General features: G+C 40.4%; 20 protein-coding genes and 1 long non-coding RNA gene across 34 annotated transcripts in view; 10 read left to right on the forward strand and 11 right to left on the reverse strand.

Moving 5' to 3' along the window:
• The window catches only part of LOC106917779 (cytochrome P450 2J4-like), a 6,104-nt gene extending 132 nt beyond the window's left edge, over positions 1–5,972 (forward strand). Inside the window, exons 1-9 of the mRNA XM_088004869.1 lie at positions 1–118; positions 1,323–1,485; positions 1,645–1,794; positions 2,411–2,571; positions 3,278–3,454; positions 3,537–3,675; positions 3,770–3,957; positions 4,299–4,440; positions 4,985–5,972. The exon at positions 1–118 is cut by the window's left edge and continues 132 nt beyond it. Coding sequence (XP_087860995.1) covers positions 1–118; positions 1,323–1,485; positions 1,645–1,794; positions 2,411–2,571; positions 3,278–3,454; positions 3,537–3,675; positions 3,770–3,957; positions 4,299–4,440; positions 4,985–5,160 — 1,414 coding nt within the window. The 3' untranslated portion in view covers positions 5,161–5,972. The remainder of the gene's footprint in view (positions 119–1,322; positions 1,486–1,644; positions 1,795–2,410; positions 2,572–3,277; positions 3,455–3,536; positions 3,676–3,769; positions 3,958–4,298; positions 4,441–4,984) is intronic.
• A 131-nt stretch (positions 5,973–6,103) lies between these two features.
• Positions 6,104–13,225, forward strand: LOC106913118 (cytochrome P450 2J4-like). Its single transcript, XM_088004871.1, has 9 exons — positions 6,104–6,353; positions 7,087–7,249; positions 7,891–8,040; positions 9,048–9,208; positions 10,442–10,618; positions 10,701–10,839; positions 10,979–11,166; positions 11,886–12,027; positions 12,935–13,225. The coding sequence occupies exons 1-9, from the start codon at positions 6,153–6,155 to the stop codon at positions 13,108–13,110; spliced, it is 1,497 nt and encodes a 498-aa protein (XP_087860997.1). The 5' UTR covers positions 6,104–6,152; the 3' UTR covers positions 13,111–13,225.
• A 5,448-nt stretch (positions 13,226–18,673) lies between these two features.
• Positions 18,674–34,553, forward strand: il23r (interleukin 23 receptor). Of its 2 annotated transcripts, none has more exons than XM_014986997.2 (18): positions 18,674–19,028; positions 19,204–19,347; positions 19,439–19,529; positions 19,623–19,752; positions 21,187–21,368; positions 23,031–23,154; positions 23,235–23,395; positions 24,467–24,600; positions 24,696–24,885; positions 24,976–25,058; positions 25,661–25,856; positions 25,943–26,125; positions 27,109–27,207; positions 27,304–27,459; positions 31,782–31,922; positions 32,078–32,165; positions 33,296–33,386; positions 33,682–34,553. In XM_014986997.2, exons 3-18 carry the CDS (start codon positions 19,469–19,471, stop codon positions 34,282–34,284), a joined length of 2,622 nt encoding a protein of 873 aa, XP_014842483.2. In that variant the 5' UTR covers positions 18,674–19,028; positions 19,204–19,347; positions 19,439–19,468; the 3' UTR covers positions 34,285–34,553. The 2 variants fall into 2 exon arrangements, with proteins under 2 accessions (XP_014842483.2, XP_014842484.2); XM_014986998.2 differs by having other exon boundaries at positions 19,255–19,347.
• A 2,548-nt stretch (positions 34,554–37,101) lies between these two features.
• Positions 37,102–48,460, forward strand: il12rb2 (interleukin 12 receptor, beta 2a). The gene is made up of 16 exons (XM_014986996.2): positions 37,102–37,277; positions 37,526–37,655; positions 38,991–39,257; positions 39,668–39,791; positions 39,885–40,054; positions 40,292–40,437; positions 41,443–41,587; positions 42,943–43,013; positions 44,448–44,652; positions 44,738–44,914; positions 45,935–46,036; positions 46,161–46,307; positions 46,719–46,850; positions 47,078–47,174; positions 47,365–47,452; positions 47,546–48,460. The coding sequence occupies exons 2-16, from the start codon at positions 37,592–37,594 to the stop codon at positions 48,005–48,007; spliced, it is 2,397 nt and encodes a 798-aa protein (XP_014842482.2). The 5' UTR covers positions 37,102–37,277; positions 37,526–37,591; the 3' UTR covers positions 48,008–48,460.
• A 2,457-nt stretch (positions 48,461–50,917) lies between these two features.
• Positions 50,918–58,391, reverse strand: serbp1a (SERPINE1 mRNA binding protein 1a). 5 transcript variants are annotated; one of them, XM_014986994.2, is made up of 9 exons: positions 58,029–58,391; positions 56,563–56,746; positions 55,410–55,550; positions 55,205–55,273; positions 55,018–55,092; positions 54,735–54,906; positions 52,714–52,761; positions 52,392–52,595; positions 50,918–52,304 (listed from the first exon to the last, which is right to left on the reverse strand). In XM_014986994.2, the coding sequence occupies exons 1-9, from the start codon at positions 58,285–58,287 to the stop codon at positions 52,248–52,250; spliced, it is 1,209 nt and encodes a 402-aa protein (XP_014842480.1). In that variant the 5' UTR covers positions 58,288–58,391; the 3' UTR covers positions 50,918–52,247. The 5 variants fall into 5 exon arrangements, with proteins under 5 accessions (XP_014842480.1, XP_014842479.1, XP_014842477.1 ...); XM_014986993.2 differs by having other exon boundaries at positions 52,714–52,758; positions 55,205–55,276; XM_014986991.2 differs by having other exon boundaries at positions 55,205–55,276.
• Positions 58,392–60,238: 1,847 nt separating this feature from the next.
• hsd17b7 (hydroxysteroid (17-beta) dehydrogenase 7) lies at positions 60,239–66,930 on the reverse strand. Its single transcript, XM_014986989.2, has 10 exons — positions 66,814–66,930; positions 65,911–66,148; positions 64,171–64,377; positions 63,926–64,018; positions 63,581–63,695; positions 62,710–62,904; positions 62,509–62,622; positions 62,340–62,396; positions 62,157–62,255; positions 60,239–62,055 (listed from the first exon to the last, which is right to left on the reverse strand). Exons 2-10 carry the CDS (start codon positions 65,943–65,945, stop codon positions 61,939–61,941), a joined length of 1,032 nt encoding a protein of 343 aa, XP_014842475.2. The 5' UTR covers positions 65,946–66,148; positions 66,814–66,930; the 3' UTR covers positions 60,239–61,938.
• On the reverse strand, positions 66,373–98,151 carry ddr2a (discoidin domain receptor tyrosine kinase 2a). 2 transcript variants are annotated; one of them, XM_014986986.2, is made up of 17 exons: positions 97,701–98,151; positions 85,361–85,479; positions 78,688–78,790; positions 77,859–78,090; positions 76,272–76,419; positions 75,467–75,569; positions 74,022–74,205; positions 73,691–73,931; positions 73,559–73,603; positions 72,074–72,210; positions 71,750–71,966; positions 70,293–70,525; positions 70,059–70,186; positions 69,732–69,929; positions 69,420–69,654; positions 68,627–68,776; positions 66,373–68,540 (listed from the first exon to the last, which is right to left on the reverse strand). In XM_014986986.2, the coding sequence occupies exons 2-17, from the start codon at positions 85,443–85,445 to the stop codon at positions 68,409–68,411; spliced, it is 2,571 nt and encodes an 856-aa protein (XP_014842472.2). In that variant the 5' UTR covers positions 85,446–85,479; positions 97,701–98,151; the 3' UTR covers positions 66,373–68,408. The 2 variants fall into 2 exon arrangements, with proteins under 2 accessions (XP_014842472.2, XP_014842471.2); XM_014986985.2 differs by having other exon boundaries at positions 72,074–72,234.
• Positions 98,152–99,593: 1,442 nt separating this feature from the next.
• uap1 (UDP-N-acetylglucosamine pyrophosphorylase 1) lies at positions 99,594–113,332 on the reverse strand. 2 transcript variants are annotated; one of them, XM_014986987.2, is made up of 11 exons: positions 113,221–113,332; positions 112,147–112,453; positions 110,030–110,234; positions 109,373–109,548; positions 109,092–109,264; positions 105,391–105,584; positions 105,163–105,303; positions 102,397–102,585; positions 102,134–102,175; positions 100,290–100,356; positions 99,594–100,188 (listed from the first exon to the last, which is right to left on the reverse strand). In XM_014986987.2, exons 2-11 carry the CDS (start codon positions 112,427–112,429, stop codon positions 100,096–100,098), a joined length of 1,563 nt encoding a protein of 520 aa, XP_014842473.2. In that variant the 5' UTR covers positions 112,430–112,453; positions 113,221–113,332; the 3' UTR covers positions 99,594–100,095. The 2 variants fall into 2 exon arrangements, with proteins under 2 accessions (XP_014842473.2, XP_087861003.1); XM_088004877.1 differs by lacking the exon at positions 102,134–102,175.
• A 1,421-nt stretch (positions 113,333–114,753) lies between these two features.
• Positions 114,754–153,075, forward strand: LOC106917772 (dynein axonemal heavy chain 8). The gene is made up of 91 exons (XM_014986984.2): positions 114,754–115,393; positions 115,491–115,625; positions 116,727–116,811; positions 116,992–117,143; positions 117,505–117,691; positions 117,783–117,946; positions 118,857–119,030; positions 119,216–119,329; positions 120,237–120,344; positions 120,442–120,543; positions 120,639–120,785; positions 122,047–122,244; positions 123,266–123,342; positions 123,423–123,522; positions 123,606–123,725; positions 123,801–123,936; positions 124,017–124,204; positions 124,300–124,380; positions 124,834–124,950; positions 125,192–125,311; positions 125,454–125,588; positions 125,680–125,786; positions 125,879–125,957; positions 126,059–126,182; positions 126,855–127,015; positions 127,249–127,375; positions 128,021–128,256; positions 128,570–128,674; positions 128,773–128,886; positions 128,985–129,047; positions 129,443–129,543; positions 129,678–129,815; positions 129,910–130,150; positions 130,250–130,449; positions 131,770–131,923; positions 132,015–132,178; positions 132,296–132,398; positions 132,849–132,953; positions 133,291–133,452; positions 133,949–134,173; positions 134,265–134,437; positions 134,534–134,712; positions 134,787–134,974; positions 135,068–135,154; positions 135,242–135,349; positions 135,436–135,570; positions 135,682–135,843; positions 135,932–136,178; positions 137,444–137,685; positions 137,797–137,937; positions 138,018–138,249; positions 138,641–138,783; positions 138,895–139,029; positions 139,127–139,249; positions 139,363–139,576; positions 139,669–139,778; positions 139,860–140,023; positions 140,107–140,296; positions 140,386–140,508; positions 140,595–140,725; positions 141,299–141,452; positions 141,603–141,767; positions 141,920–142,146; positions 142,262–142,380; positions 142,588–142,691; positions 143,356–143,532; positions 143,743–143,910; positions 144,049–144,264; positions 144,807–144,944; positions 145,256–145,383; positions 145,510–145,678; positions 145,765–145,920; positions 146,011–146,166; positions 146,705–146,887; positions 147,034–147,139; positions 147,220–147,472; positions 147,560–147,750; positions 147,833–147,954; positions 148,023–148,138; positions 148,229–148,431; positions 148,775–148,848; positions 149,272–149,424; positions 149,516–149,671; positions 150,654–150,770; positions 150,849–150,950; positions 151,042–151,202; positions 151,310–151,466; positions 151,550–151,702; positions 151,842–152,031; positions 152,424–152,545; positions 152,688–153,075. The coding sequence occupies exons 1-91, from the start codon at positions 115,352–115,354 to the stop codon at positions 152,973–152,975; spliced, it is 13,542 nt and encodes a 4,513-aa protein (XP_014842470.2). The 5' UTR covers positions 114,754–115,351; the 3' UTR covers positions 152,976–153,075.
• A 1,163-nt stretch (positions 153,076–154,238) lies between these two features.
• On the forward strand, positions 154,239–161,139 carry ubxn6 (UBX domain protein 6). The gene is made up of 11 exons (XM_014986981.2): positions 154,239–154,506; positions 154,823–154,980; positions 156,018–156,082; positions 156,179–156,301; positions 156,436–156,533; positions 156,668–156,743; positions 156,847–156,931; positions 157,261–157,480; positions 157,677–157,807; positions 157,983–158,131; positions 158,937–161,139. The coding sequence occupies exons 1-11, from the start codon at positions 154,424–154,426 to the stop codon at positions 159,063–159,065; spliced, it is 1,317 nt and encodes a 438-aa protein (XP_014842467.2). The 5' UTR covers positions 154,239–154,423; the 3' UTR covers positions 159,066–161,139.
• A 909-nt stretch (positions 161,140–162,048) lies between these two features.
• Positions 162,049–173,105, reverse strand: chaf1a (chromatin assembly factor 1, subunit A (p150)). Its single transcript, XM_014986980.2, has 16 exons — positions 172,758–173,105; positions 171,680–171,724; positions 170,031–170,662; positions 169,629–169,697; positions 168,600–168,844; positions 168,440–168,521; positions 168,297–168,365; positions 167,972–168,189; positions 166,011–166,179; positions 165,854–165,934; positions 165,310–165,411; positions 164,837–165,086; positions 164,059–164,224; positions 163,649–163,970; positions 163,471–163,552; positions 162,049–162,733 (listed from the first exon to the last, which is right to left on the reverse strand). Exons 1-16 carry the CDS (start codon positions 172,819–172,821, stop codon positions 162,648–162,650), a joined length of 2,682 nt encoding a protein of 893 aa, XP_014842466.2. The 5' UTR covers positions 172,822–173,105; the 3' UTR covers positions 162,049–162,647.
• A 1,343-nt stretch (positions 173,106–174,448) lies between these two features.
• scamp4 (secretory carrier membrane protein 4) lies at positions 174,449–183,970 on the forward strand. Its single transcript, XM_014986979.2, has 7 exons — positions 174,449–174,575; positions 175,112–175,138; positions 175,457–175,585; positions 175,703–175,859; positions 179,039–179,140; positions 181,782–181,899; positions 182,542–183,970. Exons 2-7 carry the CDS (start codon positions 175,132–175,134, stop codon positions 182,728–182,730), a joined length of 702 nt encoding a protein of 233 aa, XP_014842465.1. The 5' UTR covers positions 174,449–174,575; positions 175,112–175,131; the 3' UTR covers positions 182,731–183,970.
• A 1,152-nt stretch (positions 183,971–185,122) lies between these two features.
• On the reverse strand, positions 185,123–207,070 carry LOC106917766 (semaphorin-4E). The gene is made up of 14 exons (XM_014986974.2): positions 206,874–207,070; positions 195,933–196,351; positions 195,526–195,668; positions 194,028–194,090; positions 193,519–193,617; positions 190,397–190,496; positions 190,052–190,162; positions 189,796–189,947; positions 189,527–189,699; positions 189,137–189,293; positions 188,798–189,020; positions 188,055–188,170; positions 187,380–187,599; positions 185,123–187,296 (listed from the first exon to the last, which is right to left on the reverse strand). Exons 2-14 carry the CDS (start codon positions 196,039–196,041, stop codon positions 186,548–186,550), a joined length of 2,415 nt encoding a protein of 804 aa, XP_014842460.2. The 5' UTR covers positions 196,042–196,351; positions 206,874–207,070; the 3' UTR covers positions 185,123–186,547.
• Positions 207,071–207,198: 128 nt separating this feature from the next.
• LOC106917767 (uncharacterized) lies at positions 207,199–211,986 on the reverse strand. Of its 2 annotated transcripts, XM_014986976.2 has the most exons (5): positions 211,787–211,986; positions 211,171–211,602; positions 210,806–210,859; positions 210,012–210,152; positions 207,199–207,708 (listed from the first exon to the last, which is right to left on the reverse strand). In XM_014986976.2, the coding sequence occupies exons 1-5, from the start codon at positions 211,827–211,829 to the stop codon at positions 207,557–207,559; spliced, it is 822 nt and encodes a 273-aa protein (XP_014842462.2). In that variant the 5' UTR covers positions 211,830–211,986; the 3' UTR covers positions 207,199–207,556. The 2 variants fall into 2 exon arrangements, with proteins under 2 accessions (XP_014842462.2, XP_014842464.2); XM_014986978.2 differs by lacking the exon at positions 210,806–210,859 and having other exon boundaries at positions 211,787–211,844.
• A 4,008-nt stretch (positions 211,987–215,994) lies between these two features.
• On the forward strand, positions 215,995–226,582 carry fsd1 (fibronectin type III and SPRY domain containing 1). Of its 5 annotated transcripts, none has more exons than XM_014986969.2 (13): positions 215,995–216,243; positions 216,850–216,945; positions 217,034–217,165; positions 218,326–218,427; positions 218,676–218,698; positions 219,023–219,144; positions 221,494–221,703; positions 221,789–221,887; positions 222,587–222,740; positions 222,821–222,903; positions 223,518–223,769; positions 224,318–224,406; positions 224,489–226,582. In XM_014986969.2, exons 1-13 carry the CDS (start codon positions 216,229–216,231, stop codon positions 224,597–224,599), a joined length of 1,488 nt encoding a protein of 495 aa, XP_014842455.1. In that variant the 5' UTR covers positions 215,995–216,228; the 3' UTR covers positions 224,600–226,582. The 5 variants fall into 5 exon arrangements, 3 of the variants coding, with proteins under 3 accessions (XP_014842455.1, XP_087861004.1, XP_014842456.1); XM_014986970.2 differs by having other exon boundaries at positions 215,996–216,243; positions 222,587–222,734; XR_015762651.1 differs by lacking the exon at positions 218,676–218,698.
• LOC106917765 (signal-transducing adaptor protein 1-like) lies at positions 226,508–233,588 on the reverse strand. The gene is made up of 13 exons (XM_014986973.2): positions 233,346–233,588; positions 231,931–232,002; positions 231,727–231,846; positions 231,568–231,624; positions 231,335–231,474; positions 231,113–231,244; positions 230,874–230,943; positions 229,922–230,024; positions 229,739–229,813; positions 228,494–228,556; positions 228,312–228,362; positions 228,075–228,215; positions 226,508–227,329 (listed from the first exon to the last, which is right to left on the reverse strand). Exons 1-13 carry the CDS (start codon positions 233,430–233,432, stop codon positions 227,265–227,267), a joined length of 1,176 nt encoding a protein of 391 aa, XP_014842459.2. The 5' UTR covers positions 233,433–233,588; the 3' UTR covers positions 226,508–227,264.
• A 2,786-nt stretch (positions 233,589–236,374) lies between these two features.
• Positions 236,375–241,324, forward strand: LOC106917762 (ras-related protein Rab-11B). Its single transcript, XM_014986967.2, has 5 exons — positions 236,375–236,535; positions 238,684–238,879; positions 238,968–239,161; positions 239,257–239,337; positions 240,641–241,324. The coding sequence occupies exons 1-5, from the start codon at positions 236,496–236,498 to the stop codon at positions 240,784–240,786; spliced, it is 657 nt and encodes a 218-aa protein (XP_014842453.1). The 5' UTR covers positions 236,375–236,495; the 3' UTR covers positions 240,787–241,324.
• A 1,847-nt stretch (positions 241,325–243,171) lies between these two features.
• On the reverse strand, positions 243,172–251,314 carry marchf2 (membrane-associated ring finger (C3HC4) 2). Its single transcript, XM_014986965.2, has 5 exons — positions 251,175–251,314; positions 247,628–247,951; positions 247,331–247,526; positions 246,580–246,789; positions 243,172–246,473 (listed from the first exon to the last, which is right to left on the reverse strand). The coding sequence occupies exons 2-5, from the start codon at positions 247,807–247,809 to the stop codon at positions 246,318–246,320; spliced, it is 744 nt and encodes a 247-aa protein (XP_014842451.1). The 5' UTR covers positions 247,810–247,951; positions 251,175–251,314; the 3' UTR covers positions 243,172–246,317.
• On the forward strand, positions 250,531–251,871 carry LOC148159916 (uncharacterized). The gene is made up of 2 exons (XR_015762658.1): positions 250,531–250,636; positions 251,263–251,871. It is a non-coding gene; the product is annotated as an uncharacterized LOC148159916 (long non-coding RNA).
• A 342-nt stretch (positions 251,872–252,213) lies between these two features.
• LOC106917763 (ras-related protein Rab-11B-like) lies at positions 252,214–256,742 on the reverse strand. Its single transcript, XM_014986968.2, has 5 exons — positions 256,585–256,742; positions 254,591–254,786; positions 254,137–254,330; positions 253,593–253,673; positions 252,214–253,500 (listed from the first exon to the last, which is right to left on the reverse strand). The coding sequence occupies exons 1-5, from the start codon at positions 256,622–256,624 to the stop codon at positions 253,355–253,357; spliced, it is 657 nt and encodes a 218-aa protein (XP_014842454.1). The 5' UTR covers positions 256,625–256,742; the 3' UTR covers positions 252,214–253,354.
• A 1,494-nt stretch (positions 256,743–258,236) lies between these two features.
• The window catches only part of pip5k1ca (phosphatidylinositol-4-phosphate 5-kinase, type I, gamma a), a 47,689-nt gene continuing 24,592 nt past the window's right edge, over positions 258,237–281,333 (reverse strand). Inside the window, exons 7-18 of one of the 2 annotated variants that reach the window (XR_015762654.1) lie at positions 279,590–279,889; positions 278,839–279,047; positions 277,957–278,040; positions 277,713–277,761; positions 276,052–276,136; positions 275,052–275,213; positions 274,312–274,453; positions 273,048–273,080; positions 272,719–272,838; positions 268,759–269,005; positions 262,182–262,317; positions 258,237–260,223 (exon numbers count right to left, since the gene is read on the reverse strand). Coding sequence is in view for 1 of the 2 variants with exons in the window: in XM_014986963.2 (XP_014842449.2) it covers positions 262,315–262,317; positions 268,759–269,005; positions 272,719–272,838; positions 273,048–273,080; positions 274,312–274,453; positions 275,052–275,213; positions 276,052–276,136; positions 277,713–277,761; positions 277,957–278,040; positions 278,839–279,047; positions 279,590–279,889 (1,434 nt within the window). In the remaining variant the exon portion in view is untranslated. Of the gene's footprint in view, positions 262,318–268,758; positions 269,006–272,718; positions 272,839–273,047; positions 273,081–274,311; positions 274,454–275,051; positions 275,214–276,051; positions 276,137–277,712; positions 277,762–277,956; positions 278,041–278,838; positions 279,048–279,589; positions 279,890–281,333 lie in introns of both variants that reach the window. The other variant, XM_014986963.2, reaches the window with a different exon arrangement.

Below are 281,333 nucleotides of genomic sequence, written 5' to 3' on the forward strand. Positions count from 1 at the left end.
GACAGACGTTTTGAAGAACAGAGTGCCTAGTAACTTTCCACCAGGTCCGTGGTCTTTTCCTTTTATCGGAGACCTTCCTCGCATCAAGGCGTCCAAAATTCACCTGCAGTTTAAAGAGGTAGGAGAAAACAGACAGTAATAAAATACAGATCCTGTCTTTAATCCTGTCTTTTTATATCCTGTTGCTTCCCAAATATAAAGCAGTGACTCAAACAATAAATGAAGGAATCATAACAAAATTATATTTCTTTTAAAAAATAAAAGATACCTTAGATTAAGTTCAGATAAAATACTTTATTGGGACATATGTTGACTGAAGAGTATAAAGGTGGCTGAAATGGACTCTAACCTTTTTGTTTTCTCTAGAGCAAAGTGCTCAGTCTTAACTCACAATCTTTTGCCTATGAACTTTTTAACTATTTCACAGTCATTCATTATATTTCCCTTGAGCCTTCCCCATCTCTTCTTAAAAATATACTTTGAAAATATTCACTTTTAAAAAATAAAAACAGTAATGAAAATTTATACACTAACATTCTCATCAGTGATATGATAATATTCGTGCAGTAATGGAATAATAAGAAACTGTCACAATAAATCTAATAAATCTCCCTGATGTCATTGATATAAAAAATACGTATTTATTTTAATGAGTATGCAAAAAGATGCTGACAATGTGTCACAACTTGTGATGTAAATCAACATATTCATAACTGTGCTGCAACCCTACTGTGTAGCTCATATGGATGAATATTTGTCTCATTTAAAAGAGGGAATGTTGTGGACTAGATAACTACTGGACTCCAAATATGGTTTTAGTATTATATTGCCACAATACAGGCTACTGCTGATTGTTAGATGTTATTATTTAAGTTTTTTTTTAAATCACGTGTATATAAAGTAGTCAATGAGTAAAGTACACAAATTTATGTAGAATCGACAGTCATCCAAATGGGCCAAAATGATTCTGCGGTATGTTGTGCCAGATTTAGTTACCACGATCAACAGTTACAAAAGTCCAAAACTATGTGAAAGTTTAAATGACAAGCATCCAATTAAAATAATCTAAAAATTGTGTAATGCTTGTGATCCTGCAAGTATAAACACACTAGGTAATGGATGGATGAAGGTTCTAAAAATATTTCTAACTATTATTATTATTATTTCAAATGTTTGAAAATGTAAACTCACAAACGCCCCATTTTATAGTTGAGCACATTGAAGATACATAGAGACAAAGATGATGGGAGGCATAATACCTCTTTAAGTTGTCCTTTCTTCAAATGTTTATTTCTTGAATGAAATATCTCCTCTGTGTTCAGTTTGCAGGGAAATATGGGAATGTTTTCAGTCTTCGTTTGTTTGGTGGAAGGATTGTCATCATCAATGGCTACAATCTGGTGAGAGAGACTCTTATCCAGCAAGGAGAAAACTTCATCGACCGTCCCAACATCCCGTTGTTTGAAGCCGTATTTGAGAATAAAGGTGACATTCTTAATGTTTTCTGTCACAATCTGCAATTTCAAATAAAGCTTAAAATATCCATCTCATTTTACACAAAGAATATTAGTCTGTCAGGTTTGGTAATTTGATCAGTTTTCTATAAGTGTACAAATAAAGTTTTTTTTTGTTGGTTTCACAAAGGCCTTGTAGTTTCCAGCGGTAATCCATGGAAGCAGCAGAGGAGATTTGCTCTTCACACACTCAGAAACTTTGGTCTGGGGAAGAAAACCCTGGAGCGATCCATCCAGCAGGAGTGTCGGTATCTCACTGAGGCTTTTGCTGATCTACAAGGTACAAAATAACAAAAGGAAAATCTTATTTTGTGTTCAAGAAAACCCTGTCTGGAATATTCAGTATGTTTGGTTTATTACACCGACCTTACTGGTATGACAGCCATCAAAAAGTACAGTTACCAACTATAGATATGGTCTGTATGTTAAAAACCATCACAGTGTAGGCAAAACGACTGACACACAGACAAACAGTCAACAAGAAGTATTTGAAAATGAAAGTAACAGGAAAAGGAATTCCTATTTGTGTATTTTCTGCAGCTTTTTAAACCTGCATCTTCCTGGTAAAAGAGAAACTTGAGGTAGCTGTGTTCAGTTAAAATTGCTTTAGCTTTTTTGAGGGATCTATTTTTGCAAAAAGTGGCGATGTTGTTGGAAATCCAGTCCCAGTGTCTGCAGGTCGAGTGGAAAGGACCAGAATCCACATTGCTCGATGTCCAGTGTGAAGTTTCCACCGTCATTGGTGGTTTTAGGGTTTCATTTCATCTACTGGTGTTGGTCCACTGGGTTGCTGAAGTCTACAGTCAATGTAGCCGTCTACCAGGAAGTGCTAGAGCACCTGCCTACACTTCATCAGCTGGTTAAATGATCATGGTGTTTTCTTGTTTTTGTTTTAGGTCAGCCATTTAATGCCCATAAACTGATCAACAATGCCGTGTCCAACATCATCTGCTGCTTGGTCTTTGGGAATCGATTTGAGTACAACGACAAGCAGTTCAAGATCATCCTTCAACACTTTGATGAGATTGTCTACTTACAAGGAACTGTGTGGGCACAGGTGAGGACAGCAGAAAATGTCCAAACCACAAAAAAAAAAAAAAAAAGATTATTGTTTTCGACCTAACACTTGGCACATGGAAAAGTACATCTGACCATTTCATTTGTCTATATCTGTTCAACCCATTATTAGCACAAATAGTTAACTATATGATGAAGAAAACTTTGACAATTTCAAACTGACCATGAGAACAAGGAAGAAAGGGCATTGACTGGGTTTTAAAGAAAGTATCCAGATGGCTGGATGAAATGCTCTGTTGATGTCGGCATTCAGAGAAGAATGAGTAGACTGGTTTGAGATTAGAGATTTACAGCAGTCATTGGGTGAAATCCCCATCACGTTATCATCACATGACAATACAGGACAGTCAGCTAAAGACAATAACAGAGACCAGTTAAACTATCAGTCATGTCTTTGGAGTATGTGAGAGAGCAGGTACAGGGAGAACCCATGTATCCAAAGGGTGAACCTGCAAACCTCATTCAGAAAGACCCCAGCCAGGATTGGAACCAAAGACTTGCTGCAAGGCAACAGTGCTCAGTGAACTGTATTATTGTGCCAATGTGCAGCCCCTGATCAGTTCATGGACTGTAATGAAAAAAAACCTCTGACTTCTCATTCAATACTTGGATATGCAATTGAAGATTGGAGAGTCAGAACCACTTTGATGGAACAATGGATATTTCTCTCTGTCTCACCTCTGTAGCTTTACAACGCGTTGCCCAGGCTGATGAAATGGCTGCCTGGACTTCATCAGAGGATTTTCACCATAATGCGAGAGCTACAAAATTTTACTAAAATAAAGATCAAGGAGCACAGAGAGAACCTGGACCCTTCGTCACCCAGAGACTACATTGACTCCTTCCTCATAGAGATGGGAGAGGTGAGAGCTCCCTGCTGTGTTGAAGCTCTTCTCATCCCACATGACTCAAGCCAACAACGTCTGCCTCATGTGTCTCAATCAGAAAGAAGACAAGGATTCTGGTTTTGATATCGACAATCTGTGTTTTTGCACTCTGGACCTGTTTGGTGCTGGAACCGAAACCACCACCACCACTTTACACTGGGGGCTGCTGTACATGATCTTGAACCCACAAATACAAGGTTGGTTTGAGTGATGCGTCTTTAAGTCTGTCACACATTTTCCCATTGCTTCACTCTCATAGACTCAGATTGTTCTGTTTTTCTCTGCATGCAGAGCGAGTCCAGGCTGAGATAGACGCTGTGATTGGTCCGTCCAGGCAGCCGTCTACAGCTGACAGAGACAACATGCCTTACACCAACGCTGTCATCCATGAGATACAGAGGATGGGGAACATCGTCCCGCTCAATGTGGCCCGCACAGCTAATCAGGACACCACAGTGGATAAATACACCATCCCAAAGGTCTGACTTGCACATGCGTTACTTTATTTAGATGCTTCCCCTATTTTTACATGTCAAACTTTAGTTAGACGTCTTAGACTGCACTGTTTGAGGAGAGCTTTGTCAACTAACTTTGAGAATGTTCAGTGTGGGAACCAAGAGGCTAAAATGAAAATTCAATCTAAAAAATTTTATTTGTAATAATGTGACTTTCCAGCAATCAAAAATGTAGCATTCAATCTCAAAGGCTAAGATGAATAAAACGTTTGCTTTCTCAGATTTGTGATAATGTGGCTTTCTATCAATCATCAGTAAAATAAAGTATGTGGTCCTATCTGACTAACGCTACACTGATTTTTCAGGGCACCATGATTCTTGCTATGCTGGACTCAGTTTTACACGATGAGTCCATGTGGGAAACTCCGTACACCTTCAATCCTCAGCACTTTCTGGAAAAAGACGGCAAATTCAGGAAGAGAGAAGCATTTCTCCCCTTCTCTGCAGGTTGGATGTTTAAGTTTGGTTGTTGAACTAGCTATTAAAATAAAACATTTATGTCTGAAACTACTTAAAAGACCTCAACCAGGTGTTGACAAACTTGCCTTGTAATCACAAACTACATTCATGAACTAATGCTTGATTTGATCTCAGCCAGAGTCAGTCCAAAGTTGCAGCAGAACAACTTTTAAATCAAAACATGAAACTCATGTATTAAGTATGTTTGGAATATGGTAACACATTTTAAGCATTAGTTTCATGAAAATAGTCTACAGCTCATTTAAGCTGATATGTAAATTGAATTGAAATGTAGTGTCCAGGTGAGATACAACATCACTTAAAATATTAGATTGTATTATAAACGTTATAAGCATCAGATACAATAAAAACATTAACACAAAATAGTACATTGTTGCAGCCATTTATCTATATAGTGTTCAGTGCATTGTGATTGCAATGTGTAATGTTAACATCTTGTAATGTGTATTGTCAATTAAAGGTGTGTGTAACATCATATCTGATTAAAAACGTTATAATTCTGCGTTCTCAGGTAAACGTGTGTGTCTCGGGGAGCAGCTGGCCAGGATGGAACTGTTCCTCTTCTTCACTTCCCTCCTCCAGAGGTTTATGTTTTCATCTCCTGCAGGAGAGAAGCCCAGTCTGGAGTTCAAACTGGGACTCACTCGCTCTCCGAAACCTTACCGTCTCTGTGCCGTCCCACGTTAACCTGCTGCCTGATGACAAATAAAGCTATACAATTTATCATGATTAAAGTCAATAGTGAATTGATTTTAGTGGACCAGACTGATGGAATAATCATCTTCCTTTCATTTAAACTGCATTTGCACAAATATTAATGCGCTCATGTATGACAACACATTTTTTAGATTTTTCTTTATTATTAGTTTTTTTGTCTGAATATCCATCTCTTTTAAAGGTTAGCCTGCAGTATTTACAATACTTTGAACAAAGCTTCAATTTAGTCGGTGGTGTTTTCTTGTTTATTTTCCTTGCTTGAATCTTAACGTACAACATTATAAACACTTTGGTTTATTTCAACATTTCATGTTTATGAATAAAATTCTGTCCAGAGTTTAACTGACTGATGTTTCATCATCTATCGATGGCAACTGTGGAATTACTTTCAGGATAATCAACAAGTCTCACAAATGTTTGGCTGCCATCTTTAATGTTTATGAATTCAAAATGCAGATTTACAAGGACTTCAACTAGGCAGTTGCGACCCCTTGTGGATTTGTCGGAGTACTACAAGCAGGCGGAGGGAAGGTTGTAAGATTTCTAATTGATTTTACATATTTAGTTAATTTTTTTATTCAAAGTTGTCTTTCAGTACACACTAGCATGAATTCAATATGCAACACATTCAATAAAGGAGCCATTGAATATTAAAAGATTCAAGAATCAGTTCATCACCATGGCAAAAATTATGAATTTTATTTGTTCATGTCAGTTTCATTGACAGGCCATCACTTTTGTAATCAAACCTAAATAAATGAAATAAAAACGTCAAGTAAAAAGCTGTGTAATATTTGTATTGAATGAGACATACACATAGATAAAAGCTGAGTAGTTTTATTTTGAAACTCAACTGTGTTTATTAGTAAAACTTTAACTCAGTGCAGTTCGTCTTATCTGCTTCCTGCTGTATTTGCTAAAACATCTGGTTCATTTGGTCCACCTTGGAGTTCACAGACGACATGGAGGCGATCCTGAGTGTCCTCGGCTTGGACTGGATAGACCTCAGAGGTCTTCTGATATTTGTCTGTGTTTTTCTGCTGCTGACGGACGTTTTGAAGAACAGAGTGCCTAGTAACTTTCCACCAGGTCCGTGGTCTTTTCCTTTTATCGGAGACCTTCCTCGCATCAAGGCGTCCAAAATTCACCTGCAGTTTAAAGAGGTAGGAGAAAACAGACAGCAGTAAAATACATATACTGTCTTTAAACAATGTTGTTTCCCAAATATAAAGCAGTGACTCAAACAATAAATGAAGGAATCATAACAAAATTATATTTCTTTTAAAAAATAAAAGATACCTTACATTAAGTTCAGATAAAATACTTTATTGAGGACATTGTTGACTGAAGAGTATAAAGGTGGCTGAAATGGACTCTAACCTTTTTTATTTTTCTCCAGTAGAGCAAAGTGCTCCGTTCTAACTCACCAGCCTACATACTTTTTAACATTCATTCATTATATTTGCCTTTAGCCTTTACCACCTCTCCTTATAGACATACAATGAAAAAGTTCACTTTTTTTAGAAAGCAAATTAATGAAAAATTTTACACCTTAATACAAATAAAATTTGGTGATACAACAATTCATTACTACTGTTGCAGTGGTGGTAGCAGTAATAGCGTAGCATGAAACTGTTCAAAAGCCTAATAAATCTCTGATGTTAGTGATTTCCAAAGTACTTTATTTATGATGATAAATAAAGTACTATGGAGATACTGACCTTCTTAGAAATGTTATATGCTGATTTACATGAAAGTTGTGATAGGCTTTAGTATTTATGCTCCATGTACACACTCCAATCAGCCGTGCAGCATATCTGAGAAAAAGTTCAGAGAATAAAGCAGAGCAGAGTCTGAAGTGTTTTGAATGAAAGCAAATATCTGCTTTGTGTTCAGTTTGCAGGGAAATACGGGAATGTTTTCAGTCTTCGTTTGTTTGGTGGAAGGGTTGTCATCATCAATGGCTACAAGCTGGTGAGAGAGACTCTTATCCAGCAAGGAGAAAACTTCATCGATCGTCCCAAAGTCCCGTTGTTTGAGGCCTTAGTTGGGCATAAAGGTGACATTCTTTATACACTGCTCAAAAAAATAAAGGGAACACTCAAATAACACATCCTAGATCTGAATGAATGAAATATTCTCATTGTATACTTTGTTCTGTACAAAGTTGAATGTGCTGACAACAAAATCACACAAAAATCATCAATGGAAATCAAATTTATTAACCAATGGAGGCCTGGATTTGGAGCCACACACAAAATTAAAGTGAAATGTTCCCTTTATTTTTTTTGAGCAGTATATTTTGTGTCAAAAGGTGCAATTTCCAATCAATCTCAAACCACCTATCTCATTTCACACAAAGAATGTTTGGCTGTTTTCGTAATTGCGTTAATTTACCAAAGCCCTGAAAGGCAAATGGAACTTAATAATAAAGAATTAAAACTTTTTTTCACCCTGTTTATAGTTGTTTGCTGTAGAAAGGAAATAAATATAAGTTGTATAGTCAGAAGAACACAATTGATCAAATTTTACCCCACTTTTACATGATTTTTAAAGTTCAGGGAAAACAACATTTGGTCAGACGTAGAAAATGGCTCTTTGAAAATATATTTTACACTTACCTTTTAGGGCTTCTGTATTACAGTATTAATTTCTTTCAAGAGTCAGCGTAAAACTTTTTATTTTATTGGTTTCAAAAAGGCCTTGTAGGTTCCAGCGGTAATCCATGGAAGCAGCAGAGGAGATTTGCTCTTCACACTCTCAGAAACTTTGGTCTGGGGAAGAAAACCCTGGAGCGATCCATCCAGCAGGAGTGTTGGTATCTCACCGAGGCTTTTGCTGATCTACGAGGTACAAAATAACAAAAGGAAAATCTTATTTTGTATTCAGGAAATGGTTTTGTTAGAAATATTCTCTATATTAGGTTTATTATGGCCACCTTAACAGTATCCCTTTCTATCTCCAGAATGGCTTTTAATTGCAGGTTAACAAAATATTGAATAATTTTCTCAGTGGTTTTGTTTGATATGAACATGACAGCATTGCAGAGGACCTTCCATGTTCGATGCGTTGACTGTTCAGAGATGCTAATTCGCATCTCTGGATGTAACTAACTACGGCTACGAGAATATTTAAGTCACTAAAATTGTCCTTTGATATTAACAATATGTTTATGCCAAGTTTACCACTACTCTATCGATATTCTCTCTTTTTATAGACAACTCTGTAAATGTTTGTGTTAAAATCTGAACAGATAATCAGTTTCTAAAATACTCAGACGCTCGTCACCATTTTCCATTCAAAGTCACTTAAATATTTCTTTCTTTATCATTTTTATACCTCTCTATACCTTTAATATGTTTTCACCATCCTAAGTGAATAGCCTAAGTCTTTTTTTTTTTTTTTTTTTTTTTGCCAAAAGTGATTTTGGAAAGAAAAAAAACATCATCATCACCTCTTTTTCCAAAAGAAGTTTAAGGCAAAAACTAAAAATCCTTTTGGTCAAAAAATTACTTAGGACATTATTTTAGAAAGGTGGCGATATGTAAAATTATTTTTTCTTTTTTTAAATTATAGTTTTTTTCAGTTTCAAGTACTGAAAGAAGTTTGCTTCAAGAGGTTCAACATGGTTTATTATACATTTTTTGATATATTCTTTCTTGGCTGTAAATTAGAGAAAGTTGGGACCTTTAGCAACTGAGATGCCAAAGAAATCATGTTGCTCAGGAATTTCCAACAACTTCCATAGAACTGCTCTCTGCTTTATTTGTTTTTTTTTTTTTACTAAACTCTGGATTCCACCATTTATAGTAAACAGTACTGCTGTTGTCTAATATGTTTGCTTGTTTTTGCTTCAGGTCAGCCATTTAATGCCCAAAAACTGATCAACAACGCCGTGGGCAACATCATCTGCTGCTTGGTCTTTGGGAATCGATTTGAGTACAATGACAAGCAGTTCAAGATCATCCTTCAACACTTCAATGAGACAATTTACCTGGAAGGAACAGTGTGGGCCCAGGTGAGGACATGTTTCCAAGAGAAGAAGAAGAAGGTTGGAGCTGCATGAGGTAGAGATAAGCTGTGCTTAACCAATGGCCAACTTATTTCTGTTTCCAAATAGATAAAGGAAGTACAGAGATTGATGGGTATTTTTCCTTTTTAATCTACATAAAAGAACCACAGACAGCGTATATGAATTTTATGACAAAGCTTTTGCAAAAGGAGAAGTCTCTGGTAGCAGCTCCTCCAAGCCATTCACAGAGCGTTCTGCTCTCCTTCCGGTTGAGACCCTGTTTTATTGTCAAAGCAAAACAGCCAAGGGGGCAGTCAGGAAAAACAACAGAGGTCGTAAAACTTCTAACCTAAACAACTAGCAACCCAGTTCCAGGTGTGATAGCTGATCTATGGTCTGAGCCAGGTTCAAATCTCGGTCAAACTGTTAATAAGACAAAATACGGCTGCTCAAAGGCAGTTAGGAGGTATTCTGGTTGATAAGAATTTAAGGTCTGGGAAACAGAGTTAACTGTTTCACATGAAGATGAAACAGACAGTCCTGACCTCCAGGTCAGTTCATACACACATAAGGGAGAGAACACTTTAAACAGAAAATCACAACGATCTATAGACTGAATGTGAACTAAAGTAATTACAAAATGATAATACCGAAAATTCTCTAACAGAGATGGATGTGAAATCTTTGTTCAAGTAATATTTGTGGTATAAGATTCAGTCCCTTGGAGAGAAAATCATTTGTAGATCTGCTGAAATAGATTTCAGACTTCTCAATGTCTAATGAAGTCAGAGATGATGCATTCACACATAAACACCGACGATTTTAATTGGTACACCAGTCCAACTGTTTTTTTTATAACACAAATAATGAGCCAGCCAGGAAGTTTTATGAAGACGACCATGACGATTTCAAACAGAGCATCAGAAAGAAGAAAAAAGGCCATTAAAGTGACTTTAAATGTTGCATGATTGTTGGTGTCAGACCAGGTTACAAAAACTGGTCTGAAAATAGAGAAACTATCCAGATGTCTGGACCAAAAAAGAATGCTCAATGGATGCCAGCGTTCAGAGAACGATGGGTAGACTGGCTGGAGAAAAAACAATACCAGTCAATTAACCCTTCATGAAAGGCACTGACTGGTTTTGTCTGGTGGTGGTGGAAACTCTGACTTCTCATTCAGTACTTGGATATGCCAGAACCACATTGATGGAACAATGGATATTTATGTCTTTTCTGTAGCTTTACAACGCGTTGCCCTGGCTGATGAAATGGCTGCCTGGACCTCATCAGAGGATTTTCACCATAACACACGAACTAGTAGATTTTATTAAAGTAAAGATCAAGGAGCACAGAGAGAACCTGGACCCTTCGTCACCCAGAGACTACATCGACTCCTTCCTCATAGAGATGGGAGAGGTGAGAGCTCCCTGCTGTGTTGAAGCTCTTCTCATCTCACATGACTCAAGCCAACAACGTCTGCCTCATGTGTCTCAATCAGAAAGAAGACAAGGATTCTGGTTTTGATATCGACAATCTGTGTTTTTGCACTCTGGACCTGTTTGGTGCTGGAACCGAAACCACCACCACCACTTTACACTGGGGGCTGCTGTACATGATCTTGAACCCACAAATACAAGGTTGGATTGAGTGATGTGTCTTTATCTGTCACACATTTTCCCATTGCTTCACTCAACTAACATTATAGAGTATGCATTTCCTCTCATGTTCATATGACCTGACCTAATTTCAGATTGTTCTGTTTTTCTCTGCATGCAGAGCGAGTCCAGGCTGAGATAGACGCTGTGATTGGTCAGTCCAGGCAGCCGTCTATGGCTGACAGAGACAACATGCCTTACACCAACGCTGTCATCCACGAGATACAGAGGATGGGGAACATCATCCCGTTAAATGTGCCCCGCACAGCTAACCAGGACACCACAGTGGATAAATACACCATCCCAAAGGTCTGACCTGCACATGCGTTACTTTATTTAGATGCTTCCCCTATTTTTACATGTCAAACTTTAATTAGAGGTCTTAGTTTTTGTCTGCTTCTAAAATGTCTTAGAATGACATTATGAGAAGAGAGGGGAGGTTTTCAGACTGCAATGCTTCAACAGAGCTTTGTCTCAATGAGATAGTTCAGTGTGGAAACTAAGGTCCTCTAGATTAACAATTTAATGTGCACAGCAGATTTTGGGAATTAGTCAGTGACACAGTTTGTTCAAAAAAAAAAAAACTGTGATGAGAAAGTCACTGACTCTTGCTATTCTTACTCAGATCTCCTCAACACAATCAACTCCAAATGCAAACTACTGTTATGTAACTTAGGAACTGCTGTGAAATTCAATTAGATAAAAGTTTACTTACTCTCCCTGATGCTTGCAACTGAGATGGGATGTCTAAAAATGCAATTTTGCCACCTCAGTTAGTGGTGTCTGTGTAATTGCTTTTATGATCGATTTCTCTAGAAATATTTGCTTTGACTACCAATGTTGCCCTCATCAGTGGGTACGAATGACAACTCTGAAGCAACGGAGCAGCAATCAAAAATGTAGCATTCAATCCCAAAGGCTAAGATGAATAAAACGTTTGCTTTTTCATATTTGTGATAATGTGGTTTCAATCATCAGTAAAACAAAGTATTTGGTCCTATCTGACTAACGCCACACTGATTTTTCAGGGCACCATGATTCTTGCTATACTGGACTCAGTTTTACACGATGAGTCCATGTGGGAAACTCCGTACACCTTCAATCCTCAGCACTTTCTGGAAAAGGACGGCAAATTCAGGAAGAGAGAAGCATTTCTCCCCTTCTCTGCAGGTTGGATGTTTAAGTTTGTTGAACTAATTTTATGGACAGCTCTTAAAATAAGACCTTTATGTCTGAGAGTACTTAAAAGACCTCAACCAAAAACTTAGTGATAAACCTTTCAATTAAAAGTAGACCCATGAATTAAACATGGAACTCATGCATTACGTATGTTTAGAATAGCAACATTGAATAATTAATTATATAAAAATTGTTTATTCTTCATGAAAACCCACAGTTTAGTTTCCCATACTGTTATACAGACCCAAAATTAAAAAAAAAAACAATTAATGGTCTTGAGTAATACTCTTATTTTCTGAATAATTTTGGGTTTTCGTTCGCTGTAAGCCATCACTAGTTTACTTGTTGAAACAAATAAAATTAATTAAATTATTGGTGATATTATTTATTGAGCTCCACATCTATTTATACAATATTGTTAACTTGTCCTTTGGGACCTTGAATCTCTATATGAGGTCAATGGTGAAATTTAAGTATCACAAACTTTTCTTCTCCTATAGGGAGACTCTTATCTCAGAAGCTAAACCTTGCTTCACAAAATCAGCTGTAAACTTCATGTCTTCTCCTCTAGTTTTCTGTTTCCCATGATTAGAAAACCTAACAGCCAACATAATGAATTGATGTGAACTGTTATGTATTTATTAAATGCATGTGACTGAACTTGAATTCACCTCTAGAGTTTTGATCCATTTATCTTGTGAGGAAGCTTGTTATGAATTGGCTCTATTTAAATTGATATGTAAACTGATTTGCTATCTGGTGTCTCAGTGAAATATTACATCACACTTTCAATAATCGCTGACCCTTGAATTAGTTTGCTATTTAGATACATTTTAAGGCAATCACGGTCTCTGTGCCATCAGATCTGATTAAAAACGTTATAATTCTGCGTTCTCAGGTAAATGTGTGTGTCTCGGGGAGCAGCTGGCCAGGATGGAGCTGTTCCTCTTCTTCACCTCCCTCCTCCAGAGGTTCACATTTTCATCTCCTCCAGGAGAGAAGCCCAGTCTGGAGTACAAACTGGGAGTAACCCATTGCCCCAAACCTTACCGCCTCTGCGCAGTGCCACGTTAACCTGCTGCCTGATGACAAAAATTTACTCCGCTGATATTTCTCCTTTATAAACGTAATTATTATATTAAGAAGATGAACCACTATCATGCAATAAATATGAAATAATCATGCGAAATTGGCTGAGTTTGATATTTGGCTGATTGCTGCACTTCTAACATCATCATCATCATCATAATCATCATCATCATCAGCAGCAGCAGCAGCAGAAGCATCATCATCATCATCATCATCATCATCACATTTCAGCAACAAGGCAGTTCAAAGTGCTTTAAGTTTTAAGTGCTTTACAAAAACAAAAAAATACAAAGTCATCATCCATTGAAAACATGCTCTTGTTTTAACAACCGCTGGTTCTGCATTACTCACTGCCTCCACAAGATGGCAGAATAATTTGGACAAAGATAAACTCGTCGAGATCACTCACCACAATCAACGAGCAAGATTATAACAAATCTTGTTTAAATTTTCAGTCATATTAAACCAGAAATATTCTGATGTTTCAAAGTATTCTGATCAGACTGGATGTTTTATCGGGTCTCATAACAAATTCACACCAAAAGTTTCACCAGAACTTTTATAGACTGCCTTAATGCATGTATAAAATTAAGTTTCAGCAGCTAAGTCTGAACTCCAAAAGACCTTTACTCACAGAAACTTCCACAGTTCAGTCAACAAACAGCATATTGGAACGATTTAGGTTGTAATTCCTTTTAAAAACAAGAGACATTGTCAGATGAATCTTTGTGGAAAAATGACAACGTTTGGAAATATTCACAAAGTTGTTATTTTAAATTGCAGACGGATGGATCAATCAAAGCATCTATGATAAAACATGAGTCCCAGTGGTTTGTAAATGACTGACTGAAAATGCAGCTCACTTAGGTTTTCATTCCTAGACTGATCGGTGGGGGACTGGTGACATTAAAAGGTCACACAACTACATCCTTACAGAAGGAGGCAGAAAGGCATTACTCATACACCCACAGCTTGGATGCCAGTAGTGCACTAAAAAAATGACTCATTGGATGAACTCAGTTCAATTTTGGGCAAGTTTCCCATTCAATGCATTAGTTTCTATAAGTTAAGTTTGTTCAATGAAGCATTAAACATTATTTATTGAATCTGAAGTATTTAAGTTTGACCAACTCAATTCTACATTTAGCATATTCTTTAATTTTATTTAAGTTTCCGTGTAACTTAAATCCACTGACTTAATGCTATTTCCATTCCAAAATCAAATATTTGTGAGATTCTTTTCAGACTGGATGACAACACTCTTTGGCTTTTCTTGCACTTCAGCTGCTGCTCAAAACTATGGGAGACAATTTTACTACCGCAGTTTTTGAGCAGTTGCACGATATGAATGAGAATCCAGATGTACTGCCGCACAAAAGTTGGGCTTATTCACAAAAGCATAAAGAGAAAGCTTTAGTTTCGTTTTGTCTCTTTTTTTTCCCTCCAGCAGACTGAAACTGTTGATATTTTGTACAGACAGGTGCTACCTGTCTGGTCTACCACCAGATTTATATCACTCTGCACGTGCAGAACGTAAACCACTCATCTGCTGTGCAATTTCAAGCATTACCCCGACTTTCAAAAGCATTTTATGATATTAAAACTGGAAAATAAATGTTGACATTTGCCATTTTTGCATTGCAAACTGAACCAGTTTATATATAATTCACATTAAAAATGAAATCACAATGCTTGGTTTCATTTTCAAACACAACCTGCCTCATTTTAGATGATATTATAATAATAAAAAAAACCATTTGTTGAGTTATTCTTGGACATTTTTTTCACATTTTTTGTCAGTATTTTTAAGAGTTGCAGGCAAACGAAATGCAATCTGTTAAGAACTTCAAGCAAGGTATTTTACTCCACAAAGAAGATTCTTGACTTGACGCGCTCTCAGGACAACACAGGAAAAAGTATGTTGACCTGACCCTGATTAGATCTGCAGAAAAGGATGTGGCAAACTCTTTCTTGCACCAGAATTACCACACAGCGTGAGAACAGTACACGAGTTAATTGCTGTCGTTACCTCGAAATGTCTGTTTCAAATGGTGGAACATAACTAAAAACAAATGTTCACTTAGCAGTCTTCAATCTTCAATAGACCTGAAGAAACCAGCTGTTTAAAGTGTGTAACTGCTCTGTCCCAATTTAAACGCTGCTGAATGAAAATAGTTTCTGATAAGGTTGCAAGTCTTTAAAGGTGACTTAGAATGAAAAACAGATTGCATCACTCCACAAATCTCAAACTGATTTTATTCACGTCAGAGCAAAACTAAGAAATTGTTCCTGGTTTGCAACATAAATAGAAGCATCTCAACACAGATCGGGTGGGGTCAGACCGTTTGGTTGTGTCTTGCTAAAATATGCACCTAAAAATACACCATGTCAATGGGATTAATTAAAATCACATGTACACAATTCATTGTACTCTGCACAGATTCAAGACAACCTGGTCCAGATGGAGCACAACATGACCGAGCCTCCTCCATGTTTCACTGTAGGGTCAGCGTTCTTTCTTTGCTGCATTTTTGGTTCTGAACTGTTTTGTAAGCGGTGCAATAAAGCACCAAATAAACTCCAGTTTTGTCTCGTCTGCCTAAAGGACGTTCTCATAGAAACTTTGGGGCAAATTCCAGTCTCGCTTTTTCATCCTTCAATTTCAACTGTGGTGTCCTCCGTGGCTCAAACAAGGATGGCTGGTGAGATGTAGCACTGATGCACCTTGACCTTTGAGCTCACTTTTAACTTCTTTAGAGGTTGTTCTGGGCTCTTTGCTTGTCATTCATATTGTTCTTATGAATTTGTCATCTGCTTTCTTCCTGCAGCTGTGGCAGGGAGGTTGGCTAACGTCCGGTGGACCTTAAACTTCTGAATATTGTTAAAACTGTATTTATAGGGGCATCAAGATGGTTTCACAGCCTTTACCTTTAACGTACTTGTCTCTTATTTTCTTTCTGAACTCTTGGCTCAAACCTTCTCCTTCCCTTCCTGTGGTCCATGTTGTGTGTGGCACACACCATATCAACAAACAGCACAGCAACTACTTATCACCTTTTAAATAGGAAGACTGACTGACTACAACCTTGAAGACACATGTACTGCTAATTTAAAATGTCCCTATTGTCAATTTATTTATTTTTTTATCTTCTCTAGAGGGGCCATCATTTTCACACAAACCTGTTTCATTATTTTGTGTCTTTGAGTTATTCTGTTGAGCCACAATTCAAAAGTGATGCTCAAGTTATTTCAGTGGGTACCAACAGTTTTGTCGACATGAATCATCCCCTTAATAACTTCATTATTTAATTCAGATGTGTCGAAGCAGAGACACATAGAAAAATGACAAGAACTGGACTGAGACAGCTGCGTTAAACCATTTGTCATGTGTTTTATGAGCCAGTAAAATATGGTTGTTTTATACTCTGCAGTGCATCACCTGTGAATATATATATATATATATATATATATATATATATATATATATATATATATATATATATATACATACACACATTTTATGTATTAAAAATCTGTTTTATTGTCATATCAAAAACAAATCTATGTGAAAATTAGTTACCTTTGTCATGGAGCCTAAACTGCTTATTACATCCACCCTTCTGCACCTTGTTCATCCTTGCAGGGTTTCAGATGGGCTGGTGCCAAACGTCAGCCAATCCATGAAAAACAGATATTTTGAAGACTTATTTATTCTCAGAATCACAATGTTAGGACTTGAACGGGTCATTTATAGACTCCCACTTTTATTTATTTTTTTAAACAAATAAGTGACAAAACAAGGTAAAATGACCACGAAATCAAGTTGTTTTCAAAAGAAATTCTGAGCAGAAGTGAGAATGAACATTTAGATTAGTAGGAAGGCAAACATCTTGACCATGGGACAGGAGAAGAGCGCTTCCAGTTGGTTCAGATCCTCTTTACTTTCCCTGAACCAACTTGACTTTCTGTTTCAAGTCCAGTCAGATGTGGCTTTTCTCTCTCTCTTAACTGGAAATGCCACCAACCGTTGGGCTCACAGCTGCTTTCTGCCTCTGCAGGGAAGTGACTCTGAAGCCTGAAGGCTGTTGGATATTTGATTGTTTTTAACTCCCTGCAGTTCAGAAAACATTAACATAACTAAAAGCATCACAAATGAATTTTAAACGGCTGGATCAGACACATGTGCAGCCGGCTCACTTGGGTCCAAACTTCTGGGTTTGTGTGTGTCTGCCGGTCGGTCTGACATTGTGCCTCGCTGACTTTTTACAGTCTTTACACTGACTCAGCAATGACAGCAAACAGAAGTCGGATTAATGTTTTGCCATATATTTGAAAAGTAAAATCTTTGAAAGAAAAAAACTAGATTTCTTTTTTGTAAAACTGTATTAAAGGAGATTGTTCAAGAAAAAGAAAGCAAGCACAAAGAAAGGTTCATAGCAGGGATGAGCACCGTGTTGCATTTAATCACCCAACATTAAATAATTCTTCTTCTGGCAGAAGAAAAGATTGTACATTTAAACTCCACTAACTTAACACAGAGAGAGCTCAGAGGGATTAAAAAGGAAAAACCTATAAAAGTAACAAATGTTTGCACAAAAATACAGAGAAAACACAATAAGAAACAAGAGAAGTCAGTCGAGTATGGCAAGCTCTTACCAGCAATAATAAACTAATCAAAAGTCCAGGGAAATAATCAGAAAACAAACTCGACAATTAAAGCAAAACCCAAACACTCGTGAGAACAACAGCATTTGAACGATTTTAATGTGACCAAATTTGAAAGTGTACAAGTGTCCTGACTAATTTACAATTCACTGTATGCGTTTAAAGAAAAGGGGACATTGAGAAGGGTTTGTGGTGTTGTTGTCCACATTGTCGTTTCAGTCTGCGGTTTGACATGTGAGGAAATTTTGAAATTAGACTGCAGAGCAGAGTCAATACAGTCAGGCTGAGTGGGAAGCTTGAGACACAGAATGCATCAAGCAACAATTTATATATATCAAGAGTAGCGCATTCACATAATATTCACCCGGGTTTAACATTCTGCTCTTTCAGCCCAATCCACTAATAGCAGCCCACAATTTTGAGGTCTGTTTTATCTTTACGAGCAGGCGTTCTGCTCAAATTCTGGGTTTTCCCTGCAAAGCCGTTGAGGTTACAGACGGAAAAAACTCGTAAAATTCACAAAAACAAGCTTAACTGAAAAAAAAAGAGGCTCAGACAGACACACCAGTTCAGCGACAGGCTACAAACACCATCAAAGAGCAGAGCTGGAAAAGAAATGTGACATGTCAAGTGAAGCAAAGCGGTTAACATGTAAGTATGACTTATCTCCCTTTCAGAAAAGGCGAATAAAAAAAATTGTAATAGTTTTCTAATAGTTTTTAATTAAATATAAATACTAACTTGGCTCATGCTGATTAACCTTTTTTTTTTTCTTCTCAGGGCATCAGCACTTTTAGCATTCACTGTAGGAAACTCTGAAAACACTCGGTGTTAGCAGAAAGCAGAGAAACCGGGTTGCATGGGAGCAGTGGTCAGCACTTAATTACGAGCAGCAATCTGGATTTATCACTCAATAATCCGCTAACAGCAGCATGTTCACGAGAGCAGCTACTCTGGCGACGGATGACGCTTTACGTCAACTCAGCCTTTGTGGTGACGAAAAACAGGCAATTGAAGTAGGGCGCACAAGTACTGAGACAAATGTTCAAAGTTTCTGCTCTGGCAGAATACCACCAAACTAGGTCAATGGCCTCTTTAAGACGTGACTCTGTTGTTGCAAAGATCAGTCGAAGGAAGCGCGTGGAACAAAGCAGGTCGCGTTAAGACAAGCAGGCGGTTGTTGAAATCATTACTGGATGGTGTCTTGATAAGAAAAATGCTTAGAGGACTTAATTCTGGTGAGTTTTATCTTCTTTGGTGAAATAATTAACACAATTGGAAATAATTGCGCTTTCAGGATGACTTTGAAATTCAAGTTATTACGTCTTCATACAGAATTTATTTGTGGTGATTTAGAATTACAATCCCGTATTACAGCAGAATATTTTTTTTTCCTTTGTTTTAATGTGGCAGGGGGGATGTGTCACAGCTGCTGTGACGCACTTATAAAAATGTTATCAACAGGAAAACCTGCAGTGAGATAAGAGAGACAATAAACCGCCCTTCCTCCTCATGTTGGAAAGATTGGTGCCTTATTTCCGGACACGGATGGATGAGGTACATTCATTTTCTTCACGTTCTTCATTCTTCAAGATCTAACCCAGGATTTTTAATAACAGAATATATTTTTTTCCTCAACACTGGATAGGGTCCTCCGGTTTCAGAGAGATGAGCTGAGATGAATCTCTTGTTAGCCAGTTGGAGATGCATTATCCTGCTGTTTGGTTTTTCCATCAGTGGTGAGTTGTTTGCCCGTGTTACTCATAAAGTCTTCATTTTTAAAAACAAACATGTTTCTGAATTTTCAAATGCTTCTTTTTGTCCTTGCGCAGGCTGCCCTCTGCTCCCTGCAGGCTGTGTGGACGTCATTTCAGGCGGCTATGTGACAGCAGAGCCGGCCACTGTCCTGCTTATGGGTTCAAACCTGACCGTGTACTGCCACACCTTCCAATGTGAAAAAGGGTGAGCATATATGCTTTGAAGCTTTGATGAACACAGAACATATGTGTTTTTGCAGTGGTGAATCTGGCAACAATGCCACCCTGGGATAGCCCCTACCTCTGCATCACCCATCCTGTGCCTGACAAAAAGGACTTAATGGATGACCTGGCTGCATATTCAGCTTTTCAGGATTCTCGCGATCAGGGATGGTCTTAATGACAAGGAGAAACATTGCAAATGATTCTCAAAATGTGATTATAGTATCTCCGTTCACTGTAGAGCAGTATGTTTTTTGTTTAACCATGTCTAGATATTTTGAATTTTGAACTACAGATAATCAAATGCGATCAGATTTGATTATCCGTAGCTTCGGCATCCCTTTGGCAAGGCCCAGAGTCAGACACCAAGTTCAGCTTCGTTAGAGAGGCTTTAAATCAGACACCTACTTCAAGCATCGTCGCCTGGGCTACACATCAGACATTCGCTGTCATCAACCAGGCTTCCTTTGCAATGTTTTCACTGGACTTGAAAACAATCAATAGAAAGTGTGTGTGAAATGTAATTTATTATGCCGCAGTGGGAAAATTCAGGATTAGCAGCAGAACTAAAGTGTATGGGTTCACACAAAGATTAAAAAAAAAAAAAGTATTCAAAATATAAAAATAACAAAAAAATAATAACATACTATTAAGGACATGATCGTAACTTACTGTGCAGTTTTCAAGTACTCTGATCCAAGGAAAGTGCAGTTGAGTAGGAACATTTTTAATAACGTGTGTGTGTGGGTGTGTGTGTGTGTGTGCGTGGGTGTGTGTGTGTGTGTGTGTGTGTGTGCGTGCGCACGTTTGTTTGTAATACCTTGTGGGGACAATTTTCCTGACATATACTACGTTGTGGGGACCAATTGCTCCTTGTGGGGACCGGAGCCTGCTCCCCACGAGGGGAAACCCTGTTTTTGGGTCAGGAGTCAGAGTTAGGGCTAAGGTATGAATTGAGTTTTGGTTAGGGTTAGGGTTAGGGTTAGGTATGTGATGGATAGGGTTAGGAAAAGGGTAAAGGTCAGGTTTAGGCTGTAGAAATGAATGGAAGTCAATGGAAAGTCCCCACAAAGATAGCAACACAAACGTGTGTGTGTGTGTGTGTGTGTGTGTGTGTGTGTGTGTGTGTGTGTGTGTGTGTGTGTGTGTGTGTGTGCGTGGGGGTGTGTGTGTGTGTGTGTGTGTGTGTGTGTGTGGTATGTGCGTGTGTGCGTGTGTGTGTGTGTGTGTGTGTTTGTGCATTAAAAGACAACAGCATTTACAATATAAGAAACTAACAGAGATGTAAACATTCATTGAGTTTGTCTAACAGAGACTGTGAGGAAGGATCTCCTACAGTGACGCAGCATTCTGCATCGTTTTTCTGAAATGATACCTTCAGATATATATGAAACCGCCTTCTATTGTTGACTTTCAGGTCGAAGATGTACCTGGACCTGAATAAACAGACAGTGAATCTGTCAAAAAGAGTCAACTGCACCACAACTGCTTTCTATCTGCCCCGCGTGTGGAAGCCGCTGTCTGAGGTGGTCTGCAAGATGAAGAGCAGCCAGCTGTCTGCTCTGGAAATCATCTGTGGCCTGGATCTACATCTCGGACGTACGTACGCGTTACCTCAACATGGGACAGGGCGGGTCGGGAAGGAGCCGTAGGAGAGGGGAGAAACTATTCTAATGTTCTCTCCCAGTGCAGTTAATGTACAAAAATATATCAGACTGATAATTTTATAATATTTAAAAATATGGTATTTTGTAGAGACAATAAAAAGCTTTTACTAAATGTTACAGGAATCTTTTAAATGTACTTTCAGCTAAATTTTGCACATTAAACAATACTAAACCAAGATACGGTTTTGTTGTTGCGCACTAAAGCGTATTGAGCCACCATATTGAGAAGCAATGAGTAATAAAGTGTGCGCTGTTCCATTTCAGAACCTGCATAATTGTCCTATATCACACTATACTTTGAAGTCATTGTGGCTGCTCAAGAATGATCATTTTATCGGCTTGTTTATATACGCTCATGTTCAATAAATTAGAATAATATTGGAAAGCTCATATATTTCACTAGATGCTTTTCATTTTCAATTCAGAAAACACATTACCTGGAATCATTGCACACACACTCATGTTTTCAAGACTTTATTTTTGTAAATCCTGATGATTTTTGCCTCAGAACTAATGAAAACACAATCAGCATATTAAATCTGACCATGAAGAAAGACATTCCCAATCCAGAAATGTGGATTTAATGAGAAGTATTGTTTTCAAAAAGGCATTTTGAATTTGAATTTGACAAACAACTCCCTTAGGAACACATTTTAATTTATTGAATGCAATTGTATTATCCAGTCTGAAATACCTGGGATATGCAGTTAAAATAACTCTTGCTTGCTAGAATCAAATTTTAGTAACAGTTAATTGTTAATTTATTGCATTACTCGATCATTTTCTGGGCAATAGTTTTAAATCAGTACCAACGGCTTTACATTTTTCTCATAAAATTACAAGACTTTTTTTTTCTTTCAGGGCTTTTTTTTACTCATTTTGTTCTAAAATATTGAACCTGAAAGATCTATCATCTTTCTCTCGGTTATGTTGTGAGTTCAGCTATTACCGCTGTGAGAAATCACCTTTTTATTTCATATTTCATGAGTCAGAGAAAATGATGAAGCAAAAAAAAAAAATGTCTTAAGTTGAGTTGAAAATGAGTGAAAAGGCAATTAAAGAAAAAAAACCTTCAGTAATTTTGCATTGCACTGATAACTTTCACTTGTAAAATATAAGACCACTTTAATCTAGTGCAGAGTTGCTACAGACGACGTCGTTTTGTCGGACTCCCTCAAACGGTTTCTCCTCCGTTTGAGGGAGTTGTTGCTCTCCACTGCTGCCTCGTGCTTGTTGAGGAAGAGGGATTGCTGCTAAGTCAGTGACTCAAATGCAGACAGCTTGGCTTCCCTTAGATAACTTTCCACCTTTTGGCACAATATGTTCAACTAAATTTGACCCCTGTGCGATGACCTGGACAGAGCTGAACATTTTCTACATCATCTGCTGCTCGATTAAAAGAGAGCTAGATCCTTAAAACACCGTTGGGTGAGAGCTGCCTTGGGTGGCTGTGGTGAAGCCACCACATCATGTTTGGATTGGAGGAATTTTTTTCTGAGTTCAGAGTTAAACTAATCTCACAAATTAGTCCTAAACTTTAATTCTTGCTTCCAGATGATAAGAAACATTCTCTTGCTTTTTCGTATCACTACAGTTCCTCCCGACAAACCTGCAAATATCAACTGTGAAACAACGAGGAGCTCCGACTTGGTAAACTGCTCGCTGGACAGAGGACGGGAAACATACGTCGACACATTCTACAACGTCTCCGTCCACAGGTATCGCGTTTTGCTTCCCATTTGTTTCTAAGTCAGCATGTGCTTGCGGCCTAATTTTCCTTTCCTTTTTTTATTATCAGGGAGAATAAAAGTGTTTTAGATCTGATTTTGGACGGGGAGGAAATCAGCATACCACGAGGAATCTTAGAGGAAAACACTAAATACACGCTGACTGTCTCCGCCTACAACCGCTTTGGAGCGTCCCGGTCGGATCCGTTCGTCTTTTCTCTGGCAGACATAGGTACAACATTCACTCAATGAGAGTCCATTAACCTAGTTGTTCATTTGAATTAATTAGACAGAATCATCACAGTCTAAAGGATGAGTCATATGTCGAGTGGTTAGTTCAATCAATTGTTTTCTCCTCAGTCTGACTAATTTGACTTTCAGTAAAGTTTCTCTTTATGTAATATATGTCACAGGGGGGCAATTTCCTTTTTCTTTCTGCCACCTGCCCACTGCCGGCCTTGTTTGAACTTTTGCAAGTTCACCGACAGTAGCTGTTTAATAGATTACAGAGCTGATTCACACATCAGTGTGTTTTATCGAGATAGTAGGTGTATGACACACCGACACAAAGTAGTGCAACATTGTGGAAAGAAAATCATGTGTTGGTTTTAAGTCTTTTGACAAATAAATGTCTGAAAACTGTAGTGTGCATTGGTATTTTTTAATCAGAAATCATAGAGAGAGTTTGAAGGTCAATCCCCAGGTTGGTTTTGGTCTGATCAAGGATCAATGACCTGCTGGAGGGTGGGCCTGCTCCCGGTTTCAAGTCTTCTGCAGGTTTCTCATAGCGTTACTTGTCTTTTTAGTACTTCATGTAAGCAAAAAAATATACATTTTGGCCCTTCTTCCTCATATTTGCTGTTTCCCCTGTGCGGCTTGTGGGAAAGCTGCAAATGAGGTCTTTGGTTCTAACAACGCTGCTTATTCATTCACTAATGTTGTCTGACAAACCTCTCAACATTCTGGATTTAAACTGAGATTAAATCGCCCTCAGGTCCACTTTATGCTAAACAGGTGGATCTGAAAACATTGTTTGTGCAGGATTATATTTGGAGTATCTGGATAAAGGGGCAGAATAGAAATGTAACATCCCACTTTTCATATTTTTATTTATGAAAACCATGAATTCCCTTTTCTAACAATTCATAATTTTGCACTAATTTGCGTTGATCTCTCACATGTTGAAGTTTGTGGTTGTAAAAATTTAAGAGTTATCTGTATTTTCTTTCTTTCTTTCTTTTTTTTTTTTTAGCACATTTTCCTTCGCCTGGTCAGATTGCTTTATTGTTGTTTTATATTCCAGTGATACCAGAAACCCCTCGGGTAGTTAAGGTGGAGTTCATGAATGACTCCACGTCGGCCGTGCTGCACTGGAAAACGTCTGAGTCTTCGATGCGCCTCAGATCCCAAATCAGGCTGCGAGGAAACAACACTTGGGTAAAGCGGCGTCATGTCGATGTTGTAGTTTTTCTCGTTTTAAATCTCCTCATGCAATAACCTAAAAAAAACAACAACATCCCGCTCTCTTCCAGGAGCAGAGAGCGGGAGCAGAGCTGAGCGAGGGTCTGATACGAGTGGAGAACCTGAAGCCTGAGACTGAATACGAGTTCCAAATCAAAACGTGTTCCTCCACATCAGGACAGAGCACAAGCTTGAAAGCCAGCCGGCGAGTTCTCTGCAGCAAATGGAGCCCGTCTGTGAGGAGGATGAGTCCTGAAAAAGGCAAGTATGATATATTTCAAGTATAAATGAGGAAAAGTAGTTCTTGTGTGACGCCTAGCAGAGAAACTTCATGCCACGTCTGTCCAACAGGTCCGTCTCAGCAGCTGCATGTATGGAGAAGCTTAGGAGGCCAGGCCAAACACGGGCTGAGGAACGTTACTGTTTTCTGGAAGGTATTGATATTTTCTGCTAGTAATCTTCCAAACATCCATATAATTAGGCTACATGTTGTATTTTTTATTTTTAAGTTATTTTTGTGATTGTTAGACTCATATTCAAATTTTCCTCCTGTAATACTTGGGAAGGTGGAAGAATGCATTTCCCTTGCATTAACAATTTGACCTCCATGTTTGTTCATGCTCCACTTGGCGCGAACCAGAAATAAATAAGTTAATGAAAGATTAGTTAACCTTTTTCCTTCAGTCTTAGATGTGTGTAATCTTTTAGGCTTCTAACATTGTATTTAATTTTTTCAAAATTTGTCATATTTTGAAACTAACTGTTTTACTTTAAGACAAAAATTGCAACTTGGTGTGTGGGGAAAAAAAAAAATCTTTTTATGATTACTTTTCTGGTCAATCCCGGGTCTGTAATGAAGATTTCACCTCCATGTTTTAGCTGTGATACGTCAGTAACACAAACAATTACATAATTACTTGATTTCGTATGTCAAATCTTGCTACAGCTGGGTTTTTTTTTAGCATTTAAGCACAAAAAAAGACAGAGTTAAATCAATAAAAACCCTGGAATAAACAGGTAAATAAATTTTTCCCAGCCTCCGCCTGTGGAGGATTACAGCGGTGAATTGCTGCGGTACAGCATCGTCCTGGAGGATGGCCGCGAGGAGATCTGTCCCGCCGCTTCCAGCCAGTGTTCAGTTCAGGCACCAGTGGCGGTTCTTGGACTGAACGTCAGTGTGGTGACCTCCAGCGGGGCGTCTCCACCGGCTTTTGTAGATCTCAGACATGCAGGTGCAATAAAGTCACACAAAAGTGTCCAAAATGTTTCTAATATTTTACGTTTCTGTGGTAATCACTAAAATGTCTCGACCATTTAGGTGCTTCTGAATCTTTCTTTGTAAAGTTGGCTCCCAGTGCAGACGGCAGCGCTGCTCATGTCTCCTGGTCTACGACGGTTCAGAAAGACCTTCTGTACTTTGTAGTGGAATGGGAAAGCATGCCTGCAGCGGGGCTGCAGTGGAAAAAGGTGCTTAAAGACCTAAAAGGCACAACAATCACAGGTACAGTCATTCAGTCACACACATGAATTTATTTCTTGCTAAAATAAGACAAAATGTATCTTTTTATGAATCTTCTGGATATGCTTCTTCACCTCCAAATACCTTAAGTAGGGCAAAGTGAAAATAAGTTAATAAGGAAATATTTCTGTAAAATCCTGAAGTCTTTCACCATTTGCTCTTGTGGAGACATTTTTTTAAATATTTTCCTTCTTACCTTAACTGCTCTTGTATTTGTCTGAAATTAAATTTATATTTATATTAACCATTAAAAATAAACTCAAGAGGATAATGTGCAACTGAAATGAGGAGGCTGCCTTTTTAACTCAACATAAACTTCAACTCAAACAAAGACAATGCTTAACTTCTTCTCTGAAGTAAGACAGGAAAATATAAGCAAGGGTAAACACTTGAAGCAAATACTTTTAGATTAATGAACAGTATAATAAGGAGGGCTGCCCATGGGGCGGTTAGCAACACTGTTGCCCTGCAGCAAGAAGGTCCTGGGTTCAAATTTGTGGTGGTTTTCTTTTATGAAAGTTTAAATAACGTAGATTAGAATGAGAAAAGAAATTGTTGACCAGACTATATATATATATATATATATATATGTGTGTGTGTGTGTGTGTGTGTGTGTGTGTGTGTGTGTGTGTGTGTGTGTCTGTAATTTCTTAATCTTCACAACATTACCTCTCCCTATCATTAAAATTATGCTGTTGTTTTTCGTTGTGGTGTGCCACCGTAAGACATCTAACCAGCTTTTCGAGAACTTTCTAGCATAAATCAGCAGATCACAGTGTGGCTTTTAAAAGTGGTTAAACAGCGCCCTCGTGTGGCCGATGTTCGGTATAATTATTTTTCGGTCCTTTTGCCTCAATCACACCGTATAGAAAGCACAATATGTCACACCCACAAGACAGAAATAGTGACGTAAGCTACCCGCTTTCAGAATACAGAGCAGGTTTCATCCTCACACTCTGTTTCAGGTTTGATGGCGGGTGTGAGGTACAACGTGTCTTTGTACGCTGTGACCACCAGAGGCGTCAGTGCTCCAACATCCACACTGATCTACTCCAGAGAACAGAGTAAAGCAGACAGCTTTCTGCTTTTTTTTATTATTATTATTTTACAGTCTGCACCAACCATTCTCTCATTATTGTGTCCATGCTTGTTTGCTTCAGAGCCACTTTCAGCTCCAGTGCTCCATGTTCTGACCCGTGAGGCCAGACGGATCCTGGTCCGGTGGGACGAGCTGCCCCAGGACCAACAGAGAGGGTTCATCTCAAAGTACACCATCTACTTGCAGACCCTGGACTCCACCAGCACAGAGCTCAACGGTGAGCGCTTAGGAAGAATATAAACGTACAAACAAACCCATCATGAGAGCTGGTCAAAGATTGTGGGAAGATTAAATAGAGAGAAATACAGGGCGATTCTGGAAGAAAAGTTGAGTAAAATACTTGAGATTGGGGTTGAAGGTCACCTCAAACATACAGCCACAGCTTTGGGTCAAAGCATATCCATGTGTTAAAATGGCCTAACCAAAGTCCAGACCTAAATCCAGCTGAGGCTCTGCGAAGATTTGAACATTTTCAATCCAATCTGACTGCATCAGGGCTATTTTACAAAGAAGTGTAGGCAAAATCTGCAATTAGTAAATCTACAAGTATTGATTTACAAGACGCAAATACAAATCCAAGTTAGATTTCACTTGCGTCTTTGGAAAAGAAATATGAAAACAATGGCCTTTTTGTTTAACTTTACACTATTTTCTGTCACATTAATGTTGACTTAAACGCTCTGATGTTTATCGAGTGTAACAGGATCAAATGTGCAGAGATGCAAAGGGCTTGAACATTTTTGGAAGCTGCTGCAGCTCACGTTTTTATTTGCAGCGTCAGTAAATTCTCCACTAAGAAATGTCATGTTCATGTTTAAATATATCAACGATTTTGACCACCTGATTTGCTCTAAGTTGCCATGAATACCAATTCATTAAAGCCACTGAAGCTTCATGTACAAAATTTACTCGTTTTGATCAAATATAACGTTGCATCCCCTGTGTTTTAAAAGTATCGCATCATCCACACTGGACTTGATCTTTTTGAAACCATATAGCTCTAACAAACCTCTCCTTTGAGCTTGTTCAACATGGCGCTCTTGCATGTTGATCCGTGCTTCTTTAAGAATCTTATAACCACAAGTCTTTTCTTCCTTCCTTACTTACTTTTGCTACGTGTTTGTTTCATCCAGCCTTTCTGCTTACAGTATAAAGAACAAGCAGTAACCTAGTATACTGTAGATTCCTTGATTATTTACAGATTGTCTGAACAGGATAATGTTCTGATGAGTTATTTTGATTCAATGACTTCCTCTATGCTCTGTCATCAAGTCTCTGTATAGACCTGAGACTTCCTCTCACATGTCTACACGGCAGGTTTTTTCATCTGTTCGGTTTACTGTCGGCTGCGTGTTTGTAAGTCTTCTTAATCTCTTGCATCCTTTATTTTCAGTGTTGCCTCTTTGCATTCCAAAGCAGACATCTTGTTTTGTAGCATTAAAAATGCAGAAGCTTTCAACAGGGTTCCTGCAAAGCTGTCAAGTTGAAAACATTTCCAGACTCAATTTTCAGAGAGTCAGATCTTTTTTTTATTATTTCATCATACACCCTAATTTTCTTTTTTTTTTAAAACTCATCCAGACCTGAAATACTGAAATCAAATACTATACTTTTCTATCCTGGGTTTTCATGGCCAAGCAGCTGCATCCATATTCTACCTGACTAAACGCCAATCGTCATGTAAGGCGTACCAGTCGATTCTAGAGCAGAGTGGTAATGGCGATCCAATGGATGAGTGTGGATTTAGCTATTTCCAGGGTAACGTCACTTGCTTCACTGCATTGTCTCAGGTGTGAAGATTTGAGGTAAGCAGGGTGATTGTCAGCTTTTTCAGGAATTGGTCTTGGCCCCTGTAGTTCCAGTGAAAGGAGACCTTAATGCTTCAACATGCCTTGACATTCATTTGGCGTGAATTAAAGCGGAGACTGCAAGCTAGGACATCTCATCCAACATCAGTGTCTGACCCCACAAATGCGATTCTGGAACAAAAGGTCAAAAAATGACCAAAAACACATAAAAGTGGGAGAGAAAGCACATGAGGGCCGGCATATAAAACCCTGGTGATTACAAATAAGTCTTTAAATCAAATTCACATCTGTATGAATACTTGTGGCAATATAGTGTAAGTTAATGATTATTCTCAAGTGCTCTGCATGACCAGACTTCTAGTGGGAGCTACAAGATTATGCAATTAAAGTATGAAGAAAATAATGCATACATTATTAAGGTATCATACTCTAGCGTAGCATAGTAGAAGCAGTAGTTTATTCTACTAAAATTGGAAATTGAAAGGATAAACAAATGGCTAAAATGTTGTAATGAAGGCAGATCTTTAAATACATACTAAGGATTTTGAGCATGTATAAACCGCTGCTATACTTTATGCTGCAGTCTGGAGAAAGTCACTTAATGACTTTGAGGAAAATAAAATCCTTTTTCCAAAACAACAGCAGCAACTTGATCACATCTGACCTTGAAATTAAGTGGAGCCTCTCATTCACAATAAAGCTCGATGTTGATTTGAAAGTGTGGAAGGAAACACAACTTTGCAGTGAGTTTCCTGTTCTTGCTCATCACCGCTTCAGCCTGCCCTGGCCCTCCTGTCACACCAACTTTTTTGTGCGTGTCGTGTGTGTGTGTGTGTACTTCACCTTGGTCTCAAGCAAAGGCAAACTCTAACACCTGTGTGTGCACAGGTGTGGTAAATTATACATGCAGTAGTATGCGTGTGTTTTGTCTCGGCACAAACCACACTTACATAATGGAAAGCGTGCAAGTGGCAATCCATTGATATTCCCCTCCCTCGAAGTTTCAGTGCATCAGCAGGGTATTTTTCGCTCAGGCTTCCCGTAACGAAAAGAAATTCAGACGTTGAGCTCAAATTGTTATTTCTCTGTTATTGCTAATCACTAGTCCAAAGAGCAAAAAAAAAAAAAAAAACACACACACACACACACATAACAACCTAACATCAAAGCCAGCATCTGCTCACAAAAACAACAAAACGATCCAGTGTTTTTGACATTTGAATGAGATGTTCAGTAGTCAAGGAACTGGAGCCAAACATGAGTTGATGCCACTTTAGCAGCATCTTTAGAGGTTTCTCGAACTCGTTCTGACCGCTAAACAGGAAGCCGTGTGGCTTCATGCACATGTGTTAGAAGAGGCTGTTACCAGCTAGCCTGCCTTTACTGCTATTTGTAGAACCTGACTATGAGAGCTCCTCAGAGCTTGTACCTTTTCCTCTTTCTAAAGTGTCATGTGCTCACTGACTGATCTGTGTTGTCTTTTTCACTGTTAGTCTGGTTGAGGGTTTTTGCACAAAATGATTCTGCTATTTATCTGCTTCTGAATGTCATTTGCAGGTTTTTCTTTTGCCCGGTTTATTTTAACTTGTACATGTGCAAAGAAACTTTTAAATGGCGTCATTATGCACACATTGATTGGTTTCTGCATCCAGGCATGGGGCATGATGATTAGTTACAACAAATGCATTATCGTATCTATTCAGGTCAACTGTTACTTTTGCTTTTTTTTTTTTTTTTTTTTTTGTCTTCAAATGCAATAAAGCAAAGTTTCAAGAAGTTAGCATTTGTTTTTTTGGACTTCCAAGTTGCATCCAGCTCTTAAAGGTGTAAGAACAGAAACTGGTTTAGTCAGTATGCAGAACCGTGCGGCTTCCTCAGCCTACAGTCTGTGGGTCAGTATTGACTGCAAATGTTCATCTCTCCTACACTTCATGTGAGTTTCAGAATGAGTCTCTGACGTCAAACAGAATACACTCAGTAGCAGAGGGTAAATACTATACCGACTGCTGACTTTGCTGTGCAAAAAGTATTTATGTATTTTCAACTTTTGTAGATTTTGTCATGCAAAAAACACTTATTGCCATAGCTACAGCTGTGAGCCGTGGGGCTTTGTTCGTCTAGAAAACAGAACATTTGCCCGTTTTATTGAGTTTGCATAAGAGCATCTGTGAGACTAAATTTCTAATTTGACTTTGACTGGTCCATGAGTAACCTATGCCAGAGGTGTCCAGAGTTGTCCTGCATGTTTTTGTTCTCTGCCTGGTCCAACACATCTGAATCAAGCGATGGTTCATTAGGAGGCCTCTGTAGAACATCGAGAGAGAGTTGAAACATGCATGGCACCGGCCCTTGAAGACCGACTGTGGACACCCCTAACCTATGCTCTCTCATCTAACCCTAAGTTTGCAAACAATGTATCATTTTCCTTTCCTTTTGTGTCAAATTTGGACTGTTTCAAGATGGCATGCAGCACAATGCAAAAGCCTGTGAGTTGAATACTCCTCAAACGCTCCACGTCAATATTCTCAAGGCTGATGCACACGTTGCACCACTGGGCATATCAAGCAGCAACCAGGGCTGACTTTCAGATCGAAAAGCTCTGCTCTAGGCTGAGCTGTTTTTCGTGGCTAACTGCAGTGGTTTAAGTTGAGCAATCAAGCAAGAAACTCTTTAGATTCTGCAGGGTCGGGTGGGGGGCAAAAAAAGCTAACTGTTGTTTTCTTCTGCACAGTGACAGTGTCTGGATCTGGCCAAAGACAGATGTGGCTGGACTGTCCAGAAGGAACGTTGTCCCTTCAGCTGACCGCATCAAACTCAGCAGGAGAAGGGCCTCGAGGGAGACAGACCTTATCTCAGCCTCCAGCTCCAGCTGGTCAATACATTTTCTCCATCTTAAGTCACAAAACATCACTATATATGAAACTTTTACATGTGTATAGTCTTAATTTCACCTGATCAGTATGAAAAAATAAGGTTCTGAGTCCAGGTTTCATCCAAATAATGACTTTCTCTTCGTATCTCTTGCAGTGGGGCTGGTGATTGTGATCGTGTTCATCATTACGATCTCCATAGCAATTGTGGCCAACCTGATGTGCTGGAGCTGTGTGAGGAAACGGTAATTTTTACTAAAAGCGCTACCTCTTCCACAGAAAGCCTCGGTCGTTTTACTAGCAAAACTCGTGAGCCAGCATCGTTTTTTTTCTTCGGCTCGTCCTGCAGCTGGAACGTTCATAAGTTTTGTTTTACAAGTAAAAGGGATGGAGGTCCCTGTGGTTAATTTTTAGTGAAAAACCACACCACAACATGAGTAAAACCCACTTGGTTGTTGTGAACAGAAACCTAAACCTCATTTTGATGTTGCTATTTGGCTATCTGCATCGTTAGTCATGACATTAGCATCTATGTACGTTTCCTTGCACAAGCGTTGGTTCCACTTGCACTTTTAACCACACATCGTCACGTCACAACCACAAACCTCCGTCTGTTTTAATGGGATTTCATGAATTTAAACCGACACAAAATACCACATAATCGCAATGAAAAGCGCATTCTTGTGGATTCTTTTTTTTTTTTTGTAAATGGTTCCAATCTCGGTCAGATTGGAAAGACAGCATAATGCAAATATCGTTTTTAAATGCACAGATTCTCGATAGGCTTATGGTATGACCTTTAACTAGGCTATTCTAACATGTGAACAAGCCTCGAGCTGAACTGCAACACAGGACAGATGAGCATCCATACGCACATGATCAAGACCTAAAGGCAACTTAGAGTGGCTGTTTCAGCTAACATGCACGGTTTTGGACTGAAGTACCCACCGAGAATCCACGTACGCGCAGGGATAACATGAAAACGCCATGCAGAAAGAACCCAGAACCTTCTCACAGCAAGACAACATTGATCTCTGCAGCTCCTTCAGCGCCACCGGGAGCCTTTTTTATTTAAGGGTTTCTAATTTAAGGCTTTTTTTATTTAAGGGCCCAAAAGTGTTCAGATATTATTTGTACAAAATGCTGAAAGCATGCACGATTTGCTTCCTCTTCACAATTTTCCGCTGCGGTCCATGTCGACCTTTAAAATGAAATTCTAATGAAATACGATAGAATGTGACAAAATGTGAAAATGCTTGTGGTTTGAACACTTTTTGCAATAATCTGTGTTTGTCTTTGTCAATTCAGACCAATAAAACAAAGTTATACAACTTTGTGTCCAAAAAAATTTATCTTAATTCTTCTTTTGTTGTAGGATCAAACAGAAATGTATAGCTTGGGGACCCGAGTGGCTCGTGCACAACTTGCCCAAACCAGGACACAGCAACGCCATCAGACTGCTGGAGGTAATCAACTCTTAATGTAGTTTTACCTACATTAAAAAAAGAGTGAGTAAAAAAAGAGTGGCTGCTGTCCAAAACAACTACAACAGCTGCAAATCCGTGCCATTTAAGGATGGTTCTAATATTAAACCTGTGGAAACATCGCTACAGGAAGTGAAACCATTGCTAATGGCCTCTTTTGCTCTTCTAGATCTAAATGAACAAAACATGTGCATTTGTCCAACAAACATGTTTGCCTTGTAGTGATAACTCAATATTTTTTTCTGCTGGTTAATTCCTACTGTGTTCTTTTCTTTAGGACGACAGAAGTGAGCGTCTCTTCTCCTCCATCGACAGTGACCCGACACTTTCCCCGATCCTCGTGGTCTCCCAGGAGGAGAGGGACGAAGCGTACCCCACCATCCACGTCGAAGAGTCCCCGGACGGAGCCGAGCAGGCGAAGTCGCTCCACAGAACCGTTCTGGTTGAACACACTGGCTACAAGCCGCAGATTGCTGCGTTGGTCCCGCTTGACGAGGAGATCAGGGCTGCAAGGGAGGAGCAACGGGAAGATCCAGAAATTGCAGAGGAAGACAGGCTTTTGCTTGGATTTGAAGGATTTCTGGGAGGCTTCCTGTCCGACATGGATCGCTCTAGTTCGTCTCATCGGGTCACTCTCGGCTCCACCGGGGATCTTTTGTGGCCTAAGACTGTTGAAACGTCTGTCTGGAAAGGAGTCTGCTTGCAAGAGATGACCAGACCGGAGGAAGACACGGAGAACAATGTTTCCTCTCTGGATTTGCAGCAGGATCAGAGAGAGGCTCTCGAATCGGACGATACCTGCTCCTCTCCGTTTTCAGCTCGCACCTTCCTGAACGGTGGCTACTTCCCGCAGGTGGCTTCTCTTGACGTTGACACTTGACACGCCAAGGTGGCAGCGATGTTGGTGGGACAAGAACTGCACTTTTAAGGCTAATTTTGAGAAAGCATTACAAAAGCACACATTTTAATCATCGCACCAATAAACCCCCCGTGTCGTGGTTGCTGATTGTATTTAAGTGTCATTTTTACCGTGGAAGCGAGTGTGTGAGAGGTTTTAATGGCTGTACTCTCAGGTGAGAGTCTGCTGATCTTTGTGGATGGATGTTCTGTGCTACCTGTCTGAATAAATGAACAAAGATGTTGATTGAATTTGAAACTTTATTCCCCTAAATGCAAATACGGTTCAGTGGTGTAAAAATATGTTGACCTCCCTTTGTGATTTCCTGTTTTTGCATGCTTGCCACAGTTAAGTGTTTCAGAACATCAAACCAATTTCAATATTAGTCAAAGATAACACAAGATGTCCATTATTAAGGGTAGATGTAAATCAAGCCTACATGGCCGTGTGTGAAAAAGTGATTGCCTCCTAAACTTGGTTGCACCACGTTTAGCTAAAACAACTACAAGCGTTTCCGATAACTTGCAGTGAGTCTTTTACAGCTGTGGAGGAATTTTGAGCCACTCGTCTTTGCAGATTTGTTCTAATTTGGTCGTATTGGAGAGGTTTCCAGCATAAACTTTTCAAGGTCGTTCCGCGGCCTCTCAATACGACTTTGACTAGGCAACTCCACAGACTAAATTTAGTTTTTCTTCAGCCTTCAGAGGAGGAACTTTTCAGGTGTATTTTGAATCATTTTTCTGCTGCAGAACCCAAGTTCGTTTCATTTTGAGGTCAGGAACAGACGGCCGGATGTTCTCCTTCAGGATGTTTAGGTAGACGGCAGTATTCATCGTTCCATTTATCACAGCGAGTCTTCCAGCTCCACGTTTTACCGTTCGTACGATGTCCTTTATCTGAAATGCTGTGTTAGTTTTACGCCAGATGTAACGAGATGCACAACTTCCAAAGAGTTAAACTTTTGTCTCATCGGTCCACAGAATGTTTTCCCAGAAGTCTTGGAAATCATGAAGATGTGTTCAGGAAAAACTAAGATGAGCCTTGCAGGCAGTGGTTTTAGTCTTGGAACTCTACCAAGACAATCTCTTATGGTGGAGGAATGACCTTTGACCTTAACTAAAGCAAGTGAGGCCTGCAGTTCTTTGGATGTTGTTGTGGGGTCTTTTGTGACCTTTTGGATGAGTCATTGATGTGCTTTTGAGGTAATTTTGTTCAGCCAGTGACTCCTAGGAAGGTTTACCACTGTTGCATTTTTTTTAACCATTTCTGGATAACAGTTCTCACTGTTGTTCGCTGGAGAACCAAAGCTTTGGGAACAACTTTGTAACTTTCCCAAACTGGTAAATCTCAATCGATTTCTCTGAATCTCACCATGATGTCTAGTTTTGCAGGATCTTTTGGCGTCTTTCACTTTGTCAGGCAAGTCGTATTTAACTGAGGTGTTGATTGAGAACAGGTGTGGCAGCAATTAGGTCCATGTTTGACTAGAGAGACAGTGAACTCTGGTGTGATAAACCACAGCTAAGTAACGGTGCAGAAAATCACTTTTTCAGACAGTACTATGTAGGTTGGATTTATTTTTTTCAACCATAATAATGAGTATCTTCATTTAAAAACTACATTTTGTGTTTACTTTTCTTTGGTTAACATTTCAATGTATTTGATGTTGATGTCCTCTTAACTTGCATGTGAAAAACATGCAAGAAATTAACTTCACTTTGTGTTGTCTTCTAGCGTCAGCTAATAACATCAATATTATTAATTTAGCACCACAAAAAGTGATCTGCATCCTGCAGCAACCGTAACAGTTTGATATTTTGAAGTACGTATCATACGTTGCTCTACATTAGCGTTTGGACAGCACCCACTCTGTTTCACTGTCACTTTTATACTGGGGTGTGACCTCTGTGTGTGTGTGTGTGTGTGTGTGTGTGTGTGTCCCCTGGTGGCCCCTATGTTTAGTGATCAATGAAGTGGCACAGAGAGGGAAATTATTCCAAAACACACTCAGGCAGAAGTCAGTTGGGACTTCCCCCCGTCCCCGTGGCTCATGGTTAATACGGTGACAGGTCCCTGAACCTTCAGTCCTACTCAAACAAGCACCACTTGCAGCACTGTACACGTTTTTATCTCTTCCTGAGAGTCGTCTCAGTTCCTCCTCACATTTTCACCAGGGTAACCGACAAATGGAGTCCGCACACTTCACTCCATGTAGAAGTTTGATCCCTGATCTTGCTTTTCAATTGACCTCAGGTTCTGAAGTACGGTTGTGTAGCTGTGGTGCAGATATTGAGGGAAAGTCCCAGACTGCACCACATGGGCATGTGTTTGTGAAAGCCACAGACATGGGCTAGGTGGAAAATGTGAGAACGCAGGTTTGATACACTGAAAAAAATGTTAAGTAAATAGAAATGCTAAGAAAGAATGTGAACCACTTTAGCTGCCTGAGTAACTCGCAGAAATACACGCAGTGTATCAGATCATAAAACAAAATTTTTTAACAATTTAGTAATAATTATTTCAGTAAATACTACAAAAACGTGAATAAAACGATAGAGTAGAAGCAAAAACTGGAGTTTTCAAATGACTATTTAACTTATTAAAAGTTGAAAGTTAAACTATCCAAAAATGTGGAGAGAAAAAAATCCCTCTAAATCTCTAAATATCTAGTTAACTGTGGAGGAACACCAGCCCATTCCTATTTGCGGAATAGTTTTATGAAGTGTTGTCGATGTTCAGGCTGGGTGTGCTCAGAGTGTGTCGTCACTGATGAACTGACACACACACACACACACACACACACACACTGCATTTGGCTGAAGTTCGTCACTTCAGCAGAGGCAGCGCGCAGTCTCCCCGCGGTGAAGCCGCTCTGAGTGAAGAAGATGCGTGGAAACAGAAGCGATCACGGATAAAACCTCAACCCGCTCAGAGAGGCGCTGAACGTGGACGGGACGCTGGGATGCGAGTCGCTGGTGAGTTTTAGGGACGGATCCCACCCCTCCGTTTATCGCTCCCTTCTTTTAACATAACACTGTCGCTGTATTTATGATTCAACATAAATCATAAGTACACAATTAGAATGTAATCCTTTCAAATCTAAGTGGTTTCCATAACTTTAATTTCCCTCAAATGTTTAGAATCATTGGTGCCATAAATGACTTGGTGCGCCGTTTTTGTTTTTTTTTAATTATTGTTCTCTTTTCTGCTATGTGTTTTTAAGAGGAACTAACAGCATTGGCGGCGATGTGAGACTCATATATGCCGTTTCTGGTGACTTACGTCGACGATGTTCCTCTCATGGTCTGTTACAGTCGTCGCGGTTGCCTTGCTGGTCGTGCAGCAGTGCGCAGGTAAACCCCATATACTAATGGTTAACATAACATAACTGTCTGGGGCGTCTCATCTCAATAAATTAAAAAAAAATAAAATAAAATATATATATATATATATATATATATATATATATATATATATATATACACTTATCTAAAACGTTCTCTTAAAGTTATGGTTCAAGCTTTTACATTTGTAATTTGAGTTTTAATGTAGAAAGATTATGGCCTCCTCAGTCCTCATTGGGGAAGATTGCTGAGTTACCTTTTAGACAGCTATTGACACTTCCACAAGGAGGCCAAGCCACAAAAGGTCATTGTGAATGAAAGATGTCTGTTCCTATTGATGGAAAGTTTAGTGGAAGAAGAAAAAAAAAATGGTACAGAAAAAACAGGGAAAATCACTGTGAACGGACATTGCATCAATCCCATCTAGTTTGAGAGGTACTCTATGTTTGGAGTCAGAGTTGAGGCACATTTCACACACACAAACACCCTGGGACTTGGTGCCTTGCACAGGGGCACATCAATATGTGACTGAAGGAAGACAGACTTTCCAATTTCAAGACAACTGCTCTACTAACACCACCAAACACAGACGCATCGATGACGTGCAGGAAATTGTCACGTTTCTTGCGTTAGGTCACTCTAGAACAAGATGTGAAATATTGTTGCATGGGCTAAGTGGATTTTTCTTTTCTAAATAAAGTAAATTTTGCATTTCATTTAAAAATCAAGAACCCCAAAGTGTGGCGAGAGAGAGCGGAGAGAAAGAAGTTACCAACTTCAGGTTTTTTTTTTTTAATCTTTTTTTATCAAGTCCAGAATTAGCGCTGTCTATTGGGAAAATGTTGATCCCTTTCCTCTTCTGACGAGCTTCATGGAGATGCTGCTTTTATTTTCCAGCTGCACGTGACACTTTCCAGCACTGACAAAAGTACAAATACCTGCTTTCAAACAGCCTGGTATCACTGCGCAACGTAGACCAAAAACCCACCTGCCACTAGTCAAGAGGAAAGACGTGAAACTGTAGAGCCAGCAGCGCAGGCGAGCTGAAAGCTGCCATCAGAGCGGTTTGGGGTTCCTGAGCAGAGCCTCAGGCCACTCCGCATTAATGCAGTAATTCATGCAAAAGAAATCCCGAGCACAGTCAATCAAAATGGAATCAAAGCCACTTTTCCAATCAAATTGTTGTTAATATCAATCTCTTTCTGTTGACATTCTAATTCCTTGAGATGCGCCTGTGAGGTAGAAGGTGAATATTTCGCCAGGGTTTTCCTGACGTGTCCAAAACGTGGACGTGTGTCCATCCTCCAGAGTCCTCTGGGAAATAACGAGCCTTCCTGCTTCCAGGTGAGAAGACATCCTGCGTGCTGTGGTCCAGCGCCGGAGCCGTGGTGCAGCGAGGCTCCAGCTTCGTGGTGTACTGCACCTTCTTCCCAGGATGTAAGACCCACCGGTCCATGTACATCGACGGGCGCACCAAACCCCCATACGAACGGCTCAACGACACAACCATATCCCTGAGGGTGGAGAACATTACGGAGAAGAGGACATACAGCTGCACGTCTGACTGCAACCCGCCGCTGGACGACTGTGGACTGGACATCACGGCTGGATGTACGTGGGACGTTTTATTTGGCTGAGATGAGTTTGCTTATGAAGCAGCTTTATTGCAGATGACACAACTGAGTTTGTTTCCTGTTTATACTGAATCTTGTTGGGAAGAACCGCAGAAGATGTTCACATAAAGCTTTCCTGACCTAAACTGGGGTTAACTTTAGTAACCTGTAAAAAACAAAAAAAAAAAAAGCTTGTTCTGCTTTCTCTTTGTTGCTTGGTGACTCGCAGTTCAGTAGGGTGGCTGTTTGTTTTCACACATGCAACCAGACGGTTTGATCAACGGAACATTGAAAAAGAGAAAAATGATTCTATTAGTCATAAATTTGTGTGTGTTTTTTTTTAAAGACTGCATCCGGTTCTGCAGGATGCACATTCACAAGCAATGTTTTGTCTCCTTTCCTGTCCAGACCCTCCAGATAAGCCCAAAAACATCTCATGCATCTACAGGATCCTGAAAAATGACACCAGGAGAGTGAATTGCTCCTGGGACAGAGGAAGGGACACCTACCTTAACAACCGCTTCGTGGTGCGGTGAGCATGCGCACTCTTCCCACGTTATTCTGCTTGTAAAAGTTAGAGCCGTGCAGATGCTTTTGAACTGAAACTTTGCTGTGTGGGCTGCAGGGTTGGAACTGCGAGTGGAAACCAAACAGGACTGGTGTGGAGCGTGTCCGGCACGTCTGCCAATTTCACTTTGCCCAGATCTGTCCAGCTCATGTCGGTGCAGATTGAAGCCCACAACTCCCTGGGTTCTGAAAATTCCTCCATCGTCAGCTACAACCTCAGTGACATCGGTAAGACTTTGAACGCTTGTTGTTAAGGTTCGGCTCCACGCAGACGAATCACGCCGTGTACAGTCAAGAGAAATTCAAAGTCATTTTATTTCCAGAAATCGTTGACTTTTTGCAGCTGGTCACCAGCAATCGTTTCCAATCACTCATTCCTCAAACCCCTTTGCACCACAATCCTGTAAGTCTTGCTATTACTTTTTGATCGTAACACGTCCCATTACTTTGTTCTGATCCGAGCAGTGATGCCATCGACGCCCGTTGTTGATCAAGTCGAGTGCTCTTCCAGGAACTGCACCATCAAAGTGGAACAGCCTGTGAGGACTCCGCATCTGCAGATCCAGTACCGGGACGAGCGGCAGTGCAACTGGACAACTTATCCAGACTCTGTAAGAAGTTTTAACTCCCCCCCTAACCCTTGACTCTCTGAAAAGCCTTTCGGGGGGCTTTGAGTGAGGCGCAGAAATTGCAAAAGGCAATTTAAGGTCTTTGAATATGTTTGGCTGCTGAATGATCATCTTGCTCTGAGCTTCTGCTGATTCAGAGTTGGAGGCAGACATGAGTGTCTTGGTCGATGTGTGAAGAAGTGAATTCGAGATGACTCACCTGTCTCAGGAATAAGATGAAATTTTGACCTTTCAGGCTCCTTTGTGCGTTCTGTTCATCAACACAAGCCCATCAAAAGCACATTCAAGCCATTTCAGGCTTTTGTTTTTGCATCAAGTAAAAAAACAAAAACATTAAGAGATAAAAAGATGTGATAGTGATAGATCACCACAAAGTGGTGCATAATTATTCAGTGGGAGGAACATTTTTTTTACATTCAAAAATTGTTCATTTGTATTTTTCCACAACAGCTAAAGCTGCGAGTCTTTGGTGGCACGTTGCTATCAACTCAAGCTCAGTTAAACTGGATTGAGACCAGCCTTGCCAAAGATTGTCTATTTGACTTTGACTAGGCCATTCTAAAACATAAATGTACTTTCACATAACCAATTGCATTGCGGCTCTGGCTGTATCTCTGGAGTTATTGCCTTCCTGGAAGATGAACCTTCACCCCAACCTCAAGTATTTTCCACCCTCCAGTAGGATTTTATTTTCTCCAAGATTGCCGTGAACATCAACCCTGACCAGCTGTACCAGCATGATGCTGCCACTGCCATGTTTCAGTGTGCATTTTCAGGGTATAGGTATTTTTTGTGGAATGGGTTTCAAAGTTCTCCAAAAGAAAAATCACAGGATGTTGTTTTACAATCTAACCCCGCTTTAAGGATCTCCTGAACTTCCTTCCTGAAAAAAAAAAAAAAAAAAAAAAAAAAAGAAAAATGTTGAAATATCTTGCATCTGAACTCAAACAGCTGATCAGATACGTTGTGTGCATTGATCACCTGCAGGTTGGACTGACGACTTCATTCGAGGCCAAGCACATCCCCTCTTTGGAGCCGTGCAGTGTGTACAGTTTCAGAGTGCAGTCCAGATTCAGCACTGGCCTGTGGAGCCCGTGGAGCGCAGAAGTCTCCAGCGCGACTGAAGAAGAGGGTGAGTCTGAGGCCAATACTGACTTAAAGCTCCGCTCGTTCTGTCTGCAGGCTAATTAACCTCTCAGGGACTTTATCAATATAGGCCATCAGACAGTGCAGCAGTGCTTCCTAAAGTCTGGGTTTGTGAGGCAGCTATCAGATCACCACTCACTGATGCCATGAAGACGACGGCGACGACCAAAAGAGAAACCTTTTTTGCGTTTTATCTCGAGAACAAAACCGCCTGTGCAGATAAGGCGACCAGTGCGCCATATCCCTGCTGAGATTTTATTGAGTCGATTTGGGCAAATTTGGTTTTCACTCGCTCTTGCATCGGTTGAGAGTGAAGGAAGCCAGTGAAGAGGAAAGCTACGCCTTACAGGAAATGCAGGAGTGTATTTTGTAGTTCTGATGGTGTGAAGATATGGAGATCTCTCTATAAAAATGCATGACCTATGAATAAGCAGTAGTGACAGGTCATCAGTTTCCACTTACAGCAAGCGCTAAAGATGTTATCGAAAACATCAGCTGCACCGGTTTGTGCTGCCTTGCTTTTTTTATTGATGACGGGAAGGTCGTGTGCAGATTTTTACCTTGTGGGGCTCAGTTCATTTTGTTCTACATCGTTTTTTGTTTCGTTTTCCCCCTTGATTCTTCACTGCTAAGGCCAAAATTATTCATACCCCCAGGAGATTTATATATAGTTATTTTCACCAACTAAACTATTGTCTTATGGTTGGAAATAAGACAAAGCTCTCCCAAAACATCACTGAAAGTACAAAAGGCTCTGTTGTTAAAAAAAAAAAAAATTCTCATTTTATCTATAGTCTATGTTCAAAATTACTTGCCCCCTTTATTCGCTGTTACAGAAATCATGCATGTCTTCGTTGGTATCTTTGACTGTTCATTCTTTGTGATGAGCTTTGAGGTCGGAAGGCCTCCTCATTTACAATCTGTCTTTTCTATGTGAACGCAGACAGTGCGGCTGAACATAACGCAGGGCGGAGTTGGCAGCTGTGTCAAACACAGCTGCCAACTGCTGTCTGTGCAAAAATATCCCTTCCTGTTTTTGCTGCACAGTCATAAACACCTGCTAAAAATAATTCATAATAAATTACCAGACTCAAGAGCAGATGTGCGATCCATGTTTTATTGTCGTAAGCTGTAGATTTTGAAAGCATCAGACTGAAGGGTTTTTCAGTTTAATTAAAAAGACTTCTGAGCTTTTCGTCACCAACTAGTGAAACTTATCGAGGAATGTACGACAAAAGAACGTCTTGTAGGTTCATAAGTTTAAAGAGAAACATTTATTCAGTATCTATAAAAAAAAAACAAAGATGTTAAAAAGTAACTTTTTAATGTTTGGTTTTAAAGCTCCTGCCCAACATCTGGATGTGTGGCTCGCTGCAGGCCCCGACTTCAGATCCATGAGAGTCTACTGGAACGTAAGTGTTGAAAACTACCTGTTTTCTAAATATGTTTTTTGATTATTATTATTAGTAGTAGTAGTAGTATTTTTGAAATAGTGTACATAAGTTATTGAACTCCTTAAAAAGTATAGTTTGCACAGATATAACTGAATGTAAGTTTGAACTGAACACTGGACGACAGCAGCTCGACAGGAAAAACTAAAAATCTCAGCCTAAGAAAGGAAGTTTGGTTGACCCAGTTCTGGGTATGACACATCTTTATCAAGGACAACAATTTGCTTTAGGCAGCGAAACACACACACATGCATAAAATTGCTCTTTAATGTTTTTCACTGCAAAGCCTTAAAAAAACTCCCATATCTTCTGAAACGTTTTTGCATTTTTTTTTTGTCACAACAACCAACTTTAATGCTGATTATTGAGATGAACAGAGAGAAATAAGCCAATACCAGGAAGTATGTCACTGTTTTCTATAAATTAAATAAATATAAAATATTGTGGCATACATGTATTTATCGCCCACAGAGTGAACAATTTTAGAACCACCTCAAAAGGTGGATACACATCTCTGCACACATTTCGGCTTACGTGGACATTCATTGATTGGAGAACCTTGACTTTATTCTAATTGGGTCAGCGAAGAGCAATGGTAATATTTCATCATTTTTCTAATAATGGTAAACTTCCACATTCAGATGTACGATATCGACACAAATTGCTTCCAGATACCAAAAAATATGTATTGAAAGCCACTGAAAACATTGAAATTTAACCTTAAAAATTGCCACCAATCTTAAGAGATTCATACACTTTCTTATGAGTATTTGATTATTTTGGTTTTACTACTGCTACTTCATAAAACTTAAAACTCAGGGGGAAAAAAACATGTTCAGAAGCTGTGTACTTTCTGGATGAGGAGCCTGTTTCCACGTCAGACTTCACTGGAGCCTCATGAGTTTGAGGATTCTCACAACTCCATTGTTCTCGCACTGCTGCATGATCACGGTGTTGTTACCGTAGTAACATTTTCTTTCTGTTTCCCTGCTTTGTTCTGCACAGACTAAAGGTCAAACCTTGACCACATCTTGTGACATCCTCACACTCAAACACACACACAGAGAGAGTGATGAACACCCTTTTGCCAAATACAGTTAAAAAACACACACCTAGACTGTTTTAATGTCACAGACACACACACACACACACACACACACACACACACACACACGCACACACACACACTCAGGACACACTCAGGGGTAACTGAAACCTGACAGTAGACGCACCGCAGTTTCAGTTTACAAGAAAAAGAGGAGCTGAACAGAAATGATGTGTCTTACACACTCATCTTGCGGTTTGGCTGTAAATCCTTGGCGACAGTAATCACTCACCGAGGCAAAGAACGCATTCACCTGCAGAGTTAAAGTTAATGTTTTCCAAACGTTTCAGGAGTCCAGCATGTCCGTCTGCAGAGGGAGCATCGTTCAGTACACCATCAGAGTGAACAGCAGCAACCTGACGGTCGTCACGAACGTCAGCGCAGACGTGAAGAACCACTCTGTCCCGTTCTGCTCCGACTGCGCAGTGACGGTGCAGGCAGTGAACTCTAAAGGCTCGTCGCCTCCTGCAACCATGACAACGCGTCACACAACAGGTAAAACCTTGTCTGATCTTCACCTGGTGGTTCTGAAACTGGAGCTTCACTTTTATCACATACATACGTGTTTGTGTGTTTTTAGCCAAACCGATTCTTGACGTTCAAGTAACAGCGGAGAACCACACTGTCGCCATCTCCTGGAGAAAAGCTGAAACTGCACCCACCCACTACGTGGTGGAGTGGTACCCGGAGGGTCACGTGTTGGACGAGCTCAGATGGGCCAGACTGGACGGAAATGAAATCGTCGTCACCCTCACAGGTGAAAAGTTAGAGCCAAGTTGCAAAAGATCGTACCGGTTAGGTTCAGGCTGGATGTTTCCAGAATAGTTGAAATGCTTGACATAAGCCACAAAATTGTCAATGAACTTCGGGTCCAAAATGTTAATGTTAGCCTGCCTTCTCCTTTCCAAACCAGTTCTGATGTGTGTCTGGAGTAAATGTCCTGTTGGCACACCCAGCTGATGTTTTCACCATCTACCTGTTGATTTGAATCAGCGGTGTCTTCTTTTGAGCTTGAAAATGACTTTTTATTTTATCGTATCTGCTCGATAGTGAACTAAATGTATAATAATTTAATGAAACAAACAAAAGAGACTTTTGCACAAGAAGGAAATCGTTGCAGATCCAGAGCATACAAAGAGTGTTGCTGTTAAAAAGAAAGGCATGCTGTTTCCTAATTTTGGGAGGTTGGTCGTGGGCTACTTCTTTTGAGATTAAGATGAATGCTGAAGCCTGGTTAATTATTTAAATTATACATTTTCTTTCAACATTGCAGTCAAATGGTGCACAGAGTCATTCAAAAGGCCACAGACGGCCCCCGGGCCTCACTTTGGACAGCCCTGCTTTAAAGCAAGCGTGAAATGTTGAAGACAGTCCTTTTTCTTCAATATTTCATTCTCTCTGTGCAACGCAGTGGTGCTGCTGGCAACAAAACAGGCCCTCAGAATGATGCTACCACAGCCATTCTTGACATTTGATATTTTCTCAGGTTTGAAAGTCTCAGCTTGACTCAACCAGCAATTTTTTGTGACGTTAGCCTGATTGTTGTTACTGTGCAGCCTTTTCACTCCATGTTGAGCTTCATATTCATATGTTTTTCTTAATAACAGATGCTAAGTATGTGTATATATATATATATATATATATATATATATATATATATATATATATATATATATATATATATATATATGTATGTATATATATATATATATATATATATATATATATATATATTTTTTTTTTTTTTTTTTTTTTTTTTTTTTTTTTACATTTGCAGATATTAATCCATGGGAGTGCTATGAAGGAGCGGTGTATGTTTTCTACAACCAGAGCTCCGTCAGCAGGACCAGCTTTAGAGGGATCGCCACGTTGGAAGCAGGTAGAGCTTGACGGCGTAACTTTGACTAAGCTTAAGATCTTAGTCGAAATGGTCACACATATTTCATGTCGTGTTATTTTGACCTAATCGACATTGCTGTGCGGCTCTGCTGTGTCGCTTGCAGCTCCAGAAATTGGTCCGTCGGCCCAAGAAAAGGTGGAGAGAAACAAGGTGACGGTGTCTTGGACGCAGCTTCGCAGGGCGCAGCGCAGGGGATGCATCACAAAGTTCACCATCTACCTGGAGAACAGCCACGGAGTCCAGACGCGTTGTAAGAACAATTTAATTGTAAAGTCTCACTAAAGCAGTCGTGCTGCGTTGTGCCACTTTAATCGTTTTGCTTCACTTTAATGCTCACGACGAAAGCAGACGCAGCTATCCAGTAAACACTTGTGTCTTGTTTTGCCATGTGAAGAGGATGTGGTTGGGGTTAAAAACACTGCGGTGCCAAAGCTCGTCAGAACGCTGCTGCCAGCCGTGTTAATTTAATAACCGCTTCCTATTCATGATTATTAGAATCTTAAGTCATCTTAACTTTTTTTTTTAAGTCCATCAGGCAGGGAAGTGTTACTAAAATGAGATTCCAGCATTCAGCTGCAGAAAAACTGAAACAAAATGTTGGTTTTTGGCTGACAGACGCATGAATAGTTTCACAGTGAATGCCTCCTTTTGTCCCGACCAGACTCAGCAGAAGCATCGCAGACATCGTATCCCATCGAAGGTCTTCCTCCTGATTCCTACAGCTTGTGGATGAGCGCTTCCACTTCGAAAGGAGAAGGTCCTACCGGTCAGAAGATCAAGTTCTACATCGAGGGTAAGCAGATTTTCAACATTTACCGGCACCTCTTGCGAAGACGTGCAACACATTACGATAAATTCAGCTTTTATTCCATTAACATAGTCTTGCACTGAAAAGTTTGAGCATCTTTGTATCTGCCATTTGCATCGTCTGATCGTTAAACTGGCTGTGCTGACAGCTGTGACTCTTCTTGCTGATTTGATTGGCGTGTGGTGTAACATGTCATCCTGCTGCTGTTGCAGAAGACGACCATCTCTCCACTGTGCTGATGTGTGTGTTCGTCACCGTGACGGTGCTGTTTACTCTGTTTCTGTGGAAGAGCTCAGTAGTAAAGCACAGGTATGTTTGTGATATGTTTTCCAGCCACTTTGTCAGCTCTAGGTTCATCCAAAGAGTTTCAATGAAACCCCAGTCAGCACTCTGGAAAGGTCTCTCCAAAACCTTAAAATTAGCCGGATGTAGAGAATACTTTAAATCTAAATTGGGGGGGGAATGATTAACTGCTGGTTAACAGTTTTCCATATCTCAGGTTCAAAGAGATTTTCCAGTGCCTGATGCCTGATGTTGTGCCAGACCCTGCAAACAGCAAGTGGGCAAAAGAGTGCACCAAAGAGAAGGTAAAAATGTAGCAAAACTTTAACGGATCAACCGCTGGTCGAACCCGCCACAGTTCCGATTTGACCCTCTTCGTCCTCCTTCTCTCCGTTCAGGGCAAGATGAACCTGCATCTCCCGTCTCACAACTCCAGTTTCACTGACCCAGAAGAGGAGACCATCCTGGTGGACGTGGAGGAGCTGTGCAGGCGGATGGGGGACTCCTCCTCGCCCAAGAGCGACCGCTTGGCGTTCCCTCCCGAGAGCGGCGAGGGCCAAGAGACGGAGCTGTCGGCCCTGCTCTATCCTCCTCTGACCACCTACATCAAAAGCCTCTCGCACGACTCGGACAGCTCCGGCCACACGCAGACCTCCCTGGACACGAACACGACCATCGACTACATCTCGTCCCACGGGCAGGACAATCTGGACAACTACGACCAGGAGGACGAGGAGGAGTTTCCAGGGATGCAGTTTTTCCCCAGCCTCAGCATCCTCATGGAGCCCGTGGGGTTTGGAGGGAAGCTGACCTTGGACGCAGTGAAAATCGACTGCGGCGACTTCTTTCAGAACGTTTAGAGTGACCCGCCGAGCCTTTTCAAACTGAACTCTCAGCCGAGACGTGCATGAACTACCTCCTTTGCTTTTAGAAATCACGAAGAACTGCCTCCCTGCAAGCCAAGCTTCAGTTCAGCAGAAATCCTCTCAGGCATTACAATTGTTTTCCAATGGAACGTCTATGGACACACTAAGCAGAACTAAAAGAAAGAGACGAGGAATTTTACTAAGGTTTAATCTCTAAAAGGCAGATTTGACTTCTCTTCATAGGAGACGGTATCGTAACAGCATCATCGTCAACCATGAGTTTTGGGAACTATACCTATTCTTCCTGTTACATGAGCAGATGTCTTCTATTTAAAAAAGTCCAAGTTTTGTTTTTTTAAATACTGCTGTATATTAATTGCTACGCTCTTCACTCTACCTCAATGTGGATGCAAATTTGATCAAATTAAAACCGAATCCTTTGTTTGATTTGTCTGACTAAAATGATTGTGAGCGCAGTAAAACTTTTGGAAGTTTTCAAGATTTTCATGCAGGTTTCAGAGCTGAGTATAACGCACACACACACACACACACACACACACACACACACTGCAAAAACACAAAGTACTCTAAGTGTAACTTCTAGTAGAAATATCTTGGATACACTTGAAATAAAACAGAACTAAATCACAAGAAATACTGATAAAAAAAAGTTAATTATTTCACTAATAGGTAATACTTTTCCATTACTATTAGGAATTATTGACTTCAAAAAAGCTCCCATATTGTACTGAAAAGTTACATGCAAGTTAGTTTCGTCATTATTTCAATAGTATTCAAGATATTTGCACTAGAAAGCCAGACCAAAACTTTTTGGTATGATTTTTGTAATGTAAAAAAGCAGAGTTTCACATCAACATAAAAACGTGTATTCGGGCAACTTAGGTCAGTTTGACCAAAACCGTTTGAGTCATGATGACATCCTTCTTAATAGACAAAGACTCCAGTTTGTTTGCCCTTATACTCGCAAAAGTACAGTCATCAATGCTCTGTTAGAAGTTAATGTGCCACATCCACACTTCATTATGATCCCTTCAGGCCTAGTTTACTACTTATGACGGCAGCTTGACAATGCAACATGTCGCTGAGACACAAACTTCCCACGTTTCCCACTGGAAAAAAAAAAAAAAAAAAAGTGACACAACCCGAGGAAGCGGTTCTACCCAATGGACTTGACTTCATCACTTCTCCACAAGAAATACCTGTTCAGGCGCTTTTTACTACAACTGAGTCAGCCACAAGGAACAGCAGCAGAGCAGAAGAGCAACTTTATTACAACTCTGTCCAGGTCTAAACTTCCTCAACCTAAGCTCAGATTGTAGAAAAGGAAAGTACCAGTCTTCAAAATACTGCGCGTAATGCAGCCAAATCAAATCACATGTCGGCATTTTGGGGGTTTTAAGTGACAACGACCCAAACATGTAGGTTCAGTGACTCATGTAGCTCATTCTTGTGAGTGTAACTTACAGGCGTGATGTTTCCAACCCATGTTTAGAACTGAAACAGGCTTTTGAATGGACGGTGAAACATCTTAAAATAACAAGACATGAAGTGAAGCTGTCAAATCCCCCACGCCCTCCTAAATCATGATATTACTGAGAACAGAACTGGGATGTGACATAACTAGCACGTCGCTGGAAAAACTAGCTTGTAAAAGTGTAGCATTGTGACGCTTGTCCTCAATTAAATAATGTTTCTCACTGCCCCTGTAAAAGAGCTGACAGGGGCAGTTGCCCAGGGCTTCAGTTTTTTGGGGGCCCCAAAGACATTTTTTTTTTTGTAATGAATGCAAAAAAAAAAAAAAAAAAACTTATATGGGGTTGCATATTATAAGAATTCCATAAAACTTATAAACGTATAGGCCTACATCAAGTGAAATGTATTAAATTTGGGGATTTCTATTAACATAAGCAATAAAATATTTGAAAATTAAGAAGATAGTCATTTTTGGGGGGGAACAACATGGAGCTAGTGACCAGGCAGACTTATTAAACCTCCCGTGCACCAATTCATGTCTAGGATTATATATTAATGCATTGTAAATTTCATTAGTAGAAGAAAGCTTCTTCTACTAGGGGCCCCCCCAAAACTGGTTCCAGCCCAGGGACCCCAGGTAGGCGCCGCATTTAAAACTGATCTGAGCAAAAACAGCAAAAGTTTTGATAGCTTGAGTTGAAGACGCTGGACAAATACCATGTAGATATTTCACTTTCTTCTTCCAACATGCCAGAGGTGCTTGTAACATTTTTTATTTCTGGAGGTCATTCAAGGTTTTATTAGGATGTTAGCGGCTCTGTTTAGTGAGATTGAAACTCGATAGATTAAACAGTATTTTGTTCAAATTAAAGGGAAGAAACTCTGGAAAACATGAAGTTTGATTTTTAATTATACTTTAAATCTTCAAAGCCAAAATTTTTTTTACATATTTATCTTAATCTTGCCCATGTGTGCTGAGGTACTGTTTTATTTTATTATTGTGGCTTTTAATATTTCGAGCACAAAGTTTCACTTTTAGTCATATTTTGTATTTGTCAAAATTTCATTTTGGCAGCAAAGCTACCTATAGGATCAATAATCCCTTTTAACCATCAGTGTAGTTGATTGATTGAAATGCAACCAGCTACTAAATCAACAGCACAAGATAAAAAGTCTGAAGTCTAAATAGTTGATGGTACTAATGAAGTGGTTGCCAATGTGTAAAAGTATTTTTTTTTTACCTCAAAATTGCAGGAGACTGTATAAAAAACAAATGAGCGTTCTTCACTCCTAACTTAAAAATACTCAGGTAAATCTCATCAGGAAGCAGGTGTATTAAAATCGGTCTGAACATTTGCAAACATTTCTAGAGCAACAGTTCGTAACCCCCGACGACGACAGGACAAGAGCTTTTTGTTGACCACCTTTATTTACCGACAGAGGTCTAATAGCAGGGCTGGAATTCACACATTTGTAGAGCAATTCAGTTGTTCCACACTATGGACAACTGTATTTCATTCAGAGCAATTATGCAGTGGCGCCATCGTGGAAACTACAGAGCAAGTCAACAGCAGAGGAAAAACATTCAGCGTAGACCGAAAGAAACCCGAGGCCGAGCAGAGCTTATAACGCTGAGCGGAGTGTGTAAACGACAGAGGGTCCGAGCTTTTCCAGCGGTCTCCGGTCGCGTCTCAGCTGTTGGGGAGGAAACGGAAAGAAACGCCTCTCCTCGTCACTCAGGACTAAGAGGAAGGCAGCGACTGATTCGCACGTGGCTGATGATGACCTAAGATTAAATGAGCGTGGGAAGAAGAGACGTCTGAAGATTATCCTTCCGATACGAGCAAATCCAAAACGCATGGACACAGCCTTTTTTTTTTTTCTTCAATTGAACTGAACCGGGATTTAAATTTGGGACGCGTTTCCAATGTGTTCCACAAAAAAAAAAAAAAAAAAAAAAAGCTTTTAAGAACATTTCAGTAAAAAATAAAATGAAAAGTCCAGATTGCGTGCCTTTCCACATACATTTCCAATGTAGGCAGCATCTCTTTCAAATACCAGTTTTTTCTTTTCTCTTTTCCTTTTTATGTGCACCATGTGAAATACAGTCTCTGAAAGAATTTATGAAAATAGTTGATTTACAGGCTGAAGATCATACAAGAATAGACCTCCTCTATAAAATATAAAACAATATCTCAGTGCTAAAGGAATGGGGGGGGGGATAAACCCATGAATCTCAATGAGTGGAGCTGTAACTTCTGAAATCGGCCAGGTGAGGCGGAGCTCGTGCTGGAGCTCCGGCGCCGCCCGCTTTAAAGCAAACAAGCAACAGCACTCACCACGCCAAAAGATATCCTTATGCTTACATTTCAAAATGCATATTTTCAAGCAGCAATTACAAAACTTTATTAATGGACGATGCATAACCTCTGAAAAAAATACTGTATGAAAACATCCCTGCTACTTTGTTTCAAAGTACAAAACCTCTACCAATAAGTTGCTCCAGAGTAGCAAGAAGTCCTTTTGTTTTTATGCATTTTTTTTTTGTTAATTTCTTTTTGTTTTTTTTTCCATCTTTGTTTTGTTTTTATTGAATAAAACTCAGTCCTCACAGAGTGTCATAGCTATGACAGTCTTCGCCATCATTTGACTTTGCTGAAGGATCCAGGAACATGCAAGCCTCGTAGTGGAGGTGCTCAGGAGGCTCCTGAAGGCCTGAGGGGGTTTTTACAGCCGGAGCTTAAGCCAGGGCTGGGAAGGCCTCTGGGTCGTCCACGTTCGGCACAGACGTAGATGACTGCAAGCGAGAGCGAACGGAGGACACGGTTAGGATGGGAATTTGCTAAACGGCTAACAAGCAGCAGCATTGCTCTGGATTATTTACCCTGTCAGTCCTTCCTCCGCGTGCCGGCCTGGTGGGCTCGCCACGCTCACCACGCTCGCCGCGTTCCCCTCCGCGCCCGCGGCCTCCCCGGCCGCCGCGGGGTCCTCCGCGCCCGCGGCCAGGACGGCCAAGGTCTCCGAAGTTTATCTCCAGCTGGGACGTGATGTCGTTTGCTGGTTTCCGGAAGTGGTGCTCATCGTCGCCCTGAATTACAGAAAAAAACGAAGAGCGTTTTATTAATTAGAAGCGCGCTCTCGCAGTCCTAACCCCGTCTGCACACAGGTTTAGATTGAGCCGCTGCATGCAACGGGTAACATTTTACCTTGGAATCATCGATGTCAAGCTCAGGCAGGTCACCTTTCTTGTCCTGCTTTAAGAGAAGTTCAGAATATAATCATCACAACAGAAAAACATAAGCGTGTACTAAAATGTTAGAGACATTTGACAGCTAGTCTAATATGCACAGCGACAGCACATTAGGGAAGCATATTTATTGTATTATTTATCATGACAAACTTCTTAGTCTGATCAGAAATCTGATTTATTGTCATAAATTTCAATTGATGTTTAAAACTCCCCAATACTGTCTGTATTGTCAGGGCTGCTAGTTTTACCATTTTTTCCACAGTTTGTTAAATTAAAGTACTGATAAATATAAATAAATTAAAAATTATGATTAAATGTCATTACTGTGTGCAGTTTAGTGATACAAATCACACTTCTTTATGTGACTGGTGTCCTAGGGAAGAGGCATCACAAATTCAAGAACATTATTTGTGCTTGTGAGGATATGATTGCTGTCACAGTTACCTAAAAGAGAAGTGATATTTCTTATTGTCATTTTTACCGTTATCATATTACCACGAAATATCGTGATAAAACTACGTTCCTGCCACCCACCCCTACAATGAACTCTTCTTTCTGCTAAACACTTTGGCATTTCAAGATTTTCCTGAAGCCCAATTTCACCTCCTCTCATCTGTTTTGTAGCAATAAACCATCTAATGTCAGCTTGTTTACTTGTCTTAGTGTCATAACAGAATAGTGAATAGAAATAATCTTGTTCATACTATGAATGTTTCATAAAAACTATTACATTTATTGAGCATTAAGCTAAAAATAAATAGTACACATAATCTAACTACAGCGCTAATAAGCAGCATTGTATTTAGTTTCAAGTAAAATTACCGTATTTTCCGCACTATAAGGCGCACCGGATTATAAGGCGCACCTTCAATGAATGGCCTATTTTAGGACTTTTTTCATACATTAGGCGCACCGCATTATAAGGCGCATAGAATAGACGCTTCATACTCTATTATTACACATCCACATTAATAAAGAAATGGTCCCCGAGTACTTTATATAGTAGGCTGGCCCAGTCGTTGTTTCACTCACGGTGTTGGTGTTGCGATATTATGCCCAACTGCTTTCTGGGTAACACAGACCAACCGACACGCTGCCGCTGCAGTCTCTGTCTCTCTTCCCCTGCCCCTCCCCCCCTTTAAATGTATTATCAAACTTTATTAACAAACCAGTGTTCTGACAACTATCCCAGCATGCACCGCGCACTACTTCTTCTACGGGGGAAAAAGAAGTTGGCGGCTGCTTACCGTAGTGGACCAACTACATAAGCAGCCTACTGCATTTCTGTGTAAACATGACGTCTTTCATTTCGATCTGAGTTAATTAGCGTAGCATTTCTGCCGGATTTTCACAACATATCAGCCACGACAATGGACAGGGGAACCAACAGGTTCATGTCATCTTTTTTGGACGACATCAAGGTGTTTGAGCCACTGGATGCCTCCAACATTGTGCGCGTCACAGCTAAAAGCTACCGATAGATGAGGAAAACAGCAGATCCTCACACCCTCAGCATATAGCTGTGGACAAGATCACTGATGCCTATTGTTCTTGCAAGGCTGGGTAAGTCGGCATTCATGGTTTTGATGGTCCACAATGTACATTAGCATATGTTTACTACTGTAGCTTGTGTTTGTGAGACGGTCACGCACGTGGTAGCTGCACTGTGACCTAAAATGGGCATTAGCCAATGAAACGGGGCCCCTGTGGTAAGGTCTGTTGCTGGACCTGTTGTGGCTCAATATTGGTCCATATATAAGGCGCACCGGATTATAAGGCGCACTGTCGGCTTTTGAGGAAATTGAAGGTTTTTAGGTGCGTCTTATAGTGCGGAAAATACGGTAATTGGATCATGTTTGCAGTTTAGTTTTCAAGTCGAGCCAGGATCCTTATAACGACTTCAGAAACACATACAAACAGTATTTGCCTCTGTTAAAATGTGAGGTGGGGCTTTAGGAGCTGTGGGAAACGCCTCACCTCGGCCTTGGACTTGTGCAGCACAAATCCTTTGTTCCAGTCAGCGCCCTCGTTGGCCTTGCGGATGTTGAACTCGACCTTGGCCCGCTCTTTGTCCTGCATGGCCTTCCATTCGTCCAGAGTCATCTCCTTAGGCCCTTCTTCCTTCTGTTCTTCAACCTCATTCTCCCTTCAACACACACAAACACAAAGCAATGTTAGCATGGGCATGTTTAGCGTCGACATGTTTAGCATCGGTGTCTTTCGTTCCACATTGTCTTCCTTCATCGGAACAACAACTTACTTGTTCTCAGAGTCGGCGGGTGGATGCTCCTCTCCCTCTGGGTTCTCCTCGGTGACGTTAGACTGGTCGAGCTCACTGCAGAGAAAACGGGAGAAAAAAACTCAATGTCCTGCATTGTCACGGCTCCGGCTTCCTTAGAAACTAGAAACACGTAAAGTTTTTGTATCCGTCTTTTCAAAGCACTCACTTCAGTTCATCTTTAACTGTGCCCCAGTTGTGAGATCCACTCCCACCACGCTTGTCCTCACCTTTCAGACTACTGGAGAGGGAAAGAAATCCCCCCCGAAACATCAATCGTGATAAAGACACACGCGCAACATGAGCGCAAACATCTTGAGCACAAATGATTTGGGTTTCATTCAGACCATGAGGGGAGTCAAAGGAACACTTACGATCGGTCGCTGCCACTGTGTCTGTCGAATTCCCGTTTTCCTCTGGAGTCGAATCCGTCGCTGCGGCCCATGCCACGGCCTCTTCCGCCGCGACCTCCCCTGCCGCCGCCACGACCCCTCATTGGCCTATCACCAACGGGCCTGAGGAGGAGGGAAAAAAACACAGTCAACAATTTTAAGAGAAAGCAAGTAATTATGGAGATTTGTATTTAAACTTGCCATCAATATTTAGTTTTGTGGAAATAACATTTTGCTTCTCATCTGCTACGGATGTAAGTTTTCTAAATGTTCAGGCCTTGCAATGTCTTATCTCGACAGGAACAACTTTAAATGATAAATTATGTTGGACTCCAACATCTGCTCCTGCAGTCTTTAATAAAATATCCAGCAGTTCATCTGCTTCATAATTCAGCAGCTAAATGCTAAATAAGCTCTTTTTCATGTCTTTACTACTTTCAGCAAAAAAAAAAAAAAAAAAAAAAAAAAAAAAAGCATAGAAGAAACTAAGCTTTTCCTCACTGATATGTTTTGGTTTTTACTAAGATCTGATTTGAAGATTTTTTTTTTCTAAGAGAGATAAAACCAGTTCCTTGTGAGAAGCTGTAGTTATAAAACCTACAGAAAATCTAAGAACTACAAGATTAAACCCATTTATTTATTTATATGCATCAGAGCACATTTCCCTAACCTTCTTCTGATCTGTAATAAACTTTAAAAAATGTCGCATTTATAGATGGAGTTTGTAGTTTTGATGCAGTTATTAAAAAGGGTAAAAAGAAAACAAACTAATGGTCTACATTCTGATCATCTATTTTATGAATTTCAGACACAGCGACGTGAAGTTCTGATTTATTGGGCTTTTGAAAATATATAAATATATAGCATGCATTTTAAAACCACAGTTGTGTAAATATGCATAATGTTGGACATATTTAGGTGAGACAACTGGGGGTAGGATTTAATAAGCTCCATTTCAATCTGAAAATGTTACTTATGTCTATGACTGTTATGCTATTTTTAAGAATAAAGATAACTAATAAAAGTTTTATGTAATTAGCTTAAAAGAAATAAAGAAAATACTCTAACTGAAGCATCAGGTTTTGGACTCCCTCTAGTTATGGTTCATGCTGGTATGTTATCAGTCCAAACTCACTTCTCCACGGAGAACTCGCCGCCCTCGGGTTTCTCTGCGGTTTCGCCGGCAGGCCGCTCGAAGCGGCGGGGCGGCCGCCTGTCCACGGGCCGTCTGTCTGCGGGTGGCCGTCCGTCTCCCTGTCCGCCCTGAGGTCTGGAGCCTTCGCCCTCTGGTTTTCTGCCCATTCTCCTCATGCCAGCACCTAGGAATTGAAATAATAATTAAAAAAAAAAGTGATTAGATGACCTGCAGCATCGCTGTATCCACACCAAACGTTGAGTCAGGAGACAAGAAAAAGAAACATTGTTCTGCACAAGTGGAGCAAATAATTGCAATTAACGTGGGGGTGGGTGGGGTTGTTGGCAAGTTAGTGATTCAGGATTTCTCTGACAGGTTATTTCTCAGCCCTAATGTGAGTTTCATAATTTGCTTTCAATTTGTGATAAAGTTACCTTGCCAGATCTACTGGGATTACTGGTGACCCAGTTTTTTTTTTCCCCTACTTGAGTCAGAGCCACCAGCCCAGTGTAACACAAGTCCCTCCCATTGACTAAATCGCCTGATCCAGAAATAGATCCGCTCCACTACACCGCAGCAGCAGCAGCTGGTGGAACCACCATCAATGCACCTGTCTCATCCTCTCTCTCAGGCAGATAAATATGATCCTACTTGTCAGCTCGATGTGATGAAACCTCAATTACGCATAAAAAAAATTCTAATCTGATTCAATCTACGCTTTGCAGCCAGCGCCTTTTCACCTAAAAGTCACGACTTACTTTGAGCGCAGGGCAAAAACCGGCTGATACAAAAACGATTAATCGTGTAGAGTATGCGATTTGTTGCAAATCGACCGCGTGCGGAGTGTTTATTGTGCGCCAGTAGGAAGTAAGAGTGTGGAGGTTGTGCCTTAACACGCCCTACAACCACGAGGTTCAGCTCCGCCGGAGCGGACAGCTCCGCATGTCAGCAGAGAAATCCGCCAAAACAAAAACCCAAACTGAAGCTCACACCTATCTTCTCTACACGTGTTACCGTCCTCTCACATGTTCCGGAGATTATTTTTTCCCTTTAACCAATAATAGTTCGATTTTTAAATGATTCCCGATGTATGCAGCAACAAGTAGTTTGGCTTCGAGTGGCCCCTGAGCAGAGCTAACGATTTAACTGAAGCATGCTGTTAGTTAGGCTCTCTGTTCAACCAGGCCTTTTAGGGGGTGTAAAGCTAAAACTAGCTGGGCCGCAAACTGTTTATCTTTGTATCGCAGCAACCTCGAGTCTCCAGTCGTAAATTAAGTTTGGGTAAAAGTCGTTGTTCCTGCAAATGTCACTCATCTTAAGGCACTAAAATAACGAGTTAAGCCGACCTCATGTCACTGAGCCCAGTTATAACGGCTAGCTGGTAACCGAGCAACTTAGCCTGTTAGCTTAAATTTCTAGGCTGCTCTTTTGACTAATTGGAGCCCAAAACGTGCATTAAATATTACCATCTTTCTTAAGTGGAACTGGAGCCTGGGTTTCCTCCTTCTTATCAGTCAGCGGGGTCTTTCTGTCTTTTTGGGACTCCTTCTTGGGCTGCTTGGCAGCCTGCGCGGCAGTCTTGGCGGCACCAGGAGCTGCAGCCTCCTTCTTCTTCTTAACTTCGGCTTGCTTCAGCAGCTCGAACGGATCCGACTCGTCGTCAAATAACTGGTCGAACCGATTGGTTATGGCACAGCCAAAACCTTCTTGCATTTGTCCGGGCATGATGGCGCCCCTTCAGCAGGATTTTCCTCCGATTCTACGAGGCTTGGTGCGAGCACTTCGCTAGATGAAGCCACAAGATGGCTGGGAAAGGACCTTCTTCTCTTCCGGCACGGTAGACATCCGGGACCTCGGGGTTTTGCGCGGGTGGGTTGTGTAGTTTCCGTGGAAACCCGTAGCCATGATAGCAGCTAGGGAGTAGATGAAAGAAAAACTCAATTACCCACAATGCAAATTCTTTGAATCGCTTTGCAAAGGAAAGCATGGTCGCCCCTGTCTGCACTCTGTTGTTGTTTTGACTTTTAGGAAAAACTATTTAGTTGTCAGGAGTGCTTTACTCCGCAGTTTGTCAATTTTAAAACTTACATTAGCAAGATGACCTGCTAGTTCTTTAATATAATTGAAGACCACAGAGGAAGAAATATCTTAATATTAGGGGTTAATTTGTTTTTTAAAAGGACAGGAAATTAGTTGGGCCTAATTATTTATTACGTTCACAAGAAATTACCCCAGAAACACGTCTACACACTAATATCTAGATGTTTAAACTGTGCTGCAAGTTAAAATGATTTCACTCTTGTTTGGCTACGCCCTTGCTTTTGGCAGTAATTTTTAATCTACAGCTGTGCACGTTTATATTTGGCAGTTACAGAATCACTAACTTTTTTACTTGCAGAAATGTGTATTTCTTCACTGTCATCACATTTTTTTATTGGTGTGGATAGGAGCTTTACTTTGCTTATTTTATAGAATATGTTTACTCTCAATTGAGTTTTGAGGAAAAAATTTAATTGGTTCAAAAACACATTTATGTGATTGAAACACATAATTGGAGAGTTCCGTTGAGAGAAAATCTTAGGCTTATGCAGCATGCCAGTGAAGTGCATCTGGAGCAATTAAAGAAGCTCAACAAAACATTTTCCACACTTTAAGAAATGCACACTTTTTTTTACAATCACTTGACTGTCTTGTGCATAGATTAATTAAACTCCAGGTTTTTTTTAATAGACTTTACTACACGTTTTCCCCCCATCATAAAAATTTGTCAAAATATTCAGTCATTTATTTATTTTTGAAACTTTATCTCACACAACAGCAAAAATTTACAGGGGAAAAAGAATGAAAATCCAAGGTTCCACATTTAGAAATTATTATTATTATTATTATTATTATTATTATTATTATTTTAACAACACCACAAGGACTACAACTGTTTGTACCCCATTTTTCAAATATGTTTTCTCCAAATATGTTTTCTGTAACCTTATCTCCTTTGATAAGGTCACAGAATACATTGAAAAAAAGAGGTCAAGCTTTTCTACTGGATTAAGATCTGGTAAGGTGGTCTAGTGAGTAAATTTTGTTGATTTTGCCCGTATGTTTGGTTAATAATTCGACTAAAGGACCCAGTGATGACCTACCAGGCCCACAGCATCCCAAGTTCTCACTGTACAGTAAAACCATCTGGAGTGTTTGTGGTCAAAAAGTTAAATCTTATAGTTTCATCTGACCAAAGCACAAGGTTCTAGTCAAAGTCTCAGATGAACAAACTCCACACGTTTAAATTTGTGATGGTATGACAGAAAATACCTTTCTTGCATTTCTTTCAAACAACTGGTTCCCTTTATGCAAACAAGCAGTAACAAAATATGTCCATCTTTTCTGCTCTTCTCTATAGAAACCTCCATTATGACCACCTTTCCCTGTTGTGAAGACAATTTGAAACTTTTTAATTATTACTCTGATTGTAGGTTTGATCAACATGAAGGAGGCAGCTTCCCCATGTCTCCATTTTAAGATCGACACTTGAATGGGATGTTCTCTTGTCTTTCCAGTATTGATCAGTGGCTGTGTGAAACTGGCCTCCATGTCACATAAAGTCATACAATGAAGTAAGAGGATTTACAACCCTGCGAATATTTCTTCACTGAACAAAAGTATTCACTTCAAAAAATTGGTGGGCCTATTCAGTAATATTTTATTTATGTTTTCCCTCAGTTTCTACATTACAATAATAATAAAAAGAAGCGTTACTTGTAATAGTTTACTTTGAAAGCAGATTTTCTCTTGTTTATAAGGCCCGGCCCCCTTTATTCATGATCACGATGATGATGATGATGATGATGACCCGCTCAGCCGCTTCTGAGCACAATCAATGCTCCTGCTCTCCATGAAGAAAAATGACGTCTCCAGTTACTAAAGCCATGATAGAGTCCTATGCGCTCATGGTCATGGTCATGGGCACATTTTTCGTCTACTTCTGCGGAATGGTGTGGGCTTTTTGCAACCCCAAAGTGAGCGAAGCGGAGGAGGAAGAGTGCGCCGCTGGAAACCAAGCCGGGGAGCCGAGAGAGCGCCGCTGGATGTGCGCACCAGGTTCTCCACAGCGGGACGTCAGGTGCGCCACCGGGCTTCTGCAAGTGGCCGCGCCGCCGTACACCGCGGAGACGCTCACACAGAGCACATATGTCAACTTCTGGGAAGATGATGATGATGATGATGACGATGATGATGACGATGAAAGTCTGCTGTCGGACAGCGCTGCGTTTTGTCTGGATAATTTGGGGATTGATAACCAGATTACAAACAGTCCCTCCTGGATTGCAATGTGATGACTGGACGCCAACATCTTAGAAAATCGGTAATATTCTTATGTTATTGTTTTCTTATAATTTGCTCCATATTTAAGTAGATGCATTGCACCTTTTCTTTCCCCCTCCAACAGTTAACAGAAAATGCATGACCTTGCTGCTACATCACACCTGACCCAGAATGAAATAGAATAGAGCTTCTTATTTGAAAACACTTAAAATCCATTCTGCTGCAAAGTCCCACACACACGTTTCTAAATGAAGGGGAATTAATCAACTTCATGCAGTGCCTTGCTGAAGTAGTTATTCATAACCCGTGAGCATTTTCACATTTGGTCAATTTCGAACCACAAAACTTTAATGTTGGGATTTAGACTAACATTGTAAAGTGGGGATGATTCATGGTATTAACAGGATGGCAGGTATTAGCATTCACCTCAGTTTACTCTTCTGCCCCTAAATAAAATCCAGTACAAGCCATTGCCTCTTGAAGCCATGTCCTAAGTATTTAGAGTCCAAAGTTGACTGGAGAATTTGGATATAAGGAAAACCTTTTAGACGCAAGAGAGAGCTGGAAGTTCACCTGCCAGCTGGACAACGCCCCACCTTCCTGCTTGATATACAGCAAAAGCTACACTAAAATGTTTTGGGATGAATAATTTTCATTCAATTTATGACCAACTAGATGATTTTTCTTGAATATATGCCTGAGGTTGAGCTATTTTACAAAACAGAGTGAGTAAAAATGGAAGCACAGACGTACCCCCAAAAAAATACCTGCAGGCAGGAGCAAATTGCAGCAAAGTTATCAACCTAGAGTGGCTAAATAGAATTGTTAGCCACATTTCTGAATTGTTTCGATAACCATAGATCCTTTCCCATCCACTTCACAATTATCTAACGCTTTTGTATAAAATCCTAATAAAATATACATTAAAGTTTGAGGTTACATAGAAAAGGCAGATAAGTTCAGTGGGTGTGAATTTTCCTGCAAGCTGCTGGTTGGGAAAAATAAAAAAAAAATTCCACACTGAAGGAAAGAAGATGCTATCATTCAGGTCCTTCAGGTCTTCAGCGAGGGGCCTGCAGGTTGTGTTTCTGCCACTTTCTTCCTCATGTCACTTTCAAGTTGAAGTAATTTGCTGTATAATGACTCTGATGTCTCAAAAGTAATGTCCATCTGCAAATGGGAAAACACCACATAACATTTAGCTGTTTTTAACATAATTCACATTTTTAAAAAAAACAAACAAAAAATACATCTACAGTTACTTGCTGCACCTTGTGTGGCTGGGTGTAGTTGTTTCCGAGCCCTGATGTTAAGCTGTGGTATTTAGCATAAGGGTCCAGAGATTCAGGCTTTTGCCTAAATAGCCAAAGCTGCCAAGAAGGGTAGAAATCAGAACGTGAATTTGCGCAGAGCTGTTTTTTTTTTTTAAGTGATAACATTTTTGTTTTACCCACCAAAGCTTCAGATCCATTATAAGGTGTCAGGGTAAAAGTGTTGGTGAACACCCTGATCTGTTGGCAGGAGAAGGAAATGTTTGTCATTACAGAATTAAAAAAAAAAAAAAAAAAAAAAAATCATGGCCGTTTTTCGTGTCGTCGTCACGTTTCATGAAGCTGAACCCACCAGCCAAAAGACAGGCATGAGCAGCGTCCACAGAAAGGCCGGAAACGACGGGAGAATGCCAAAGGTCAGGTTTGTCATCACAAATCCAGGACAGACGACAGAGGAGTACAAACCCTAAAGCAAAGACCCGCATTGATTAATTTTGTTTTAGCGTTAAGTGATATTAAATGCGTGTTTCGTTTTTTTTTTTTTTTTTCCAACCTGCTTGTTGTAGTGCTGATTGAGAGACAGGCTGAGCAGGTCTGTGGCGTATTTGGAGGAGCTGTAAGGCTGAGTTCCTCTCCGGTGCTGAATGTCTTCGAGACTGAAGGCGGAACGGTTAGCGTTACTGGAGGAGGTCCAAACCAGCTGCGAGGTTCGTCCTTCTTGGCACAGAACCGGCTCCAGTTCCCTAATCTGGGTCAAAACAAAAGAGTCAGCTCTGGATGCGCATCCCCAAAACTTCAGGATCGTGTTATTTCTATCCAAACTAGGAACTGAAATTTATTTTTATGAACCAAAAGCATGAAGTTGCACTTTTCTGAGTTTGATAAACACTGGATAAATATTAGGGATACATGCTTTAGTGCATGCACAGAAATAAAATAAAAAAAAGCTACCTCCATCAAAGAACACTGTTAGCTATTAAAACTAGCAATCGCTAAAAACGATCAAAGAAAACCGTAAATTAGAATCATCCCGAAAAACTCTGATTTCAGCTTTGTCTTTGATCAGTTCAGCCTTAAAGGGTAAAAAACAGATCTTACACTGCACCAATAGCACCAGTGACTCCTTGACATCCAACCATGAACCTCGCAAAACTCACTCATTGATGGCAACTTAATACAATCATAAATTTCCCTGCAGAAGCAAATTGAGCTGAATAATGTCTGCCGTGACCTTAGGCTCTCAATGTGCTGTTAATTTTTAATGAGGACAGTTGCTAAGTGACAAATGGATTCGGTGTCAGCCTTGCTTGTTTCCATCAAGGACACACAGGCTGCCTGCAGAAAACCAGAGACTTGCTGAAAGCAAACCATTTTTTTTTTTTTTTATCATTTAGGAGTCAAAACACCCTGCAGCAGCGACTTACGAGAAGGAAGTGACCAAAGAGGTTGGTGGCAAAAACTTGCTGCAAGCCGTCAGGAGTGACACCGTCTTTCTGAGTCAGAATCCCCTCACCGGTGGCAAACATAGTGATCGCCTTACTGTGAGCACAAATTTGACAAAATGAATGAGATGAAAGCCTTGAAAACAACCAGTTATTTTTTTTATTAATTAATTTTGAAAGATAAATTTGTTCCGTAAAAGGCCTTGATACACATTAATATTTTATTAATTGAATTTAATTAATTTATTTTGTTTTGTTTTTTTTACACATCCTTACTTACAAATATACGAACTTTGAAGTCTGGAGTGACTGAAATCAGTTATTTACCTGGAGAAGAGGCCTCTAAAAAAGGCCTTTGCGTCAAATTCTGGGTTTGGCATGATGCCGGCATTTAGGTAGAGGTAGTCCAGCCATTTGTACCTGAAAACGACAAAATAATAATAATAATTAAAAAAAAAAAAAAAGTAATCCTGAAGTACTTTTCTGAGGTTCAGACGTAAACTGAAGTGTGCTGCAATTTTTTTTTGAAAATGCTTTAAGCAGGAAAAAAAAATAAAAGTCCATCCTCCCACCTGACTTTGACTTCCTGTGCCGCTCTGAGAACAGAGGAGACGCTGCTGGTGTCCATCTGCAGCAGGTCCACCTGGGCTGCAGGGTGAGAGGCGAGCAGGGCAGCGCGCGCCGCCTGAGCTCGCTGCACGTTCCTGCAGGCCAAGCAGAGATGCAGGCCCTCCGTATCGTGTGAGAGGAGACGCTCGCACAGCGCCAGGCCGATGCCGCTGCAGGGGAACCGTTAGACCGTTTTGATATTACAACTATACAATTAGGATATAATAACATAATAATAACACGCTCACATATGAAATTTTCAACTTGTCATACAAACTTATATCCAAGATTTTCCCGATAAGTGAAAGCACCACACCTGTGCTTGTTACTGAGTGAAGAAAACTCAAGGTGATCTATTTCCACGATCAGTGGGGTGTTTAAAAAAGAAGCCAGAGGAAGCACATATGGCATAGGAAGATGTTTTTTTGTTTTTTTTCTCAAAGTGTTTTATATAACAGCAACTTCTGTGCATTCAGGCTACCACAACACAACCAGACCAGGAGGTGCTGGTCATTTTGCTCCATCATATCGTACTGCTGCAGTTTTGGTGGTTTCATGCCTGGATTTTTTTTGTGTATTAAAACACCGAAGTGTGAAATGGATCTTGAGTGATTCAGGAGATACCATGAAGACTAAATATACTAAAGCAAGGTTGTGTTGCTTAATCTTTTTGGGCTGTAAACCTCAGTCTGCTTGTGGGACATGTAGGATTTTGACATGTTGGTAGGATTGTGGAAACCCCAAATCTAAGGGAAGATATTATAATTTTGTTAGAAATACAGAGAACAATATTTAATGCAAATATTGCAAATATGCTAAATGTAGCAAAACCCTGTTTCACACTGACCACTCTCTCTCACACACAGTGTGACGTCTCCTCTGCTCCTGATTTATAAAAATTATGACCTTTCACAGCAAGAACGCAAGAAAGACATATTTTAAAGCTGTTATAACACTTAACCCTCCTGTTATGTTCGTTTCTGAGGTACAGCAATAATGTCCGTGGGTCAATTTGACCCGGGGAGTGTTTAGTCATGCTATCGTGTCAGAAACCAAAAAAATCCTCTAAAACATTTTTGTATCTGATTATTAACTCCAATACTAACCATTTCAATCAATATTTGTGCAATGATGTTTTTTATCTCTCAGAAATTAAGGATTAATGATGATAACTTATTCAATTACTCATTTGGACATAAAAATGGAATTTACATTTTTTTTTATGTCCACTGAAAAAAATCTAGACACAAAAATAACAATAATTTCCTTGAAAGTGATTAATTTTTTTTTTCAAATTGACCCGAACAGTAGCAATGTAACAAGTAGACGCGGGGGCGGGGGGGGGTTACAAATGTGTAAAATGAATAAATTTTCAATTTATATGTAGAGTTCACCTATTAAGACAAATAGAAAAAGGTTTTATGCAAAAAAAAAAAAAAATACTTCCAACTATTTTTAAAACATTTTTAAACTTTAAAACGGGTCAATTTGACCCGCAACAACATAACAGAAGGGTTAAAAGAAGAAAAGAAAGTGGCCACAAAAAACAAGATCAGTATACATCTAACTAAAAATGACAACACAGCTGATATAATCAATCTTTAATGAAACAATTCATTATTCTGCCTGAAATGATTGAACTTTTAATTGGTATCGTCAAGTACGGGGCTTCTCATAATAGAGGATATAAACTGGGTTGTTACCTGTTCGCTCCAGTCACCAAAACCACCTTTTTCATCTTGGTAAAGCCAAAACCTGTAGCGCGACAGGAGAACTGGAGGGAAAAGGTTGCGTGTCTGGTTCAGGAACTGGTTTCCTCTTCTGTGGAGTCACAGTTTAACTCCACCCCCCACGTTCTGATTGGATCCTGTGGCAGCACTCCAGCCAATAAGATCTTATTACGCCTCAGCCCAGCCACAAAGGTCCCGCCCACTCCAGACACTGAAAAATTGGATCACAGGAGCAAAACAAAGAGTCTTGACCATGAGAAAGAATACATGTTAGGACTTTTATTTGGGTTGTCGCCATCAAGGTCTAACTTTTGTTTACATCTCTCTCTCTCTCTCTCTCTTTATATATATATATTTCTGTGACAAAATTTTGCAGAAATGCAACCATTTTCAGACAATATCCTAAAAATGAAAGAAACTAGTACTTTATTCAGATGTTTTTGCATAGTTTTTATTTGCACTTGTAACAATATTGAAAGGAGAAAGAATGCAATGAAACTCATAAACGTGTATCAATTTGAACCTGAGCTCGATATCTTTTATCTTTTTACCCTGCTAAGCAGAAAAAGAAACGCATTTGTCTTTCACGGTCCGGGTGAGACGACTGGGGCTTGTGTTTAAAGTTAAAAACATAAAGCAAGAACAAGTAGAGAAAAACAATGAGACAAATGCAGCATGAAGTCCAGACGCACCAGTAAAAGATGAGCTCTACACTAATGCATTTAAAATTGATCTTCATCGACCGTACCCTTTCCAACCATCCAAGAAAATTAATTGTTATGGTGAAACTCCAATTTTTTTCTGCTTCATTAACAAGAAAGAGCTATAGACATCTAGAACTAGAGTTATTGTAAATCTTTCATGATATTTTCCTACCTTTCTCCACTTGTGACCCTTTTCTGTGTTTGTAAAAAGAATGGATGGATGTCCCAAGGAGTTTTCCTTTTCATGCCTTTCCTCTGGAAAATACTTAGATCAAACTTTGCTCTTTTCCTGACTGCCTAGGATCCCTGCAGAAAACACGTACCAACGTCTCTCTAATCACACCTGCTGCACACACACACACACACACACACACACACACGCTTTGAATCAACACACGGCACGTGGCAACGACCCGGCACGAAGTTCCAACGGGATTTCTTCAAAGCATATTCAGCGGCAGACAAAAGGATGTCCCTAAAGATTTTGCAACAGAAAGAAAACATACACAAATCAAAGAAGAAGAAATGCTGCAATAAACCAAATGTGACGCTCTGGTTTGAGCGCATTACTCTTATGCACATCTATAAACAAGTCATAAACACAAGTCAATATATAAATACTGATACAAAAAAAAAAAACGATACATGAAATTTAAACATGTCTATCGGAAATACACAGTCATGTACACTTGTAAAAAACTACTTCAGGAAAATGGCAGGGAGGTGAAAAAAAAATGCACTCATTGTTATTTTTACTTATAAAGTTTTCTGAACACGATGAAACTATTAAAATATAATCAAATATGAAAGTAACCGTTGGCTCTGCACTTTCCCTTTCTACATTCAAGCAGTCTTCCAAAAGAAAAGACAAAGAAAGCAGTATTTCAAACAACACTGTAACATGGGATAGATAAACCACTTATTACACATTGCATTTACACATAAACCAAACAGAAACAGTAAGGAAATTCACGTCTGGTCGATTGTTGCTTTCTTGTAAAAATGCTGGAACATTGGCTGCAAATCTTATTTTACTCCAACGCCTGTTTATTTCACCTCAAATGGGGGCCACATTTGTAAGAATTATGAATTTGTGGGATTGAACTTTGTAAAAGACAAAAACAAACAAACAAAAAAAAACAAGTTAAATCTTCTCTTCAGTATATTTTGTTATCATTGGATTGGAGAATGGAGGTTTGAAAAAAACAAGACATGTTGCCACTGACGCATCCTGGCACGTCCTTGTCATGTCTTAAATTGGACGATGTGGTTAGTTTGGTGACTTTGGCCATAAAAGCATTTTCCTTTCAAATGTGGCACCACTGTAGGGGACATAAACAGGTATGAGATTTTTTATTTATTTATTTTTTGCCAAGAACAATTCTGCAACAAAGAAAGAAATGTCCAGACACAAGCGTCCCTACTTTTAGTGTTTAGTTTTGAAAGTGCCAGATGTCTCTTGCTACATTTAAATGTTGGTTTCCTCCACACCCACCCGACAGGTCGTGCCTCTCTTTTCAAACTGTGATAAAGTACTTTGTCTAAATTTATGCTTCATAAAAATAAAACTTTTGCATTAACTGGAATACAGATCAACCTTTAGAGAGAGTATTCAGTCCCCGAAAATGTAGCTTGGAGCCAGCAGGTGGCCTCCCATCCCGTCTCTCTGTTGAATAGGAGCGTAGCTTAAACCTGGACTGTGTCTGCGGCATCCCTTGTCTCCAGAGATGCGCGCAGACTCTAAAGTGTCTTGAACACTACGCAGGCTTAAGGCTGTAAATCCAACAGGGCTCTGTGTAATTCCTGGAAGGAGGGCCGCTCCTTGGCGTTCCTCCTCCAGCAGTTCAGCATGATCTTGTAGAGCGAGTCCGGACACAGCACAGGTTGAGGCAAGTAGATCTGCGAGATCCAAGGGCGAGACATGAAATACATCGCCAAATTATTTTATCCCACTCGTGAAATTAAAACCGTTTAGTCGCCCTCACCTGCCGCTTCTGGTCCCTGAAAAACTCCCCTGTGTTTTCTATCACCTGCTCGTCGGTGAGCTGGGAGTACGGCTGCTCCTTGCAGAAGTTCAGGATCTCCCACAGTGTCACGGCGTAGGCCCAGACGTCACTCGCCGTGGTGAACTTACCCTGCGCAAACAGACACGCTGCGTTGTAAGCGGTGGGCAGTAGCAAAGCGGATTTACTTGAGTACAGCACTTAAGTACAGCTTTTGAGAACTTGTACTTTACTTGAGAAGAACTTTTGTGGAAAACTTAATACTTTCACTCCACTACATTTTTCTGCAGATTTTTTTTTTTTTGCATCATTACATTTCCATCGTGTTACTTCTTCATGTCGGTCTTGTTGTGTAGTATCTATTTTGTTACTCTGACACGCAGTAAATTTACACAGAGCACCCCTACGTGGTGGGTGGCAATGTGCAGCTTTAAACCTGTCGCGAGAAGAAGAAGGACCCTTTTTGTCCTAGTGGTGTTGCCTTATGACGTGAATGAATAATACATAAAACTGCTAAGTGTCTTTGAGCATCCAAAAAAGCTAGAAAAATGTAAGACTCCTGCATTATTATTGATGATCTGGGATCTGTCAAGAATACCACTAAGCTCTAGTGTCAAAATATTCACATTTTTAAATACTTAAAGCACATACGACAATACTACAATTTAGATAGTAACTTGACAGAGCTATTTTTACTTTTACAGGAGTAATATTTGACCAGTAGCAAAATTTCTTCCACTCAAGCAGTGAAACTGAGAACTTGTGCGGCCCTCACCAGCAGGATGCTCTCCCATGACATCCAGCGTATGGGCAGCACCGCTCTGCCCTGGATGCGGTAGTAGTCGCCGCTGTACAAGTTTCTGCTCATGCCGAAGTCAGCTATCTTTATCGTGTAGTTTTTTCCCACCAAGCAGTTCCGTGTGGCCAAGTCTCGATGGACAAAGTTCAGGGAGGAGAGGTACTTCATCCCCGAGGCTATCTGGGTGGCCATGTAGCACAGATCACCAAAGCTGAAGGGGAGACGAGAGACGTCACCATGTGGTGGGAAGACAAAACTGCAAGTGAAATGCGACGGTCGCTGGCTGACCTGACAGTAGGTGCGTTGCTGAGGAGAGCGAGTTGTCCCTCGGGTTCGTGGCGGGACAGGAACTGGTTGAGGTCTCCATTTTCCATGTACTCTGTGATCATGCAGAGCGGGTCGCTGTAGATGCACACGGCCAGCAGGCGAATGATGTTGGGGTCCTTCAGACGCGACATGATCTTTATCTCTTTCAGGAAGTCATTCCTGTCCACACAGAAAAAGTTCCCGCAAGTTGCTTAAGTTTATTTTTCATATGAATCAGGTGAATCGTAACCTCATGCTTGCTTTTTTTTTGTCGTTATATTTCCAGCTCCTGCAACGACGGCAGCGCACCTCGCATTCTTGTTGGCATCTGAACGGAGCATCTTCACAGCCACTAGCACCGGCTGGCCCTCTGGGACGTCAAGCAAGTAGTCTTCATTTATAAACTCCTGCATTCCCTCTGCTTCACAAAGATGCACCTGAACCAGCAAAGGGTTTTAAAAAAAAAACCAACAAAACAATTAAGGGGTTTAACATTTGCTCGTGCTTTTGTTTTCTAAGTGAAGGAAAGTAGAGAACTCGCACCTCTCCAAACTGGCCCTCTCCCAGCTTCTCCTTAAATGTGAGCAGCTTTCGCGGGAACTCCTCCACGATGACGTCCTTCCCGGACAACAGGTCCATCGTCACCGCGGGGATGGCATACGTGTTGCCTCCGGTGACGCCTTGCAAGTTGACGATGTCTGCCTCTGCGTAGTGGGGGGCGCCGTCCTGCACCACAGTTTGAGTTGTGGACTTTGAAGCTGCAGCGGCGGCCGAAGCTGCAACACATCGTGAGACACAGCAGCTGAAACCTCAACAGGACGGACGCTGTTTTCTCATGGGAAAATATTTGAACCTTTTCGCGTTATAACCACAAACTTTAATGTATTTGATTGGAATGTAACAAACACATCACACATTTTTTTTGTGAAGTATGATTGAAGTATTTTGCATACATATATTACATCTTAAAATCTGAAAAGTGTGGTGTACATTTTTGTCCAGCGCCATTGAAGCTGCAGTATGTAACTTTTATGAAAAATAATGATTTTTTATTTACATATTTCACATAAAAAAAACAAGCTCTTCTGCCTTCTCTCTGTGCTAACTAGAAAGAGCCAATCAGAGCCAGGAGAAAAATATGCTTAACAAGTATGTTAAGCATATTTTTGATCAAAGTTACATATGGTTAAAATAAAATCCCCTGCAACCATTTGTCTTACAAGTCAATTCATTGATAAATACAGTACTGCTATGTGGGGTTTCATCTCAGTTTAATATAAAGGTCTCCGTGTTTTTTTTCAAAGAGTGTTTAGTGGACAAATAGCATCATAAAGACCAAGAAACACAACAGACAGGTCAGTGTTGCTTAAAGCAGGGTTAAGTTAGGAAGCAAAATTTGCCTTTTATGAAAGAGAGGATAAGAGAGGCACAAGAAGAAGTCCTGTTTCCTACAAGTCATACAGGGGAGACAGCAAACATGTGGACGAAGTTGACCTTCTTCCACTGCGGCATCATGCTGTGGGGATGTTTCTTTTCAGCAGGGACGGGGAAGCTGCTCAGAATTTATGGTATTACAGATGGAGCTAAAAATAGGGCTGGAAGAAACCATGTGAGAGGCTACAAAAGACCCGGCCTGGAGAGATGATGAGCCTATAAATAAACCATAGCTACAATGGAAATAATCAATTGAAAGAAGATTAGCCTGTGAGAACGACCCAGTCAAAGTCCAAACTTAAATACAGTTGACAAAATCTCAGTGATTGGTATTGCAAAAGTGGTAGAGAGACCCAGTGAATTGTGGTTATAATTACTTTTAACTGGCTGAACAGAAATGTATGCCATACTTTTAGCATTTTCATTTGCAAAAAAGAATGAAAACTGCTTGCTTTTACTTCCAATTTGCAATTAGCAAGTTACTGAGCAAACACATTTAAAAAAAAAAAAAAAAAAAGCACTGTGTGTTAATATCCATGTGTGTGTGAGCAGATTTGCTGGCTTACCAGGCTCCTCTGAGCTCTGTGGAAACTCCGGCAGCTTACATATGAGGCGCGACGGCTCCTGGTAGTCTGGACCCAGAGGGAAGATGCGCTCGTAGGTGGAGTTAGGCTCCTGTTCGCCGGCTGTGCCCGGCCGGTTGCTGGTGTGATTGTAGCTGAACGTCTCGCTCTGTATCGACAAGCTAGCAGTCAGTTCGTCGTCCAGGATCCGACGAGAGGCCTGGAATAAAGCATGCGTGTCAGGGAGCAGATCTGACCGTCTCCGAGAGGGAGACCGTTTGTTAGTTGTGTCGATATATAAAAAGAAAAAGAAAGGGAGGCGTTCACCTTCTCCAGCATCTTCTGCCACACCTGTCTCCACAAAATTATGACAATGATGGCAACAAGGATGAATATGATGGCCACCAAACAGCCAATCAGAATGCGAGTGTTGCTGTCATCTACTTTATGGGTTGGGTCATCTTCTGGTGAGGGAGGAGGAGAGGTGCCTTTTAAAGATTTTAAAAAGAGACTTTAGTTTCACGCGCTTCCCGGTTGCATGAGAATTTTAAAAAACAGACACAAGTGTGTGAGCATCAAACAGACATTACATCGTTTATGTTTTTAACCAGCTGAGATATCGCTTGGCCTGCATCATAACAAACCTGGTATTTATTTATTTATTTTTTGTGAAAAAGGTCAAAACTGACATGGAGCCATACTGTTTCACCAAACATATTTGGTGACGTCCCATTCTCAATCCATGGAGTTTAGAAACACAAGGCAGCCCACAGTTTCCAGACGTACCAGCTTTAGTTCTTCTGGAAAGGTTTTCCACAGGTTTTAGGAGTGTTTTTAAGGGGACGCACACTTTACAGTGGCAATGCGATAATCTGAAGGTCATTTGAAGTCTGGACGTCTGTAGAGTCTACACACCATCTGTGCTCTGGGATTTGATTACTTTAACTATCTTTAGCCTTTTCCGATTTGTGGACTTTAATTTTATTTTTTTAAAGCTCCCTTTTACTATTAAACAGTTTTATTTTTGCTTCATTTCTGTTCTGCCTCCCCTTGCCTGTATTTGGTTTCTCCATAACCGCTAATGCCATTGGAGACATAACCTGACATATTAACATTTAGTATAAATTTCACAGTGTTGAGGTGTTCAAATCATATAAATAAACAAAATCTATATATATATCATGTTGTTTTTTTCTATAAATTAAAATAAAAGTTGTAATTTTTGAAAGGATTAAATTAAGACATCGCCAGATCTACTAAACTTAAAACCACTAAATAAAACATACAGATGTGTGACATTAGTTGCAAATATTGAAGATTAAAACCCAACACTTTGAAGGTTTAACTTGTTAGAACCTTAGATATTTAGCTTGTTGTGTTTCTGACTGAAGTTATTTCAACCAAAGAGGATGCCATTACTTTTTAGTGCACAATGTCCTCACTTTTTCCTAGCTAGAAAAATATTTTAGTTCATTCTGTTTAATGAGTAATACACGGTTAAGTTTTCATCAAATAAAAAAAAGAGATTAGATATGGATAGCTGAAAATCTCTTAACGAAGCATATTTCATGGAGTGTCCCACTCATTATAAATTTTCTTTTTTGTGATCAAAGGAAAAAAACACACAAAAAAGTTTAAATTTCTCTAGCTGAATATATCACAAATAATAAAGATAACATAGATTAAAAAAAAACTTTTTATACAAACACTATTTCCAATTTTAGCAGGAACCAATTGAAAGAAATTACTGAAACTGTTGCTCACATTTTATTAACCAAGCATTGCATGCGTATGTGAGACGTAGTTCCTCACCTGGCTTAGGTGTGGAAGGCGGTGTTGTGTTGTACATGGCTGTATCTGAAAAAGTTTCACCAATCGTTATTTAGGCTGAAAACTTGTCTCAACAACTTCCCTCCAGCACCAAATCAGCTCCGCACCAAGTACCTGACTGGAAGGTGATCTCGCTGAACAGCATCCAAGCGTCAGCAAAGTAGAACTGGCACTTGATGGCGCTGGCCATGTGGTTGGCCAGCTTGACGGTGATGAAGCGGGCGCTGGGATTCTTCTCGTCCTCCACGGGGCTGAAGGCGAGCGGCGTCGTCTCCCAGTCGGAGTCGGAGCGGAAGTGGCAGACCACCTGCTGGAAGGCCTTGACGTGCCGGGAGAACATGTTGTTGCAGTGGACCTGCGCACACAGGGGTAATTCTCTGTGATGACGGAGAACGACGCCAAGGACTGTAACGCCGCCGCTGCCGCGTCGGCTCGGTATTCTCACCTTCATGGAGGTGAAGTTTCGTATGCGGTCAAACTCAAACATGATTTCGACGGATCCACCGGGGAAGCTGTCGTTGTTCCAGCCTACGTAGTCGTACCCGGGCCATCCGTTGTGGACGTGGCTGAGAGTGAAATCGTCTTCTCCACAAACGCCGTCGGTCAGCTGGCCTAAGCCCTCTGTCATACTGAGAAACACAGAAGCAAATCTGTAAAAAGGGATGAAATCTGACTGGAGCCAATGAACTCCTGTCAGACGCATTGTCAGTCTTTTGAAGATTATATTAAACTCCTTGTTAAGTCCTTTAATGAAACGTCCCTGTTTGTTATTTACACAGTTGCTAATCACAAAACCAGTCATGATTCTGTTCACCATGGTTACACAAACAAAACAGTAAACTTTTGTTGTTTTATTTTTTAGAAAAGCACAGCATCTGTGGTTTTCACCACCAGGAAGCTGAACCGCAGTGACGGGAGACATATCCATCTGTGGTCAAGGCCTGATACTTTTAGCCTTCTTCATGCTGTCAGACGGGTTCTGTTTGAAGTAGAGTTAATTTCTACTAATCAAGAAATGTTCCTAATTACATTTAATTCAATAATACAAGAAAGGTTGTCTCTTTTTCACTTAGTGAAAAAGAGACATGGTTTGGATAACTTTTGAAAACTCAATACATAAAGTTTTATTTTAAATCTGCATTTTGTGTTGACTAAGTTTGTCTGCTATTAAAATTTGTTTGGCGATCTGAAGCATAAATGTGACCGAAAAAAATGAAAATAAAAATATAATAAAGAAATCTACAAAGGGGATAAATACTTTTTTCACCGCACTGAATGGTCTCCCATGCATAATATTTTATGTTAATTAATATTCTTGTTCTAAAGCTGCACTTTTTATGAAAATGATTTTTACATGCTTGTAAAGACCAAAACAAATATAAAAGAAGCATTTTCATAAAAAGTTACCTAATGCAACTTTAATCTTGTTTGATTTCATCAGCGCTTCAACAAATTGGCTCATATATAAACTGTAATTCATTCCGAACACTAGGTGGCAGCATTACCAAACAAAACCCATTCTGTTCCAGGTATTTGTCAGATTTTCTATTATTCCTCATTTTTGCTGCTTTCCTCCTCCACTGTTTCTGTAACAGAGTGTTTCAGTGTCACGGGGGACATTATTCACCCTGTAATCCAAACATAACAAAAGCCCTGATTGGTCCATTCTGGGTCTTAAAGTTATTCGGTCCTGTTGACTCAGTTATTCCCGGGAGGTTTTGCCTAACAATAAAACACCCCAACCCACTCGGTCACAACGCTCTGTTTCTTTGTTTTTACCATGGCAACGCGAATTAACATGGTGAGGAGGAAAAGCAGCGATTATTAGTGATGAGAGCTACATCAAACTAGCGCAGGAAGCAAAAGATGAGGAGGAAAAGCACTTTTCACCTGTAGATGACGGCTCCATCGTAGACCGAGTCGTTGAGGTAAACAGGATAAGCAGGAAGGTTCATCTGTTGTCCTGCAGGAGCGTTGTACGAAACCAGGCCATCTGGGAAGAAATGACAACTTGCCCTTCAGTTGTGGGGATTTTATTGACATTGTTCAGAAAGCCACAAAGTTTGTTTTAAACTCTACAGTTTAAGGTCACCATGGTAACAAATGCACCAAGATGCAGGTAGGATGTATGAAAAAAAAAAAAGGCAATTTTGAGAATTTCAAACAAAACTTACCAAAGCAACAGAAAACAGAACAAGGAGATGGAAAATATTTATGCTACGTGGGAAAAGAGAACGGAAAATGGCTTAAACAGCTTAAACAAAGTCCTTTCCACAGACTGACAACTTGTTTGCAGCCTGCGGAGTTTCATTTATCAAAGAATGTGGGCCCGGTTTAGGGAAAGAAAGCGTGAAATGAACATTGTCACCTCTTTCATCAAACGCAGCTTTTCTTCTTTGCACAACAGAAACCAGACTTAACGGGACATCAGTAAGTATGAATTTATAGCTTGGGGACAGACGTTACATTCCATAAAGTCAGTGCTATATTATCATAATATCCTTATCTTCTCTACTGGATTAGAGTTTACGCAGCGCGTTGTTATGCAATGGTAACTGGAAATCAGCTGTTCCTCCATTTCGCAAGAGGCTCAAAGGTTAGTGTTGCTTTCGCTGTTTTACGATCATCCTTAAGAGGTTGCGCTTCTTGAAATGCATCCTAATGTGTTTCTCTCTGTGCTTGAACTCAAACTCACCGAGCCACTCGCAGCCGTAGAGCTCCACTCTCATGCAGACGTTCATGGAGTGGTCTATGACGGGCATGAAGCGGACCAGACGAGCGATGATGGGTGGCTGCATGTCCCGGAGTGCGATGTCGTACGTGTTCCTGTTGCCCTCAATCACCTGCAGACGAAGCAAACATTTTATGACATCAAGATCAGACTAACTGATATCTGATCGTCACTATATTGTTTTTGTAAGAATATTATCCCAATAATAAAGCATAAAATAATAAAGCTCAATAATAAGTCACTTATTGACTAATGCCTAGCAAAAGTTTAACCACCTCTTGAAGGTGACCTATAATACTTCCTTAAACAGGTTAGGAAGGGCCTATGGGCTACACAAAACATGTTCATTACATTATTATTATTTTTTATTTTTTGCACAAAATCATTCTTAGATAACGAGATTTTCGTCTCCTCACTTCTGTCTACTTTGAGCTCCTTTCAGAATCAGACGTTTGAGGGCCTCTTATCACTTTAAATTCAAATAAGCTGCTGCTGGCCACGTCAACATTTACACTCGCATGTGAAAATGGCTGCAAACAGATGCGCAATTACGCAACCGTACATCTTTGAGACGCAGACCTCCTGCACAACCAACAAGAGTGCAGCAAGTGATTTTTGGAGTCATCAACAAACCACTTGTCTTTTCCAGCAGCCATTGTACAGCACATACAGCAGTAAGACCAGCTGACCGAATGGGCTGGAGCTCCGCTTGGGTTGCTAGGTGACGGGCTGAACGCCACTGGGTTTGCTAGGCGATGGGCCGGGCTTTGCTGGGGTTGCTAGGTGAGGGGCCGTGCCTGCTGATTTGTGACATTACATTCGTTTTGGAAACGGGTAATTTTTCAGACACCAAAAAAATTAACTTATTGCCAAAAACTAGCTGGGCAGATTTTTTAAGTGCTTGGGTTGTTTTTAGCAGCAGTAGAAATCCAAATGGAAGCACAAAAATGTGCAAAATGTGAGTACATCACCATTAAATATTTTTGGAAAAAAATCACAACTTTCGGCCTAGATTAATGAAAATCCATCTCACGGGCCAGCACAAACATGTTCAAAGTTCTGATGAGCTGAATGTCACACTTTTAAAATAAAAAAAGAAACTCAAAAGTGAGACTTTGATCTATTTTTACCCTTCTTCCATCCTGCTCCCTTGTTACTCTGAAACCCTACAGTAAAATCCATTAAAGACTGGTTGCCTCAAGTAGTCACTCTTTGTGCTATTTAATCCCCCGATTAAACCCAAAATGCTATGTGTCAAGGTGAAATGTGGTGGTGGCACCATCATACTGTGAGGATGCTTCAGCAGAGAAAAGGTGCATCGAGCTAAATTCAGGGCATTCCATGAGGAAACCTGACAGACAGAAAATCTTGGCAAATTTTCCTTGTCCAGCAGGGCAACAACCATAAACACAACCCTATCCATGTGGTCCAGTCAAAGTCCAGGGTTACCTTACTTAAAGTCATAAAGTCAGTGCAGCTCGCCTAACTACTAGTTAGAAGGGTCAACTCATATCATATCATCTTCGATTTCTCGCCAGCAGGTGGAGTTACCTGTTTCCCCTGCCTGTTCCTCCATGAGATCCAGCGACTGCCATCACGACTGTACTTAATCTTGTACATCTGGGCAAACTCGTTGCCCATTCCTCCAGCGTGACGGCCCTGGGTGCCCACAAGGGTGATGAAGTGGAGCGAACGCAAGTCAATCTGGAGGAACTCCTTCAGGTGGTCTGGCTCACCAGTTATCTCCGGACACCACGCGCCGTCTCCCTCCTCACCGTCCAACCTTGGAGGTAAAGACAAGCGATTTGAAAACGTGGGAAGAAGAGGGAGCCAATGAACGGAGGATGTAGAGGGGGGAAAAAAACGGCAGGATGAAGAGGAAACGTGGAAAGAAATGTAAAAGTGGGTGGAGTGGAGGATTTGAGCTCTTAAAGCCGGTTGTAAAAAAGACGTTCTGGTGAAAGGCTGCGTCGTAAATCGTTCAAATGCTAATTTAGGGGAAGGGGCTGAGAAGGGAGAAGGGTACCAAGGCAGAAATTCAACCCAGAGTTGAGGCGGAAAGTGTACGACATCAAGATCCCAATACTTAGTGAAGGCCACCCAAGTTCTATGGCATGCAGCTCTAGCACACATCCCCCCACGCGTGCTCTCCTAATACCACATCTGTGAGCAGAACCGGTACCCCGGTTTGTGGTTTACGTCTCATAGTCAGGCACAGGCACCTTGCTGGACAAGTTGCATTCGTTATCATGCTAAGAAACACGTGTCTGAGCTTGTGTGTGTGTGTGTGTGTGTGTGTGTGTGTGTGTGTGTGTGTGTGTGTGTGTGTGTGTGTGTGTGTGTGTGTGTGTGTGTGTGTGTGTGTGTGTGTAAGATGTACCTGCCGTATCTGGCAGCGGTAGATTCAGACCACTGACTGGAGGCAGAGATGTCCTCATCCGATATCTGCCCACTCGACATCCCCAGAGCGTACCGACACACACCTGGAACATCAAAAATATGCATCAACGCAAGGGTCACCGCTGTGGAAAGTCAGACAGACTGCTAATAAAAACACGTAAGATGATCAGTGTTTAACCCCTTATCTGTCACCCTCAAAACAAGTCAATGGACGCGTGACGACAGCAGCTTTTCCACACCTGATATGATCAGTTATTATTTCCCTGACATTTCTCCTTTTGCACTGCTCTGATTAATAGTTTGCAGGGACATTTTTGAAGTTTAACTCAAACATTCACTCCATCCAAGTTTGCGTGCACATAAAAACCACCAACACAGATTGGGTAACGCTGGACGAAGGGGTCGAGCCAAACTCTGAGCTCTCATAATAAACTTTACATAAACCCCAGCACTCAGACACATGAAGTTAGCGGGAAAGTAAGTGTGCTGGGTGAACAAGACCGGTGCAGCTACCTTGTGGCTTTGCTCTGTGGTCAATAGGAGCAATATTCCCCCCCCATTTCCTGCATGCCATCCCACCCCCTCATCCTCCATTTTTCTGTCTCTTGCCCTCCTGTGTGGTCTCTTAGTAAGTCTGAAACGAAAGTTGTGATTTTACCTAATCCTCCACTGATTAGGACTCTCTAAAGTACCGGCTAAGTGAGACAAACATGGTCAACGGTGAATGCAAATGTCGTCGGGCTGAATAGCAAAAGAGCCTCATTCAGGAGTTGAAATTCAGAGGGTGTGAGCTCTGCAGAGTGAAACTTGATGTTTTAGATGAAAGGGCCTTTGGGAAGTCTTGGTTCACATAGCTGTGATTGGCCTGGGCTGACGTCTACAGCTGAGCTGCATGTGGCGGTGAAAGGGAGTGTGGCCCTGTTTGCCTGGCCCCATGTGTTACAGTAAGCCTTTGAGAAGATGCCAGCAACAGCAGAACTTGAGGTTCAAGACCTTTTCTGTTTCTCCAGCTCTCTCCTTTTCTTGTTTTTTTTTCTTAATCTCACCCTATAATCATCTCTTCCTCTCTTCTTGACCTCCTCCAAATATTTGCTTACAGTTTTACTTTGTGGAAACACAGTTTGGACTGATGACCGAATACTCCAGCCGTTGTGTTTTTTTATATATACATATATATAACCCACCCTAGTTTTGCTTTCTTTACTTCTACAGATTAATAAAGGCATAAATATTTATAAACAGAATCAATCAAACTCTGGCTGTAAAGTGAACCTCTAACCCAGTCATGGGTAATTTGCTGCCTGTATTAGGTTTTCTTCCAGGACTATTCTGCACTGAGCCTCAGCTAGCTTCCCATCAACTTCCCTGTCCCCGTTAAACAAAACCATCTCGGCACCGCAATCCTGCCACCCACCATGTTTTACAATGGGAGTGGTGTGTTCTGGCTGATGTGAAGTGTTAGCTTTCTGCTGCAACTGGATCTGTACATGAGCATTATCTCATTATCTTACTCAAGTGGTGACTCTGCACAGCTCCTCCAGAGTTACCATGTGCCTCTTGCCGGTTTCTCTGACGGATGTTCCTGTTGCACACTCTGATAGTTTAGGTGAGGATAGAATCCAGGTAGATTTACAATAGTTACATTTTCAGATAATAGTTTGAATAGGGCACCTTGAGATGGACGATGTTGTTTTATGTCCAAATCTTGATTTAAATTTCTTGGCAAGTTAATCACTTACATGCCTGCTGTAACAAGACCTTCAAACAACAGCTGTATTCTGTGCTGTTTACTATGTTGATGACTTTTGAAGACAGTTGGATGCACTTGATTTTAATTAAAGGGGCGGCATTATGTATTTTCCAGGCACATAATGTCATTTTATAGCACCATCAAGTGACCATGTCACCTCTGTTTGTTATAAAAATCCTGTATATATATCAAACATGACTTAAAAGAAATTTGATTTCGCAATTTAACACCTTGAAATTGGCCTCCGTCTCTTTAAGAAGTGCTCTTGTGCTCTTTCCAACCTTCAGAGCGTCATCACCACGTTTGTCCATGATGCCGTTAAAACCGTTTTCAGGAGCTTTGAAGTGAAAAGTAGTTCCTATGATGAGCTCAGTAGATATTCAGATCCAACAGGTGACTGCTCACTGCTGCTGCCGCTAGTCTGGAGGAGCTGAGTGGAGGAGTCGAGCTCTGTGAGGAGGAGCCTCGACTGGAAACTGCAAATTTAAGGAGGAGCTTGGTGAGAACAAGCATTTAGGCACTTCTGAATGACTAGTAATGTTTTATTAACATATATGTAATTCTTAAAAACTGTGCATCCTTCCTGCTTTGTCTTGGCCTGTCACATAAAATCTAAGAGAAAACATTAGAGTGTTCTATTAGGATGACAAAATGTGAAAAATTTCAAGAAGCAACTTTTTTTTTTTTTGCAAGGCATTGCAAAAAGAATACAGTTGGAGCCAGCCATGAAAAAAAAAAAAAAAAAAAAAAAAAAAACATGGCTTATAGCTGTGGCAATAAAAACGCTATTTCCAACCACTTCACTGAAAAACCTCTTAGTCACTGCTGATGTCTTTCCGTCTTGGCATCAACAAACTGCCAGAACGTCTGCATTTATAAAATGCTGCCACACTGGCTGATCCACTAATTATCTGATTCGACTACCAGGACCTTTCAGTTAATTTCCCTCTCGGCTCACATTAAAGCTGCGACACTCAAATTTGTTTGCCCACGACTGTCCATAAAACCCGTCATCGGTCGCCATGGCCACCACATCCCATAGTAAGTCAAAGGCAGAGGGAGGTGGTTTTCAGGATGTTGTGCAGGATATATGACCGCTCCTCCAAATGTTGGTTTTCGCTGTGTTTATTTACCTACCCGGCCCGCTCAGAGGTGACTCTGGGGGCGAGTTGTGGGGGCATCAGAGAGTGCCTGGTTGGAGGCAAGCACACATACGTGGGTTTACTCAACCACCAGCTAAAAATATCCTCTCAGGTGGAAAAGTGTACGCCTTGTGTTGTGGATAAATTTCAAATAAATGAGAAAGTCAAGTCTCCTTTGAGTTATGCTTGATTTATATATAATTTTTACAACAAACGAGGGGAGCATACTTGATTGCGAGATAATATTGCTACAAAAGTGCCTGGAAAATACATGACATCCCCCCCTGCCAAATGAAAGGGGAGCTTTGCACATTTTCCACTTTTTAATTTCATTAATTATAACAATGCAACAACTGAAAGGAAAAGCTACAAATAAAAGGGGAAAAACTATAAGAGGTGAGGGACGGGGGTAGAAATTGGAAAAGGGGCAAAGTGACGTGTAGCCAAACGCGTAACGTGTCATGTTGCCATGATTTGTGTCCATAATCGTTTTTCTTCAAACAGATTTTGACCAAAGGTGGCAGCAGTATAAAGATAAATAGCATTTTGCTTCTTCTTCTGATTCGTGGCTAAACATCAAAACTTATTAAGGGTGATAAATGCCACGTCTCTTTCACAGTAAAAGCCCTGTCACGACACAATTTCCCCACATGGAAACAATATTTCTGAATAGATTTGATTAATTTAGTGAAGCACAACTGTCTTCTAGCAAGTATATCATCTGAGGTACACTCTGTCCCACACTGTTGCAAAAGTAAAAAAAAAAGAAGAAAAAAAAGAAAAACGTATTTTAAATTAATATAATAAAGCGCAAGCAGACCCGGATATGTCCTCTTGCGGCAAGCAGATTATGAAGATAAATCAGGAAAATTAAGCTGAGTCTCCTCAACTCAGCAGAGGACAGAACGTGACTTTGGTCCCATTTATAAAGCAATAAAAGATAATACGATATCTAAAAAAGAAAAAACAAAAATCCAATATTAGCTGGGATCAGAATCAGCCAGTAAATGTAGGCATTCAGTCAGCATGCTCTCTAAGCGCCCTCCCCTCAAGAGGCCTAGTCTGTAAAGCCATTGCTTAATATTTGGTTGCTGGGACGGGGCCTGCCTTGGAGCCTGCCTCTCTCCACAGCGAAATAAAGTTCGCCCACTCACAAGCAAAATGGGAAAGACAGGGATGGTATAACTCCATTGCTAGGGAATTTTAAATAGGGGAAAGTTGGCATCACTCAACAACTCGGCTCTGCTAAATTCAGCCATGAATATTTCCAGACTGTGGAAAAATGACCGTCTTCTCAATGCAGCAGAACCGAAGCATTCAAGAGAATTATAGGTGCGTCAATATATCAGAGCAGGTTGAGACCCACAGGGGGAGAGATGTTGTTTTTTTTGTTGTTGTTTTTTTTAAAAGCGTGGATGCAGACTTGGGTGGGACATTGCACGCGAAACATTGCTCGAGTGGCGAACCTCGTTGAACCGTGACCACAATTAGATGCGCAAACAGTCCTTTCCATGACTTATGAGTGGTCAAACACGGGGAATCACGCACCGGACACTCCTGTGCAGAAACACTAACAAAAGAGACACATAAACACTGTGGAAGAAAGACAGTGAATTTCAATGGACTTTCCTGCTGTCAGAATGTCTGGTATGCATTAGCCACAGACTCCAGTGGGATAGCTGGATCCACAGCATGCATGTGCATGAGGGCAAATCCATGCAAGCAGGCGTAGTAGCACACACACACGCACACGCACACACACACACACACACACACACACACACACACACGCAACAACATACAAAAACAAAGAGAGTGAAAGTAAGAGGGTTCACCAGAGTCAAACAAGACTACGGTTCACACTTTGCCAAATAGGTCAGAAACATTTACATATAGAGGGATGGAGATACAGGCAGAAGAATTAGCGGTAGCATGCTCAGCTTAGCGTCAACTTGACTATCCTACCATTTTTTTGTTGTTGTTTTTTACATTTATACCAAAGTCACGCCAAGGCAAAGCAAACTAAGCAGCTGCTATCAATTGGTGGAGTTTCAATGAAAACAATAATATTCCTCATGCGAGTCAGGACTACAAAGTTTTTGTGTGAACAAATGGCAACAGTTTTTTTTTATGAAACAAAACACAATATTTTTTTAAAAAATAAAAACACTGTAGTCAGAGCTTTTTCTAAGCAAAATTATATTAGTAGTGTAACCGTTCTCATCAAAGAATTAAGTGTATGCTGTAATAACTGTCTATGATGCAGAGATGTCTGAACATGAATGATATTTACGGGATATCAGGCTGCTAGCCAAAAGGCTCGCTAATCGAATTGTCCCAGCGTTGGACAGGCACTGTTTCTCTTTTTTTCCCCTACATCTTGTTAATTGTGCTTCCATCTTGGATTGGGCACAAAGATTGAATCCAAGATAAACCAGTGGCTATCTACACAAAGAGTATCTTATCGTCAAGAATTGCTTTTGTTCAAAACAACCCTTTTTTAATGCTTTTAGTTTTGGCTATTAAAATGGTGGGGGTGTAAAAAGCCAAATCTTTACAAGTAAAAGTGAGGTGGAGTTAGCTGGCAAAGGCAATGGGCTAATTTTTATGTGTCTCCTCTGTGACTATGGCGACGAGAGAGGGATTCAGCAAAGTATTCGTGCCTCAAGGCACTTTTTGTTTTCGCATTAGTGCACACTCTTCATCGGGGTTTATGTGATGAAGGAAAGTCAAAGGAAAATGCCACTGAAAACTAATATGCAACTATACACTGAAGTCACCAACCCCACTGTAAATATGGTGGTGGCGTCAGCATGCCGTGGTGCGGCTGGTCAGGGTTGATGAAAATATGAATGGAGTTAAGGGAAAGACTGCAAAAGAGCTGAGACTGAGGAGGAGGTTCACCTTCCAGCAGAAAGAAAACCCTAAAACATTCACTGAGGGCTGCAGTGGAAGAGTTCAGCACAATGTCCCAGTCAAAGTCCATCCTGAAATCTGATTGATAATCTGCCACAAGACCTGAGAACTGATTTTTTAAAGACTCAGCACATCCAGTCTGACTGAGCTTTAGCCATCTCTCAGAGAGTCGCATTGGTTTGTAGTTGTTGCAGAACTTGTAGAGTCACTCCGCAAAAGCTGAGTCAACAAATTCCCGACTCAGGAGGGCTTAATATAAATACATTCAGATTTTCATTTGTTAGAGAAACGGAAAATGACGTGTCGCGTAAAACCACAAAAATTGTGAAGAAAAAAACAAAAAACAAAACAAAACCCCTCAACAGCTATGAATAATTTTGCAGATCACTGTATCATCTCACTTTTCCGGAGCCATGTGTTGCAGTTCAGATCTGTGTATGTGTCTCATATTATTTTTTTTCAACAGTAAAGGAATCTCACCCTAATGAGAGAGGCTCTGTGTTGCCAGCTCGAGGTTTTCACTGGCAAATATCTCCTGTTCTTCCATTTTGTCAGCTATAACTAAAAACTCATTTCGGTTTCAATTTAATTCCATCTCCGTCTTTCCCACTCAATTTACTTGTTAAAAAACATTGATCTATATTTCACTTGATTCCAAGAAAACCACAACCGCAGATGCTCGAAAGAGCTGGAAGGAAGGTGAACGTCCTCGGATCAGAGGAGTCAAAGCCAGCGAGACGCAGGACCGCAGGACTCTTACGAAGCACAACCTGCGCCAAATCCGAGCTTCCTGCGTGACTCAAATGCCGAGTCCAATTCCGACGGCTTCCTGTGGCGGCACAAACCTGGGTTGACCTGCGATGTGACGGTTCCCAGCAGCTGGATGACGATGAGCGGGAGGAAGAGAGCGTCCGACAGGTGCCTCATCATCGTGAACACACGAAAACAGACAGACGTCCACAACCTAGAGGAAAAGATGAAAACAGCAGGTCAGACATGTCCGATGGATTTTCCAGCGTTACTTAACCACTTAAGCAAAAAAAAAAAAAAATCCCACCCATTTGTGTTTACTTTTTGGTATTCATGGGAACAAGACTTTCGTTTAGAATACATGGGAACCTAAATAGAATAATGCTTTTTTACAACCAGTAACAAAAAACGCAGTAATTACCAGCAAACAGTGGAATTTCCATTAACCAACCAGTTTATTATCCAATGAGGGAAAAAAAAACAAAAAACGATTAAACCCAAAACTGCAGTGACGTCGCGCCGTCAACCACATGAGACGAAACAGCTCCGCGTGCTCAGTTGTGAGTTAGCTTCTTGATATTCAAATATGAACCCGAGCTGAGAAAGTAAAGGACGCCTGGATGAATGAAAGAGGGAAGGAGGAGGAGACGCCGAGGCCTTAAATCACAGACATGACTTCAGCCGGACAGACACGGAGCCAAGAAGCCACCTCCGACTGACCACTCGGTCCAGCAGCTCGGAAACCAGTTACAACCGGTTTGTGTCCGCGTTTCATTCGTGATGCGAGTCTTTTACGTAAAAGCCGACATCCGCTGGAGCCTCACAAACAACTTTTTCACTTTCAGTATTGTAGAAAAACAACTCCAATAGATATTTCTGAGCAGACAAATAAACTGGGAATGAGACATAATCTCGTTTGTCTGTTTGCTAGTTTAGCTGCAATTTATGCACAATTTTTTAACGTGAGAACATAAATGGATACATGTGGATGAGTCTCCATGTGCACTGCTGTTTTCTGCAGACTTTCTGGCTGACTCATCTTCAGACTACTGGCACTTTTTTGTTATGGCTGACAACACAGGGTGGCATGACTTGGAGGGTGGCATTAGCAGCTCAAAAAAGAAAACTGTTAGTCATGCTTTTTGTTTTTAGATTTTCGGGAAGCTTTGTGGAGGATGAGCACCCAAAGTTGTTTCTAATCTAAAATAAAGCTTAAACCAGAACTGAACAATGGTATTGAACAGGTCCTTATATTAATTAATGAATATTGAGGGTCAAAAAAGGGTTTCTATCATTCATGCAAGGAACATTTATAATCTGGAAGAATCTCTTGGTCAACACAAGAAGAAACGTCTCAGCTCTTGGACTCAGTTAAGATCTCTAAGTTTTTGAATTCTTATCTCAAACTTGCTCGATTTTGCAACATTTCTGACTTAACTCCATTATTGCCACTTTCCACAAAATTGTTTTGCTGTTTCACTGCCTTTTCCTGCCACCTCTCATCCCAAGTATTTACCACTAAGAAACCTCTACCAAGCCAAATTCCTCTGTTTTCAGTGATGATGAAACACAAGCAGCTGATGTTTTTGCATTTGGAAGTCAAACGTTTATCATGTTCATTACACGTTAAAAACAGCCTGTGTTGCACATGGGGTCTGGAGAGACCTGCCTCTGCTTCAACATTCATTACCGATCGCCCAAAGTTTAAAATTTCCCTTTCCCACTTGCTCCTTTTAAGACTCAGCGGTGCACATACAGGTGTGTTCATACTCACACACAAGCATCTCAAGTGACTTTTTGAGTCCAAGGCCTCATGTAGTCACTTTGGCATCGCTATAAATAAGGCGACAACTTCCCTGACTTTGAAACTAGTACATGTGGTTGTTTTCCCATCATTTTAAGAATGTCCTAAACGATATATCCAAAAACACAGTGAAAACCTCAGATGACAATAACATGACAAGCATCTCTGGAAATTCTGATCCAGAAAAAAAAACAGGGAAAATAATGACGAATCCGACGAGGTCTGCTCTGGGATCCGCAACGTCTCCTTACAAATATGTTCTGGTCTTGGAATATCATTTGTTTGTGCCAGTGTTGTACTGAGATGGATTTCCTGCCTCCCATGTGTTGTGATGCAGCATCTCCATGTCCCAGCTGTGCTCTCAGTATGAAGATAACAGCTGCTCCAGCACATCTGTTCTCCGCTGCAGCAACACGAGATCAGTAAACAGGTTGATGGAGCCGCAGGAAAAACTTATTCATAGCTCGCTTCTGAGTCAAACGGGACTTTATGCGCTTTTCACTTGCAAAAGCCGGGCCTTCGCAAAAGTGTTCACACCCTTCTGACCAAAGCTTGTGACGTTACAACCGCAAACCCCAATGTGTTTCATTAGGATTTGTGAAGTGAGAAAAACGTGAGGCATAAAAACTGGTTTTCAGTATAAAGTTTTATGTGAATAAATATCGGAAAAGTTTGGTGCGCCTGTTTTCGGCAGCCTGAGTCAATAGATTAAAGGAAAACAGTTCTCTTCGTTTACAGCTGTTGTAAGTTTAGGACGTTTTCTCTGCCTGCTTTGCACGTGTCGTCCGTTCTTCTCTGAAAAATATCCGAAGGTCAGTCAGACAGAGCGTCCGTCACCGTCAGCATTCACGCTTTGCCACTGAGCTACACGTGAATTTCAGTCGGGACTTTGACTGCACCACTCTGACACGTCAATGTCACTGCCTGAACTTTTGTCAGCATTCAAGCTCTGATTGTGTGTTCAGCGGTGGAGATCCAAACGGAGCTGAGGTCCTTAAAACTTTAAAGATTTTCTTCCAGTTGTTGCTCTACAATAATCTCCATCAATCTTCCTGTCAACTTTGAACAGCTGCTCACAGCATGACGCTGCCACCACCATGTTTCAGTGGGAGGTTGTTGAGCACAGGAAAATGTACATCTTTTCTGAGCAGAGCATCTTCCTTCTCGTAGGCGCTACTCCTTCCCTGGCTCCTGCCAACATGTTGTCAGATTTGTGGAGTTTACACCCAGATTAATCCAACCTGAGCTGTGGATCTCTGCAGTTCCTCCAGAGTAACCATGCTTATCCCGACTGCTTCCTGCCAGTTGAGGTGGAAGGCCGTATCTTTGTAGGTTTGCTGTCATGCCGCGCTCTTTTGGACTGAATAGTTTACACATTTTCCAGATGAACTGATCAGTGCTTAATGAAATTTTCAAAATTTGTGATAAACAACTTTGTTTATTCAGTGATATTTGCTTCGTAGCCTTAACAGAGGAATCAGATTATTACTGACGACAATTTTAGTAAGATAATTGCGCTGGATTTTATTCAGCAGTGTCAAAGTAAAATGGCTGAACATTAAAGCAAGTTTATTCTTTTTTTTTTTTTTTTTTTTTTGGAAACCATAACTCGTTTTTTCCTTCCACTTAACAATTATATGCTAAGTAGTTTTTGTCTACATAAAATCCCATTAAACTCTGTGGATTGTGGTAGTGTTGTGACAAAATGTGGAAAAGTACAAAAGTTCTGTGGAGGGAAAAAAACTCTAAACCTCGTAAAAATATTTTGTCTGTTACAAGATCGATCTTATTGAAACGTAGCGGTAGTTCCATTGATCATCTTCTGTTTGTCATATGACATTTTGTTATGTGTTGTAGATAACTAGAAAGATGTTGAGAGGTGCTTAGAAGTACGAGAGCTGCAATGGAGGCCGTTCTCATATTTGCATATAAACTTCATAGATCCCGAGTTCTTCCGACCTAAAGCGCCTCAGCAGACCACAGAACATTTCAGAGAAGTGATTTTTTGCTGAAATAAATGGTTTAATAATGGAAATAATATCTCCTTCCAGGAACAGTGTGCTTGATAGCTGACCCCCATAGCTGCCAGAGAGGATATTAATATGACTGGAAAACTCAGAGAGCTTAAACTCAGAGAAATGGTGTGATTGGAAGTGAAGCTGCAACGGGAGTAACACAGATCGAACACATTCATTTATTGAAGGTGGCGCTTTAAAAATTTCACTCGGACAACAAATTATGAGAAAAAGAATATTTTGTTATGACCTCTTCTGTCCTCACTGGACCTTCCAAACGTATTGCTAGGATCATTTCAGCCCTTTTTTCCTCTAGTGATGGCAAATACTGCTGGAATGTTTTAAACTCTCATCTATTGTTTTTCAAGGCTGCTGCTCATACACACCTCTCCCTCTGGGTCACATATGAGATAATAAACCACTGACACCTTTAGGAGCTTTCAGAACAGGGCCAGACAAATAAACCGGAGCAGAATGAGAGTAAAGCAACCAAAACATACCCCCCATCCCCCTTAATGTCATATACTATGTCAGACAAATTTCAGTTTGTTCTGGGGATCATTTTTTTATTAAACACTCATTTAAGAGTCCCTGTAAAAAGATAAATAAAAAAGGCTAAATCTTTACATAACAGAGGAAGACCGGATGGAACAATAAAAGAGATGGAAAAGAACATTACTTCACCGGTGTGTGTGTGTGTGTGTGTGTGTGTGCTTGCAAAACGTTTGTTCAAAAAGAACACTGGTTGAGTTTTAGATTTTGTTCCTGCAGGACCTCAAAAAGGAGCTCTGGCTTTATGCATTGTCATCTTTGCAGTGAGGAGACCAACTGGATCTGTCAAAAAATATTACTGCTTCAATTACTGTAACCATTAGATAGTGGGCATACCTAAAGCAAAGCAAAGTTAAAGAAAAGCTGACACTTGTAATGGACTTTTAATGCAACTTTCAGAGCAACTTTGCATTAAAAGTGTCATAAACATTCATGAAGACTCCCTCCTGTTTATGACAGCATCATGTCAGTCTTGTGCACATCCCTTCAATAAAGTGTTACCAAAATTTCCTACCTTTTCTCTCTTTTGCTACACGTACAAGTTTGGGGTGTAAAAACACGTGCTTTCACAAAGGCCCAAATGTCATTTGTATCCTGAGTTACAACTCTGTATTATGTGGGAAAAGTGGAAAAATGTTTTGCTTATTTCTGGGATTTGTCACTTTAATAACTAAAGAGAAACACAAAATACGACAGTGATTCTGAGAAAAGAGCCGCTTCAAAACGAATACCAGAGTTTCAAGATTAAATTACACACAAGTTCACTGTATTTACAAGTAGCAAAAGTGTAAAAAGCCCAGGGTCTGTTATTACGCTTGCAAGGTGACGTATGTACACGAAGCGTGGAGCATACGCAGTGAAACAAGACGACTGTGGGATTGCGGAAGCCACCGTGTTCTCAGCAAAGATCAGAAATGAGGACAAAAGCGTCCTCCCTCCGGCTGATGTTTGTAAATGTGGAGCCAGCGGGAGCTGCTGCACGCCCTTTCACATTCACCACAATCCTTGATGCATCAGCTTCCCACCTTAGAATAACATCTGTGCGCAGATGCATTCTAAGATATCCTGGGCTACAGTATCGAATCACAGCAGCATCAACACTGACCATTTCTCATGGAGCGCTTCCATCGGACTCCGATCTCTAGCAGATTATTATGAACGCCAGGAAGAACGGACATGTGAAGAGTCTATCAGAGATGTTTCTATAAATGCAGATACTATCAAATGTGAATTTCTGTGGGTTGATGTGGGGAGTGGAGAGAGGGGGAGTTCTGTTCTCTAAAAACATCAGGTCCCTGCAGACACGTTCAGGAAGTGGTGAAAGACAGAAACTCCCCTCACTTGCCCACAGGCCTGCAGAAAGCAGGGAATAAGCATGCACACTGTGTACCTTCATGTTGGACTCATCCAAATTTGATGAGGTTTCACATTTGGACTGCTTGCTGGAATCACTGTCCGGACCCCAGTATCAGAGCTCACACCAACTTCCCCGGAGCTCCGCTGTAAGCACAGTCAATGCATTCGCAGAGAGCTCAGTCTGGAGTTTTAATACAGAGCGTTCATCAAAGCCGTGTTACTGCGATGCCTGTACAGATAAAAATGACTTTCTCAGGAGTGATGGAGAGCAGAAGCGGCGCACTAGCCAGGTCCTGCAGCCTGGGAAAGCCTGCAAAGTAAACACACAGGTTTACTTAGCTCTACTCCCTGCCTCTGTCTTTTCTTTTTCTTTCTTCTTCTTCGCATGCACACGCAAACATATTCAGGGGTTTTACATGAGGCTTTGCAGGGAGAAGAAATTACAGAGGCTGAGAGAGCAGAGTGTGAAGTCGACCATCAGTCCACCACGAACTGGTATGGGTCAGCAGATACCGGGAGACGAGCAAAAAGAGGAGAGATTACAACAGAGAATTAGAATTTATGTTAATCCATTAAATTGCACATAGTTGGAAAATTTGCACCAAATCCAAACGGCAACAGGATAGTCTAATTTCCAAATTAGGCATAAAATATTGGATTCTGGACTAGTTTCCCTCGTATCTGTATAACCATTGCTCTCAATTAATGTTGATTTTCTCTCCGGGAATGAAACCCATTAACACTTGAAGCCAAAGTACATACATATCACTGCCTAAAATAACACAACACTAAAATAACACAATACTAAAATAATACAATACTAAAATAATACAATAAGGTATGGTGTTTCTCCTTTTTCCTACAAATGTAACAGCAGTTATTTTTGGCCAAAAACAGTAAATTTAACCTCCTGTGACCAAAGTAAATGTCTCCTGAAAAATGAAGATATTTGCCTCTGATTTTCAGTCTGGAAACAGACAGATGTCTCTTTCATGTTGCTTTTGAAGTAACGGCTTCTTCCTAACCGAGTGGCCTTTCAGTCTGTGTCATTACAGCACGGACAATGACTAACACTAACCTGCTTCATTCAACATTGGGTTTTTCTTTTTCTTTCTTTTTTTTTTGCTTTTTGTCCTGAGGTTGATCCACTGAAACTCTTCCCAGAAAGCTGTGCTGGCTGGATATTCCCATAAGGTTTATACCATGTCATTGCTTGAACAGATGGAGCTTGAATCTTGATGACGAGGCTTGTGGAGGTCCACGTTTCTCTTCGTAATATCTGCGTCGGTCTCTTTTGACTCCTTTAATGACGCCACACAAGGAGGCGGTACGTTTGAGGTGTTACCGTCACACACGCCCCGAGGCTGTGGTTCACGTTCACTCAAATGTTGCGAAATACCCCGTGAAACGCTTTCATAGGTAATATGTGGTTCACCCAAATGGCAGTTAACGCTTAAGGGGAGGAAAAGAGGGCCACATGTAAACTTCTGGTTTTTAAGTGTGTGTTTCCTGTAAGGTTTTTTTTTTTTTAACGATTCCTATAAACAACACCACCCATTCACCTATTTTTATACCTGTTTAGGAAGCCTGATAATTCAGAGCACACGTTTCTGCCCATGAGTTTTACTGTGGACTGTCAGTGTCGTCGTTGTTATGCAGTCTGCTTGTGCACTCTGCACCGAAACCCCTCACATGTGCTTCCTATTAAATCCTCTCAGTCCTACCTTAAGGCTGCAATAAAGCATCACACGTTTCATTTTTACGGGAAAAGGATGAAATATGAACCACATTTCCCAATCAGACCCAGGTGGAGCCATGTAAACACAACGTTAGTTAAATTTAAGTTACACTCTCTGGGCGGCGCAATGGGGTCTCATGGCAAAAATCAGTGTCTGTCAGGCCTTTTTATTTACCCTCTCTGAGTTTTTCAAATTTGATTTTTATAGCGTGTCTTTTGTTTCAAGATTTATTTTGAAGACGTCGGGTTGCCTGAGGACGTTAGCCGCTTAAGCCAGAGCACAGGCGGGCGCTGAAGGCTGCCAGCTGATATTCAGAAGACTTGAGGGAGACAGAAAACGAGAAACTGTACACCCGCCAGCTCAGCTCACCTGTAAAAATGCCCGGAAAAGCCAATCTCAATCCTGTAAAACCCAGCAAATTAATCTCACAAAGACTCAAAGTGTTCAGCGTCAGAACCGTGCAAAGACGGAGCTTGTGTTTGTTATGTAAGGAGAGGAGGCTGAAATCTTTCTCTGGAGATTCATTTTGATGGAATTTCCAGGCTCAAACATTTTACAGTTACACTTTCAGATTGAGAAAAACACAAACCGATGCCAAGAAAACCCCCTTTTTTTTCCATCTCTTCTGTTAAGATAGACTTCTCTCTGCTGCACTTTGCTTAATTTTTCCATTTTTCCCCCCATTTTTACATCATTCTGCTAAGACTACCCTGGTGTGTAAGGACACACTCTGAAGAGTCACATCTGTTGTTGACATAGTTGACAGTTTTAGAAACATTCCCGGGGTTTTTTTTGCATATATGCTATTGTATCTTCTCTATTTAGCAGTGATGATTTTCTTTCATTTTCAAAATCTTTGCTTTTTAGATCATCTAAAGCTGCTTATTAAATATCAAAGAATGTATGTATGTTCACCCTTTATTTGATGTTAATTTTTAAGCTGTACGCTCTATGATGCAATATTTTTTTTTATCTAACAAAGGAGAGTAATGTTGAATGGATATTAATGGATGAAATGTGGAGGAGTCATCTGCCGGTGAGGCAGGAAACAACTATTCCACTGCTTTTTGTTGCTAATATGAAATAATCTAAGGAAGACAGGATAGATTATTTACAACTGCAGGTACACTGGTAGGATGAAAACTTGAATGTAAGCAACAGCTTCAGTTTCAGTTTTTCCGTCATCACAACCTGTCTCAATCCAAGCTGGGTGTACGAGATGTTCTGGCAGGTAACACGTTTCAATCCACTCGATAGGATAAAGATGTACCCAGATAGTGATGTGAATACCTGACATAAAGCCTCAAGCCCAAAGCCCAAGAGGTGGCCATACCGCCTCCTATTGGCTGATATAGCAGTTGGTCACCATAGAGACCACAGATGCTGTCTAGTGGACGGAAAATGCTGATCAAGGAGCCATATTGGCTACTTTGTTAGCTTTCTATCTGTGAAGGAAGATACTTAATGCTTCATCAATATAAGTTTTGTTTCATTGTATATTTTTCTTTTCTCCATCAAAAGTTAACTTCTTCGTTACTTGTGAACAGGGCATTGGTTCACATGCGATAATGTATGTCACAGAACATATGCGTTTTCTGTAGCATTGTAAATAGGTCTTCAATGTAAAGGAGAACAGGACTAAAAATTTCCAAGCACAAACTCTTTCAGGTTTACAAAGAAAAAAAGAAAATATCCAGTGAGCCGTGCCGTGAGGATGGAAATGCCTGAATATCGGCTGCAACATTAAGACGATGAGAATTTCATCGTATCAGTAGTTCAAGTTGGTGGTGATGAGGGGGATGTTTTTTTCTTTCTGCTCATTTTGAGACCCGTAGTGCCCATCATTTCAACATCCCAACACAATGTGTCCATCTTCTTAAGACTAACTCCAGCAGGGTAACGCACCATGTCACAAATGATCCCAAACTGGTTTCTTGAACTTCGCTCCATTGACTTCCACAGTCACCACTTCTCGAAACAACACTTTGGGGTGTACTGGAGACTCACGTTGTGGAAGTGCAGCCATCAAATCTTTCAGCTGCCACCGCAGATCTTCCAACACCTTGTTCGAACTGTGTAACAGAGAACCGAGGCACCTCTTATGGTTTAAGCAAGTCCAACTCGATACAAGTAAAGCACATCTAGTAAATTGATCCGGCGGTGAATATCCCCGATAAATCCATTCAATCACAACCTAAGATCGAATTTCTTGTGGCTGCTCGCTGTAAAAATTGTTCTCTTCAAACGACTGCTGACAGCCCATAATCAAAGGAAGACAAACTGAGAGACAGTAAGGTGGAGTAAGGTGGAGCCAGGCAACAAGAATCAAACAGACAAACAGAAACACAGTGCCACGTGTAAACAGGACAGGGAGAATGAAACACAAAGGCCACATGTACAAACAGACGTAGACACAGTCGGTAACTAGTGTGAGTTATGGATGACTTAGATTACAACGTCCTTTTTCATATATTTAGTCTTACGGTCATTTGTGTGCACAGATTAAACCTGTAACATGAGGGAACTGATTACAGCAGGGAATCAAACATCTTGTGCAACCTGAGCTGAATCTCTGGACGGAGGTTAAACAAAACTCACCAAACTCAAACCTGGAATAATTACAAAACACCCTTCAGGCAACATGTAACCCTATCCATCTCAACGTCGCTGATGAGTGTGATTACAGTACGGGCCAAATAAGGTTAAAGTGCAAACAAAAACACTGCAGTATTTTAGGCTCGATGTTTTTTTTGAAAATGTCACTATTTATACCAAATTACAAGCCAGAGAGCAGCTGGCTCTCTGCTCCCAGAAGGATTGATTTGAGAATGCTCTCAATCAGACAGACGTCTGTGTTGAGTTACAGCCGAGCTGTGGTGCAGCGTTTTGAATGTGGGGCTGAAATTGCAGCCTTTGCTGTGCGTGATTAAGGCTTACATGAGAGGATGTCAGTCAGCCACCAGGCCGTGGAGGGATGGGATGGCTGGTTAAAATAACAGACACATCACGATAACACCATCAAAAAAAAGATTGTTCCTTTAAATTCAACCCATCGGTGTGGTTTCTGGGTACATTCACCTATCTGTCATGAACAAGAGTCTTTTAACTCAGCTTTCACCAAAAACCTTTTTATTTTATCTGTCATCGAGAAGAAAGAGTTGAATATTAACAAGGGTAAATGAGAACAAAGCTGCACGAATCAGAAAGGCTTAAATAACTAGTTTCGACAGATAAAGACATTCTGGGATTAATTTGTGGTTAAATCCTTAAATTAAATCTGTTGATGAAACAAAGAATATTGATCAGGCCGTTGAGAAGATTCCTAGAGGCTCGGACTGTGTTTTAAATTTTACCCAATTGCTAACATTTGTCTGTGATGTATGTAATGCGCCAGTTTGATGCAACGCATCCCTGGGAGAAGCGCCGATCCCAAAGTTAATCTAATATTTGTAATCGTGGCCAACACGGACTGAACAGATTCCTTCACTTCCTCCTTTGTTGGAGCTAAAACTACAGATGAACTACAATTCCAAAACAGCGCAACAAAAAAAAATAAATCAAATCATCGTTCACAACTTCTCCTTCTGTTCCCTGTTTGGCCCAGTCAAAAGTCAACCGGAGACAATCCAAGTGAAGGGGAGAAAGCCCGGGCCGTGCTGGAAGCGACAATGTTTTTCGAGAGAAATTTCACATAAAGGCAATAGTCAGGCCACCATCGTGCTGTAGGGATGTGCTTCTTCAAGACACAGAGACAGAGAGGCTGGTCATAGTAGGAAAACCTCCACAAGCTGCAGAATGGCATGTGACAGAGCCAGAGGTTTGGCAGAGCTACAACATAATGTTTTCAGATCGACATGTATTCGTGTGCTAGAATGGCTCTCGGTGATCAGGCGGGAAAAAAAAGTCTAGAAGTGTTATCTGTGATAGATAAATCAACGGGGGGAGGGGATCACTTTTAAACAGTTAAAAGCAGGATGCTTTTAATTTTCTGCCAACTGCTGGTCAGATTGGACTAACTTCTGCATCCACTGCGCTTCCCTACGGAGTCGGACGCACGCAGGCAGGCAGCAGGACAAACTCTTCAGCTCGACCTTCCTGCAACAATATTTCCATTGATCAGAGCCATCTCTCCGGGGTCTGCTGTTGACTCTGCAGCTCACCGAGCGACGCGGGTCAGATGTCAAAGCCGTGAGCTCATGCAAATCCAGGACTCCGGGCAGCAAAAGAGTCCTCTGTTTGGACGTCTTTTAGCCACATACCACAGGAGGATACCCGCATACCTGCCGCGTGTAAGACCCACAGCGCACCAGCCAACACAAAGACATGAGCAAAGAGCTTCAGCAGACCACAGGGAATCTTTATGAGATTCTATGGAGCTATTGTTGAAAGTGTTTAACTAAATTTAACAAAAAAAAAACAAAACAAAAAAAAAAAAAACAACCCACACACATTTAAGCCACAATAAAGCAGCACAAATATTTCCAGGCTTGAGACTTTGAGATTTTATTTGAAACACAAAGAATTTTATATTAGTTCTCTGGAGGGTTTGTCGTCGATGTCCTTGTTGTTCACAAAAGAAAGAAACTTTAATGTGTTTTCAGAGTAAAGAAATAAATTAGGATTTGATGAGGCCTGCAGCCGTGAGAACATTTTTTTTCTTTAGTCAAATAAGAGAAAAACTGAGAGCAGGAATGAGCATAAATCACATTTGTGACAACCATAACAAAGTGAAACCGTATGCAACGGCTTCTGTGGAAAGCATCTGGAGTAGATGAGTTTCTGCATCGCTTTCTCGTTTACTGAAAAGGTTCAGACGCATTAGCTGTCCCAGACTAAAAAAAATGGATCAATCAAATCTTAAAGTTGTCATGGAGGCTTCAGTGAGGCTGATACAAAATGTGAAGGTTCAAGCGGAGGAGAAAACGGCAAAACTTACAAAAATTAAAACCAAGAAATTGAGACCACTTACTTTTGTCTTTCTTTGTCTTCAGACCATTTGCTCAAAGATTGGTTTAGTTTATTCCAGTAGGAGCGTGGCGGCTGAATGTTTCGGTCCTCCGTCGTCCAGTTGTCAGCTGCCTTCAGCAGGACTCACTCGGCTGATGTAAGACGCCTCTGCTCTGTGGGAAAAAAAAAGAAAGAAAAGAACCAGAGGAGGGAGAGAGAGGGAGTGAGGCAGAGAGAGAAGGAGGAAAAAACCCTCACATTCTGTGGATTCCTGGGAATGTGCCAAAGTCCCAGAAATCCACACATATGGTTTCAATTAAGTCTGAATCCAAGTCTCAATCAGAAAGCTTTCGTCCACCTGAAAAGAGGCTTTCTTTTGACAAGCAGAGACTGAAGCAACTTTAATAGAAAGTAACGTGTGCGCTTTAATCACTTCATTCACTGCCTTGCGTAGAAACAGGACTGAGTCCAGGCATGGGTCTCAGTTCGACAAATGCAGAAAGAGAAAGATGTGAGTCAACGCATCAGGCAGGAGTCCCTTATTGATATTTTACAACTTCTGCAGCTGTTTTGTCCGGATAGATTTAGACAAACCTTAACTATCTGATGTGGAAAAGTTGTTTTTTTGTTGTTTTTTTCTTTTACAATATTCTGGTAATCTTGACTTGCAAAGTTGTTTTATGATGACAACGTCATTCTAGCCTGTGGTAGAGTAACTCCGGAGACAAGGATTTATAAAAGCAGAAGGATTTGATTTTATTGCCCTCTTATGTAGAGATTTTCACCAGTTGCAGAAATGGGGCTGGTTGAAAATGTCATAATTTTACCGTCAATTCCCTGACAACTAAGGATTATCAACTCATTCAAAGGTAAAAGCTGAAGTTAAACATTTTTCAAAAAGCTAAATATTAAACTTAGTTGGTTTTTATTGAAGCAGCTGTAAGTAGCTCTAGAGCACCCGGATTCCCACGTACCAAGATAAATATTGTTAAACTGCCTTGTTGCTGAAAATGTGCTATATAAATAAAATTACCTTACCTTACCTAAACATTGTTTTTAAAAAGCTAAGCTACTTTGAAATACACCCTGAGCAGCAACAGAGTAATTCTAAAATATTTAACATCACTTCAAATTTAAAACTGAAATTCATCTTACATTTAAAGGGGACAAATTATTTGTGAAAAATTGCCCTAATTGTGGAATTTTTATATATTTACAATACTTGAAAGAAAATGCGACTTGGGAAGTTGAACTAACTACTCAGAGCGTTATTTGAGAGACAACTGACTGGTTTGTAAGGAAGAGTCATTTATTTTCTTCCACGCTAGGAAAAATGACAGAAGTGATTAGCTGTTGTCGCTAGCTTCTCGTAGGGAGTGAATGTTGCAAGCTAATAACTCTATGCAATGAAATCTACTGGGTTTTATTTGATAGAGCACACTGCTTGATGTACGTATGTGATTGAATTGCCATTCGTCCATTCACCGTGAGCCTACAAGCACCAACTGGCTGGACCTTTGTTGACTTAGCTCAGCAACTTTGAAGGACTTGAATGTTTATGCAATCACTTAAGTTAAATGTTTTCTTTTAATTATTTTGCAGAAAACCTTTTTCACTTTGGGATTTGTTGATTGTGACTGATTTGCAAAAGCAATAAAAAGGGTAAAACCTCCCTGGGTGTGAATACCTTTTAAAGGCACTGTAGTATCTGCATTACTTCCTCCAGTAGATCTTGAAAATCAGACAAACTCTAGATATTGATTAGTGACTATAGGAACTATGATGCAATGAAAACACTCCGCGGTCATAACATGAAATGCATATTCCAATGTGCAAATTGAAAGTTTATAAAGAGGTATTGACAAAACAACTTGGTTTCCACGTAGAAAGTGCATTTAGTAAAAGATAGAAGCCATTGTATCCATCTAATCTTTAATGATTACACAACCAAAAGAAGCAGATATTATAAATACCCCCCCACATCCCGATCCATGTATCCTCATGACATACCGATTACTTCATCTCAGCCTATTCTTGTACAAAAATCACAAGTTAAAATAGATGGTAAAGTCCATCTAAACAGCATTCATCAGGACGTATAAAAATAAGTCTCATAAGCAAAATAAATAGATGCACTTGCCGAATGCATCGTCCAGACAACAAGGATTTCATTCATAATTTCACAATGTGTTCAAGTGCTCTATGAAAGAAAGGTAAAGTATGGCGTCAGCATACAAACAGAGAAAAGACTGCGTACTTCATTAGCCTCATTCACTTTAGACAGTTTCAAGAACCTTTCAGGGAGACTCGATTGTTATTGCACGACGATGGCATCACAGTTTCTCCAAACAAACTCAGGAAAACAAAAAGCACGAGGTGATCTTTGGGTTGTTCTCCCGTGTCTCTCCTTGGTTGGATTAAACGCCGTTCTTCACCAGCTCGTGGACGCCGTGCTCGTCGATCATCAGTGTCGCCTGTAACTCTCGTCCCTTCACCAACTTCTCGAGACCCTTTAAAAAAAAAAAAAAGAAAGAAAAAAAAGTGGAAAACATTGTCGAGGAGAGATTTTGGGACAACACCTGGATTTTCTGTTAAACTCTCCTGGCCTCACCTCTCCTGCGTAGGAGACCAGCGGAGAGATCTCGCATTTGATCGGAAGGTCGGTTCCGTCCTTGAGGCTGCGTCGGAGAAAGAAGCGTTTTCAGAGGAAGGAGAAAAACAGAAGCGGAATGAGAGACCGTCTCGTGAAAGACAAGAGGGACGGTAGCTTAGAGAAGCGGCAGTAAATCCTGAAAAACAGCTGGGCTTTTACTAAGGCTTGTGATTAGTGATCAAAGGTAGATAATCAGACGTTCATCGCAACCAGTGATTAGTCCTCTGACCCGTAACACACATCCTCCAGAAGCAAACAGATGAGTGCCTGGCAATGTCTCCACCCAGTGCTTCTGAAATACTGGGGGCACTTCACACAAACCCTCACTCATCATGCCCGCTTCAGGGTAATTATTCCAGACAACAATCACAGATCCCCACATCTGGAGAGTCAGAGGTTGAGCTGCAAGAGAAGGTGAATGACTAAAAGAGAAGCATTAGGAGCCTTAAACACATTCGTGACACCAATGAATGTCAAAGAGGCACATGCTTGTGTTTTCACACTGCCTATAAAAAGCATTCAACTCTTTGGATGTTTTTATCCTCTTTATTGCTTCTACAGATGAGTCAAGATTGACAAAATATGTCTTTTTTTGATAAGATTAGGGAAAAAAAAAACCTAGAAAATAAAATATTTAAAATAAACAACTGCATTGACGTCATATAGTTTTTTTCTAATTTTGTTTCTCAAATAAGGCAGACTTTGTTGATCAGGACTGATTTGTAGAAGCAATAAAGAGGGGAAAACAATCAAAGGGGTTGAAAACCTTTTTAGGCTCTATATGTCTGAGCAAGCCAGTGAAGTTAAAACAAGCAGAAAACAGACAAGCATGTAATGATCTTATAAACAAATCAGCAGGTTCAGGTTTGACAGACAGGAGGAGTGGTTCCCATTACCCAGCATGCAACAGGTGCATACGTCCTTTACGCACGCAAGGGTCTCAGCGCAGGCCTTCAGAGGATAAATTATCTGCCATCAGATCAATATGACAGAATACCAGCCGCTACAAATCTAAAGTAAATCCTTCATAACAACTGATATGGTCCCTTAAAGTATTCACACCTCTTAAACCTTTTTGTTTTAATGTGCTAAATAATCCAGCCTCAATCCTCAATGTATTTTATTGGGATTTTTTTGTTTTTTTTGTGATGGATCAACATAAAGTAGCACATGACTGTGAAGTGGAATGAAAATTATGAATTGTGTTAGAATTTTCATTGTAAATCTAAATCCCAAAAGAGTTGAGTATATATGCAATTAGCATATATACATATATAGCTACCTTTTCTAGGAATTATAGCTGCAGGATTTCTTTAGGCGGCACAACTGCTTGGTTTGCACATGTTGGAGACATAAATGTACATCTGTTCTCCAAATTGTTCCCCAACAAACACCTAAGGCCTTGTTGACTCTTTAAAGTTACCTAGTATTTTATTTAGGGGCATAATGTTAAAGGGGTCTGAATAAAAATACTAAATATTCTCAGTACTCGTATTTTAGAAACTAAGCACTGTTTACACTTCACAATCATGAGCTACTTTGTGCAAGAAATAAAAAAAGAATCACAATAAAATACATTTTTGTAGTTTAACAATATGTAAAAAATAAAAACAATGTCCAAGAGGTACAAGTACCTCTGCAAGGAACAAAGATAAAAATACAAAAGAATAAAGCTACTCATCAGTGGAAATGAAGGAAGTTGATATAAAGAATCAAAAGCGTTAACATCTGAGCGAGATGAGGAGGATAAAAGAAGCCAAAATCCCGTCACCATGCACTCAGGACAGCAGGGGAATAGTTACTTTCTGTTGCCATCATCTGTGACACTGCCCGCTGCTCCGTCTCTGGAAACATTGTACGGGACACGCAGGTGCAACACCGAGCATGAGAGAAGGGGAAGGGGGAGAGAGTGTGAAGCTAAAAACAACAAGATGTCTAAACACACAAAACACATCCAGGCCAGTGCGCAGAGTTGGCGTGTCGGGAAAGCGGGAACGACCAGGAAGAGCCCGCTTTGGTGTTCGTGCCACGCTGTGATGCTCCATGCTCCGCGGCTGCTGCTTACCTGGGTATGGCGGGCATGCGTCTGCCGTTCTCGTCGATGAAGTGGCCCCCGGCGTTCAGGACCCAGCGGTGGTGCAGGGACATGAGGGCGTGTCGGGCTGTGGTGGGCGTGTCCTTCCCGTCTTGGGCGTCCGCGTTCTTCAGCGGGGAGAACTCGTCCTCCCGCAGAACCTCGTACACCACGAACGTCCTTTTGTGGGAGAACACGGCGTCACTTCAGCGTGCAAGCACAACAGGGAAGCAGCAGGGCGCAGCCGGAAAAGACCCGGAGGACTTTTATTCAGCAGCTCTGAACCCAAGGGATGAAAATTATCAAGTTTTTTTGTGTTTTTTGCAACTACCTCTTGGGAATAGTTGAAGGATATTTCATCTGTTGTACCACTAGATGATTGGAGTCGGTTATTATGTTTTAGGTACTGCTGGTATGAATGTTCATTTGCTCATTTATAAGAAATCGATGGTTTGCACAAGTGTTCCTTGTTTGGGGCTAATAATTAAGCCGCAAACAACAAAATAACCAATTTACTTCATAATTGTGAAATGCAAAGAGACAGACTGGTGCTTTCCGAGCTTTTTAGCATGAGCACATCATCCGAGCCATTACTTTGTGGACTATAGATCTTTGTTGCATTTCTCTACCAGCTTTCCGCACTTAAATACAGAACGTTTTGGCCATTTTCTTTGGAAAGATGGCTCAAGCTCAGTCAAACTGGATGGAGAGCATCTGCGAACAGCAACTTTTAAGGCTAACCACAGATTCCCATTTTAAATTAAGTCTGTACTTTCACTGGGCCGTTCCTCTAATAGAGGAACATGCTTTGATCTCGTCCAAAGTCTGAAGTTTTTGTCACGCAGACCAAAAAAAACAAAAAAAATACATTGAAAGAGCTTTTGGGCAACAAAATTTGGGTTTTGTTTTTAATTTAAAAAAATAAAAAGTGATTCAATTTTACTTTCTAAAACATAAATGAAGCCAAGAAAATATAAATGAAACAACAAATCTGGCAGATTTTTTGCCAATATGGCATCTGCAATATAAAGACAAAACATGCATCTTGCATGTTTACCTTATTGAAAGATATAGATATGACGTCCTATATGTTTTCGGGGGGAAATGTTTTTGACTTTCTTGGTATAAAAATGTTTCATCCATACTCAACAACAAGCATGGGGATTTGGGTCACTCTTGCAAAATCCTCGCTATATTTATCCAATTTTAATGAATGAATGCACCAAATGTTCTTTTGAGTAAAACTCACAGTGTTTGTGGTCCTGTTTACTAGAAGAGTAAATAAAAAGCTAATATCATGGGCAATAAAGCCAATAATAAAGCCATACTTGGCATTGTACCCAACATTTTCCATTTCAAGATGTTTTTGATTTGTCTGCATTGTTCTTGAAAGGGTGTCGATCTGCTGTATTGGCTTACGCATGAATAGCCGAGTTTGTAACCCTTCTTCCTAAAACCAACCAACTGAATCTCTGACTGGATGTTTACTTGTCCTGCTGGAGGATAAATCTCTGCCCCAGTCTCAAGATTTTTTTCTAACAGGTTTTCTTTCATCTGCCCACCAACTCTGATCATATATACTGAGAACAAATAGCAAACATGCCAACTCTCTTCCCTAAAATGGATGATTTTAAGTAAGAGTTAATAACAGGGGGATTCATTTAGAGGTGTCAGGAAAAAAAAAAGCGGGTGAATACCAATGCTAGAAATGTCAAACATTTCATATTTCATGTTTCTATTTCTAAAATACGTTGGCGTTTGTGGCTGTAATGTAACAGAATGATAAAAAATTGTCGTTTACGAGGCACCGTAGCATTGTGCAACAGTGAGGATCAAAGCATTTGGTCAGTTTGATGCAGAAAGTTTTGTTTGCCGTCAAAGACCGAGACCCGAAAAACAAATGCGGATGTGTGCAAAAAAAGTGCTACAAGCAGAACGTAGAGTGAAAAATGTGCATGAAAGGATGTTTTAGAAGCTCAAGTCATGATTTCCTCGATCATACGCTTCAAAATTAGTTTTGAGTTTTTCCTGTTTAACCCAGTACTTATGACCGACAGGCTTTCACGAACAACATCTTGCAATAAACATCCAAATCTCGAATGTTTCCAGATCATTTCATGAAGACATGTGGGCATCATAGGCTCACTGCACTAAAACACAACAGAAAAGGACACAGGACGTAGCTACACTTCATGCTGTGAGGATCTGAGGCATTTTCACCAGGCATTTTTAGAAATGTGGCAGCGAGGAGAACCGACGCATCTGGATTCTACTAAAACTGTCAGAGTGCCAGTCCGGGCCCGACTCCGAAACCATCCTCAGAGCGGCGACGCAATCGTTCCTCATCTGTTTTTATTTTGAAACGCAGAGCATTTGTCTGCTGCTCATTCCCCGTCAGTCAATCACCGCTGCCATTACTGTAATTAAATGTAAATTTTGATTAGCAGTCGGATGACTCAGAGCTGATGTCATGAAACGTTTTGAAAGAGGAGGAACGAGCAAACAGCTCGTAAACCTTCGTCCTCCTCCTTCAAAGAGTTTGGCAGACTTGGCCTGCTGGATCAGACTTTGGAGAAATGTCACGGCTCAGGGTGAGGGATATGGTTGGGGACTGGAAAGGAAAAAAAAAAGAGGGGGATGGTTCCTGCATGCAGGAGGAGAGTTAAAACTTTGTCTAGGAGACCCATAGGTGACATAGGCACCTCTCAACTAGAGCACACATTAGTCACCATCTGAAGAAACTCGGCTGCTACTCACTTTGCAAACTGGAAGATGTCGAAGACAAACTTTTCCATTTTAATCCCGTTCGGTTTCTCCGGAGTGATGATGTGACCCTGAACGTCCACAAACGGGATCTTCTTCTGGGCAACGTGGTGCTGCAGCTGGGGCTCATATTTCCTGGTAATTCATAAAAGATTCTGCATTCAGATGTCATTCTTGGCGGAGCACGTTAAAGACGTTCGGGTCGAACAGGAGGAATCTTACTGCACGACGTCTCGCAGGAAAGAGAAGCTGAAGAAGTGGTTGGCCACGTTTCCTGCGTTGAACATCAGGCGGCCGTCCGAGCTGCGCTTCTCAGCCGTCGCCAGGGTGATCTCGCTGTACTCCACCACCTGGTAACGCCCGTCCACCTTACAGACTACGCCCACGGCCTCGGTCGGATTGGTTTTCTCCACCACCTGAAAGTGGCGGTAGATATTTATATGTGCGAACAAACCCTGGAATCCACGCAACCCGTCAACGAGAAGCTGCAGAAGACTTGAAGCTGGAGTGGAGGAGGTTCAACGTCCAGCGTGACATCAACCCCAAACCTGCAGCCAGAGTTGCATTGGGGTGGTTTGGATCAAAAAAAAAAATGTGTTAGAATGGTCAAGTCAAAGCACAGACCTCTACATACAGTTGAGAATCTGTGGGAAGACTTTCACGTTCACACGTGTTCTCCATCCCGTCCGACTGAGTCTGAACTATTTTGCGAAGAAAATATAAAACTTCCAGGCTCCAGATGTGTAAAGCTGGTAGAAAGATCGGCCAACACACTTGTGCTTGTATCTGCAGCAAACGGATGCATGAAAAAAAAAAAAACACGTTTCATATTTCTCTTTCTCTTTACGATTGTGAATTACTTTGAGCTGCTCCACTACATGCTTCTAGTTCACTCATGGTGACAGACTGACCGCTACCAGATTTCCTTCCTGCCCACAGCATCACCATTCATGTCAACTCTTTGAAGATATGAGTTACAGCAACATTTAATTTCCTTTTGGGGGCAGATGAAGCAGTTTTCCATTGAATCCCAATAGAATGCACTGAAGTTTGTGGTTGTAACAAATCGTGAAGGAGTTCAAATAGTATGAATACTTAATAAACCATCCAGAAAATAGAATATCTTGTGGTTGAGCACTGCAAACAACATCTTATCAAGTAGTTTTGCTAGTTTCTAGTAGATGTCTTAGTACACTTTAAATATGACCAAACTAATTTACAATTAACGTTTCAGTAAGATATAAGAGCTTGTCTTAAGTTAGTAATTCCTGAATTTCAATATAAAGTACCAGCTCCACTGGCTAATTATTTCACTTGTACCAAAACATGTTTCCAATGTTGTGAGAATCTGTCAGTGGAATTAATTGTTTTCGTCAACATTCAAGAATTACTGACTTAAAACAAGCTCTTATATCTCGCTGAAAAGTTACTTATAAATTAGTTTGGTCGTATTTAAAGTGTACCAAGATAAGTGTGCTAGAAAATACAGAAAAAAATCTGGTAGGATTTTGTGATTTTGCAGTAAAATAGGTGTGAAAAGATTCAGAAAGTGACAGCGGCGGGCCTATTTGTTAAACTTAGCTCAAATAATCAGCGCAGTTCACCTTTTTTAGCTCCATCTGCTCTAAATGAAGACAGACCTCCCTTCACCCTAAAGTTGGTTGCTAATGACAGAGTCTAGTTATGATGAGGGGGTTGTTGAACGGGGGCCGGGGGTTTGAAAAGCCACATAAAACCATAAAACATTAGAGGCTCCCAGTAATTTACGATGGGAGAGACTCTGGCTTGATGCAGCTCTTCCATCTCTGCTGCACCACATTCAGCAGATCACCATCTGAAGCTCAGCTGCATCTTCAGATGCATTTTAACATTTTACCCGATCATCCTGATGATTGCAACTAAGACGTAACTCCAAGTCTAGAAAGAGTCTGCCTGACGGCTCAGCCAAACTCTCGATGCCTTTCACAATAAATGACGAGCATAAACTGATGTGGAAACAGTGGAAACAAAAGCAGTCATAAGATACAGAACAAAGGAAGTGATGTTGACATTGAGTTTTGATGTGGTCACCATGCTGTCATCGTTATTAACTACATTCATCATGTGGTATTACCCAAGCCTCTGCTCCGCCAATGTCCATTTCTTCACATAGCAATAAGTCGGCTTGTCTCTAAAAACCTCAAAGTTACGTTCAGTGTTTGTTTCTCCGTACATCATTGATCGCCATCAAGTTTTCCTTTGAAATCTGTAAAGTGACAGCTCATAGATGCCTTTCTACTTCATCCATCCATCCATCCATTTTCTTACACGTTTATAATACTGGTGGTACTGGGGTGACGGTGCCTCTGTCCAGCAGTCAACGGGCGAGAGGCGGGGTCACCCTGGACAGGTCACCAGGCCAAACTAGACAAACGCCTTACTACTTTTTTTGATTAATTTATCTATTTAGGTTTAATACGGTGTTGGTGTTGCATTTAAGTTGCATTTTTTTACGGTTTCGTACGGATCTTTGAATGCAGTGGTAAGATCTCGCAAACCATAACTTTTGGAAAATCCATCCTGGATATCAAGCAACTTGAGGACAGATAGAGAGTGAGATAAAATAATAATAAAAAAAGAAATCTGCACCAAACCGTGCTCCAGGACGACTGTAAACATGCAGAAGTTGCAGAACTCAACAAGAACGAGGCACTTTGGTCTAGGGTTGAGCTTTTCAGCAACAAACACTTAGGAGGGGATGGCCTGAAACAAAAGGTCAATTTGTGGGTAACCACAAATACCCACCGTCTAGCACAGCAGACCATTTGTGATTCTCTGGTAATGCTCGTCTTCCTTTTATGCCTTTTCAGTATAAAAAAAGGTTTTATTTTATTGGGATGTGCCATTCCTCTTAATAACTGTTCCTTTAACACTCAGAAAAAAAAAGTTATATACCTCACGTAATCTCAATGACAGAGAGAAGGAAAAAGTTTCCTGAAAAGCTGAAAGAAATTCAAAAGAAAAACGAGGTCAGCTGCTCCACCCGGTGGTGAATTACTGAAGGTGCAGCGAGCACACCGCACCACACCTTTAATTACACATTGTTCCTTGGAAAGATATGAAGAGCATGTGTCCTTGTTGGCACCGACTGGAAAAACTGGACAGACGGATCGGAATGGAGCAGACTCGACTGCTGACATACTTTGCCCTCTCGTCACGTCCAACACAGGTTATTAGCAGCACTGAGAGGTCATTAATTATCCTTGAGTTCTTGTGTTGTACGTCAGACACGTTCTTGTCTCATGAATACGAAATAAAGACACTTTATGAGAGGAGGAAGAAAACAGGCTCGCTGCTGCGTCAGCTGAAGTAAGTTTGCTTTCAATAAACCATGCGATACGGAGATGCTTCTTTCTCCACAAATAAGTAATGGAGCATAAGCATTCATATTTTAAGTCCTGAACGTCTCTGCAACACATCCACCAATTCTGACGAGAAAGTTTCATATTTGCTTCTGTATCTCCAATGTTGAACACATGTAATTTCTGATTTGTCAAAGAAAGGCTTGTTCATTGTTTGAGGTGTACAAACGAGCTCTTCAGCATTCTGTTATTTAATGATTTCACTGGTATATGAACACGAGACAAAATAATCTGGAACTACAAAACAAGGCAGATAATTAGCTGTGGGATTTGTGAAAGAAACTCTAGCCAGTGAGAGGACCTTGGGCTTTGTTCGGCTGCAGATTTTACACGCATGAACTCAGCTCTATAACATACTGCAGTGAAACCTATAAAGTTTATAATGTACATTTCAATACTTTTAAAAGGCAGGCGTTAAGTCTCATGTTTTATAAATCATTCATGCAGGGCCCTGTAAAAGTCTATGAATAAAAACCCACATCATGGCTTGCATATTTCTACTTCTGAAACTCTTTGACCGACCTTAGCTCCGCAGTCCGCTCCCTTCTGCACACAAAACCCAATGAAGGTGGGATCGGCCACTTTGACCAGGATGTTGTCGACGCAATACACATGAATGAACTCGACTCCCCTCCGCTGCATGTCGTCCAGGATTCCCTGGTTCCCAAGAGCTCTGTAAAGACCCCCGTTTCCATCTGAAACGCAACCACACAAAATGGCTTTGAAGAAAATGCTCATAAGCAAAAACGCCCGTCCAGTCAGATCGATTAACCTTGTAGTCACCAATTAACATTTGGACCTACCAGGAGCCATGGAAAGCTTCCCCTGGCTCTCCAGGATGATCTTCCCATTGTAGTCCATTGCTGGCAGCATGCCCTGCTGGAAGAAGATTACATTGTCCTTGTCTAAACCAAAGTATTTATGCTCTGAGAAGAAGTTCTTGGTGGACTCCATCGTCCTGCCGCTGGTCATGATGTACCTGAAGGCAGCACAGAAAGAAGATAAGACTCGGTTATTTGGGTTACACTGGCAGGTACGTTGAGAAAAATAAAGAGGGCGGAGAGAAGCCATGATTTTTGAACATGAACTGAAGACACTGCACATTAGAAAGCAATGCAAGAAGCTTTTTTTCCCCTTTACAAAAGCGAATGACAAATATCAGATTTCAAAAATTTAAAATTAATAACGAGTGAGACCTAACACTAACCTCTTTCTATTACCATTTTCCCTTTTCAGACAGTGAACTACCCTTAGATCTGCTGTCCAGGGACATAATCCTATTCCAGCTTCCTTGATCGAGTTTCCTTCAGCGCCTACAGTGATCTGACCCAGTTATTCATCACGCAAACATAACTGGGACTCATTTACAAAAAGGACAGGTGGCTGTTTGCTAGACTTAGTCTGTCTATTTATCTTAGGATAAGAAAAGAAAAAAACGTGTCTTAGAGCCAGAGTCTCACCAGGGAACACAGCAATTGACTGTTGTCTTTTGCTTCGCCAGCTGCTGCAGCTTCAAAATGCGCTCCGCTTGGATCTGAAAGAGAGTTTTGTGGGATGGCAGCCCGACGTCGTACATGCCTTTAGGGTGAGAGAACCCAAGTCTGGTTCCCTGACCCCCCGCCAGCAGTAAGACAGCCACTTTACTCTGACCGATGCAGTCCAGACCTGAGGGGGAACCAGAGCACAACAGTTTGAGTCTTTGCATGAAAAGAGCCAAAGAGTCTTGACTAAAAATGTTTGACCATTCTTCTTTGCAAGCTCAAGCTGAGTGAGATTAGATGGAGATCAACTGGGAATATTAAATTTATCTCCGTAAGCATCGACGTCTAAATGTTGTCAAATATTCTCAATTGGACTAATAACGGACGATCGCGATGTTAATGAAAATATATCGTTCATTTTTTTTTTTTCTTGGAACACCTCCATTAGACCAGATTTTGCGATTATTTCCATTTTCAGCTCATGAGATGCTTAAAGCTTTGAAAACTGTTTTAGAACCTAACTGCCTTAAATGTTTGCCCAGGTTGACCTCTGACCCATCTGCTGTTTTCCTTGGTCTTCATGATGCAGTTTGTTCTTAAATGTTTTCAAATAAACATCTGAAGCCTTCACAGAGCAGCAGGATTTATACTGAAAACAGCTGGATCCACTAGATTTTAATAAGGCGTGTCACAGTAACGAAGGCAAAAATAAAAATGCTAGTCTCACTCTTCATATGCATATTACCAAACTTTTTTTTTTTTTTTTTTTTAAGTGGTTTATCCTTTTATTTCCACTTCACAAATGTCCACAACTCTTTTGGTTAATCACTCTAAATCTTAATAAGATGCATTGAAACTTGTAGTTGTAATATGACAAAGTGTGGAGAGGTGTAAATACTCTTGCACAGCCTTGGTTCATTTATGATCTCTTCCATTCCAACTCTCTAATCTTCTTGGATGCCTTCAGAGTAATTGAATTGTCTTTGCAGGGAAATCTTACATAAATCATGATAAACTTAACTAAACATCCATAAAGTTTACCATTAACCATCAGTTGTAAATAAACTCTGAAGATGTGACGTCACAGGCAGGATGTGAACATTGAACTCCTACACAGAAACTTTCAAATGTATTTAGAAAAAAAGGAAACAAAAGCGCATTTGACCCGACACAGCAGGTTTATCTCGAGTTTACTACCAGCTACGTGACAAAACGGTCAACGATATTTCTAGCGGCTGGTGCCAAGGGAGAAGTTTTACACCACATATTGGGAGGGTCAGCTAGACTTTGACTGCTCTCCCAACATATGATGAGTCCTGCACAAACACATACACACACACCACACCCTGCACACACAAATGTGGTCACAACATGGTGAGATGACTTCATGAATAAGGGTCAAGAGAGGCAAACCCAGTGACGTCAGCCTCAAATCAGAACCAGATGTTTTCTGCCCGATCACATCTCCTGTTATTATTGGCCACGGAAATAAAAGAAATAAATCCAAGTGATTCATTAGGTGATCATATCGCCTCGGCAACGCAGGAATTGCGCAGTCACACTAAGAACCCAATTACTCACATTTTGAAAAACCACTCACAAGCAAGACTGGGGCGAAGTTGAGTCTGTAACGGCATACGGTGAGTAACTGGCTGGTTTTCCTGCTGCTCGGGGAGGGCTTTGGCAAATAGATGCACTGGAATTGTTTCTTGTGTGAAATCTGGACGTGGGTTCTCTGAACTTTTCTCAAGTAAGAAATCAGAAAAAGCACCAACCCACGTCCATCTAAGTTCATCTGGGCTGCCCTGTGATGCTTTAATCTCATTAAGCTTCCCAGAGTTATACCAGTAAATTGGTTCCCTGAATGACTGGGCAATGACCTAAAAGAAACTGGATTTCAGCCTCTTATCTGGTAGCATAAAGTGCTACAATAATCTTTGATTTTGCTACTACATCGTAACAAAGACAAGAAACAGTAATAAAAGTAATAAAACCTTTTCCTGCTTCCTTACTGCCTATTGAACAATAAAGAGTCAACGATACACCTTAGGAGGAGGGGCGGGAGATAGTCCTACGAAACTCCTGACTGAGCTCACCTTTGGCCTCCCAGTCTTTCAGACTCTCCCTGTCCCTCGTCACACTCCCGAGCACCTCCCGGGGCACCGGCTCCATGCGCCCGTCCATCTTCTCGTGTTTGGTGCTGCTGGACGTCTCCATGGAGCTCTTGAAGAATCCGTTGATCTCCAGGAAGTCCATCCCCTGAAGATCCTGGAAAAGTTCCTGCTGCTCTTTGGTGCTCAGCTCCTTCCAGAACTGGAGGAGGTGAGACTGGCCCGCCTCGGCCAACTTCTGCACAAGTCCACTGGTGTTTGGGTCCATGATCAGTAATGATTTGGATGAACTCTGCCAAAACAAAAAACAATAAGAACATGTATTTGAGTTGTTGTTGTTATTGTGACTTCCAATCAGGCAACCACTGGACTAAATTGTATTTCAAGAGGAGATCTAAATCCATTTAACTCCAAGTCTAACTGAGGTTTTAAGAAGGAAACAAAATAGAGGCTAAGTTACAATAAGATGAACTGACAGAACTGGCGACAGCTCAACATCCAGCAATTAATTTTTCAAGTGAAACAATTACTTAAATGATTGCCATTGTTCGTCTGAGCCCACACCCACAATAGGCAGCTTTTTTTGAGAAGGAAATACTCCCTTTACTAGAGACGAATGGAAATATGATGCTGGGGGGGATGATGTTGCAATGATCCATGCAGATTTAGATCTTTTATTTGTTAACTGAAATCATAATGCCAATACATATGACTTGACTCCTAAAACTTTTAACATTTGACGTTTCTTGGAGTAAGGCTCTGTCTCAATGTCAAGTTGAGGCTTTACAAACACACAGGAAGGATGCCTCGTACGAGACATAGCAAAGAAACTAAATACAAGCAGGACTGCCTTTTTAAAGCTCTATTATGTACATTCACTGTACTAATTTCTTAACCGTCATTTATCAACTTGCTTTAACAACAGCACAGACATGCGAATGATAGGACACGGGTGCTGCCGAGCACATTTATATTAGCTGCTAATCCATCGACTGCAGGCGAAAATAACATCTTGGTTTAAATATTACAGAAGAAAAATAAAAACAAACAAACTCTCACCTCTCTCACAGACTTTCGTTGACGTTAAGAGCATTAATATCAGCGGCTGTGTGGTTCCTGTCTTACAACGCTTAGCTATGACGCCTCCCACCGATCCACGCCTCCAGCTACGTCACGTATAACGTGGCAACAGCGTGAAGTGTGTTGCCTTCAAGTGCTCCTCGTAAATTTAACAGTCGTGAGAAGACTGAAAGATGCGTGAACCAAACTGCTGAAATTTTAGTGTTCTTGTTTTTGTTGTTGTTGTCCCATTTCAATTATTTAGAAATCAAACTAATTGTAACATTAGACAATAACCTGAGTAAATACACAAATTGTCTTAAAATCGTGGTTTTATTTATTTTAAATAGAATAGAATAGAATAGAATAGAATAGAATAATAATAAGTGTTGTATTGTACATTAATAAATATATATATATTTTTAAAAAAGTAAAGAAATAAATGTTTTTTATTTAATCAAACACACCAAAAATCTTTATTCTGGGCCTTTTTTCCAAAATGAAATGACATATTATGTTAATCATTCTACATCTTACAAGTTGATTGTTCCTAATATTTTGCTGAGCTTGCTTAGTTGTAACTGTGAAACTCAGAGTATTTTATATTTTATTATATATTTATTACATTTTCACTGTAAAAATATAATAAAAAATCATATTTATTGCTTATGCCACATATTAACCATGGTTCTGCAACTGATTTAGGTTGCATTGATACGTGAGCCACCGTACATTGAGCTGCAGGGACCCAATAAATTAGCATGAACTTGTCAAATGTCGCCACCCTGTGGCAAATAAGGAAATTACTGAGAAAAAATATATATTTACCGGTTCTCTTTAGTCATCATGTCAATATTATTTTACAGGATTTTTTTATTTTTTATTTTGAACGTATTCATCACTTCAGATCTAGTTTAGCTTGCAAACACCCACAAATATTTCACATTTTTAACATGTATACATGCAAATATTGCAATCAAATCCACCTTGTTCTGGAAATCTTTTTTTTTTCATGATAAGGCCGGGGAAATTATTTAAATCAAATATCAGAAGGCTGCATAAATTATGTTTTTTTTTTTTCCCAAAATTTTTACCAACTGCTACGCTTGTGACAGTCAAAAGATTTATGAACCGTTTGAAACCAGTAACGGTCACAGTAACGGCTGGTTGCGGTGGAAAACTTCACTAGGATACACAAAAACTGATGTTTTCTTCTTTTTAAGAAAACATCAGAATTGACGAAAGAAATGCCTTCAAGAGAAGCTCCAGTTTCAAGAGAAGGTCACGTTTCGGTAAGACCAGCGGGAAAGTCATTCTTCCATTCTTATAAGTAGTTACATCGTATTGAAAGCGAACAGCTATGCCAAGGCTAACGGTTGAACATAATGTAACCGCTAGAAAGGAGGAAAAAGAATAACTTTTTAACATTTTGTTAAAAAAATTATTACAGAGTGCGCAGGGTGGCAGTTCAAGAGCGATTCTGTAGAGCATTAAGCGGATATTTTGTAATGAAATAATAGAGTGACGGTTGTTTTGGTGATTGCCGATCCTGACTCTGATCGGTTCACATTATCAACGTCCAGTTGCCCATACCATAAAGTCCAGTTTGAGACCATCTTGCTAGTGGTGTAAATGTTTCCTCAAATTATCTTGTGTTTTATATATATATATAAAAAAAAGTTTAACAAGTTAATATGCATAAAAATTACCAAGCCTTTTAAGGGAGCTTTTCTTTTTAAATCATTTTATTGCTGGAGTTGATACCAACCACTGTCTATGTCTCAGGACATTGGGGAAGAAGGATGGGTTTTGGTCTGGTGTGGATCTCCTGCAGTCAGTGGGTGGGAGGGTGTAATTTGCGCAGGTCACACCATGTATTGCAAAAACACATAATTCAACATTTCTTAACTAATTGTTAAAAGAACATTTCAGATTCACAGAAAGGCCCGTTTTCCTTTCTGCTTTAACGTCATAGTTTGAGGTCACCAGATATTGGTGTGGCTATTTTTCGTAAAGATATAGAAAACATAGAATTACATATGGCTACTGTGTTCTAGTCATAGGAGGAGAAGGAGAGCTGAGATTTTAAACAGTGAGGAAGCCCTTATACCTGCCTCCAAACGTTTTCATAATGGATGCACAAAAATCAAAAGCAAGCATGCTTGGAAATGAAGTAAGTCTATTTTTTTTCCCCTTGGCCTTTTGATTTCAGACAGCAGATTTAACTTATCTCTTAACAGTTTGCTAATTGCACTTCTTGCCTTGTTCAGGCCACCTATAGGAAGGAGAGAGAGGAGCGGAGAAAGCTGCTCACCTCTTCACACAAATACATGTTCGAAGTAATAGCAAATGAGCTATCTTTGACCCCATCAGCAGTGGAGGAATTTGTTTTAGACTCTCCATCCGTAAGTCTTTCTTTATGGCTTTGCCTTCAGAAAAACAATCAGATCGGTCAATGAAAGGGAGGGAAACTTTGTATGGAGTAGCTGGATTGTGATTACGGGCTGGTATGAATTTCTAATTTAATGACAATCTGGAACGATAACCTTAGTTTTAAGCTTCTAGTCGAATTGTGTTAAAACACTGAATCCAAATCAATGCTGACATGTGAAGCGATGCCACTAAGCTGAAATGGAGCATCTCAAGTTAATTATCTTTAACAATCCCATGAAGATCTGATCGCATTTCTGTGATCTACAGTACATACAGTTTTTAGTTGAATTTTAGTTTTTGTAATTCAACACAAGCCAAATACAAGCCAGAGGAAGATCTGGCTCTATAATGTCTCTGTTGTGGTGAATCTGTTTGAAATTGACTATTATTTGAAAGACTTGATGAAAATTTAGATTTTTAAATAATTTAGCATCTTTTTATTTGTATTTACTACAACTGTCAAATCAGATTTAATAGCATTCTCATTTACAATAACCCAATGTTGACGTCTGGTTAAAGTTCAAGCATTTACAGGAGACACTTGATGGTTTGGGGGCCGAACTCAGCTTAGTTCGCTCATGCTTTGGGTCGGTCTGGACAGGAGTTTCACCATTGTCCTTTGGCAACTTTGAAAATATCATTATTGAGGTCGTAAGGGTCTTGGTTTAAAGTGTATTGTTGAGTGTAGCTGAAGGGGGAACTATACATACACAGCTGTACTTTTTTGCAGTATTTTTGCCCCCCTTTTCCTCATACATTTTGTGTTGTGATGCCTAGATTTGTTAAGTACTTCACAGTGTCTTCGTAACAAGACTGTAAAGTACTGTAAAGCGATAACGAACTGCTTAGTTATCGAGCGCAGGCAGATGCCCGACTATGTGCCAAACATCATGAACGCATTATATGTGATACAGTATTGCATTGCGTGCACTTGTTTTCCTTTCACTTTTTTAGGTTTGATTCGATGTTGTCTTTAAATTCAGAAATTTAGTATTTTGCTTGGATAGGTATTTGATACCTGTTTCTCTGTTCTTACCACCTTTTGCTTGCTTGTTTGCTTTTTTACGGCATAGCTGGCTGCTTTTGATCGTTTCTTCGCTGCTGGAGGTTGTAAAACGATCTCCTTCGTCTACCAGGAGTCTGACCCCCCAGGAGTAGGTAGGATTACAAGCAGAAAGCCTGGAAGTCTGCACTGTCAGACCTGAGTCCATCTCCTGTTTTTTTTTTTTTTTGCAAAACTTAAGCTAATCTTAGGGTTGTAATTAATGGATTTCAGTTTTCTAAAACAGTAGTTGTCGCTTATGTCACTCGCTTGGGCCGTTTTGCATTTGTTTTCAGAAAGTGGGCGCACACATCAGGGACTTGCTGCACTGGATAAAAGACGCAGGCTGTTTTTAGCCGATTTAAGAAAGACCTGTCTGACCGGCATCTGCTGCTATTTTGCTCGAACAGACGTGACCGTTCCTGTGACTCCTGAAAATATACACGAGGTAAAAGTTGATGTAGTTTTTCTCTGTGACTTGTTTAATTAATTAATGAATTTATTTTTTGTGTGCATGTGCAAAGTTATTCTAGTTTTTAAGGTTCGTTTCATGCAAAGTAAGTAGATAGTTAAAGTGTTCACTCACTGTTAAGCGCAAAATAAGTTATCTTACTTTACGTCAGAATGAGAATGAATGTTTCACGCTGTAAAAGAGAAAAAAATATATTATGTTAAAACATACAAGTTCCCAAAAGTATTTGAGTAATTTGCCATTGTGTAGTAGTATCAAAATAAATAATATTACCTGTGTTTATTATGCTTCTTCCATTCCTTCTCATGGTTTTTCTTTTTTTCTGAATGTCTCATAGCTAATTTGTTTCTCTGTGATCGATGCCACTGAAGGACTCCTGAAAGGACTAAGGAATGCCTACGGATTTCTGCTACAGATTCTTGAGACACAGGACAGCTGGGGCGCGTTGGACCAGTCAAAACATGGGGAAAAAACAAAAAAGATCTTCCTGGATAACTTTAAACATTTTCTGGGCTCGCTTGATGGTAGGATCTTTTTTTTGTTCTCAGTTTTCGCTGCGTATTCTTTCAAGTTGACGAAGTGTTAGCAGAAGAAAAATACGTGTATTTTTGCCAGACCTTCAGATAAGAAACACCAGTGTTGTTCATTTGAGCAAACCGTCAGATGTCGACTTTTCCAAACTGACGAGTCTTGAAGAGATGAAAGCCGCAGCTTCTGACTTTGAGGAAGTGCAGCGACTGGAAGAGATTCTGAGGCGCTGGTGCAAGGAGATTGAACAGGTTTGTAATCACAAACATTTATCTGTGATCTAAACAGGATGAGATGTCACAAGACACAGAAAGACGTAGCGTTTGCTCAGACCGGTAGTGGTATCTAAGCTGCTAACCAAACGTAGTAAAACTGACAAGTTAAAACTAACAGGCCTTAATTTTGTTCTTCTAAAAAAAAAAAAAACAATTATTTTAATTCAAAATACAATCAAATTTTTAATAATAAATATGACAGAAATCACCATGATTTAACTTTCAGCGTCACAACAAGGAAATAAAAACGCTTTACTTGCTGTAACCTTTTCATCTTGGAAAAAAAAGATGAAAAATACCACCACTGAAGTTTCTAGTTCGATCCCCGGCCCCGGTCTTTCTGCATGCAGTTTGCATGTTCTCCCTGTGCATGCGTGGGTTTTCTCCAGGTACTCCGGTTTCCTCATTTAAATCTGAACATTTAAATCTGTTTTTAAGTAAAAGTTTGCAGTCTTATGTAATCTGAAATTACAATAAAAGCAAAGAAAAAAAAACCGCTTATAAATAGATTAATATTATGTGTTGTAGTAGATATTTTAAAAAAAATTGTCACAGATAATCTAACATTGAAACCCACTCCCAAAAAATATTCTAATGGCCAAATATAGACCTGGCTATACTTTGGACACCCCTCGCCTAAAGCATGTTGAAACCTAATCACTAGTTAGAGCCTCCAAAGTGTCCCCCATAAAAGCTTGAAACACAGACCATTCATCTAAAAAGTTTGAGATTTAAGCACAGCAAATCCCACCAGATCCCTACTGAAATGTTGTTGGTGGTGGTGAAGTGAAGCTCTTTGCAGGAAGATGGAGCCCAGATCAAATTCTGCTGAAGGCCCCATACAAAGCTGAACTACGGTGATATCTTTTATTTTCGTCATGATCAGGTCCTGACTGAGGACGATCAGTTGAGGAAAATAGATGCTGAGGGACCTCTGAGCGAGTTAGAATACTGGAAGAAGAAGCACTTAAAGTTCAGCTCCATCGTCAACCACATGAAAAGTGAAGAGTGCAATGCAGTGCTAATGGTACTCCACATACGCCGTTCCAAAATGATAAAGGTAATAACAAGGTTTAAGTATAGACTACAAAACATTTTGCACCGTGTAAAATTTTCAGTGTTTTGAAGCTACCTAGGTTCTAAGAAAGCTGTATTTCTGTCAGGAAGATGTTTTAGCTTGCTCCTAAAAGAACTGAAATAAATAACTTAACGTACCCCGTTAACTCAGTCCATATCCTTGTGTAGGTGTGGCGGGATCTGGATAAGAGGATAACAGATCGTGTTAATGAGTCAAAAGACTATTTAAAATTCCTGTCCACACTGGAGAAAGTCTTGCAAGCACTGTACAACAATGATCCGGTATGTATTTTTAAGCAATTTAATGAAGAGCTAGAGCTTGTGTCATGATACATTGAATGAAAATATATTTAAAGGGGGAGTATGACCTAAAATTGACTTTTTTGTTTTTGTTTAGTTTTACTTTATCATGTTACAACATGTTCCTTTGTCTTTTTTCATGCATGTTTGAGAGATCCTACAATCTCACCAAGTGTTGACTATTTCCACAAAGCTTTTTCTTTGGGCTGCAGTCCTTTGCCAGGCTTCCGCCTCACAGAGCACATAACCCCCCCCGTGTTTCCTCACTCAGCTCTTTCAGGCTAGAAGCAGCAGCAATTAGCAAATACTCTCCGACAACTGTGTGTCTCTGAGCTCATCGTAGGAACTGCTTAGTGTAACGCTCCCAAATATGGCCATAAACCGCTTAAAGGAGGAACGCTGTTGTGATGATCTTCCTATTCCGACACTGAGTGTCGGAATAGGAGCTTCTTAAAAAGACAGAAGCCCAATTTCAATGTGTTAAATTGCATTTTTATAGCATTTAAAAGTAACATAGTTACTTGATTGTGCTATAAAATGGCACTATGTGCCTGGAACATACATAATACTGCCCCTTTTAAACACCCAATTTCTTTTGTCCAGACCATATATATTTATAAACACTTACATTTTGTTGTTATTTAAATTCAGTAAAAGGATTAAAAACTTTTCATTTTGTATGCAGGAATTACATAATTTAAGAATGCACTTTGTTGATCTCTAATTGTTAAAATGCACCGACACAAGTTTTTATTTGACATGCATGTGCATTTCTCTGCCACATAGTCGTACTACATGTTAGAGGAAGTTCAACCCTTTCAGAAATTGTTGTCTTGCAACCCTTGTCTGCACGTAACACTTCTGTATTATAAGTTGTTCATAATTCCAGGAATCCCTGATAAAAAGCGTGCATAGTCTCGTCAACGCCGTTGAATTAGTTCACAGAGTACCACTGTTCCGCAACATAAATGAAAAGATGCCATCGCTGTTAATTAAAGTAAGTGTGTTATTATAATGATCGTTTAAGATTTCAGTTGTTTTTGTAAAAGCTAGCCATTCAATTATATCAACATTGGTTATGTATACTTTTCCAGGTCACAAATCAGCTGGTTACAGCGTGCAGAGCACATATTACTGACCATGGCAAGAGTTTAATATGGGATCAAGATGCCGAACAGCTCATGAGGAAAATGCAGGTGACTGTGACGCTAATACTTCTTATTGTGTGCGCTTGCATTGCTTTGGCTTGACTTCAGCAGTGATTACCTGTTGCCTGTTCTGTTCTGCGTAGGACTGCATAACTTTGTTTGAGGAGTATCGGTCCTTCTTCCAAGAAAAAAAGCTAACGGCGAAATCAGACCAGAAGGAAAAGGGCTTTGTGCTTTCGGAGCGGCATATTTTTGGCATGTTTGAGAACTTCTGTAAAAGACTTAAAAAGGTCATTGTTAACTTTGAGGCTGATACTGTTGAGATAGCCAAATATATATGGCAGCTGACAGGTGTAAGCACGGTGCAAATGGTGCAACGAGCTGAAAACAGATGTAAACGCTCACTAAGGGCAAAATGAGCTGCACACAGATGAATGAATCAAACTTCAAAAAACCCAAATGCAACAGCAAAATGCTGAAATCACAAATAAAGTGCTGCAGCCACATGAAATAGAAGCAAAAGGAAAAATGCTGAATGCAGAAAACAAAAACGCAAATACGAAGAGCTGCAAACTTGCTCTGCAAAGCAGGAATGCGCCAGACCACTGGGGGAGACTGGAGTAGGTAATTATTACCTATGTAAAAATGCCATTGTTGTCTAATATTGGAAGAGACTGTGTGTTTTAAAAAGAATTGGAGTATAAGACACTGCTTTCTTTCTTCCTCCACTTTTCTTCTGGTCATCCCTTTAAGTCCTCACCCCCTGTCTTTGCTTAGGTTCAGGTCCAATAGGATTTGTTGGTCATCTCCCCCTAGTGGGCTTTCGCACTTCTATCTTCAATCAATTAAACAAGTTTATTTGCATAGCACGTTTCAGCAACAAGGCAGTTCAAAGTGCTGTACAACATGAAAGCACAAAAATGTAATTAAAAACATCAGCTATCAGTTGAGAAACCAACAACAAACATTACATTTTGTCGAGTGCCATCATCAAAATACACATCATGTTTGTCAATGTTCCAGAGGTTATGGGTCAAAAGCAATCCCAAACAGGTGAGTTTTTAGCCTTGGTTTGAAGGAGCTCTGTGTTCTGGCAGTTTGGCAGTTTTCTGGAGATTTTCTCCAGATTTGTGGTGCGATTGATTGAGGATTGAGGACACCTGTGCTTCCAGTTAACTGCCAACAGATGTAATGTCTCTTCATACCCTGATACAGCCAACTAGATAGCACCTTCCGGCCCAACAGCAGCCTCCTTTTATACTCGGCACCGCTGCTGTCAGTTAACCGGGTGCACAGATGTCCTCAATCATTGAGGGCAGGCTTCATCCTGTTACACATAGAAGCTGAATGCTGCTTCTCCCTGTTTGGTTCTGGTTCTGGGGATGCAGAGCAGACTGGAGACAAAACTCTACGCAAGACTCATTTTGCCATCTGCTGTGTGTTTGCACCTGTCAGCCACCGTACAAATATGGTAGTTTAAAACAAGTGCTCCTCAACAAGTCACTTTTACAATACTATCCCAAGAATTAACACGTTTGTTATCTTTTGTAGATCGAACAAATAATGTCAGTGTTCAAGACATTTGAGTCTCTTGGAAAGTCAAAGATTGAAGGCATCGAGGTTCTTGCCAGACAATTCCAGAATGTGTCCACAAATTTGAAAAGAAAGCAGTATGACATATTGTCTCCAAAGATGACTGAATTTGATGGCGATTTTGTCAAGTTTATGAATGAAATCAGCCTCATTGAGGTATGTCTGTTCCACAACCTACATTACGAACATTGTCTTTCATGCGATAAAGGTACACGTTATTCACTTGACTGAAAAGTGTGGGATTCAAGTCATCTTTTAACTCATAAGTTTCAATTACATTTTTTGTGATAGAAGAAGCCTGTTTCAGAGTGACCCAGAGAGATTACCAACATAAATCTGATAAAGAATGTATGGAGTGACCTAACAATTAGGGTGATAGTACTTAGGCCTTCCAACCTCAAAGAATTGAAGCTCACCACCAAAAATAAATTGTTAAAAAAAATAAATAAATAAAACAGTGGAAACTTGCAAAAAAGTTTTTGGTTGAGCCAAGTGTTGAAAATGATCAGTAATTAAGTTAAAGGGGACATATCATGCAAAATACACTTTTTCATATTTAGTTGTGTTCATTTTTCTCTATTCACTATAATATTTTTCTTTTGTGTGACATCACCCCATTTGCCGTGGAATTTTTCATTGGTATCTGACATTAATGGACACTATAGTTAAACTGTGCTCCATATTGTAGGTAGTTGGGATGGATGGAGAGGGTGTAAACACAGTAATAACACCATTGCAATCCATTCATTTGAATATATTCATTTGATATGATTCTAGCGTGTATTAACTCGCATGATTCCTTACGTGCGTGTAAGGGGTCCACGAGGGGTCCGTGGAGCTACAATGGCGAGGAATTCAGACCAAAGCGTTGCAGTTCTACTTTATATAGACTATAAGTGAATGATTTTCATGTGAAGAGGAAGGATTTAAAAGCGTGATATATCCACTACTTATTAACAGATAATAATACTACTAATTGCTACTAATAATACTTATTAGTAGTGTCTAAGGCTAACTACTTGACGTAGCCATATTTTTTAAAACCATACAGAGTGTCGTTAAAAGAAAGAAGGATGACTGGTGATGTACTGTCTCAAAGCAGATGAGTGTTATCGGTTTCGCAGCTTGAGGCTGAAAGTTCGTTGAAATTTAAATGTCTCCCTGTTCATGTATACAGAACAAACTCCAGGTGTTCATGAGTTCATGCTTCTCAAAAATCTACTCATCGCAGCAAGCTCTGGCACTTCTACAGCGGTTAGTAAACCGCATTGCAAACGTTTACTGTCATTTTATTTTTATTGTAATATAATTCTATTAACTTTCCTTTTTCATAGGTTTCAGAAACTGAGGCTTTCTTGTCTGGAGACACAAACTTTCAACATTTTGCATAATGTTCTCCAGTGCTACATCACAGAAGTGGATAATATCACAAAGGTTTCCAGTTTGATAGAAATTAGCAAAACATTGATGCAAACTGTAATTTAAGAATGAAACAATTTCGACCTTTTTGCTTGTAGCTCTTTGAAAAGGAGCAGAAGGATCCTCCGGTTGCTAGAAACATGCCTCCAGTGGCTGGCAGAATTGGTTGGGCCAGGCACCTTTTTCAAAGGATTTACGAACCCATTTTATTCATTAAAGTGGGTCAACATTTATAAAAGGTAATAAGAGGTTGTGTGTTTCCTTGCTATTGATTGGTCTTTCTTCCTTAAAAGGAAAACTCGGATGTTCTGTCAAGTGCCGACGGGAAAAAAGTGCTCAGACTGTACAATCAAACTGCAGCCTTACTGGTGGAGTTTGAATGTATCCAATACCAGACATGGAAGGATGATGTTTCCAAACTAGATCACAGTAAGTCCCCAGTTTCTTGCAAAGCGCTGGCGTATTTCTTATAGGACACATTTTGGCACTTTTTCTGCTCTTCGTGACAGTCCTGAATCATACTCTGCTGGTGCGTCACCATAAGACCAAAAGGTTTTTGGCTAACTTTGATCCAAAAATAACTGAGGTCATTTGGGACACAAAGTGTTTGTTAAGCATGGGTCTAGAGGTTCCAAAGCAGGCGTTAGCTCTTCTCAATATGGAAAGAAAGTTGCAGGACAGTCACCTAAGGCTTAAGGTAAAGTACATTTTTAGCTGTTTCACTACAGTAGTGAAACAAGGATTGTAATAACCTGATACAAAGTCATTTGAATGCCTTTTTTTTTTTTTTAGACCATTTTGGAAGAGTATGAATCCACCTGTGTCAGCATTCGTGATGACTTAAGCAGCTTGCTTGCTTCAAAAGTTAAAAATGTAAGTATTTTGTAAATTCAGTGTTAAGTATGGGAATAACTAGGACTAAGTATGGAACTTAATTTTAGTTAGTACCAAGGGCTAGACCAGTCTAGAAAATTTGCAATAATACTTGTATATCCAGACTTCTGTATTTAATTGCCTATTGTATCCTTCTTTCTGTCCTCCTTCTTCAGATGATTACGCCTGTCCTTCATTCCCTACTTCGACGTGTTCTTCCTGTAATCCTTCCTTCTTTGGGTATTTCATGTGTTTCTTCTGACCCTCCCTCTATCATTCCTTCTGACCTTCTTTTTCCCATGGGTCCTTCCTTCCATGTTTACTAACGTCCTTGCTTGTAAAAAGGAAGTTACAAGCAATTTCCTTTCAATTCAGTCAGGAAATGTATGGAATTGTTAAAGTTTTGAGGTTATAATTTTCTTTAATGCTTGTATATCGGTGTTAATTCAATAGGTCGAAGTTGCCCTTCGCTTTGGCTCACTGCTGGTGACGTGGCCGTCCTTCCTCCTGGACAAGTTCTTTGATAATGTTGAGACTGCTTTGACTGAGCTCAAACATGTTGTAAATAAGGTAAGTTTCTGAATATAAAGAGCTTTCTGCCTGGCAGTTTTAGATACAGAGTTTTCAGTGATACAAAAATGAATTGAAATGAATTTGAATTAAAGCTAAGGGATTTATCATTTGACAACCAAAATGCCTTAATATTTAAAGTTGTATTGTATGTAGAAATGATTGACTATGTTGCACTTGACGTAATTATGATGATGCTCTTTTCCAAAGTCCATTAAGTTGCCTGTTCTTTTTTTCCCAGGCGCAACATATTTGTAAGGTGCACATTGATGCCGTCCTGAAGGAAATCTCAGAGACTGTGGTGATTGACCTTCCAGATGATTACGCGTTGTCCCTGCCGGATCTCATTGCTCATAATAAGGCATGACCGTAATGAGTAAAAACTGGAATGTTTTTAGTTTAGGAGCAAAGCTTCAGCTTTAGCATTGCTCCTTATGTAGTTTTTAAATCCTTAACATTCTGGCTTTCTCATTGTCTGCGTGTTTTCTTTTCACCTTTTTCAGAAACTTTGTCTTGGGTGGGCAGACAAATTGAGTACCAGATTTGCTCAGGTTAAATGTGCAATCAAAGAGCTAGCAATTGTATTGAGGGGCACTGACGAACACAAAGGCCAAGACACATCAGTCAACTTCCAAAGAGTAGGTTTGCTTACCTCCTGAAAAACATTTGTTTCATTCTACTGTACACAGTATTTCACACAGTTTATGTGGAATTGCCTTTTTTTTTCAGGAGTTCAAGAAGCTTTATGAACTCTTCAGTACAAAAGTGTTTGAAACCCTCCTCAAGACAATTAGGGGATCCCTGGATATCCTTAAAAAGAGAATTTGTGGCACAAGGTAAGCATGGCAGTTTTTGGAACAGCCTACTTGTATCAGAAAACTTTGGATGAACCACTTATAGACAAACATTAATGGATATTCAATTTTAGTACTTTCCAGAAGTGGAAGCTTGGATCAAATGTGAATATGATGATCAAAGCCAAAGCCCGACTTCACAATTCCACAGTGGTAAGTTTCTTCTTACTTACCAGTTTTATTTACCATAGCAGTTAAACTAAACACAATAGTGGTAAATTAACGCGTCTGTATCTGACGTATGTGTTTATTAGGTAATGATTCCCAGCATAGATGAGATCCAGTGCGGTATAAATCAACTCTCTGATGCTGTGGTGGAAATCAGCAAAGGAATAGCATGGGATAGGGAGTTTAGCTGGGAATACTCTGCTGCAAAAGGTAACAAATAGTCAAAGTGTTAATTAGGAATAAAATAAATGGATAGGAATAAAGTACAACCCAGTGACTAATGAACATCAGTTGAGTCAGTCACTTTGAAGTAACCACTCTTCCTGAACAAGCATGTGTTCCATTGCATTGAGTTGTTAACTTTACGACAAATGCCCATCGCATATAACTTAATACAAGCATACCCAGTTCCAAATTTTGTTATTCTTTCATGCACAACATGTGCAAAATTTTAAAATCTACTTGAATGATTATTTGACATATGAATATGAAATAAGAAAAACAATGGAATAGACAATTTACATATAGATATTTCTTTCAAAGCTCACACTAGCAGAATGTATATGGCAAACCCAAGAAAATACATCACATGGAAATGAACAGTAATTAGCTCCTGAAAATGTTCACAATTAAAAATTTCAAGTGTTTAGTATTTCCAGTTCATTTTTCCATTCTTTTCCATTTCGTAAAAAAAATAGGTTTGTGTGAATATTTAACAGCATCTAGATTCTCAATCATTTCATTCATTGTGTATATATAAGTTCTCAACAACATATGACATATATTTTTATTTTTTTACTTTACTTATGCATTTGGTTAATGATGTTGCTTGTCGCTTTTCTACTTTTTATTCTTCTGTCCATTATGCCAAAAAAGCAAAAGAGAATTTCTTTCCTTTGGTTCTTGAGCACAAGGAGATTAAAAAGATTATTGCTGTTCTAAAAACTGCCATCACCACCCAAAAGTCATTAGCCACTGATGCTCTGAAGAAGTTCAGTCAATTCCAGATGCTGTGGGACGTGGACAAGAACCTGAAAGTCAAGGTTTGTTTTCCTTAATTTTTAAGTTGATCCTTATAATTCCGAATATCATCCGAAAGTGGATGTATTTAAGAAAATTTATTTCACAAAATGTATGAGGGCGACATTCAAGAATATTGACTAACTAAGCCAATATATATAGTTAACAGAAAAAAATGCTTTGAAAATATAACAGGTTGAATTTTAACCAGAAGAACTTTTTTTTCCTTATAATATAACTAAATGTGTTTCTAAAGGAATTTATGGACAAGAAACCATCTTTGGTCCAGATAAAGTCTGAAATCCAGCACTATGACTCAGTGGAGCAGGAAATCGAAGCTGTCCAACCTCTCATTCATGTTGAGTGTATTGAGCTGTCAACAGGTAAACTTACTTATGGTTTGTTTTAGATGGTAACTAGATAATGTCCTTGGTATAATTTGTTTTTATTGCATATTTAATTTGTTATTAGACTACATCTAACACACAGGGAAAGTTCATTAGATAAGTATTAATAAGGAGAGTAGTGTCCAGTGGGATTCCAACACATTATGTAAAAAGTTTGCAACAGAATATTTTTATGTTTATTGTAAGATTACAAGATTATATTAAGAAATCCACATATAAAATGAATTTATATGTGAATATTCCGTGAAGCTGTAGTCTGGAAATTTGAAGACAACCAGAAGTTGACAACATTAACTGGGGACACTTGATGGTCTTTTATATCTCAACAAAATAAATTCTCCTATCAGCTCTTTCAAAACTTTTCCCTTCTTGTAAAAGAAAAACACCCTGACTGTTAACACTGAGCGTAACCAGTGATAACATCTAATCCAGAGTTAAAAGGTGCTGCTTAGTTCTGAATTAGACAATGTAATATTTTCCACCTAATCCAGAACTACATATCATCTTGTTTGATGTCGGGTTTTCGTGAAGTTCTAAAGCGTAAGAAAGAACTTTCATCAAACAACTCCGCGGTAAATTATGTTCAGGTTCTCCATGAGGAATGTGCTATTGTGAATGCAGGCACTCTTAAGAAGACCTTGATAGCCGAGACCAAAGCCTGGAAAACACTGATTTGTAAATACCTGAAGGAGAAGTACAAGAAGAAAAAGATCGACGTCGCCATAGCGATAAACCGATACGGCGCACAACTGTCAAAACCTGTGGCGGATCTGGAAGGTGCGCGTCAGGCAATGGCTACCCTGTCAAAGCTTCGTGAGGAAGAAATACATATTGACATGACACTGACTAACATCAAGGTATGAGCTGCACAATTCGCTTTTAAATTGAAATATGTACTTAGCAGAAAAAGCAAGGAAAAGTTGCTTTTGGTGCTTTTTGTTGCTGTTTTTCCTTATAGCAATGTTCAAATAAATCTTATATAGCTGGAAAGCTTGATTGTTTCCTCTGAAATGGTGCTACATTTTTAAAGAAAATTAATGTGTGGATTGGAAATTTAAACATATATATATTCACACATACGTCTATTTAAGCAGTGAAACAATGCTCAATAAATTCTGACCATTTTCTATGTCATTACTAAAAAAAAAAAACCCAAAAAATATTTTACAGGAAGCTTATGAAATTTTGACCAGAAGCGAAGCAGATATTACCAAAAAAGAAGTTGAGGGGGTGTGCGTCCTGAACACTTTCTTCACAGAACTTCAGACTAAAGCTGTTCGTACTCCCAACCAACAAATAATTCATTTTCGTTAAGATGTTATAATGCTTTCTGTGCTGGCCTAAAAAAAAAAAAAAAATCTTTCATTTCTTAGAGATCAATCCAGGAGGTGCTTATCATTATGCAACCCAACTTCAAACAAGACCTTCTGGAATGTGTCACTGTTTTCAAAGAAGATGTCGGCACTTACATGGTAGAATTTGATCATGTAAGTAACCTGCATATATTTAAACTCTTTTCAAAATATCTTTCAATTACAACACATAGTCTTTCGGTGTGATATTACTTCTTGGTCTCTCATTTCAGGACGGTCCTTTGGTGCAAGGAATTGCTCCACAAGTGGCTAGCCAGCGGCTTCAAGCATTTCAGGTGACACTTAACTTTTTTTTTTTGTCACCCCATTTAGAGTTCTGAACATTTCTGTTCCCATTTCTAAAAAAAAAAAAATTAAACAAAAAAGAAAACTATTACAGCATCCATCTTATTCCAAGATCATGTGATATGTAGTGTAAATTCCTTCGGTCTGGCTTTGTAGTTATAATGCCTAGAGACCAAAACAAATTACTCTGCTGCTGGTGCCGCTGTCATAAAGTTACCGCAATTAGACTTATTGCAACACACTCGGGTATAAGGTGGATAACAAGAACTGAAATTAATTTATAAGGTTTTATTCCTTGTGACCAATCAGTATCCTGCTCGATGTTAAATCTATTGTTAGCTTTTCTTTTAAATAACCTCTGTTAAACATTTTTGTGTTTGTTCAGGCAAGATTTGAAGACCTATGGAAAAATTTCACCACCTATACTTCTGCGGAGCAGCTCCTCGGCTTGCCAGTTACACAATATGATAGCCTGCTTCTCAAAAAGTTGGTGAAGCTTTCTTTCCGTTACCCATAAAAGCATTTCAAAAAATTGTTTCAGTCTCGAAAATGCATATTTTAGAGTGTATTCAGCCTTTCAAAGCAACAAGATGATGGGTGTATTTACATTTTCCACACAGGAAAGAGCTTGATCTTCTTCAAAAACTGTACGGCCTGTATGATGCGGTGATGAGTAAGATTGATGGGTACTACAAAATTCTGTGGACAAGTTTGGATATTGAGAAGATCAATGCAGAGCTTTTGGACTTCCAAAATAGGTGAAGTATTTACTATCATAGCTGTTTTCTTTTCTCTTCTTTTCACTTTCTTGGTATATTCAGACAGTATTCTGTGCATTATCTATACCCGTAGGTGTCGGAAGCTCCCCAAGGCCCTGAAGGAATGGCAGGCCTTCGATGACCTAAAGAAGACCATCGATGATTTCAATGAGTCATGCCCTCTACTTGAAATGATGGCTAACAAATCTATGAACCGCAGACACTGGGATCGGATCACAGCGTTGACTGGACACGAGTTTGAAGTGGAGTCTGAGTCTTTTACCCTACAGAACATCATGGAGGCCCCTCTTTTGACCTACAAGGATGATATTGAGGTCTGCTTGCAGTTTGCATAAACCTACTTTTCCTTTATTCTTAGATAAAGGGTTGCATTTATTCATCTGTTTATCTCCTATGTTTTGCTGCTTTCTCAGGATATCTGCATATCAGCTGTAAAGGAGAAGGATATTGAGGCCAAGTTGATACAAGTGAAAGAGCTGTGGGCTGTTCAGAACCTAAGCCTGATGAATTTCAAGAACAGAGGAGAGCTAATGCTGAGAGGAACAGAGACGACAGAGATTCTTACCATCCTGGAGGACAGTCTGATGGTGCTCGGTTCACTGCTGAGCAATAGGTAAGAATTGCTCAGCAGTTCTTACCTAGAACTGCTGAGTAGACTGAGTAGACTCTTACTCAGTAAGAGTCTACTCTTACTGAGTAGACTCAGTAAGAGTGAGTCTACTCTTACTGGGGTCCACACATTCAATACAAACAGCTAAAATTGCACGAATTCAAAAATAGAAACAACCACAAAAATAAACAGATACAAATACACAATGGAGACCATGGGTCAAAACAAAACGAAGGCTATTTCGAAAAGCGTTTTACAAAAGGACATTCACTTCAATACATTAAAAAACAAATATTCAGAAAAAAAATGCACAATCAATGCAGCAAAATATAAAAGTAAGAAGAATCATTCGGTATAGTTGTTTTTTTTGTGTAAATACATTTTAAATATCTTCTTGAAGATGTTTAAAATGTATCTCCAATGCATTTTTGATAAGGTGTTCCATGTGAAAACGACACTATGTAAGACAGACATGCTCAAAGAATTTGCATGAACTTTTGGAAGTATAAATCTACCTTCGAATGCATGTCTAGTTTGATAATCACGGACATTAATACTAAAAAATAATTTATTTTGGCTGGTTTGAGTTTATAATGTTTCTTATGAGTAATATCATTTTAAAACTAAACCTCAACCAGATCCATAACCAGGACAATGTAACATGCTAACGTTACTTTTGAAAACACTTCTAAGTGCTTACCAGCTGAAAGTGGAAACTCTATGAACTCAATGAATACCCCAGGAGAATTAAACCTTCAATTCTTACATTAATTATGAATTAATGTAAGAGATGTTGCATGAGAGAGTATAAATACTTTTTCTGGTGTTGACTGTATGCAGAGCTTGATATTTTAGGGTTCCTGGGCCACATCTGGATCTTTAGTTATTGCCATAAATTGGTAATTTCACATACAAAAAAACGTGGCCTTTTTTTTCTATCAGATTATCATGTTATCACAAAATTTGTGGACCAATGTTGGCTCTTGAGAAAAAAGTATAACTGGTGCAAACTTAGTCTTGTTAGCCTTGGCTGACATACATTTTGACATTTACTTTTCTAAAAAGGAACTGTTAGATAATGCAAAATTTCAGTAATCAACATGTTTTTTCTTATTTTTATTGTTCTGTTGGACCACTGATTAAAATCACATTTAGAGTTTATTACAAGATGTAGTTTTTGAATAAATTAATTAAGCCAATGATCCGGTCATCAGCAAAACAGTTTTTTGTGGCTCTTTACAAAAACGAAAAAGCCTCCCCCGACTTAAAAAAACAAATTCTGAAGCAGTATTAAACCAAGATCCGTGACGTCTCATTTTACAGGTACAGCGCCTACTACAAAGCAGAGATCCAGGACTGGGTCTCAAAGCTTTCAACATCTTCGGAAATTATTGAACTATGGATGATTGTGCAAAACCTGTGGATCTATTTGGAAGCTGTGTTTGTAGGGGGTGACATCGCCAAAGACCTGCCACAGGTGCTGTTCATGTTTTCTGCCTTCATAACCTGAAAATATGGTAACTGCAATCCTTCCCTTTGCAAAGTTAACGTTTTTTCTGCAACTACAGGAGGCAAAACGATTCCAGGATATTGACAAGGCATGGCTTCAGGTCATGAAGCGAGCTCAGAATTTTCCAAACGTGGTGGAGTGCTGCGTGGGGGATCCTACTCTGGGAAAGCTCCTGCCAGACCTTCAGAAACAGCTAGAGCTCTGCCAGAAATCTCTTGCCGGGTAGGTATTTTACAAATAGCTTGCCCCAATATTAGCCTCCTCCCCCAGAAAAGAGAACAGAGTTTAACTATACCAACGTAATCTGGTGCTGAAAATATTCCTTTCTTAATTATACAGTTACCTGGAGAAAAAGAGGCTCCTGTTCCCACGGTTCTTCTTTGTGTCTGACCCATCTCTTTTGGAAATTCTTGGACAAGCCAGTGATTCTCACACAATACAGGTGAGAACAGACATGCCGAAATAAAGAAAGGATTTTCTAAATGTTTTCAATAATCGCGCCTTGTCGAAGAATATTTTATTGTTCTCATTTTATATGTCACGTTGTTTTTTTGTTTTTTTGTTTTTTTTTTTACATTCTGGTAGGGAAACATTATTTTGTTGTATGCTGTAAACAAACTAATTTAATTCAAAATCTCAATAACTGCCAAACTATTTTAGGCAGATATCAGGAAGCTATCTGCTTCTGATATATTAATTAACATTTGTAGGATAATAATTATCTTATATTTATTTTTATTTTAAAAAAAACCTTTACTATTCTTGAGTTGGAGAAATGCACAAGAATTCTAATGTGTTTTTACTGTAATGTATCTGCTGTGCAAATGATAATAATTGTTCTTTCATAATTGTTTTTATTGTAAAAAGTATTCTCTAAAAACAAATTTTTCAGGCTCATCTTCTTGGAGTTTTTGACAACGTCAATGAAGTTGAATTTGATGGGTCAGAGTACGATAAGATTTTGACTGTTATCTCACAGGAGGGGGAAAGATTACCAGTAAGTCAACCCAATATTTATCGATTGAGTTTCAGTGATTTGTTTGATCGTTTTTCCAATTCTGAGACTGACTGAGATCCAGATTTGTGTCTGTTTTTTGTTGACTGCTTTTGATCTTAAATGCATTTAATGTAAAAAAATATTTAAAAAAAAAAGTATGTTCACTGAATCACACTGTGTGATTTATGTAAAAAGGATTTTGGCTTTGAATTGTTTTAAAAATGTAGTAGTTTCCACCGTCAGAAGAGATATAAAGCAAAAAGAAACTTAAAGCTTTTTATCTCTGATCATATAGTACAGTACAATAGCATCAACTTTATTTTTTTCATGGTTTTAGCTGGACAATGCTGTCATGGCTCGGGGAGCAGTGGAACTATGGCTTGGTGCGCTGCTGCAGGAACAGCAGTCCTCGTTGCACTCTGTCATCAGATCCTCTGACTGGGAGATAAATGACGAAGAGTTTGATCTGCTTACTTTTCTTGATAACTTCCAAGCACAGGTCAGAAGTGATTTGACAGAAATATCAAGTTGCCAGTGATAGGGTTTTTGATATGGACGATATGGCTTTCTGCAAAGGGTGGCACCACGATACCAATGCTTTCTTTTGTTTTTGGCTTATTGGGGGGCTTATTCAGGACACAATTTATTCAAGAACTGCCACTGTATGCTTTTGACAAATTGTCAGATCTCAGGTCAAGGTCAAGACCATGTGAAGACAGTATTGTGTAAGCTTTTATTAGATTTTTAGTTGTAGTAAATAACTACAATGCTGAACTAAATAGCCGTGCTGTACAATGAAACATCCAAAAAAAAAATTTTACATGAAAGAAAGGCAAATTAGCTCAAACTTAACTAGTTTTTCCTGTCCTAGCAATAATATCCTTTCACTGTCTGCTTCATCAGGGACATCCAAAACTGGGAAGTGTGCTGAGAGACATTGTGGTTTTCGAGTATTTGATTTTGATAAGAATGAATATGTTTATGTGGGCTTCTAGGTTGGCCTTCTTGGAATCCAGATGATTTGGACAAGAGATTCAGAAGAAGCCCTGCTAACCGCCGAGGTTGACAAGGAGATCATGGCCTTCATGAAGAACAAATTTCTTGAACTGCTCTCTGTGCTAATTAAACAAACCACACGTAACCTCAGCAAATTTGATCGGGTCAAGTACGAGACTCTGGTCACAATTCATGTACACCAAAGTGACATTTTTAATGACTTGGTAAGGTCTTTGAACGATTCTTCTTAACTTCAACCATTTGGTTTTTCTTGTTTTGAGTCACGTCCAGCTGTATCTCCTTCTCTGTGTCCAGGTAAAGAAGCGCATACGATGCATCAACGATTTCGAATGGCTCAAGCAGAGCAGGTTTTATTTCAAGGAGGACATAGACAAAGTCGTTGTGTCAATTACCAACGTTGACTTTACTTATCAGAATGAGTTTCTCGGCTGCACAGATCGTCTGGTCATCACCCCTTTGACTGACAGGCAAGGAAAGAGGGACTTGATGTGGTTTAGTTACTTTTTAAGAGACTTTTTCCATCTTTATTGCATCTAGAAGCTGCTTATCGTCTGTCTGCCTAGGTGTTACATCACATTGGCCCAGGCTTTAGGCATGAGTATGGGGGGAGCCCCTGCTGGTCCAGCTGGCACTGGTAAAACTGAAACTACAAAAGACATGGGTCGGTGCCTGGGCAAGTACGTTGTGGTTTTCAACTGCTCAGATCAGATGGACTTCAGAGGACTTGGCAGAATATATAAAGGTATCTTGAAGTATTTAAAGAATTAATCAAGCAATGGTGTGAAAATTGAATCCGTGCCAATTTTCTGTTTTTAGGCCTTGCACAGTCGGGTTCCTGGGGCTGCTTCGATGAGTTCAACAGAATTGACCTGCCGGTCCTTTCCGTTGCTGCTCAACAGATCTCTATTGTTTTGACGGCACGCAAGAAACACAAAACCAGTTTCATTTTTACTGACGGAGACTGTGTGGATCTGAATCCGGAGTTTGGGTTGTTTATTACTATGGTAAGAATGATCATAAGAAAAGATGAAAAGTCTTTGCTATGCAGTTTTTTGTTTTGTTTTTTTTATTTATTTTTAAGGAACCTCTTTGTTTAGAACCCTGGATATGCAGGTCGTCAGGAACTTCCTGAAAACCTCAAAGTGCAGTTCAGGACTGTGTCCATGATGGTGCCAGACAGGCAGGTGGGTTAGGAGTGTTTTGACTGAAATAATTCTCCTCCTGCTTGCGCTTTGGTTAACGTCTCCTCACTGTTTTTTTTCTTTTAACAGATCATCATGAGAGTAAAACTAGCCAGCTGTGGGTTCAACGAAAATGTTATTTTAGCTCAAAAATTCTTTGTTCTTTACAAACTGTGTGAGGAACAGCTTACGAAACAGGTGGGAACTTTACACGTTGTCCACAATTACACTTTTCTTCCATGATAACTGCCGTTTTTTGGGACTCAATCTGTCTTCCTCGTCAGGTCCATTATGACTTTGGACTAAGGAATATCTTGTCTGTGTTAAGAACACTTGGGGCTAGTAAAAGAGCTCGTCCTGATGACACAGAGTCCAGCATTGTTATGAGGGTACTGCGAGACATGAATCTCTCCAAACTGGTATGGGTCCAAGAGTTTAAGTCTAAGAGGCGTGGTTCATTTAATTTTGTTGTATTGTGAATACACATGCATAGATTCAGTCTTGTACACATAAATATGTCTTTATTTTAGGTGGATGAGGATGAGCCCCTCTTCCTTAGCCTTATCAATGACCTGTTCCCTGGTATCCAGCTGGATTCAAGTACATATGTAGAACTCCAAGCTGCTGTTTCTCATCAAGTTGAGCTAGCAGGTCTTGTCAACCACCCACCTTGGAATCTTAAGCTTGTCCAGGTATCATTTAGCTCTTGTTAGATAAACAACTTTTTTTTCTATTACTGTGCATTTCATCCTAAAATTCTGCTTCAAATGTTCATGTTAGCTGTACGAGACGGCGCAGGTGCGCCACGGTCTGATGACTTTAGGCCCAAGTGGAGCTGGGAAGACCGCGTCTATCAACATGCTCCAGAGGTCATTGACTGAATGTGGGATCCCACACAAAGAGATGCGCATGAACCCCAAGGCAATCACTGCCCCCCAGATGTTTGGCCGCCTGGATGCAGCCACCAATGACTGGACAGATGGAATCTTTTCAACGCTATGGAGGAGATCGCTCAAAGCCAAAAAGGGTTTGCAGCACAAATATTTCTCGTGCAATATAAAATCTCTCATGTTACAAATTATTCTCTGTAAAGAAGAAGAAGAAGAAAAAAGACGGCTCTCTTGAAAGTCAGTGTTATTTTAGATAGGAGACACTGTTTCGTCTCTTCCCACACTTGCTGGCATAACTAATCATGGGTTTTATGCCTAAACATAAAGAAATCAATCTTTTCACTGATCAAATAAATCTTAGGTGACATGTCAACCGGTCCAAGAATTCAGTGTGACGAGGTGAACGAATTTTTATCAGTTCAGAGTGTCTTGATAGTGTAGTTCAGCAGTTATCAAACTTCATGTTCTAGATAAGACTAAAGGTCTGGAACAACTAGTGACAATCAACTCCTTCAAGTAGTAAAGGGGTTACCATTTAAATCGCTATTATAGTGCTTTTTCTAGTCTAGAGGACCCCAAAGCACTTCACACTACAATCAGTCATTCACCCATTCATCCACACATTCACACGCTGCACTAGCACCTCCGGGCCCTCTGACCACCTCCAGTTGGCAGGGCGGGTGGACACGACAACGGAGACAAACATTGTGCCGCTCAGGCCAACAACCCACCGATGACTCGATAAACTCCTGCCACCATCACCCTTTACTTTGATTTTGCTTGAATTTTACAAGCAAAACAAATTACAAGGCACTTGTTGTTGACCGTTGTTTGTTTGTGAGCCTAAGCAGTGCTAACGTTTAATGGTGAAATGTAATGAGAAGTCTAATTTTGTAAGAACTGTTATATTGACCAAATTTGTCTTTTTTTTTTTTTTTGCCTTAACAAATGAAGAATCCTTCACGACACACAAGAGTAAACCAAAATCAAATGAACTTAATGTGCAACATCCAAATAACTTTCTGCATGTCCAAACTATCTAAGGCAGCTGGACTTGTCAAGAGGTCAAATTCTATGCATCACCAAACAATGCTGCAGCATTATTTACTGAAGGTCACCTTTGTAGATATTACAAGGTTGTTTTGATTTTTTAAAAATCCCTTAATTACTCTATGCAGTAATCACAGATGTGTTCTGTACATTACTGCTTGTATAACTATCCATCCATTATCAGACACTCTTATGCCTAGTGGGGTCACGAAGGGTGCTGGTACCTGTTTCCAGCGGTCAATGGGCAAAAGGCGGGTTGCATAGCTAAACACCCAGAAGACATGTTATATAATCAACTTTAAAAAAAACAACAAAAAAAACAAAGTATAGATTGTGGGTTATATACTTTTAGGAGAAGCCATATGGATTGTCTTAGATGGCCCTGTGGATGCCATATGGATCGAGAATCTGAACTCTGTGCTGGACGATAACAAAACTCTGACCCTCGCTAATGGAGACCGCATCACTATGTCGCCAACCTGCAAGCTGGTGTTCGAGGTGCACAACATGGACAATGCCTCTCCTGCCACCGTCTCCCGGGTCGGTATGGTGTTCATGAGCTCCTCTGCTCTCAGCTGGCAACCAATACTCCAGGTACAGCTCATTTTATTCAAATCATAGCAATTGCATGTTCATAAAACCCAAAGAGGAACAACGGTACATAACATGTGGATTGATTAGTTGAAAAAGGTCTTTGTTTTGTAGGGCTGGGCCAAAAAACGCAGCGCAAGTGAAGCGCAAAGCATTTTGAGTTTATATGACAAAATATTTGCTGACCTTTACTTGTTCATGAAGCAAAATCTTAAACCTAAAATGGAGCTTCTGGAGTGCAACTATATCATGCAGGCACGTATTTCACAGAAACAATTACAAGGTAATTTAGCGTAACGCTTTATGCTCATTTGGATATACTTCTTTTCCTTCAGTCGGTTAACCTACTGGAAGGTTTTCTGCCAGCCAAGGAAGTACCGGGCTTTGCCGGAAGCAAGCACCTTGAGCGCATCTTTGTCTTTTGTTTGATGTGGAGCGTTGGAGCCATTTTGGAATTAGACGGCAGGGACAAACTAGAAGAGTACATGAGAGGTCATGAAAGCAAGATTGATTTGCCTATGTCAAAGGAAGGAGAGACTATATTTGAGTACATGGTCGACACTAACGGTAAGCCGGAGTATGTAAAATAAGTTATGTAGATTTGTGGCGAGAATGTGTGACCACCATTGTTCTTGGTCTTTGCATTTTTGTCAGATTACACCCTTTGGGGTCACGGGTGGCTGTTTCTCCAGTGTTTGATTACACCCTTTGGGGTCACGGGTGGCTGTTTCTCCAGTGTTTCTGCCTTTTACCAGCTAGGATAGGTTTCAGGTTCCTACAGTCTTAAAGGCTTCTGTATCAACATAATCCATCGATTTTTACTTGCTCACAATAACACACTTTCCAGCAGTAGCTGGAAGCAGTAGCTCGTAACTCTATTTGGAAAATTGTAAAAGGTACTTTTTCATTTGTACAATCAAATGAGGTTTAAATGCGTGGATGACAACTTTTGTTTTAGGAGAATGGTGTCACTGGAACAAACACGTTGGGGAGTACGTCTATCCTACTGACGACGTGCCCGACTACACTTCCATTCTCGTGCCAAATGTGGACAACACAAGAACCTCATTCTTGCTAGAAACTATTGCAAAGCAACGCAAGGTAATACCTGCTGCTTTTAAAAGCCCGTTTTCCCCATTCAAATCTGTTTATATATATATATATATATATATATATATATATATACACACACACAATATTTTATACATTTAGGCTGTTCTGCTCATTGGGGAGCAAGGCACAGCAAAGACAGTGATGATCAAAGCCTATGCAAAGAAGTTTGATCCTGAGACAGACCTCTTCAAATCGCTGAATTTCTCCTCTGCCACGGAGCCCATAATGTTTCAGGTCTAATATATATTTTTTTACGTTATGGTTGAATTTTATAGGGTTTTTTTGTTGTTGTTGTTCTTTATTTTTGCACATGCTCGTTTTCTACTTGCAGCGAACAATTGAAAGTTACATTGAGAAACGAATTGGCAGCACCTACGGGCCACCGGGCGGACGACGAATGGCTGTTTTCGTTGATGACATAAACATGCCTGTTGTCAACAAATGGGGAGATCAGGTCTTGCAAATGTTTGCTTCTTTTCCAGTGTTTCCTGCTGAGTCAGTTCAGAAATACAGAATTCTTTCTTCTTCTTTTTTTTTTTTTCTTTTTTAACGCCATCATCCAACCAGATCACCAACGAAATTGTGCGCCAGATGATGGAAATGAGTGGCATGTACAACCTTGACAAACCTGGAGATTTCACGATTGTTGAGGATGTACAGATTCTGGCTGCCATGATTCACCCTGGTGGTGGAAGAAACGACATCCCAGAAAGACTGAAGAGGCAGTTTACCATCTTTAACTGCACTCTGCCATCCAACAACTCCATCGACAAGATCTTCGGTAGCTTTTTGGGAGGACTTCCATCGCATTTATTTCCTTCATTTTATTTTATTTTGGACATTTAACATTTTTGCCAATTCCTGGTTGTTTAGGCATAATTGGCTGCGGATATTTCCATGAATGCAGGCATTTCAAGCAAAGTATATCAGACATGATCAAACGTCTAGTGCCTGCTGGACGGATTCTTTGGCAGTGGACAAAGGTCAGTGCTTTGTTTGAGTTTTAATACAGGAAGCTATTTTATTAATACTGATATGACACTGTATGATGTTGTCACATTAAGATAAAAATGCTCCCCACACCATCGAAGTTCCACTACATCTTCAATCTGAGGGATTTGTCCAGAATTTGGCAAGGAATGTTAAACGTCAAAGCACCGGAGTGTTACAACATCCCCACACTGTTGGCTCTTTTTAAGAGCGAATGTACCAGGGTGATAGCTGACAGGTAGTGTGCTCACTTTCTCTGGATCCCCACTCGAAAGCCAAAAGTTAGAAAATAAAAAGCCCTGAGATATAGTTTCATTGCAGGTTTATTAACGAGAAAGACAAAGAGTGGTTTGAGGAGAAATTATGTCGTGCGATCCAAGACATTGATTCGAACCTTACCCATGGACTTCATCCCGAGCCATATTTTGTGGACTTCCTCCGCGACGCACCTGAGCCGACAGGAGAAGAAGACGAGGATGCCACTTTTGAAGCGCCTAAAATTTATGAACTGGTATGGAGCCAGTTTTTAATCACTGTTCTTGGTGGTGTTGTAAGATGAAAATCGTCACCCGTGATCTGTGTGAACTAACCATTTTTTAGGTGCCAGATTTTGAGTTCTTGTCAGACAAGCTGAAGATGTACCAGGCTCAGCACAATGAGATAATAAAAGGCCTGAGCCTCGATCTGGTTTTCTTCAAAGATGCAATGACTCACCTTGTCAAGGTCAGATTTAAAACCAGCATCAGAGATGGAAGTCTTTCAATGGCAGCTTATTGGACAATGCTAACTTGAGAGTTGCCCTTCTTTAGGTTTCACGGATTATTCGCACTGACAACGGAAATGCTCTGCTTGTGGGTGTTGGAGGATCTGGGAAACAAAGTCTTGCTCGGCTGGCTTCATTCATAGCCGGATACAGCGTCTTCCAGATCACGCTGACCAGGTGAAAACAGCAAACATTTTAAACCAGGGCCGAATGGCGCGATTTTGTTCGGCCCCCAGCTGCAAATTAAAAAAAGAATACAACTTTGAAATCAGGCTAAAATAATTACACGTCATTTTCATACAATGAAAGCTGTTAAGTACGACACAAAGATTTTGTATTTTTACAACCAAGTTTTTATAATAAGTAGAACCAGGTCTATCCAGAGTCTCTTGTTAAAAAGCCAACTTTGCTGCACCCAAATAAGCTTTTATTGAATTGATTAAACTTGGCTGAATACATAAAGTGTTTTCAAAGAAAGTGACCCAAATCCTGTTCTTATTACTGGAAATAAATTTGTTCAGTAGAGCAACAAATTTGTTACGTTCCTTTTACGTCCCGGATCTACGATAAATAATATCCATGTTGTAAAAAACAAAACAAACAAACAAAAAATAATTATCATTATTTTCTTGGCCCGTAAGTACTTTTGACTCAATTTTGGCCTATGTGACAAAAGAACGTGGACGCCTCTGTTTTAGTCCAACCAGAGGTCAGACTATTCCTGAATATTTGTCGTTTGCTTTTCGAAAGATCGTACAACATGAATAATTTCAACGATGACCTCAAAGTGTTGTACAAAGTGGCTGGAGGTGACGGCAAAGGCATCACCTTCATTTTCACCGACAACGAAATCAAAGACGAAGCCTTCCTCGAACACCTGAACAACGTGCTTTCTTCAGGAGAGGTGAGATCCCGCAATGATTGCAAGACCTTGGAATATTTTTGAAGTTTCATGTCAAGTACTTTAATTCTGTAAGAGAATTTTTTTCCATTCTAAGATGTAAGTTTTGGCTTTCAGTCCGGTTGATTTTGTGCTAAATAAACCTGCCTGCAGGTCTCCAATCTTTTCGCAAAAGACGAGATTCAAGAGATCACCCAAAACCTCGTTGGAGTCATGAAAAAGGAGTTTCCTCGCACCCCACCAACCTTCGACAACCTTTATGAGTACTTCATAGCGCGGGCGAAAAAGAATCTGCACGTTGTTCTTTGCTTCTCACCAGTAAGTTAAAATCATTAAAAGCAGCAGACGTTTTCACAATCTTTTAAATTTTATTTCATTTTTGTTGTTTCTCACACTATTTGAAAACTACAGCACTACCTAAATTGTTTTCATTTCATTCCAAATGTTTTTTTTTGTTTTTTTTTTAATAGGTGGGACAGAAGTTTCGGTCCAGGTGTCAGAAGTTTCCAGGCTTGATATCTGGCTGTACAATGGACTGGTACAGCCCTTGGCCCAGTGAGGCCCTGGTAGCTGTGTCCACCTATTTACTGTCAGAGTTCCCAATGGTTTGTTCTCCCACTGTCAAGACTGCAATGATGACCACCATGGGAACATACCACGACAGAGTCTCTAATGCTTGTGAAAGTTACTTTGAAAGGTTTTTACATTTGTCTCTTACATTCACACAAATAACATTTACTTTACGTGTTCTTGAAATATTTGTTGGATAAAGTTGCACGATCTCAAAGCTTTTTTTTTTTTTCATTTTTCAGCTTCCGCAGAAGAACTCACGTGACCCCAAAGTCTTACCTCTCTTTCATAAATGGTTATAAATCGTTGTACACCGAAAAGCACGAATTCATCAACACTCTGGCAGAGCGCATGAATGTTGGTAAGACGTTTAAGAAGCTGGGCGAGACTGCTCCTTACTACTTAACAGAAATACATGCTTTTAATAAGTTTATTATGGATGAGCTTCACCTTTTGAACTTCTAGAAGACAATTTAATGAATTCAAATTTGCATGTATAAATACTGCTAAAAGTTTTTTTTTATTTTATTTTAAATGACTCAGGAAGGATTTTTATTAATATTTACAGGTTTAGGAAAACTGAAGGAGGCCAGTGAGTCTGTGGCTCAACTATCAAAAGATCTTGAAGTGAAGGAGAAAGAGCTGGCTATAGCATCTATCAGAGCAGATGAGGTAAATGATGAACAGGCCGACCTCTTGTGCCCTGCAGGAACGGAAAAATGTACACATACTGGTTGTCTGTCATCATACAGGCTCAAGTACAGCCTCTGATTTAAGGCTTGCTGAACACACGCCATCAGCAGCAGCAGCTTTAAGTAGTATTAATCAATCTATAATACCGCCACGTTGTAACGTAATAATTTTTTACTTACTCTGCCTCACAACGTTGGAATGATAACCTGAGATTCTTCAAATATAGATGTCTTAACAGCGTTTCGAGTATCAGAACTTTAGCTGGGCCCTTACAGCAACACTTTTGTCGTTTCTTTTTGAGCTAATCGGTTATAGGTTGGTTTATGAATTTCGATTTAGCTTCAGACAAGTTTATGGTCGACTGCGAGGTGCCCACGTTCTCCAAAACAAGCCCAGATCAACCCTCCGTAAGGCAACTGTCTTAAATGTTTTAAAATACTTTTAAATCGTGAGTTTGGACATGTCTGTTATTAATATGTAGACAAATTATTGCAATTTATTTATTTATTTATTTTTGGTCTTTCATCATCGTTTATTAAGGTTGTGTCTTGTAAGAAGACTATGTAAAAAAAAACAAAAAAAAAACATCCTGAGGTTTTAATTTCATGTCACGTGACTTTTTTTTTTTTGCATTTAAAAATAGGTGTTAGCAGAGGTGACGGTTAGTGCTGAAGCGGCTACCAAAGTGAAGAATGAGGTCCAGGTTGTGAGGGATAGAGCCCAGAAACTTGTGGATGGAATTGAGAAGGAGAAAGCCGTAGCTGAGGGCAAACTGGAGGCAGCCAGGCCAGCTTTGGAAGAAGCAACAGCTGCACTGAATGTGAGATCTCTGTGACTTAAACCGGGGACTCTCTTCACAACTTACTCACTCTTGACAGATTTTTTATTTTATTTTATTTTTTAAATGAGGTGTTCACGCTAATAGTCTGGTTATTGTTGTACGACTGAAAGTCAGGCTGTGTTTTCTGTACCTGAACTTATTTGTGTGTCTACAACTTTGAGCATTGTGCTAATCTTTTGTATTTTACAGACCATCAAACCAGCTGACATAGCTACAGTGAGAAAACTGGCTAAGCCTCCTCATTTGATCATGAGGATTATGGACTGTGTCCTGATTTTATTCACCAAAAAGTTAGACCCGGTTACTGTTGATCCTGAACGGCGCTGCATAAAGCCCTCCTGGATAGAAGCAATGAAGGTAAAAGGAAAAGTCAAGTGCTCTTTTTAGACAACATAATGACATAAAACACTGGTCCACTAATAGCATTAGGAAGTTTCCTCTTGTTTATCTTTGCAAATGAGATTGTTTTTTTTTGTTTTTTTTCCTGCTCTTCAGCTCCTGAGTAGTCCTGGGTTCTTGACGTCCCTTCAGCAATTCCCCAAGGACCAAATCAACGATGAAACAGTCGAACTGCTTCAGCCATACTTTGAAATGGAGGACTACACAATGGAGAGTGCCATGAAAGCGTGCGGCAACGTGGCTGGTCTGCTCGCATGGACACGTGCCATGGCCTCGTTCTTTTCCATTAACAAGGAGGTTTTGCCGCTCAAGGTTAGTTTTTGAATATTTTCTGCTTTTACTTCTTATTTTAAGGGTATTGGGGAGAAGACGCAGGAGTTAGCTGGGATTGGCTTCCAAAAGTGATCCCTACCTTTTCAACCACAAACGGGACTTTATTGTACTCAGACCTTACGTAATGCTCCATTTCCAAGTAGTGCATAATTGTGAAGTGCAAGAAAAATTATGCAGCGTTTTCATGTTTTACAGAATTTTCCTCTCACTGGACAATTATATGCTATTATGTGAAGAATTATCACATAAAATGTGTATAAAATAAGTTTAACATCAAATGTTTAAGTAGCAAGCAACTGGACTGCTGTTCTTATATCTGAAAGTAGTTTTACCTCTCCTTCAAGCACCCTAAAATACATTAGTTTGTGGAAGCTGTGACAAAATGTTGAAATGTTCAAGGGGTGTACGATGTTTATGCAATGTTATGTATAAAAAAATAGACTTGGACTTAAAAAAAAAAATCTGGTATTCCCTACTTCCTGCTTTTTTTTCTTAAGTTGTGCTGTTGTTTTTTTGTCCAGGCCAACCTGGCCATTCAAGAGAACCGCCTGAACATCGCTAACAACGAGCTGCGCAACGCTGAGGCCACGCTGGCTGAGAAGCAAGCAGAGTTTGACAAAGTCAAGGCTAAATGTGATGCTGCCATGAAGGAGAAACAGGTATTATCGACGCTTCAAAATAAAGTTTGCATTTAATGCAGTGTAAAAAAAAAAAAAAATTAATTGAGCACTATGGGGGAATTTTTCTGCCATAATCCAAGAGCACACATTTTCAGACTGAAAGCAGGATTTAATGTCTTTTGCTCTCAAAACGTCTGCTCTCTTTCGAATAGTCACCGTGCTTTCTCAAACCTCAAAACTTGTCTTTTTGAGAACAAAGGACATGAAATCCTGCTTTCAGACTGAAGACGTGTGCTCTCGAATTATGGCCGAAAAATTCCCCCCTTAGACAATTATTGTTTTGTGCTCAGGACCTGTTGGATGACGCAGAGATGTGTAGGAATAAAATGCAGGCTGCGTCTGCCTTGATCGATGGACTTAGTGGAGAGAAAGTTCGCTGGACAGAGCAGAGCAAAGAGTTTAAAGCTCAAATCAACAGGCAGGTCACAAAGAAAAAATGGGTCTTCCCAATGTAAAGTGTATTATTGCAAGGGCAGGGGCTTACTTAAAAATACTGATTGCATTAAATTGTAAATAAATTAACTTTTTTTTTTCTTCCTCTTAGACTTATTGGGGATGTGCTCCAGCTTACTGGCTTCCTTTCATACTGCGGGCCGTTCAATCAAAGTTACCGCGACAAGTTGCTGAAGGACTGGCAGGCAGAGCTCCTGAATGACAAAATCCCCTTCTCAGAAAATCTTAACATTATCTCTGCCCTGGTGGATCCTCCGACTGTAAGGACGGCGAGCATCTGGTTTGATTTTACGTCAATACCAGTTACAGATAAACTCCACGTAAGCTTTCCTGTTCGTCTTTTAAGATAAGCGAGTGGAACCTCCAGGGACTTCCAGGAGACGACTTGTCCGTTCAGAATGGCATCGTTGTCACCAAAGCAACGAGATATCCCCTCCTTATAGATCCCCAGACACAAGGAAGGTCATGGATTAAAAAGAAAGAAGCGGAAAATGAGCTTCAAGTAAGCAGCCAAATCAAATTAAATTGTGTAGATTTTTTTTTCTCCCCCTTTTGGTCACTCTGATTAGGGAAACTCTGATCTTTTGTCCAGGTCACATCCCTCAACCACAAGTTCTTCCGTACACATTTGGAAGATTGTCTTTCTTTGGGGCGTCCGCTGCTCATTGCAGATATATTTGAAGAGCTTGACCCAGCCCTGGATAATGTGCTTGAGAGAAACTTCATTAAATCTGGGACCAGTTTTAAGGTATTCAGTTATCATGATTATGTGCATTATATCTGCATTTGGATACTTTTATTTAAAAAAAAAAAAGTATTTTACACACTTGTTAAAATTTTCTCTAATATGAGATAGAAACTGGATCTCCTCTGCCTCCTCCCTGTGGTCCAACAGCTATCTGCAGAAATGCACCGCTCGGTCAGGATGAGGTTGTTAGCGCTGCTAATCTCTCTCGTGTATGTGCTCCACATCAGAGCCTTCTTTGAACACTCGCTCGTTAGCATGGCTGCTGTCGATGATAGCAGACAGTTTTCTTGTAACACTAAGTTAAGTTGTTACCTATCAGTTCTAAAATCCACCTGGCTCTGATTGGTTGGTATGGGAGCTGTGCATTTCTGTAGATGGCAGTAGGACAACAGTAGGAGGCAGAGGAGGTCTATTTTTCAGATTCTGTCTCTTGTTATACTGTTATGACATAGTAAAAGTTTTACAAAAAAAATAAAACATTTTTATAAAAGTTAAAACATGTTTCCACTCTTGACTTCTTCGATCCATCTTGGTTTAGGTTAAAGTCGGCGACAAAGAGATAAGTATAATGGATAGTTTCCGGCTGTATATAACCACCAAACTGCCTAACCCGGCATACACCCCAGAAGTCAGTGCCAGGACGTCTATCATTGATTTCACTGTCAACATGAAAGGCCTGGAGAACCAGCTGCTAGGGCGAGTCATCCTCAAGGAGAAACAAGTGAGTGCATGCTTTTTTTATTAGCGTTTTTGTTCCATTTTAAAATGTCTTGCTGATAAAAAAAAAAAAAAAAAAAAAAAAAGTGTTATTCTTACTAGAGCATTGCTGTAACACACGCTGACCTCTGGTTGGATTTTGTTGAACAGGAACTAGAAGCAGAAAGACTGAAGCTGATGGAGGACGTAACCGCCAATAAGAGAAGGATGCAGGAACTGGAAGACAACCTGCTGTACAAACTCAGCTCCACTAAAGGTAGTACAGCTGTCGGTGTACGCGTCTCGTAAGAGTTTTGACTCATTCCCGATGGATTGTTTGCGCTTTTGTGACTAAAGGTTCGCTGGTTGATGATGAGTCCATGATCGGCATCCTGCGAACAACCAAGCAAACTGCTGCCAAAGTTAGTGAAAAGCTAAGTGTGGCGGCAGAAGCTGAGGCAAAAATCAATTTGGCTCAGGCGGAATATCGTCCCGTTGCCTCCCGCGGCAGCATTCTTTACTTCCTCATCACAGAGATGAGCATGGTCAATGTCATGTACCAGACCTCCCTGGGTCAGTTCCTCAAAGTATTCGACATATCCCTTGAAAGGTAAGCGTTCGCCAAGACTGGTCTTTGCATAGCAAACCTTATTTATTTAGCACATGCTTTCAGTATTTATTGACTGTGCCTTTGCAGGTCTGAAAAGTCCTCCAAAACCCAGACTCGAATTGCAAACATCATTGAATATTTGACTTTTGAGGTGTTCAAATACACAATCAGAGGCCTTTATGAAAACCACAAGTTTGTCTTCACGCTCTTGTTGACTCTGAAGATTGACTTGCAGAATAACAAAATCGAACACAACAAGTTTCAGATACTGATTAAAGGTATGAGAACAGTCATTAGCTGGTCTATCTGTTATGATATGCTGTTATATAACCGTAATAATATCTCTGGAAACACATAAAGGTGGTGCAGCTCTAGACTTAAAGACCTGCCCTCCGAAGCCATTTAAATGGATACTGGATATGGTGTGGCTGAACCTGGTGGAACTCAGCAAACTGTCACAGTTTGCTAATATCATAAACCAGGCAAGGCCCTACACCTGAATCTCTTGTAGCTTGTACTGTATCGGTGCTGACAGTGGTGTGTTTTGTAGGTGTCCCAAAGTGAGAAAAGCTGGAAACATTGGCTAAATCTCGATGCTCCAGAAGAAGGCGTCATACCTGATGGATACAACTATGTTGACGTCTTCCACAAACTTTTGCTAATAAGGTGGGATTTTTTTTTTTTGAGGCTAGCCTCTTTTGTATGCATTCAGACATGAAATGCAACACAGCACAGTTATCCCTTTTCATACTGCAGATCTTGGTGCCCTGATCGAACCTTGTCTCAAGCCATGAAGTATGTGGAAGACTCAATGGGTGCCAGATTTGCCGAACCTGTGATCTTGAATCTTCACGGCACATGGGAGGAAAGTGATGCTCGCACACCGCTAATTTGCTTCCTCTCTATGGGCTCCGATCCCACTGATCAGATTGAAGCCCTTGCCAAAAGACTCGAACTTGGTGAGTCCTCCTCTCCTGCTAGGTGTGGATATTTGTAGCTTCCTGTATTATCCCTAAAACAGCATGTCATAACATTATTTTGACCACATTGACACTTCAAGTAGATTCCTTTTCAGGGCTGAACTGATTAATCGGCTTAATTATGATAATAACATTGACTAACTTTGTAATTTTTCTGTTTTTGTTATGCAAAGCACCTCAAACAGCCTTCCTGATTAAATGTGCTATGCAAATAAACTTGATTAACTGATTGATTGAAGCTTGATGGGTGGGTGATAAAACTAGAAAATTGCAATGCAAAAAGTCTGATGAGTTTTGCCCACGTACATATTGTGTTTTATAGACTGCAGAGCAATATCAATGGGACAAGGACAAGAGGTTCATGCAAGGAAGCTTATCAAGACGTCAATGACGGAGGTATGTATGCTCTGTGTTGGATATTGCCTTCAACTGCAGGTTAGCTAACTGCTCAGAGAATTTTGGAAATGCATCTTAAGATTTACAGATCTTTTGGGAATATATTTACCAAGATAAGATAGACACGTAATAAGAATACATACAGTCAGGCTCAAAAAGATTCATACCACTGGAAAATTTAAGAACTACTTCAGCAATCCTCGTATCTCCCTGCTGTTTCCTTTAGACTTTTTATTCCGACCCTGGTAACCGGTTATCCTTGTAAGTTTGACTTGTCATAATCTTTTCATGAAGAACTTCAAATTCATTTTCCACGTCCGTGTCTCTGCATTTGGGTCCAACTTCAAACTTACGACACGTCGTGAGAGTTTTCAAGCTATTTAAGCCAGATTTATTGAACATTTAACTCGATCTGTTGTACAGGGAGGCTGGGTCCTTCTGCAGAATTGTCACCTGGGGTTGGAGTTCATGGACGAGCTGCTTGAAACGGTCACAGTCACTGAGACCGTGCATGAGACTTTCAGAGTGTGGATCACCACAGAACCACACAATAAGTTCTCTATTACACTCCTGCAGGTAACGCAGAGTAAGCTCTGCATTCTGACCTACTGGTAACTTAAACAACGACTAAAGCACACACATATCCTTCTCCTATTTGTCCCCTCAGTCTTCTATCAAGTTCACCAACGATCCGCCACAGGGAATACGTGCTGGCTTGAAACGAACATTTGCAGGAATTTCACAGCACCAGCTGGAAGCGAGCAACCTGCCCATGTGGAAGCCGCTGCTGTACGGTGTGGCCTTTCTTCACACTGCTGTGCAGGTGATTGTCTTCAAATGACATTATTATTATTATTATTATTATTATTATTATTATTATTATTATTATTATTATTATTATTATTATTATTATTATCATTAAGATGAGCATAATATACGACAGAGTATTAGGGCCAGGCTAAGAAAATGAAAAATGCAAAATTACAAGAATAAAGTCAAAATGAGACAAGAAAGAAACCGTAATACTATGACTTTATTCTCGTAACATTGTGACTTGTACTCGAAATATTATGACTTTATTCTCATGTTATTTTCACTTTATCCTTGTAATAATATGACTGTTCTTATAAAAACACATTTTCAAGTTAGTATGCCCCTAATACTCTTGAAAAAATAACAAAAAAAAAACTGCTTTGACAAAATGAGTAACTTGTAAATAACCAGAACTTTTTTTCTTTGACATACAGTCTACTGAAAATGTTGAAAATATCTTTACTGGGCAAGCTGGGTTGAAAAAAAATTATACTTTAGATCAGTGGCTCTAAAGTATCAGTTCCCCCTAACTGCCAGCTAGCTAGGTTTTTCGCTAGATCCTCAAGCACTCCCGGTCGGCACGTTTCAGATGCAGCTCTGTTCCATCACACTTGATTCAAATGACTGCATGACGTCCTCTGCACCCATCAAATGCTGCAGAAGCCTGATAATCCTCCTTTCATTTAAATCGGGAGTTTTTAAGCAAGGAGACACTGAAAACATGCCGGGCCGATGCTTGATGAGCCGGTTTTAAATGTTTTTTTTTTTGTTTTGTTAGTTGAGCTTTAAAGTTGTAACTAGATAATGTGATGATGTATCCCTAGATATTAGTAGAATGTAGAGCTTGGATTCTTGGATTCTTAAAAAAAAAAAAAAAACATTTAACATCTAATTTTTTTTTTAAAAATGTATGCAGTTTCTGATTTTCTTTGACGTTCTAGTCAGTGAGGGCAATTTAAAGTTGTTGTGGGTCGGGGGGGGGTTTGTCACAGGAACGACGCAAATTTGGACCTTTGGGCTGGAACATACCTTACGAGTTCAACTCGGCCGACTTCTCTGCAAGTGTGGAGTTTGTTGAGAGACACTTGGATGATTGTGGGCCCAAGCAGGTAAGGTGTTTCAGAAACGGTCCAAACGTCTGAAGGTCTCTGCCGAATTCTTTAGTTTGTCCTTTTTTCCCTCCGCAGGATGTCTCATGGGTAACCGTGCGATACATGCTAGCTGAAGTACAATACGGAGGAAGGGTCACAGACGACTACGATAAACGCCTGCTGAAGTGTTTTGCTCGTGTACTACTCCCAGTCTTGTCTTAATTAGTTCCTACATGTCCACTACAGTAACATTTACGAAAAACGTGAGACTATATGCTTTTAACTACAGGTGTGGTTCAGTAAGAAGATGCTAGACCCATCATTCGTCTTCTACACGGGCTACAGAATTCCTGTTTGTGAGACAGTTGAGGAGTACATGACTTACATCCAGAGCTTACCTCCTCTTGACGCACCCGAAGCGTTGGGCCTGCATTCTAATGCCGATATCACGTAAGATGCTGAATTCGTGTGAAGCGCCGTCGCCGTTAAGAGCAAGAAACCCTGACGTCTGGACGTGGCTAGCGTCACATTTCTGCTGCATTTTAAACATTCCATAGATATCAGGCAAACACGTCCGCTGAAGTGTTGGACACGATCACCAACATTCAGCCGAAGGAAAGCGGAGGAGGCTCAGGTGCAACTCGCGAGTCCATCGTTTACCACATGGCAGAAGACATGTTGGAGAAATTGCCTGACGACTATGTGCCACATGAGGTCAGGTTTAATCTTTAAGTTTTTGTTATTGCACTAGTTCTTTAATCCACAAAATCTGACATTTGTTACTTTCTTGAATGAAGGTCAAAGCCAGGTTGCAGAAGATGGGCGCTCTAAACCCGATGATCATCTTTCTGCGTCAGGAAGTGGATCGAATGCAGAAAATAATCACCGTGGTGCGCACTAGTCTGAGTGACCTGAAGTTGGCTATAGACGGCACTATAATCATGAGCGATGTAAGACTTCTGTTTGGAAATGTTTTTCGTTCGTTTCCAGCACAAATTCTTTGAAAGGACAACTGCAGATACTTTACATTTCACCTCACTTCCAAAGCATGGGGATGAGTTTCCCGCTGAGCTACGCTTTCTTTCCTAGAACCTCCGTGACGCCTTGGACAACATCTTCGATGCCCGCGTTCCCAGCCTGTGGAAGAACATGTCCTGGGAGTCTTCCACTTTGGGCTTTTGGTTCACTGAACTTCTTGAGAGGAACAAGCAGTTCGACAGCTGGGTGTCTGAAGGCAGGCCAAAAACCTTCTGGATGACTGGGTTCTTTAATCCACAGGGTGAGTTTAATTATGCTGACGCAGATTTACACTGACGTTCTGACTAAATGGCTTAGAAAACACTCTACAGTTATTGTCCACAAGGTGGAAAGAAGAAGAAAGATTTCTCTTGCCAGGATATTTCAGGAAATAACTCGAGTGCAGAACTCCTGAAAACTCTTCATAGCTCACTGCAGCATATGTCCATTTCGTACCCACATATTCGCTTCAAATTTCTGGCTATACTTACCGTCAAACACCACACAAGATACTCCATCATTCTGTTCTTTCGGGCTTGGAAGTCCATGCAGCTCGTTTCCCCCGCATCCCCCACTTTTTTCTTTCGGTGTTAAAAAACTATTATGTGATTGGTTAATTGACTGACTGATGCCGACACCCTGTAATGTCTACAGGTTTTCTCACAGCCATGAGGCAAGAAGTAACCAGGGCTAACAAAGGCTGGGCTTTGGACACCGTCACACTTAACAACAAGGTTTTGAAAAAGGCAAGGGATGAAATCACTGCCCCACCGTCGGTGAGTTTCCTGCCACTTTTTTGTCGGGCAGTCATAGCTGTGAGGAGCAACGACAGCAGGTGTATCTGCAAGGGGGAAAAAAAAACAAAAAGAAAGAACTAAGCCAAAAACTTGTTTGTTATCAACTTCATTTCCTTAACAGGAGGGAGTTTACGTCCACGGTTTGTACCTGGAAGGTGCCGGCTGGAACAGAAAGAACATCCATCTTAGTGAGCCCTCGCCCAAGGTGTTGTTCACACCCATGCCCGTGATCCACATGTTTGCCATCAGATCCACTGCGCCCCTTGACCCTAAGCTTTACAGCTGTCCGATCTACAAGAAATCGAGGCGAACAGACCAGAACTACATCACAGCAGTGGCGTTGCCGACCATCCTGTCACCAGATCACTGGATCATGCGCGGGGTCGCTCTGCTCTGCGACATTACATAGACATAGGCTGTGTCGTCTTAATGCCTTCAAGGTGTTCTGGTACCTTTTTTTTTCCGTTGTTGTTGTTCTAAATCGGTAAATAAACATTTGTCTGAAAGCATATTTTACTTTTTGAAAGATTTCATTCATTTAGATTAGGTGGTGCAGTTGTTAAAAAATTACAAGTGAATAAGGTGATGTGGGTGTTTTAGAAACTGCTGCTCTACTTGGAGTTTCACACACAGACGTCTCTCTGGTTCTGTTTCTATGTTTATTCCACCTTCCTGGGGTAGATCTTCAGGCCAAGACCGGCCTGGAAAAGATCCGAGCAGTATCCTAGAAAGCAGTTCTGGAATACTGTCTCCTCTATTTGCAAAATTCTACAGATAATTCATCCTCAGCACCAATAACATGCTTTTGAGAAGCGTGACTACAGAGTATATAAAAGAGAATCAGCCAGAAGACGAGCAGCTTGGCCAGACGAATTGCTCCCAGGCTCCCAACAGTGTTATAACTTTATTCATGAAGTGTCGGTAAACGTGATGTTGTTTTTTCTTTAAATTTGATCAAATGTGTATTACGTTACACAAGAGCTGTTGTCAGTCAGACATTAAAGTGGAATAAAAAAAAGAAAAGGTCACACTTGTGAACCACAGTCTAATATCTAATGTTTCAAAAGTTTTAATGTCCTTTAGCTCATACTACGACCACAAAAGTCCACATATTTAATGGCAAATTCTGTAATTGACCACAACAAAGTAATGTAGTGCATTATTGTGAAGTAGAAGTATATATAGAAGTTCAATTTTGTGCCCCTTTTGTGATGTCTAATAGAATAATTTGATTATTTTCATTTTGGGGTGTCAGAGTGCAGAGAGCGAGTTTAGTTTTTCACCATTGCTTCTCAGATTTTTACATGTAAAGAATTTAGAGGAATCCTTTTTCTTCTCCTTCACAATATAAAGTACTGCATGTTGGTCTGTCACATGTAGTTTTCAGTAAAATGTCTTGAAGTTTGTCGTTTTACCAAAACAAATTGTGAAATAGGAGTTTGAAAGCATATTCCAATGAACAGACAGAGCAACGTCACTCTGTTTCAAATACAAAACAAGATATCTGATAACAAGAATGAGGAAGAGGAACCGGGGAAGAAAGGTTTGAAAGTTCCATCTGAAACAAATATCGAAAAGAAGCTATAAAATTTTTAGTTTGTTTGTTTTATTTGACCTTCAAAAATAGCTTTTATTTAGCTTAATGTACTTCCACGGTACCGCCAGTTGATTTCGTGGTTTTCTCTTTAAGAGTTAGGTCAATCCCCACCACAAGGGGGCGACGTATTTATTTCTTGAGGCGGAAGCAGTTTTTTTATGGGTTTTGTTTTGGTTTTCCATCTCCTAGCTAAAGTGTAGCTTGCTGCTCTGTAGGGCTGTTATTTTATTTCTGATGTTTTTTTCTTTAATTGACAGAAGATGAAGAAGTTCTTTGACGACATTAAAAAGGACATGAAATTTAAATCTGCAGGACCCGGGAAGAAGTTAACAGAAGATGCAAGGCAAATATAACGATTTATTGCTTTCTGCGGCGCTAACTATTGATAAAAAAATAAAAAAAAAATCATATGTTTGCTTTCATGTGCAGCTTTTTTATTATCTGTGAGTAGATAAATAATGTAATGCAAAGACGGTGGGAAACGCCCAGCTAACTTTGACCAGCAGATAATCCATCAACAAGCTTAGATCGCTAAATAAAGAAGCCACCTGATAACTAAATACGAAACAGTCCTATCTGTGTTGTAATTAACTTAGTTACGTGTTATAACTCATGGAGGTCTGACCTGAACTCATGACATGTTGGTGATCGCTTCACAGCAGCAAGCCTGCGGTTGCGCCGAGCGGCTCCAGCACCAAGCAGAGTCGGCATGCGCCCAGCGAAGGAGCGCAGATGGCAGGGGCCGCGGCCCTGGCCCGGATCGAGCAGAAGCCCCGGCCCAAGGTGCACACCTCCCAGGACGCCATCAGGAACCAGGGTGAGAAACGCACAGACCTGAACCCAGACTCACCTGAACCCAGCTCCCGAGTACCGCTTTGGTTAATACAGTAGAGCTGCAACTAATTATTATTTTAGAAAATAGATGATTGTATTTATTATTCTGATGATTAACCAAATACAAAAATTGTCGCATTGATGGGATTTTTTTTAATGTTGCCACTTAAACCTTTTTTTTTATACAGCAATAGAGATACATTTAAACAAATAATGCAATTCCTTTTTAGAACAAAACTAAAGTTAATTGCCTAAATTCAATTCCAGCAATCCTGCCAGCTGCTCAACTGCATCCTCTGTTTATAATTAAAAGATTTGATAGGAATAAAATTCATATGTGGTTATTCTTAAATGTCTGGAAATTAGCGAGGAAAAAGACTTTGTATCATACTATCCCTCCAGCCTTTCATCTATTCTTCCAGCCATCTAATGGTCCATCTGTGTCTCTCCACCTCTCTGTTCTTTCATCTGCCAATCTGTTCATCCGTCCTACTGTCACACCATGAATTTATTCTGGATTCTTCCCACTATACTTCTCTCCATTTATATGTTCTTTTACATCTGTCCATTTTTATTTCCATCCATCCATCCATCCATCCATCCATCCATCCATCCATCCATCCATCCATCCATCCATTCATCCAACCCACTTTCTAGTTTATTTTTTATTTTATTTTGCAACATCCATATTTAAAAAGTAGTTGTTGTTTTTTTGTTTTTTGTTTAATTTATCCCTTAGCAACGATCATGAAATTTACTGAGAACTCTGTAGATTTTGACATGAAAATGTGGAGATAATCCATGACGCACAAAACCTGTTGTAAAAACCTGCAGAAGATGCAAATATAAACATATTATGAGAAGAGCTGCTGTTAGAGTCTGAATTATGATGAGAACTTGCAGCACACACATCTCACAGAGTTGACTGAACTGTGCACAGCTACTGTACACTAAAGCAAACACTGAAATGCTTAGGTTTTGTTTAGTCTTGCAATAATACCAGTTTTCTTTGCTTCACAGTTAAAAGAGAGCTGGAGGCGGAGGCGGCGGCTCTGGCTGAGAAGGACAATGCAGTGACGGCTGAGGTACGTCCAGGCTTGTAGCGCGTTCTTCTTGGTTTTAACACTTGATTTAATGAGCAAAAAAGTAGCTGCAGTTATTGACAGTCATTTCTGTTCCAGGGATCCAAAGTGAAAGACCCGGCCTGCCTCTCTGTGTCCGGCGTTTACTTCACCTGCCCTCTGACCGGAGCCACGTTAACCAAGAGTCAGAGGGAGGTGCACATTAAAGAGGCCATTCTGATGGTACGTATCCTCGACTCTTTGAAAGCACAAATATGCCTGAAGTTCTTCCAAGCATAATAAGGTGATTCAGAACGAGATTAGATGTAATCCTGCTGGTGTTGTTGGCGAAACACGCTGTGTGTTTTTACCCTCAGCGCTTCGAGGAGGACGACATCGAGGCCTCTGTCATGATGGTCCACACATTTAACAAAGACAGAGAGAAAGTGAAGGCAGCTGTGGACATCATCAGCAAGTAAATCTTTAATATATTATATTTCATATCCATTTTTATCCATTTTTTTCTGCTACTTCCTCACAAATCAGCCTCTCTTTTACCTTATATATGTTTTTAAAAGCTTATTTGAGCTGACTTTTTTTTTTTTACAGGTATGTTGACAATATATGTAAGAATCCATCAGAGGAGAAATACAGAAAGATAAAAGTTAGCAACAAGGTGTTCCAGGTGAGCTCAAAGCCAACGTTCAGAGCTAGGAAAATGTGAAAAAAAAACAAACAATTTAAATAATTTTTAAACATTTTAAAAATTACTTCTCAATGTGTTACAGGAAAAAGTGCGTCCTGTGGAGGGCAGTCGGGAGTTTCTGCAGGCTTTGGGCTTTATAAGTGTTATGCTTCCTGTGGAGGGCCAAGGTGAATTTCTCCTGCTGTTTTCATCCCAGTCCGTTAAAAAAATCTTCATGGCTTTTAACTTTTCACAGTCTGTCAGGTTTCAACCACAGACATGTATTTTATGTGTTAGACTAACACAAAATGGTCAGTTTGAGTGAAGGCGGAATGAAAAACTGATGTAGAGTTTTCCAAAAAAACAAAAAAAAAGAAAGTGTTTTCACATTCACCCTTCTTATACTCTGATTCCCTAAAATAAAACCAAAAGCCTTTTAAAAATTCAACTTGTAGAACAGCAACGCTTATTCGGTGTCTACATTTTGTAACCCGTGTTTACGTTTGACGGGGATCAGAGGAGGAAGAGGAGTTCCTGGTGTTGCCGGAGCAGAGCGACGACGCCCTGGAGCTGATGAAGGAGCGGAGGGACCGCCTCCAGAGGGGAGAGCCGGTCAGAGCCCAGCTGGACCGGCAGCCTCAGGCTTTCCGACCGTCTCCCAACGCGCAGCGCTTCGAGCTGCCGCCCGAGTTCTACAACCTGTCGGCGGAGGAGCTGAAGAAGGAGCAGCAGCAGAGGTGACGTCACTGCAAAAAAAAAACAAAAAAAAAACACAAAACCTTTCCATGTATTTTTTGGGTCTCGTTTCTGGTGCAAATACAACAAAACTGACGTACAAGTAACTTTTCAGCAAGAAATAGGAGCTTGTTTTAAGTCAAGAGTTCCTTAGCATTTGTGTAAAAGGTGCTAGGTTCCACTGCTTGTTTTTCCCAGAACTGAACTGGTGGAGAAGAACGCCATGCTTCGCACAAAAGCCATGAGGGAGAAGGAGGAGCAGAGGGAGAGGAGGAAATACAACTACACCCTGCTCAGAGTCAGACTGCCTGATGGGAACCTGCTGCAAGGTCAGCAGCAGCCAGGCCTCAGTGAACAGCTTAGTGTTAGTGGCTGCACTGACAGACATAAAGAGTTACAGCATTTAATTTCCCTTTAGGATAAATAAAGTTGTTTTTTTTTGTTGTTGTTTTTTTAATTCGAGCTGAACTGAATTGTGCGGTGTGTGTGTGACGTCTTTTCCAGCCACGTTTTACGCCTGGGACCGTCTGCCGGCGCTCTTTGAATTCGTCCGGGAGTCTCTGGTGGACGGCTGGCAGCCGTTTGAGCTCATCGCCCCCGGAGGGCAAAAGCTGCAGGAGTCTGAGGAGGTCACCCTGGTCGAATGTAACTTGGTGAGTTGGAGGTTCGCGTCAGAAACAAGCGATGCTAAGCACACTTAAAGCTGCAGTGTGTACCTTTTTAAGTAAATGTTTTTTTCATGTATTTGCTAAAACTGTACGCATTTCCATTGACCATATAATTGTGCTAATTTGAATTATGAAAATAAATTAATTGATTAATTGAAATGTGTCAGTCTGATTTTCCCTCAGCTCATTTTAACAAAGAGAAACAAAAGCTAAATGCGCTCTGTGCTACTTGACTGGATTTATATCAGTCTGGTTTATTTGACCAGCGAGTTAAAAATTAGTTAAGTTTGAACTTCAAACCAGCTTTATCAGACGGGACCTCTGTAGTTCTAGTAGTAATACCTCACCAGCACAACGTGGTGCAAAGTTGTGCTTAGAAAAGGTGTGACCTTTCTAAATTTGAACATTGTAAGAAACTGCAAGTTTCGTTTGGGTAAATTTGAAGGCTATTGTTTGTGCTGGATTTTATTTAGGGGTATCAAAGTACCGAGAACAAATAGAAAAAACTATTAGCAGGTTTTAGTTGGGGAAAAAAGGAAATTAAAACCATGTATCCTGCACAATTATGCTGTGTTAGCTATTAACATAAAATCCCAATAAAATCAATTTAAGTCTGTGGTTGTAACATCACAAATATGAGGAAGTTGAAGGAGTATGAACTAATTTTTGTAAGTTTTGTAACTAATTCATCGTCTTGTTTGCTCTTGTTATTAAATAAGGCAACTTAAAGAGGAAAAAAAAGACAAGTAGGAGAGGTGTCTTATAAACGTCATTGTTATTTTTCTTCCAGGTTCCCGCTGCACTGCTCACGTTTGCCTGGGACGCAGCCGTGCAGGCGGACATTGCCGCTGCAGGCGGGAAGATCTCCGCCGCCCTCCTCAAACCGGAGCTGCTGGAGAGAATTCAGACGCTGAGCTGAGCGGAGCGGAGCAGAGAGAGGGCGCCCTCTGACCCCTACTACCTCCTCCCTCTTCCTCTCTTGCTGCCAAGGTGAAGTTGCCCCTTGAAGTAGTGCTGTATTTATTTTTTACAAATTCTACTTAAAGTTAAAGATAGTAGCACGGGGGCAACTTCACCCTAAGGGATTTGTTTTAAACCTACACCTCCCTCTCTCTCTCTCTCTCTCCATGCGGAGACGCAGTCGCCCTCCAACTTGTCTCAGCAGCCATTTGTATTAAAGGAGAGACACTACTAACATGTAACGGACATGTTTGGCTATATGTCTCCCCCCCTCGGTGTCTCGGCTCATTGTAGAAGTTGCATCGTTCGGTTCGGTGGTTTAATGGAAGTCTTGAACAGACCGCTTTCTTTCGTCAATGTTCAACGTGAACTCCGTGTCGGCGGTGTGAACTCGTCACGTGACTCCGTAACTGTAAACGCGCGCGTGAGCTCCTGCTGCCTGTTTGTCGTGCGCTCCGCCGTAGCGTGCCGCTCTTTCCCGTGTTGTACAGCAGATTCTGCAGCCTCAGTGGGAGCACGAGACCATTGATGAATCAGAAGTCAAATATTGTTTTTATATACAACGACCGGACGAACGCGGAGAGTTTAATAGCAGTACTTAACGCCACGATGCTAGCTTGTGCATTTTAATAAACTAGAGAAACCTTCAAAAGGTTTGATTAAGTTCGGTTAATTAAAGCTTGCAGCTATGAAAACCGCAAATTCAGTTTCTATCAGCATTGAAACTTTCAAAGTGTATTTTGATAGAAATGTCTGATTACTAAAAAGTAGATCCATGGATCAGACAGGAAATGCACTCAGTATTTGGTTGGTTCAGTCAGATTGTGGTTCTGCTGAGGAAGACTGGGTTGCTTTAAAGCCACACTACAAATCTCAATTCCTAAATAAATTGCAAAATGTAATTTTGCAATTTATTTGGGACACAGACCAATTGCTTTGGTCTGTGTCATGTCTTGAATCTCCTCAAACAAATTATTTCTGTATTTTAAAAAAAATTGAGATTTTTCTCAGAAACTGAATTTTTGGGTTTTCATGAGCTGCGAGACATAATTATCAAAATTACAAATAAATGCCTGAAATAATCAGCTGACATGTGTTGGACCTGCAGAGTAAGAGTCTGACTTCCGGAATTTTAAAATGATTTAAGAATAATCTTAAGCTTAATCGATTGAGACACACCTGTAATTTAGTTGCTTAAAGCACTTTGAAGGATCATTTAAGACCTGTAGAAAATCAAAAGATGGGTTTATTTTGTAATAATAATCTGTTCGTTATGGCCCCTAAGGGGATAAACTGCAATAATCCACAAACTATTATGGATTATCAGTAAAGCTTATGTTGTCTCCATTATTAATTTAGCTTTTTTTTCCTGAAATGTGTTTTGTTGAACATTGTGATTCTACCTTGAAGTCTTGTGTTTGTTGAGGGTTTACATTAAATGTATGGGAGCAATCACCAAGTAGAGCTGCAACAGTGTTTTTTTTTTTGTTTTGTTTTTTTACTGCCTCACCTCACTCCGGTGTCTCTTTTTATTTTCCGTTAAGTTTGAGTTCAATAAGGAATAAAAAAAACATCTTCACTCTGAGATTCTTCTCTCTACAATACAAAATATTAAAATCACATCTCCACGTTTCAATCTCCCACCTCATAACTTGCAGGTTGGATTGTTTTGCTAATTGGTTGGTGTAGATAACTTTCTACCTCTCATCATTCAGACTGATAAACCATTGTGAATAATTTTAACATCTTTATTTTATGTTATATCCGATGCAGCTGCCAGTCAAAAGAGGAAGATTTTCTGTCCAAATCCTGATGTTTGTGAAGGAAACTCACCGCTTGTTTCTCCACTCTTCCAGTTTTAGCTCGACAACCTGCCACCAACACACGGGTTTCAATATTTGATCAGCATTGTAACCACCTTTAATAAATTATTGAGCAGCTGTGATTTGAATGTCATGCCTTGAGTTGTGCTGTTGCCTGTTCTGAAGAGACCCCCTACTGCGTATTTTTCTTTAATAAAAATCATAAGTCTGTGTGTGTCGTTTCTTTAGAAGAGCCTTCGAGTCAGTGGCTTGTTTTTGTATTATTGCAAGAATGGGGGGAAAAAATAAGGCAAGCATTATTAAGTAATTAAACCAGGTAATTATCTAATCCCACTGGCATTTTTCCAGCTAACGTTCCGGGCGAGAGGCGGGGTACACCCTGGACAGGTTGCCAGTCTGTCGCAGGGATGGATGGATGGACTGGCATTTTTTTTTTTTTTTACATATTTGCTAAAACTCACGTTACTGCATAAGGAAACAGAAATACACCGCCTGGTCAGAAACAACCAATCAAAGCCAGGCGGAATGACTTGGCGATGCTAAATGTGCTAACGGCAGAGAAACAACTCTCCATTACAGGGAAAAAAAAAACATTTACCCTCCGTCATTGGTGGGCATGCTAACTAGCATTAGCATTCCTGGCAGATTCTGTTGTGGGGAAATTAGCTGTAGACCTGTGGTCTCAAACTCCAGTCCTACAACTTTTGCATGTCTGCTTCAGCACACCTGGCTCCAATATTAGCACATTAGCTTGACAATGTGCTAGTGAGCTTGTTTAGCCTATTAATTCAAGTGTGTTGGCCAACAAACACATCCAATAATGCAGTTTGAGACCATTAAGTGCAGAGTAGAAAGGGGCAAGAGGAAGGGTGTGAGCAACCGAACTTGATTGACAGCGCCAAGACACTCCTCTCTGAGGGAGCTGTGTATTTTTGCAAATTGCAGTATGACCCTTTTTTCCCCCACACAGATTATGTCTTGGCATCAGGACATAAAAGTTTTAACAAATATAATAAAACATTGTTTATGAAAGCTACATACTGTAGTTTTCAATTTTAGACAGAACTTATCATTTAGTAAATTCAACAAAAGAAAATTGGCACACAATAGGAAAAGATATATATAAAAGGTGCAGTAATTTTATTTATGTTTAATGAATTTATCCTGTTCAAGTATTCTTGAGAAAATACAGAAAATACATATATTTATAAAACACCAACACTGTAACTAACTGTACACACACAGACCTCTCTACCCTTCCAATGAAGGCAGCATGAATGAAACCAGTAAGATCACAATGTACAGATGAACTCGGAGCCTCGTTTTCCAGCACTAACTTCTGATAAATTATGTACAATTGGACCAAAAGCAAAACAAAAACAAACAAGACAAAACAGGTTTGTGGTTTCAAAAACCGTGATTATTTGTGTTCTTAACGCTTCTTTTAACATTTATTTCTGCCCTTGTTCCACCTCGGCCCAGGCATTAGTAATAAGACTCTGATAAGTTGCTTTGATTCTTTTCACAATCCTCAACTTTTACTCTCTAAACATCTGCGACACCTTGTTGGGAAACAGGAGAGGCGAACTTCAAAAACACCCAGCCTGGCTTCTGCTGGCTTTGACGGGTCACACGGCTCGAACACTCGAGTCCCCTTTGGATGCAGAATAATGAGTCATGGAGGGAGAGCTAAAGAGGAAGCGCGGCCTGTGATTGGCTCAGGCTGAGGAGAGCGCGGCGGTTTCAGACGCGTCGACTTCCATTGAACAGTCTTCCTCTCTGGAGGGCTTCTCTTTCTTGGGAGCTGCAAAGTCAGATCAAGTTTGGTGTAACTGGAAAACGTATAAAACTGAAGCGCTCACAGGTGTTCCTACTAGGGCACGGTGACAAGATCTTTCATTCTTTTTCAAACCAGATCTAGTTTTGATTTCTTTTTCCCTATTTTTTTTTCTTAAAGAGAAATGACAAATATTTTTCAAAAAGTGACTATTTTGTCATCCCTTCCACTCGCTGTGAGAAAGACTTTTTGTTTAATTACAAAGAATGTAGTCATAATAATAGAATAGAGATGCAATATTACCAGAAAATGTCTTAAAATGGAGAAAATTGACTTAATGAGAAAAAAGCTTCAGGTTCCTTCTTTGAAACAGACAAAGTTGTTTGCTCAAATATTTAAACTACTGATAACACTTTTAAAATCAGCATCAAATTATACAGTTTTATCTGTAAACTTAAACCAAAAGAATAACTTCACAACATTCCTGATGTTAATTATTTTTTGTGTTGGGAGTTCTCATTAAATGAATACTTTATTCTTTTATTTAGACTGTTCTTGTAATTAAAAATAAATAAATAAAAACTCAGCTTGACTCTAATATTGTGTCAGAGTTGACCTGAATTCAAAATGTATTTAAATAGAAGCTTTAAAATACGCTTGTCAAACAAGATGGCCGCCTTGGGACACCCAAGGAGGCCATTGGTGGAAAAATCCTGATTTTCAAAACAATTGAAACATATTCCTGCTCCTCTCAGGTAACTCACCGCTCTGTGTGGAGATGACACAATCTTCGTCATAGTCATCCTCAGTGTCAGCCTGGAAACCGTCCGTCTCCGCCGCTTCGGCCTGAGAGAGAACAATGAAGCCACATTAACAGATTGTTTTCCCATCAGGGGGAAGAAAAAACGTGCGGCGGGAGCTTTTCGCTTTTCGGAGGCGTGCCTGCTCAGGATCGTTGCATCTCTTCATGAACTTGGTGATGGACATGCTGCCGGCGCTCCTCCTCTTGCTGGAGGCCGACTGGGCGGTGGAGGCAGCTTGGGGCGTGGTCGGAGAGTTTCCCTGGGATCCCGTGGCCGCCGGGGGCTCTTCGCGGGACTCGTCCCGGGCTCCGGTGGTGAGGTAGGTCCACTTGCAGGGCACTGGGAGAGCGTCCTGGCCGAAGCGGGCCAGGACGTCGGCGTGCACGTACCAGCAGCAGCGCTTGAAGGAGGAGCGCTTCTCGTAGACGGCGTTGCTCTTGATGAGGCGCCGCAGCTGTATCCTGAGAGAGAAGAAAGACGGAAACGTCAACAAGAACGACTACCGGTAAAGCGCCGACGTTTAAAATGCAGTTCAACGCTGCTCTTCACCTGGACGGGACGTTTTCTGGAGGGCTCGGAGGACTGGGCAGCTTAGATGGCGACGACGAGGAGGAAGAGGAAGAGCTCTGCTGGCGATAAAACTCCTGGAACTCGGAGATGATGACTTTGACGCTGTTGGGGTTTCCGTGCAGCAGGGGGAGCAGCTGACCTAGCACTGAGAGAGGATTCACCTGAATGTTACGAAGCTCGTATCACAAAAACACTTCAAGGAACAGTTCACTAAATAATAGCCTGACTTATAACAGTCACCAAGCGGTCGATGCAAAAATGTAAAATGTTTGTGAAATATGTTTAATAGATTAAAAAAAAAGATTTGGTGGCTAACAATTGTCATTACGAGGAGCCGTGTTTGCATAAGACGGGTTTATATTTCAGCTTATTGGAGGCATATCTGTCCAAAGTAACTATTTGAAATCAGTGTAAAAATATTTATATAGATTTAAATTTTGCTGCGGTATTTTTAAGACTTTCGGCCAATTCAGCTGAGCCATCAGCACAAGAAACATTAGATAAATAACTAAGGATTGATTGATACAACTGATACAGCTGCAGCTTCCTTGTTGGCTTTTGTTGATGATTTCACTCCAATTATAACGTTCCAGTTGTGCAGCTAAAGCTCTATACACTCAGGCTATTTGAACATAGTCATTCTTTTCTTCACAATAATTGTTTTGAAAAGGTTTGAGCTGAACGAGGAAGGAAATCAAACACGTTTGAACGTTTGTGGCCGATTTCACGTCGAAAGGAAAATGCGTTTTAAACTTACGCTGCTCCTCTCTCTGCCCCTTCTGCAGCAGCTCTGCAGGCGTGGGGCTGTTGTCCACAGTGGGCAAAGGGTCAATCAGACACACGGCGTAAGGCTGGAAGGCCTCCTGACCGGCTCCATCTTCGTCCCACACGCAGCCTCTGACCACGGCCTCCAGCACCTTCATCTTCTTCTTGCTGGACATCAGCTCGTCCCACTCTCTGGCTTTCAGCGTCTGACGCAGCTTTTGCTTCTCCAGGTCGCCGCCGTCCTGCGAAGGTGTACGTTTTTTTTGTTTTTTTTTACTAGTGACTTAAAGACACCTAGAAAATGTCAAGTTTCTACATTTTTCATTTCCTATTTAAAGCGTTTCTTGTCTTTGAATTAAAACATAAACTGGAACGTGTTTGACAAATAGACTAGTGACTCCTTTAAATTAAATCACTGACAAACTCCCCACTTTCACTTAAAGTAAGCAAAAGATTTAATCATACCTCCTCCTCCAGAGCACCTTCATCGTCTGAGAGGTAGCCATGAGGAACGAAAAAGCCGTCGTCATCGTCGTCGTCATCCTCCCCACCTTCCTCTTCCTCCTCCTGTAAATCAGTTAAGCAGTTGTGAAATTATTTGAAAAAATAAACATTTTCCCCACGTGAAGCTCTCTGAAATATACTCTACGCTGCGATCGGTAGTCACTCAGAATGCAAGCGTTAATTTAAACACTAATGATGCGTGAAACACATAATTTACATCCAAGAGAAAACTTTGAATGATATGCAGTGGAAAAAACTTTAAACACGCTAAAGCCTTCACCACGGATACATCTGCACAGAAACAGCTGGAAATCATTTATTTAGGCTTTCAGGCTTTTTACATAAGCTCCATTCACAGGATGATCATGTAATTATGCAAAAAGCAGGCTGACTTCTGATCAACAAACTGCAAATTTGAAACGTTTTTCTTTCCAGGAACTCATAAATTGTGATTTAACTTTTAAAACAAAATGTGGAACAACAAAAGCTACTCCTGTCCACTTACCCCTTCACTATGAGACAAAGACTCTCCGGGTTCCTCTTCCTCCCATTCTTCGTCACTGTCCACCTCGTAGTCCAATAAATCCTGCGGTGGAAGAAAACAGCCGTCACGACTTCTTGTTGAATTCAAATAACTAATTGTTTCTGGAAACCAGTTTCACCTTGTCCTGCCTGAGGGGGCAGCGGGCAGAGATGTGCGAGCTCTTCTTCCTCCAGGTGCCCCAGTACGCTGGACGGTAGTTCTCGTGGAACTGCAGCAGCTTCATCGGTCCGTAGCGTCTGCGGTCCGGAGTGTCGTCCGGTTTGGACGGGTCCAACACTATGCAGTCCCTGAAGGAGCAGAGCGAGGAGAAAACACTGGTTTTCCTGACGTCTTTCACTCTGAACAGTCAAATGTGTTTTTTTTTTCTAATCCTCCTTTAAATCTAACTTTTCCTTAAATAAAGTTGGATCATCAAATTGCCAAAGTGAAGTCAGGGTGGAGACATTATTCTGAAGCCAGATAAATTACAATCCACGTTTCTTCTTTAAGTTGCGTAGATTCTATAAAAATGTTTTACCAAAAGAATCTAATAAGCACTTCTGACCCTTAAAATCTGTCCATCTTAAAAACAGCCTTTCCATCAGCAGAAAACTACAATTCCCTCAACTTCTCACTCATTAAAGCATTAAAATCTGGATTTGAAAAATAAAAATAATCATCTTCTGAAAAGAGGAATACGAGATTAAAAGTACGAAATTATAATGTACAATTATATTTTATATCGAAAAGACAGATACGAGGCTCACTCTACTGCTAATGTTAGCACACCTGATTCTAATTATTGAATTCAACTCCAGCAGAAACTTATTAATTAACCTTTAAACTGAATCAGGTGTGCTGCAGCAGAAGACATCTGAAACGAAAACAAAATGTTGAGCAACACGTGTTTGGGTCAGCAGATCAGGACAGTGATCAAAAAAATATAAGATTGAATCATATTTTCAAGCATCTCCTGTAAACCAGCAGTGGACAATGATCATTTTATCAGCTCTGCTAACTCACAACGCAGCCGGTAATAACGCAACATCAGCATTTTTGAAGTCAAATACTTTTGTAAATGTATCATTTTTAATTTCGTAAACTTTTTTTTTTTTTTTGGAACGACAGCAGATTCCCTCCAAATGAAACTTGGAAGATTAAACGCTCCAGATCAAATAAGTCTCTTTAGAAATGTTTAATAGTATGTGCATAGTTAATGGACGTAAACGGGGTTTGGACGACTCGTAAAGTTTAGATTCGAATCACAGCAGGAGAAGCGTGATGAGCAGCTAAAGTTAACACACACACACCCACACCGACAGAAACGAGCTTCCTTTTAAGGCCCTGAATGCCCTCAGTGATGTCAGACGCCGTTTTCTCATGACAACTTTAAAACTCTTCATTAATGAATTCACTTTGTGTCGGCATCCGCTCATGTGGAGGTTTTACGCGGCCCATCGTGTCACTTCTGCTCATTTTAATCACATTTCATGAGTAGAAAATGTTGATTCCTGAATAAACTAGATGTGAACTCAAATCCTGATAAACGTTCCATTATTATAATTTAAATGAAGGGCTAAGGATCACACTCATAACTTCAATTTGCTTGTTTGTATTTCTTACAGAGTCTCAAATATTTTTTTTTAACTTTATAAACAATAAGCGGCTTCATTTAATATTTTTGCAATAGTTGAGGTTTTGTCAATGCAGTCTAGGGTTCAAACAAATAATCTAGTGATTCAATTCACTCAATTTTTTTTTTATAAAAAGGTTCCTTAGAAACTTTTTTTTTTTAATTGCCATTTGTTTTTACTCATCAGTTCTGGGCAGTATGACCTTTGGTTATGTGAGCTTATTTGAAAAAGCAACAGATTATTTAGTCAGCAGAGCAAGAGACGCAGCAATGATGACACTAAAAAATAAAGAAGAAAACACCAAAAAAGAACTTTAACTAGAAAAGGTCCTACAACCACAAAGTCCTGGTATCTACTCTGTCAGAGCGTCTGATTCTTAAGCTACAGATCAAACCCTCGGGATGTAAATGGGTGAATCCGCCCTCATCGTTTTCTGGACCAGGTCACCGAGCGTCTCCGTTCTCACCCGAGCGCGTCCGCCTGTCTGCGTTCGGTGCGTCCCGACCGTCTGGGTTTTTGTCCGATCCAGTCTTTCAGTGCGTTGAGGTTTTCGGCAGGTTTTAGCAAACACCGGTCCAGCTCCTCCAGAACCGAGTCGTCACACTGAACCCGACACAGAGGCGCCAGAGACATGTTCTCTTTAATTTCAAACGGAGCGAACTTCCCACACGCAGCTGCGAGAGTCTGAGGAGACGAGAGGGACGGAAAGCACTTAGAAACAAATTCAGAGTCCAAGAGGGTAATGATGATGAACATGAGACTCTAAACTGTAATAAAGGTGACCTACTGACCTTTGGGGCCTGCTGGACTTTGGGTTTCTGTAGAAACCGAGTAATTTCTGCTTTCTCAGCTTTTAGGCGCTGGAACCAGAAAGAAAACAGTCAAACATTAAATATTAACCAACTTCATCACATTCGTTTCTACAAAGACCTACATCTTTCTCTTCTTTCAACCGTTTCTCTTCTTCCTTCATTCGCTTTTCCTCTTCCTTCTTCCGTTTCTCCTCCAGCTTTGCCCTGAGGAAGATAAACAACATGAAATTTGTGAAAAACAACAACAAAACAAAAAAAACCCTAACATGTCTTTATATTTACTCAAGCTTAGACTTCCGCAGCTCCTCTTTTGCTTTTAGCCTCTCTGCCTTTTCCTTCTCTTCCTTCTCCTTTTTTTCTCGTTTTTCCCGCTCCTCCTTTTCCTTCTTCTCCCGTTTTTCCCTTTCTTTCTCCTCTTTGAGCTTGCGAGCCTCTTCTTTCTTCTTTTCCTTTGCAGCTTTGGCTTCTTCCTTCTGCCGTTCCTTCTCCTGCCGCAGCCGTAACCGCTCTTCTTGCTCCTGTAAACTCTGCAATCAGACATATTCAGTTAACCTAAGGATTAATTCAGGGGGTGAAAGAGACAGTGAAACTGAGAGTTGAGGAACATTTATAGAAAATCTTAAAGCAGAGTTTCTAAAGTTGCTTCCTCCTTGAAATCACCAACTTTTACAGATTTCTCAACCTATTTTTACCATATACAAACATACAATTCCAATAAATTATTAGTTTTTTAAAACAATGATCAAGTATCATCCTGAAAAACCTCCAGTTATGAACAAAACAAGGGTCCCATCTGCAGCTGCTGTTTTTCTAACAGCACCAACAAAAGACATATTGTATCTATTGTCACTTTTGATAGATAGATCAAAATGTCTTAGCAAATATCGCAAAATATACAGAATTGCATACAATCTCCAATGCATTAGTGTGTGCAATAGGGCGCACGGATTAAATATTTGCTAGGATATGACATTTTATTTTATGCATTTTAATTTTTGGTAATGTGATTGCAATTAAATGTTTTACTGAAGTTGTTCAACATCAGCTGTAAGTCAGCATGGCCGCCATATTCTTACTCACCAGTTTATTTGACTAATTTAATTTTGTAAATGTGGGCATTTACTTTGTAGGGAGTGGAAAATAGGCGATAAAGTCTAGAAAAGCTAAAGTTTTTCCATATTTATCCAGACCTGGAAAACATCAAAGACAAAAAATATCGTACTTCTTCCAGACTTTCAGGCTACATGTGATCCCTGTTAACCTGAAATGCTAAACCGCCTTGCAGCAGGAGCTGAACTTTACGAAGTCTACCTTTAAAGAGCGCCTCTTGATCTTTTTCTCCTCTGCTGGTATCTTAGGGGTGGTGGGGGTCTTTGGGTCCTGCAACGGGAAAATAAAAATGTGTATGGGGTGTTTTACTGGCAAAAATCAAAGCTGAATGAATTCTAGCAAGAACAATAATGGCAAATAAAGAAAATTTAGGCACTGTGCTCTTTTTTAAAAGGGGTTTTTGGTTATTATTTTTAGACTTATTTTTCAAAATGTAGAAAGTAAATTAATATTTAAATACATTTTGGTGATGCCAAAATCATTTCTTAAAAAATATGGAAAATGGCAAACTACACGTCTATTGAGTCTGATTTTTTTTTTTTTTTTTTATCAACAATTACACAGTAGAAAACTGGGATAATCTGCTGCCATGCTGGTTCGTACTTTAGGTGTAGTGGTTGGCGTCGAGTCGCCGGTCTTGGCGTTTTCTGGTGAGCTCTCGGACATGGAGCTGGCCGATGACGGCGACTGTGTCGACTTATTTCCCAACTCATTTTGCTCCTCTGGCTCGCTGTCTGAATCCTGAGTAGTAGTATCCAGCTGGGAGACAGATGTGGCGAGATCTTCCTCCTCTTCTTCTTCTTCTTCCGCCTCTTCGTCAGTAATTAAGACGAAGTCTGCAGTCTGTGTTTCAGGAGTGTCAGTAACGTTCTTGTGTTTCCCAGCAGCCTCTGTTCTGTCTTTGCGCCGCTGCTTGGTTTTCGCTGCGGGACGAGAAGCGGCCGGCGCAGGGGAGCCGTGGCGCTTTGCGGGGGACGATTTGTCGTCGTCGGTCAGGTCAATGACCGCTTTACTGTCCGAGGACGCAGAGGAAGTGGGGCACCTGCGTCTCAGGAAGCCGTCCAGCGGGCCGCGGCCGTTGACCAGAGGCGGGCCGCTGCGTTCGGAGAGAGGAGACGACTCGTTCTCGTTCTGCGTGTCTGGGTCTGCGGGTCCGGGGCAGGAATGGGTGCAGGGACGCTTCGGCGGCTGGTTTTCTTTAGGTTCGGCATTCAGGCGCTTGAACGGGAGACGAGCTGGAAACAAGAGAAAAGAAAAGAAGAAGCAAAACAAGAAGACGGTTACAAATAAATTATACTGTCAATAATTCACTGTTAATAATCTGCAGTTGGCTCACTAAATGAATATGCTCAGCTTTGCATCAATTACAGCAACCTTTCTTTTTTTAGTAGAAATGCAGAGTGCCTGTTTTCACTGATAATTTTTTCCAGTAATGAAAAGAAAAAAAATATATATTATATATATATATAAACATCTGTGTCTTATTTTTTACAGGACAAAGTTAGTTGAATTTTTAGTTAAAGTTTTTAGTAAATTTTAGTGTTTCTGATCAAACTGATTTATTATTATTAAACCAAGATAACCTGAGCAAATACATAAATTGATCAACTAATTATTTATTTTAAGTAAAAAGTAAAAATCAAGTGTTTGTGATGACTGGAAATTGGATTTAGATCTGGACTTTAACTAGGCCAAACCCAAAACCTCTCTTCTGAGTTTTTAAAACTTCAAGCTGATTGGTGTCGGTGGCTTTTGGTGCCTAAATTTATTTAAACCCAGGAATGATGTGTTGTTCTGTCAAGATCATTTTAGTCAATCCTTAGCTGTCAGACGGTCTTATTAAAATGACTTCATTTTTCCTAAAGGCCTAACTTGGATTCCTGATTTTGGACTGAACATGTTTGTCTTTTCTTTTTACAGGACAAAGTTAGTTTTAGTAGCTTTTTCCCCTGAACAAATGATATATTAATTCAGAAACTACACTATTATTTACCCAATTGATCTTGGTATAATATTACAATATTTTGATGATGTGAAAACATTGTATCCTGGCATAAAAAAGGCAGCAGAAGCCATGGGTAGGAAATGAAATACTTTTACACAGAACTGTATTTGTAAGATTATTTTTGGTTGTTATTACTGCAATGGAATACAAATCTATCTGACAACTTTTTTGAAAAGCTTTTCAATTTTGGTCTTCATGTTCGAGGATGCATGATGAATAAATGCAAACAACCCCATGTCACTTTTACCTTGAATAAGTTTCTTGTTGGCATTACTTGATTTGCAATCCATGCCTGAAAGAAAACAGCAGATTAGAGATTAATTGATGACATGATAAGCTAAGACTACACAGGTTGTTACAGTGAACTGATAAACATGTCACATTCAAGCAAATGCCACCAAACAATGGTTTCCAACAACTTAATCATTTGTCTGTTTACAGTAGACGTGCATCCATGATTAAACACTTTCTAGAAATGTAAGTGTTGAATGTGACGCTGCATTCATAAATCCTAACCCTGTGCTCAGAGTGCAATATGAGGCTGGATGTAGTGGCCGTGTTTGGCTCGCTCTCCCGCCAACCTGTGTCTCAGTCGGGCTACGGAGGCCCAACCTGATCCAGGCTGCAGAGTGAGCAGCACCTCGGGGTTGCCAGGTAATGTCTGACTATCCTTCAGACAACTGGAAGCTTTGGAAAACCCACTCTGAACATCTGTAGCGCGCTGTGGTGTAACAGTCCGTAAAACGGACATACGAGAAAGCAAAAACAAGAAGTGAGCTTTGACAGCCCACTTCGGAGAGCAGCTTTGATCTTACGTACTAGCTTTGAGCCTGCCAACCATGCTACACGACTAGCTTTGCATGCTACTTTAATGACACTAGCCAGACACTGTGCTACGCAACAACAGACTTAGCCATCATTGCTATTTATGTAAAACATCTTCAATAGAAACTGTTGACAAGACAAAGGCACGGCGTGGCGCCACTTAAATGTCTCCTATAAGACAAATAAGGTTAAAAAAACATATTAGTATTATGTTAACAATCATGTAGAGGGAAGCTGCTTTCAAGACAGCAGCAACAGATTTATGACCCAAACAAGAGCTTGTTCATGAAATGATACAAGTACAGTAAATACATTTGAGCATACCCGATACTGGTAACGCTGACAAAGTTACCACAGTGCAGCAGAAGCTGGAAATATTACACCTGTAGTCCCTTTATTTAATCGATAAATTACAATTTTGAAAAAGTGACTCGCTCGTGGCACAATAGATAACATTTCTGCATGATTTAAGTGTTTAAGCTTTCAAGACAAAGTATTACCTTTTCTGTGGGGAGTCGATACTGCCAAATGTCCGTCCGCAGATGAACTTTCCGACGCCAACATCCCAACTACTGACCCGGGGCCTCTTTCGTTCTCAATGTTCTGCAGTTAAACAACTTTGACACACCGACAAGAGCAGCGTTAACGCCAAAAAGCCCCCCCACTGGTTAGTAAATATCAAGTTCTTATTTACACGTCATACGATCTTAATTTATTTCACATAAGCATAACTAAAAGTCTTTCCGCATCTCCTGCGTTCTCCCTCTGTTCACCCCGCCGCTTGCCTCGCGCTCCCGAGTCGGAATTGGCGGGAGTCGGGTCCGTCCATCAATAAGCTTCGCTGATTGGTCGAAATCAATTCTTGGCTCTTCCAGGGTACGTTGGATTTGTGCACCTGCTTTGCCCACTTACTCCAGCGTTCTCTCGAAAACTTTAAAATCTTGACATGTAGATGAGGATACGCTCAAAGTTTTGTGGATTTCAAGATGTCTTATTAAGATAATAAGGGCTGATCTCTTAAAGTCAATAGAGGTGAATCAGAAAATGTAAATTATGTGTACGCTATCCGCATAGTACTGAACGCTCCTTGCCAGCAACCAAAACATGTCACATAATTTTTTTTCACAGGAAGCGCGTTCCGGCTGATGTTTCGAGTTATGTGATTGGCCACAGAGCTTGACTTTATCAATAAAGTCAAACTTTATTGCAGAAGAAGAACGATCGTCGTGTCCGCCATACTGTGTGTGGCAAAATTTGCTTTAAATGCTAATAAAAGTGTGAAAAACATGTCAGAACAAAAGAAACAGAACAAGTGCAATTAAGCTAAACCAATTTAGATTGAGACTTTTATATGACAGTACAAGCAATGATAATTTTTGAGAACGATTTTAACATCTGAAGATCAAACTAACCTAAATTAAGCTTTCTTTAATCTATTTTTTGAAACTATGCCAAATATACCAAAACTATACCAAAGTTGAATTTAATTTTAATTGCAATAATTTAAGAATTTTATTTCAGCTACCTTTTCAAAACATTAAACAGAACATTATAAATGACATGAAAATTAACAAAATTCAACAAATGCTTAAAGGTAATTCCCAGTATTATTTATTTTTTAGTGGTTTAATTAATGAAAGTCTTGCTTAATGTTAAACAGAACAGCCTGGTACTTCTAAACCCTCACAATATCACAATACCACTCGGGCAAGCGCAATTCCAATATGTTGAGAATGACCGTATGTTAGCAGAAATGCTAGTCAATATGGCGGCGATTTGACCATGGACAGAGTGTGAGACAAATGATAAATTTTGTTAGTAAATTGAAACGTATTCTAAGTAAGGACATGTATGAAAGCGAGATGAATAAAGATATGTGTGATATTAATCTAAGATTATAATTCTTCTAATGGAACTTATTTAAATAAAATAATAGTTTTAATTATAATATCTTGATTATAAAACATACAGTTTTGCTCAACTCAGTGAGAATTTTTGGATCATGTTTTCAAAAGTTTTACAAGAGTTTCTTAAAATTGTTTCCAGTTGTTTATGAAGTGGGTGGAGACGGAGGAACGTAATCACGCTGTAGTCACGCGTTTTCCGTTTACCGCTCGCGTGAATTCTGGAAACTGTAGTTCTCTGTTCACCGCCCCTGAAAGGGCCATGTCAACAAAGAGAATAGTATTAAACTACAAAATAATACACGGTGCAGCGCAGTCGCAAAGCGTTTGACTGGAGTCGAAAAAGCGCATCCCGAGTGTTTCGAGGACCCCTGCATTTGTCGACGGAAACGTGAGGAGAAACGTCTAAACCTGGTAAAAGTAGCATTTATTTAAATAACGTCTTGCATCCGCGTCATGGCCGGAAGAGTTTCACTTTTTTCCGCTATCAGACAATTGCTCAAACAAAGCAAATATGTAATATAAACAGATAATTGACGCTCTTCTTTGCTCATCGTGGTTGGACTCCTGTACCAACAGAGCGAGTTAGCTGCTTTTTCCTTCCTGCTATCCTTGCAGCGTGAACATTAGATAACTTTGAATGGGTTAGATGAGTGCATAAGTTACTGCTTGGTTGTAAAATTAGTCACCAGTTAGACCAAAGTCGAAATGGGCAGAAAGGAGTTTCTCGCTGATTGTATTTAGACACATTTTTAATTATATAAAAATTATATATAAAGACGTAAATATGTGTTCCTGAAATTACAGTTATTGTTGTCATTACTGTTGTTGAACAGCATAGCATGCAAATTGATAGTATGAATAATTATGAATATATTTACTAATTCACAGAATTATTAAATATATATGAATATTTACATATGTTGTATCTGTGTGTTCCTGTTATTTAGGAAGGAAGGGGAATTTCAACATGGCAGGTTTGTGTTTATGTGTTAATTCAATTTTTATTCCTATTATTCCTATATGAATTCCTATTCATGGATTAATATTAATCTATATTCATGGATTATGTTTTCATTAATCCATGAATAGGAATTCACTCCCCACCCAAAAAAGGGAGTGGATTTCCATTGATGAAGATCCATGGATCTTCATCAATGGATGAAGATCCATTGATCTTCATCGATCAATGGATCGATGAAGATATTAATCTAGAAGTTAACGTTTTCCTAACTTTTGGATTCTTAAACAAAAATGCAGTAGGAATGACTGTGAATCTGTGCTTCCTCTTTTAGAGCGGGTAAATAACTTTCCTCCCTTGCCAAAGTTCTTAAGACTAAAGCCATGCTTTTACCAAAACATCGATGAAGAAATCCCTGCACCTCACAAGCAGCTGGTGCAGAGAGTTTACAAGCTTTGGATGAGTAAGTAGTTAACGCACACATTTATCATAAAGAAAATGTTCTTTTTCCCTTAATCTCAAAATCACTCACTTCCTCTTTCCTCCGACCCTCCCGCCTTTTTCCCCTTCTGGTCTTCAGTGTATTCGGCCACACTGTGCATAAATGTCATTTCATGCATTGCTTGGTGGGCTGGAGGGGGAAGTGCCGCAAACTTTGGTTTTTCTCTGCTCTGGCTCCTTCTCTTCAGCCCCTGCAGCTACACATGTTGGTTCCGACCGCTCTACAAAGCTTTCAGGTAAGTGGTTTAAATCCTATCAAAACATGTTGGTTGTTAGTAAAGGCTGCGATTAAATCAGGACTCGGTGCACGCCTCAAGTGTTTCCACACCTCTCGAACCTTTTCATGTTGTCGCATTGCAACCACAAACCTCACTGTGGTTTTTACTGGCATTTTGTCTAATATTTGTATCTATTATGTCACTGACCACGTGCTCTGTGCTTGTTGAAGAAAAGCATTGCCACAGAATAACGCTGCCCCCACCATGCTTCTCTAGGTGTGTTAAAGCGATGTGCAGTGCCAGGTTTTGGGGGGTCTGGTTGCCTCGCATGGTGTTTTGTTTGGTACTTACAGATATTTCACACTTGGTCTTGTCACTCTTTTGTTCATTTCGTGCCAAATCAAGATCATTAATGCTCTTAAAGGGCTGGTTGTGCCACAATGAACCGATAAAACCTGTTCACCAAACTGTTAAAATATCAGTGAATTCTTAAAATGAAATAATATTATTGAACATCCTTTCAGTACCTTCAGGATTTTGTGATTCTTTTTGTGATTTTTGGCTATAAAAATCAATGAGTTTGTGGCGCTAATTTGGAAATATTTGCAATATTTGCACTTATTTATGACGGTAAACGCAACTTTTTATTACTCGCTGTACAGATTGTGGATTATATACAGGTGCTGGTCATAAAATTAGAATATTGTGATAAAGTTCATTATTTTTCATAATGTCATGATAAAAATTAAATTGTCATATATTTTAGATTCATTGCACACCAACTGAAATATTTCAGGTCTTTTATTGTTTTAATTTTGATGATTTTGGCAAACAGCTCATGAAAACCCAAAATCCCTGTCTCAAAAAATTAGAATATTATGAAAAGGTTCTCTGAACGAGCAATAAAAATAATCATCTGAATCAACAAAGTAACTCTAAACACCTGAAAAAGATTCCTGAGGCCTTTAAAAACTCCCAGCCTGGTTCGTTACTCAAAACCGCCATCATGGGTCAGATTGCTGACCTGACTGCTGTCCAGAAGGCCATCACTGACATCCTCAAGCAAGAGGGTGAGAAACAGAAAGAAATTTCTGAATGAATCGGCTGTTTGCAGAGTGTTATATCAAGGCACCTCAGTGGGAAGTCAGTAGGAAGGAAAAAGTGTGGCAGAAAACGCTACACAACGAGAAGAGGTGACCGGACCCTGAGGAAGATTGTGGAGAAGGGCCGATTCCAGACCAAATTAAATTTTCATCTCCATAAAACTTTTCAGCAGATGGAAGCATGAAGTGCTCCAAAATCTTCTGATAGCTGCTGCATTGATCCTGCCCTTGATAAAACCCAGTGGACCAACACCAGCAGCTGACATGGCACCCAGACCATCACTGACTGTGGGTACTTGACACTGGACTTCTGGCATTTTGGCATTTCCTTCTCCCCAGTCTTCCTCCAGAGTCTGGCACTTTGATTTCCGAATGACATGCAAAGTTTGCTTTCATCCGAAAAAAGTACTTTGGACCACTGAACAACAGTGGTCCAAAGTGCTGCTTCTCTGTAGCCCAGGTCAGGCGCTTCTGCCGCTGTTTCTGGTTCAAAAGTGGCTTGACCTTTGACCTGGGGAATGCGGCACCTGTAGCCCATTTCCTGCACACGCCTGTGCACAGTGGCTCTGGATGTTTCTACTCCAGACTCAGTCCACTGCTTCCCCCAAGGTCTGGAATCGGCCCTTCTCCACAATCTTCCTCAGGGTCCGGTCACCTCTTCTCGTTGTGCAGCGTTTTCTGCCACACTTTTTCCTTCCTACTGACTTCCCACTGAGGTGCCTTGATATAACACTCTGCAAACAGCCGATTCGTTCAGAAATTTCTTTCTGTTTCTCACCCTCTTGCTTGAGGATGTCAGTGATGGCCTTCTGGACAGCAGTCAGGTCAGCAATCTGACCCATGATTGCGGTTTTGAGTAATGAACCAGGCTGGGAGTTTTTAAAGGCCTCAGAAATCTTTTTCAGGTGTTTAGAGTTACTTTGTTGATTCAGATGATTATTTTTATTGCTCGTTCAGAGAACCTTTTCATAATATTCTAATTTTTTGAGACAGGGATTTTGGGTTTTCAAGAGCTGTTTGCCAAAATCATCAAAATTAAAACAATAAAAGACCTGAAATATTTCAGTTGGTTTGCAATGAATCTAAAATATATGACAATTTAATTTTTATCATGACATTATGGAAAATAATGAACTTTATCACAATATTCTAATTTTATGACCAGCACCTGTAATCTGACATCAGTTAAAGCTGAGGCAGCTGTTTAGTACAAGTAAGAAAGTTTTTGACAATTTTTGAGAATAATATGCAATAAAGTCCCAATTATGTATTAGCGCAACAAAAGAGCAGGGATTTGTTGATTTTGCGTGAATCTCCACTATAACTCTCAAGAAACTGAAGGGACTGATTGATATAATTTAGCAATAAACAGAAAAAAACTGCACTGATTCGATTGATAACATAATATTTAAGCACACTTAGTGTTTAGTGCAGAATCCGGAAGGCCACGTACAAAGCTATGGTGGGCCAGATTTGGCCCACAGGCCTCAGGTTTGACACGTGTGCAATACACAGTTCTCTGTGAGATGTTGAAAGCTTCTGAGATTACCTCTGTTTTCTAATTAGTTGACTCTTGAAAATAATTCGTCGGGTTTATTTTCATTTAAAAGTTTCTGAGTCAAGTGAACTGGCATAAAATGCACATCACACTGTTCAGATTTTTATCTTTAGAACGGTTTCTGATCTGAGTTTCACTTTGTTTCACTTTACTTGCTAATTTGTGTTTGTCCGTCATAAAAAAAAAACCCAGATTAAAATATCTTGACGTTTGCAGTTGTAATATAACAAAATGTGGGGGGAAAAAAACCCAAAATATGTAAATTCTTCTTGCATAATCATTGCTGATTATTTTCAGATATTTGGTTGATATCAGCATTGATACAGTTGTAGAGTGATAATCTCTGTCAGAGGAGCTTTTTCCTTTCCATGTAAAATTTGTAGCCTGGCTTTTCTGGTCTTTCCACTGCTTGTTTTGTTGACGGTATCACGTTTCATAGCGTCAGATTTTCACATAAAAAGTTAGAATCAAAGAAAATGGAGCTGCTCTGAATCTCTCCGGCATCATGACTTTGTGTTTCCCTTTGCCGTTCACAGGGCTGATAGCTCCTTCAACTTCATGGCCTTCTTCTTCATCTTTTTCCTTCAGTGTGTCTTGACCGTTATCCAGGCTATAGGCATCTCTGGATGGGGAACATGGTGAGTCTGGACCAAACTTACTGTCAAGACTTTGTCTGTTTTGTCCACCAGTTTGTTTGTTTGTTTGTTTTTTATCAGAGATAATCTCAAGGAATTTTGCTATCTAGTTGTTTTTTACTTTACGTCTACTCTGTTATCAGACATTTTACTTAAAATGAAAGCAAAGATATTTAGATTGAACTTGTTCAGACTCTACTCCATTGTCATTTGTGTTGTATCGTGACAGTACGCAGCTGTTCGCCAGGTTTGTTGTGCCATTACTGTCCTAATATTTAATGTGTAAACATGGGAGGATAGACAAGGTGAGCAATTTAACGCTAACTCAACGAACGACTCTGATGTTTTAGAGAAACCTAAAAAGGTCAGTAAAGCTCCTTAGTCTACAGCAGTGAAGCAGAAAACCTCCTAGGTAGATGTTAGATGTTAGCTTTTGGGATATGATGGCGCTCTGTTGGTCTGAGCTCAATCGTCAAGACGCGCTTCGTCCTTCTGTGGCACAAATTAATGGAGGAAACTGTGAATCAGCTGACAGCTCAGTCGGCTGTGAAGTAATGAAGCAATAAAACAAACCAGAGCGCTTCTTTGCTATGCCCACATTTAGGTTTAAAGGCAGTGGATGCTAATGTGGCTAATGCTAACACAGGTCATCATGGAGTCGGACTGCAGCTGGCAATTAGAGCAGAAAAATGTCCAGAAACCGTGGCAACCTTCCCTTCGTCTGTAGATTATCACTTAAGAAAATTTTATGCAAAATTACCAGAAAGATAAATATTGTACAGGGCTGCTGCTGAACACATCTGCATAGAGCGGATCTTTGTTTACACTGTAAAAAAATATGTTTGGTATGCAGTAGATCCATGTTTGTTTTAAAAGATGGTTTGTTTTAGTGTAGAATGACCCTTTATGTGTCCTTCAGTAGTGACTTTTTATTTGCATTATCAAAAAGCTGACAGGCAAATGGAAGCACACAAAGATGAGCACTTATATTTAAATAAAATAAAATGGCTGCCTGGCTGAAGCACACTTCCATAAAGGATATCAACTTGTATGCTAAGTGTTATGTTGTTTACCATTTTGCTAAACTGCAAAGGGATACTTTCAAATTGTATATATATTTTAAACAATGCTTGAATTGTCTTTTAATTATTGGTTTTCCCCAAATTAAAGAAGTTAAAATATTGTCATAGTAATTAATCCTATTTTTTTGCTCTTATCTATAGAGAACCCTTTGCCTCTACGTATTCAGTTCTTTTCTTAGTACAGATTTTTAGAATATTTGCAACCTTTTTCGTAGTTCTCCACATATTTGTACGCATGACCTAAAACCATCACTTATTGGTGATTCTAATTGTTCTAATGACTCAGTATAGAAAGACTGAAATGTGATGCTGTGTCATTCTGGCACTTTCTCTTTCATCTGTTAATCAGACTCTCCACCGCGCAGCGTGATGAAAAATCCGGTGGTTTTGAGATCATAAATATTCAGACCTGGGTTAGATTGATGATAACCAGGTCATGTCGAGGTTCAGCTTGCAAGAGTGACGGAAAAACTTTACTCTGGCAGAAATAAAATTGAAAACACCTAAAAAATATATATATCCTTATTTTTAAATCAATGTTTTAGCATCTACTAGATTAATTTAAAGAAAAACACATCAATCTGTGTGAAAGAACGACGCACGAATGGCTTTTTAACTGGGTGCTCTTCTGTCAGGTGTTGAACTACATCTTTACCACAAACTAGATGCATTAAGCCGAGGTGCAGTTAGCTATTTATGCTAGCAGGCGGCACAGCATGATATAAGAAGCACAGTTAAGCTTCTTACTGCATTAAAAGGAATTTATTCTGCTGTAAGATGTTCATCATGTGAATATTTTAAGTAACTTCAGAATATTAGTTTAGCATTCCTTCCCTTCAGCGAGATTTCTCTCTAGAAAAACCACATTAGAGCATCGGCCACAGACCTTTATACTCTGCTCTTGTCAGCTGCCTAAGTAATCTCTTAAGCCACCTTTTATTTTTGTATCTCTCCTTAGTAAAGACACGCACAGCAGACGACGGCATCAGGTCCTTGTAAAACGTAAAAATGTAATCTCTGAATCGTACGCATTTTTGACTTTAAGGAAAAGTTGAAAATGATGAATTGCTCTGTTGATGATCCAGTCATTTTGCATACTTCTCCAGCTGTGTGTGCTTGAGGGTTTTCTGTTTTATTGATGAAATCTGTGTTGTGATGAAATTTCTCCAGCCTTGTAAAAGAGTGAAGAAGGTGGTTTCTCAGCAAACTTAGCAATTCTTTTTTGCATATCCAGTTTTTTTTTTTCCCCTGCAACATATCTGCTTCAATTTAAAAAAAAAAATTTAAATAATTTTTTCCTTTTTTTTTTGCCTAATAAACATCCAAAACAAAGCATGTTCCCTCTGGCAGTCTACACACAATTAAGAGAACTGCACACATGCTTGTTGTGACTGTACTGTTCACTCGTGGTTTTAATAATGACTCATTTGATTATCGAGTGTGTCACCGCATCTCAGTTCTCACTGCTTAATAATGTTTGTATTAAATCCACTTTGCTGTGTGTGCTCACTGTCTGATACACTAACTCGTACTACTTCCATCTCATCCTCACCGACACAAAGCGGCTGGATTGCCACAGTGATGTTTTTCAGCCAAAATGTGGGCTCTGCTATAGTGATGCTTATCACAACGCTGCTCTTCACTGTGGTGGCCGCACTAATGGCACTGGTCCTCATTAAGGTGAGTGAACAACAAGCTAGAAGCGATTTTTACCCTTCAGCGTAGTTTTTGAGTTTATCGACAGAAGTCAAAAATACGGGCGAATCTCAGTCAATTAGAAAATCATTGAAAAGTTGATGTATTTTTCTAATTTTGAGAAAAAGTGTTTTGCTTCCTTTACATATAGTATTTATTCTGTTTTGGATTTTTTTTTTTGGTGGGGGGAGGGAGCCTGGGGGTCCAGATCATCAATCAAATTTGATAAAAATGCAAAAACAGATTTTAAATGATGATTTTTGTTAATTTAGGGAAGTAATATATCTAAACTAACCTGGCCTTCTGGGAAGAGTTAAGGTTTTGGTGTTAGATTAATTTCTCTTGTAACCTAATCTTTCACAAATATTAACTCCATGTTGTGAAGACGGCTTCAAGAAGAGCATCAGCTGTCAGAAGAACACGTAGACTGGTCCAAAAGACCCAAGCACCACCTCAGGGATTAAATTACTTTTTATTTTATAAATCAATTTTAGCCGTCGTCAACAAAATGACCAGAAATAAATCTCCCAATCTCTACAATGCATTAACTTTTCAGTGTCACTCTAATTAATTGAGACGTCCCTGTTCGCCAAAGTCACAACGTTTCCTCCTGTTTTCGTGTCCCAGGTGCACAGGATGTACCGCGGCGGCGGCGGCAGCATGCAGCGCGCTCAGGAGGAGTGGAGCACCGGGCTGTGGAAGAGCGCCCCGGTGAGGGAAGCAGCCTTCGACGCCGTCGCTCAGACGGCCCAGGGCCCGACTTTGCCTCAGTACCCCACCGCGGTGCCCAGTTACCCTGACAACAGCCACTGGTGATGGCTGAGGTTCGCCACTAGGGGGAGACAGATGATCGGTCATTTCCACAATGCTGACAAAAGCACTTCAAAACAAATCAGCATGTCACTCTCAAAGTATGGATTAGACAGTTATTTTAAATTTAAGTAAAATAATAGCTATGAAAGTATTTTTTTTTTTCTTATTTGAAAGTTTTTTTCATCAACCTGAAACTGTTTGGAAGGTTGCCTTCAAAGTGTGCCATTCTGTTTCTACTTTGTTTACAAAAGGTTAATAAGAAAAAAAACAAAAAAAAAACAAATATAGTCTTAGACTTAAATTAAAGATTTGCTTTTGAAGGTTTAATGGATTGCAGACATGCAGAAACAAAATGAGTGATCACTTTAAAGCAAAGTGAAGAAAGTGTGCCTTATGGATCTGTGTAATGTTAGGATTTTTACAAATCTGCATGCTACATAACGTAGCATGGGTGATTGTTTTTTTTTTTCCATAATTTTATAAGTTTGGTTTGTTAGCGATGCTTCCATGCTTGCCTTACTGTTGCAGATTTTGCATGTTTAAAGTCTCCCGCTTGACTTGCGCCCGCCTTAACAAAAGCTGCAATTTGTTTTTTGTTGAACTAATCGTATGCTTCAGTGAAGCAGGTTTTCTGTTTGATTTCTTACTGAGCACTGATATGCCAAAACACTTAACTCCTCCTCTTTCACACCCTAAGCAGCCAGAACAGCTGAGTTTTGTTTGCTTTCAGTGGATGAAAGCATCTTTATCTCCTGGTGCCATCGTTGTCGTTTCTTTCACTTTCCACCAGATACAGATTTTGTGTTTAATCACAACAGGCTTGCATGTGGCCACTAAAACATTCATCTGAAATGAGCTCGTATCTTGCTTCCAATATCCAGACTGATTGAAACCTGCATGGATCAATGGATTAACTGCAGGCTAATTCTGAGTTGGACTCGACTTTTGTCCTTCCAACATGCTTTTTATGTATGGAATTAAAATCTAATCTTGCGCCTGTCAAAGCCTGCCTGAAGTCCACATCTCATGCCTGAACTCCACATCTCAACTAAGAGGAAAAAGACGGTGCCTCCATTGTAGATTTTGACATTTTATTTACTTTTTCTTGTTATTAAAGTGTCCTTCGAGGACAACTGCCAAGTGTAACGTCTTAAATCTTCTGTATTAGGTTTCAGAAAATAAAGCGGACGTGTGAAAGTATTCTATACATGTCGCGACATTTCAATAAATTACTTTATTCACACAGCGTTTCTGGTTTATTCCACCACATTGGACTGTTTAACTGCAGTTCGTATCACAGTTTGCTTCTTCCACGAAGCATTGCCACAGCAGAAGAATGCACCACTTTTGTGCTTTGTCACAATGTGTTGTGTCATATTTTGTTTTCTGTACTTTGTTAAATCTGAAAGCCAAATGTCGTATTTTGTTGGGACTCAAATCGAAGCATTATTTTGAAGCAGAAGAAATTTGACACTTGGTTTTCTGGTCTATCAGAGTCAGTGATAGACCAGAATTACTGAGGAATAGGCATTAATTAAGTAGTGCATGTTTATCTTTTGAATGGGTCTAGTCAAAGTCCAAATGTATATCCACTACAAAATTTATAAACTGTTGCCCATGTATGATTTCCACTCACTCTCAATTAAGTTTTGAGCTATTTTGCAAAGAAGAGTGAGTAAATATAGATATGTAAGGCTGGCAGTGACTTAATCCCCAAAAGATTGCAGCTATAGCTGCAACACAATGTTAACTCAAGGCAGATTTAATTCTTTTTTTCAAAATCATGCCTAATTTTCTGCTTTGTGATTATGTACTACTTTGTGTTGGTGTCATAAATACTAAATAAGATACTATGAAGTTTGAATTTGTAACATGAGAAAATAATTTTACAGTTTGCCAAACTTTTCCATTCTTGCATTTTTAACTTTAAAAAGATCTGGCGTCTGGATGACACCATCTGCTTTAGTGACATCTGGGATTCATGAACTGCAAACATTGCTGATAAATCAGTATGAGCCAGACTTTCTAAGCCTTGTGGCACCAGCTGCAATTGGCTGATGGAGTATTGAAATAACGCATGTATTCAACAGAAGCAATTTTTTATTTTAATTTTTTTTATCGCCCAGAAGCAATTTTGATCCCTAATTATGTACATAACTTCTTTATACCACGCTGGTAAATATTTAATGGGAATCTCGACGCATCGCTTTTATATCAACACTTGTCTGAGATGAAACGGGATTCAAGTGTAGGTGTGTGAAAAAAAAAAAAAAGATTTTTGTCACTCATCTCACTGTTCTCACCTGAGAACAGTGAGATTTAAGTTCTTCTGTTCTCAAGTCTTCCTAAATCACCATCTCCCCAATAAGAGAAATCTCAAAAGGACTCAACTGTGTAAGAAAAAAGGAAATCACAAAAAAAATTTTTATTACCGTATTCATTTTTACAAGGCAATGTTTCCAGGTCAACCCCCCCCCCCCCCATTTTCCCATATTTTTATTTTTTTATTGATATGCCACCAGAAATTTACACCCACACCCGTACATTCCTGCAACAGCTGTGTCTTTTTTAGTTTAACACAAATGTACAATTTGAAGTAAAGCTGTGTGAACCCCACCGAAAGGAATAAAAGAACTGCCTTCCTACTGGAGCTTTAGGATGTAATTATCAAAACAAAATGGTGATATTTGTTAAGAAGTAGTTAATTACATATGGCTTTTATTTTTATTTTTTTACTGAATGAGTGGTGAAAAAGTAGAGGCAGGAAGATTAACTCAACCAAAGAGCAATGAAAAAAATTACCCCTGTTGATTTCATACAGCAGGATCCATGAAATGAATTAAGCTTGAAGTTCGGTCACCAAGATACCGAACATGCTACATGTTCATTTCAAAGATTAGAGGATACAAATAGAAAATGGGAATTTCCTCCAATAAATAGTCAAAAAAAAAAAAGCTTGACTGTACATAAATATTACACAGATCGTATTCACAGATTGGGATTATACAAAAATATGACTGTAAAAAACATTTCTGGAGCAGATATTTAACAAGTTCCATGTCTTTTTAGTGAATATCCGCTTTCTGAACAGACATTGGAAATCACCCAGGAAAGAACCAGGAACCCATTTACCATCTAAAGGCGTATCTCAACAAACTGGAAGATCTGTGGAAAGTTCATCTATTTCAGTAGTTCAGTTCAGAACGGGAAACTATGCATATATATGTGTCTATTTTGTAATTTAGGGATAATAAAACATTTATAATAATAATTAATGAAAAAACATTTTAAGATCATGTTATGGCCTCTACAGTCATGGGAAATGCCGCTGATTTGACATTTGTTCAGGAGTCAGTCATTGATTGAAGGTAAGCCACTAAAGTTCAGAGAACTGTTTTCAAGCATATTAATGGAAAATTGAGTGGAAGGAAAAAGTGTGGTAGGAAAAGCATCAGGGATTATCACAGCCTGGGGACAATTGTGAAGCAAAGCCATTATATTGTATTTATATTATAATTATATATTTATTATAGTTCTTGTCTCATGCCCAATGATCACTGGAGACGGGCCTCAGTAGCCCAACCATCAGACAATTGATGGATAATAAATAATAAAAACTTTATTTGTATTCTATTATCAAAGTCAACTAAAACAAACACTTCTCTGTGTGCTATGAGTCTACACACCACATGACTTTGAACTGAATTACTGAAATAAGCTTTTTGCTTGAATTTCAGTTTATTGAGACGTACCTGAACAACACATTGCAAGTACATCATTATTGCACCGATGCAGAACGAGGACTGAAGCCTCAGCAGAGTCAAATCTCCGACTCGTCACGGATGTACCCCAGACCGTTCAGACTTGAAATGCTGGCCAGAGGTGGGAAGTGGTACTCCCCGTTCTTTTTGAAGTCCACAGTGGTGTGATTATTGTTGGCGGTGCACGGTCCGGCCTCCGCCCCCAGGAGCTTAATCTCAGAGTTTCTGTTCTGAATGTGCGTGTAGTCCGACGACGGCTGCTGCTTCCCCTCGCCGCCCTTGGATCTCTGCGCCAACCCGGAGCACTTCCAGTGCCCTCGCTTCCAGAACCACAGTACGACGGCGATGAGAGCGAGGCACAGCAGCGACAGCAGAGCCACTGCCACCTCCAGGCGACTCATTCTCCCAGAGTCGCTTTGATTCTCAGGCGTCAGCGGGTCCTCACTGTCCAGGTCCGGCTGTGACCCAGTTGCAGCCGTTTTCGGCGTTTGAATGAAGTGTTTTGTGGCTGCTATGCCGGGAGCAGGGCTGACTGGCTCAGAGGAGATTTGTAAATGATAAACGGCCACAGTCCTGTTGTACGTCCTGCTGTTGATCTGCTCCACCGAGTCACAGAAGTACGAGCCTGCGTCCGACGCGGTCGTGTTCAGGATGAGGAGGCCGTCGCTGTAGATGTAGTATTTGTGCGTAGATACAACCCGGAGGTCAGCGAACCTCCAGTGGACCTCCGCCAGGTTGGAGTGACGCTGGCAAGGCAGCTGGATGTTGTTCCCTGGAATTAGAGCAACGTCCACAGCTGGCACTGGATCTGTAAACGTCGTCACACACAAAAGCAAAGAGGTTAGCCCAACCTCACACTCATAAAACTGGCAGGAGTCATGACGGACGCACCTGCTGGAGGACACTGTGACACGCTCCCCTCCTTCAGACTCTGGACTGCAGCTTCGGGGGACGCAGACAGAGAGGAGACGGAGGAGCAGCGCTCAGCGGACGAGTCCCAGGCACAGTAAGGGTCCCTGGACAGGATGCAGTCCTCACAAGACTGGTACCGACTGCAGTTACTGACCGGCATCTGGACGACACCAGATTCAGAACCGGCATAGAGTTGACCCTTTGGAAACAGAAATATTATATTAAATATTTAGCCACTTTTGTTTTGTCCTCATCATTTAGGCCATGATGACAAATGTTGCTGGACGCTAAATTGTCCCAGATATTATTGCGACGACCAATAATATTGTTGTTTTGAGATCGTTTTCAGGTAATGTATAGACAATGGAATAATAATGCAAGACTAATAAACTTTAATTTTACAAAGAACACTCAACCCTGGAACTGGAAGATATTTTAAATTGTCAAAATAAAACAACAACAACCAAAACAAAACCATAAATATAACACAAACAAAACCATAAATAAAATGGACTATAAAGCTTCTGCAAACAAAATGACCCTTCTAAAAAATATTAAATGATCAGAATAGAAATTATTACGCTCATTTTAGTTCATCATGCGATTAATTGACTAATTGCTTATTGCGACGGGTTTACATGCTACCGTTGTTACCTTGCTTGATGAGAGGCGTAAGACCTTGACGGCCTCGGGGTTTTCGTACACCTGAATCTGCTCGATGATGAACATCTCTCCGTCAAAGTTGACGGCCTTCTGAATGTAGCCGTTTTCTGTCAAGGAGACAAAACAGGAGCCTTTAATGTACTTTACTAGGATTTTACATCAACACAGAGCAGGGCATTTTTGTGAAGTGGATATTAAAATATACGTATTTTGCCACAGTTTCAACTGGTCTGGACTTTGACAGGGCCATTCTGAAACGTGAATACGTGTTGATCAAAACTCCTTCATTTTGTCTCTGGCTGCATGTTTAGGGTCGTTGTTGTCCCGCTCTAACGTTTTCCAGAATGGCCCAATACTTCACTTCATCCATCTTTCTATTAACTCTGTTTTGTAGCAAACAAGTCAGTTTATCTTTTCACCAGAGAACAGCATGTTTGTAGTGTTTCCTGCATGAAATCTTATACATTTGAAAAAGACCTTATTGCTCTCTTTCAACAACAGCTTTATTCTTGCTATTCTTCCATAATTATCAGACTTATCAACACTTTCCATCACCAAAGTTGTGAATCTCTGCAGCTCCTCCAGAGTTACCGCATTATGCTTTTTAAATCTGTATTTTTTTTTATTTTTATTTTTTGATGAACCACTCTACGCTGGTACAGAACATAAATACTTCCATGTTCATGGTTGTAAAAAAAAAAGACAAGATATTAACGAAGCCTGAATTGTTTTACCAGTTCCGATAAACATGACGTTGTAAGTGTCTCCGTCCAGAGCCAGCACGCTGTCCACCACAATTCGGGTCAGTAAGGGTCCCCTCTTGAGCAGCAGCGGGCCCCCAGTCAGCGGACGAACAGCCTCGTCCATCAGGGGCCGGTCTCTGATGAACTGGAGGGTTTTATCCGGTAAATCCAGGGAGCCATTTATCCCCTTTTTACGATCCATATTGTTGATGCACTGAAAATGGCAGCAAATTAAAAACATTTTTATTTTTATTTTTCCCCCACCGCCAAACTTGATTTGTGCGAGTTCATCATCACGAGTTCAGGTAGCAGAAAGCTCCGTCGACCTACCGCTCCCGGTCTGGGCTCCGGCACCTCCCCCGTGTACATCACCCATTTCACATGGGACGTCTCCACGGCAACAGATGTCTTAAACTTTCCCTCGTTGAAAATTTCTCGAATCGACGAGACGCTGAATGCACACACCGCAGAGATCTGAGACAAGCTCCTGAAACACACAGCGGAGAATTATGCCAAGCAAACATGAACAAATTAACGACAACAGAAGGGTTTTCTTTTGTCTCCCGTTCCCCCGACACAGGCTCCATAATTTATAGATTTTTATTCAGCTTCATGCTTTTGATTCTTCTTCCAGTCTGACAGATCAGCAGCCTCCTTAACTAAATTCAACACCCACACGCAGCCATAAAAAACCGCGTGGCTCCGACAGTAAACACTCACGACTGAGGTGTGAAGACGGCGTAGAAGACGCTCTTCCTCCAGTCTTTGTGCCGTAGCAGGAACACGTCCTGGACAATGGGGGGCAAGCTGGGTTCAGGGAAGGAACAATCCAGACTGGCTTTCAGGAACGTGGTCCATTTCCTCTGCAGCGTCCGCATGCCGCCCATATCTCCCTAAACGAAGACAACAACAAGCCGCCATGTTTAACCTCGACCCTGGCTCGGACGTCGCCTCCAACGCTCTTGTGCAACGCTGCGTTGCCGTGATACCTTGCAGACGCGCGCCACTCTGGACACCGCGACTTTTCTGTAGAAGTCGTACTCCATGGCGTTCTCGCTGAAGAACATGTACACCTTGTCGTCGTCCCCGTCGGGACTGTCGACGCTCTCCTCCAAGAAGTCCATGTAGACAAAGTTTGGCTCTAAAATCAAATGGTCACAAATAAAAACCCAACAGCGTGAATAAAAACACCTAAATGCATATTTTTAAAGATGTTTTATTGGGTTATTTAGCGACTTAACTCACCACTGAGCCAGGAGCGCTTAAACTCGGTGCGAAGAGGCAAATTTGAGTTGCGCAGAATCACAGGCTCAGAGCCCAGAAAGTTGATGGATGTAGCAGAGTACAGCTCAGTTCCTGTTGGACAGGAACAATAGAGGAGTAAGCATTCCTGGAAATCCTTCGTCCTCATCAAAAATAAAACAATAAAGCATTAATATACCCTCTAATGAACTGGGCGAACTTTGCATGCTGACATATTATTAGCATGGACTGTATGCAGACTGAGGAGGCTCCACCAAGCGCTAAGCGTACCAACTGCACGGAGCATGAATGCTGTGCGAAACGTTTCACATCTGTGTGGACACTCACCGACCATGAGGGAGGAGTATCTCTGAAAGGGATCAAAAGGACACTTCCCTCTTCCCTCCTCCTGCTTTCCCTTCAGGGTCAGCTGGTCGTTTGCAAACGTCTGTCGGAAAGAAAGAGACGAAGGGCAGGACAGAAACAGGACAAAGATGGAAAACGTTTTATTCAGACACAACACGGCAGTGGAGAACGGTAGTTAAAACAAGAGCTCACTGGTTGCATAACAGAGTAAGCTAAATACATTTAGCCACAATTATTGGCATCCCTGGTAAGGACTAAATAAAAAAAAAAAACTCTCAAAATAAATCAATATTATCTGTTGTTGCAGCAGGATAATCTCACTCTGAAGAAGAAGGAAAAACTATTTAATTTGAGTACATTTATTCAGTGGGGAAATTTAATCTGAAGAAATAATTGTCTTATACTAACTCAGCAGTGGCACAATTATTGGGAACCTGTAGAAATCCCTTTGAAATAAAATGTAATTGGATTTTTTTTTTCCATTTATACTTTACTTTCTTAAGTTAATCAGAGTTTCTTTGAACTTCTATTTAGCAATTCATTACCGCCTGTCTCCCTGGGGCGTAAATGTGACATGACTCAAAAGGTCTACTGCTACTTTCATATTTATTTTGTCACCACAAGAGTGACAAGATGAGCTTTGGAGAAAGCTCCAAAGCTCATCCCTGGAGAACTGCGCCACGCTTAAGATGGACGCCAAGGGAAAAAGCCTCTTCTGTCCTAATGCTGCCATCACAAATGTACTTAACTGTGGAGGAGTTTGGACTTTTACCTGTAAACGTAAAAGTCCTCGGTTAGATGGGACCGAGACTGACATTTTTAGGAAACAAACACTCCAGGTCTCAACCTCATGTCATGTCATTGAGACCATGCTGTGCATAAGCCCTTTAAAATGTCAGATCGTTTTAAAGTGCAAATAAAAATCTGATGGGATGTGCAAGCAAAGCACAAAATGACCGTGACATTGGTCAGACAGATAGAGCCAAAACACAACGGAACTGAAAACAACCAGACTCCTTCTATGCAAGTCTAAGCATTACAGAAGGCTAAAGAGCATTATGGACAAAGATCGGTCTCTCTGAATGCTCAAATGTTGGAAAATGTTACAAGACTAAAAAGGTTGGAAATAAAGTCCCCACTTTCCAAGTTTGTCAATAAAAGATTAATGTATTTTTATGTTGGTTTTTTTTATATGTATCTTTACCAGGGGTACCAATAAATGTGGCCAGCAATGTACAATGCAGAAAACATGTTAGCCAGTAATGTTGCCGTCATATGCACACCTCAGTTTTAACCCAACAACTTTAAATCACATTGAATAAAGATTTTTACCCTAAAGCCTGTTACTTTTAGCTGCAGCTTCAGGCTAATGGCCTGAATCTCTGTAAAATATTAGTGGTCACTGAGTTTTACCACTTATTTCCTGTTTCTTACCACTTCAACCCAAGAAAATGTGAAGAAATTAATCATTACCGGGGATATGTATTGTCTAAAATAATAGTTTTAAAATGTTTCATGAAGCCAACATTACTTTAAATATGTAACTTTGTGATTTTAGAGCATGTTCTCAGGCTCATACATTGTCTGCGCCTCATCTTCTGCCTTCAACTCTATTATAAAGGAAGTTTCTATTCTCTAAAGTAGCTTAACTTCAAAGTCAAACAGAATAAATTATTTTTAAATCAAAGCACAAAACAGATAATAAAGATCCTTTTTTTTTTTGATGATGCCTCAGTGTGTCAGACTGCATCTACTTTTAAAAACAAAGTTGTTCAGTTCAGACAGCATCCCTGTGTGCAGCTAAGATCGCTCCGTTCCCCGAAATGCGAATGTGCTGCCAAAATGCATTAAACGGGACATAAATCAAAATAATGGGTCGAACAAAGAAATGTGTTGTCTCCTTCCTATGTTGCATCGGAAAGAGGAAGAGTTTCCTGGTAACAAACGTGTTGGTGTGAAACAAGGCTTCGGCATAATAGCCTCTTTGTCCGTTGATTCTTACGATTCGGCCCCCAAAAAACAGAAACCGTGTCTGACAACAATTAGCCAGGATGAAAACGTGATCATCTTTGATCAATTCCTTATTTTAGTTTCACTCAAATGCTGCTAAAAAATAGTCAGAGTGTGTGAGTGACTGCAGTCGTACCGTGGCTGATGTCTTATCTCGTTAAAATAAGCATGAGCACTGTAGTCATTTATATGCAGCCCTACTTACATAATGCTGCTGCTGTAAATATTTACTGTCTCCAATTTGACTGGCATTTGCAAACAGCTTCAGTGTTCATCTTTTTAAAGCAATTCCTTCAAAGTTTGTTAAAAAAGAAAAAGCTGAGCATTTTTCAGAAGATGTTTTTAGCACCTTTACTCGCAAAATTGTTAACGTGTTGGCTTTTTTGCCTTGCATACGGTAGAACTGGCTACCACTTCTACCTTTTTGTTTCTAGAGTCAAACATTTTGCCAGTTGTTTTTTTTTTTGCAGATTAGGGGCCCAATCTGCAAAAAATTGCCAGTTGTTTTTTTTTTTGCAGATTAGGGGCCCAATCTATCCTCCCCATCAGGTCTAATTGGTTTAATAATCCTACCATGGAAAGTTTTTCTTAATATTTTTTTACCCTTTATTGACATTTACCAAACAGGAACTGGCAGAGAAAGGGGGATTTCTCAAGGTCGGGGACTCGCCATTGAGAAACCACACAGAAAGCATTTTGTATGTTTACCAAATGTTCATTTATCATATAAAATTCCAGTGAAATATAGATTGAAGTTGTAACTTGGCAAAATGTGAAACATCCTAAATCTCTAAATAAATACTTTTGCAAAGAGCAGTGCACTCACAGAATGAACTAAGGAACTCAACCACAGGAAGTCAGAAACAATAGAAATGTGTTCTAATAAAGGCAGGACGTGAAATTTATTGTTTCAGGGGCAGTCTTACAAGAAAGAAAATATTTTAAAGCCTTTTTTGCTCTTCAAAACCTAACGCAACTCGAACCATTCTCTATGTGGGGCAGATATTTTTAAATTATTAACATCAAAAAACCTCAAAAGAAGGGCCTGTTTTTACACTCCTGTAGATCTAATGGGTTCAGTAAAGCACGCTTACCATGTAATCGCACACCGGAGAAAAGGCGTTTGTGCCGCAAACGTAGAGCGTGGTGTCGTTCACGCTGTGCAGCGTCCGTATGTAGTTGCGGCATTCCACCTGCAACAAAAAAAAGAAAAACACCATCAGAGGGAACGCCAAGGTCGGAGTATCATTAGTTCAGCCCTCAAATCACAAACGTGCCAAACATGTACAGTTGCAACGCGTGCTGCTCAGAGCTGAGCTGCTGATGGGCAAAGGGTCAAGGACGTGAATGTGAACGGTTTCTCGCTGCGTCTTTATTTGGACGTTCAGCTCAAAGCTATAAGCACAGGACTTCAAAGAGAGCTCTACATGCGGACTTGAAAAGGAAAAAAGAAAGAAAAAAAAAAACTAAACTCATATAAATGATTAACAGAAAGTGCCCGAGGCAGCAGTGCGGTTTTCAGGCAGCAGCCGTCCTTTAGGTTGCATCCTCGCTCCAGAATTAGACATTAGACGGGCTTTGCTTTGGAAGGTGCAGCACAAACCTCTGCGTGTTTTCCCTTGTATGTGCACTCCCTCTGCTTCTCCTCGGTGACTCGCCAATACACCTGCATCGACAGACGGAGAGGATCCTGTCAAAGCATGCGGTAATTGTCTTGCAGCCCTGCAGCAATTTTCCATTTAAAATAGTTTTGTTTGCCTTTAACAGGGCCGTCATTCCACTTTCGCTCAGAATGCTGATTGAGCCGCACCAGTGGTGCTCTTGAATCTGCTGAAACTTTGCAAAAACACTAAAAATACTAAGCAAAAATCTACAGTTTTGTTGACTTCAGTGGAGCTCTTGCAAGTTTTGTCCCATCATCAAACTTTCTTGCTGTTTTTTCTTTGTTCTTTTTTTTTTTGCATGCACAAGACCCCAAATAACAATACAAAATTTCCCCTGAATAAAACACAGAACTTAATTTTATTTTATTAAAAGTCTAGACTCAGTTTTTTGTTTTTTTTTTTACATACACTATAATTTTATTTTTTTATGTAGTTTCATTTTCATCAGACTGCTGTGCTCTGAAGAGGTGACTGGTTGATTTAGATCAACTGCAAAGCGAAAGCCGCTGAGACACAGTTTGTGATCTTGTCTCGTGTTTCTGAAACATTCATTAAACAGGAATTTCAGTGAATTACGTGGAACATCAAATCATGTCGGTTTTCTTTGCAGCGATGTCTTGTTTATTCGTTTTCTCATGTTTAATGATTACCTCACAACCTTGGGCTAAAAGTTTAATGATCAATTAGCAGACAATGAACTCGTGGAGAGGAGGCGCCATCAGTCCAAGTTTAACCTCATTGTTGAGGTAGTGAGTCTTCATCCATGCAGACAGAGTGTCTGCATAGTGTATAATGAGACTGAGTGACTTTAATATTTGGTCAGTGCTGCAACATTTAAGTAGCAACTGCATAAATTACATAGCAAATTGTGCTCTCTATAGTTATCAGACGGAGAGGAAGGTGATGCCAGGACATTAGTTACCTGAAATAACACGAAACAAATACACAACACCTGTGATGTAGGTATCAGAGGTCATAAGACATTCACGGACTGAGAGGAAACAAAACACAATAAAGACTAAATCTTATGACAACAGCAGCACATTATTTGTGTTTTTTTTTTTTTTTTAAATAATTCAGTAACCTGAGTTGATGGGAAAGTCTGTAGGTCAATTCTCCCATTGTTTTCCTCCACACCACCATAAACTCGCCTACTTCTAAGGGGTCAAAGTCTACAAAAAAACAACAAAAAAAACTGCAAACTGCTTCAAGCAACCAGGCAAGTCCAGCCTTGAGTAGCTCACTAAATATTTGATCTTCTGGCCTAATGACTGCAGTAAAATGCCATAAAAATTCAACAAAGGATTAACTTTCTTGCTGCAGCATTTCGCCGTGCAGTAAAAAAAGAGCGAGATAGTGGGAAATGCAGTTAATATGTAAACTGCTCTGCAGACATTTTCCTTATTCCAGACGCAATAACTCTGCACAGGTCCTCACCGCGGCCTTTTGGTCCGAGATGTTGTTCATATCCAGAGCGTAGACGGCCTCTCTCGCCCCCAGCAGCACCACACCCAGGTCGTCTCTGATCAGCATAGTTGAGTAATTGAAGATCCCATCTTCTTTGAACAAATTCAGGTGACCTGGGCAGAGAGAAAAAGTTTGCATTGCTTCGCAATCGCCTCGACTCCTCGTGAAAAAAGAAAAAAAAAATGCTCTCACAGCAAAAAGTAAAATGCAAATCTGTTGAGAAACTAATAAACTTGTCACTTGCAGCAGAAAAGAGAAGAACGTAAAGCAGCTAAAGCCTTCCATCGGGATCGTACATCATGCGTAAAATATTCAAATGCATGCAACGAATCAAACTGCTCCAAGTTCCCGTGTCTAATGGAGAGCCGGTGACTTACTCTGGTAGTCGACGGTCTTCCGTGGGACGCAGTACTGAGCGCTGAGCGGACTGAAGTAATGCTGGAGCATCAATCCACAGACGATGCGTAGAGTTAAGAGAAGAGACATGGCTCGGGGTCTGGGGTCGGTCGACGAGCAGAGGAGCCGCACCGTCCAGCTCTGACGCCCAAAAAAAGGTCACAGGTAGCGCATGGTTGAAAAACCCCTGAGTCTGGATGGATCCTGTCAGCAGCTTATTTAGATGTTTAACCAGGACTCCAGCCTGAATTGGTTCAGTTTGAAGTTGAAGAGAATCTATGTCGGCGTTAGCCTCCAGCGCAGAGCTAATGAGCTGCCGGTGTCCTCTCTGGAAGGAGGAGCAGGAGCCATGCTGCCCGGCTACAGCTGGGGGATGCTGGAGGACTTCATTCTCAGGGTTCTGCCAAAGATACAAGAAGATGTATGAATAATCAAAGGGGGGGGGAGTGAGAGAAAGAGAAAAACAGAGTTTCTCACTGAATTTTAAAAGAAATTCTTAGAGATATTCCCTCAGAAACTGAAAAGGCAGCAGCTTTGCCTCCTACGCCTCATTTCTCTTCACTTTTTTCTGCCGCGATGTGCTTGAATGTTGGTGGATAATCACTACGTAGGGAGGACAACCGGGGTGAAACGAGGAAGCTCATTTTCTATCCTTGACAAAGTTTGAACCCAAAACGGATAGATGTGCCGCGCCTCGCAAAAGTATTTGTACCGTTTAAACCACAAATCTGTCTGCATTTTATTAGTACTGCATGTAAGAAAAAAAAACATGATTTATTTATTTTTTACAAATAAAAATGTGGAAAGTGTGGCCAACTCAGTGTTTTGTAAAAGCACCCTTCAGCAGCAAGTCGTTTCAGATGCATCTCCTACCAACATTTAGAGTTGAAATCTTTTGCCAGTTCGTCTGTACAAAATAGCTCCAGATCAGTCAAATTAGGAAGTGAGCAATATTTTTTTTATCCGACTATATCGTGAGAACAATACATCAAAATCTTAAGAAATTTATCACGATAAACGATACGTGATAAAGGCCCGCTTCTATTTGCTCTGTCACTCAAACTCTCAATAAAACATTGAAGTTTGTACTTTTCTTCCGGCAGAAAAGGAGAAAAGTTCAAGCTCTTTTTGCAAAGCACTGCATGAGCAGATGAAAATCCAGTCTCTAACTTCGGGACACTCTCAAAGGAGACGGATTTAACCCCCCAAAAAGAGAAAAGATCAAAACTGGAGCAGAAACTGACAGCAGCCTCAGAAGATGAAAAAAAAGGCGTAAGGGAAGGACGACGTCCTGGAAGAACGTGTCCTTCTCGCCGAATTCTGAAGGAGGCATTTATCAGAACCTCGAACTGAACGAACTGAGACAAATGTAACTTTGTTGTTATGAGTCTGGCAGCGCGTACAGCTGTAGCTACAAGTCAGCCTCACAAAGGAAGCCCATGTCAAGTGAAAATCTGCATAGTGCCACTCTGCCCTCCTACCCCACCACCAACACTCTCACAGCATCTTCCTGTCCCCCCCCCCCCCCTCCACCCCACTCCCTGATAAGAAGCAGCTTCCTCTGGGCTCTGCGGGGTTCAAGCTGCAGAGAGAGAGAGAAGAGAAGTGGAGGGCGGCGGAGGCTGTGGGTGGGTTAGGGGTTGGAGGGGGGCTCAGCTTAGGTTGGGGCATGATGCATGCAGATCATGGCCACTCACTGCGTGAGTGTTACCGCTTCTTCCAAGAGTTTGAATCTGTTTTGACTAACTGTGCAGAGCGGCCTCATTCAAAATTCATCAAGGCCCTTTATCCCAGCACACATACCAACACACACACACGCGCACACGCGCACACACACACACATAAACAAAGCTGACTTGTTAGCAGATGTCGAGGGGGGGGAGAAAAAAAAGGTGGGTAAAAAAAAAACAAACAAACTTGTGTGCTCAGAAACTGCAGGTTCACACGACTGCTGTGCAACTGTTGCTGTTTTTTTTTTTTTTTTTCTTTTGGCTCCCAGGGGAAAACGTAGGGAGGATGTGACAGAGATGCTGCCTCTGAAACACGCCGCCGAGCCCTCGCCTGTTGACAGACGGAAAAAAACGACAGATTTCAAGTTTCCTCGACAGGCAACAACCAAAGAGCGAGCACACACACTCGGCGCTCCCCGCCCGGCTGCCTCGGCTCTCGGTGTGTGTTTTGTGACTAACCACCAGCACACCAGCACACTCCCGTCCTTGTTGTCAGTTGACACAATGGGACAAGCTGCCACATGTGCAGGACAGCTCATCTTCTCGTCAGAGGCGACGTCCTGAAAGGAGGAGGCCGAGTGCCACAGCGCTTTGCTTTTTTTTTTTTTTTATTGCAGCTTCTGACATGTGGCTTCACATGGTGCAGACAGGTAGGAATGGCTGCAATGACAGAGGAGCAGACGTCCCGTGTTCTCCTCTCCTCTGTTTATCCTCACACTCGCATGTCAGTCGTGAGCAGCTGAAACTGGGCTAAAACTAAAACATCGCTCTGCATTTATCGAGAGTCCATGTTTTACAACAACGCAATGAAAAATCGAAGAAAAACTGCACATGCTTTCCAACTTTTTTTTCTCGCTTGTACAGAAAATCTGACAAGTGTGGCATGCATTTATATCCAAGTCTCTAAGGCGCCAATTTGCAGATCCTCCGTTTGCTGTAATTACAGTTGCAAATCCATCGGGGTGTGTCGCCAACAGCTTTCGCACATCTTGAGACTAAAATAGTTCCCTCCATATCTACTCAGACTGGATAGTGAGCATCCTTACACACCAGTTTTCAATTGAGGCCTATACTTTGACTGGACCATCACAACACAAGAATATACTTTGAGCTAAACCTTTCCGCTGTAGCTCTGGTTTTCTGTTTAATGTCATCTTTAAATGCTGAAAGGTGAACCTCCGTAGCAGTTTCTGCTCAGTCCTTCTTCCCAAAACATCTGACTAGATACTCTGTTCCAGCTGAAGGCAAAAATCTCCACAGCATGATGCCGTCAACACCGTGTTTCACGGTGATTTGATATATTTAGCATTTATACTGCAGGAAAAGTATAAGAGCGACTGATCAAAGCTCTTTCTTTCATGAGTTCAAGTCTCATTGTAAACTTGAACTGGCCGTCCTCTAAAGAGGCTTTTTCACCCGATTAGGGGCGTCAGAGTAGAGGTGGCTGAATACCACAAATTTCAGATTTTTATGGGCAACCTTTATTGAAAACCAAAATAACATAAGCATTTCTGCATCATCACATCAAGTCTTTTTTTTTTCCTCTATATTTTTCAAAAAAATAACTTGGCTGCTAATACATTTATATATTATTCCTATATAACATGAGGTTTATAAAATACTTATTTCCCTACACTTTTAGTGCTTGAAAACTGAAGTCAAATTCCTCAATTGAAGCCAATGAAGCCATTTTGTTTCTGATTCCTGTTCACTTTAACGCGCTCACTCTGTGTTGATCTGACCCATAAAGTCCCAGTAAAATGCACTGGGTGTGAATACCTTTGCACTGCACAGCTTCACCTGACAGCTGCCTCAGGAACTCTCAATTCTTGGGACTTTTCAACGGGGCTCTTTTGTTTGGGAGCAGCTCATCGACGCGTCACTCCCACACTTCAGGTTGAATCCAAGCAGCCGGAGTTTCAGTGCTGGCATCAGATTTCGGTCAGACGCCGAGTCAGACCTTGTCAGGTCAGGTGAGGCGTCACGGTGAGCTCAGTGCAGTTTGGTTTGCTTCTGACTCACATTTGGTTCCCATAGACTTTTTTTGTTTTGGCTGCAGGTTTAACTTCCTGTCAACCACCGCTAACATTTTCCACAAAGGGTTTTGTTTTTCCGCTTTGTCATTCTTAGCGTATTATACAGCTAACAATGAATGAGCCTTATCTTCGAAACTACAGGTGACCGGGGATGAAATCTTATCTTTTATGAAGTGTCACGTGTCTCCCTTTAGATCTTCATCCTGCTGAAGGAAACATGATCGCCTCTTACTGCTGAATATTTAATTACCTCCACCAGCTACAGTTGTGACTTGGCGTTTGGCTCATCTAACGGAGGGTACTACCACATGACAGAACTTTATTTCCTGAGAGAAGAAGAAGACACACAAGTGGCAGCAGCTGTAATTTTCCAGAGAACTTAGCTTTGCTACTTTACCAGCAACTCCTTTCAAGGAAACCAGATACTATTCACGAGAAAATGACTTTTGTTCACCTTTTGTTAAAAGTCAGCGTCACCGGTGCAAACGTCAAGATAGCCTTGATATAACAGAATAATTCACAGCCTGATTCAAAAACTGGCTAGCTTCTGAGTTTTACAGAAATATAATTTTAGGATTTTCTAATCACATTGAGCATTGTAGTAAATAAAAATCCTCCTCAGCTCTAATTTCTGTTCTGGGTGGCGACAAAGTTTCTGACCCAGATCTTTGACATTTTCTGTGCTCAAATTCTGATCCCACATTTGCGTGATGTATTTCTTTAAAGTGTTTTATTTAACTTCCTTTTCCTCTTTCTTTTCCCTGCTAATTAATCAGGAAGGGTCCACCCATAAAGTCAAACATAGTGAAACAAGCTTATGCAATGTCTTTGTCAGACAAAACTGTTCAACATACAGAAACGTTCATTAATAAAAATATGTTTTTATTAATAGCTGGCTAAATCCAGCTATTTGTAAATAAAGACCTGCAGATTTGAGCAAATTATTCCTAAATGTAATTGGTTATTTGTTCAGTGGTGGAATAGAAACGGTAAAGAAGTAACATTTTTAGCTGTCGGGCATAGACTGACATATTTTGAACCAAAATGTCCTGGTATTTTTAATAAATAAAATGAGTTTTTTAAAGAGCTTATGGGGCATGCTTCTCAAGGCCCACAGCATCACAGGTCCTCCACTTGTCTTAGTAGTAGAAGTGATGTGGTTCACTTCACTCTTAGTTTTTATATCCCAGACCCACCAAATTTTTAAGAGTCATATTTTGCTTCTACAATAAAAGATTCATATATTTTTAGGTTTCAGTGGATCGTTACCAGGGGTACCAATAAAAACGACAGACGCCGTACTGTAATTATTTAATTTTGTTTCCTGTTCCCCCCCCCCCCCCCCACTTTGAATCATGTTTTCTTTCTTTGGCATCTTAGAGAGCAAAGCAGCAATAATCCAGCGCGACATCAGGTGCGTTCGTCTGGGTTTCCACGTCAGAAGAAACGTTATGAAAGGCAGGTGTGAAAAACCGATTCTTCCGTTTCCTGGATCAATGCTGATTCCTGTGCAGCCGGTCAAACCTGCCGACAGGCCTGAGAATAAACTCTCACTTTAAACCACAACCTACCAACAAAGGTGGGGGCTTACTCTGAAGGACGACTGGACTTTCCAAAAATGAGAACAAAACCAAAAAAAAAACAGAGAGTGACTAAAACCACTTCTTTGCCAGTCTGTCAGCTCACCCCCGTGTCCGCTGGTGGGTGAGCTGAACACCGAGACGCAGTTGTGCTGCACATGAACTTGCGTCTGAGGAAGCCCCGCAGCCGTATCTCTCCACACTCTGACCACTTGAAGCACGATGATATTTATAGCCTCCGCTTTATCTAGAGAAACCTTCAGGACAGATTGCTGGTACAAGCGCAGCGGTTTGCAAAACTTGTCCCATACCGCCTGAGCCTTATTAGGATAAATGTAAAGGTGGAATTAAATTATACACTGCTTTTATTTTCTTAAGCGATACCCCTAAATAGGACCGAGTGCTGCCAGTTCCCAAGTGATCGCTCTCATAGAGTAATTTTCAATCCAACATTCAAAAATAGAAAGAGCATGGCGCAGCTGCAAACCTACACACGTCATGGCCGGCCACCTGACCCAGCGATTGGCAACATTCACCTTCTGAAAAGAGTGACACAGACTACCAAAAAAGAAATTTGTTTTACGGTTAAATTAAATATAATCCACCATTTTATTTTGACATATGGAACTTCAGAAGTGCAGACCTTTGACCTGAGCTGGCAGACTGGCCAAAAGCGAACTAAATCTGTGATTTTTTTTTAATCCACTGCAAAGCTTCATGTATAACATGCATGCTGCAGCTGTGAACACAGTGCCTACTGTGAAGCCAGGTGGCGGCAACATCATGCTTTGTGGATGCTTTTTCGACCACAGGGACATGGAAACTGATAAGATTGGAGATAAACACAGCACAATGTAGGGCAGCACAAAGACGGGTTCTCCTCCCAGCAGAACGACGACGTTAACATGCATGGAAATCATTAGATCAAAGTATACTGAAGCGTTAGAATGGCCCAGTCAAAGTCCAGCTGAGAACTGAGAATCTGTAGGAAGATTTTAAAAAACTGCTAATTAACAGACGCTCACTGTCCATCCTGACAAAAATGTCAGGCTCTATAAAACGGACTGAATAAACGTACACACCTGGCTCTTTTTTTTATTATTTCCATTTGCAAACTTTTGCAAATCCCCACGCGTCCTTTTCCTTCTGCTTCACACAATTTCATCAATTATTGTTGGTTTGCCTCACAAAACCCAAACAAAAGCCTGAAAAAAGCTCAAAGGGTATAAATACTTTGGCAACCTGCTGCTTACGACAGTAAACTTCACAGAGCAGGCTTGAAACGTGTACAGACACGCACGTTGTGTTGCCAACCAGGTGAGTCACAACACGTCGAGATAAAAAATAAAATATACATATAAATATATATACTGTGTTAACAGTCAAAGAGCTGGAGTGAGTCACGCCAGCGTAGGCACGGGCTTTAGAGTACGATGTCTTCATACGGTGTATCTGCAGGGGCGAGGCCGTGACTGATGGACATGACTAACTGTTCCACAGGTCGGACGCAATCACTGGATCACTTGCTTTTCTGTCCGTCTTCCCGCCTGGCTGCAAGCCCGGCGCTGATGTCCGCTGGCAGGCCGGCGGCCGGCCCGCTGGCGTGCGTTGGCTCTGGTTCACTGTTCCATCACCGGGGCCCAAACAGGAAGCCTGTTGTGGGAGGGAGTTCACCTCTGACACTCTCGTCACAGACGCCGCTGTGAAACAGTCACTGGAAAACACAACCCAGTTCAAATCCGGGTCGTATTGTTGCAAAGGCAAGCTCGGATTTTGCGAGATAATAATAATGATAGTAATAATAACAGTGACAGCGGGTTGTCAGGTTTTATTTTGATATGCAGGCGAGCTGAAGGCAATCCTTTAAAAACACGCTGTGCGCACAGTTCGTCCCGGCCTGCTGCGACACGTATCATTAGCTCTAAGCCACCAGACAACTAACAGTCATTACTGCATTAAGACAACAAGGTCTAGTAGAAATGCAACCAGTGGAATAAGATCCTCCCCTTATTTTGACAAATCGCTCATCATTGATCAGACAAGCCTGCCCGAGTGTAAACGTCCTTTGGAACAAAAAAAAAAAAAAAAGAAAAAACACACAAACATATAAGCACGCACACACACCCAGACAAGTCGCAGCAGGAGTGTAATCCCGCAGGGCAAACTTGTGACAGACGAGAAGAACCAGAAAACAAAATCTGGGGATTGTGACATTTTGAAATGTTCTATCGGGAGGAGCAATGATTTATTTCAGGGTTGAGAAGGGAGCCACGGAAAAAGAAATATCACAAATCAGCCTGCTGGGTCTGCATGTGATGACAACCTCCAGCAAAAGGTTTTCATCATCACAGCTTCACACAAATGCACATCAACAATTATTTGAATTGCTGATAAAACGGTGTTGCATATAAATAGTTAGATGCACCAATCAAAGGGAAGAACATAGGAGGAAAAATGTGCATCAGAGCATATGTTGCTAATGTTTATTTGATGTTTATTACACCTTTTTGAATCAATCAACTAACAACTTAGTTGCGGAACTAAGTTGTTAGTGGTAGTAGTTCTTTGTTCTGGAGAACTTAATGAAAATTTTAATAATTTTCATCATTGGTCCCTGGAAGATTTAATGATGCTTTCTCCAACTAGAACATTATCTATGTAGAACTGATTCATTTAAATGTGTTTATTGCATGGAATATCATCCTAATTTGCTGTTCCGCTCTGTAAACTGTAAAATAATCTAATTTAGTCAGATTATCTTACCCGGTCAGCTGCTGTACAGACACCTGTCACCTGTCACTTTTTTTTGTGCTCCAAAATATTTCCAAAACCATCCTTTTTTGTCCTCCCTTTTTTGACGCAAGCAACGGAAAAGTGTAAAAGCTTTCTTTAAGCCAGCTGACTGGCAGTGCGCACCAACAAGTCAGGGAGGGTCAGATTAACTCTGGTGAATACTCAAAATGTCTCTGGCACTTTCTCCGCCATCTCATCTCTAAGAAAGTTGAGCAGTTTTGAAACCAGGACTGATAAAAACCTCGGTAAACACCGACGACAACGTTACAAACAGAACAACACCAAGAAGCTCAGTTTATGCCGATTTTCCCTCCACAGTGACGATGATGTGACTGAAGCAATCCGGGTCTCCTGGCTAAATAATGATAGCAAGTAGACGTTAAAACTGCTGGAAACAATAAACTAATTTCAGGTGAGGAATGAGGCTACACTAGCAGACGTAGTTGCAGAGACTGTAAGCTGGCACCATCAGTCACCAAAACATGTTATGACTTGTTCAGATATCAGTAAATGAGAAAAGATGCCAAATGAAACTACTTAATAGGCTGAGCTGGGTTTATGAGTTCAAATTAACACACAACACCATTAAGAGGGTTTTTTTCTTCCCCCTCCCCAACCCTTTCTTTCCGCCTTACTGTTGTGATTCTCACTCATCTGAGACCTGGAAACCACTTAACAACGCGAGTCTGATGGGTCTGCCTCATAGAGATGACTTCTAAGAAGTCATTTAAGATCTTGCGGCATCAGGAAACTAAAACCCCCCTCTGCACAGCGGCAGCATGCATCATCTCCAGCTAGACCACAGAGTACCGGTACATGATATGTTGAGTTGTGCGCTGCACACACACACACACACACTGATATCAGCCCACTGAGCTGCAGGGTGACAGCTAAACTGGGCCATTCTCCCCTGAGAGAAAGTGCATCAGCAACACTTAATGTATCCCGTACAGATTTACATCATCCATACGCCCACAGCGTTTCCACTATCTGGTGTTGAATTAATCCTTTATGCAGAAATGTAATTGTCCAAAAATATTTGAAATATGGAGGTGTGAATTTTGATTGCAGGATTTTACAAAATACGTTTTAAAAAAAAAAAAAAAAAAAAAACAGAGCTGACTCTGCTTTATGGTTATTTGGGTTACTGACAAAGAGGCGCAGGAATCGAGCTGATCAGCTAGAATTATTCAAAAAGATACGGCAGTGGAGTCTGAGGCATTTGTGCTGCTTCGGAGTTGTAAGATGTTTTAAATCCTGCCTGAATTCTTTTATCTGACTGGTTTTTGTGTGTAAAATTAGAAGACGTCACAGTCATGCTACCTCAGCACACACAAAGAAAGTCTTACTTCGGACTGACGAGCAATTACTTTCTTTTTTCTTGGCAGGTGATGCAGTCGTTCAACAGGAAACATGGTGGGGACCTGAAAATCATCTTAATGAAAGAAATCGACCACACCCTGTGGGTTTCCATAAAAATAATCGCTGAAGCTCTTTGATAGTGAAATCTGGCCATTCCTGCTTGGTCTGCTCCTTTTCAAAAGCTGTGCTACGTTTCCAAGAGCTGTATGTCAAACCATATGAACTCATCTAAAAAGAAACTTTAAAGAAACCATTGAAATCATACTGAGATAAGGTATGTAGGTTAACATTTTGAGATGTTACTCAACACAAAACCTGTCGTGACCCAAAATTTACAAGAGATTTTACCTACTTATTATATTAAAAAACTTCAGATAATGCAAAAAGCGTTAAACCAAAAAAGCAATGTTTGATTGATACCGCATATACCTGTTTTAGTGGATTAATTGACTTGAAAGTAATTAGGCAAAAAGGTAGTTTGAGATTGTAGAAACTCATACTTTTACCATTAGCAACCATTTTCATTCACTTTTTATTAATTGCATAACTCCGTTAATTTTAAGTGTATACTGATAACCATTTTTTGTCAAAGCAGAACTAAATAAAAAACACAAATAACATAAATTTATAAATTACATTCTTGGTATGCAAACCCTGTTCTTGACGGTATGGCTCAACTAAACCAAATAGAGAGTAAAAAAAAATATATTAAATAATTTTAAAAAATACATCTGGATTATTCAGAATAACTGCCTTTTGTGACGTCACCAGAAGCACGCATGTATGCAAGGGTATCTTTTAACATGACTGCATAACGCCGTGCAATAACATAAAAAAATGGATCCGAACATGTCTAACAGGTGGCAAATTACACCATAAGAGTTTAATTAGTCCGACAGACAAACCTGACCAGAAGCTCTAAATGCCCCCTCATTAAAGTTACAGCCACACCAAATGTACTGAATATGATGTTTTCAAAAAAATAATAATATACTTATTTCTTGCGTTTAATCAAAAGAAATATCTCGTAAAAGCAGAAATGTGTCTGGGGAGGAAATCTGTGTCGCTTGTCCAGCTGTGCTGAAACAGCTCGTCCTGATGGCCGCGCTGCTCTGGCAGTCCTCCAGCAGACTCAGCGCGTCTCCCACTGAAAAACTATCCGCCAAGTGTTTGGAGGCATATCCCACTACCGCTCACTCCAGCTCTCCTCTGCTATTATTAGATTTCTTTATCCCGTAATCCGTAAATAAGTCCGGGAATAGACGGCACGGTGTGCGTATCCCATCCGCACCTCGGTTTAAATCCCACATGCCCAGCAGCTCCGTGGAAACAGCCACAAAAATAACACAACACGCGAGACACAGAGTGGAGCCAACCTGCACTGACACAAACAAGTCCGTAAGTCCCTGGATCGGACTTACCAGTATTCCAGCTGCCGGGATCTACATGGAAACTCCTCACAGACTGACTTGGTTCAGATTGTTTCGGGTTCCGTGTCGGCTCTTTCTGTACCACCTGTAACGCTCAGCCCACACCTAGTAAATCCTGCAGGGAGCGATAATCCAGCAGAGCCAGCGCCAGATCACGTGACTACACCATACCTTTTCCTAAAAAAAAAAAAAGCTCCTCCACTTTACAGCCAATCAGAGAAGAGGGAAATCCCACATATTTCCATATAGATGTTTTCATCTTCTATAATGTATAACATAGTTTTCAAATTTTATATTTTAAAAAAGCGTGTCCAAATGACGAGGATGAAATTTCAGCTTTAATAACTTCAATATAAAAAGTGACAGTAAAAAAAAAATAAAAAATAAAAAATTAGATCTGTATATAACTCATTATTTCGTTCACTTAACATGCAAAAAATATTTACAATTTAATCATGCACAAAGATGCTGAGATGTAAAAAATAAAATAAAATAAAAAAGTTTAGAAGTTCATAAAACCATCAAAGTGCGTCATCTAGTGGCCAACAAAGGCCACTTCTCTTATTATTTACAAAAGGCTAAACTTTGCGTACAAGTATGAAACAGAAATGCATCATGACTTCGCATTCAGCTGATTAATGTCAGTCTGTCGGTCTATAATGTCCGCGGGTTCCTCAGTATTTGTATCTCTGGTTTCTGCCCTCGTACCTCCGGGCAGAGATCGGCGTCCGCAAGTCCTGAGAGGCGGAAACTGACTTCGGGTTGTCCGCAGGCATCAGCCGGGGTGACGGCTTGCCCAAGCGGGTGTTTACGTAGACGGGCTCTTCTGGAGGAGAAAGGAGACAGGGTGAGCACAGCGAGGCTTAGCATCAGGTTAACCTGAGAAAATTATGTATTATTATTATTATTATTATTATTATTATTATTATTACTATTATTATTATTATTATTATTATTATTAGTAGTAGTAGTAGTAGTAGTAGTAGTAGTAATTTTTTGTTCTTATTTTTGTGAAAAATATCTTATGGTAACTCAGGCAGCATAGTTATCTGGCAAAAGCGCTGGTTCTGATTAACAAAAATAATTAAATAAAAGATCAAAAATAAAAATACAAATTCACAATAAGTGTAGAAATTATGCATTTGAAATATAAGAAATCATAAAAAACTGAAAAGTACTGACTAAGATTTCAGATGCACTATTATTGTTGTTATCAATATTATTATTGCTGCTGAAGTTTTATTTTTATTATTATTATTATTATTATTATTATTGTTGTTGTTGTTGTTGTTGTTGTTGTTATTGTTATAGTAATAATAATAATTGTTAGATGCAGTTATATTTTCTTAAAACAGACATATAATAAAAAATGTAATAAAATTAAAATTAAACCTGGTAATATCAACCTCTAGTATTTCCTCTTTATTTGTTTTCATTTATTAAAAAAAACATACAAAACTTGTGGGAATATTCAATTTGTTAAAGTTTACTCAAGTTTAAATAATTGAGACCTGAGCAAATGTTGTTTAACTCTTCCATCACAACAGAATAATATATATATATATATATATATATATATATATATATATATATATATATATATATATATATATATATATATATATATATATATATATATATATATATATATATATATATATATATATATATATATATATATATTACATTTACGTTTAAGTTACTTTAGCTGGAAATTGGAGTTCATTGTCACAAGCTACAAACAAAGATGCCAAGTTTTAACCTTTAAATTTTAAACACTTAATCAAATTAATTACTAAACATAACTCAGGAGAGAAAGCGTCGGTGACGGATTGCATATTTTTTCTTTCAAGTTTTAGCAAAAGATATTTATGTGGCAAATAAATAAATACGTCTTTGCTGATACAAAAAGTAATTATATTTATTAACTCTCGCTCTGCAGATATTCTCTAAAAGTGAGTTTATTCTGCTGTTTTCTACTTATCTGGATTACTTTGCTCACATAATCCAAACATGAAACAGAACCTGGACCTCGTCTCGTCGTTGCTTAAACGTTTGGATATTTTTTAAGGGTCTTAATGCACGCTTAAAAAAAAATGAGCAAAGTCAAGATGTAAAGCACTGAACAGTTCTCAAATTTAATGTTTCCTGTCCTTCGTAATCTCTTTCAAATGATCAAACACTGGCCTTCAGTACAAAGGGTTATCTCTCTTCTTTGTCAGTTTTGGTGATCATAAAATCCTTTTTGCCCCGACAATAATTCTCTGTTCTCGTTCTACTTCTGCCTCCGTGGCCGTGTGGTCAAACCTGGTGTAGGTTTCTGTATTTGTGCCAGATGCCTCTCTGCCACGCCATGACACCATTCTGCTTTCTCTGCAGGATGCATTTCATTTTTTTAGCAACATTTTTTATCAGGTGTTGCTGAACTCATCACTGATACCAAAATGATCTGCACCTATGAGCATCTTTTTTATTTTTATCTGACCAGTGTCTGATGTCATATTGAAGTGCTTCATAAAAAAGGGGATGTTCATGTTTTAAGTGTAAAAACTATTCAACTATTTAAGCTTCTTTTCTTATTTTCTTTCTGAAAAGAAAGTAAGGCAGATATCTGGTCTGAGGTCCGGTCAGCTGGTCGTGAGCATTTCTCACAGTTTTTATAGACGCCAGTTTGTGCGACTCAGTGAAAACCACAGAAAAGTTAGATACTTACATTTACATTTGACTTTGTCTCATGCTGAGCTGCTGCTAAACCACACAAACCCCCAGCTTGCTCAGTTCGAACTCCCCAGCCAGGACTCAGGCAGAAACCTCCTGTCTACATTTCTACGTTCTGCCGCCCACAAACATGGTCTCACCAAAACGAAAACCCTTCTGCATTCTACCCCTCCTTTCAAATGCAAATTGTAGCAGAGAAATTACCGACTTGTGTTGATTTGATCTGACTCTGTTTTGTGATGGTTTTTGTGCCCTAATTGTTCTCTTTTATCTTGTGCCATTTTTTTTCTCAGAGCATCTGCCCATCCTCTGGTGTCTCTTACGTGCACAGAGCTTATCTACAGAAACAGTTCAGTGTCGCTCTGTTAGATGATTATCAACGCTTTCAAACCCAGAAAGAAAGAGAGGTACCTATGCTTCTGCTGCATCCCCGTTTCCGCACAACACAGGCGACCATTAGGGCAGTCACGACAAGGACGAAAGATGACGCCCCCACGATGATCCACATCAACAAGTTCTCATTTTGGTCATTTTCTTCTTTTTGGCTGGTCACTGGAAAAGAGTACATTTGTATTATTAAAAAACAGTCCTATTTGATAGGCTGAGATCAGTGTCAGGATGAGGGTATTGCATGCACAGCAATCAGCTAATCAAATAGCCAAATTCTTCCTCTTCCTGTCCATTAAAAGAACAATAGAAGAAACTTATGACCCCAGTTTCAAGTTTAGTCAACAGGTATCACTAGGGAGTCAATAAAGCGGAGTAAAAAAACACAAACAGCATCAACAAGCAATATATTTGGGGGTTTTCATATTTGGAAGTAGAGTTTTTTTAAAATTTGGTGAAGGTAAGCATCATCATTTTTCAGTTTAGTTCACTGTAGTTCAGTTTTTCCGTACTTGGGGCCCAGTCCTTTAGTTTGCTAATTACTGGTCTAATGCTACATGTAGAACCATCTAAAATATCTGTTGTAAGCATGAAATTAAGGAAATAATCAGGGTTGATGTGTTAACAAGCAAAATCATTGTATGAATTTCTTTGCAGGTGTAAATTTTAGTTGGAGCTGCCACCAACCATTTAAATGCCACCTACAGTGGAAACAATAAACAATCCAGATTTCATTGAGACCTAAAGACACAGAATTGTTCATGAGAGCTGAGATCTGGTCAACACGCCCGCTCACATATTCATCCACACACACACACCTTGGCTTTTCGTCGTTTGTGACTGAACCGTTGTTTTTTCCTTTAAGTTCTCCACTGTAACAAAGCGGCATGAGAAGCATTGATTCGGTTAGTGCAAGCCATAATTTTTGGAACGTTGATTAATTAATTCATTTGGTTATTCCTAAGCAAAGCAGCAAATTTAGCATTGCTATGAGCAATTAAAGCTTATAGTCAATTCCTTGTAACACTGTAGTATGATTGTAAGACATTGAAAAGAAGCTTTTTGACAGATTATTCTGCATTGAAAATCTGTTTACAAAAACATTACAGTGTTACCGCTCTCAAATAACAAACATTATTGCTTGTAGTGAAATGTTAGTTTTGCAGTGACAAGCAATACTTACCTATGACTTTAGTTTTGCTGCTCTCAAGTTCTCTTAGTGTGGGAATATCTATTTTGACTTTACAATAGTACCATCCAATGTCTGATTCATTAATATTTGATAAGTCGCATGGCATGTTGTGACATATATCACTTAAATTGCAATCTTTTACTATAGTCCAATTACAGAGGGGTTTTTCTGTATCCATTTCAGTTAGATTTTTTCCAGAGGACTGAAAATACCAAGAGACATGACATCTTTCAGCTTTGTCTTGAGTCAAACATCTTCCAGCTTTGTCTTGAGTCAAACATCTGTCAGGTTTGTCTTGAGTCAAACAGCAGTGCAATTTCAGAGAGGAACCTGGAGAAACTCTTCTTTCTCTTCTTCCTGTATCATTTGTTTTTTCCAAATTTAGTCGGATCTCACTTGTTAGTACCAGCGTTGCTCCTATCACTGAATAAAAAAAGAGAAAAAAAGTGAATCTTTGTTCAGTTTCATTGATCTGTTTATGAGCAACAAGGGCAAAAACAAGCATGTAAAAGTTTCATCTGTTCAGTACTGCATGTAGTAAAACACATTTTTTCATACTACTACAGCTTTGTTCTTGTTCTTTGATCTTTTAAGCTTAAGCTCTTACCTGTTAGCAACCCAACAATTGCGCTTTTGAGCCACATCTCCATCCTGCCTTGAGAGCGGTGGTCGTCTTCAGAGTCTCATCCTGTCTCGGCTGTCTTCCTCTCTGCATCAGACCGAGCTGCACGCTAAACCTGTGTGGGGGTGGGTGGAAGGAACGGAGGAGTGGCTTTCTGCTAAAGGGCTGTAAGAATGGAGGTGACTTTACTGGAGGAGGCTAACTGTAGTGGAGGTGAACATAAAACCTATGTAAGATGGAAAAGAGTGTAGGCTGTGAATAAAAAAAAACTGAAAGAAAAACAGAAGGAAGTTATTTTTTTTAACCCAAACTTTAACACGCTGTTGTTTCATAAGTGCCCTGAGTCAGAGGGCTTCAAAGTACATGTGCAACCCGCATTTCTAAAGATGAATATCCTGCATGCTTCTGTATCTCGGTGTGCCTTGATGAGATAGATGTACATGAGCCAACTTGCTTCATGCCATGTAACAAACGCAGGTACCTCATTGATAGCTTGAATGTGTGAAACCTCCTGTGGGTTTTGGTGCAGAAGGTGCTAAAACCTATTTCACATTATCCCCGCAGTCACCTGAAAAGAAACATTTGGCTTCCTGTGACAACAAACAAACATGACAACATGATGAACTTTCCTAGTCAACTTCCACCTTTTAGGTACCATAAAGAGACAAGAACGGCCATAGACGATGACACGTTGAAATGCAATCTGATTTAAACTTAAAGAAAAACACACAAGAAAATTACTATTTTAAACAAGTTTATCTAGATATTTAATAAAGAAAAAACCCTGTTCATTGCACTTCAAGAGCAAGTTTGCTCTTTTTGCTTTCATTTTATATCTGTGAGGAAAGATTAAAAAAAAAGGTCAGATGAAGAAGCGTCTGAAGATCGTAGGGGGATGTCAAACTTCTGCAACCTCAGCCTTTCTGATCTTTTGCTGCACACTGAAAGTAGGTCCCATCTTATGCACAGCAATATTCTTCAGACAGTTTGCTTAGTTGTGCGGCTCTCACTTACATAGATTTAAATAGTTTAATATAGGTGAATAGACTTAACTCAGTGAAATAGTAATTAATAGTGTAAAAATACAGTAAGCTTACAGAAATGTGAAAATGCCTCTCGCTGTAAACTGACCTCATTGTACTTAGATGGTTTATGTGTTATCTGATTTGAGGGCGATTATATCTCTTTCATATAAGCTGAATTTTGTCTTCCGCTGTTTTAACCTGATTCAACAAGTGCTTCTCGTGTAATTTATCAAAATTAGATAATTTGAGAAATTAGTCAAATTATACCTGTCTGACAACATGAAGCAGACAAAAAGATTTATTGTCTAAAAATAAATCAAGAACAGATGAGGAAGAAAACCTTTTTTTAAGGCTTTATGATCCCAGACACCCATCATCACCTAGAAATGAAAAAACTGAAACACTTCCTGTGAGTGGTCAGTCGACCAAAAGTGCCTAAAGGGAGCATTAAGGCTTTTGAGAAAATATTCTGTGGACCGAGAAGACAAAAGAAGAACATTTCAAAAGGTTTTTCACATCTGTGGTACAACAGACATCACACAGTCAGACACGGTGGTGGTAGTGTAATGGTCTGCGGCTGCTTCGCTGCTGCAGGAATCAGATGGATTTGCTTTGACTCACTCAACCATGAATTAGACTCCTTTGCAGAAAATCTTAAAGAAAAACGTCTGACCGTTGATGTGTAACATTAAAATCCAATGAAGTCGAGCTATGGAAACTGGAAAATGATACGAAGCTGTAATATCACTTTGAATAACTCAAAATAATTCAAGTTTTGGAGTGGCCTAGTAAAAGTCATGACTTCAATCCTTGAGATTCTGTGGCTCCTAAAAGAAAAAAAGAAAAGAAAACATTGTGGCTAAATTAAAACAATCCTGCAAGACCAAGTTATCTCAAACTTTTGCTGGTGGTTGTTGCCGCTAAGATAAAATCATTTAACAGCTGAAAACTGTATTTTGTATTTAGTCAGGTTTTCTTTTTCCCACTGCTTGTTATGCAGTCATGCTGTTGTAGCAACGGAGTAAGACGCAGTTCAAATCAACTGGAAACTATTAGTAATCTTGCTGAAAAAGACCAGAAGTGAAACAAGCCTGAAGAAGAAGTAAAAGTAACAAAACATTTGTTTTAGTCAACTACCCTCACCCTATGAAGAAATATAAACTATACCCAGCTCATAGTATGAGCTGCCACTATGAAACATACACATTTTTTCAGTTCCTAACAGAAAATTACTCATTTTGTGCTTTGATAATGTGATTTTTTTCTAAAGGGCTTGGGGTTTTTATGTTTTTGTCATACATAGTTTTGAGTAAAAAGGCCACTTTATGTGACCTTTATTTACTATTTTAAAAATGATAAGTGCGTGATCCTCATCACGTAAGCACAGAAAAAGTCATGTCAAGGTGAGTGACATAATTAATGATTTCCTATGGTTTCCATCCAGAACGGCAGAAGTTAGTTTTGGGCCGGAGGGATGGCTTGGCGGGGTGTGGAAGTGAGGAAGTGAAAAGTCTGGTGGTAAAACGTTACAGCTACAAACCAGATGAGACAGTGGTATAGCTGTGTTCAGGAAGCTCAGAACAAGCCACAGCACCACGGAGCAGAGCTGAGGTGGGCTGTCGTATCACGCTGCAGACAGAGCGCCCTCTTCACACAGTGAACAACACATGTATCTGAGCTACAAAAGAAAAAAATATGAATAATGGAGCAAAATCACAGACTCTAAGGTCCTCTGCTCGATGTTAAGCTGCATCAAATAGAAACTGGATGACTGGAAGTTCATTATTTGTTCAGATCAAAATGAGAAAGCACAAGAACCCAAACCTTTTCATTAAAGAAGTGAAATTGTTGTTGGCATTTTGTGCCCTGACTTGACACGGAAAGAAAAACATATCATGATATTTTCAAAAGAGAAGTATTACTACACAGCTCTTCCAGTGAGAGTTATTATTATCTTTTTTTTTAAAATTTTATCATTTTTTTTTCAGAACTCCTGAATGATTTCTATTCAGACCATTCTATTGTAGCCTGGCTGTGTGTTTAGAGCAGATGTTATGTTGTAGGGTGAACGTTTTGACAGGCTTCAAGCCTCAAACTGCTTTTCCCTCCTGTGTTGCCCTTTGTTTTTGCTCCGTCCTCCTTCCTGTTAACTCAGACCAACTTCCCTGTCCCTTCTGAAGAACAGCACTTCCACAGCATTATGCCCCCACCACCAGATCTTTCTGTGGGTATGATGTGTTCAGGATTATGAGTGATGTTTCTATGTCTGGCTGTCTGCACGCAAGTCAAACGTGTCTCTGCTGGTTTTGTTTGGCCAGTTACTTCTTCTTGGTTTGTGGCAAACTGTGAACATGAAGATGGTTGCATGGCCAGATTTGTGTAGCACGCTTCACAAATCTGTATATAAGGTGGTGCTGTGTTTTTTTTTTTTTGTTTGTTTGTTTTTTCCGCATTTTTAAATAGTTTTCATTATATTATGCTGAATTTTTTGTATTATTGTTATTTAATTTTTTTAATTTCCATGGATTGACTTGGTTTTACTTCTTACTATTATTGTTACTATTAGTAATGACAGTGAAGACAAATGAGTTTTATCATTTGTTTTTATTTTTTCTGTACTACATCATCATGATAGAAAAAAAATACATTTTATTAATTTAATCCAAATTAAATTAATATTGCCAATGACAACAACAACATCAACAAAGAGTTAAACAAATCTAAGCCGGGAAGTAAATAAAACAAATAAAAATTAAGAAATGTGCAGATAACAGAGGTTGGTTTGCACGACAGAGAAAACGTAATTGTTTTTTGTGATGAAGATGAAGATGAAAATGATCATGATGACGATGGCGATGACGACGACGATAATGATAAAACTAAGATCATATTTCTTCTTCAATAAGAAATGAAGATGAAAAAAAATTGAAAGCGTACAACCTGATGAGGTAGAACTAAGATTACAAAATTTAAATAACGGGAATAATAAATGAGTAAATAAAAAATACAGAAAAGAAATAAATTAAAATCTATTTATTATTATTATTATTATTATTATTATTATTATTATTATTATTATTATTATTATTATTATTATTATTATTATTATTATTATTAACAACGCTTACGATTCACTGCAGATTAATCTGTCCAGGTATTTTCCATGGTCCCTTTCTCAGGTCAGAGCTCAGGAACTTCACTACCCACAATTCCGTTCCGGCGCATGCGCTTTAAGCACTACGGCCCAAAGGCGTTGGTGATCGGTGTCCGTCCGAAGATGCGTTACACTCCGGCAGCATCAGTACCTTTTCCGCCGTGCTAAAACACCACAAACCGGGGGACGAAGGGGGAATACGGTCGGTGTTTGCGGCTGTAGCGGCGCCGGTACATCTGGACGGGAGGATGGGAGACCAGAAGGTGGGCTGTGGCCGGAGAAACAGGTGTCTCTGATGGGGGGAAAGGACCGTCTTCAGGGCGTAGAGTGTACAAAGGAAGCAGGCGGAGGGGCTGCGAAATTAGCCAGTCGTGTGAATGTGGGACTGAACTGGGAGTTCCCAGTAGTTTAATTGGTTGAAATCGTTAGCTGTCGTGGTTTATCGACGGGTTATTACTGTAACAGTCCCCGACGGGAGGGAGGGGGGCCTTGTCGCAGCTCTTCTCACGACAACAAACATTTGCCAGTGTTTATTAATGAATGGGCTCTTTCTCTGTGGGTGGACAGCAGGGGAGGGCTGACCTATCAGAGGTCTGATCTGGGTAACAATGTGCGTCCACTCCCATCTGTGAATCATTGTATGGGTGCATTATTATCAAATTATAGATGCGCATCCTGCCGCTCCTGAAGTGTCCTCCCTCTATGAACCCTTCTGAAGTGGATGAAAAGGGGAGCTCAGAGCATAAACCCACTTCAGCTTAGCTCTTATTAGTGCAGCATCAACTACTGTAGGAAAGGGATTGGATAAAGGATAAACCCACAGCTCTAAATAGCATACATAACATCAGTTTTCATTGTGCTTTCCTTAGGAGTCTCTGCGTAAGATCACTCACACGCTGGCCGTGAAGAATGAGGAGATCTCCAACTTCATCTGCACTCTCAAACAGAGCCTGGAGAACTTGGAGGTACAGACTCTTCTGAAGGGACTGCGTCCTGACGCCACGTTCCCCTGATTTTAAACTAAAATCCCTGTGTTGGTTGCTGTGACACCAGGCGAACTCCAACCGGGTGCAGGATGATCTGCAGTCTGAATTCGGCTCCCTACACGCTGCTCTGGATGAGATGAAGGAGAACATGCTGACGCGGATCAAGCAGGAAAGAGCCAGCCGCACGTACGAGCTGCAGGTAGCCGCTGCGCGTATTGCAGAAATATTTCAGAAGTACCACAGCCAGTTGAAAATTGTCGTGTTTTTTTTTTTGTCATTTAACAACTTGGAACTTTTATTGGGATTTTTTTTGAGCTGGAGGAACAGAAAGTAAAACATAATCTTGTTTTGTTTCTTCCTTTTTGGGGGAAAAATGTGGCATGTGTTTTTATTTACCTCCTCCTGAGCCAAAAGAGCCACATTTTGCTGCAATTACAGTTGCAAATGTTTTTAAGGTGTGTGTTTTTGCCTTTGTAAAGCTTTTTTGCATGTAAAGTGACATCTTTATCCATTCTGCTTTGCAACTCTTGACTTTGACTAGGCCTTTCTAACACATGGACACGCATTCAGAGCAGCTTCTTCACATGCTGGTTGCATCCACCTAATACATCTACGCTCTCTGCTCCTTTTTTAAGCTTTATATTTGTAAAAGCTTTTTTCCTTCCACCTCAGTTGTATGCACGTCTTTGTGTTGGTCTGTCAAGTAAAATACACATTAAAAAATTGAAATTTGTTGTTGTAAATTGACAATTTGGGCCAGGTAATGAATACCTTTGCGAGGCGCCAACATAAGTACGTCAAATGCAAGCAAATTATTTACTTCATGGCTTCCAGTATAACTGAAAAACAAAGAGAAAAGTCTTAGACTTGGTGATGATGGTCATTTTGCATCAGCGCAGTTTTCAAAATGGCTCCGGTTTGTTTGCTTGCAGCATTTTTTCCTCCACTCTCTCAACCATTTGTGTTCTTTCAGCTGTGTAAGAAAATCAGCCGCTGCTTTTCTTCCAGCCATTTCCATGTAAAATCATACCGTTAATTAAGCTGCAGATGAGCATCTGCTGACATTAACGGCGTCGGTTCCTGTTGCGAAGACCAAACGACGAAATGTTTTAGTGGCATTAATCGAGCATTTTACAGTTTTAATTCACATCACATCTAAGTGCTGATACTAAAAATAAAAAAATGTTTCATATTAAATGGATATTGGTTCAGGATTCTGCAGCCCCAGGACCGGGCTGTGACTCTCAAATGATGCAGGGAGCACAGCAGCCTCATTATGCTAAAAACAATCGTGAGAATCTCACAGATGTACTCCTCTCTGTGTTTTCATTTCTTTCTCGCTCTCTTTGCCCCCCTCAGAATCAGCTGAGCGCCTGCTCCAAAGCCCTGGAGAGCTCGGAGGAGCTGCTGGAGCTGGCCAATCAGACGCTGTGCTCCTCGGAGACGGACGGCTTCACCCAGGTGACCGACCGCGCCGGCGGCGGCTGCCGCTGCTGCTGCTGTAACGCTGCTTTCCTCCTACTCACTGCTCATCTGAACATTTTCATCCAAAATACAAACGAATCTGTTACACACGCTGCAGCAAGTCGATCTCAGCCACTCAGCAACTTTTCATGTTAAGCGAAAAACACGATGGACTCAGTTTTCTCTCCGTTCCGTATCTCTTCTCTCCTTGTTTCTTCCCCCCTCTCTGTGCTTCTCGTCCCCAGGCGGCCAAAGACATTAAGGATAGGTACGGTACTCAGACATCTATTGCCTTTCGTTCTTTTTTTTTTGTTTGTTTTTTTTCTTCCAGTGAGTCATCTCATAATGTAGCATTGCATGCATTCAGACCTGTAGCCACCACACCCATGTGTTAGACAATAAGCTCGCTCTTGTTTGGTTCTCTTTGAGTCTGTACCATCTAGTGCCAGCCCCTCCCTGGATGAACCCTGACCCCTCTGTAGCTCTGCTCAATTTATTAGATAGATTCGTCTTTATTCAGTCGAATAATAGCAGGCGCTTGTTTCCACTCCGTGTTTTTTGTGTGTGTTTGTTTTGTTGTCCGTTTCTGCAGCGTGACGATGGCCCCGGCTTTCCGTCTCTCCCTGAAGGCGAAAGCCAGCGACAACATGAGTCACCTGATGGTGGACTTCAGCCAGGAGAGGGAGATGCTGCAGGGGCTCAAGTTTCTCCCAGGTTTGCTCCACTTTTTTTGTCAAAGAGAGAGAAAGAGCCGCTGACTGAAACAGAATGCAGACGCCGTCTCAGTGAAGCGGAATGGAGGGCGTCCACTGGGGGACAGTTTAGTTTTTTTCTTTTGGTTGAATTACTAAAATTCTTCTTATTTTTTTTGTTATTCTAATTGACTGAGGCACCTGTAGATGTTCACATGGCCACCGGTGTCTAATTTAACCTCATAAAGTCCAGATTTTTCTCTACATTTTGTCGTTACCTGTGTTCACATTTGCAACTCTTCACGAAGGAATTTTCCTCTGGCCATTCATCATATTTTATAAATAAAACATGCATCCTGTCTCTAAGCAGTTCGCTATTAACCGACGTGTTGATTCATACTTCCACGTGTATTTTCAGCATAAAGCAGAGGCTTAGTTCAATATCTTTTTTTAGATTTGTCTTTCCTGTGAAGAAAGATATCATCCTTCAAATATTTCCGTCAGAAAACCATTTGCGGCATATCTACGTCGGTGGAGAGCGTCGCGGCTCCGACCTCTTTACAATCTGTGATCGCACAGAGATAAGGGAGACAATGTGTTCCTGGTCCAGGAATCCCAGAGTTATGAAGGTTCTCAAGCCAGTTTAGTTTGATTGCGAGGAAATCTTGACAGAGGATCTCTCTTGAAATCTGTAGAGGAAGTTTTTGTCCTGGGATCCATCAGGGAGCTTTGAAGTGAGAAATCTGATGCAGAGCAGAAGCTGCTGGTCTGGACTCATAAAGTTCTCATGTTTTTCTGCAAACTCTTTAATAACACCGCTCCCACATCAGAGGCAGCTGCTGACGTGTTTATGAAGATAACTTCACAGATCTGCAGCCATGTCCTTTGCGCCGTTTAAGATGTTTTGAAACATGTAACGATTTAAATGCCCATGCATTGACCGGAGTTAAATAATGAAACATTTCATCAGTTTTTTACAGCCTACATGATTTCCTTTTAACTTACTAATGGTTATGATGCTGCAGGATTTGCTTTTCCAGCTGCATTTTCTGAAGAAAAACCTCACAATGCAGCTCTAACAATGTCAACTTGGTTAACAGAGCTGTAACTAAGTTATAAATCAAGTATATTTTTACCAGAAACAATTTAGCTTTATATTTATTTTTCTTTTAAGCTATGTCTGATTTGGCTTGCAAGCTTTTAGTCAACCCGCGTCTGACGATGTCATGTAAAGCAGCTGCATGTCAGTGCTACTATTTCTACCTTTTTTGTTTTATGACGTTGATAACTTAGCTCGTATCATAATTCAGTACGGTTCAAATTAATTTTGTGCGGACAAAACTCGGACGTTTGTCTCACTGATAATTTTTTTGAGTTATCAGGTCAGTAGCTGTTCTCACGCTGCAGCTGCATTTATCTGCGGTGTTCAGAGCAGATCACGTGACACAGACAGCAGCCTTTTGATGATTAAAAGCGTCTCTAAATTAAAGTGGCAAAAAACAAAAAAAAAAACAAAAACAAAAAACAGATATTTATTTTCTTAACTAAAAGCCAGAACTAACTTTTGGGCTTACTGAAAGTACTAAAAAGTTATTTCATCACTTCATTCAGACACAACACAGCAAAAAATATTCAAGCCACTTTGACTTCAGTTTACCTCGTTTCTGTCGTCTTATTAAAGTCTTTACATTTCAGATTTATTGTACTCAACCTTAATTGAGTGATACTGACTTCCTTCAGAAACCTGCAGGGTTACAAAAGGCTGCACAGCAAGCAACTTGCAAAAGTAAAATTAGATCCTTTAACGATACAAAGGTGAGAAAAAGTGCACACAGCGAGGGCCTTTGTCTGCAGGCACAGCCTGAAAAGCCAAACAAAGGCTTTGTGTCAAACGTGGACTTCCTGCGATGTGCTCCACTTAGCCGGCAAGTATGACAATGAGTCAAATGACGACTCATAGTGTGAAAGGGGTCGCACTCTGAAGGGAAACCACAAAGATCTGTCATTTCACACCTGTGTGAGGAACCTCGGTTTTGAAAACTTAGCAGGGATTTCAAAGTCGGAGGAGTTTGGGCTGCTGTTCGCTGCTCGTTTTACTGTCTCATGATGTTCAGCTGCAAACTGGTCAGCTGGCAGGAAATGGTTTTTGTAGATGGCAAGCGTTTTGCCCTTGGTGGAAAGCGCGCATGGTTTACCGCACGTTCAGCCTGAATGAAGAAAGTCTGCCCCCTGGTGGGGAGAAAGTGATTCCTGATTTCAAAGTGCAATAAGAGACGAGCTCTTTTTGACCTTTCCAGAACCCGTTTCTGTTCTGAAATGAGCCTGCGGGGAATTTCCCTCCTCAGTGAACAAACTGCCCTCCTCGTTTCAGTTCCCGCCACTCCAGAGATCCAGGTGTCAGAGTGCCAAGTGTGCGACAACACCGTCACCATCGTCTGGACCCTACCGGAACCCGACAACAAGATAGAGCACTACATCCTGGAGCACCGCCGGACGAACCACGAGGGCCCGCCGCGTATCAGAGAGGATTACCCCTGGATGGTGGTGGAGGGGATCCGGGAGACGGAGCACACGCTCACAGGTAGCAGGAGGCCAGACATCCACGGCTAAACTTCGACCAAAGTTACTCAATGCTCCTTTGTTTTGCTTTTTGTTTTAATTCTCAGGTCTGCGCTTCGACACCCGCTTCATGACGTTCAGAGTGAGGGCGTGCAACAAGGCCGTGGCCGGGGAGTTCTCCGAGCCGGTCACACTAGAAACCCACGGTGGGATAACCAAACTATCGGCTTATAATCGATTATTCTGACGATCAGTGGAGTCACAAACCTGACACATTCTGCAGATTTATTTCCATTTTAATCACTTAAGCTTTTTTTATTCAACATTGGAAATGAATTGAAATATGTAAACGACCCAGTTTCTATTTGAATTTAATTTAATTTTTTTTAATTGCTGTTTTCATGTAGTAACAGCATTCCTTTAGTGAACTCTTAATCATTTATAGCAAAGGACTCATCTGCAGCTAAAAAAACACTTTTAACATTAAAGCTCAGCCATTTCTGTTTGGCTAACCATCAATACCTGCTGATCTGATCTGTTTATTATTTTTTTCTATTAGTCCAATTAATAATTGGATAGCAAGAGATGGTTTAATGACATGGGATTTGTAGGGATCAGTGGATTTATTTATTTTTTTACAAACTTTGAGTCATGTGAAGCTAAAACTTTGGGTAGAACATATTTACAAAGTATTTTTTTTTTGTCTTAAGTGTTAAATGTGTATATTTTTTGTTTCAGGAAATTTCTGTATACTCCAGTTAACGATTAATCGATTACTCAATTAGTAGGCGGATTATTGAAGTAATTGTTTCATCCCTAATGACCTCAGAAATGCTTAGAAAGTTCTCCTGTTGGAGCTGCAAACCCCCATCCGTTCAAAACCTTCTTACTGCCGGTCTACGCAGCGTTCACCTTCAAGCTGGACTCCAGCTCGGCGCACCAGAACCTGAAGGTGGACGACCTGAGCGTGGAGTGGGACAGCAGCGGAGGAAAGGTGCAGGAAATCCGCAAAGAGAAGAACAGAACCAACTCCCCTCTGCACTCGCCCGCCAGGTTTGTGTAAGACTCTGCCGCTGCGCGCGAGGAACGTTTCAGTGTTTCCTGTGAGGGTCTCCAGCATCCGTGTCTCGTGCGAGCAGGTCGGCGCTGATGTCCCCCAAGAGGGCGCCGACGGCGCGGCCGGGCAGGGACAGGTTCACCGCGGAGTCCTACACCGTGTTGGGTGAGGGGAGCAACACACGGCTGACGAACGTGGACAAATGTTTTTGCATGTCTACATTCAGGCTGATAGGCATGCAAAGCGCTTCGCATGATAAAAAGACGCAACACAATGAACAAGCAAAACTGAAACGGTGCTGTGCGGTGGCAAAAGAAAGAGAATTCACAAAGTGGGACCGTAAACATGTAAATGTGAGACAGTCAAGTTCCTCGAATCCTCGGATGAACCCTTAAAAAAAAAAGTGGACGTCCAGAAGAGAATTGATCTGTGTTCCATTTGTAATTGATTACAAAATCAAACAAAATTTTGTGACGATCGATTTTAGAGCAAAATGAATCCATATCAGTTTTGCTTGATTTTGCTGCGGAGAGCAGGTTGATCTCAGGTGACCCCTGCAAACTTTTATTTATTTTTTAAATCTTTAAAACGATAACGGCACAAACAAGATTTTTTTTTTTGTTGCACATGTTCACATGAACTACACTTAGGCTTGTGTGCATAACATGAAATGGGCTCGGGTATTTTTGCATTATACGTGGTGTCGGATGTTTCTCGTCCGGTCAGTTGCCTCTGCAGCTCTAGAAAGGCGTTGATCGTCCATTAATGTCCCCCTACAGCCGACACCATGATCGACGCCGGCCAGCAGTACTGGGAGGTGAAGCTGGACAAGGAGAGCAAGGCGTTCGCCGTAGGCATCGCTCTGCGGAGCCTGGGCAGGTTCGACCAGCTGGGGAAGAGCAGCGCTTCCTGGTGCATCCACCTGAACAACTGGCTGCAGCAGAGCCTCACCGCCAAGCACAACAACAAGGCCCGCACCCTCGACTGCCCCATCCCCAACACTATAGGCGTCTACGTCAACTACGACGAAGGTGAGAGCGCGGCGAGGAGTTTAGCTTGGCGGGCAGTGGAGGACACAGCGAGCAGGCTTTTAATTTAATACATAAGTAACGTTTCAAAAGAAATAACCACACTTATTAAAAAGAAAATAGACAATAAAGATGCAAACAGCGACATGTAGGAAATGCTGAGCAGCTATGCTCGGATTAGCAGAAACGTTAGCTCGTATGTAACGAATGTTTCCAATATTTTAAGTCTGTTTCTTTAAATCAAAACCAATCTACACAAGAAAGAGTAGCAATGGCTCACATTAGTCAAGTAAAAGTAAAACTACTGCAAACCAACCAACCCCAAAAGGTTATTTAAGTAAATGCAACCAGTACTACCCACATCTCAACACCCACAACACTAGTAGCCTTGTTTTCGAGCTCAACTCGATTTATTAGCATGGATGTAATCATGTAGCTAATATTATCTGCATCCAACAGCATTGCTCAACTCACTCAGCTTGTTTGGTTAAAAAAAAACAAAAAAAAATCGGTGCAAGGATCTTAGCCTTTTTCTGGTTTTTGCTCTGCAGGTGTTGTGTCGTTTTACAACGCTAAAACCAAGCAGCTGATGCACACTTTTAGAACAAAGTTCCAGCAGCCCGTCATCCCAGCGTTCATGGTGAGAAAACGTTCTCTCGAAGCGTCCGTTGCTGGAGTGACAGATCTGAAAACGGTTCTTGGACGTGCTTCCCCTCCTGCAGGTGTGGAACGGCAGTTTCTCCGTGGTGACCGGCCTGCAGGTTCCCAGTGCGGTCCAGAGCGGCCAGAGGAAGAACAGCGGCACCAGCAGCTCCAACGCCAGCCTCACCTAGATGCCGCCGCCGCCACCGGCCTCAGCTCCATCCGGCTCCAGTCACCGCTGCAGGTCGAATCCTCTGCACCGACTGCAGGCGGAGACGCACACAGCAGAACAGCTGCACCACTTAATCTCGGTTGTTTCTGCCTTGCATGATGGCGGAAATTAGATTTTTTTTTTTTTTTTTTTTTTTTTTTTAGGGGAGCAAACAGGCGATCTGTTCCACGAGTGACAGAATCCGCTGGCTGGTCGCAACGCTTTGGCCCGAGTATGAGTAGTTAATGTCTCGCTGCACATTCATCCAGCTGCTAGGGCGGCGATTTTTAGCGCTGGCCGCTGCTTCCTCTGAATGGTCAGCTGTGCCGTCGGCTGCAGCTTCATGCTCCGTCCCTGTGCCTTCCTTCTCAGGCCAAACCAAACACGTGCAGCCCCCCGGTCCCCTCTGTATACCTGCTTGTTGTCCCGCTCTGCGTCAGCTTTCAGTTTGAGGAGGTTATAACTTGGTTGACTCGTCAGTAAACCAGTCTGACCTAAACGACGTCCAGCACTTAAGCAGCTCAGCACTGAACTGGATTATTTAACTGTATTGTGTCCAGATATTTGACGTCTTGCCAAGGGATGCTACTCAACGGTATTTACAGTTACAAATGATAGTCATCTGTTATTTAATGTAGGTCTCGAGCTTCCTGTTAAAACTTTCCGACGCTAACATTAAAGCCGTCCATCTGATGTCCATCTGCTCGGTTTCCAGTGGAGGGACCGTCCTATGTGTGTAGCTTTCCGTCAGTGGCTCCTCAGTATTTAATAGTCTGTAACTCCTCTCTTATCTGTGAAATCTGTGTGAAAAGCCTTTAAAATAATTCACCTCTCAATGCATTGTAACAAACTCGCACTGAAAAGTGCGAGTTTGTTACAATGCAAACTCGCACAGTACAAGCCGTCATTCCCAGTAGGACAAAACTTCAACATTTCGCAGTATTGGAGCGCACAGAGGGAGATCGTTTTGTAGATCGGGGTCTGAAACTCAAGTATTTGGGTTCCTGGGTTGTGCTTTGGCTTCAACTCGGTTTAATTCAGGCTTTTGATGCAAACATATCACACAAGGGAGGGCCGCAGAGTTTGAAAGATCAACCAAAGTCCCAGTGAGAGTCAACTTTTCTGGCAGCAGCTGCTAGAAATGTGAAAATGTTCTGATGTTTCAAAGATTTCCTGATGCAACACAAGAGAAAGAGGCCTAAACAAAGCCATAAGATGCTGCTCCACATGTTATTTCTGTTTTTTCCTGAACTCATCTGGAGTGTTGGTTTCTGAAAAACTCCATCTTGTTCTCGTTAACCAAAAGGACCCAGGAAACGTTAACCTCACATGTCTGTGATGGTTTTCAGGCCAGACTCGTCCGGTTGGTATGTAGAAAACTCGGTGACGACAAGTTACAGCACCAGTTGTTTTAAAATGATTCATCGCTCCGGCGTAGGTACAGACGAACTGCCGTTCGCATCCGGTTTAAATGACATGTTGAAGAGCGGCAAAGAGAAATGGAATAAATAAAATAACATCTAAAAGCTGTGAAATGCTTCGATTACATTTCATTTGTAGGATTAGACATTAAATGTAACTGAAAAATTAGCATTGGATTAATCCAACTTTCCTTATGAATGTACTGAAAAGGAAAGTTTTGGCATTTCAGTGATAAAAACAAGCTCGTAAAATAAGAGAGTGACTTTGTTTCAAGGCTTTTCACGCAGAGGTTCTGAATCGAAACGTGATTCAGAACCTCGGGTCGGACACGTCTTCAGCTCTGTGCCGCGACATCCATGTTGTGCGTTTCGAATGGTTGGTGTTCTAGTTCATCTCTTCCTGGGTAAATGTAGCCTGCTTTGCTTTACAGAGGTAATCACACTTTATTTCACATGCTGACAACATGTCACAAGTTATTGTAAATAGTTTAATTTTTCCACTACAGTGTATCAGTAATTGAGGTAATAAACGAGTGAGAACATTTTGTCTCTGGTCGGGTTTTTTTTTCCCTCCCAGACAACAGAGAAGTTGAAGCTATAACACAAAAAAAATAAGGTAAATGTGAAAATGGATTATAAACTATACAAGTGATTGATTCACTTTAAATATGTTATATATGTTGCATGGCACATTCTAGAAGTTTGTCATATCAAAGCTGATGAGACAAAGAGTCTTACTCTTTACATTCAGAGAGAGAAAAGCTGAAATGAGTGAATCCCATCCCTTATTTCCGTCACATTTTCTGTTTTTGCACACAGATTTCAGACACTATTAATACAATACTGTGTGCGTCGCTGTGTGAAAGTACGTGAAAATAAATCGCTTATCATTTGATTCTAAGAGTAAGAGGGGAAAAAAAAAAAAACTAACGGAAAGTCTCAGGCGGCTTAGTCGATAGCTAAAGTGCAAAATGAACAAGAGAAACGAGAAGATAATTTGTCCAACCATCTTCACAGTCGATTGATTTGCTAATAAATGTCCAGAGGAGGCAAATCAATCCAGTGTTAATCTGCAGAGAGGCTTTGCTGCAGACAGCTAACCGAGGAGGAGGAGGAGGAAGACTCCCGTTTGACATCGTGCAGCAGCAGATCTGCATGTGGCTCCATTCGGCTCTGCTTGTTGCTCCGTTGTGTTTCTGTCCACCAGGATGGCTGTAGAAGAAGTTAAGCAAGCAGCTTGGTCTTCTGCCCCAGTCTCTGTTTCAGCTCCGACAAAGCTGCGGGAAGAACTAAAAAAAAAAAAAAAACACAGATTTTTAGCTCTGTGCAGATTAACTTCCCTCAATGACGATGAATCGGATTTAACACTTCCTCCTTCAGATCAGTGAGGATTATCAAAATTATTTCTACTTGCTTAAGTGACAGAACTATGAAACATAATCCTTAGATTTTTACTTTTGATTTAATTAATTTAAATTCTGACTTTGAAGAAAAGAAAATGATTCTCTCATTATTCTGGCATTTGGTCATCCTAAATGTCCGCAGTTTAGTTTGATTTAATGTCAGGGGAGGAACAAAAAAGGTTCTGTGTTTTTTATGCAGCGCTTGTAACTAGGCCTGTCACAATAATCAATTAATCGCATGATAAAACAAACTCAACCATTTTCACTTGCATAATTTATTGTTTTTCTCCTTTTCTACCAAAAACTGGATGAAAGTCTTCAGTCTAGTGTTTTAGTCTCAACCAGCCCTTATTTTGAAAGGCAGTTTCTGTTTACAGAGACTTCATGATCCATTTTATTTGTCGTTTCTGTTTTATTTATTTTGGATGTTAAAAATGCCTTCCACTTCCAGTGGCAAATGTTCATTAGAATTGAAAGTTTGTTGATCTGCAGGAATGTGTTCTTGCTTGAAAATTGTCTCAAAACAACAATATTATAATTTACCACGATAACTTCTGGGACGATTTATCATCTAGCAAAATTGGTTATCGTGACGGGCCTGCTTGTAACCGGGCGTATAACAAGGACTTACTCTGCTTCTCCATTTCTGGATTTGAGAGTATCCTGGGCTTCTCGGGAGCATTTGCAGGGCAAGCGGGTTTGGCAGCCGGTGGAGTTGGGGCAGATGTTCGTGGAGCTGGACATGGAGGTAGTTTCCTCGGTTCTGGTACCGCTGATTACGTAACGCAGAAAAGAGCGAGATGTGAATCCAGGCGGATAAAGGAAAGTATTTTCTGCCAAGAGGAAACAATCAGACGGAAGAACTTACGTCGAGTTTCGCCAGAGGAGCAGCCATCCGTCACAGATGCTTTCTCCACCCCTGTTTGAACACAGGTCGTTAGTCAGCGACAGACGCGGACAAAAATGAAGACCCACCAGTTTCTTTTCGGAAAACAAGCGGGCCGGGTGCCAGGAATGATGCATGGAATGACTCAGGGCAGGTTTACTTACTCTTATCAGCAGCAGGTGGATTTTTGACTGGTTCTGGTTCGTCATTCCTCGCTTTTACAGTAACTAGAGAGAAAATGTGTAATTCAGATTAGGAATGAAAATGGAGTGACACAGGCGAACTCTTAACAGTTTGTTAAGAGTTTGTTTAGTAATCCAGGATCATTTTATGATTGATCTTGGAAAAACTTAGTTCAAAATCTTGACTAATCTATGAAAATGTTGTTTTTTAATGTATTCTATAAGAGAAAATGAAAACAATTAACCAGTTTTCATTGTGTACAGCTAAAGAAAAACTTTTTCACCCCCCAAATTTTGAAGATGTAAAAACATTGCGTTGCCAATGTACATTTTGACACATAGCAACCAAACCGAGTAAATCCAACTGAGAGTCTGTAGCGAGACTGTTTTTTTTTATCTGTGAACATCCAAGTATCATCCTTTTATTTATTTGTCTTTGTTTGGGAAGCTAATTTATGGTAAGATTCATAACTAAATACAGTTGAAGTCTGCTGAAGACTTCAGTTCTGAGCCACCAACAATCCAAAGCACACACAGCCTGAGCTGAACCCAAAATATTCTGTCAGAATAGCCTAGTTAAAGTCCAAAATTTAATGCCACTGAAAATCAGTGGCATCACTTTAAACATTGATGTTCACGGTTGTGCATTAACCTGTTTTAGTCCATCAAACAAAATCCCAGGAAGCCCCACTGACGTTTCTGGTTGCAACATTAGCGAATGGCTACTTTTAGATGGAAGCGGCTCTGTTTGCATTCTTTCTCTTATGCTTATCAGAAACAAATTCTATCTTTTCTTCTGTTTATTTTTAGAGCTCACGTGTTTATTGTTGGCTTTTGTGACGACATTTGCCTTTTAGTTTCAAAGTCCAGAACAAAAGTCGCTGAAAGGTGACGGACGCAGGCCCTGAACGCGTCATCCGACGTTGAATAGGAGAGTGTGAGGCGGACAGAACCTCATGGAAAACCCTCGTTGATAACGAGCCTGACGCAGAGCTGCTTCCGGTAACGCATGAGTTAATCCACGCGACTGTGGAGATGGGTTTACTTTTCTAAACCAACAACTTTTAGGGGAGCTTCCTCACGTCTGCGAGAACTTACTGCAAGTCATTTTTCCTGAACCTGCTGTAGCTGATTGGAATCACAAGGAAGAGACTGAAACATGAGAGGAATTTTCCTTTCTGCTGATTCTCAAGGATGGAAAAAAACTAATGCATTGAAGGGCAGTACCTGGGATGGGATCCTCTAGTGGCCGCAAAGGCTGCTGGGTCCTCTCTCCGTTTTCCTTATCAGCTGCAATAAAAGCTGTAAAAGGAAGAATGTTCACAATTTGATTAGTTCAATAAAAAACAAGTAGAGGGTGTGTGTGTGTGTGTGTGTGGGGAAAAAGAATAGAAAATCAGTTCAACATACAGATGTTCTTGTCGTAATGAGCCTCGATGTTGAGGGGAGTGAAAGACCCGTCGGTTTTTTCCACCATGTAGGCGACCACGTCATGCAGCGAGTCAAAGTGGACCTGCACAAAGAGCAACGTCCTGAACCGCAGTAAAGCAATTCAATCCAATAAGGAAACAAAAGCGCAGAGTCTGCAGCGCAGGCCATGAGCGCACAAACTTTGGAAAACTGAGTTTAAGGTCTCTCGTTTCATAACTTTTTCTAGTTGAAGCGAAACGTCATTCATCTACGTCTTTAATTTACACAACATTTTGGCAGTCGCCTCCGGCTCGATCAGGATTTTCATAAACCAACTCATTCATAGCGTCAGCTATCCAGTGCATCAGGTTTGACTACGGTTTTATTACCGCCTGACTCCACATAAACAAATGCCACAATAATCCCTTGGAAATGGAGTCACGCTCCTTGAACCTTTTCACCCTTTTAGAAGTGAGAACTGTATTGTAATTGATTTGGGATTTTATCTGTTTTGACAAATAAAAACCTGAAAAGTGAGGAGTGCATTTGTACTGAAGACTCTCGGGGCCAAGGTCTCAAAAGTCTGAAGGCTGGTATTTTTGCAACTCGTTAATAAAAAATAGCTTTAAGAAAGAAGTGAACTGGATTTAGGTCTGAACTTTGACTGAGCCATATAGGGTATAAATCAAAATGCACAACACAGTTATCTAGTTTTTATCTGTAAATCTACAACAACAAAAGATAATGTACAACTTTTCTTTCATTGCACTACTTTGCAATCTGAAAAAAAACCCACAATAATTATTTTGGTTGTAACAATAAAAGAATCCTTTTTTTCCAAGATATAGCATCAGTAAGTTTGTGTTTAGACACTTGTCTGACTGTGCAAAAGGGAAACAATATTTTAACAATTATTTCTATGTGGTGAAAACTTAATACAATCGATACTCACAGGTTTGTCCACAGCAATGTAGAAGCCTCCCTCTGGTTTTGGAAGTATGCGATAATGACGGAAAATCGGCCTGAAAGAGAGACGGATGAACTGAATAACAATAACAACACTAGAGGAGAAAATTAGATATTTTAACAGCAACCAACAACAAACAACACGGTCGACTGCAGCTGGAAATGTATGTCTAGGGGAAATCTGGTTGCAGTTGTTGTCACAATAACAGCTGTGAACGTGTTTACCTCTCAACATCCTGTCTGGTGGTTATGGCGAAGGAGCCCTTCTGCTTCCCAGGTCGTAGCAGCAGGTTTCCTTTGCTGGCTTCTCTCTCCAGCAGCAGCTCGGCCTCCAGATAAGGCACCTCGTAGTAGCAACTGCATCGAAGCACAAGAAAACCCCACTCAGTCACTCATTCGTTCGTCTTCGTCTCGTTTTAGAAGTGGCTTTACTCCAGTGAGACTCACGCAGGCATTTCTGTTTTGACAGCAGCAGGAGGACTCGGCTTTGGTTCTGGATTCGTTAGCCTCTCCTGCTCCTTTTGGACCGTCTCTCTCAGGATGTGGATCTGACCCGGCAGCAGGTTCAGGGTGAGGGGTACCTCCAGCTGCGGGGAGACGCGATTTCATATTTAAACGATGTGTGTGTGTGTGGATGGGAGGAACACAAAATGGTGAAATGTGGAGAAAAGAGCACAGACCTTAGCCACACAGTGGATAAATCCCTTCCAAAGTTCCCGAGACTCTGCATTTGGGGCCTGCAGAAAAAAAGAAAGAAATTGACACAAATTTTCAGATAAATTTTAAAAGAAAATGACTTTGAACAAGCTAAAGGAGTTATTCTGCACGAATCCACTCACAGTAAATTTGATGTTTTCCTTTGTCATCTGAACGTTGAATCTGGCCGCGTCCAAGTTGGGATCTGGGCTGCTGTCGTCTGTCACCGAGACCAGTCCACACAGGTCCAGCTTCTCTACATACTGATGACACAAGCAAAGAGCAATGAACAACAGGCAAGTCTGGGGAGGGGGGGTTTAGTAGAACATGTCTCTGAGAAGACTCACATCTTCGTCTCTTTTGTCGTTGAAGAAAAAGAGCGTTTTCCCACACAAGCAGGTCCACAGCTTCCGAGATGTCTGCGCAAACACACGAGGAGACGAGTTCAATAAAAAACACACAGCGTGAAACCAACAGCAAAAACATTTGGACTCTGAGCAGAAAGAAAAGGTGAAAAAAACTGAAGAAGAAGGTAAACAACAACAAGGAAGTAAGAAGGGACCCTGTGACCGGAGCAGATACTGTCTAGGTGTTTATGAGTCAGCATCAGAAACTATGTGCCTTGTAAATAACAGTAATTAGCCAGAACTGCGTGGACCTAATCCAAATCATGCAACCGTGTCAACAGATCAGTGAGATTAAACCCAGAAACTTTCCACGGCGTTTTTGGGAAGAGCAGATTATCATCCTCAACCAAACTGGCCTCAGGATTTATTTAGTTTAGAGTTTGTGTGTCGCCTGTTTGACCCTTTAACCTGAGATCAGTCTTTGGTTTGCTCCGATCTTTGCAACACAAAGAGCCGACAGACAAGCCATCGAACCAGTTGGACTCTCAACATTACATGCCGCTTTCCTCACAGATAATTAAACTTTCATACACCTGCAGTGTCATTTTGTAATAAGAATAAGAATAAGAAGAAGATATGTATTTCAGCTAGTGATGCACGGATCTGGCTTTTCCTGGACAAAACCGATTTCCAGTTGTAGGTCCAAACCATCAATATAGATTTTTTATTTTTACTCATTACAGTGAGGGCTGCACAGTGGTGCAGTTGGTAGAGCTGTTGCCTTGCAGCAAGAAGGTTCTGGGTTCAATTCCCAGCCCCAGTCTTTCATGGAGTTTGCAAGTTCTCCCTGTGCATGTACTCCAGTTTCCTCCCACAGTCCAACAACATGATTGTCAGGTTAATTGGCCTGACAATCGTGTTGCTCCTAGGTGTGTGTGCATGGTTGTCTGTCTCTGTGTTGCCCTGTGACAGACTGGCAACCTGTCCAGGGTGAACCCTGCCTCTCACCCAGAACGTTAGCTGGAGAGGCACCAGCAACCCTCCTGACTCCACTGAGGGACAAGGGTGTAAAGAAGATGGATGGATGGATATTGCAGTGAAAAAGAACATTGATTAATCCACATTTCCCTCATTTTGCATCATCTTAATTGCCACACCAGTCCAGTGACACAGACTGTCCTTTCCATGCACCATGTCTCATTTTTCTAACATAATCAACATTCAATTAAAACAAGTAAGTCGTAAGTCCATTCTTTTATCACCACAATTGGTTTGCAACTACGTCAGCAGCAGTCACAACTCCAGCCTCTTAGTTTTAAAACCATTATGTATCTTTGAAAAACTATCTGTGAACATCCAAGTAAACAAAGAAACAAAACAAAAAATGAACAGATAAACAGAATTGCAGGATCTACCTTATCTTTGAAGGACCTTTTCTCCATGTAACCCTCATAGTAAAGGTCTGGCAGCTGGTTCTTCTTCCTCCCATTTCGTCTTGCCATCACTAAAGAGGCAGATCCTTGCAGCAGTACAAATTAATAATACTACTAATAAATGATCTACCTGCAGATCAGATGAAACTTTGATCCAGAGACCTCACACTAGAATTACACCCGGTGTTTTACCTGCCCGCTCTGCTGCTCATTGCATATTAAAGCAGCAGCAGCAGCTCAGTCTGTGAAAAAAGCCCCAAACGATCAACAGTTCGTTGCTGATTGGTCAATGTACGAAAAGGGGCGGGGCGTTTCGAGCATATCCACAGGTGAGGCTGGTTCTGACTCAGGCTAGTGCGTGCTCACAGCTGGAAAATACCTGTGCGTGTCAAACCTTGAAACCAGTAAGAAGCTGGAAGGAATTTTTGAAATTTAAAATAGCAGGGACAGGAAAAACAAGCTTTACAGTAAACTTAGAAGTTTAGAGGCTTGTATTGTGTTTAAAAGAATGACTTACAGGAACAGTTGTCCACACAAAGGTGTTATCTCTTGTACAGATGTGTCAAAATCTTTAGAACAATTGTTTTTATGCCAAATCATGATGTCATAGAAAATATGTTAGAAAAATTCCCAAATGAGTTTGAGCACATTTATTCAGCAGGAACCAAAATCCCATTATATCATATAATTGTAAGCTGTGGCACAATTATAAGTTCTCCAACGTAATCCTTTAAAAACACTGCGAGAGTAATTTTTCTTAAATTTATATTTTCTTTTTAAAATGAATTTTAAAAAGTCACACGTCATACTGAGTCATACCTGATATGAAATACGAAACGACTCGGAAACCTAGAAGTGATTTTGATTGTTTTAGTTAAGGTTCACTGTAAAAAAAGCAACATCAGATTCAACACTGAGGTGTTTTTTTTTTTTTTAGAGATTTTGAAGTTCAGTTTTCCTAGCAGGTTGTTTTGATAAGCAAATTTATCTTTTTTTAAAAATTATAAATGCTAGATATTAATTGATTAAATTTACATATGAAGTTAAATGACTTTTTTAAGACACAAAATTAAAAGTTTGGGACTTGGACTGGACTCACAACTTCCATTTCTTGACTTTTGTTTTAATTTTGTAATTTTTCTTAACGCTTATGAAGTTGTGAAATAATAATAATAATAATTAGGGCAGAGGTGGATCAAATGTATTTTATAAATCTGTTGCATTTAACTGGGGATTTCCTCACCAACATACAATATTTATCTTACCAAACTCCACCAGTTTTCATACTTTTCCACAAGAAAATATTGCATACTTAATAAAGTATTTACTGTATAAAACACTTATTTGTTTCATATTTTAGCAAAAACTAAAAACAAAATATGAAGTGAGTTTTAATTTAATAACATACAAAGAAGGGGGGAAAAACACAGTTTGAATGTCCTTATTTCAAAAACTATGTGAAGGTTTTAGTTATCGTTGCTGTGATTTAGTTGAACAAACATAAACACATGACTATCACTGTGAAAACAATCATTGTCCAGGCTGACATGCTGCACAAAAGCCTTTCATATCAATGTACAAAAATAAACAGTAATGGATTGCACTCAACAAAGCTGCTGTGCTGGATGAATAATGACAGCACGTTTTGTCCAAAGTCCAGTTTGCTACTCACTCTTAGGGCAGTGATTAGTTTGGATTCACCTAATGACTCACTGCCGGTGAGGTTTATCTGCAGCTGCACGTGCTATATTTCTCATTTTCTCACTGTGGGACGTGCAGCCACACCGAGTTAGAGTTTAATTTGCAGCAGTGTGCTGCTCTCAGGGGCCCTGCTTCATTTCTCATCCTCTATGTTTTTTAAGCTTTATTTAGATCAGCCTTACAGCTAAAAAGGAAGGTGGCATTTTTAAGCATTCAAATTACAGCAGAGCTCAGCTGAGGTATAAAGCACCACCGAATAAATGATTTCCAACAGCAGCAAAATCAGTTTTATTAGTTCGGTAATTGAGAGTATGTATTTGGCACTTTCTACCCCATTCACTGAGCTCATTGGTAGTTTGTTTTTATGCTTTAGGTTTGTGTAAATCCTTGGGAGCCCCGAGGTATAAGCAGCTCAGCTAATTAACTAATTCCACTGGTTGCTTGAAAATAATAATAAAAAGAAAAACTCTTTTTCTTTTTATTATCTTCTCTGTCTCTCCTGAGACGACAATAATTGCAATGGGCAAGAGTCCCTAAATTAAATTCCTCTTGGTTTCTCATACAACCTGGTTTTAGCAATACGGATGGACGGATGGATGGATGGATGGATGGATGGATGGAATAAGGATTCATAAAACTGCTCTAGCCCTGCTCCTGAGAAATAAGTAATACATAGAGTTTGTGTTCTATCTATATTTGTTTTTTGAAGTGTTTTCTGTTCAGTCTTTCTTGTATTTCTTCTTCTGTCATGTCATGTGGGGTTAAAGTATGAAGAAAAGAAGGCATATTTCAAAGTTATTTAGTGAAATGCATTTAAAAATGCATGAAAATGCATCCATGCATGAAACAGCATACACTTTGCATCGCTCAAAATGGATTGGAGCTTTCTCTAAGTAAGTTATGTACTATATAATTTAGATTCTTACAATAGATATCATGGGGGTTAGTTGATGATTCACCTCAATCCACCCTTGACTGCTCCAACGTCTGACTCCTTGTCGGTTCTGTGTAAAAAAATCTCCCACATTTTTAGGGAAGTAATTGGTGTTGTTAACACTGCAATAATTTGTTCTCCAAGGTATAATTTTAAGAAATGTAATTAACTCTTCACATAAATAGCTCTCAGGCTAAATGCCGAAGAAATTCCCTGTTTCTCAGGAGGATATGCGTTTCCAGAAATGACAGCGTTGTGTAAGCTTTGCTTCTAAAACCCTGTATGTTGTTTAAACGGATCAGATTGACTGGGAAGTTTTTTGCGTATTTTCTCCACCTGCAGAAGCTGCGTAGCGGTACGTCACGCAGCGTTTCTGCTCCTCTTACGCAATATGCGCCTTGTCTCCTCCTGTCATCTCGGCGCACCACCACCCTGGTCAGTGCGGGGAACTATTTTCTCTCATCACCGCTCGCTCCTAGAGCTAACTGAACATCAAAATGGGGAACAGAGACGACGAGTATGACTTCTTGTTCAAAGGTGAGTGAAACAGACGGAGGTTAGCGTCATTTTAAAGGCTATTCTCAAAACTAGCATGCTAGCTGCGTTATCGTCGCTGGTAAACATCAGCTAACGGTAGCTAGCCGAGCTGTTTTTGTTGCCCGTTGACTCACTTCCCCTGTTTAATACATCCCTTATTCACAGTTACTTTAGGTGTGGCAGTGCTCGTTTTTGTGTTCAGGTCTGACTCTTTGTTTTCAACACGTTTTAGAGAAACCAGAGCTTTTTGTTTTTGGTGAGGAGTCCTGGAGGCTAGTGGTCAGGAGAATAGGACTACAACACACTTGCTGTATTTAAAACTTTATCATCTGTCAAAACCAGACTGTGGTTCCAATCACGCAGTAAAATCTTATTCAGAGGCTCGCATGGCTTATTTTTGCTGCTTCATCTACTAAAACCTCGGTTTTTATTTGCTTTTCAAGAGTTGCTTTGTTGGATACTTGATCCCTGAGGGAGGAAACTCACTCCCTGTCAAAGGAAGAAAGAGGAAACTCCATTGTTGTTTTTTTTCTGTCAGGTTTCTAATTACCTCTGATCACAGGTACTTTCCAATCTGTCACTTCTCTGTCAGTCTGATGACTACAAGCTCCTTTCTTCACCAAACAAAGCTGGATCTCATCACTAAATCTGTGTCACTAGACCTATTTTTTTCTTTCTGGAAGTCTAGTTTCTTGAAAACATGTACAGTATATGCTGCATATCCACATCTTTGTTTATTATAAAACTCAAATGAAGGGTTTCACAGTGAAGCTTGCCTTTCACCCTGCCAATGCATTATTAATATGGGGCCCCAGTCTGCTGCAGCCGTTTGGACTCTGGCTTCAGGATACTGATGACTCGTCAGGATGACACAGGAACAGAAGTCTTGAGAAAGCGTTGAGTCAGATTTCTCGGAGCGCAGGCCTTTGGCAGCTCCTTCCTGCCTGATTCCCAACAGGCCAGAGTCTGATAACAATCCCTCTGAGTAGGGAAAGCAGAGCTTTCCGGCACTTTCCACTTTGAAAAGCCACTGTGTGTTTCCAGTCCAGGTATGAGGCGGCGTTAGGCCTTCACCTTGAGTAAAAGTTTCGTTGCATTACCACAAAAAGTGAAAACAATTAGCGTTGTCTAATAAGTTTTATTTTTTTAAGAGAAACTGTAGCTTGCAAGGCTCTCCAGTAGCAGTCAGTGTTTTACTGAATCTGACAAAGCCTCTGACTGAAGACACTGTTGATTTATGACACCTGCTGTCTTATGACTGTCATGACATGCCAACAGCTCAATATCTGTACAGCAGCGACAATATCTGACGGTAACCTGTCCCGAATAACATCATCAGGTGTCGACAAGCACAGCTGATCCAGCTCCTTTGCTTTGGCCGCTCCTCCATATCGTATAAACAATGTTAATATAATAGGAGACGTTGATTATTAAAGTTGTAATATTATAGTTTTTCAACTACATATCTATACATTAAAGTAAAAATATAGAAAACTGATCAAGTTAGCAGTAGTTGGATATAAAACAATCAACCTTTTTGTCATCCAAATCTATTGAGGAACACTGAGGATATTACAATTACAAACCGATATGGAAACGAACCAATCGATTTTGCCAGAGATCATGGAAAACTTTTTTTTTTTTTTTTACAAATTGGACCTCCGAATTAAATCAAAATCAGAACAAAGAACTTTCTTCATTTTGAGTCATCAACAACAGCACCTTTTGATGCACATTTTTCTCTTTATTAAGATAAATAAAAAGTATGAATTATAACAAATGCTTCTGTAATTCCTTTATTTTTTTATTTAAAACAATTTCCTCTATAAAAGAGCCCACAGCAGCCTTTTTTCACTTTTATGTGTTGCGGTTCATAAAATAAAAAAGTCAGAATTGGCCGGTTAGTCAGACGTCAAAGGAAGTTGGTGTTTATCTTCCTCGTAAGAAATGGAAATATGTAGTGACCATTTTTCAGCCAGCTGACCAGCAGTACGCAGCAACATATGAGAAAGGGGTACGCTCCATACAACTGAAAAAAAAAAAAAAAAACTCCCTTTAAAAGCGAGTTAAAGGAAATTAGTTGCAGATATTTGTCGCTACAATATAAGTTCTAAAATGTCCTCACCTCCCTTTGCGTTTCGTTTCCAGTCGTCCTTATCGGAGACTCGGGCGTGGGGAAGAGCAACCTGCTGTCCCGTTTCACCCGGAACGAGTTCAACCTGGAGAGCAAGAGCACCATCGGGGTGGAGTTCGCCACCCGCAGCATCCAGGTGGACGGAAAGACGATAAAGGCTCAGATCTGGGACACAGCGGGACAGGAGCGCTACAGAGCAATCACCTCGGCGTGAGTGTTGCCTCGGTTACAATAATCACAGTTCGTGGCGTGACGAACCCCCTCACAAAAGATAGAGCTGACTCCTTGCCCTCGCCAGGTACTACCGGGGCGCGGTCGGAGCGCTGCTGGTCTACGACATCGCCAAGCACCTGACGTACGAGAACGTGGAGCGCTGGCTGAAGGAGCTGAGGGACCACGCCGACAACAACATCGTGATCATGCTGGTGGGGAACAAGAGCGACCTGCGCCACCTCAGGGCCGTGCCCACCGACGAGGCTCGAGCCTTCGCGGGTAAACGACGGCGGGGGCCGCGGCGGAACGAGCACGACCGAGCCGTGCGGAGATATTTCAAAAATGTCCCCCCTTTTTCTCTCTCCCTACGTCAGAAAAGAACACCCTGTCGTTCATCGAGACGTCGGCGCTGGACTCAACAAACGTAGAAGAGGCGTTCAAGAACATTCTAACAGGTGGGAGAAGCGAGACTCTGCAGATTTGTCTCCAGAAGGGTTGAGAGAAAATGAAGGGAATACAGAATCCGATATATTTGAGTATGACAAAGTATAAATGTTGAGACGCGTTTTAAAAATGCAGAGATGAGCAGGTTTAACAATGGGCTGTACCAAACTTTGCTGTGGAGAAAACTCAGTTGAAGTATTTTTCTCATCTACTTCCCAAGCGCTTCCCCCCCTGCAGGTCTATTTTTGTGATTAATAATGCATGAGATGCTTACAGTGGGTGATCAGGTTCTGCTGGAGTGAAGATAACCAAGAGAAAAAAAAAAAGGATAGGTAGATAGAAATGCAGAATATGGTTTGATAAGTCAGATGTGAATGTGCTGGAGGTAAAGCTTCCTGATAATAATACGGAATAATCCTCTGCATATTCACTTGGTAAAAAGATGACTTTATTACCTTAAAGTGTAGTTCACAACAAAAGTGCCAGTGCTTTTGCCCTGACTGAAACCAAGAATCGGATTATTTGTAGTGAATCGTTTATTGAAATAATCTCCAACTAATTTAGCAATCGATTAATCGTTAACTGGAGTATACAAACTCAAAGAAAGGCCATTTTCTGAAGAAAAAAACAATATATTCAGAGCACTAATTAAACCAAAACTGGAAAAAATATACATTTTGCATTTTGAATAAAAAAAAAAAAAAAGCTTCTTTGTCTGTAATTGTTATTAGAACTCGTCACGTTTCAGTTTTTAACCAGGACAGAAGAATAATTTGCTTTCACAAACATTTGAACCATTGCTTTTGAGCAGCTGTCCAATTATTAATCGATTAAACCAGATCAGCCACAAACTGCATTGATGTTAAATCAAGCAGAAAGAGTTGAGCCTTTCACATGTTGATGTTAAAAGTGTTTTTTTGGGGGGTTTTTTAGCTGCAGATGCTTCGACAGATGAAGTGTTCACTGAAGGAATGCTGTTATTCCTATTTATTTATTAGTCAATAAAATGTTTATTTGCTCATTTAAAAAGTAAATTGAATGATTATTTGAACTATTTATATCCATACTTTAATGTATTTCTAATATTGTTTAGCAAAAGCTTAAAAGAAAAATCTACAATGTAATTTTTTTCTTGTCAAAATATTTGCTAACTAAAATAATCTTTAGTTGCAGCCCTAAAATATTTTCACAACTAAGGAAAGCGCTGAGAAATTACTGAAATGTACTCCGACTCTGGTGGCCTTTCCCTTCCCATACATGAGCATTACTTTAATTTAAAAAAAATGTTTTTCTTTTCTAATTCCCCGTCTCCAGAAATTTACCGCATCGTGTCACAGAAGCAGATAGCCGACAGATCTGCACACGACGAGTCTCCGGGCAACAACGTAGTAGACATAAGCGTCCCGCCGACGACCGACGGGCAGAAGGGCAACAAACTGCAGTGCTGTCAAAGCCTGTGACGCTCAGCCTGAAGACACTCACCCCTGCACCTCTTCCTCCTCCTCTTCATCACGCCACCAGTGCACTTTTATTTCCCACAAAAGCCACCTCCTTTTTCTTTACCTCGTTCCATTTTCTTATCTCTTTTTTTTTTTCTTTTTTTGGCACTTTTTCTGAATCTGTTTCCTTTCAAAATCACTTGTTGCTCTTCTCTCCCGCCATGAGGGATTTATTTCAGAAGCCTTTCATGTCCATGGATCGATCATGGAGTCAGAGTGAAGGAACGAAGCCGCTGCCTTCAGGCGCAGCGAGGTTAGGAAATACATTTCAGCGGTCGCCACTAGGTGGTGCTGTGCAAAAACGAACTAAATAAGAGTTACTCCCGCCTGACGAAGCAGTATTATGTATTTGACGGTGTGCTTCTTACTTCCATCTGTCATCATGCCAAAACAATATTCTCATTAAGTATTTATTAAAGAAAAGTTGGCTTCGTTTGTCATTGTCTTACTTTCAGGTGAAGAACTGTGTAAATTTACAATAAAACTCTTGACTGAAGCACTTTTTTTTGGATGTTGTGTGTCCTTTCTGAAAAAAACATTTTCTGCTTTAATGGAAATTATGCATACGTTATAGAGCAGGCCAACCTTAAAATGAGAGGTTGGTATTTTATTGTTGAACAGTGAATGATGGTAAAAACACTGGAATAATAGCATTTGGTCAAAATGTCAATCTTTTTTCCATTAAGACTGTACTGTTTTATGGCATTTTTTAAAAAAGAACAGTGCACGTTTTATTGCAGTTTTCACTCTAAGGGAGACAAAATGGCCTGGACAGACTTGATGTATCCGAATATGTTTAATGCAAAACGTAAAACTAATCCCAGGTTAGTTTGGTGTCGAGAGCAGCTTGTGAATCATCTTCCTGGTGTTTTTATAAGCAGTTGAAACGCTTTTCTGCGCAGTAAACAAAGAGCTGTTTTCAGAAGTTAAGTCAGAAATGAAAAGAGGGAAAACAATTTAGAGGTCTCTGTCTTGCTGGGTAAGTAAAACGTGTCATAAAAGTCTGAACTAACAGTACCTCGCAAAAGGCTATAGAAAAGTGCACTAAGAAAAACTTTTCCACATGTTCCTCTGCATAAAATCCGATTGTTCTTTGAATGTGATGGATTGTTGGAAAACGTTTTGAAAGAAAGGAACGCAGCAGAGTTTTGGACAAGTTTAAACCAGTGTTAGATTATAAAATATCTCTCACAGTTCAGTTGGATCCATCAGCTAAAAAGGGAAGAGTACGGCACAGCTTCAAACCCACTTAAACTTTTTGCAAGATATGGCCCAAAATGATTAAGTCATTGCAGGCCAAAAAACATATTTTTATTTTTAAAGATAAAATAAAGAAGTTTTTTCTTTATGCAAACCTGAACAGTCAAATATTTTTGTGGGAAAAGAATGTGTAGATCATCGCAGACCCAAAACTTCAAACGGGTCTCGCATGTTTTAAATTAAAAGAAACATTTGATTCATTTATTTTTGGGCTCGTTTAAAGAAGATTGAAAAAGATTTAGATTTTTTTTTTTAAAGCAGTAAAAACATGATTTAGATCACCGTTTTGAAAACACTTGATGTATCTGGCCAGGTTTTAATAAGGTAATTAAAAGTAGATTAGGGTGCAAAATACGATGGATAGACGTGGTTCTGTGGAGATTAACAGGAAAGCAGAAAACCTGGTTATTAAAAGATGAACATTTTGTGTTTTGTCCAACATTTTAGAGGAGATTTTCTTTTGTGGGTCACAAGCAGAAACCCAAACGGTCAATATATCACTCAAGAGGAACATTTAAAACACAAGCACCAGTAAATGAAATGAAGAAGCTCTGTGTGAAGTCTGTGTTTTTAAAGTGATAAAAGCTAAATGATTAAAAGCCATTTTTATTGACTAGAAATTTTGCTCACATATCAAGTCAGAAGTTTAACTTTTTTTCATTTAAAATTTAGCTTTTCAAGCAATGGGTCAAAATCAGAGTAAATATTTGAGGATTTAGGGAACAATGTATCAAAGTAGCCTGAGAAGGCCGAGGATACAGAAATGTTTTTTTTTTTTCTCCCCTCGTTTGATTTTGTTTTGTACTTCCTGCCTTCAACAACAGCAGCAAATCTGATACTTTGAACTCCAACTAAGGAGCTTAAGCAGAGGACAGAATGAGAAGCTGTGACTGATTTTATAGTAAAACCTGAGATTAGCGGTTTGTTTTCCATCAGGATTAGCGAGCAGACGACCCCCCTCCCTCCCCTCACCTCCCTGTGCCAGAGTTAAAGGATGAGATGTAAACAAGCTTACGGAGCTACTGGGTTATTAAAACCAGAAGACGCTTTTGCTAGAAGCACAACAACACAACCGGCGACACTTCCTAGATTAATACCCACGCAGAATTTATTATTACATTTTAGCAAACAATTCTTGGCTGATTGAAGGTACCAGGATTTTTTTTTTTTTTTTTTTTTAAAAGACATCCTGTAATGTATCAGAAAACACTGTAAATATTATAAACAAAGAACTGCAACTCAACCTATGGAGTACAAACAATCCTGTCTCTTTAAAAAAAAAAAGAAGCAAAAAACAAACAGGACAGAAGTGTTAGAAAAACAAGTGACATTTACATTATTTACAATCTCTTGGGTGACATTTTATGGGTTGAATACACAGATTGACCACAGTGCAGAGAGAGACGCTTTAGGGGAGCGGGTGATGATTTTTACATCTCTATGGCAACGCCGTAGCCAAAATGGGGGCAGTTTTGCATAATTTTCAACGCACTTAATACAAGAAAAAGTCTGTCCATTTCTTTGTTGCTCAACAGACTGGCAGCCGCTGGTGTTTACGATGAGCAGGAAATCACAGCCACGACCCAGTGAAGTCTCAGCGAGGATATTAAATGCATTTTTAATAAAAAATAACCAGTGATCAAATATTTTTTCTGGTAGAAGCTAGTGTAAACATTATTGGAATATATATATATGTAAAAAATAATAATCAAATACCCCTAACACACTTTTCTCTTGTACAAAATCTCCAACAGAAGCAGTTTGTGGCACAAGTTCACATCCTGAAAAATCTAAGAGGTGGAAAAATCAGAGTTTCATCCACCCAGTTACTGTAAACTTAGTGTTTAAAACCAAGCCTTCCCTCCTGAAACTGCAACTACACTGCGCTTGGAAAAATAGATCCATCTACATTGTAAACATGCACGATCACTTATGTGATAACAGCAAACAAGGTGGTCTGATCTGGGTGTAGGAAAGATATCATCTGGATAAAAACTGTGATTTATGGCATAAACTTTACTTGGTGTTTAAAAACTGACAGCGTGGTTGAGATTTTTTTTTTTTTTTTACTGTTGTTTGGACACATTTTTGGTTTCATGGGTGCTTCAATAAATATAAGAAATGTTTAAATTAAATTAGCTGTAGAATACCAGCAGTGGATGCATCAGCCTATATCACAACAGGAATGTTTTATTCTTAAGGCATTGTGTTTGTGAAGCTTTGAGAAACGGGTGATGGACATACTGTCAAAAAAGACGGATGAGTTTTTATTATATATATATATATATATATATATTAATCATTATTAATGGAGAACCACAAAATATTGTAATATCTACCTAAGTTTATAGCTGACGTATTGAACTGAACCCATTGCCGCTTTTCGCAGCTCCGCCGGCATTTATATGATCCCTCTAGAGCAGATGTGTCAAACTCGAGGCCAAATCTGGCCCGCCGTAGCTTTTTATGTGGCAAATTACATCAATAAATCCCTCCAGTTTTTCACAAATCCTCACAATTCACATAAAAATCACATCGTTTCTGATTTTATTGCAATTTTTTCTCAAAATTGCTCAAAAACATTGAGTTTAAGTGACTGCTGCCTCAGCCGTACTTGATGTCAAGTAAGAAAAAGTTACATCAACTCAAATATAAAAATTCCTTACAAATGTTTCTAAATTAGCATCACAAAATGTGTGATTTTGATTACAAAAAAAGCCCCAAAAAACAATCAAAATCCTGGAGACACATCCATTTGTTAATATTTTAACAGTTTAGTGGGTTTTATCAATGCATTCTGGCACAACCGGCCCTTTAAGAACATCCAGATTTTTGATATGGCCCAAAACGGAACAGAGTTTGACACTCCTGCTCTAGAAAGCTCACATTCGGAGAATACTGCACCAAGGTAGGCGTCCACACCACCAACCACTAGACTGACCATCCCAAAACTGATTCTTACAGCAACGTTGAACTCAAAACCTAGAATATGCTTCTGTAATACTACTCTGGGTTTAAAAAAAAACAAAACAAAACAAAAAAAAACTAAATTATATATGTGTATATAAAATGTTCTTTTAAAAGCTGTTTTAGTTTCTGTCTCTCCAAATGAACACCGACATGTTCAGTGCTGATGATACAAAAACCTTGCTGGCGAAGCCGGCTTCAGCTGGAAAACAGGAAATGCAGTCTAACATGAATTTAAAAATACACCAACAGAAAAAAAAAAAAAAAAAAAATCCTAAAATCACTAATTGTGAGGTTAGCATGCAATGCATAACTGTGCATGTTAGTATCTTTGCTTACAGTAAAAGCTTCAATTTCCACAGTGTTGTTATTGCACAATCTCATGTTACATAGTCGTCCCTTACTAGACCAGAAGTTAAAAAAACAAACAAATAAAAAAAAAAAACTGCTGCAGTGAAAAATCTGAGTCGCGCGTTAACTCAAACTCTGGGTTGTGAAATATAAATCAAAGATGGGAGGGTTTTTTTCCCCCAACCTGCTCCAGTCACAGTAATATGAGAGCACACTCATGCGGCAGTGAGTTGCAAACGACAGAGGCAGAGCAGGCTAACGAACGTCAACACAAAACTCCCCGCTTAGGGTGCAGTTACAGTTTTCGTCACACTGAGAAATTGTTCTGCGGAGCCTTGCAAAAAGGTTTCCTTTAAATACTGGTAAGACGATACACAGTTACAAACTGGGTGTCTTTTCATGGCAGCTGGTTACACTTTCATATGTAAGGGTATCACAAATGTGAACTACATTTTTCAGATTTTTGTTCACAATCGAGGGTTAATTTGGGGTTTATGCCTGAATGTGCAACACTTCAGGGTAAGAGAGGTTGCCAAACTGTGGGGGACGATTATGGAAATCCATTTATGGTTAGCAGAACCGCTCATCATCATCATCATCATCCTCACATCCATCACGATGAGTCAGAAAACATGTACGCTTCTGAACATCACATGCCGTCTCCCAGTCTTCTTTCAGTTTTGTTTTTTTTTGCATAAACTTTATCAAACATCCAGTGATTAAAAACCCCCAGAAGGACTCGATTTAAATGCGTTCCTGCAGAACGCATTTGTCAGATGGAGTGGAAAAAATATGCAAACAAGGAAGAAACCAATATAAAGTAAAACAATTTTTTTTAAAAAGAGCCCAGAAGTGCTTTTTTGAAGTCCAGTCAACAAACGTGATGCAAGCTTCCCACATGTCTCCATCTGCTCTCATACTATACTCTGACTGGCAGACTTCTTCAGTTTGTTAGAGAGCAAGGAATGCTGGGAAGAGCTGGACTCCTTGGCTTCGGGAATGAGAAGACGCACTTTCTGATTTGTTCTTCTCCACTCGGAGTAGAGCTGACAGTGGTAGCGGAAAGAGACCTGGAGGACGGAAACGCGGAAGAGACGTCAGCAAAAGGGACGAGGTTTTTTTATTTTTGTTTGTTTTGTTTTTTTGCAGCTGGGCTGCGTCGGGAGTCATGCTCACCAGGGTCCAGAGGACGTAGATGGTGAAGAGGGCGATGGTGAGCGCGATGAGGCCCACGGCCTGCAGCCAGCTGCCCATGTGAAGGTGGTCCTGAGCCCCCCTCAGGCACAGCCAGCCGGAGATTGCCGCCAGCGGCGTGATGAAGAGGAAGCACACCATGTCGCAGAACAGCGTCCGCTTCTCGTTACGAGGGCCGGGGTCCTGCAGCCACTGTGGAGCCGGGAGGTGAAAGGTCAAAAATGAGAGTGGAAGAATAGTGAGATTGCAGATCTTCAAGCATAAATTCCCCCGCAGACGTGTTCACATCCCTACGGAGATTTTTCTCATCACCTAAACAACCACAAACTTATTGTATTTTATCAGGATGTGTGACTCGACAAAAAGTGACATGCAATTGTAGAAATAAGGAAAATGTAAGACATGAGTGAACAATACAAAACATTTCTATTTAAAAATTGACGTTTACAAATACTCTACAGTCGAGCCTGACTAAACCCGAGTTATCTCGCTGAGAGAAAAAAAACGGGGAAATTTCAAGCATGCAGAGACGTTGCTTCGAAGAACCCGAGAATAAAATGACAGCGAAAAAGTGGAGCAGAATTCAAAATGCGCGCAACATTTTTCACACTTATTTCAGCTAAAGTATGACAAAAACATAGGGGAAAAATAGTGCGAGAAATAAAACTTTTGTAAGGCCAACGAATGAAACGAGAGAGAGACGACGGATGCAGACGGCGTTGGCGACGGTTACCTCTGTGAGCGGCTTGGGTCGCCTCTCGATGCTGAACTCTGTGTGACAGAGCTCGCAGTAGCTGGTGTTGGACGACGACAGCCACTTCTCCAGGCAGCTCTTGTGCACCGTGCCCAGCGTGCCCGTGCAGTCGCACGGGGACAGGAGACCCTCACTGCTGCCCCCCTCGTGGCAAATGCGGCAGATGGGACCGTCGCTGATGCAAACGGACAACACTCGTTCAAACACAACTCCTCCTGCGTCCGGAGGAAACCGTTTGTCGCCGTTTTGAGAATGCGTGACAAGTCCGGGTCTCACCTTTGTATGCTCATGGGTTTGAGCACGGAGGACAGCAGCCGCCCGTCCAGCGCCGTGACCTGAGTGACGTAGAGGGCCTGGCATCCCTCGCCGCCCGCCTCCTCGACAATCTTCCACATGCCCGCCGCGCCGGCACAGTCGCACAGGGAGCCGGGCAGGTGGCAGCACCCGCCTGTCGTCATGGCAGCCTCGTCCGCCACGTCCAGACGCCGGCCCTACAGGCAGAAGCGATGGCGTTGAGGGTTGTGGGCGCCGGATGGTCCGAGCACGGGGGAATAACAATGAGAGCGATCGCCTGCTGCTTTCCACCAGAGAACAATGACTCTACAGAGAAGCAGAAAAATAAATTCAGTTTGAAAAAAAGTCCTGGTCTTTCTCAGTGGAAGACATATTTAAAAAGGAGCTAAACTAATCAGAAAAAAGAAAGACAGTAATGTGTCATTTTTTCAAATGCACCAGATTTATACATCTCAAAAAACTTGAATGTCACTGAAAAAATATTTACCACTTACTGCAGAAACTGAAACTAATTTACAATATAGAAGAGTGAAATGTTTTACAGCTTTATTTCTTGTACTTTTAACATTTATGGCTCACAGACAGTGAAAACTCAATATTCAGTGTGTCAGAAAATTAGTGATTACATAATAATAAGTTGGGGTTTTTTTTAACAGAAATGTCAGGATTCTCATAAGGGTGTTCATTTCCATGCACTCAATACTTGGTTGGGCCTCTTTTCGCATGAATTACTGCATCAGTGGCGAAATGCCGAGCTGGAAAATGAAGTCGGCGTCTCAACAAAGCAGAAGGAAGCATGATGTTCTCTAGAATTTCCTGGCAGGCGGCTGTGTCGACTTTGGACTTAATAGAAACGCAGTTGGCCAACACTGCATTGACCACAACTCGCCACCGACTGTGGAAACTTCACACTGGACTTCAAGAAACGCGGAGTCTATGCCTCGCCACTCTTCCTCTTTCATTTGGGTCTTGATTTCCAAATGAAATCAAGACTTTCCTCTGAAAACTGAACCACGGAGCAGTAGTGAAGATTTTTCTCCTCAGCTCAGGTAAGACACTTCTGACTTCCTGTCTGGTTCAGAAGTGGCTTGACGAATGGGACGTTTGTGGTCCGTGTGTAAAATTCATCTGAGCATTGAATCCCTGAATGGATTTTGCTCCTTTTACACCTTTCCTTCCACCGAACTTTTCATGAATATGTATTTATACACAGCATTCAGATCAGCTTCTTTGGTTGTGGACGGGTCAAAACTCTGAATTTGAACTAAATATACAACATATCACAATCACAACTCTGAGCAAGTATTAAATTAAGTGAACCAAACTAAAGTAGTTCAAGTCAACCCAAACTAACCATTCAAGTCAAATAAACAACTAAACCAGGAATCCAAGTGGACAAGAGAGGAGAGGGATACATTTTGAAAATTTTGTGAAACATAATAAATTTAGGTCATGATCATCAAAATTACAAGAAATAAAGGCTTAAAATATTTCACTATGTGTGACTAACGTAGAAGGCCTGGCATTACTCATTTCTGAAATGAGTGACAAATTATCAGGAATCTTTTCATGATATTCAGTTTTTTGTTGTTTTTTTTCGATGTACCTACATGGTTTTAGGGGTTGTTATTACACAAATGAGGAGACTCTATTCATTTCTTTTTTATATAAAGAAATTAATTATATGCATTCAGTAGAATAATGTGCTGCAAGTTGTAAATAAAAACAAAATTCATTAGTGAGCAGCTAGAGATCTGGCAAAAAAACGTTACCCCGGCTTTACTCTGTTTACAAAAAAAACCTGTTCATTTATTTACTGGAAAAAAAAGGAAGGGAAAAAAAACCCCCAATGCTTGTTTAGTACATGAACATCAAACAATTCATTTATTTTTGACAGTTTCAGTCTTTTTCCTCTCGTCACCGTAGGATTACATATAACACTCTATACATTCATTTTTTCATAACTGCACATTTAACAGACAACTCTTAAATAAGCTGATTATCCTTTCGTTTATAAAAGAAAGCAGAACGTCAAAGAGGGATGATGTTCTGATGAATAACCACATGAAAACATCCACTGGGCTGTTTTCAGTTCCATTTTTTGTGCAAACAAATCTGAGTTAAAATCCAAGTAAATGGCATTTTACCAAACATAAAAATCTGTGCTTGCATTACTTTATTATCAAAACAAACACTTTGTGTTTGATCATGCTATATATTTGTACTAAACCTTTTTTTTTTTTTTTGAGTAAATGATGTAAAACCGGGATATTTTTACTAAATATTCCCAGTCCACATGTGGGAAACCATGAATGCATTTCCTGCCACATCAGCGGAGACATTCTTCTTAAGAATTGCTTTGCATCATCTATGAGAAAGCTGGTATTTTGGAAACAGACCAGGGTTTTTCTTTTTTTCCCCAAAGCAGTTAATCTTTTCTAAAGACCAAAGTGATGTTAGCAGCCATGACTGAGATGTGTGGCCCACTGATAACCAGCTGCCTGTTTCCAGATAACCCACACAGGACCACATTTACGTTTTAGCAAGCAAATTGGGTGTATTGCATATCAATTACAAACGAGCATGACTAACAGGAATATGTACTTACTGATCAATTTCAGCCTGGACGTGTATGTCTCACTATTTTTGAATAGAGGGGAAATAAATCATTTTTTAGGAAATCTACTCAGACTAAAACAAGTGGTATACTGAAAAAATGATGAAGTTCTCCAATAAACCTGAGATCTATGCCAACATATATTAATGCAACAGCATCTCCACTACGGACCAGACAAAAGTCTCCTGAATCTACAGAGATACATGTAGGGTTAAAACATTTGGTTTAAGCTTCAGGGCCCAAAATTCAACTTCCTTCCTGAATTATTGAGCAAATAAGTTGATGCCTTACTTTGTGTCGTTGCTCGTGTAGACTGAAAACATGGGGCCACGATTAGGACAGTGTCACAATCCTTGACCCAGATCAACAAAGAGGTAACCCCCCCCCCCCCACACACACACACACACACACTCCTCTCCAAATCAGAAACAACAGCTAAACCTAATTATTTACTGTCCGTTTCGACACGGGCCGCGTGTAAACACTGGGATTAAACCACACTTCTAGTTTTACTTAAGATAAACGCGTGGATTTAAAGACAATAAGGTACACTGGTCGAAAACAAAAAGAGTAGTGAGCGTAAATGGTAAGGTGAGTATATTTTCTTTCTGCTCTGGCTTTCAGCGGCTTATGTTACAGCTGCAGACAGATGTTGGGGCTTTGACACAGGCTATTGTCTGGAGCTCAGTAGCGGCGTTATGATACCGAAAGCATACATAAGCAGGCGGGCAATGGCTCATAAAGAAAATTCCTGCTAATAGCTGAAATATTACGCAACATTAACAGCTTCTTTATGTTTTCTGGTTATAAACAAACGTGTTAAATAGCTGAGCTGTGTTAGCTAGCTGTCAGTGAGCGGCTGCTAACCACCCCGTTAGAGGCTGTAAGACTTAGAAGCTAACAGCTACTCACCTTCTTCGGTGTTCAGTGACTTTTCAGGGCAGCTTTTATCAGCGCCCCTTTAACCTCGCTTTGTCTCCTCACTCCATTTTCACTGTAGGACGGAAGGAACTACAAAACAAGGGTGCAGCAGCTCAGCTAGAGCTGTCTGGGATGCGCTAGCCAACCACAGCACCTCCCTGTCTCCCTCCTATCAGCTGATAACTCGGCCCAGACCAGGCTTCCGCTTTCTTGGGGCTTTAAATACTGCCCACGAGGTTCATCATCATATTCATCGCCTTCTACAGTCTGGATCTGCGGTCAGGGAAGGCGTGCACTGCCCGGAGGAGTGATGGTGGATGACAGCGGGGTGTCGGAGGGAGGGGTCCGGACACATGGTCATCAGAGGGAATAAACAGGGACATGGGCTCAAACTGTCAAAACAATTAACTGCGTCCATGTAAACATTTAGAGCCATCAGGACAAAGGAAGGCTCTTTGTGACTACTATGACATATGAGGACCATTTGGAAATATGATTCTCATGAAGAGTTTAATACATTTGCGTTGTTTTTTTTTTACAGGGTTTTGTCAGACTTTGAAGTGGAGGGAAAACAGTACCTGGTTTTCAAGACCTGAAAATGTTGCCTATTCTTTTTAAGAAGAAAGATGAAACTCCATAAGGAGTCTGTATGTTAGACACTGATTCTTGAATAAATTTTAGATATAGACTTTGACTCTTAACTCATATGTTCCATGTTTAGGGTTGTTCTGCTGATGAAAATCATGATGTGGATAAAGGGTGCTCAGTCTGATGTCAAGTGTTAGCTTACCACCACCAGATAGGATGTTAGACAGAGTGCCTTTCTCCACATTTGTGGTGCTCCCTACATGTGGGAAGCTATTACAAGAACTCTTCATGGCTTTTTATTACCTAATCCAGCTCTAAATTTCACAACTTTATCCCTGACCCGTCTGGTGTGTTCTCAAGCAAACCTCTCTGAAACCTTCACAGACCGCTGAGAATAAACTGGCCACAGCACCGCATAATAACTGCTTCCCATTCAGGCAACGGCTTTACACACTTCTTTTTATTTCAGCATCTCATGAGCAGTGTCAAAGAAAACTGCTCCAACACATGGAAAAAAAAAAACACATTTTAACCATTTACTGAAATTAAGATTTTGTGTTTTCAGGTCCTTTTTTCTCAGATAGGTGTAAAAAGTTAAAAGGTTGAATTTGTTGTGACTGAAATGTCATCAGATTAAAACAGATTTTAAATCCAATCCAGTTTGATATTTAACACATTCAACAGCAAAAACTGCACACACAAAAAAGTGTTCTTGACTAAGTGTTTGGAAATAGTGATGGGACGTGTTTCTGTGAAATTGTTGGACATTAGTGCAAAAACATCAAAGTTTGATCTCAGCCAGATTAAGATAAAGGAACAGGAATCAGATAATCTGATTTCACATATCAAGCAGGCAACAAACCAGCTCATCTACGGAGCATTACCCATTGTTTTTTTTTTTTTTTTAGCAGTTAACCTGGAAAATGCATGAGGACTGCAATAGTTTCCTTTGGTATCTTTGTGCTCTATGATCAACACACATCCAGAAAAGACACACACATACAATTAAAATCACAGCATTTGTTTCACACCTGCCCACATTAAATCAGTCAGTCACAGCCAGTGTTGCTAGTGGCTCTTGCCGATTTCACACCAGGATGGGCAAAAGGGACTCAAAGTAGCAAGCAGAGATTTCAGACCTTCTTTCTCCTTGGCTCCTCCTCTACAGCAGGACAGGGCAGAATCAGGTCAACCACACAAGAGATGAAGAGTTTCCACTGCAGAAAATTGTGTCATGAGTCTTTATGCAGACTAGGAAGAGACCTGCTGATCCCTCGCCAGTCCCTCGACGGGAGGGGGTCAATAGGATCGTCGTCTCATGAATTACAAACAGATTGTAGTTTACTACAGGCTCCGCCTGCTTAAAGCGCCTTTCACCCGGCCACACCAAGGGAGAAAAATATCTAAGATGTTTTCCTTAGAAATCAAAGGAAGATCAAAAGGAGAATAAAAACTGCAAAAAAATGAAAGTCAATTTAAAGTTTTGACATCCCAGCTTTTTTGAGAACGCAACGAGAGCAGCATGAAAGTTGAAATGAATCAGGAAGGAAAACGGAAGAGGTAGACAGAGAACACACGAGGGGTCACAGGCTTTGACAGCAGGGCAGTTTGTTCCCCCTCTGCCCATCCATGGTCGGAGGGACGCTGATGTCCACGACGTTGTTGCCCGGAGAATCGTCATGGGCAGATCTGTCTGATATTTGCCTCTGAGAAACAATCCGGTAGATTTCTGAGGGGGGATAAATAAAGAAAACAACAAGGATGTGAGAGAGTGAAAATGGTTTGTATCAAACTGAATCGTTGGTGAATCTCTTCTCCTACCTGTGAGAATATTCTTGAATGCTTCTTCTACATTAGTGGAGTCCAGGGCTGACGTTTCAATAAATGACAGAGTGTTCTTCTCTGAATATAAGAGAAGACACAAAGAGATGAAAATACATCTTTAAAGTATGTTTACGGTCATTAACTCGGTGGTTTATACAGGAATGGCTGGAGTTCAGATCCAGCCATTGACTGGCTTTGTCTGCATGACCACGCCAGCACAAATCGTGCATCTGATAACTCCCTAACGGGATACAAATGTTTTTAGACGTTTTTAAAGGCTGAAGTGGTCTAAAAGCATGGAAGTACTTTGGTACTAACAGTTTACATATATAATTAATACTTTCAAGTATTTTAGCATTTTCTTGGATACAAATAAATAAAATAGATGGATGGCTGGATATGGCGTTTAAAAAAAATGGGACAAGTAATAAAGTTTGAAACAATTCTGTCCTCCCAGTCAGTAAATAATAATCATTATGGCTCTTTAGCATCTAAACACAGCCGAGCCTGTAATAACAAACATACTCATTAAACAACTAACCAGCGAAGGCTCGAGCCTCGTCGGTGGGCACGGCCCTGAGGTGGCGCAGGTCGCTCTTGTTCCCCACCAGCATGATGACGATGTTGTTGTCGGCGTGGTCCCTCAGCTCCTTCAGCCAGCGCTCCACGTTCTCGTACGTCAGGTGCTTGGCGATGTCGTAGACCAGCAGCGCTCCGACCGCGCCCCGGTAGTACCTGGCGAGGGCAAGGAAGGAAGAGTGAACGAGGGAGAAAAAAAAAAAACACGACAAAAAAAATGTTCATCTGAAATATTTTACATGTAGGCTTGTACTTTGACTGTAACATGAAATAATCTGCAAAACGACAGCTACAAGAGGACAAAGATTTCATTTGCGTGAGGAATAAACACCAACTGCTGAGCTACAATCATTAACCAGAAAGCATATTTCTAAATAAGCAACTGCTTTCAAAAGACTAATACAACACAGACTCACGCTGAGGTGATTGCTCTGTAGCGCTCCTGTCCCGCTGTGTCCCAGATCTGAGCCTTTATCGTCTTTCCGTCCACCTGGATGCTGCGGGTGGCGAACTCCACCCCGATGGTGCTCTTGCTCTCCAGGTTGAACTCGTTCCGGGTGAAACGGGACAGCAGGTTGCTCTTCCCCACGCCCGAGTCTCCGATTAGGACCACTAAACGAACCAGGTGCACATGTTAAAAAGCCATGTTGTTATGTTGTGGAGGGCTGCTGGCACACACTGGTTAAATTCAACCCCACCCAGATCACGTTGGCGGATTTAATGGGCTTTGTTATAAAACTGTGATGACAGCCTCGTGCTTATCTCATGGACGTGCATTTATCACAGTATGTAGTTTAATTTAGCTCCACACTCAGAAGCTGTAAAGCTTACATGATGTGTGCTTAGATGCACCAATTAATAGACAAAGAGATCAGAATCAGCTAATTTTTCTTTATTGCCTCTGATCTGGGAGCAGCGCATCAACTACTGGAAAACCCCACCCCCCAAAATTATAGGAATAATATTGTAATTCCTTCCGTGATGCTTGGTTCGCAGAGTTCATCCGCTGTAGAAGAACCTGCAGCACACTTTCATAATGCATTACAGCCATAATGAGCAAAATCTGGGTTGTGTCACTACCTGCTTCGTTGCACACGCGATTTTTTTTTACATTGTGATTTTGAACAATCCTGTGTCTTTATTTAAAAAACAAACACACAAATGACTCATTAGTTATATCAAAATGACAAAGTTCGGCTTCTTGGAAGAAATTAATAGGAAAGGAAAAAAAGAAGGATGTGTCAGGACTTCTCACAGTACAGTAAGTAAACATGAATCAGTTAGGTTTCCGTAACGATCTCCAATATTTCTGAGGTTTGACATGACAACTTTGACTATGACTGGTTCTGAGCTTTGTTTTATTCTGATGACGTATAAAAGTGCTCCTGCTCATCACTTCCGTTTGAGTTTCATAAGCAAACAGGACATATGTTTGGAAATTAAAGTTTTTATCCCTGACAGCATTAACAAACAGTAATCTGGCTTATTTTCATGTTGCTTTAGGAGTAATGGCTTCTTCTTTGCTGAATGGGCAATTCAGGCCAGGTTGCTGTTGGAATCATTCTGGATTCATTCTCTTTCCAGTTTCAGCTGGAAAGAGAATGAATGATCTAAAGTAAAATATCTTTGACAGATCTTTTACTTTAGTTCTGGGTTTGATACATACATTTCACACCAAAACAGAGAACACAGAATCATCTCCCTCCTGAGCAGTGAGATGGATGGATTCCTACGGTGTTTCTACATGTACATTGCAAACAAACGAGTGAATAAAACTTGACTTTGAAGAAAGTAACACAATTATCTCTCATTTTTCAAGTATCTGACAAATAGAAAATAGAACTATCTGACCTAGAACTGGAGCTGTTTAATCTGTTTCATGTCCAAGATATAAAAGGTAACGTTTGTTTTTATACAATGTGTATCAATATCTAGTTTTAACTGTACGTATCATAAAGATGATGTGATGACGTCTTAAATACATACTTTAATTTTGTTAATAAGGTTTATTTAAGGTGTAGAAACTTCAGTTAGCAACAACATGTTTAACAGAATGAGCAATGTCAAAAATTGGAGCGTTTCAAATAATTGTTTTTGAAATGAGAAGCAGCTAATATGTTAGCAAACAGCTTTGCATAAAACAAATTACGACCAAACATTGGACATCACGGGACTTCCTTTACAGAGACTATAGTTCACTCCACAGACAAGCACTTTGATGACAATGTTAAGACAAAGATTATGCGATGCTATAAACCGAATTACTTAGTTGTCTTTTCATATGCCACTTAGTGTTCAAGCTAACTTTAGCATTTCTGCAGCTGACTTCCTCACAGTTAGCTAACATCACGGAATCACAGCAAACACGGTCTGACCGCCGCCATTCACCCACTTTCCAACAACCAATTACCTTTAAACAAATAGTCGTATTCATCATCTCGAGTTCCCATGGTCGACGAATATTTTTTCAACTTTGTATTTCCAACAAATATCAACAATTTTCTCCGTCTGCCGGGTAGCTAGCAACCTGGCACCGCCTTCAAAGCAAGTTAACAGCACGTGAGTTTGGAATCCTTTAGTTTGACCAATAGGAAGGCTAATCCTATTGACGGACAAATCTATGAACCAATCAAGACAGTTCTTTGAAGATGCCAATCAAACTACGTAAACAACGGAGAAGACGACAAGGTATTACTGCTTTTGTTCTCCTGACGTCCTGAAACGTTCTTGTCAGTTTTTTCCTGATTAAATCAAGTTAATGGTCCGAGAAAACATTGATGTTTATATTTTGACTGCTTTCTTTAATACGATATTTTATTTTGTATATGTTGCATATGTGACCCATTGGCAACCCAGTGCTCTTACTAAAAATCAAACATCTGGATCCTTTTAAAAAATTGCATGGTATTACACTACCTTTCAAAAATATTCATAATCTTTAAACTTTTCGCATTTTGGGACGTCACAACCACAAGCCTCGGTGTATTTTATGTACATTTAATCTAACAGTCCAACTTACATGACATGACACATAATTTTTTTTAAAAATTTGAACATTCACAATTCCCTCACACCCCCACAAACAAGCCTGAAAGTGTGGCAGGCATATGTTCTTAGTGTCCTTTTAATCTGATACCCGGAAATAAAACTCAGTGGAACCAACTGCCTTTGGTCTGTCTGTATGTAATTTCATCTCACCATAAGTAAAAGCTATTGTGGAATAATCAGCTGAGACTAAATTTAGCTTCTGCTCTACATGAAAAACACAGTATGTGAGGAAAACTAATATAGCACACCAACCCTTGCAAATTCATTCTGAGGAAATATTTTCTTCAGCAAGTACAAGGAAGCCGGTCAGTGTTGACAGGATTATTTTAAATGGAGCTAAATATAGGGCAATTCATGAAGGAAACGTATCTGAGGCTGAAGAAGACTTGAGACTGGGACAAAGGTTCACTTCAAATGGTTCAAATCAAAGCATCATATTTAAAATGGTTAAGTCAGAGACGCATGCGACTTGCACACTTGAATTATAGCAAAAAGTTAGTTCCAAGAGGCATTGACTTTTGGGATAGGTTGCAGCTGAGTAGAAGCACACACACTTTTCATACCTTTCAGAAGTTCACAAGTATACGGCACTTTCACATAAAATCCCATTCAATTAAGTTTGGGGTAATGTAAAAAAGTTAAATTTTAAACTATTTTATTTTTATTTGTATGAGTGCTGCTAGATGTTGTTGTAATTACATTTTTCTATAATTTCTGCTGGAATAAAGAAAATCTAAATATTTTCAAGCATGCCAATGATTGTTGAAGACACAAATGCAAGATAACAAATCCAATACCGAGCATGTGTCTGCTTTCGCTGCTTTTAATGCCACTATTTTTACCTTTATACTTCATACACTATTTTCATATGACTACATCCCTCTTTAAAACTTCTGCTTTAAGCACCAGAACTAACAATACTCCATCACTAAGTAGTATTTATGAACAAACCACCTATTGTGACTACGAGCGAATTATTTCCCTCAGGAATAAACGCACAACATCTTCTCCATGGACAATTCATAGAACTGCTTTATTTCATATTCATTCTGATTGAGTCCAAACACACACACAGCCATCTATTTACTCCCATATATAAATAGATGAATGTACACAGATATACATAAAATACACTTTTCTGATATGCATATTTATTTGTGAAATCATGCTATGTCTTCTGCAACGGACTCTCCCTATCGGACGAGGGCACACGGCGATTTGAGAACACAAACACGACACGGCTTGAACAGTTGGAAGAATCCCTATTCGATTTGCATGTACGATAAAAACCCACAAGTCTTTCAGTTTCAGAAATCATACAAAGGAACAGCTGTGGGTTTTACGCGCCGTAGATGTACAGCAGCTGCATCTTGACAGACACACTGAAGAATGTGGTTTAAATTATGTAGATTGCAGCCATGCAATCGCTTCTTACCCAGCAGCAAAAATAAAACCAAATAAAAATAAGATTCTCCGATTCAAATGGAAAATATATTTGTATATCTTTATATATGTATTTATAGATTTATGTACATATTCTCAAGAAAACAGCAATGAGGAAGGAAAAAAGTAAATAAATACAGGAATACAGGTGGAAAAAAAAGATATATAAAATAAACAATAGACCCACGTGTAAAACTTTCAGATAAGGCAAAAAGAAAAAAACAAACAGACTGTACAAAAATAAAAAAAATGCTGCTGTGGTCTTCATGTGACGAACAGCAAACTGATAACAACTGGCCACTGCACATCAGGAGAACAAACGGATTTCTGTTTTGCATCGCAGACGTCGACGGGTCCTCCTTTACGCTCACGAGCGCATGTAGAAACCGGCTGAAGGAAGGAAGTCGCTCTTGAGTTTGCAAAAATGTTTTTAAGTTGAAACCCAAAGATGTGAAGCACAGACCCTACAGCAGACACTAACATTTAAAATGATACACACACGCACGCAGAGTCGTAAGATAAATGTCAGCATCTGTGTGAGAGAGAGAGCGAAAAAAAACAAAAACATCTACAAGTGCATCTCAGTAAATCGGAACATTACGGATCATTTATTTCAGTAAGCTGTGACTTTCCTGTTGTAAATGGGTTCATTACACACACAGTGATGTATTTCATGTGTTTATTTGTGGTAATTTTGATCATTATGGGTTTCAGCTAATGAAAACTCAAAGTTCAAACTCAAGTTATGTATGACGAAAAAAGAAAAATAAAGCATTTGATGCCCAAACGAACAGCTTCTACATGCATTGTGTAGTGTATGAATGAAATGCAAAGGTTTTCTTTGCAAAAGTTACTGCATCAATGCGGCGTGGCATGGAAGCTATCAACCCCTGGCTCTGCGGATGTGTGATGGAAGCCTTTCACAAAGGCCTTCAGGTCATCTGCTTTATTGAATCTTGTGTCTCTTCTGTCAGAATTTAGAGAAGCTGGATTTTTGTTTTTTCTGCAAACCATAACCTTCAAATTTAAACAGAAAAATACACATTTGAAGTACATTTCAAAATGTACCAAAAAACCCCCCAAACTTTTTGACAGTGTTCTGATTTACTGAGATGCAGCTGTATGACTTCTGCGTAATGTGGTGCGTGTTTTACTTGGCCTCTACCACTGGTTCATCGCTCAGGTCCCCGTATTAAGTGCAAACAAAGTTTAGCTCATTCACAAACTGCGTCAACACGGCAATGTAGTGCGTTCATCCAAATATACAGATAACAGCTACGATATTGACTGCAAACACTACAACTGATAGTCTACAACTACAAAACGTCGAAACCGTTCACTCGGTGGGTTTCTGATGCGAGGAGGGGATTGCTAAGAGGAAACATGTCACTGATATTTACCCCCCCGTCATCCACCGTTCGAACTCTGAGTCCTTTTTTTTTTTTTGTTCATTTGTCCAAAAGGTGGGGCTCCAACTGGAAGACACTGCAATGGAGTTTTAAAAAAAATCCTCTCTCATGACAATGTCTGTAGCTTCCATGTGGCGAGTGACGTTCAGCTGTGTGGAAGAAAAATCCCCGTTTGTTTCAACTCACTGAAAGATGTACCAACTGCATTTAAATGGCTAAAATCAAAGCTCTTTGGGTGCATTTAAGAAAGCTTTTTGTAAAGGAACCCCCCCCCGGACTATTGGGCGAGTCCTAAAGTGGAACACACTTAAAGAAAGATATGGAGAAACTAATATAAATTACATCTATTGTGTAAATTCACAAAGACTTTTAGCTAAACCTCCCATTTTGCTCCTTCTCTTATAAACTACGCTGCATATTTTTCCTCTTCTAGGAATGTGCGAATGACAGAAATGTGCTGCCGATGGTTTTCGATGCAGAGCCCTGCAGGTTTTCTCACTGAATTCTCTCAAATCTGTTCCGAGTTTACACCATTTTAACCCCGCCGCAACATTTGGAGCTAAAGAGGCTCTCAGCCGAAGAGCTCGGCCGGACAGGAGGGTGCGGTCGACCTAAGAGCCGTTTCGCTCAGAAACCTTTCATCGTGTGACGACGCACTTACGCAGTTCGCCATTTGGAGATGGTTGTTTTCTTTGTTTGATCTAATGAGGACTTTTTTTTTTTTGGCAGTGCCTTGGCAAAAGTATGTACACTGAGGTTGAAGATTAAATTGCACACAGATGGACCTTGTTTACATGTTAGTTGAACAACTGATTACGCAGAGCTGGACTCGTATGCACGCCACGATTTCCAGACTGTTATTCGAACGATGTTTTCTAAATCATGTATCAATTTATCTTCCACTGCACAATATGCAACAGACATATATCAAATACCATCCAAGTAAAAATGTTTTCGGTTGTTAAGACACAATGTGAGGGAAAAAACTGCAGTCAAATGGATCTCTGCAGGCTCTGGTGGTTATATTAGGACAGGTCTAATCTTTGACAGAAACTGTGGTTTAATTCCCATCCCTTGCCAAAGTAGGAACCTGCATTGGCAAAGCTGGTCGGTTGGTTTTCCATAGTAATCGCTCTAGTTAGATTGATTGTGGTTCTAATGTTTCATTTTATTTTATTTTATTTATTCAGTCACATATTTTTCTGTCGTTTGGTCTCAAACTATTTTTCTTCCTTCTCTATTTCCATTTTTGTCAAATGTTACATTCAAGAAAACTGATCGTTTTTCTCTTTTTAGAAGTGCGTCGTATGTCCTGCAACCTAAAAATGTAACACTGCAGGTGCAAAACCCGTTGAGCCGTCCGTTAGAGGACGAGTTAGGTTTTGTCGCCCTAATAAGCAAAATTAATCAAGGAGCCAAGCTGGCTCTTTAGAGTGCAGAGGTCGCTGAGCCGTCCATAAAATAACCTTTAATTATGGGTTTGAAGCGTCCTCCGGCAGGCGCAAAATTAAAATGCGAAACGCTGAAATGGCCCCGGAGCCTCGGACATAAAATCCATGGTGACATTGCTGGAAGGAGCAAATCTGTTAAGACCCAACAATGTTGACTCAAATGTAAAAGTGGTGCTTGAAGAGAGCACTTCTTAAAGGTGAACCTCTGAAATGTGTCACCTGCCTTCTTCACACTTGTCTTTACAAAAAAAACTGTGCCTGACTCATTAGCTGTCTTGTACACCGCGGATGCCCAAACGCATCAGGGCGTAGGAGTACGGATATGTAAACAAAGTAGGTTTCGTGTGTTTCCAAAACCTCCCGGCCTCTGTGGATTCAGTGAGAAAATCTGTTTAAAGTCTGTTCAGAGGGGCTGATTCAGAAGTGGTGTTGCATGTATGTCAAACATATACTACTACAGCCTTTCACAGACTATGTCACACATATACAGAGAGATAAATCCTTAAATCGATATAATAAATTTCATCTGTCGAGGGTGAAAGGCAGGGACGGTTGGACATCAGTGAAGTCATCACTGTCAGGTGTTATTTTTTTTTTTCTTTGTTTTTCCTCACTCCTCAGGTGTTCATGTCACTTTTTCCTCCGGATATGCTTACAATCCTGCTGCACGCAGAGATCGTGCTTCTGCTGTTGCGGTCTGGACCTCAGACTGATGAGTCTTCTCTTCTGAGACGTTCACTCCCCTCTTTCTCTCTCCCTCCGTCTCTCTCTCCACCACAGAAACAGGGTTTACTGCAGGAGACAGACAGAGACATTTGACGTTACTTAAACGAGAGTGGGAGCATAGTCTGATCTGGGAAAAACAAGAGCAAAGAAGTCAAACATTTATAAAACCTAAAGGAAATGGGAGGATAGGAAGGTGAGCGCAGGAGCGGAGTTAAAACAAGGCATGCAGTTTTTTTTTTTTTTTTTCCTTCCTGTGCCAACCTCTGAAACCTTCAGCATTTTAGACCAGAACGTCATGAAAAAGATAAAGTCACGGAGGCTCATAAATCTGTGAAAATTTAATTCAGCTGGTGACTAAAACCAATTTGAATGATCAGTTATTAGTTGGTCAGAAACTCAAAAATCGACATTTTGTGGCCCCAAACTGAAATGCTACAGCATCCCTACAACTAGTGATCGTTTGGTCTTTACTACAATATATGAAAGTTTTAGTAAAACCCTGCTTTACAGTGACTCCGCCCTCCCACATGGAGACACATTGCCCTAAAGACAAATAAGGTATCAGTAGAGATCAGGAAGCAAAACTCTGATCTCTTTTCCTTTACTGTAACTATTGGTTACACTCGATACAATACTGGAAAAAGAAAGAAAACTTTATTATTATTTTTTTTTAAAAGGGACTCAAACGCCTCTAAGCGGCATGTTTAAGAGAAGAAGAAGATGATAAACAACGTTGGGCAGACACACATGATGGCTGACTGTGGACTAAATGACCAGGCAGGCAGGCAGGCTGTGACCATTTCCATCCATTTATTAATGAAAAATGAATGTGGGGACTGGCCTTGCTGGACACATATCAAGCCTATTCTTGAAGCGGAAATTAACCTAGAGAGCTTTTATAACTTTTTAACGAGCCGTCCTCTCCATCACTGTAACTAGTACCTCATTACTGAGCTGGGGGAAATCCCTGGACTTTCATATAAAGAGATTTTTTCTTTTTTAAAGTCTGATGCTCATCACTTACTGTCTCTCTTTCCCAATCCCCATCTGGCAGGGTCTTAGACTCTGAGCCATAGTGTAGCGGAGAGTACACCCAGGTCCTGTCCTCTGGAGGCTGTTTTTACACGCCCACCACAGCAGAGGGGGCCAGAGGGACAGAGGAAAAGGCCACAGGCACAGAGACAAGCAGCGGGGGCAGGCAGGAGAGAAAGACACCGGAGATCACAGGAGAAAAGACAAGACAGGAAATGAAAGATTAGGGATGCATAAAGGAGGAAATGTCCGAGACAAATCAGAGTGTGAATCTGACATGCTGAAAGAGCTAATCCTAAAAAAACAAAACAAAACAAAACATGTCGATATTAATAAGGTTGTTAGAGAGCTAGAGACTTAGAGAGAGAGAGAGAGAGAGATGTAGTAAATGTGTAAATACTAACAAAGTGTGTTTGAATCACATGTCTTTGTGGCTTTTTCCCTAATGGAGGAACACCAGGTTTAGGATGAGCTTCGGCGTCGTGCAAGCAGGCAGTATGAGGAGAGAGGAGGAGGAGATGGGAGGAGCCAGGATGCCGGGACAGTCAGACACAGAAAGCATCCTCAGACAGAGCAAAGCAAGTCAACTGGCGGCTTGTTTTGTTTTTCCCTCCACTCCCCCCAAAAAATCTTCACACACCAGTGACTTTTCCACATTACAACCTCAAACGTATTTATTTATTCCTCGAATATTAACTCAGTGAACCAACACAAAAGTTTTTATATGATTGTGAAGTGGACAGAAGAACTGCTACACGGTTTTCCAACATTTTCAACGACATGAAGTCTGAAAGGTGCCGCATCGCAACTCACTAGAACTCCCTTTCACTTCGTTTTTTTTTTTTAGGGAAAAATGACTCCGCTATGTAAAAAAACAGTTAAATCATGACTGGTGTCCGAAAGAAGCGTATTAGAGACGGGAATATTTTTCAGGAGCCGCGTTTGTGTTTGGGGTGTTATAATTTTTGCGTCATGCAGTGAGAGCCATACAGCTACCTACTAAACAAAAAGAAGCAATGAATAGTTCTTGTCATCACTTTTGTTATCATCATAGTACCGCTAAATCCATCCATCCATTTTCTTTACACCCTTGTCCCTTAGTGGGGTCAGGAGGGGTGCTGGTGCTTCTCCAGCTAATGTTCTGGGCGAGAGGCGGGGTTCACCCTGGACAGGTCGCCAGTCTGTCACAGGGCAACACAGAGACACACAGGACAAACACACACATGCACACACACTCTCACTCTGGAGGCAATTTGGAGAGGCCAATTAACCTGACATGTTTTTGGACTGTGGGAGGAAGCCAGAGTACCCAGAGAAAACCCACGCATGCACAGGGAGAACATGCAAACTCCATGCAGAAGGACAGGGGCCAGGAATTGAACCCAGAACCTTCTTGCTGCAGGGCAACAGCTCTACCAACTGCGCCACTGTGCAGCCCAGTACCACTAAATATTGTGATAAAACTTTAAGTGCATGTCGCCCACAGCTACTGGCTGTACAGAAGTTCATTGAACAGCATCAGAGGAAAGAGGGTTGAACACAAATGTACGCCACACTCGGAGACAAAGAATCCTTGCCACATAAATGCTCAGTTAAATACAATAAAGTTTGTTATTTTATTGTGGCAAATTTTTTAAAACGTCACACTACTGTACATGTGCTGTTTACGGTATGTAAAGTCACACTGAGTCAGGTCTTCTTGTCAGGGAGTCAAATGCACAGGAGGAGTCGCCGTCAGTGAAACAAGCAGATGTGACTCGACTAAGGACAGCAATGAAAAGCCTGTCTTTGGTCTACCTTCCTCCTACTCTTCACTATGAGGGGAGATCAACATCGTCACAAAAACCTCCAGCGGTGTAAAAAGAACAACAAAAAGAAAAAAAATATATGACAAGCAGGTTCTCTAGATAACTTTGTTTCTTGTGAAGCACAGAGGGTCAAACTAGGCTGAGATCAGGGGAGCTACACGGGCGAGGAGGCTACTGGCGCACTTACTGGCCAACACGACTGGCATTTCCTCCTTTGCCTGAAGGGAACGACCACCCAGGTGCTCCCATTGGGAAGCTGAGACGCGTTGGACAAAGACGGAGAGGCAAAAAAAACAAAAAACAAAACAGAAAATAAAGTAAAACAGAAAATGATGCGAAATGAGGTGGTAATGGATGACAGTCCTGATGGTGAGACGTCCCCTGCAGGGATCCATGGGATGAGTCAGTGGAGGGGCGGGTGGGGGAGGGGAGCGGTTCACAACTTCAGCGTCTTTTTATATCCTGCCTTCGTTCATCATCACAGTCTCACTACTTTCGGCGGTGACTCATGAGGACAAACGCATGACTGAGACAGTGAAGACAAAGACGGAGGTCGGTGCAAGAGAAGACGACAAAGAAGTTATCTGAAAGGCAGGGGATGAATGGACGAAGGGTCGAAAGAAGCAGAAATGAATCTGGTGACGGCAAAAATACAGAGAGAACTCAACCTCAAGCTGTTCAGATTAACTCCTTTTTTTGTGATTAATAAATCAAAAAGGTTCTCTCACGGTGATTTGTAGTCAAATGTTCTTTTTTTTTTAATCCATAAGGTAAACATCCTGCTTCAGCACAATTTGAACATAAGGGAAAACTTCAACCTGCAGGGGGAGTTTTTTTTTTTGTTTTGTTTTTGGCAGTGAGCTTCATTACCTCATGGGATATGTTTTAAGAAATGTGCAGCACAATAAGATATAAGACAAGATGACTAAACTGTTTAGGATAAGGCCCATAGCCAGTTGCAACACTCTCTTTTTACATTTTGTCATGGTAAAACCATTAAAAGTGTGGCGTGCATTTGTATTCAGCCACTTTTACTCTGATACCACAAAATTAAATCCGATGCAACCTCTTAACTTCACTTAACTGGTTCAAGCTGGTCTGGGATGGATGTAGAGGTTTGTCGGAGCACATCAGTGAATAAACAGTGACGTTCGATAGTTGTTAAAGCATCATGAAGTGGTTCTGACTTGGGCTGAATCCAAAAGGGCCTCCCAGTTTTCAGATTCAAATTTGTAATTTTGCACATTTACTAACAATCTGTCATTTTCCTTTCACTGTACGGTCACATACTACTTTGTTTTGACCTTTTGCATAAAACGCCAATAAAACGCACTGAAGCTTGTGGTTATAATGTGAAAAAAAGTGGAAAAGGTCACTGGTTCTGATTACTTAGCTGTGCAGTTTGTGTGCTGCGTAAATTGATCCAAGTTCAGTTTCTGCTTTTATTATTGGGGGGTCTGAACTAGAGTTTCTGGAAGATCCGTTGCTGCTTGATCCAGAGCACTTAATGCAGGTAAAAAGAGGATTGTGTGGTTAAACATGAAAAGAGACCAGCAGCAGATAATGGGGTCTAATGTCCTTAAAGAACACTCCTGTCATAAAAATAAACGTGATACTCAGATGTAAAAGACTTACTAAAGCCATTTGGTGCTTAAAATAAACCAAATGTAATAATAAAGAACAAAAATTTCCAGAGCAAATTAGATTTATCGACAAACATATGTCTATGTTCATTTTGTATTTGTTCTTTTGTTATAAAATATCCAGGTTTAGGGCTGCAAATAATTATTTTAGTTATCAGATAAATCATTTGGCACATTCTGCAGATCTTTCATTTGACCATTTAAGCCTTTTTTATTTGCTAAAATGCAATAACATTCCTTTAGTCTACACTTCACCGATTGTAGCAAAGGATGCATCTGCAAAAACAAAAAAAAAAAAAAAAAAAGTCTACTTATCTGTTTATTTTTTGGTTTAATAACTGGGTATCAAAAGGTGAGTAATAAGAGATTTTTTATTTTTGCCTTTTACAGAATTTGAATGAGGTGAAACTAAAAATGTAGTTCTGGGTTGAGCATATTTACAGATAAAGAAAGGTTTTTCATCTTAAATGCAAAATGCACACATTTGACACAGTTTTGCTTAAATGTCTACTCTGACTGTGTCGTTCTTTCAGCAAATAGCCTTTAGTTAACGATCAATTAATTATTAATCACGATTAATCGCGATTAATCGTTTCAGCCCTATGCAGGTTGAATATATATGAATGAGACATGCTTTCTTGTGATGGGCTGACGCTGCTCCCCAGAAGCCCCTTCAGAGCAGAAGCCCTCAGCTTGTCTCAGAGTGGCTATACTTCAGTATCACTTTGCTTCTTGCAGAAAACAAACTCCCCGCCGCCGCGCACGCAGGGAGCCTCTCTTCGCTCCTCCTTCTGAAACACGAGCCGGCCGAGAGCGCTGTTAAGTAACCGAGGAGCTCGTTGACTAACCTGCCTGTCATTAAGCTCTCTCGTTGACACATTAGGGGGTGTTTGATTCCTGACGGGGGACAGCCAGCGGGAGTTCAGGTCGGGCAGGAACGTTCCTCGTCAATCTCACAAATACTTTTCAGATCACAACCACAGACTGTGATGCAATTTCTCGCAATATTCCACAGAAAAAAAGGGCGTTGATGACAAAGCCACATATTTTACATTTTTGGCTGAAGAAAAGCATCCCCACAGGATGATGCTGCCACCTCCATGTTTTGGTGTTTTCTGGGTGATATGCTGCAGTGCTTTTTTTTTTTTTTCCCTAACACACATACTGTTTTTTTATGACACTGTTTGTCCTCTAACAATCCTCTGAGACCTTCAAAGACATAATTCAATTAAACACAGCTGGACCCTAAGTACCTAATTAGGTGATTCCTGAGCAGACTTGGTTCCACCTGGCTTTATTTATGGGTGTCAGAGTAAAGAAGTCCACAGCACACTGCAGTTTTCTGTTTTTAATATATTAGATCAAATTAGATCCAAACAAATTACAAATGTAACCTGACGAAATGTAAAGGTTGCGGATACTTTTGCAGGGTCTCCCAGCTGAGTTTTAGGATGCGTTACTGCCTGCCAGTGCAGATCTGTCTAAAGAAAGCCTGTTGCTTTAACAGGAACAGACATGAACACCGAACATGTCCAGAATGCTTCATCTGGTAATCGACTATAATCTGATGAATTTACTGCTGCAGCCTTGTTGAAAATCACTTTAGGGAGGAGCAGGAAAGGAGTCATTCACATGCTGTTATCACAATCTAGGACAGCTCAGATAAAAGAGCTGAACAGTTTGTTCAGAGAAAACCTGGGGAAAACACTTCCTTCCTTGCTAAAAGGAGGATGAGAAAACTTATCTCACTCTCAAATCTGAAGCTGCCAAACTGCATCGTTTGTGGGTTTTCTAACATTTCTCTTAGTACAGAAAGTAAATTAACTTAACACAGCAAACAAGAGCTCAGCACACATTTATTCCCATACCGGGCTGAACCTCCACAGCTCCTCTCAGTGCCTCTGTGGGACGGCATCACGCAGCTCGGTCAGTAAAAATGACTCGCATCGTTCACATGATGATAAGCTGATCAACCAAAAATAGAAAAAAAAAAAAAAAATGACGGAAGCTGATTTCCAACTTACGAAGTAGATATCTGAGACCGGCACGTCATCGTCATCGTCGACCGAAGCCTGGCTGGTGCAGCCCGATCCGGACAACTGGCTGGCCCCGTCGGGCTCCACCACCACCACCTCGGGCCTGGGCGGGGCTTCCTCGGCCGGCTCTGGTGGAGACGGAGCGGCGGCAGGGGCGGTGGAGGACGCCGCCTCCGCCGCCGGACAGGTCGAGGGCGCTGTGGCCTCTTCTGAGTCGACCGCGGCTTGGGGCTCGCTGCAGTGAGATTAGATGATCTAAATTAATCCCGCTGCATCTCAGTGAATCAAAATCTCACCAGAAAGTTGGTTTGATTAATTCAGTTCAGTTTTTTTTTTTTTTTAGAAAAGATCATTTCAGTTATCTTTGATGCGCTAATAAAGTCTTGACAGTTTATGAGCTGAATCCCATTTGGGAATATTTAAAAATTGAAGTTACAAAAACTGTAAATTAAATTAAATTATTCTCAACACGCTCTTATTCCCAGTTTCTTCCACAAGGAGCGTCAGTCACAAAAAATATTGCTAAAGAGCCCGACTCTGTATCAAAACTAAAAAAAAAAATAGAAAGTTTAGTGGAAGGAAAAAGTATAACAGAAAAAGGAAATAACAGTTTGTGGGTTGAAGTCGATTTGGGGATACTCAAAAGACAGACGAAGTCAGCGCTTCAGGGCCGGCACACACAGATGTATCCATGTATTTAGGCTACAACTATCAGATTCCTTTGGCTAAGCCATTTCCAAAGCAGAGATAACGTCTCAGAATTCTGAGAAGAGATGGACCGGGCTGATTCTCAGAGGTCCAACGTCCTGTTTCACATGGAAGTACATAATATTCTACATTTCTGAGAATATTATGGGATTTTAATAATCACTAAAATAAACAGATGTGAACAACAGGAACATATCCCTGTGTGTACGGAATCTTCATAACAATCGATTTTAAACTACTTTTAATTATGTAATTTATTAAAATGCATGTGCATGCGCCCTCTCTGACAGGTAAAATTTTGGATTTAGAAGACGACAATAAAAAGTAAGGAGCACTTAGGATTTTTAAGCTGCTTCTTTTGCCATTTCTCTGCACCTCTCTTCATGTCTCTCTTCTTCTTCTTCTTATTTAAATCTACTTGGATACAGACACAAGCCGTCAGCCGTTGCTGACATTAAGAGCTCCTTTCTTTTAAAAGAGCAGGAGAACAAGCCGTTAAAGGAAAACCGCCGCCGACTAAAGCTCAGCAGCTGTGTGTGTGTGTGTGTGTGTGTGTGTGTGTGTGTGTGTGTGTGTGTGTGTGTGGTGTTTGCGTCGTAGATGTGTAAGCTCATAGATCTGCCAGCTGGCTGCTCGCTGCCACGATCCTTTATTGTTCCCGGCCAGATCATCAACTATTAGGGAGGATTTAGGCGGTCCCGCTCCGGTTTCTCGCTTTCTGCGTTGTAGTTTAGTTGCATCGGGGAGACACGGCGACAGCAGGACAGTAAATCGAGAAGAAGAAGAAAAAAAACCAAGCAAGAAACAAAAACAACGACTTGGAATCTCAAAGAGGAAATTGATTGGCTGAGCGAATGACCGAGACAGGCTGATGGTTGCCATGCAGAGAGACTCCTTTAAACCTGATCTCATCCCGCTTTCTCTCCTTTCTGCTGTCTCTTCTTCTCATTGCACCTGTTTCTCGACTTTCTTTGACTCTTACTCTTTTAATCAATCACGCCATTCCCTTTCCTTCACCTCTTCTCACATCCATCTCTCTTTTTTTTTTCCCTCCAGCCCTCCAGGCCATACGTCTAGCCACTGCCTTCTCGGCATCAAACCTGATTATTCAGTTGGTTTCACTTGAGCACAACTCTTACACCCCGCCTGACCCAGCTCAGAAATACAGCCGAACCTGCTTCTGTTTCCCTTTCATCTTATTAACTCCTTGTGTGTGTTTTTTAAATATGAGCTGGCTTAAAGGTAAAACTAAACATAGAGATGCACCGATAGATCAGCAAGAGATTTAAATCGGTTTTCCTTTGATCTGTAATCAGCAGGTCAATTAACAAAAAACCCCCCAGATCCTTCTTTTTCTAATAATTGCTAAATGGATCAGTACTAATGCTGCGTTCCAGTTCTGCTAGAGAATGGGAAATTCTGACTTCCTAGTCGTAAAAAAAAATCAACTGAATCGCCCCAGGTTACGACTCGAAAGGCCCGACTTCTTGTTTTAATACGGCCGCTCCTCGCCTCAGCAGAAGTAAGCTGTTGTTGAAACAATGTTATTCCATAAGACGCACGTCTAAAACTCATGCTACATGTAGCGCCTGCAGCTCCAAGCCGAACAAATTAAAAGTGGTGTTTGTGTGTAGAAAATAAAGCTTAAAATGATGTTTCTTAGCCAGCTCCTTAACTAGAGTGTTATTACTTAGGGTTTGACGTCAAATCCAGGTAACTTCCCAGGTAACTGGAACGCAGCGTAAGAACCACCATGTTGATCAGAAGATAATCGATACACACTTTCATGCACATTACTGAGCTCATTAAACGTCAAATAAAAGTTATGGACACATACTTTGCTGCATAAATTAAGATACTTATGTAAATCCATTATTTTCTGCTACGTTTAATTCTTAGAATTAAAAAAAAAAAGTTGGCCTAAGTCTCAATCAGAGCTCAAAGAAAACCTGATCCCTATTACAATCCAATATCTAAATTGAAATGATTAAAAAAAGGTCATCTCGGCTACATGGGAGCAGCTTCCCTCAGGCCTCCTGACCCACTGTCCTACTTCTGCAGCCCAGTACAAATAGAGCATGTGGCCCCCCTCCTTCTCACCCTCACCAAAAAAAATATCGGGGCCTCCGTCAGCCAGAGTCTGATCCAAACAAAACAAACGCACTCTGACGCACATTTGCATGCATGTGTGCTCTTCCCTCACAACCCAATTACAGTAGAAGCCCCGCACAGCACCTGCAGCACGTTATCCGCTGAGAACAATGGACTCCTCACTCTAATAAACAAGCGGGCTAAGCAGATTAGAGATGCACATGTGCGACAGGTGTGTTAATCCAGCAGCTGTCGGCTCCGGGTGAAACTCTGAGCCACAAAGAGTGATTGATTGAGCTTTTATTTATCACTGTTTGCAAAGTTTCAGAGCAATGTCATCAGATGGTCTCTGCTAAACAAGGCTTCCCTTTGTTTATTTATTTATTTATTTTTTTTGCATCAACTTTAACTCGTAGGTCTTCTGTGACATCAGAGCTTTGAGGTTTCTGCGCCAAACGCTCCAGGTAGGTGTGGAGTAACCGAATCAACATTTTTCCAAGAGGAATGGTCAAAGATCTCATCCTCCGTATGAACCAGCCATGAAAAACATTTAAGTGTTACTCTCTTAGTGAAAAGAGGGGATTGTATGAAGCATCGGGGGTCATTAGGGAATGAAATAGCCATTGATTTTACAAAATCAAACAAAAAAATTATCCTATTTTCTCCTATTATTTTCTTTCTACATTTTTTTTTCTAAGTTTGTCAGTATAAATTCTTGCGCCTGCAGTAGGAGAAAGACATATTTTTTGAAGCGTTTTAAATTGTTTTCTATTGTTTTACCAGAGGTGCCAGTAAGTGTGGAGGGAGCAGAAACAACAACAAAAAAAATTCATCAGGTGGCGCTGTTCTCATGAATGCCATCAGTATTTTTTGCAGTAAGCAGATTGTAATCGGATAGCAAATAAATAAATAAATAAAATAAATAAAATGGATGTTTGCTTTAGACATCCATTTTTTAAGGAAAACAATTAAGGGAACAACCATGATTAAGTGAAACAAAAAGGTTTAAAAAAAATAAGCTTGTAAAATTTTTTCCATTGCTACAGACAACGCAGTACGTTTTTAACGCTTGGTTTGTTTTATTGTTTCTAATACTGAACACAGTAAGTGTCAATACAGCGTCAGACCATCGTGGTCTGCGTCGCTCACCTGGCGTCAGGCGAGTGCTGCGGGGCGGAGATGGTCGGCTCGCTGTCGTGTCTCTTCAGCTCCACCTCCACCGTGATGGTCTGCTGGTCCTCCTCGCGCACACGCAGCTCCTCCTGGGTCCTGAGCGCACGCAGGACAACACAGGAAATGAGACATGCACACAGATAAACACACGCAGCCACGTCTTGGCAACGGGGAAACGGGGAGCACCCTCGTAAACACACAGGCGCTCACATTTTCTCTGCACCTCTCCACCCACCGCACCCAGACACGTTTAACGCTGTGAAAACACGCGGCGCCAAAAAGCGCTCCGGCTTCGTAAAACTCACCTTCCGTCGTGGCTGAGAGACTGGGTGTGCCTCCTGAGGACAGACAAAACACTGTGAGCACGGGATTTAGAGGAAAACTAAAGCAGCTGGCTGGAGCGTAGAACTAGAAAATAAAAACACTTTACCAAGCTGATGATCTTAGCAGATTTCTTCCATCTCTTCTTTTTTTTTTTAATCATTACATAAATGTTTCAGGTCATCAATCAAAGATAACTTGAGTAAATAAAACAAGTGCATTTGAAACGATGATTTTATTAATAGCTGGCCCAGCCTTCTTCAAGGCTTTTTTAGCATTAGCTCTCCCATTAAGCTCCTAGCAAGAAAACTAATGTTGCTGTGAATCATTTTGCCTTCCTACGTTTGATAATGACTTAGTTAATGGTTCGCTGGAGTCCCAAAGCCACAGAAATGGGTTTGTGTCCGTTTCCAGACTGACAGATGTCAAAGTTGGTTTCTCAGCTTTCTGTGAATTTCTTTAGATTGCAGCAGAGTTTGTTCTTTTAGCCTACTTCATGTTGACTGGCAGGCTCTAGCAAAGCCATTTGCTGTTTCTACAGGTCAGGCAATGATGAATGAAATCACAGCTCATTCATTATAATAAAAAGTTGGTTTGGACAGCTTATTTCACATATTAAATAAAAATGCTTTTGTTTTTTCTTTTTTTGCTTTTATATATGACAAAAAAAGGAGCAAAAATGGGAAATCTATGAGGGAGTAAACTTTTCCAAAGCACTGTGGTCACATTAGAAACTGCTGACATCACAACATACAGTTAAAAAGGTCAGTCTAAAGGACTTCAAATGACCTTTTAATATAAAAGAGGAAACAGCTTAGCAGGAGAATAAAGCAGAGTACATTTCTCTACCTCGTTCATTTTAAATCTATGAAATAGAAATTTGTTCTCTGTCTGAAAGAGATTCATTTTGATAAACTATTACGGAGAAAAAGCAGCGAAAGTGTCTTTGACAATCCAAAATAAATATAATATTTGACACCTCTGGGGCTCAGTATTTCATAAATCTTTTACGCACAAACACCTGATTAAATGTTTGAAGTAAATCGACTTATTTACAAGTTTCAGTTGTTTAGTAGTTTTCCGATGCTTCTTCAGTCTGTGACTTTACTATCTACAAATTCAACCAAATCGATATCAGAGCATGTATCAATCAATGATTAAAATCTGCATGGACTCTGTGGGTACTGTGAAATCATTTGATCTACAACCAAACGTGTCTGGCTGGTGTTGCCGTCCGCCAGTGTGTACCTGTAGCGCGGATGCTCTGCCGTGTCAGACGGAGATCTTTCGGGGATGGACAAAGACGTTGTGGACGAAAGAGTGGTGGCGATCGACGCCGTGGTGGCCTCCTCAAACGACGGGGGAGTACACGGAAGAAGATCCGGTCGACCTGGTAGAGAAACGACACGGCTTGACGTACTGCGCTAAAAGCTTTTCTTCTCCAAAATCACAACTACAAACCAAAAATGGTAATTGTTCTGAAATCAATGGACGTGATTGCAGCGTTTCATTAAAGAAAAACATATTTGTCCACGTAAAGTGTCTGTTGAAATGTTCCACAGTCATGAAACTGTGGAACATAAAAAAAGACATTTTAAACACAAACTCTGAAATGTATTTTATCATCAAACTATTAGCAACATCCCTGACCCCTTTTATGTAAGGGAGCAGGTTGCTTTTTCCACTTTTAATTTTCCTGCACCAAACTACCTGCTTTCAGCAGGCGGTATTTGTTTTTTTTTCTTTTTTCCAACTTAACCTGCCTAACGGTAAAACCTCTGATCTTAGAGAATATGAAGCTATTTGTTTTAAAAATACTGCACAAATATTGGACAATTTTACTAAAAATGCAGTCGTAATATATTATATTAAAACTTGGGCAAACGGCGCTGGTGCAGAAAGAAGATATTTGCCCGGTAGTTATTTTAGGAGCAGGTGTGCTCAGCACTCACAAATGTCTTCGTGAGTATCGCAGGCACAACATTCACCTTCGTCCTCCAGCGTTGGGAAGCTGCGGGCTCCTCTCAGGTCGTAGATGTTCTCGTCCCTCTCAGTGGCGAGCTGGCTGGCGGACCACGCCGCACCAGGACCGGCGCATTTAGGCACCGACAACGACACGCGGCCCTTCTTAGACGGAGAGGACTTCAGAGCTGAGGCAAAAGGCGCACAGAAAAGCAATCGGGACGCATTAAATGATTTGTGATACGAAAAAAAAAAAACATCATCGCTGAGGTCTACATAAGCTAATATGACTAAAGTATTAGCCCGAAGTTAGCAAAAAAAAAAAAAAAGACTCCAACAGCTCAGAAAAACATCTTCTCTTTAAGTTGTGATAAAAACTTAAAATACCAACAATACACTGTAAAAACACACAAAACTCTCTCCCACTCCGAGTTTGGCTCAGAGTGGGAGAGAGTGGGAGGGAAGACCGATGAGTCGGTTTTCTTCATTTTGCAGAGATTTTACAAAATCTCTGCAAAACAATTATTTTTGTTCAATTTCTAGTGCAGCTGAAATAGGACAAAACTAACTTACAACTTTTCAGCAAGAAATAGGAGCTTATCTCATGTCAACAATTCCATAATATTGATGAGAAAAATGCTACTTGCACTGGCAGATTATTTCACTTACAACATGGAAAAATGTCTTATAAGTGAAATAATCTGCTCATAAGATAAGCTTCTATTTCCTGCTGAAAAGTTACTTTTAGATTAGATTTGACTTATTTCATACGTACTGCAATATTTCCACTAGAAACTAGACCAAAAACACTTGGTAAGATTTTGTGCTTTTGTAGTGTAGAGGGATCAAAATGACATTTTTCCCCTTTACATTAAGCAGCGCCTCTCAAGGCTTTCACCTTCTGCATCAGATGTTCATATTAAGACACGGCAGGATTAAAAATAAAAAATAGCATGAGAAATCTGTGTGTTTCTGTGGGTCTTCCCGCACTCAGCTCCATCTGTCTGGGTGATGAAGTGAACTCACATGAGCTCTTCTTGAACACCGTGCTGCTCATGAACTTGAAGAACCTGTCGGCGTAGAAACCCGGTCGGTGGACCGACACGGTGTCCTGAGGGAGAGATGGGGAGAGTTTATGAGACAAATGGTGCGTTAATAAAGTGATCAGGTCCAGATTAAACCGCCTGTTTGTCCCTCTCCGTGTCCCATTTCGGTAATTTTTTCCCTCCGGGTCAAGCTGCTCTCCCCGAGCATCGCACACGGACACGTCTGCCACGGACGCTCCGAGACACCGTCAGACGAGGCAACAGACACTCTGCTTCATTATTTATGTATCAGCCCAGTGGGATAACACTGCCAACAGACTGACAGATGACACTCGGTGTTTGGTTTAGAGTAACAGAGCACAGAAGGAGACCGAAGGAGACGGAGGAAGCGAGCAGAGAGAGAGAGAGAGAGAGAGAGAGAGAATCCGCGTTATCGGGTTTCTGCTTCAGCATCACTTTTACACAGCATGAGTAACGTCTTTTCCCACATTCATCAGCCGCGTGTAATATGAAGAAAGTCTGGAGCATTCATCATAGTGACGCAGAGGGAGGCGGCTTGCTCTCCTACACGCGTCTTGTGAATTAGAGTGGCTCAGAGTGGGAGAGAGTGGGAGGGAAGACCGATGAGTCGGTTTGATCTCGAGCGCAGACTCGGGAGTGATGTAGAGCCTAAACCCGAGGGTTGGACGACAAGCAGAACATGAACACACGGGAAAACAAAATAGTCTGCCATCAAACTCATCTGCATGACTTGAACTACACGGTACACGTATTCAAAATTAACAGAGTTTCATTAAACGGACTCTGCAAAAACACAAAATCTCAGCATTTGTCTAATTTCTAGAGAAATTAGACAAAACTAACTTATAAGTAGCTTTTCAGCGAGATAAAAGGACCTTATTTTAAGTCAATCTGTCCTCAATGTTAATGAAAAAAAAACAACTAATTATACTAATTATGTCATTTATAATGTGGGAAAATGTCGTCTTGTTGTAAGTGAAGAAATCTACCAGTGGAACTAGTAATTTATCTTACTGTAAAGATAATCCTAACTTAGCTTTCTCTTATTTCAAGTGTCCTAAAATATTTCCACATAAAACTAAACCAAAAGTACTTAAACTTTGTGTTTCTGCAATAGAGAGTTTGTTTTTTTTAGGTTGTTTTTAAGGGTTGCTAATCATTATTTGTGTCAATATCCACAGTTTTTTAGACCCATATTTCCAGACTTCTCGGTCCTCTTGGGATATTTTTAATGTATAAAGCTGAGTAGTAATTTCCATTGGACATCATTTACAGAGATCAGCCATAAAATCGCTATCAGTAACATTAGGTGCATCTAACACGTTCATTTCAGTTAATTAATCACACAAATTGATTTTAATAGGCTAAAAATAATTAAAGTTAATTCATTTAATAAATCCTGAGCCGGAACATTTGTATTTTGTTGTATTTGTATTTGACGCCCTCGCAATGTCCGTAACTGGTTAAGAAAGCCGCTTCTTGGTTTACTAGGGGGTTCATTTTTGTTTCGGGAAAAACAATGTGATGGGATGCTTGAAAACAACATTGCTGTGTGCAAATTGTGCAAAAGGAGTTGGTGTATCTGACACATAAACGTCTGTGAGGACCTTATAAACTCACCCCATCATGAACCAAAGCCTTCCACGTGTGCTCCAGTTTCTTTATTAGCCTGGAGAAACAAAGCAGAGCAGAGGTTAGATGATGTTAAGCAGGTCTAATATGGGAAACTCACAAGCAAGCACTGAACATACAACGAGCCTGCAGGCCGAATGCAGTAAATGCGTGGCGTAAAGCGATCGCGTCTGAGAAAAGTCGGGGTAAGGCTCACTGATTTACGATTCAACTCGATTTCAAGGAGGGTCACCTGTAGGATTGTAGAATATCGATGATCCCGATGTAGAGAAGAAGCCTTTCTCCTTTTCCATTTACCGCTGGAATGCCACCCATCCTGGAATCAGACAGGAAGCAAGGCGGAAATGAAACGTCCCGTTGTTAAAAGCGTGAAAACAGATCTTGGTGGCGGTCAGACTGAGCGGCAGCCTCGGCTCTGTCAGTCTGCGTCAGGGCAGCTGCGGTACGCCTTGGTGCTCCCAAATCGGCTTTTAACTGCTGCGTTAAAACCCGGCTGAACGCAGCAAGTGCTTTCAAACGAAGGCTGGCCTACATCCTGGTTTGTACTGCTGAGAACAGACTGAATATATTTTTGCTGGATGCCTTTCAATTAACAAGGAAAAAGTACAAAAAAAAAAACATTTGAAGTTTTGGAGCTGCAATCTCTTTCCAACAAAAATATTGGTCTAATTACAGTAGATCATGCTACTTCCGTTTTATTTTTTGTTGAGTGGGTCATTTTTTGTTTGTTTTGTTTTGAATTTGGTGATTTTAGTTTTTAAAAATTCTTTCTTTGGCTCACGAATACTTTTGAACTGATGATTTGCGAGGACGGCTCTGTAATTAGTTTGTCATAAAAATTTTAACCTGTAACAAAAACAAATTAATTATCTCCTTTTCACGCAGGAAATCACAGTCTTGATACCAACGCTCTACTTTATCTCTAGCACTGATGATAGAAAATGAAACTCAACTTTGCATTGTTCATTTTTTAAAAATCATATAAAAAGACACAATTCCACAAGGTTTTCAGATTTTTCTTTTTGTTTTTAAACTATGGTTTTCTGATACCCTGGTATTTCAGAGTGCAAAGACGGCCATTTTGTCAGTGCGCCGGTCAGCCGGTTAAACTCACGTGTCGTCAGTGTCGATGGACCCTCCGCAGGCGGCGCCGCCCTGGATGGACTCCATGGCGGTGGAGTAGAGCGCCTTCTGCTGGGCCACGGGCCTCTTCTCGTCGCTGCCGCCCTGTGACCCCTCCATCTGCCTCTCCCTCTCCGCCTGGTCCATGTTGTGGACCCCGAGCAGCAAGCTGTAGTCCATGATCTTAAAGCTTTCCAGCACCTGAGCACAGAACAAATACGGACACATTTAAACGCGCAGCAGCTCACAAATATGCGACACCTAAACCTGAATAAAGGAATTGGGAAATAAAAAATAAAATAAAAAATTATTATAAACATTTTGAAATATCAAACCAGGTAAAAGTTATTGTTTCACTGCAGACACATATATAATATCTGGGGTTGGAGGTTTTGAAAATTATTACAAGGAGGGGTACCAATAACTTTGCCGCTGGTGACTTTGTTTGAAACAATTATTTCCCAATAAGGGATGAATTTTCTGCAAAAGTGTTCAGAGTTAGATTGTGCTGCAGTAACAAAAGATTATTTCCATACACGCCGGTACCAGAGGCGATAATAACTATGTCTGCATCTGTATATGAAAAACAATCTTGCGCAGACACACAGAGCCAGTAAAGGTGGAGCTGATTTACTACCAAACACAGCGCTTTATAAAAAGTCCTGCTCAGAAAAGAGGCTCTGCTTAAAATAAAGTCTTCATCTCCGATGGATGAAAGCATGAAACACAAACATGTCTCTCACCAGACAGTCTCTCTGTAGAGTTTTAACCATGGCGTTGTACGTGTCCTGGTCCAGCATCAGTCCGTCCGGCATGTCCTGCATGAAGTCCAGGTCTTTGAACGTGGGCTTGGCCTTCTCCCTCTCCTTCTTGGACGCTCGCCTCTTGTAGGTGGAGCCCTTCAGGTCGAATTTGAGGTGCATGCGGACCACGCGGGGCAGCACGTTGTTCATGACCACCACGCGGATGTTCTTCCCGCCCGACTGGACGCAGTAGAGGCCGAAAAACTTGGGCAGCAGCGTACGGGGGTTCTGATTCAAGTTCTGAAGGAGAGCAGATCGGACAGGGGGAGGAAAATGGACGACACCTTTGGTGTTAGAGGACAGGTGATGACGAAGAGGAAATCTGCGAATAAATTAAAAAAAAAAAAAAACTCCAAAAGAGGTCATTGTCTATTTGAAAGACCCATTTGTGCTGAGCAACAATGTAGGTGGAAAACAACTGCGCTTTAATTTTTAGGATGACTTTCAGATGAATTTGTTGAGTTTAATCATTTATTTCAAAATTTCTGATTTTATGCATATTTCCCCTCAGAACATACATACACATACACATACAGAACATACAACAAAAAGTTAAGTAAAGTTTATGGTAGGTGTTTCTACAGCTCTCAGGTTTTAATTACGGAAACTCCAAAAACAACAGAGAAGGAAGGAAGGAAGGAATGAAAAAAGAAAGAAAAGAGGAAGGAAAGAAGGAATCAAAGTAGGGCTATACCTAAACACAGTTTTATTCTCTGCAGAAATTTTGCCTGACTGAACAAAAATAAAGTTCATGTTGTGACTTGAGATAATACTACGGCGTCACATTACTGCCAATACTCATAGCAACTCTCAGATCAGTTTTGGGGTGACCAAACATTTAAACAAGACCATTGAATCTTCTTTTGATTTAGCTCCTCTTTTCACGCGATTCAGCCCGTTCTGTCGCCGCGGAGCGCTCGTCTCCTGTCTCCGACCAGCGCTGAATATTTCAGTAGTCAGTCCACACAAATGAGGTTAGTTGGACCGGGCGCTCCGAAAAAAAAAAAAACCTGCTTTGACCTTGGGAGCTGGGCCAGATCTGTCCCATTAGAGAAATGAGAGCTGGGAAAGAAAGCGAGAGCGCTGCTCCCATAAAGAGGCGCCGCGCGGCATTAAGGAGCGGAGAAGGAGAGGGAAGACGGAGATGCGGCTAAGAAGGCTGATCGCATGCTGAATGACCTTCGTCTCGTGGTAGGAACGGGTGGAAAGAGGCGTCACAATGATGGAGGGGATGAGAACACACGGGGGGAAAGAAAGGGCGTCCTCCGCCCTCAGCAACACAAGACCCCTTCCTCCGATGTTAGGAGGGCAAGGGTACTGACAAGCCGCCAGCGGAGACACGTGAGGAAGAGGAGGGTCGGAGGACCAGTCTCGGCGGAAAGACAGAGTGACAAAGCATGAGGACAGGGACACGAGGGAGCTACAGCAGGAGAGAGGATGGAAGGGACAAAGCGAACACAGAGAAGCGGCTCCAGATCAGCTCCTTCTCCACGAAAACAGCAGTTTGCACATTTTTACTCTGATGTTTCTGCTGAAAGTCTGCAGCAAGTGTGTAACACAGTCCGCCGTCCGCCCACGTGAGGGCGACCGCCCGTGCGCTCATTAAGCCGCCTCCTTACAACCCATTAGACCTGTGAAAGTGTTTCAGAGCTTGACCGCCATCATGGGAAGGTCGCAGTGACCG

Source organism: Poecilia mexicana, unplaced genomic scaffold, assembly GCF_051168715.1.
Source record: "Poecilia mexicana isolate PSO_F unplaced genomic scaffold, ASM5116871v1 scaffold_4, whole genome shotgun sequence".
NCBI classification, from domain to species: domain Eukaryota; kingdom Metazoa; phylum Chordata; class Actinopteri; order Cyprinodontiformes; family Poeciliidae; genus Poecilia; species Poecilia mexicana.

Coding starts and splice junctions, on each gene's coding strand:
- LOC106913118 (XM_088004871.1), top strand. CDS start 6,153: ATGGAGGCGATCCTGAGTGTCCTCGGCTTGGACTGGATAGACCTCAGA. Junction 7,250..7,890: donor GGCCTTAGTTGGGCATAAAG/GTGACATTCTTT, acceptor GGTTTCAAAAAG/GCCTTGTAGGTTCCAGCGGT. Junction 12,028..12,934: donor ATTTCTCCCCTTCTCTGCAG/GTTGGATGTTTA, acceptor CTGCGTTCTCAG/GTAAATGTGTGTGTCTCGGG.
- il23r (XM_014986997.2), top strand. CDS start 19,469: ATGAATCTCTTGTTAGCCAGTTGGAGATGCATTATCCTGCTGTTTGGT. Junction 19,753..21,186: donor ACCTTCCAATGTGAAAAAGG/GTGAGCATATAT, acceptor GTTGACTTTCAG/GTCGAAGATGTACCTGGACC. Junction 24,601..24,695: donor TGCGAGGAAACAACACTTGG/GTAAAGCGGCGT, acceptor GCTCTCTTCCAG/GAGCAGAGAGCGGGAGCAGA.
- il12rb2 (XM_014986996.2), top strand. CDS start 37,592: ATGTTCCTCTCATGGTCTGTTACAGTCGTCGCGGTTGCCTTGCTGGTC. Junction 40,055..40,291: donor CTACAACCTCAGTGACATCG/GTAAGACTTTGA, acceptor TGATCCGAGCAG/TGATGCCATCGACGCCCGTT. Junction 44,915..45,934: donor AATCGTCGTCACCCTCACAG/GTGAAAAGTTAG, acceptor TTACATTTGCAG/ATATTAATCCATGGGAGTGC.
- serbp1a (XM_014986991.2), bottom strand. CDS start 58,287: ATGCCCGGACAAATGCAAGAAGGTTTTGGCTGTGCCATAACCAATCGG. Junction 55,093..55,204: donor ACAGTTAAAGATGAACTGAA/GTGAGTGCTTTG, acceptor TTTTCTCTGCAG/TGAGCTCGACCAGTCTAACG. Junction 52,762..54,734: donor TGCACAAGTCCAAGGCCGAG/GTGAGGCGTTTC, acceptor CTTCTCTTAAAG/CAGGACAAGAAAGGTGACCT.
- hsd17b7 (XM_014986989.2), bottom strand. CDS start 65,945: ATGAAAAAGGTGGTTTTGGTGACTGGAGCGAACAG. Junction 62,256..62,339: donor ATAATGGATCTGAAGCTTTG/GTGGGTAAAACA, acceptor CCTTCTTGGCAG/CTTTGGCTATTTAGGCAAAA. Junction 62,056..62,156: donor ACTACACCCAGCCACACAAG/GTGCAGCAAGTA, acceptor TCCCATTTGCAG/ATGGACATTACTTTTGAGAC.
- ddr2a (XM_014986985.2), bottom strand. CDS start 85,445: ATGATGAGGCACCTGTCGGACGCTCTCTTCCTCCCGCTCATCGTCATC. Junction 75,570..76,271: donor CTACGGCTGCGAGTGGCTCG/GTGAGTTTGAGT, acceptor ATTTCTTCCCAG/ATGGCCTGGTTTCGTACAAC. Junction 69,930..70,058: donor GATGCCAACAAGAATGCGAG/GTGCGCTGCCGT, acceptor CTGTGTGGACAG/GAATGACTTCCTGAAAGAGA.
- uap1 (XM_014986987.2), bottom strand. CDS start 112,429: ATGGACCCAAACACCAGTGGACTTGTGCAGAAGTTGGCCGAGGCGGGC. Junction 110,235..112,146: donor GAAAGACTGGGAGGCCAAAG/GTGAGCTCAGTC, acceptor GTTCCCCCTCAG/GTCTGGACTGCATCGGTCAG. Junction 109,265..109,372: donor GAAGCTTTCCATGGCTCCTG/GTAGGTCCAAAT, acceptor GTTGCGTTTCAG/ATGGAAACGGGGGTCTTTAC.
- LOC106917772 (XM_014986984.2), top strand. CDS start 115,352: ATGGATGCACAAAAATCAAAAGCAAGCATGCTTGGAAATGAA. Junction 123,523..123,605: donor AAGTGGATAATATCACAAAG/GTTTCCAGTTTG, acceptor TTTTGCTTGTAG/CTCTTTGAAAAGGAGCAGAA. Junction 124,951..125,191: donor TCAAACATGTTGTAAATAAG/GTAAGTTTCTGA, acceptor TTTTTTTCCCAG/GCGCAACATATTTGTAAGGT.
- ubxn6 (XM_014986981.2), top strand. CDS start 154,424: ATGAAGAAGTTCTTTGACGACATTAAAAAGGACATGAAATTTAAATCT. Junction 154,507..154,822: donor AAGTTAACAGAAGATGCAAG/GCAAATATAACG, acceptor ATCGCTTCACAG/CAGCAAGCCTGCGGTTGCGC. Junction 158,132..158,936: donor CCCTGGTCGAATGTAACTTG/GTGAGTTGGAGG, acceptor TTTTTCTTCCAG/GTTCCCGCTGCACTGCTCAC.
- chaf1a (XM_014986980.2), bottom strand. CDS start 172,821: ATGTTGGCGTCGGAAAGTTCATCTGCGGACGGACATTTGGCAGTATCG. Junction 168,845..169,628: donor TCAAGAGGCGCTCTTTAAAG/GTAGACTTCGTA, acceptor GTCTGATTGCAG/AGTTTACAGGAGCAAGAAGA. Junction 165,087..165,309: donor AAGGTGCTCTGGAGGAGGAG/GTATGATTAAAT, acceptor ACACCTTCGCAG/GACGGCGGCGACCTGGAGAA.
- scamp4 (XM_014986979.2), top strand. Junction 175,586..175,702: donor AGTTTACAAGCTTTGGATGA/GTAAGTAGTTAA, acceptor TCTGGTCTTCAG/TGTATTCGGCCACACTGTGC. Junction 181,900..182,541: donor TGGCACTGGTCCTCATTAAG/GTGAGTGAACAA, acceptor TTCGTGTCCCAG/GTGCACAGGATGTACCGCGG.
- LOC106917766 (XM_014986974.2), bottom strand. CDS start 196,041: ATGTCTCTTCTCTTAACTCTACGCATCGTCTGTGGATTGATGCTCCAG. Junction 193,618..194,027: donor ACAAGGGAAAACACGCAGAG/GTTTGTGCTGCA, acceptor TTTTTGTTGCAG/GTGGAATGCCGCAACTACAT. Junction 189,700..189,795: donor GAGTGGCGCGCGTCTGCAAG/GTATCACGGCAA, acceptor GTCTTCGTTTAG/GGAGATATGGGCGGCATGCG.
- LOC106917767 (XM_014986976.2), bottom strand. CDS start 211,829: ATGGAGATGTGGCTCAAAAGCGCAATTGTTGGGTTGCTAACAG. Junction 210,860..211,170: donor CAGCAAAACTAAAGTCATAG/GTAAGTATTGCT, acceptor GCTTTGTTACAG/TGGAGAACTTAAAGGAAAAA. Junction 207,709..210,011: donor GGGATGCAGCAGAAGCATAG/GTACCTCTCTTT, acceptor TTTCTCCTCCAG/AAGAGCCCGTCTACGTAAAC.
- fsd1 (XM_014986969.2), top strand. Junction 221,704..221,788: donor GACGGAGCACACGCTCACAG/GTAGCAGGAGGC, acceptor TTTAATTCTCAG/GTCTGCGCTTCGACACCCGC. Junction 221,888..222,586: donor GGTCACACTAGAAACCCACG/GTGGGATAACCA, acceptor CGGTCTACGCAG/CGTTCACCTTCAAGCTGGAC.
- LOC106917765 (XM_014986973.2), bottom strand. CDS start 233,432: ATGGCAAGACGAAATGGGAGGAAGAAGAACCAGCTGCCAGACCTTTAC. Junction 230,025..230,873: donor ACATTGCTGTGGACAAACCT/GTGAGTATCGAT, acceptor CTCTTTGTGCAG/GTCCACTTTGACTCGCTGCA. Junction 228,363..228,493: donor TCCACCTGCTGCTGATAAGA/GTAAGTAAACCT, acceptor GTGTTCAAACAG/GGGTGGAGAAAGCATCTGTG.
- LOC106917762 (XM_014986967.2), top strand. CDS start 236,496: ATGGGGAACAGAGACGACGAGTATGACTTCTTGTTCAAAG. Junction 239,162..239,256: donor CGAGGCTCGAGCCTTCGCGG/GTAAACGACGGC, acceptor TCCCTACGTCAG/AAAAGAACACCCTGTCGTTC. Junction 239,338..240,640: donor GTTCAAGAACATTCTAACAG/GTGGGAGAAGCG, acceptor CCCCGTCTCCAG/AAATTTACCGCATCGTGTCA.
- marchf2 (XM_014986965.2), bottom strand. CDS start 247,809: ATGACGACAGGCGGGTGCTGCCACCTGCCCGGCTCCCTGTGCGACTGT. Junction 247,527..247,627: donor AAACCCATGAGCATACAAAG/GTGAGACCCGGA, acceptor CGTTTGCATCAG/CGACGGTCCCATCTGCCGCA. Junction 246,474..246,579: donor TCTACGTCCTCTGGACCCTG/GTGAGCATGACT, acceptor TCCGTCCTCCAG/GTCTCTTTCCGCTACCACTG.
- LOC106917763 (XM_014986968.2), bottom strand. CDS start 256,624: ATGGGAACTCGAGATGATGAATACGACTATTTGTTTAAAG. Junction 254,331..254,590: donor TACAGAGCAATCACCTCAGC/GTGAGTCTGTGT, acceptor TGCCCTCGCCAG/GTACTACCGGGGCGCGGTCG. Junction 253,501..253,592: donor ATTCAAGAATATTCTCACAG/GTAGGAGAAGAG, acceptor ATCCCCCCTCAG/AAATCTACCGGATTGTTTCT.